The sequence below is a fragment of the Simochromis diagramma genome, unplaced genomic scaffold (genome assembly GCF_900408965.1).
Source record: "Simochromis diagramma unplaced genomic scaffold, fSimDia1.1 OVJJ01000304.1, whole genome shotgun sequence".
Taxonomy (NCBI): Eukaryota; Metazoa; Chordata; class Actinopteri; order Cichliformes; family Cichlidae; genus Simochromis; species Simochromis diagramma.
This window is the reverse complement of record NW_024387030.1, coordinates 12,922,505-13,207,747: the sequence shown is the minus strand read 5'-3', so window position 1 is coordinate 13,207,747 and position 285,243 is coordinate 12,922,505. Positions and strand designations below refer to the sequence as shown.

Sequence of the window (285,243 nt, the reverse complement as noted above, 5' to 3'; positions counted from 1 at the left end):
GCAAATGTGCTTATATATTTGAACCTATATGTGAAATTTTGACTGCAGGTGTATTAGAGAGATACACCTGGGGTCAAACTTGTACACCCAATTCTTGTTTTTTAAATTCACTAAAGATATATGCTGTACAATTATTCCACCAGGAAAAAAAACAAGCTCAAGGAAACCATTAAAGCACAAAATTACCATAACATTCATCCCTCTGATGAGTCTGTGTAAACTTCTGACCACAACTGTATCTGGCTCTTGAAGTATTGCCCCTACTTGCAGCTACTAAACTGTAAAACTCCTCTTAGTTTGCTACTAAATGGTTTATTTTTGGTGCTTTTGCCTTTGCATACAAGTTTTGTTTCTGATTAGCTTAGTCAGGATTTTTTTCCCCTTTACATCATGGACTAGAAGTAGTAAATCCCATTTTTAAAGGAACCAGGCCAGTAAATGGAGTCACAGCAGTAATATTCACTGTAAGTCTACAAAGCAGCAGGGTCAACTCTTGCAGCTTTTCCACTGGACCAGTGTTGACAAGTCACTGTTTCTATGCCAACAGTGTATTCAGCGAAGGTGATTTTGAAAATGCCTTCATGTTGAATGTTAACAGGCGTTTATAGGGGCTTTATGTTTTAAAGCCCTAAATACATGTTGCTGATAGAGAGGAATCACATGAGCTGTACAACCCCTGGCAAAAATGATGCAATCAACACACTTAGAAGATGCTCACTTGACTGTTTTTACTAGTAACGACTAAACAAATCACAAAACTGTTCCCTTTTTGATCAATAACTGAACATTCTTGATGCATGAAATTTACTCTGAATAAATATAGTTATTTTAGTTAATGACACATTTTCCCCCAAATCCAGTAAACGAAAAACAGTCGGAACATCTTTTAATCTTTTTTCTCTAAAACAAATATAGACAAATCTAAATCTGCAAAATAGTCTGCAGTTAAAAGAGAGTGTTTGCAGACCACAGTGAGTTGTTGCGCTTGATGTAATGAAAGGAAGCATGGCTCTAACAAGAGAGCTGTCAGTTGAAACAATGGAAATGATTATACAAGTCTTTCAAGAAGGAAATCCAGCATGTTGGTTTTGCCATTCAGCTTTGTCTAAAATGGTGAGAAATGGTGAGCAAGTAGATTAATTTGATGTTGGGGTGAAAAAAAATTGAATCCCGGAAATTGAACTTTGTTGCAACCATTCAGGGTTTTATGGTGGGTGGGCAAATTCACTATTCTTCAATTTCCACCTTGAATTTTTACTGAAGTTGAGATCTGGACTGTTTGCTGGTCGTGTTATTGAGCCGTTATGCCTTTCCTGATGAAAAGCTTTAAGGCTTTTTGCTCAGGGAAATGAGAAAAATGTCCAAAATGTAATTGTCCATCTGTGCATTTACTGTAGAGGTAAAGCTTGCCATCTCCTCTGGAACTTTAGCTAACGTGACCCCGTAGCATAAACGAGTAGAGGAGAATCTGTTTGTTTGCGCTTACATCTTTTATATGTGTGAAATTTCCAGATATATATTTTAAAGCCTTTCAATTTAGTTTCTGCTTGGTCCAAATGTTAAACACGGCTGACTGGGAGTAGTCAACATATTTTGCAATACTCTGTGCTCCTGTTGGGGGCATGCTTCCTTTAAAGCAATCAGGTGCAACAGCTCAGTGAGGTCCGCCATCGCAGACTATTTTGCATATTTTGATTTGTGGAGGTTTGTTTTAATAAAGCATATTTCCTCTACCTAACCTTGCTAGGGTTTGTGCTTCTCATTTTTTCTTGGTCCATCATTAAACTTCACCTCAACCAACAGTGGTGCTGAGCTAAGTTGCTGATTTAAAGGCTGAATCTTTCCTGAGCGACGGACCCAAGCACTTCTGTTCCTGCTTGTACGACCACAGATCATTTAACCAACTCAGCCTATGGATCAGCACTTAAATCCAAAGCTTAAAGCTGTACTGTACTTTATTGAACTATGTTGTATCTTCTGGTCAAAATCAAGGCCTGAAGATCTGATAGGAACAACTCAGAGTCACATAATGTTCTGTCTGAATCTGTGTCCATAATTAAAACCTTGAACTGTTGCTCTCCATTGTGTGTTGTGTTCTGTTGTAAACCATTGTAAGCGTCTGTAGCAGTATGTCCTACGTCAGCACAGAGTTATGTTATGTGACACACGAGTGGCTACGCGCCCCCGGTTTATTGAGCATCATCTCTCACCTTGCTGCTCTTCTTTTTCTGAAGAAACATGAATACGTAACACAAAGCTTTTTTTTCACTAAATAAGCAGACACAAGAATGGAAGAGGTCAGGAGCTGAGCAGTCTGGCGACAAACGTACATGTTTTCAAAGTAAGCATTTAAGACTTTTGCTGCCTAACTTATCAATGATCTGAATAGTTTTATTTTATTTCTTATTTAGCTATTGGATGAATTGATATCACTCCCACACAGTTTCTATGGCTTTTTAGGTTTTAAAATTTTAAAAAGCCCAGTTGAATCCACATTATCATCAGATTTTTATTTTTTATTTTTTGGTAACCAAAAACGGTGCACTTTCTTTCAAAAATCACATAAAGTTTATTTAGCGAGAGCTCCAACTCCTGCCTTTGAAAGCAGATGATGGAGAAATTCTCTCTATTTGTTAAGATTAATCAGCTTCATGGTGAGAGAACAAAAGATGATCCAAATGCTGAATATGAAATTGCTGAATAACCCATACTGGTTTCAGCCTATATAGTTTTCTATAGCTGATGACTGCATGTATGTCAGTATGATTTTTTTCCCCTGAATAGTAAGGTCACAGCATAGTTGTAGTTTCATACCGTGTGTTCTTTTCAGTACTCTTTTAGTTGGAATTGGCAACAGCATCATAAAGAGTCTATACATTTCATTAATTTCCTAGAAAAAAACAAAACATTGCCTTTACTTTTATTTCTTTTTCTTCAGTGTGTCATTTGTAGCTGCTATATCATCATCATACCAAGATAAAGCTTAATACTGTTTTTTAAAAAACAAGCAAGAAAAACAGTTTTTTCTTTTTTAATTAGACAAGAAGCTTTCTCAGATTTCCTTGACTTTTGCCCAGAAGAAAAGTTGATATTACTCGTGCTCCATGGTATCTAAGTAGTTTACTTGAACACACACAGCTGCGGTGTGTTTGTAAAAGCCATTCCTCCAGGTTTATATCATATATTTTTTCTGAAATTGTGAAAACTGCAGCTACCATGAAGACGCACTTGAAAAAAGCTGGCTTCCTATATTGTTCTTCTATATTCTTAGCATAATGAGACTGCAAGGATTCAGCACCATTCACCCACAAAGCACAAACAGCTTCTTCCCCCCCCCCCCTCTGCTAAGGTTATTAAGGCATCTTATGACTTTCCTGCCCAAACTGGGAATTATTTTCTGTTTGTCAATGACGATTACTGTAATTTGGCCTCAAGCCTCTTTGCTGTTTTTGTGAAAAGGGTTTCCCTATTCACCACTACCCATGTGAGGAAACTACTATTTTGGGCATGTGCAGTTTGTATAAAGACACGTGTTACAGCTCGGTCTGAGCCTTGTACACTAACACAATTCATCAACAGGTGTGAGAGGAAATAGTTTTTTTTTTCTCTCTCTCAGCAAGAAGGATGTTACATTTGGAGTGTGTGGGGTAAGTGTGAGAGAACAAAAGTCGCCAGTAAGGGGCATTCAGCCTGCAGGAGGATTTCCTTGCTCAGCAGAGGAAAGAAGAGAGGGAAGCCTTGATGCAGCTGGTTGTGTGGAAGCATTTATACCAGCTGAATTAACTGGACTTGTTTGCTCTGATAACGGTTAACGTTAAAAGATCAGAAAAGCTTCAAGTAAACTGTAAGGGTAGAATCAACCTACAGTTAATATTCACCTTCACAGGCTGTTTTTATGTAAGAGACCAACAGAAAGAGCCCTTTTGTCAAACAGCCCTTAGCCTGTAAGCTGCTTCTAAAAGACTCTGAAACTTGTGTTTTACAATGAATGCCTGTCACCAAAACGGAAAATGGTAAAGTACTGCATATGCACTAATAACCATTTATGTGAAATCTTAAAAATGTACTTTGAGTAAAGATTAAAGTTGCAGCTTTTTCTTGCTGCTGTGACTTGAATCGGGGAGAAGGAGGAGGGGGAGGAAAGGGAGGGGGTAATAGGGCAGATGCAGGCATATTAGTGGTATGTTGATTTGTAATGGTTTTTCTTTAATCTCTTTGATACCTTTCATTTGAGAAATGGGATGCTTGGCCTTGCCATCAGCAATATTTTATATATATTTTTTCCAACATCATACTTTAATCCCCTTGAAGGATGTTTTATGTAAAACATGCTTTTTGTGCCCTGGAAAGACATTTAATCAAGACTAACCTTGGTATTTTAGTAGCCAATGGTCTAGCTTTGTGGGGTTTAATAATGGAAGACAATTATAGTACTGCTTTCAGTTCTGAGGATCCACTCTTATGGAGAAAAAAAACATTTATTTATAGTAAGATTTTTTTTTCTTTTTTAGGTGGATTTTTAAAAAGGACTTGTAATGGGAAATGTCTTTCCTTCTTTTTTGCATAAAGCCTGCCATAAGTTGACTTTTCTGCAAAATTTTGGCATTAATAACTCCTCCTCTATATTAGAAAAAAAGTTATTATGGGTGAAATGATCTGCAAAATGCTCAAACCTTTAACAGAGTTATAAAGGACTTTTTCTCAGAAATGAAGGGCTTTTAATTGATTCCAAGCTCAAGTATAAAAATACATATAACCCCCCTCCACAAATGATTTGTTATTGTTTGCAATACTTCACTTTTTTTTTCTTTTTTTTCTTTTTTTTTTTTAGGAAATACTTATAGCAGCCATTAGCTGAAACGTGGAAGCAGGGGAGCACTGCTCTTGTGAATGTTCATTCATGGTTTTCGGAGCATGGCAGACTCGAGTATCCTCTTATTGTCCGCTAAGAAAGTTCGGAGAAAATAGATTTCCTGGGTGGTCCGACTCATTAATACACTGTGCACTTCTTGATTTACGGCTCACAGTTCAACTGCTGCCAATTAACATGAAAACACACAACAAGAAGAAGAAGGAGGAGGTGGGGGGAGTACAGACGGGGAGGAGGAGGCCGATGAGTTTCCTCCTGTTGGCTCAAAACTTGAGTCAGGATGAACCTGCCCTCCACATCAAGGTAGGACATCGGAAACTATTTAAAACTCTCTGAAATGATCTTAGCTAGCACACAGGCTTTGCAGCACACAGCTCCTCGAGGTGCTCTGACTTTAAGACTCTTTAAAAGTTAATTACACAACAATGATTTTTTTCTTTTGCTTGTCAAGCTTATATAGTTGATTTCCTCTGTTGCATATTTAAAGAAGAAATTAGATGGTTGGGCTACATTTTTCTAACATCTTATCGTCGTTGTCACCCTTCGAAAAACTAGACAGCTGTAAAATAAATACGCCATTACAGACTTGGAACTATATCATATATTTTTATAAAGTGTTACCATCATTTTATAATAATGTCCTAAAGTTTTATAATTTATTTTCATTCATTTAAAAGGTACTAAATAAATAAATAACCTAGCTAAAAAATGTTTTTCATTATAAAATATCCCGAAAGCTTTTTATTTCTGATCAATAATAAGAATACTACTTTCTTAAATAACAAAAATGATTCCGTGGAAGTCATAAAAATTAACAGCCCACGCAAATACAATGAACATCCGCGTCTTATCGATTATTTAAGCTAGTTTATTAATGATGATGTTCATTTTCCACACTTTAAGGCTGTCGTAAAACCTCTGGGAGAAATTGCATAATCATAATAAGAAAACTTTAGATAGAAATTAAGCAAAACAAAACATTAAGCACATTTTTTTAAATACAAAAAAGCGTTAGTGACTGCAATAAGAAAGGTAAAAAAAACACACACAAACGCATGACAGAGGTTAAATAATCTATTAAAGTGGATCCATCATGTCACGCTCATCAGCCCTATCTGTTGTCTTTGGAGAATCAGAGCTGCCTCTTTTATTCATAGCAAGTCAAGTTTAGCTTCATTTGTACTTCACTGATTTCTTTGGCAAATGGAAAAGCAGTGTGACAATGCTATTTACAGTTTCTGTTACATGATGGTCATTTTTGCACGCCTGGTATGAATAAGATACCAGATGAGTTTTCATATCTACGTGAGGAGTACATGACACATTTTCAGCTGCTACAGCAAATGCATTAGTCTACCTGCTGCTTCAAAACCCGTGCCAGCACAATTTGATCAATTTTCTTCAGGGTGCAGGGTGTGATATTCTGCACTCTGGAGCATTATTTGAAGCTAAACCAAATTATGATAAAGATGTATAAAGTTACTGCCATTCTTTCTGAAATAAAACTAATCATTTTTGCAATTCTAGTCTTCTTATGCTGATGTGTAAAGGCTATTTGAGAAGAGAGCTGCTGCTATAAGCCCTCAGAAAGAGTTCATTACTGTTTTTTATTGCCCCTATAGCATACTGCTGTTCATACTTTCCAGGCCAAGTATTTGTCACTGTTACATTAATACGTCTCAGTGTCTAAAAAAGTAATTATTCTCTTTTTCTTTGCTCCCATCTCCGCCCTGTTGGGGTCACGCACTGTTGCACGGTACCCTTTGACCTTGTCAAAAGCAATCACTTGCCGTAACACACAACTATAGCTTTCCTCTCATCTTAAGACATAATCTCTTTAATTGGTGTCAAAGGTGGGGTCCTTATGGTGAAAGTCCTGAAAATACACACAGACAGACATGCTCACTTGTTGACACTTAGGGGGGAAAAAAACAATAAATGAAGCAGAGCCTCGTCAATGTGGCGCTGAAACTTGTTAATCTTCAGTGGGAGGGGTGTTACCGCAGACCCTCTAGCCACTCCAGGCTGACAGGATCCTTCGACGTAAGTCAGTCCCATCTGACCCCTCAGACTATTCAGTCTTTACACCTGCTCGGTCCCAACAACAAGTTAGGAGGACAGAGGAGATTTGCTTTGAATCTCAAAGGGCTTCCACCTTGAGGAGGAAATTTATCTCATCATTTGATCAGAATTAGGCTTAGGTGTTGTCTAGTTTAACGCTTATTTTCAGGATCATTTAATCTGGCAGTTATTTGCATGGATAATCCCTAAAATGTCATTCTTAAAAAAAAGGAAACACAAAAAGCCCCTGATATTAATTTTAAGGAATGGGGTGATTTGTTCGGATTGCTTGTTTTACCTGGCTAAAACTTTAAATTGTTTAACTACACTGATATAAAAGGAAATGCTCACATTTTAGAATCGAGACCCAGAGTAATATTTAGCATTATTACTTGAAAAATGACCAAAATTAAAATGATTAAATGTGTTGAATATTGATGTTCTGCCAAGCGACAAATCTGCATATTGCATAGATTAAATCTGCTGTATTCTATGCCAGTATGGTAATCCTTTTAATACTGCTAGCTCCAAAAAGCAATTCAGTGTAATTCAGCGCTCATTGAGGTGGACTGCTTTATGGTAATAGTACATTTACAGGATATAATAAAGCACTTTGATTTGTCGGTCATTTAGCATTTCTCCTTTTTATGTGTAATGTGTATTTATGTATGTCACAGTGTAAGATGAAAGTGCCGCAGTACTTTAAAGCTTGTAATGTTCAGTTGTTGTTGAAACTGAGGGGACAATTATTGTGTTTTACTGAAAGATGCTTTTAGTAATTAGTATAGCCTCACTGATATTAGTGCACCGACTGAAGACACAATTAATAGCAGTGTTGGTGCATTAGGCTGCATTAGTTTTAATAATGAATTTTCTAGTTCAAATCTTTGATCATATACGTGAAAATAATCAGGAGAGCAGTGAAAGCCATGTTAATCGTTAGCTGTGCCTGGAGGGATTATGAAAGCATACCGGAGGATGTTCTCATAATCCACCTAATTCTATAAATGCTGTGAGATTCAATAACAGAGATGACTCTGAGGTTGCACTTGCAGAAAGGTGTGACCTGAGAGGGTGTTGCAGTTTGTTAGGAAGGCCACCGTCACGGTCACCCGAGCCAACGTGGCAGTCAGGCCTGCAGGGCAGAAAACTAGTATATATGCTTGAATATCAGTGAGCAGAGGTCAGCCCTTTATTTTTCTTACCTGTGACCTCTTAGAAGACTCATGCTTTACCAAGGAGTTTCCTGGGGATGACTGTGAATACAGGACCCTGGCTCGAATCAATTAAATCACTGAATAAATGTCCATAGGGAGGCTGAATGGAAACCTTCAGGGATTCAAAGATGCGTAAGATTCTCTGACATAAATCATATGTAACACGGCCAGGTGAAAAAAAAGGGCATAATAGTGTTCAAATAATTTATTTATTTATTTATTTTAACAAAATACAGAAATATAGTGTAGAGCAGCCTTCATAAACAATAATTAAACCAAAAGCTGTTGTAAATGTTCTCTATCTGAGCCTGAACATTCACCTGAATGCTCCTCACCTTTGCCACAGGAGAGTAGTGAGCAGAAAAAGAGGAAAGCCAAATGAATGTGGAAGCGCACACATAAATAAAACAGGAAATTGGGGGCTAAAAAGTGCAAATAATCACTGGATGTGAATGTGCCCATTGAAGCACTCTTTTGGGTGCTACCCCGATGCTCCCACTAATGGTCTGTTTTACTGAAGTAGGACCAGGAATGCTAACCTTCTCAAAGCTTCACAACTCAGGGCAAGCATGGCTGCGCTCCCATTTGTGTATGTGTGCGCACCTATGTGTGCCTCGCTGTTATTATCCTTTCTCTAGAAGGAAGGGAAAAAAAGAAAAGGGGGGAACTCATTCTAGCATACGCTCCCATCCTGTAATGAACAGAGTCTACATATTTATGTTTTTACCAGTGAACACTCGAAACACAAGAGGGGTTAAAGTAAAGAGTGGGGAGGTCTTTGGACCGTTTTCAATATTTCCCCCCTCTGCGCCCAATAGGGCAAGTGAGGGTTTGGTTCTTTATAATAATCAGGTGACCAGAGGAAAATAGTTGTGGCCTTAACAAGCCCAAATTAAAAAAGAACATCATTTTCATTATGCAGTCAAACACAATTACAAGCAAATGTTTTCTCTGTGGAGCTGCCCCTGCTTTCAGGGTCTTTGTCCCTCACTCCTTAGTGTGTGCAGAGAAAGGCCCCGGTGGTCAATGGGCAGCTGAGTGGTGTGTTCAGTGGAGGCCCACATCCTTAGCCGCCAGCACAGAATACGTTTTGTTAGAGGAGCAACCATACATTCTCAGCAGATTTGTTGAATTAGAGAGCGCAGCAGGAGATGGGGAAGTGGGGGGTAAGTGATGGGGAGGACTTGTTGCTAGGTGACTGACATACAACTGCAGCATGCCAGTTTCCAGAGCCTGGCACTCCTTGTCTGTTTTTGTTTTGTTTTTCTTCCTTACCTCGTCTCCCCTCCACCCCCTCCACCCCCCACGCCGCCTCCCAAACCCTCTACCCCGCTCCACCCTCCCATCAATTCACTTGTCTAGCTCTCCTCATTGCTGAAGTGCAGATAATAAAACGGAGAGAAAATACACAAAACAGGGCGAATGGCAGAGGATTTTACAATACCCTTCTACTACCTACTAAGAACCTAGTCATCAGCTTCTCAACTGTGTCGATACTTTAAAAAAAAAACCTTACCGCGGTTGAGTGTTGTAGCAAAAGGAAAATGCTTTTATGGGGGAAAGTAAAGGTGGATCCTTTCTTTCTAATGTGCCAGTTAGTATAGAATCTGACATAAAGCATTAGCCTCATGGAGACACTTTGCGCTATCAGCAAAAAAAAAAAAAAAAAAGTCTTTTCCTGTGGCTGGTAAGTGACACACAAGGACAGGCAGGATTTCTCTGAGCCCCCACCTCCCTGTAGGCATCCCTGCTTGGGAGATTTGCCATTTGAAATGCTGATATTTCTCCCAAGCACACTCTTGAGATATTTGCTGTGTATGTATGCATGAAGCTATCACCTTCTCCCTTATACAGATCTATATTCTCTTCTAAAGCCCATATTACAGTTTTTTTTATTGCTTTTTTCCCCTGTTTGACAGATTCATTGAATTTTCCTGAGCAAACACTTCCCTCAGCTTCACCTCTCATTCCATAAGTGTCTTGCCTTTCTCCTGAATGCCTGACTTAGCAGTCTGACTACTTACTTTGTCAACTCCATCACTGCTCGTCGAGCATCTCAGTCCCATCCAGCCACATCTGCAGACAGAAGTTATCAACACGATGGAAAAGACTGAAATGTAGAATACATGTCTATATCTATACTGTCGTGAGCAATTTAAGCTTATCCAAAAGATTAGTTAAGACAGTTAGCACGTGTACATTTAGGTACGCATTACTGGAACGATGCTTATGCTTTTTTAAATCGTCATTTATAGGTTTATGTTGGCAGCACTTCTGTGTTCAAGTGTATGAATACATGAAAAGAAGTGACTGCGGCTGCTGGTGCTGCCAGTTCTGGAGAGGCCTTACCCGCACACGTCGTCTCTCTGCTTTTTTGAAAATGTATTACATCTTTCAACATCACATATTCATTCCAGGCCCGCGTAGGGTGTAGAGATTCAGGGTCATCGGGATTTTTGATTTCCCCCTCGGTGTTGCATTTATTTGAAGCTCTGTCTGAAGGTCAAAACCAAATACACCCAAACGAAGAAGCCATTGTTGATCTGTTTCTCCACCTTGTGCCTCCATATTCCTTTTCACCAAGAAAGCAGCTATCTTTCTTTGTGCTGCCGGGGGCTTATGAGACTATCAGAGCACACCTGTGCCCTGAGGAAAATTCCCTTGCTCTCTCTAAAGCTGTATTATTCAGCACAAGGCCGTGACAGTCAGTGTTTCTAAAAGCATTTGGAACATTGTAAATGGTGATGCTAAAAACTCTCAGGAACCCACCAAGGTATCAAAAAAAAAAGAAAGAATAAAAAAGCAAAGATACTGTATACAATTGCATCGCTTTATATGTTGGAGGTTGACTAATTGCCAGGAACGAGATATAGGCTTTACATTGGATGGTAAAATACCTCTATAGCTTACATTATCAAAATAACTGAGTGAAAGCAGTGAAAAGTAATTTTTGCCATGTGATCAAATACTTTAGTAAATTTGGTGATTATATTTTTTTAAATTAGCCTGCTGAATGAACTGGATGACTCAGTGAAATGCTCGTTTGGAATGTTTTATTATAAACTGAACAGATCAAAAATTGCAACATTAAGTAACCATCGCAACTATTTGCTCAATTATGTCTTATCAGTGTGGGTTTTATTTTGTTAAATGTGGGCATGTAATAAGGCCAGCATTAAATGTCAGTATTAATAATACAATAAATATTACTGTAAAAAATAATTACATAAATATTCAATCAATTATACTTTAATAGTACTTTTTAAATAACAACACAAAATGTGTGATTTAACATAATTTTCCCTCGTTGACTAAATAACTATGACAGTTTTCACTGTAAATTCATATTTCTGGAATTTAACAGGTTGCACTTAGTGTTCAAGTTTAAATGAATGGCTGCAATCCTCTTTTTAAATTGAGGGTCTGTTTGTGTGTCTACCTGTGTAGGATCACATGTGCTGGCAATGAAAGAGCAAAGGTTATCGATCCGTGCAGCTCAGCTCAGCTCAGCTCGGGTCGGGTCTTGTATTGACATGTGTTTCGGCTGATGGGATTAGCGGGCCCAGCATTGCTTTTGGTCAGGCTACAAACAACTTCAGAGATAAGATGGCATTAACGCTGTCTCGACTTTTACTGGCTCAGCCTCTCTGCTCCTGTCAGAGCTGATGTGGTGCAGCGTGCCAAACCATTTGGCAGGATGTTAATGAAACTGGATGCTGACGAGACCCCAAATAAACTCGTGGCACATTCTTTGACAGTTACGTAACAAATGCATTGAGTTTAAAAAAGAGCATTTGTATCCCTCCTCTAATGAATCCAATCTTTATCCGACTTAAAATGTGGAATTCTTTTCTTGAACAGACACCAGTGATATGAATTAGCACTGCTATATCACTGTCACTAGAGCTCACCGTGCGCAGGCTAACAGCCAGACTTTTTATTGATCATTGTCCTCTTCTTTCTGATCTTATCACTTTGTTGTTAGAAAACAAGAATTTTATGTTTTACAGTTTGCTCATTTACATTGACCTGAATCCGCAGCATGCCTGTTAAGTATATGATTTAATCTTCCCTGGCAGGAGCACCCAGAGCACCCCTCTGCTTGGCCTCCTAACATGCATTTTTAATCATTATATTAAGATGTCACATAACAGTCTGAGCTCATCAGCAATGCTGCTGGCCATAGCAAATATGGATTCAGCTGTTTAGGGTAGTATTAGACACAGGCTGCTGCCCATTAAAGAGTAATCACTGAATGGGGATGCGTAAAATGTGCTTTTTCTGATATGAGAAGCATAATAAGAGCGACGGCTCACCTGCAAATAAAAAGTAATCTTAGTCTCTTTTTTAAAGACTATTGGAGGCTGTTATATTTACTGTTGAGCGGACAAGAGCGGGAACCAGTGAGGAAATTATTTGACTCATCTTCTCAAGGTCTCCGAAGTCTCCACAGGGCCTTGTCCTTGTAGCACAAGACTGCTGATGCCATGCAGTGCACTGAGAGGGCTGTACATGGATAAATATTTGAGTATTTGTGAGTGGCGAAAGCGAGATGACTCTCAGCCTGTCAGTTATGTTTGGAGGCCTGGCATCAAGCAAACAGGGACCTGCTCAGTGACACCCGGTAACCCAGGCAATGACATCAACACATACACATATACTTTCTTTTTGCACCCCAGTGCTCCCCCTCACCCACCTCACTGCATCTCTCACTCGCTAACACACACACACACACATGCAGCCCTGTCAGCTAACTTCTGTCAGAGACATCACCCTCTAGGTAGTGCGGTGAGCTTTGTGCACACAGTGATCAGGCAGCTCGCCAGCTCTGCCTTCTCCTGCCTCTACCTAGATGATCCCCTTCATCCTAATGAGCTCTGTCAGAATGGCATTTGACATAAGCCATCAATAAAGCACAGCTGACAGATATTAAGAGTCTGGAAATCCAGGATATCCCTGGTCACTGCCTCTTGTACTGCAGACAACTCCTGGACTCTTTAGAAGGCAGATTATTGCATCCACGCTTTGATCCAGTGCAGGCTTAATGGACATTCCAACTTTAAAATATGCACTTTCATTCAAATCTCTAAGCAGTATGTATCATATTTATAATAAACCAGCCTGTTTGATAATTGCTGCTATTATTTTATATTTCATTTACATGGTGAATTGATTAGAAAATAATAACCTTAGCCAATGAGAACATCTCCCTTTCTAAGAGACCGTGAGTGCAATTGTGCCACATTATATGCTGAATCTCTTTTTTCTGAAGCAAGCTTCACAGATTGCTGCTCTTCTACGATTGGCACTGATAAATACCGTGTCAAAGAAACAATTGTGTTTTATAGAAACTAATCAAATTAAAGATGTCTTTTTGATCATCGTAGTAATGAGTGTACCCTTTACTACAAAGCAATTGTAACCTCAGGGTGAAGCCACTGCATGGAGCTCAGTATGATTCATTCTCCTGAGTTTTCTCTCAGTGCCTGGATGTGTGTAGGTAGTCATTATGAGAAGGCAAACAAATAAATGTATGAAGGCAATCCGGCACGCCATGTTTGTACAAGAATGAAGTGTTTGTAGCGGATATTTTTAATAAAAGCACATTTTCTACTCGCATACAACACATTAAGTCGCACGCATCCTAAAGAGATATGTGTAAAGGTCACTTCTGAAAAAGCTGTGATAGTGCAGACAAAAGAGCAAAGTATATTGACAGTGTCTGTGTGTGTGTGTGTGTGTGTGTCTATTTTGACTTGGAGGAGCAGAGGCTCTTAGACAATGTGAAGTGGAGGTGAGGCCCAGGCGGCATGGCTGCGGCGTTGTGACCTCTGCCCTGACTCACGCATCATGTAGCTCCCTAGCGCCAGAGGTCCTCCTGAGCGTGATGAGTTTTGACTCCTGTCACCTCTGGGTGTCGTCAAGATCCTATGACATGGACAGAGTTTTTTTATTTATTTTATTTTATTATTTCTTTTTGAGAGGGTGACCACCATCCCCACCAACCAAAGAAAGGAGCGAGAGGACCCTTGGGGACCCTTATCAGACAACAGGAGCCAAGGAGGAGGTTTGTTGGACGCCTTTAGAGACAAAAATAATTAGAAAACTATTTTTAGAAGCTTGTTTTTTATAGAAATGTCCCTCATATAATGCTCAGAATAATGGTTTTACAGTCTCAGTTAGAATATAGCGTCCTCATAATAGTATTAAATAATAGGCTAATTTGTGATCATTGAGATGTAAAAACAGAGTGCTCTTTTTTTTCCTGTTCCAAGCCTGGAGTATTGTAAAGTTTGTTATTGAATAAAATAGATAAAGGGAGAAAGAGTGTGTGGGTGGCTGCAGAGGAAGGTCTAAAGACCAAGCTTTCAGCCAACCCACCTGTCTTGACGGTTTGTCTGTAGCTACATCAGTGCAGTACATTCAGTGAAAAGGCTTTTTTATTTGATAAATATCTTCTCATACAGTACTCAGGTTTGACGACTGGACCCTTGCGATGCCCCTTGGACCTTAGGAAACACTACAATTTGGCCGGTTTACTTTCATTCACTGTTACACTTGATGGCTGCAGTTCAGTGTGTCAGAAAACAAGGGAGTGATTGAAAGCATACCACTGGATGCCAGTTTAATGCATGCTATGTATATGGAAAGTCCCTTACTGCTGTGTTCAGTTTCATGCATGTTGTTCTTAAGCGCGTGTACACGCAGGCTTTACTGCTCATAATTACCAGGTTGGCATTTTAGCTGCTGCCTCAAACACACAATCATTTAGTTGTGCGAGTGCTATAGGCGACGCATGCATTTGTTCATTTGCAATTTCTGCCCTCTATTACTCTCCCTCTTACACAAACACTCACAAACGCGGGTTATATAAAGCGGTGCGGTGTGCACCGTGCGCTCTCCCTAGTTTCATTTAGCCCTTTATCTAGTCAGAAATTGACTGCATTCAAGAGTGGAATGGATGTAACAATTGCATGCACTCTATAGCATGCTCCGCAAATGTGTTTTTGAGAAAAAAAAAAGGGGGGGGGGGTAGGTTTCAAGGTATTCCTGATGGCTTTCTGCCAAAGATTAGATGTTCGCTCTCACTGTACCTCACTGCATTGTTTGTTTGCGACAAAAAAAATCGTGTTTCCCCTACATTTGTGACAGGAGGAAGGGGAAAACGTTTCGATTTTCCGACGCACTGTGGGAATGAAATATTAAGATTCTGGAAAAACCTTGTAAATGGGATCTCAATTTTATGCTGCAGGACAATAGGGGGATTTAATAAAGTTACATCTATAGGCCGCAGACAGTTGGTACAACCTTTTGTAATCCTACAGAGATTTACACAACAGAAAATCGATTGGACCAAGGTGTTTGTTTGGCCTCTGTGTGACATGATGAACTGTTTTGTTGGTAAAATGACTCTTCACGTAGCATTGAAACACTCACACAAATACTCCTTGCTGCTGTCATGTCTACGCTCTGACTTTATGGCATTGTGGAATATTTATTCTATAGCGTGTGCTAGAGTATGCTAGCATTAGTGGGTATAAGGTCAAATGTCATGTGCATTAGTTATAATAAGAGTATTATGGCTGAGCTCTGTAGTAGATGCCCTGTGGAACAAAAGCATGGGAGAGCTGTATGTGTGTCAGGACAGACGAGGCCGTGTGTCTGTGTGTGTGTGTGTACACAGCCTCCAACACTGGCTGCTGCAGCATTGTGGCTCTCCTCTGTTCATTTCAGCTGGGCTGTGTGACTGAAAGGCAGTGGATTACATACACTCGGGGCCAATGGGTCAGTGGATAAGAAGTCTTCTCTGTTACCACAAATCCAGAGATTAAACACAGCGTCAAGAGCTACTGCCGCCCCGGGGGCAAACGGGTTTCAAAACACAACTCTGAGAGCTTTGGCTTAACCCTCCTGTCATTGTAGAGGCACGGCAAACATATGAGTGAAGTGATGTCTCTTTAAGTCCCAATACATTCGGGTATACTGGTTGTGTTGGTGACATGATGTCTTAATTGGAAAGTTAATCCTGTGCTGGGACAGCTGACTCTAAGTTAAAACAGTCTGTCACGAGCAGAGAGAAACACTGCAGCCTGTGAACCTACACACTAATGTTTGCATCCTTCATCTTTGCCAAGCAGAAGCGGCTTCCCGCCCGGGCAATTAGCTGTGTACATTATCATTGTGTGGCAGTGCTTTCCCTCAATGCCTTCTGGTTTCTCAATTGATGCTGTTTTAGTGATTTAAAATGTGCCGTTTCCATGCGAGACAAATCAGAGCATATTTAAAGTAAAGGTGATATTATGCATTTCAGATGCAGACCGGCATTTGTTTGTTTAGCAGGCACGAACATTTTTGGTGTACCTGTGCACATGTTTGCTTACATCTCAGCAGGCTTGTGGACATGATGAGCAGATGGAAAGAGAAAGGTACTGTAGGTCTGTATGGGATAGTGGCAGGATGGCTCTTGGTGACAGGCTTTTGTAGTGTCTTGTCTGCTCCAGTGATCCCAGGGAATCTGGGTCATTTCCAGCCTGTTCGCATCTAACTATTCCCCACTCCTTCCCTCCCTCTGCCCAGGGCAAGCTACGACCCAGCTACATGCAAGTGATGACACAAAGTAAATGTACTCATCTCTGATCGTAAACACCTCATTCATCGCTCCACCTTGCAGTGCTCTTTATGCTCTTGTTTGTCATGGAGCTGCCACCCGCCTCGAGTAACATGCATATATCAAGCTGTTTCTCTTTGCCAGTGATATGCTCAAACTCTTTAATGTAGTGAATCTCTTGAAATTACGGCCACAGCAGCTTTATAATGAGCCACTGTGGATAAAGTGCTACAAAGCCTCCATTATTCTTCATTACAGTAGGTTACTGTTGTATTTTTTAGTGTGTGCAGAATGATAAAGGTTTCCAATCGGTTACTGTGGTTTTATTTTATTTCATAAAAATGTGCGGGTTGAAAAGATAACAGTCAACCCTGTTAAAAGTCTCAGTGGACAAGTTTTATTTGCAACTTTCCGAATTAAATTTGTAGTCATTCAATTTAGGTCACAGCTGAATTTTATTACTAGGTGCTACTCTAATTTGCTTGACTCATCCTATACCTCACCACATTGTTTTCAGTCTTCTCGAACCAAGTCTCTCATTTGAGGATTTGAGTAAGAAGATGTGGAGAAGGTACAAAATAACAAGTTTTCACACTCATTTCAGTTTATAGGCCACAAAAAGCTCAATTTGATCTCAGGTGGCCCTGACATTTAAAACCATTGCATAATAACTGTTTTTGGAAAAAGCATCTTAAAAGCCCCCACCCCCTTTTCTTTTAGTGAAAAGAAGTAGGCTCACACTGCACTGTGAAAATGTTCACCTTTAATGAAGCATCCTTTCACAGACAGATGATGAACAGCTGAAAAAAAAAAAACAGAAAAGTCAGTGCAGTTTGAACAATATGTCCACATTTAGTCTGTCTGCTATCACTGCAAGTGCCGTTTACAGAAAAAAGCTACAACACTCTTATATGTAAAATATTTTGCAAATAGTATCTCACTTAAACGTTTAAACAGCACATTCACATATAGAAATGCTTAAACTGATTCACACAATATGCATGAATCGACTGAATCGTTTGGCGGCCGGTTATAACCCGCGGGCCATAAGTCTGACACCTCTTCAGTCTGAAAGCCTGTACCTACAGCTGCCTTTGCTTGCACCGCATTAACAAGAGGGATTTGCCAACTCTAATATATAGAAAGCTGAAATAGCCTGAAGTTTGTGCGTTCGTGTGTATGTGTGTAACTGAGGACTGAAGAGAGGCTTTGGGATTGGTGAAACAAACAGACAAAAGAAAGAAAACAGATGCGTTTGAATGACGTCCACTGTGTCCCTACGCTGCATGTGCGGAGATATTGGTGTCAGGAGGCCTATCCTTCTGACATGGTGTCATAGGCCTTTACGCATTGCTGTACACTTTAGGCGTCAATCGCGTCGGCTCAGCAGTCGATATTTAGGATTGCATTGCCAACCTGTGGCGGTGTTGGATAAGGTATAATCACAGGTTCACGAAGTAGCAGAAACAACTGGCTAAATAAAAGGAAATGTTACATTTGTGAGCCTTTACGCGAGATAAATAAGCACAAACGCCTGTTTATTAGCGCAATAGGCCTGCTCATAGTGAATGTCACTATGAAAAAAAAATCAACTTTTTCTTAAAAAAAAAATATAAATCTTTAAAAACATGCCTATAAGGTAGACGTGTTGTTTACACAGGATGAGGTACAATAGTTATTTCCAGTTCTCCATTTAAGAGATCTAAATCAGGTTTATTTTTTATTGATGCACGCTTCCTGGAGAAAGCATTGCAGTCCTTGTAAATTTAGGGTGAGTCGGGAAGCCTGCAGGAATGAAATATTTACAGGAAGCTAAATATTTCAAGCCAGCACCTTGTCAGTCGCCCTCACAATTTATTTCCACTGCTTCTTCCGATTGCGGTCTTATTCTTTATTTACTGCCATTGGTGTTGTAGTATGGGTGAATGAGTGGCGACCCCGGTCAAATACAAGTTAAATAGTCCCAGTCTGTACATTGCTCCTCTTGCGTGCGCAATTTTTGAAAGATAACGTGGTGCATATTTTTGACAAATTAACTGATTGTGCTCATTATTATTATTATTTGATATAAAATGAAACAGCCAAAGACTGAACAGCTTCTTGTACAGAAGGCATTTCATAACCCCACATCAAGAGTCTATAATTCATGCAAAAACATCCCGAAGGGGATTTGGATCGAGCGTGTGGTGCGTGCGCGCACGTGCACGACAGAGAGAGGGAGAGAAAGAGAGAGGGAGGGGGTGGGGGGTATCTGTGAAAATGATATCAGGCTTTTCCGTCAGAATGAACTTTACTACTGTATCCAGCCATGAAATAATCTGACCTGACACTTCAAACCATCTGCGCTATCTATCCGCCCTCTTATTTACTAAATCAGCCTGTGCACAAAACGGAATGTGTCTGATACTAAAACCGAGTCGCCTGGCGGGGCCATGATAATCCTATATACACAAATATTTCTCTCCCTGCTTTGTTTTACAGCTATCACGAGCTGGACGGACGCAAACGCGTGCGCGCTGATGGAGGCTACTGTAAATTAAAAAAGAGAGAGGAAAAAATAACAACAAAAACAACAACAGCAACACAAAACTGAATAAAGGTACCTAAAGGCTGTCATCACACTTGCGACTGTTAAACAACAGCAAACATTTAGCCATTTGGAAGAAAAAAAGAAAAGAAAAGAAAAAAGGAGCATTTGTTCACGGGTTATTTAAAAGAGCGCGCTTCACCGGCGACACCTGATAATATTTTATTATGATTATTGTTAATAAAGATTTTGCAGCTGTTCAAGGTTGGCGGCAGATTTGAGGTCCTGTTGAAATGCTTTAATAAATACCGACAATCACACTTTATTTATATTTGTGCACTTGCACTGTGGCATAATTTTATATTAGACGTGCGAAAGGACAAAAATATATATTTTAAAAGGCAAAACAAGCATTTAAAATAAGGTATAGTGGCGCTTTATAAGATTCTTACAGGCGTACGATGGGCCGGCTTATGACGGAGGGTACATCACAGAAAGCATGGCAGCCTAGCAGGCCATGCTAAACACAACTACAAATGTGATGTGTCGAATTTAGCTTCCACGCCGTCTAATATTATCTGTTGTTATTTATTTATTTGTTTGTTTATTTATTACCTCAGGGCAGGGCAGGACGGGGCAGCCTATAGTCAGCGGGGATGTGTCATTTTGCTGCGTAAAGCCTGTTTCATAAAGGACTGAGCGTGTCTGTCTGCTCGGGCACTTCACTATATAGGACTCTTCCTTTAACACCGCCCGCCGCGCACAAAGGCGGAGGAGAGCACGGAGAGGCAGCTAAACGTTTGAAGACGCCAAGCAGAAAAGGTCAAAATGTTTATATTATTTTTGAAAAGGGTGGTGCTGAGTGCTCCTTTCCGCCTGATTGGCTGAACTTGACAGTGATTGACGTGCATCCATGGCAACCGGGCAGCCAATCTGCCAAGTCCAATAGGAAATCATCGGAGGGGGCTTGACTGTCTTTTTCTCTCCCCCCTCCTTAAAAATACATCTCAGCTCGGGCTTTAATTCTTTCGTACATTCAATCCCAGCATACCTTGAAAAATAGACTACACCGCCGCAGTGGCTTTAATTTTTCCCCTTGCACCTTCAGCCCTTTGCCTGCCAAGTTTGCCAAGCCCAGAGGATGCGGTAGCCGGCCCCCACGCAGCATTGTCCCTCCTCCGTGGCGTTTTTGGCGTGTGCGTTTTTTCACGGCTGGTCAGACGATTGGTTCGATAACTTTGGGATTGCCTTGTTTTCTGGGTTGTCTTGGATTGCCTCGGCGCACGGGAAGAAGAAGCAGAGGACTCGGCGCGGAGGAGAGAGAGAGAGAGAGAGAGGAGAAAGGAGGGGGAGAGGGAAACACGGGAGAAGCCTCCATGTTTCAGTTGCCCATCTTGAATTTCAGCCCCCAGCAGGTCGCCGGGGTCTGCGAGACTCTGGAGGAGAGCGGGGATGTCGAACGCCTGGGCCGCTTCCTCTGGTCGCTGCCCGTCGCGCCAGCGGCCTGCGAGGTCCTCAACAAGAACGAGTCGGTGCTCAGGGCCCGGGCTGTCGTCGCGTTCCACACTGGCAATTTCCGTGAACTCTACCATATCCTGGAGAACCACAAGTTCACCAAAGAGTCGCATACGAAGCTGCAGGCGCTGTGGCTCGAAGCGCACTACCAGGAGGCTGAGAAGCTGCGGGGCCGCCCGCTGGGACCGGTGGACAAATACAGGGTGCGGAAGAAGTTTCCCCTGCCCAGAACCATCTGGGATGGAGAGCAGAAAACCCACTGCTTCAAGGAGAGAACCCGGCACTTGTTAAGAGAGTGGTATTTGCAGGATCCCTATCCAAATCCCAGCAAAAAGAGGGAGCTTGCACAGGCTACTGGACTTACACCCACACAAGTAGGAAACTGGTTCAAAAATCGCAGACAAAGAGACAGAGCGGCGGCCGCGAAGAACAGGTGAGCTCCGTGCATAACCGTCACCGCCACAATCCTAATTTACGCGAACGCGTCAGAAACGAAACATACCCACACTCCATTACTGCCCATCAAGTGATTTGCCCTGCTTTCAGTTTAGTATACGTGCCTCTTTGGAGGCAATCAGCTCTGACATCAAATCATATTAAAGTCAAAATTATACCGTAATCCCGATTTTCTTCTTCTTCTTTTGTAATAAACGCCGCTTTCAGTGTCTGTGTTGAATCGCAGAAAATGGCCAACCAGCACAACCAAAAAATGGCAACGGGTTTCTCCGTGTTCTCCTGTCAGCAATGAATTATTTGGACTCTGAATAAACATTTGTATTATTTAAGTGTAATATTCCGACTGAAATTAAGTCGACCCTGCAACTACATTAATGGTATTTTATTAACAGTGACTCCAGTATTCTCCTGGTACTATTATTAGCAGTAATAATAACACAAACAACATAAATCTAATTGCTTTTACATGCAGTTTAACTGATGTCACGTTGTGCTTTCAAAGAACTATTTTCACCGGCTCTATCTGCCTGTTAGATGGTGGGTCGACTTACATAAGGTTATGTTTCATAAAGCCTTGTGTAAGCTAGACATTTACTACTGAGAATGACATTTGAAATTGTCCCATATCCAACAGTTATCCAAATAATATATTTGCTGTCTCCCTGTGGTACGTGGTAAAAATGTATCAATTATAAATTCACTAAGAAAAAAGTCAGATTTCACAGATTCCATTTAATATTTTTGTTTTGTTTTGTTTAAGCAAAAGTAGACATTTTTCTTATTCTGTATGTTTGTTTAGGATTTTTTATTTTTTTAATCTAATAAAAAAAATCTATTTTGTAAATAATCGATGTAAACAATATATTATATATGTTCTGTATATATTATATACTTATAGACAATAATTTTGATGATCCTCGAAATAGACGGGCTTTTATTGTCATGTCTCTTCTTCCTCTGCTCAGGCTCCAGCAGCAGGTCCTGTCCGGCGGCTCGGTTCGCTCCCTGGCGGACGAGGATGGCACCGTGGACCGCCTGGGGAACTCCTCCAGTCCTGAAGCCAGTCTGTCCAGCAAAGCAGCCGCCTCGGCCATCTCTATCACCTCCAGCGACAGTGAATGTGACATCTGACGGGCAGATCGAGGGCGTTAATGAATTAAAATGGGATACGAGTGAAAGACAATCCAATAAACAAGTCATAGTGCCTGCGTTGAGTTAAAAAAAAAAAAAGAACATACACACACATACACATACATACACACACAAACTAATATTTGACGGCTGCCAAAACATAAAGGGATCTGTGATCTGCTGCGGACTGCCCGTCCTTATCCTTTTAGGCCTATACTTTTGTTTGCGTTTTACCCACGTGCGGATAACTGAACTTAACACTTGGACGAAACACATTTCACGGACTAATAAGCCAACGCTTTCGAGATGAAACGTTAAAAAAAGAAGAAGAAAAAATAAGTAAAAGGAAAAAAAAGGAAAAAGGGATGAAGACATCCACACGCGCCTAACCTGCTGTTCTCTGTGGGTATTTCATGTTGAAAAGAACTGTGATATTTTTACTTTAAAGTTTTATAAATAATGTTTATTTGCCTATTTAAAACGATCTGCTCTGTCTCTTCGAATTTCATATTCATTTGCTTGGTGTTTTTAATACTTACCTTCTACACAGGTAAACCTGTTGAGCATGCGCGCTTTAGTGAACATGTGTTTCAGTAAAAAGAAAAAAACCCCGTAAAGATAACTTAATAAAAATAATTGTTGATTCAAGAGAGTTTAAAGTTCAGTCTTATTTCTTGGATTGTCGTGTGGATAGAGTAAGAGGAGAAAAAACAAAGTGTGAATAAAGCTGTAAAAATATGAACATTCATATGCTGTTATATAATAATCTTGGATTTTTTCGCTAAGACAAACGTTCTAGTGATATTCGTTTTGATACCTCGATGCTCGACTCCTTGACACGTTTCAGAGTGAGGCCTAATTGGCCGACATGCTTTGCGTCCTGTAATGCAGGGTGACAGCGAGAGGTCACGGAAAGGCCGGCTCACTAACCCGGATGATCTGCGGGAGAGACCATGGAGATCAAAACACAGCACAGATTGTGGACCTGGGCTTTACGCTGCACAGACGGCGCAGGAACAGGCTTCTTAAATCGTGCAAGTGTCCATTTTCCCAAGACATCGAGAATCAGACCGTACATGAGGCAAAGCAGTCTAGTAATTAACATAAACAGACAGCGACGATGAATTTAACACGGTGATACACACGTGCATCATGTTATCTTGACATATATGTGTTTGGACAACAGCTATATAGTTTGTAAGTTAGATGTGTGTGTGTGTGTGTGTGTGTGTGTGTGTGTGTGTGTGTGTGTGTGTGTGTGTGTGTGTGTGTGTGCGCGCGCGCGCAACTGAATCCTAATTTCATGTTCGGCAACCCTTCAGCTACAAAAAAGCTTTTTAACTATTTTATTTTATTTTATTTTATTTTATTTTATTTTATTTTATCTGCATAGCCTCTGCTGCCTTTGTGTTGCCCTGCTAGCAGAAGCGGGATGTGAGCACAGTGAGAAAATCCAGACTAAACCACAATGTCAGCCTTTCCAGCTGATGGGGCAACCACCTGGTTTCCTCCTATTTGCCATTAATTAGGCTACTGTAACTTATGAAGCACACAAAAGCCTTTCAGCTTGAACAAAACAGAAGCCAAACGTGTATGGTGAATTGGAGAGAGCGAACAAGTGAAGGGTACTAAATGGGGGTTCAGGGTGCTTCTTTTTATTTATTTATTTTTTTGCTCCTTCTTTTTCAATCTAGGAGGACAAAATAGCTAAATATTTCCGTTTCTATTGAGAATAAGGACAAGGGGGGACTACATGAAAAAAAGTCTTTCTCGCAGTCAATAAGGTTGTCAAACTGGTCAGCGGTAATCAGTGCTAATGATGGGTCTGGGGTCCCAGCGCAGACAAAAGGGGTCCTGCCGCTGTTTTGTGAGGAGAAGCGACCGCGGGTCGCTATCCAAAGAAAAGACTCCGCGAGGAGGGTTTGGGGCGCAGAATCACAACTTCTCCTGTGTGTGTGTGTGTGTGTGTGTGTGTGTGTGTGTGTGTGTGTGTGTGTGTGTGTGTGTGTGTGTGTGTGTGTGTGCGTGTGTGTGTGTGTGTCCTCGCTCTCTACGGGGTGAACTCATGGCTCGGCCTATAAATAGGATGTAATCACTATTTTATTGTCTTTATTTGTGACTAGCCCGCACATAGACGCAGTGCGGTGATTATTCTGCGATGAAGTTCTGAATTAAGCAATTTAACGAAGTTTTTTTTTTTTTTTTTTTTTTTTGCTAAATGAAGCAAAGTGACGTCTTTTAACTTAGAAAACTTGTATTTGTCAGAGAAGAATATTTACCGGTGCTTCAGCTTTAAAATATTTTTTAACAAGTTAAGGATAAGTGGCGCGGAGACTCTTTGAGCTGTGGGTGTGATATGTGATGAAGGGCAGGCAGCAGCCTTGGTTATGTGTGTTTACTGTGATTGAATCTATCAGCGTCCTTCCGTGCAGACACTCTGGAGTGCAGCATTGTTTATCTATAAGCAGGACTACATATCAAAGCTGTGTGTGATTGAATTGGATCCCCATTATAACCTACTTATTATAATTGTATGTATATACGTAAATGCGTCCTGGACGTTTCCTTTGGTTGATAAATAGAATTTCATTCGTGTTTTCCTTCAGGCATAAAACGCAAGATGCTCAACAGTCTCCTCTCACGGTGTACCAAACTGTGATGGATGAGGCAGGAACGCTTAAAGATAAATGTTTGTTTTGTTTTGAGTTTTTCACCTTAAATTTGTGAAAGATCCAAATTTTGTCTCCTTCACTGTCCGAAAACCCATCATATTACGTTTTATTATGCATGCCCACATTTCCCCCCACTCAGATCAATACGAAATGCAAATTAATGTTTCCATCAGGTGATAAAATAAATATAATACCCACGAGAGCATCTGCACGGAGGGTCTTTCACCTGGAGTATCCCCTGAAGCTGGTGTTTGATTAAAGCCCATTTAGCGTCTTGATAACGCAATAAAGTTAACGCGAGAGATCTGACTGCAGAGGTGATATTCCTGGTAGAGCTCTGTAGGCTTAGACAGAAAAAGAAACATCCTGATAGTTTGCTGGAGTACATCTGGACACCTGCTGCATCCAAGCAATACCCACAGGCTGTCTGTGAATGTAAGGCATTGATTGGATCCTCGGAGTTTAGCACATTGTTCCACTGATGCATTAAAATATGTGCCATAAATTTGAAATATGCTGATTTTTACACTCTGAGGAGCTCTGGAGTTTCCAGCAATGGAAATAAAAGTAGACCACTTAAATCCTGCACAATTTTGAGGTAATCTTCCTTCTTCTCTGCTTCTTTTTGGCGGTGAATGTACTTTTTATTCCGCTGCATTTAGCATCATCGTAGATTCTGATTATTATGCCATGAGGGAACTCGGCTAATAGGTACACCTGTGCAATCTAATACAATACAGTTTGCATGATGCGAAATGACTGTTCTGCTCCTTGGTTTCATTTGCACTGCAGACTTCGCCAAAGATGTTTTAATTAACGTGTAGTTTTGTGTGACGTATACAGATCCTTTACTTAAGTAAAAGTACAGATAACAAACAATGAAATACTCCACTACTTAAGAAAAAGTATTACCAGCAAAGTACCAGCTATTTAAAGCTTGAGAATGAAAAGTATGCAGTGTGCGGAAATATTTGCGTTTCGTTTATGTGTATACGTTGCATTTTACCGCTGTGGGTGTATCATTTGATCATTTTGCAACAAAAAGTCAGCTTTCATCTGCTCAGAAAATTATTTCTGTTGTTTTTATTAGACTCTATTTTCCACTTGATCCAAAATTGGTTAAAGCATTTCACCCTTCCGTTAACCACAATCTTTTTTTTTCCAGAATCACCAAATTTGGAGATAGGCGGTTTGCCTATCTCCAGTATCTTGACACACACACACACACACACACACACACACACACACACACACACACACACACAAATAGTAATTGTAACCCAGTGATATTACCAGTGTGTAAAAGGGGTCACTATGCACGAAGCGTGCTGCAGGGTATTAATTAACTATTTCTAAATAATAATAATAATAATAATAATAATAATAATAATAATAATTTTGATTCACCGGTATTGGACTTGTGGCATAAACTGAATATTTTCCTTGTCAGCACATCTCCTGAATTGGTCGAGGTCACTCAGCAGGGGAAATGTGCCCTTTTCAGCGGGGCTTTTGTCCTCCGCCCTCTTCGTTTTTCTATCAAAAACCGCACCCCAGCAACTTAAAAAAAATACAAAACAAAAACCCCAAAACAAACAAACAAAAAATTCATCTTGCTTGTTGTTTACAAGGTTTCACTGCGCGATCTTTAAAAAAAATCGCCATCAAAAATAGTTTATTTGGTTGAGGAAAGCGGACGTTTTTTTTCTGTCGGCTCATTGTGCAAAAGGCCATGAATTTGTATCCAAATAATTCATTTAAAGCCGTTCCTTTCCCCCAAGTTGTTTCCAACCTTGGGAATGTAACTACTTCCACTTATTTGTGTTTGCTTGTTAAGGTGTTTTTCTTCCCATCTGAGAGGTTTTCATTTCAAACAATGGCAAACAATGTGTTTGCGCGCTGTGGAGATGTTTCACTCTGTGGGGGCTTCACAGCACAATCGTCTTCAAAGGGTACTGAAAATGGAAAAGTGCGTGCCAGTGACGCCCCCTGGCGGTGGTGTTTTACTACAGCAAAAAGGTGTCGCCGGTGGGGATGAAAATACTCAATCCAGTTAAGTTTTGTAGTTTTTGTATTTTTTCCTTTCACAAAGGTGGTTAAACTTACAGGGTTTATTCCCCCCCTTTTATTTAATCTCCTTACATAAAACGTAATAAATAAATAAATTCCCAAATATTGAAAATCATGCGGATTCACTACTTTAAAGCATATTCCAATTGCTTCAAGTAGTCCTGAATGAAAACAGGATCTGAAAACACAAATGGAAGTGCATACATGCTTTATATGCTGTCTGTTTGATTATGTTTTGTTTTTTTCTAAACCATGTGCCCACGCAGGTATCACGGTATCTTTTCTTCACGCAATCTAAACGGAAGAAATGTCAGATCTTTTCATCCAGTCTAGTGTTCTTAATTTCAAATCGTTTCGAGCGATCAAATTTGCAGCTGATAGCCAAATAATATTAAAGAGCATCACATTTGTTATTGCAGGTGTCAAGAGATCCATAATACTACTGAGGAGGGCACCAGTGTCTTCAGTAGAAGCTATCCTGATTTGATTTTAAAGCCCGTTGTTGACCTAACGCATATTTATCTCTGCAAATGCCAAATTTAAAGTCAAATATACTCAATCAGATTTAAATGATAAGAGCTGATTTCCTGTGAATGGATGCGCTCAGCCTCCGAATCGAAAGGGAAGTGCTGCAGGAGACTTTCAGCACCACGGACAGAGACGAGGCTCTGCACCTGCAGCACACTCTCCAACCACCTCATCAATCAGTCGTTCTGTAATTATCCACCTCTTTGATACAGATGATATTGTTGGGGGATGATATCATTATTCACAACAAAAGAAAATCCTTTCAAAAAAAGCTTCAGACAACGCTACAAAAACTTTACATGCCGACTGTACCCTCTTATGGGCTGCAGCTGCTGTAGAGACACACATTTATAGTTTGAAGTTTAAGTTTGAAACAAAGGTCTTGTTTGGACTAATTTCCAGTGATTCTCGGTAAATTAGTTCTTTGGATCGAACGCAGGGCGTCTGTAATAGCCTCGGAACTCAGAAAAAGTCTCCAAATCCACCACACAGTAGCATCATAACTGCACCAATTTTAAGGACCTTCTGTATAGGTCGAGCACTCATTGATCAGCCGTTCTTTGCAGGTTGTAGGTTACAGCGCTGTAAGTTTAACACACATTGATTGGACACGTTTCGTTTTTGCTTCTAATCATCTGTTCAGCCTCCGAGGCGCGCTTGGATCAATCGGCCAATCTCAAACGTCGCTGCTCACTTTGGAGACCGATATTGGAGACCGGTTATTATAAGTGGTTTTTGTTTTCGGAGATGCTGGGAATAGAAATAAGATGACTGCATGAGCAGAAAACACGCCGTCTATCCCATCGCTATGCTTACCCTCCTGGAGATGGAGCTGCTGTTTGTGGGTGGAGGTCAGACGGCCTTCAAGCACGTGGCTGTGGCTCTGAGAGAGGCTGGGCAGCGTTTAAGGAGCCAAGAAGAGTCCATTACTCTGGTGACACTGTAGAGCAGGGGTGGACAATGAATTCCCTCAAAGGGCAACATGAGAAACTGGGACTGTTATTGAGGGCCCACCAGTAAGCTAAACTGAAATCTGCTGAATATTAATTTAATCTCTTTAAAGGCTTTTTGGTCCAGCCCTCCACAACAGTCCCAATCCCTCATGTGGTCCCTTGGGGGAAATTAATTGGTGCAGGGATTCAAATATTTCTTCAAATGTTGTTTTTTGTTTGACTCAGTAAGTAGCCCCAGGGCAAAAAAACAACCCCCCCCCCCCTTTTTTTTTCTTTTTACATTGAAAGCAGAAAAAAGTGAACCCAGTGAAATTACTGGCTAATATTACACTCTCATTGTTTGGTGAAACAAGAGTAGGACACAGCTATGGATGATAATATTATTATAATATTTATCATTATTGTCGTCCACGCTACAAGTTAAGGGATCCACCTCGCTTTACACTGTGTCAGTGGTGCATATATTTAAAACTACAGTAATTATTCTGCACAAAACACACAGTCAGAATACTCAGTTATTAACCAGAGCCAATAATGTGGCCACAGATGCTCCAAGACAGTAAGTACAGTAAATAACTAAAGTAACTTAAAAAATACAATAAAGAAAGAGTTACAAAATATAACAAAATAGCCCTAATAAACACAAATAGCTCTAATTATAACTATCCTACTTAAATATATGTAGTTCACACTGAGGTGGCCTGTAGCACTGATGAGAGTGTGGGGTATAAAGCCCAGTTTTCCTATTTGTAAAACAGTTCTTGTTGACATACAGTTGATAACAGGATTCAGCTATAATGACTCGTTACACATCATGGGCTAATGTTTGGTCTTCTGCTATTATGCAGCCGAGTAACAAAAAGAAGCGTAGGATCTGTTTTAAGCCAAGTATAAGCCAATAATCAGTAGCCCTCAACATTACATCTGTCCGTACTTAATATACTTAGACTGGGTGCTACATCTCTGGTGCATGGCTGTTTTTAACCTTCACTTCAACTTTCAAGGAAAGATGGATTTCAAATTGGTCAGTTGGTCAGAGAAGTTCAGTTTATGGCCACCAGATGGCGACAGCGACCAAATAATGACATCTCTATTTTACAGTTCTGTTCTGTGGCTCATGCTTCAACGTTTAAACACAAGTTCATGTGCGACTCACAAATGGCCTGTCAGATTAAACCAGATAATTAATATAAAACCTTTTACATTTCATGATATTTTTGTCTTGGCTATATTGATATATCGCTTTTATTTTTATAAAGACAAAAACAAACAAACAAAATAACCCCCCGAATTTTAAATGCACTCAGTTAAGAAAAACAAAAATCCTTATCCGAGCCTTCATAAAATCGCCAGCTTTTGTAACTGTATGTTTGCCTGGTTGAAACGAATTTAGTTACTTTCAGCTAAATAAAAAAAAAGAGAGAGAGAGAGAAAAAGATGAATAAATAAAAAACTCAAAGCTGACTCACAATAGTTCAGTCAAAAAACAAAACAAAAAAGCATCAAGTCACCGTTAGTGGGTGTGTGTAATATGCAGACTGTTTGCAGTATTTCCCTGCGCCCACAAGATGGTGCATAAGAACCATAATGGAGAGGAAACCGCGCATGCGCATCAAAACTAGGCTTTGCAGACATCTGTTCTGTTTAACTGCAGTACACATTAAAGCATGTACAACAAAAGGCCTCAAAGAGAGAAAAAAGTTGACGATTGCTTTTATTTCGAAGAAGAGAAAGTAAACAGTTCCACTCGTCAGCCCGAGATAACACAGACTATACACTATGTTTGCAAGGTAAGTGTTACCATGTTTTTACTTTAAATATTATCATGTTTAAAGCCTCTCGTGCCCCTTTTCTGACATAGAGAATAAACCATATCAAGGACACCAAAGATCTTTTTAATCTCCTCCTTTATGCAAACAAACAAACAAAGAGACAAAGTGTAGCTTCAGGTTTTGGCCTGAAGTGTAAATGAGTGTACAGCATTGCTGAGTGGAGGGTGTGAATGTACATGTGTAAGAAAGTGTTGAGGCACACAGAGTGAGGGCACCAGTTGGGATTTTAAAGGGTCTATATTTAAACTATCTGCTCTCCAGTTTCTGCAGCTGTCGCCAAGTTTAAGTTCAGCAACTTGGGCCTTTCTCAGCCGTGCTCTTGGGTCGTAGTTATAAACCTGCCAAACTCTGAGAGGCAGAGAGTGAAGCAGGGAGTCTCGCATCTCCTCAAAGCTCAAAGAAAGTGGAAGGTTGTTCTTTGTGTGGGGCTAATTTTAGACTGGTGAAAATGTAGTGAAAAGTTCTCCTACAGCCAAATGCTGTAGGAGAACTTTTCTTCCTGGATTCTTGTGTTGCTGTGAACGTGTGCATCATCCACCTCTGATTGACGCCGCGCTAAAATATCTGCCCAATTACCAGCTCGTCTTTAACTTTTACACTTCCACTTTACTAACACTGCTTAACAGAGCACCAATCAGTTAGTGTTTCTTTAAGCATCACTTCTTTAAAATCATTTGGCATTCTGCTGTTGTAAAACCCTCTTATTTATAAAGGAATTAACTCATATGGAATATAGTCAAAGCAGCTTTGAGGACATTTTATCCAGTTTTCATAAGAGGCTTCTCGAAGCTTATCGCATAAAAATCTAGCTGAAATCATCAACAACTGGTGCAGTTTTTGAAGCTTTGGGAAAAGTTTAGTTGTTTTACTAAATGATGTGTAGCTGCTGCTTCTACAGCAGGCATCAGAGGGATGATGAGAGGGATTTTTTAAGGGTGAAATGTTTCTAGCAAACGGGGGCCTTAAATTAGACACTTCACTGATTCTGTTGGATGTGCGATGACAACTCTTCTGTGCATAATTTAGCTGCCGCATAAACCAAACATGCTCCCCACATGTGACAAAGATCCTACTAATCTAGCACTTCAGCCTGTACTTTGGAGGTAGTAAAACAATCTCTCATTTATGCGGACAGAAGAGATACATAGACAGACTGTGTGTGTGTGGGTGTGTGCATGTGTGTGTGTCTGCTGAAGTAGTGCCTACTGTCCAGTGGCAGCTCTGAGCCTAATAACAGAGCTTAGCTGGCATACCAAAGCCAGTGGCACACTGGTGTAGCGGTAACTCAAAGAGAGCCCGGTAATTACCACCGGCCGCTGACACCATGCTGCAAATGCACCAGTCAGCAGTGAGAAGACCAGTGGGGCATTTCGCCTCCCCCTGCTGCCAGAGTGTCCCGGTGATCAGCCCTGGCACATCAGTGGCGAGCAGAATGAAACAGCCTGTTTTCCACCTCTGACTACACGAATATCCGAATTTGTTTTTCCCAACTTTGTTGTTGAACATCAAACATCTTCAGTTTTCCCTTTGCCCCTCGTGTAGACTCACTCTTTTGGACTATAAGCACCAAAAGGGGAGTCATAAAGACTTTCTCTCAGGAGAGGCCCACTAGAAAACATACTGCAGGGCCGGAATGGGAAGTTTATTTTGCTTGGTGCTTGCATATCTGTGGGATGTGGGACTCTGTGCGCAGTGGGCTGCAGGAGCACACCACTTTCTGCACGGAGGAGTTCATCACGTCAGCTCCCTCTCCTCAAATCCTCCTCTTCGTCTTCTTCTTGTAGTAATTTGAATTCATTACCCCTACATCCTCCTGATTTTTAATTTCTTGCTAATCTAAATATTCCATTGTCTGTTTTTCTGTCTTTATCCATCCACGTTTCCCTAAGACACCCTCCCTCTTCCTCTGTCATCTGCAGGCTAAAATAGTCCCAGCAGCTTTTCTCTGGGCCTTTTGTCCCTGCTCAGGGAGACGTTTGGCACACAGAGGATCGTGTTACAACTTTCATTTCCTGAATGTTTTTTTTTTCTTTTTCTTTTTTTCTTCTTCTTCTTTTTTTCTCCTTCTGTGTGGAACCAAGAAGGGTATTTTATCCCACTTTCCAGTATGAAGATGAAGAGCGAGGGGGAGCAAGATGGCAGCTCAGATTCAGGCTGCTGTCACTCCAGCTTCAGCAAACAAATAAAGTACAAACTGCATATAGCTGCAGGGTCCTGGTGGAGGGTAGCTGCAGTGTGGTTTGGGCACAGTGGGTGTGTGGATCATGCGTGTGGAGTTGCGGTGACTGGTTACTTGAGCTATTTGTGAGCCCCAGGATAGGTGAGGCGATGCCTCTTGGGAGCGTGAGGTAGATTTCATTATCCCATATCCCATACCACTTCCTCTTGTTGTGTCTGCCACCCCTGCCCCTCCCTAAAAACCTCTTGAACCCGAAGCAGAGATGTGTCTTTGAGACCTGTGGACCAGTCTTGGCTGGGCATAAAAGCAGAAGAACACACGGCAGAGTGATAACAGTCACTAGCAGGATTATTATTGCGAAATAAATCCTATGAAAAAACAGTGATCCCAGTCATTATGCCTCTAGTTATGTCTGGCACCTTCAGAGATGCCATGAAGGCTGATTTATGTTTTGAACCACAGAGACAGATGCTAGTGTCTCTCGATGCCCGAGGGTGTAACATTAACTGAGCTGCTTTTAGGTATATTTGTAACATGTGGTTGTTTGAGTCAGTAAATGTACTTTTAGGTTTAGTTAACAAATCATCGAATAGACAAGAAAGAGCAATGTGTTAGTCTGTCTTCTACTGCTTTTCAGCTTTTTCACAATCTTTGTTGCTTTGGCAACAATACTTGCCAACTGTTGGCGGCTTTAATGGCACGGAGAAAGAATTGTAAAGCGATCTCCAGCATCTCTTCCACCTGACGTCTTCCAAATTTGTGTTTTAAAGGTTCGGGAAACGTTTCATTCATATGGTCATTTGGAGAAATAATGTTTCAGCTTAGTATCCGTGATATTTTTCTCAAGATTCCAAATCTCCCCACAGATCCCCCCCATATTTGACCTTTTTTCTGGTGCCACTGAAACAGTTTTCATTGCTTTTAGCTCTACACATATACTGATCATTTATCCAGTGTGTGGCTACATACATAAAGTTACATGGCATAGAGTTTTTAATACTTAACTAACTTGTTTAATACCAGTTAAACAATTATGACTTTATTGTGTTATGGTGTAAAATGCTTTAAAAAATACTTTCTGTTTGAACATTATGCTTAATTTTTATACTTACCAGGTCTAGTTAATCCTTAAGCTAGGAGAAACTAAAAATGAATCCCAAAGAAGAGCTCAGGTAGCGGGTGGTTAATTTCCCCATGTCTCTCCTCGCATGCCTTTGTAGGGAATCACTCAGATGAATAAACTGCTGGATTTAGACCCACAGACCAAATTTAATAACTTAATGTTTTGTCACAGGATTTGTTTACAAACTTAAACATGTAGATAAGAAACGTTCTTAAGTCAATTTCACGGACATGCTGGAGTCTCAAAATACACAAAAATTGTGCCAGCCTCCTTTAGACATCCAAGTTCATTTTTTTTATTTTGAAATTTATTCTGTTTGAATAAAGCGGTCGTGGTCAACACTTATACTGCTGCTACTGCTTAGAAACTTCTGCTGTAAAAATGAGGACATGTGTAAATTAACATTTTCATTCGTCTATATATAAAGAAGCCATGGAAGCATCAGTGAACTGATCTTACTAACAAGTGAGCGTCACTGTGGTTTTGTATTATAGTGTGTTTTGACTCATCCTCCACACGCAAAAAGTTCATGTGTGGCCTTTTGTGCCTGTTTGAATAGCGCTGGCTGGTGATTAACAGCATGCAGCTCTTTAGGAAAATGATTTTGCAGGTTTAAAAGGTTTAAAACAGAGAAGAGGGCAGATTTATGTAAATTATTGGATAAGATGGTTTTAATGGACACAGTGTATAAAAAGACAGCAACCTTTACATTTGTAGATTTCAACTGAACTTTCACCATCCAGCAAGAAAGCAATCACACGTTACTTAAGAAGGATATTTGTTTACAACTTCCCCCTACTGAAACGTGCTCTTCCCTCATTTTTATTCTTTCTCTTTCCTTCACAAAACATCCATACCTTCCATCAGCCCTTTTTAAGCTCTGAAAATTACATTAACAAATCCAGTAAGTGCTCACAGGAGTGGACCAAAAACACTCCAGACTGAAGTCACTTTTCTGATCAAAAGTATGAGGCTAATGCGACTATCACCTTTCTCCCCGAGCTCCAAAAATACAGATATCTGATTCTGAGCAACCAGAGCTGGGTTTTGTCTCAGGAAGGGGAGAAGTTATACGAGCCTCTGCCTTCTGGTCAAATTATAAAAAAATTCAAATCCTTTTTTCATAAATGCACGTCTTGTCTTGTCTTCTCCTTTTTTTTCTCTCCCTTTAACACATTAGAGAATTTCCCCCCTCTGTTCATCGGGTAATGTATATGATGCTGTCCTTCATTTGACACACAACATGCTATTTAACACCCTAATAGTACAGGATCGTCTGCAGATCCTCCTCCTCCTCGCGTCTGAGTCCTGGGTCATGCATCACTCACACGACTGGGAAGAAAGAGATAAATATTTCTTTCAGCTCTGTCACATAGAAGCTTCCTGAGCAGCTTCCTACTCTTGTGCGTGGAAGCTGTCTTTGGCTCGCAGCCCCCTACATCAAGATAATTAACATTTTTTTCTGGCAGGGTAGTGTTCTGGAAATATAGCAGACCCCTTGCTGTCTGCATACAGCATGAGTTTTGCTTTAGTCAGTTTTATTTTCTCAGAAAAACACACACACACACACACACACACACACACACACACAGCCTGTATCTGCCTCTGGCTTCGGCTGGGCAGGAACATTGTCAGATCCATGCATCATTGGTAAGAAAATCTCCCTACCTCCCCCCACCTTCCACACCACCACCACCTCCGCCCCTCTGAGGCAGACCTGAAAAGATCCTTTTGTCCCTCATCACCCGCCTAACCCCCACCACCCCTCTCTCCCTCCCGTCCCCGCACCTCTCCCCTCCTCTGACACACACCCCTCATACAGCCTATGCGGTTATAGATACCTGGGATGGTCTCACACCCGGCTCTCTCCCGTACCTGCAGGCACCAGACCGTGCAGAGGTGGCTCAACCAAAAGTTTCCCGGCTTCGGATTTTCTCCTTATACAAGGAGCTCGCTGACTCGGATGCCAGAGAAAACATTAACCCAGCTGAGGCGAGCTCATGTGGGCCACTCTCCGTGTTTATTTGCACACGTCAGGGCCCTTCCTGCTGTTGATTTAGAGCCACTGCCACTTATGCCTATGACAAATGAAATACCCTTTTGATGACTCGGACTCTGTTTGCCATCAGCAGCTGTTGTTACTGGCACTGGGCTGCTCGAGGCTGATGTTACCTCCAGCTTTTGTCATCCAGTCTAAAGGCCGGAGCACGCCCTCCACTTGCACTTGTTACACCGGCCGATGAGAGCAAACACCGGGCTGATACAGCACGCTGATTTATGATCGCAGACTTTGTCCGTCCTGATTCGGAAGCGAGGGATTCGAGCGTGATTAAAAGCGCTGTCAGAGTTTCCGTGCCGCATCGATTTTAGTCTCTTGCACATCCTGAAGGTGACTCTGATAGCCTCTCTCTGTCATGTGGCACAGAGCCTGTGTAATCCTTGCTGTGTCTGTCCTCTGCCGGACATGTTGTCATTAGATTAACAGGTATGAGGAGTCTCTTTGCTGGCTTTGTGATCACCTGTTTGTTAATTTGTGAATATTTAGCCACTCTGTGTGCCAAGAGTGAAGGTCACGTGCTGCGGGCAGAAATATACATGATGCGGAGGACCTCTGCTCTCTGCTGACCTCTGCTGCATGGTAAACACAGGCAATCCTGTGAGAGACTTGGTTGTGTACTGTAATAATAAATGCAGATTTTACGTTATTACTAGATACAGTTGAAACTACTGCCAGAACTTGTTTTCAATAAATCTAATCGTCTCTTTGCTACAGAAGGCTGCAATGCCAAAATAAAAGTCTTTCTTAATCAGATTTTACAAATTAAAACTCTGCATTGTAAACACTTCTTATATATTTACATAAGGAATCGTTTTCTCTGCATTAAGAAAAAATCACTACTTGCATTCTCACTGTTCTTGTGAACTACATTTAATGTCTTTTAACACAAATTTCTGTATAAAGACTTAATATTTTCCCGCTCAGTCATAAATATTTAATGTTACAGAGAAAAGCATCAAGCCCAGTTTTTCCCTGCATTATGTCTCCATCACTCTACATTTTAATGACCGAACAGCTCAGGATTAGAAAAAAGAAATTAAATACTCATACAGCATCATGGATCACACAACCAGTGTATATGTTAGTTAATATTAAAAGAATTTCAGGCAGCTAGCAACATTAAAGCACAACTCCACACATTTACCCATTAGTAGTTGAACTCTTGGTACTTTTGTGAGTACTGTTAGATTCTTACACCGCTGCCAACAGATTACTTTCTCCACCACTGACTTTCATATCGCATAATTAGTTAAAAATGCAAAAAGAATAATGACAAAAAATCTCCCCCCTAACAACCAGCCTTGCTGCGGGTCTGTTAAGGCCCAGCGGGATAAATCTCTCACACACAGCCACGGCGAGCTGTGATGTCTTAGCAGAAATGAAATGCTGAGAGGAGTCGTACCAGTGAGGCCTCTGGGATGGAGAATACCTCAAGGTTTCCTCCACTGAGAGTGGGAGCTGCAGCCCTGCAGCTCTGCAATCTTCGCAATCAGGCAGTAATGCAAGCGGCGACTGTTTCAGATTATGCTCAGGAAATCCTCGGTGCTCTCTGCTCAAAACAATTTACCCTGACATGAGCCCAGAGAGCGCACAGAGGGGGAGGGGGGGGACAAGAGAGCTGTCCTCACCAGATTCCTGCTCTCAGACCACCTTATTATTATTATTATTATTATTATTATTATTATTATTATTATTATTATTAATATTATTATTACTTCTGTTGACCTCTGTGAGAGTAGGTGTGTCTGTTAATGCTCTGATTGTTTTCAGTGGTTACAGCTGTTTGCTTAATGCTAAAGTCCATGTATTTGGTTTTGTTTTCTTTTGGATGCCATAAGTCACTAAACTTTAAGCTATTTTTTTTTTTTTCGCATATGGGATGTTTGCTCATATTTTTTCTGAAAAAAAAAAAGAGGCTGGTAAAGGTTGAACGGTGGCACTTTCTCATGGCCCGGAACCGACAGAGCAAACTCTCAGAGAGAGCAAAGAAAACACGGCAACAAAAAGCCAATGATCCGCAGCAACTGGGCTAAAAAAAATAAAAAATTTAAAAAAAATACGCAAAAAAAAAAAGGGAAGAAAAAAAAACTTTCCTCCTGTAGCCAAACATGTATGATGGAGCAGAGGCGATTTTCAAAAGAGTCAAAGCTGGTTCCTGCGTATACACAACAGCCTCATGACAGACAGCTGCTGATGTTGACTCACATTAGTGTTGAATTAAATTTCCCGTCATGACTCTCGGTTTATTGTTGAAAAGCTGAGAACCCGTAGAACAGGATTTCATCCGTGCTGGAAGGAAAAAAAGCGACTTATAATAATTTCCGATTCAAATCCCACCCGTGCAGATTTGGAGATTTGTTTAGTTGTTGCGCAGTTGTTAGAGGACGGGCTCATTCAAGTCCCCCCAAAAAGAAAAAAAAGAAAAATAATAGAAATCTGTCTTATTAATGGCGTGCTTCCTTTGGTTTGCTTGGATTTATAAAAGGCAATACCAGCCCCCCCCCCCCCCTTTCTCTCTCTCGCTAAATACACAAATAACACAGAGACAAATTAATTAGTTTTGTTTTATTGGAAACTAATTACCATGACTCTAATGAAAACGTTACCTCTTAGTTTCCATAGCAGGAGGTCGCTATATTTTTTTTGTTTGTTATCTTTAACAAAATATCATAAATTAAGCAAACGGGCAGTCCAGTTAAGTGTTTCGTTAAGAGTTTCAGAAAGGTCCTGTTTGTGTGTTTCCATGTGCAGGAGATCAGAAAAGCTCCTGTCGTGGAGGGGGTATATGGGTTAAGCGCCTTAAGGAATTTAGTTCTAACCAAATTTAACGACAGACAAGTCAGTCTATATTATAAGATAGGCTACTATAGTGTTATTTCATACATGTATTTAATCTGATACACTTATCAGTCTTTTTCTTTTTTTTCCTGTTTTCTGTTGTCGAATCTGATCGTCTGACAGCCTCTTTAAGAGCCCAAATCCACAAGACTGGAGGTTAGAGGTCCCAACAAAGAGTCCTGCAGTTGGTGTGGGTGTCCGTGCATGCCGTGCACCGGCTGTGGGGCCCCCAGTCCGGACATGGGGTAAGCGGAGGCCCCGGGGTGGCTCATGTTGCCCTGAAGCAAAAGCGCTGAGTTCTGGTCGGGGCTCTGAGGTGGAGAAAACTCGTCCTCCGAGCTGGACATGAGAGACTTTCCTCCGTCTAGAGGGGACAGCTGGTTCTGTTTGTTGCCGCCTGCGTTGTTGTTTTCGCTGTTCTCCCTGGAAATGACAACAACGGGGAAATTTAGAGAAAAATGCTCTCAGTTTAGTAGATGACATTATATCAGCGAGGCGGGCCTTGAGGAAACGTCTTTATTAGTTTGTAAACGTGGATGGATATTGCGCACAAACCACAGCGTTTTTGCTAACAACGAAATTTGTCCTTTGTGAGAGAGAAATTATTAAAAAAAACATTATTATTGTTCGCCTTCTTATTCTTTTCCTGATTTTTAATTTCACCGCATATTATCTACATTTGCTGATCTGTTTAAAGTAAAAGTCGTGTGTTAGACGCATTTATATCCCCATGTAACCTAATTTAACCTCACAGCCTGACATATTTCAAATTTCCATGGTCTCAAAAAAGTGTCCATATTATTTTATTATGATTTTTTTTTTTGTAAAGAAATTTAAAAAAAGAAGTCACGTTGATGGATTTCAAATTATTTTGGATTACAATTCGAGTCGAGACAAGTCAGGCGTTTTTGAAGTGAGTTCAGCGTTTGACAACATCTCGCTGCTGTTTAACACCTTCACTGTTATCAGGACAGATCTGATGTGGAAACGTGAACACGTCCTAAAATACTCAGTGCGTGGACTTTTTGAGTGAGGTGTTTCGCATGAGAAGGATTTATATTTTTCTCTTTACTTCAGGATTACTTCAGGGCCACGCTGTCAGAGCGCTGTCACTGATTCATTTATATTCTCGCTGCTTGAAGCCACTTACAAAAAGCATTTTTACCAAAGAATAATTTGCTCTTGAAACATGTTTTTAAAAAAAACACTAAACGCTTTCTGCCGTGGAGTGAGACAGCAGCGAGGCTGTGACAGTTTCACGTACCTCTCCTTCGCCTCTGCGGCTCTGTCTCTCTGCCGTCTGTTTTTGAACCAGTTGCTGACCTGCGTGGTGGTCAGTCCTGTGGCCTCGGCCAGCTCCCTCTTTTCCCGCGGGGACGGGTATGGGTTGTGCGTGTACCACTCTCTCAGCACCCCCCTGGATTTCTCCTTAAAGCAGTAGCTTGTCTCCTCACCGTCCCATATCGTGCGGGGCAGCGGGAATTTCCTCCGTACCCGGTACTTCCCTACAGCTCCGAGCGGCCGGCCCCGCAGTTTCTCCGCCTCCACGTAGTGCGCCTTGAGCCAGAGCTGCTGCAGCTTCGGATGGTTGTGCGGGGAAAACTGGTGGCTCTCCAGGATCTTATAAAGCTCTCTGAAGTTCCCCCGATGGAAGGCCACCACCGCCTTGGCTTTGAGGACGCTCTCGTTCTTGTGGAGGTGATCACAAGCGGGCAGCGACCACAGGAAGCGGCCGAGCCTCTCCAGGTTTCCACCCTGCTGCAGCACCTCGCAAACGCACGCCACTTGCTCCTGTGTAAACCCGAAGGACGGTAATATAGACATGATGTCCGGGGCTCAGTCCTCTGCGCTGTTATCCAAAAAGAAGCGGTAGCTGTCGTTGACTTTGTTTATATTCGTTTAATTGTGAGTCCTCGCGGTGCAATCCAGCGCAATCCGACCGCGCTGCACGGGCCTAGAAGCTATCCACTCCACTCCAGCCCCTGATGCGCGCAGCAGATTGGGATGTTGATTGTTGGGACAATTTGTTCCTATTGGAGATATGTCAGGCTTAAAGGGAGCCTCTGCGTTTCGGTGATTGGCTCCCCCTCTGCCCTGCACCCTGTACAGCAGAGCAGGACTGAGTTTGCAGCTCCGTTTCCTCCCCAGAGGCAGTGCGTCAGGGGCTGAAATAGGAGCGCTCCCACCTCCCGCCCCCACAGTCCCTCTCCCGCTTCATCCGAGGGAGCAGAGCAGCACCTAAACACTAATCAATTATTACAGACCTCTTAAAAGTCGCATTAACGTGTTCTGAATGGAGGCTACATCTTCTTTAAACGGTGACTATGGACGGCAGACCTTCCCGCGTGGGACAAAAAACCAAACCACAGAATGCTCTCCCTCCACACGTTATCAGTAATCATAGTCAGTGGAGGGTGAACCCACAAAAACACAGAGCTTTTGGTTTTTGAAGACAGGTTTATGCTCTATTAAAACAGAGATTGTAGTCTGCTTTTATAAACAAATAGTTTTAGGTAGAAACCCAGAAGATTTTTTTTATTTTTTGCTGAAATTTATGTTGTTTTAACCAATCCCAAGTCTTTGTTTTTCTTTTTTCTTTTTCTTTCTGTTTTTATTTTTCGATTTACCATCACTGTGTGTTGTGGACACCATAATTACATGCAGGCTGGACATTTTTGCTTCACCCTCACCTTTGATAGCCTATTAATTAACAAAAGCCGTTTATTTTATGAGGTGATATAATTTAATAAGTTCCTATGATAGCTGGGTCCATTATGCGCCATTACGAACTTCTTTTATACGAGGAACCAACACTACCTGCCAAACGTGTTACGGCCCATAGACCACCAGTAGGAAAACAGCCACTTAAGCGTGTGTGTGTGTGTGTGTGTGTCTGAGAGAGAGAGAGTGTCTGTGTGCGTGTGTGTGTGAGTAAGAGGGAAAGAGAGAGAGGTTGTTAAAATATCATAGTGGACCTTTGCAATTTGCCTAACATCCTCACGACTAATAATAACACATAAACACTTAATACACACTTTATAAAACTGAAATAAAATAAAATCCATCCTGCTGGTGACAAACATTTTGCTGATCCGCGTGAGTCTTAATATTAATATTATAGCCCATCTGGACAAATAAAAGATGCCACTCTTTTGCTTCATTCTCCTTTTCATCACTGGGTTTCTGGAGAGACCCCTTCAGTCTGCAGCCTATACATTTATATTTCAAGGATTAGACGGGCACCGCACTGGCTCCAGTGTTTTCTGCGGGGTGAAACTCTAAACCAATCCATTAGTAAATGAGTTCACTGCGACACTGGTCCTCGGTGGTGCAGTTGTTGGTTTGAGCCATATAGATCACATTTCTTTATCTACACCAGAGTCTGAAACTTAAACCCCCCTTTCAATATGTTATATGGGGCGGGATTGAATTATAATATATACAAAATTTAACCAAAAACAATTTCACAGAAAACGTTTTTGTTTTTGAAGACCTTAGATCTCGCTAAGGCATATTTTTTGTGATAAAGATTTAATGCTTTGAACTCGTTTTAGTGCTGTCAAACTCAGTAAAATGCACTTCTAAAGACTTTCACTCTGGAGCAAGGCTGTAAATCACGCTGTAAGATTTTACGGGCAAACGTGTGAAAAACAAAACGTCTCAATATTCGGGAATATGGGCGAATGTCCAGGCTATTAAATAATAAAAACAGAAAATGAATTCAAAACTGCGGGATAAACATCCACGTGATCGCTTCAGTGCTATGCTGCTATTTGAACTCGCTGAAACGACAGGCCCTTGAAATGCAGCATCTCATTTTCGAGGTCATAAAGACGAGAATTTAATTTGTGTGGTATATTAAATGGAAACACTGCAGAAAAACAAATAATTTATGAAATTTGAAACGAATTGTTTAGCGTGTATTCATTAATTTGAAGCACTTTCCTCTTGGATGGACCGCTGTCTCACCAAGCTCAAATTATAGCTACTGGAAAAAAAAGTATATATTATTGTTTAAAAAAACAGAAAACATTCAAATGTCCACTTTTCTCACACATGCGCAGTTAAAAGCCCAAAACCTCAATTTGATTCAAATGTAACTAATGCTGTGGGATTTATAATGTGGAACAAGAGTAAAAGCGGATACCCTATGCAAAAAACAAACAACAAAACCCTCTGAGGTAGGTGGACACGGGACTAGGCTGGGGTGTAAGCAGCACTCGGGCTGTGTAAAACCCTCAGTGCTTCAGTAAATGAGCTGTCTGATGAGCGGCTCTCGGGTTTCTCTAATATTTCTACCACATTGCGCCGCGCCTCCTCCTTTAACCCGAGCAGCCCGGGGGGCGAGATTATTTCAAGATGTGGACTCTCCCCCTCTGCCACGGCCAGTGCTGGTCTGCTCATACCCCGACAAGGAGTTAATGCAGTACTCGGATAGGCTATCAGTCGTTAGGCCTATTCGTTCCAGGGAGCAGGGATTCCTCATTCTGTACTTTTTTTTCTTTTTGTCCCCACGCTGTCTCATTCGTCCTTTATTAACTTATAAACCCCGACTCCCTTCCTGTGTGCTGCTGAAATCCAGCACCGATTTCACAGAAAAAAATTAAATAAACTTTTTTCCCCCTCTCCCCCCTTCTCTCATTAATCTGGGGTTTATGCGTAAAGGAGGCCATTGATCTGAGCTCTCTGAATTATGCTCTTCCAACTCCTTATTTGGACTAATTAGCCTTTTGACAGCAGCATACACCAGAGCATTTTGTGCAATATTGATTTTAAAAAAAATAGGTGAAATGTCGCACTTTTACTCAATTTCAGTGCGCGACAACTCAAAACAGTGAAAACACTTCATAAAAATGTCATCGTCAAAAAGACAAAAGAGAGGGGTGGTGGGGGGTAAGTTTCCTATTGTAGGGTTAATTTTTTCCCCTCAAATATAGAGGAAAATTGAAACGAGCACTGGCTCACTTAACAGATGGTTTTCAGTCTGTCTAAATCCAAAGTGCTATTTCAGCTGTATGGACTGGAACAAAGCCGATGCTGTTTAAATTGAGTGAAAAATGTCAGATTTAGTCTCCATGGTGTTTGAGCATTGTGGGGGTTTTTCCCCTTAAAGGAAAATGTCACTCCAACAACATGTATTTAACATGAATCATTTATTTATTTAAAGAAAAAAATCCCAAATCAACAACGCATAGGTGGATTCCGGTTATGAGTGACGCCTGGTATTTCTTAGTTTCATATGGCAGCTCACATATGACTGACTCCACATTTAGCAACAGATTAATTAAATATAAGTAAATATAAGTAAACCCTTTCGTTGCATCGGAGATTTGCCCATTCAAGATGCTCTAAATGTCTCTTCGATTAGGAGTAAAAGAGGTTTATCCGGTTATGTGGATGGCAGTTTAAAAAAAAAAAGGCAGCTCCTTCTCTCAAAACAAAACACAACTGTTGACATGAGTGAGTTAAATGAAATTGGAGCTGCAATTATCAGCTTAACAGAGTTTCCTGTCATGTTGGAAAATTAGACCTGGTACAAGTGTACTGGGGTTAGACCCCCTCCACCACTGCCACCATCACCACTCACCCACCCGCCCCTCCTCATCAAAATCATTACGCATTTCCTCAGAGGACCACCTCCACAAATATGCAATTACGGCCTTGGCTTTTACTGCGCTCTGCTCGGTAAACACGCTCCGGGCATGTGGAGGAGCACATGCCCATGTTTTAGAGAAACTCTTTTCTTGGATGGATAAACAAACGAGGTCGGCAGACCAATCCATAAACAAACAAACAAAACAAAAAATTTAAAAAGGGAACAATTTCAACGTGATGTGCCGGGGAGCCATGTGTGCCTTCTGGCAGGGAGGGGGCGCCATGACAATACTTCGCATCCGAGTCCAAATGTAAAACCCTGAGAGGATGGAGGATGAGCTGGTATTTGGGTATTAGGAGTCGCGCAGTTGTGTGGCAGGTGTGCGGGTGCGCCTTATGGTCTGCATTGGTCACTTCAGTCCTCATGTGCGCAGCTCCTGTTACAAAGTGGTGTTTTTTTCTCTTTGGGAAATACCTTTGACCACTGTGGTGTGCACTTGATGCTGCCTCCCAGCTGCTGCCCCTGAGTGTGTGTGCGTGTGTGTGTGTGTGTGTGTGTGTGTGTGTGTGTGTGTGTGTGTGTGAGAGGAGAGAGAGAGAGAGAGAGAGAGAGAGAGAATGTGAGTGCATCACACAAACACTCAGACTCACACATGCACACTTAAAGCTGTCCTCATGAGTTATGTTTTCTGTCCTTGTGCTCCAGAACAAAGCAGTGAATCATGCTGTTTGCATCCCCCCCACCCCATCTCTTGCCACACTGGGTGATGCAGCAGACATGTGTGCATACCTCACACTCTGCCAAACAACAACTTAGGAGGTAAAAGAAAACTCTACAAGGTCATTATTTCCCCTCCATAGTTCAAACACTGCCACATACTTTCCACAGCCCGGCTGGAGCCAGCAGACTGTTTGTGCCAGGACCGGGGCTCGGCCTGTATGGTGGGTCTGTACAGGGCAGGCTGGTACCCGCTGACCCCTGCCCTCTCATTAGTGGGACGTGGAGCAGCGGAGTACCGTGCTCCCCAGGTCATGTTACATATGGCTTGCAGTCTGCTGCGCCGCATTAAATGTCAGCTTTGAAACCATCTGAAAGATCAGAGGTCAGTGTTTTTAATAAGGCCAGAGTTCTGGGGGAGTTCCCTCCTTTTTAACTGCTCGCCTGAGTATGTTTCACGTTGCGTGTTTGAAATTGTGGACAAAATGATCCACTGCACTGTTTGGTTAGGCGTTGGGGATGTCCTGGGGTTTTTTTCTTTGTTTTTGCTCATAAAAAAGCATTTTATTTATGAAATCTTTAAACATTCTGCTGCAGAAATCCAAACACGCCATCTTTGTGGCAGCGCTTATTTTCCTTTTCTGCTGAATTCATAGGCACAATACACAAAGGTGGAATTTGGAGTTTTCTGTTCCCCCTCTCCACCCTCCTCTCCCCTCCCCGTGAGATCCACAGACTATGGGATCCTGCTGCAAATGGGATATTGTTCTGGGCTCCAACAAAGCTGTTTTCACCCTCTTCAATATTACAGGAGGAGCTACCTGATACCTAACAATCAGCTAATCCACTGCCCATGGCAACGAGGTCACCTGTGCACAGGTAACTTTATCCAGGTTGCCTGCCTCTCTCTCCCTTTCCCGATAGTCCCTGCCATTTTTCTTCTCCCCCTCTCTGTGACTCAACAGTGAGCACAGACAAACAGCCTCTGTTTATTTAGGTCATCAGCTAGATCATATATAACTCCCGTAGCCAGGATTCGCCGAGCAAGGACGACTCCTATAATCCAGCACAGACACACACTGCAGAAAATAAAAAAATCCCCTGCTGTTCATTCATTTGTCAAACTTTGTCTCCATCTTATCTCTCCAGTGCTGGTTTGGTCAGGTGCCCATTGCGCGAACAAGTATTGGCTTGTGATTCATGAATTCACAGCGAATCCCCTCAAGCCTTGAGAAGAGCCTCGGCTCTTTTCTGGATCGACTCTGTGTCTGTGAGTGACAGCACCTCAGATTCATTCTTCCACATGTTGAAGTTAGGGAGTGGGGGATTTGGCCTTCGCTCAGGGAAAAGACCATTGGATTGGACTGAGCTGTGGGGAGCTGCAGACCCCCCACCCAAAAGGAGCTTTACCTCTGGAAATCTCATTGCTGTTTATTTGAATTACAGAGACTGAGATGAGAAAAGGAGGCCTAATGAACTCCAGGTTGCCAGGCATGTGCAAACGATCACTGCAGGTTTGCAGAGAGCTGCACCAGGCTCGCTGGATTAAAGTGTGCCAGTTCACCCCTCCCCAACCCCGTATCCTCACAATCTGGCTGCACAGGACTCCAAAACACTGAGATGAGATGTTCTTTTTGTCCATCATAAACTTCCATTTATCTCAGACATGCTGTGACGAAAGAGAATTAAATAACGCTATTAGTCATCTTCTAGAAAGAATTAAAAATGCCTGTTTTCCGTTTTTATAAATATAAACTTTTATTGCAGTATGGAGATTTAGAAAAATACATTCACATAATTTCAGATAACAAACATATAATTCAAACTAAGATTAAAAAACAAAAAGCAACAAAGACAAAAAAAAAAAGACTATCTTTTGCCCACAACTCGTTTTTGGTTTATGACATTAAAGCACTGAGGATACTTTCACTGAAATGCCCGCTCAAATGAGAGGATCATGTCACAGATCCTCAAGAAAAGTGTTACGAGGCCACTAGCATGTAGATCCACTGATAAATATGCATGGTGCGAGTTGGCCGTGAGGTTGAAATGTCCCGCATACGGTCACGTATGAAAGCGAGAACTCCTGCTGTGAAAAGCAAATGGGCTCTGCACTCCTGTGTCTTTCCCTCAGTTGATACCCGACTAATGTCCCGGCGACGGTGACTGTGGGAAATCTCTGAAGCTGCGTGGCAACGCACGAGCCGCAACAGAGCTTCATTTTATGTTAGTCACAAGACAAAGATTAAAAAAGTACAAGGCACAAGTGTCCCAAACACGATGATGCCACGCAAAGAGAAATGACCACAATCTCTCTCTGTTTTTAAAGTGGGACGATTTAAAAAACAAAAACACAATTTGTCCACTTAGTCACGTCCATAACTTCTGTCCCTTTGCTGCTTATACTTTTCGAAAGCATACGTGATGTTTGCACCTGGTTTTTACAGAAAAAATATAATTCGTGATCACTGACATCATGGAGACGGGTCATAATGGAAGATGATACAGCACGGTGTCACCACATCAAGTTGACATACTATTAGCTGCAGCATTAGAAAAAACATGTGACGTCCAGCGTGCGAGCTGACCTTTTTGATCATCGTTCATATGCTGGTCTCACAGGTTGATGATGAGGCTTGAAATAGGAGCCATTGCCGAGAGGGTTGTGCGTTTGTTGAGGTGTGTCACACATGACAAAACCCTCAACACAAAGGCTGTTTGAAACACATCCGTTGTATTGTCACTATGGTAGTGCAAATGCCAAAACAGGCCAATGCCATTGTGTATGTTAAGTAGCAGAAAGGCACATTTTGTCTTAAATGTTGTCCCATTTTTGAACCCTCCCAGCTCATTTGGTATGAGTTAAAGCACAAAAAGCTGCACTTTTTAGTACTGATTTGTGAGGCTTTTGTAGACAATCTAAAGTGCTTACTGAAGGACACTCCCCCACCCCCAAATCAGCAGCTTTGTGTGTTTAGTGACCTATTCTCTTTATAAACGCGTGTGCAGTCCTTCAGTAAAGCTGTTGCTGTTTAACTGACCATTATCATAGAGGCTCGCTTGCTGTTCCCCCTACAGCATGACCTTTTTGGTTTGACCCAGATGACGCATTTAGTTTGGAGGAACATCCTTGTCACATGACTCGAGGCTTTCCAGCACCTGCTTCTGCAGATCAAATCCACTCAACAGGAAGTAGCAGGTGCAGTCTATAAAAATGCACATTTAGACACGGCTTAAACGCTTACAGCAACGTCTTCTGTTAGCACATCACCATCGTAATGTTTCGTCTTAAGAAGCTGGGCTTTTAAAACATGTCACAGGCTTTTTTTTATTATTATTATTTCGTGATAAACTGATAAAGCCCACCTACTAGGCTCCTCTCTGACTTGAGTGCATTGTAAAAGTCAAATGAATGCAAATAATTTAACATTGAAAAGGAAATGAATGTTTTTTTTAAAAAAAAACAAAAAACAAAAAAACAACCCACACACACGCACACAAAAAGGAGTAAAAAGATTCATCATATCACTGCTTGGGCGGACTTGAGTGCTTCTGCAAAAGGGAGAGGTTTGAGGTTAAAGGTCAGCCATGTCCTCATCCATCTGCACTGTCTGTAGTTTGGCCAGCTCCTTTCCCTCCGTAGCCTCCATCTCCCCACACATTGCCCGCACCATTTCGTTCATGCTTCCTGAACCCGAGCCATCCACCTTGCTCTCTGAAAGGTTCATGTAGTTGTTGTTCATGCCGGGGCCCATCAGGTGTGAGGACGGTGCCCCTCGGACCTCGTGGCCCCCAAGGTACTCTGTGGGCTGGAGGTGGTGGTTGCTCGGTTCTGTTTGAGCCATCAGGGGTGTGCTGACAGTGAGGGTGGTGTAGACCTCTGAGTCCGGGCTGGATGAGCTGACGGCAGTGACCTCGGCGGTTGAGGCGGGACCTCGGCTGGAGGAAATCTCTTCTGAACCGGAGTAGTTGATTTGACCACTGGGGTCCAAGTGGAGCCCGTGATGGTACGAGGAATAAACACCTCCCTCCAGAGGCTCCTTCTTGATGGATGGCTGGCCGCTATTGCTCATGCTGTAGAGAACCGTACTGTGGTGCAAAGATGCCATGGTCAGTTTGTCCTGCTGCTCGAATGAGTCGCCACTGGAGGAACTCACTGCTACATTATTCAGAGCCATGGTACCTGTGGTGATACAACAATAGATCAATACATATATCTTTCTCCAGTTTGGCTGCAGTAGATCCCCTTCCCGCTGCCTGATCCCCTCTTCGGTTCTTGCAGTATTATGCGTTCCATTTACAGCAGGCCTTGGCCGCAAAATTGCTGTTGTGTGTCTTACACACTTTGAGGACGTTAAGATCGACCCTGGAGTTGCACCAGAGAACAAATGAATAACGCTGCCAGAACTCAAGAGAAAGCTGCAATTTTCTGTTTTTTTTTCTTCTTCTTCTTCTAATTATTCATCCTGGTTTACATTCTCTGCTTCATGTCAAAGTAAGTGCTGTAATGGCTTATTCCCTGTTAGTGCATTTCATGGCCTCTGATTGTCTGCAACATATTTCCCCTCCCCTGCTCTGGAGATCAAGAGCGTAATGATGATGAGTGATGGTGACTTCAGAACTTGTTTTTATCCATCTCTGGGGTTTTAAAAGGACCACCACTTCTATATATGTGTGTGTGTGTGTGCGTGCCCCTTCTATATTTCTTCTGGTCTGTGTTATGTGCACCATCAGCCCCTTGGGCTATGGCCCAAACACAGACAAGCCAATAAAGCAGGTCAGATATATTGGGTGGGTGTAGTAGAGACCTGTTGACAAACCACTGGGGACATTTAAGGAGGGGAAAGAGCAACAATCACGTATTATAATGCAAGGTGGTATAAGGCTGTGATTTCTGTGATATAGATTTAATTCAGATCTTCATTCTGATACAACATTGGATTCTGTTTTTGTACTTTTGTTGACTTTAAAAGTATATAAGGACAGTTTGATTCATATATAACTGTCTGCTATTAAAATCAACAGCAGATGGCTCTGATTTTTATCTAAAAATCTTTTATCGCCCTTATGAGACATTGTTGCTTCCTTAGTGAGAATAGTTAAAGTACAATTATTCTTAGCATAGTTATATTTGTATCCATGTCCATTCTGACTCAGTCTCTTCCATGAACATTTCAGCTACACATGACCACGTAACCTCTAAAGGTAAAAAAGAAGATCAAAGTATTAAAATCGAATCATCTTAGACAGCAAATCACTTCATGAACCCACCTTGTTGTGTAATTGTTGAAGAAGAGGAGGCAGAAGAAAGCTGCAGGGGAGGAAGACCTACGTCGCTGTTGAGTAATGAGCTGCCATCGCTGTCAGAGACTCCACTTGGTACCTGGACCAGGCTGTAGCCACCCAGCTGCAGAGCGCCTGATGGGGAGCTGAATGTCAGAACAGAGGAGCCGCCATTCTGGGCAGCCATGGTGTGAACCCCTTCCAGCTTCACCTCTGACCCATTCACACAGCCAGCGTAAGATGCATATGGCAGGGTGGACTCCTCAGCATTCCCTAGTCCTTTGTCCTGTCCTGTCTGCATCTGCATGTCCACTCCAGAGCCCCCCAGCAGCACCCCTCCAGAGGGTCTCAGAGGGTTAAATGCCAGGGGCTGGATGCCCAAATTGAGCCCGTTGAAGAGGATGTTTCCAGGTGAGTGGAGGTAAGATGATCCACCATTGTGAAATACAGTAGAGGGCGTGTTACTGGTCACTAGACTTCCATTGTAGAGACCGCCACTGCTGGATCCAGGAGGCATCTTGATGTCCCCGATCTGTTGGATGACCACCCCACTGTCCAGAGGTCCCGTCTGAATAGGAAGGTTCCCGTGGGTTATCACCCCATCTGAAGAATTGGAGAGAGGACGAGGAGACAGCTCCTCCTGGCCTTTACTGGACTCATCCTCTGTGCTGTGGTTTCCATCTGATTCACTGTAGAAAAACAAAAGAGGAGGGAGAAAGATGGCAAATGGTGTGTAACAAAACAGAGGAAAATAAAAAGGGAAAATTTGTGTACCATTTGTATATGTTTCTGGGAAGGAAGAACACTATAAACACCGACACAATTAGACCATAAACTCGTATAATGGAATTCATTTCATTTCCACCCACATTTTGCTTTTAAGCCAGAGCACACAGACTCACATTTATTGCTGGGTTATTACAAAGCTTTGAAGGCAGGCTGTGTCTGTGTAGCCCTCTTACCTCATGGAGAGCTGCATGGACAACAACCAGGCAGCGTCAACAACCGTGCAACCATTTGGCGCAATAAATTCTGGAGTGACAAAATGCCAGCTCTGACAGGACAAATGGCTTCAAGTATTTATTTATTTGTTTTGCCTCTGATTTGGGACGTTCCAATGAAAATTCTTATTTTTAATTTTCCAAGAATAACAAAGTGAAAGAATAGGAGCAGCTATATTAGCAGCCTCATTTTGTTTACTAGCCCCCTTTTAAAAGACTGATTAAAACAGCTGCACCACTTCACACCCCCACTCCCCCCTAAGGGACACACACACACACACAAACACACACGCATCTAAACCCACCACTTCCAGGAAAATATAAAAGGGTGTCACAAGTTTAAAAAAAAAAAAAAAAAACAGGGGAAAAAAAGAGAAAGAAATTCAAGGTTTATAAAGATTTAAAAACTTTGAAATTATTATTTTTTTACTGGCGATTTTAAGACAGCTTACAATGGTGTGTATATGCCTCTGTGTGTGCGCGCGTTCGTGCGCGTGTGTGGTTAGAGAGACAGAGGGGTCACCTCCACCAGGTGTGCGTCATCTTTGTTCACTCAGAGGGAAACATGAAAGAATAGCGTGCACATGTCAGTCTGTTTGTCTGCGGGATTATGAAATGAAGCGCAGGAGTTGATGGAAGCTCTGAGATCCTTTCTTGATCCAAAAGGAAGAAGGGGAGGGCAAAAAAAAGAAGTCATGATCATGAAAATGATTTATGTGCTGCTGGGTACACGCGCACCCCCAAGTGTGTGCGTGCGCGCGCTCAAACACACGCACACACACCACGAATAGATAAGAAGATATTAACCTTTCAAGTCATCTTTTGAACCGTCTCATTAAAGTTGCCCACTCCCCGCGTCTGATAGTTTAATCGCTGAAGTGTGTATTTTGTTGCTTATGGTTTCCATGCCTCTTAGCACCAACGCACTTGAAACTTGATCTGAATGGCAACAGCTTCATATTTCAAAACATTAAAAGCGTGCTCCTTACCCCTTTACAAATAAATTTTTGTGTTTCTGAACTATGAATAGTTAATGATTTAAATTGTTCGTTCTTATTTGTGAGGCCGGCAAGACGATTATGAAATACACTCGGTATTGTCAGTAATCGAACTTGGTCCAACTGCATAATATAGCCGCTTTTCCATTAAAAAAACAACAACTTTTAAATACTTGGTAAAGTTAATCGGCGTTCATTTTAATTAAAGGGCCTTTTACGCACATAATCTTCAGAAGTAAAATTTATTGCCGTTTGATGAGCGATCTGTGACGGGAAAAGGTCTGTGGCGTGCTCCTTTTGTTGCCTCACCTTTTTGATTGTGCTTCCGACGGGTTTCTGTCTCTCTGTCTCCTGTTTTTGAACCAGTTGCTGACCTGGGTCAAGGAGAGTCCGGTTATCTTGGCGAGATTTCTTTTCTCCGCTGGAGACGGGTACCTATTTTGATTATACAGATCCTTCAGTGCGTTCCGCGACCTCTCCTTGAAACAATAAACAGTCTCCTCGCCGTCCCAGATAGTCCTGGGGAGAGGATACTTTCTCCGGATTCGGTACTTGTCCACTGCGCCCAGGGGTCTACCCCGCGCCTTCTCCGCCTCGGTGTACCGCGCTTTGTACCACAGATCTTGCAGAAAGGTGTGGTTGGACGGACTAAAACTGTGGTTCTCCAAAATACTGTACAGCTCCTGATATCGAGCCTGATGGAAAGCTACGAGGGCTTGAGCTTTCAGGATGCTTTCGTTGCCCCGTAGCAGGTCACTCTGTGGCAGGGACCACAGGAACCTGGCCAGCCGGTCCACATTGCCTCCCTGCTGCAGTGCCTCGCAGACACACGCCACTTGCTCCGGGGAGAAAGCAAGAGAGGAAGCGGCATTCACCAACAGCTCAGTGCGCACCGCGTCAGTGCTGGGAGTCGTGCGCTCCATGGGCAACTCCGCCGCGTCCAGCGCCACAAGCTTGATGCACTCCCGCGTATCCACCTCCTTCACATTTTCCCTCTTGATGTCATTTGCTGTTGTGACTTCTCCGGCAGAAGAAGAAGACATTTTTTTTTTTGGTTCAAGCCTTCCCTGGTAAAGTCACTCCTCCCCGCTCGATCAGGTTACCTCCTCGCCATGCGAATGCGATCGGATATCTGACAGCAGCTGTAAGTAGATATCTCTCTCCCCTTTTCCTTCCAACGTGACTTTTACTCTGCGGGGACTGGAGCTGGAGGGAGACACGGTGGGGTCTATCTACAGGAGCGCCTCGCTATTGGCCGTCGAGGGCCCGTAAGGGAGGAGCAAGCATGGATTCAGACGCGAATGTTTGGTTTCCAGCTGTCAGTCATATAACTTCCAGTAGATTAACGTAGCTCACCTGTGCAAGGTGAGTGCTTTTGTGATCGTGGGAACGGGATATCTTTGTTGTCTGTATTGTCAGGAGATCATTTGTCTGTAGGTATGCACATAAAAGAATGTTTTATTTCCATCTCGATGTATGGAAATCCAAACGGAAGTAATGCTGGGAATACTGTCACTCACTTTATTTAGCCAGTTTACATTTATTTTGACAATTTTAAAGTAACAAATGTTAACAAAAAATAGATATCAGATTTACTCACACTTTAAATTTGTTTTTATTGTTATTTCAGGAATGAAGGTAATAAAGTTTCAGCACAGATCCTGCTTTAAGTGGCTATTGCGAGGTTGTAGCCTACCCCTCCCACCAAAGACTGGATCAGAATACTATAAGCGACCAAAGTAATGTCAGAAAAAAAAACAGCACACCCCTATGAAAATGTAGCCCGTCCCTTCAAAGATATCATATGAGGACTAGACCTCAGATTTCTCTCAAGAGTAGCTCATTCCCAAATCAGGTGATCTGTCTAGCATCAGGTAACAGGTGTCCAACACCACATCATTACTGATATTTGAACTTTAAATTATGTTTTCATTGAATCTTTTATAGTAAAAGAGTCTCAGATCGTCTTAACAATTACTAGCATCCACATATAGTCAATAAACTATTATAGCTCAAGCACTGGGAGGAATGAAAACTAAAAATATTTAAATATCAAACTAATTCCTACGAAGTTCACGTTTTCTCGCAATGATTTCATAAAACTAACTTAATGTAACTTATGAGTTGTTTTCCCAAATTCACAATCATCCAGAAACGATATGATGTCAGAAACCCAGGGAAACAATGTCTGGGTTGATTTTTGTTTTTAATTATGTTTCTGCTCAGACTTACAAGATCATATGCAAGTTTTTTTTTTTGTTATATTTACTCGACTACTACAATTACTACTACTATTACTACTAGCTAAAGTTATTTATTTACTTAATTTATTTTACCTCGCTTCCACTGGGACTCCCTAGCAGCCTTGCATGTATGTGCGCCAGCAGCTATTTGCACCTCACCTCTAAAAGCAATCATTAAATAGGAACACATCTTATTAATGCCGTTTCCTGTCGGACCTCATTTTGTGTAACGCAGCGGTTCGTAGCTTGGAATCTGACAGGAGAGCTGCAGGTTGTTGACGTGTTTTGTTTTGTTTCTGAAGTGCTTTTTATTATTGCCATTATTTTTTTTTAGTGTGGTGCAGACAGAAATGGACGAACAGGGCTGTCCGAGATGTAAAACAACCAAATACAGAAACCCGTCGCTGAAGCTGATGGTGAACGTCTGCGGCCACACGCTGTGAGTATTCACACCTGACAGCTACAAGGAAAGAGCACAAATCCTCCACAACATCGCGGCGTTTCTGCTCCAGGCTGCTCGAAACGACACGCAAACACAAAGCACCCCCCAAAAGCAGCTATAATATAGCGTTTAAAACTGTTTCCGCACATACATCTCTAGTCTTAATTGGGGGACTTGGACGTAAACAAAACTGATAAGCCTCGAATGCTGACGGTTTGTTGGGCTAGCTCATATTTATAGTCTTGGTGTTAAATAGCTGTGTCATTGTAGACAGAAAGTGTGCTTTAGAGGTGGGTTATGTTTCCTGATAGAGCTACACAATTGCAAAGCTAGGCTAATACTGCTGGTAAACATAGTATAGCGGCCATTGTTTACATATGACCTACACTGGCTGTAAGCAGCTCAGCTTAGAGACCTCTGTAGAAAAGCAGACCCTGCAGTTGTGTCTTTGTGTGTGTGTGTGTGTGGAAAGTACAGCAAGTTTAGGATGGCAGGGGGAAAAGTGACTAATGATGAGGAGCATAAACACCCTGTGCTGAGTTTTTAACCACATAATGAATATGAATTATTCAGAGGTTTTTGAAAAGGGCCAGCTCAAAGGTGCAAATCAAATTCGAGTTTGACTGCGCAAGTTTTTCCATGTTAATCTGCCAACCTAACTAAAAGCTACATTTTTATTTGAATGGCTGCACCTCTGTCACAGGTCTGGCTTAATTTGGAATTTGTCATTTTTGCATTAAACGGAAAATATAATGCAAAACCTAAAGTAATGTATTTTATTATTATAAGTGGCAATGATGATGGTTTGGAGGGAGGATATGTTGGTTAAAGGATATTGAAGATGGAGCTACCTTGCTGGAGGAAAAGAGAGAGGCCACAGTGATGGAGGAAATGCAGAGGGTTGGTTTGACAGAGGATGAAAGGGACAGAATAGGGTGAGATGGAGGTAGATGATTCACTGTGGCTACCCCTAAAGGGATCATATGAAAGAAGTAGAAGATTATGATTATTATTTGCATAACATACAGAAATGGATGAAAAGTTAGCATGTTTCCATTTGTTCGTATTCTGCTACTTCTGTGCAGCAGCATCATGTAGATACTTTTTCAAACTTCGCTGTGCATTTTTCAGCATTTAACCTTGTCCGCCCTTTAAAAACATGGACGTTTAAATGAAGGGGACATGTTCTCCATGAGCATTATGCAGCGACGGTGGTAGCTTGATGAGCACATCTTTTTCGACCCTGTCTGTTTATTGACCGTGCCATCAGGAAGTGGTCATGCTTTGTCATCAGGTCAGCGGGCTCATAACTCACTGCCTCTGTCTGGATGCAGGACTACACACAGAAAATTAAAATGATTCTGCAATGAAGCAATTTGGAAAGATGTCCTAGCCCGGGTCACCTTGGATCTGTTCCTCAGAGCCGGTGCGACAGTGAATTTATGCATCACTTGGAAACTGCTGCACTCCCTAACCATATTAGTATTTTCATCACTGATGCTTTTTGGCTTTTCTTTTCTTTTTTCCCCCCTTTTTTTTTTTTTTTTTTTTTTTTTTTTTTTTTTTTTTGAAGCAAGTCTTACAGAAATGCTACAAGATCTGTAACTCTGTTTCAGAGTTATCCATTTTCTCATTTTTAATCAACAACGCTCTTCAGAAAAACTATATAAGAAAAAGAAAATCTAAGAGGTTAATGCACATGGTTAGTTTTTAGATGGTTATATAGTTTTTGACTCTGTGCACCAACATACATCTTTAATCCAAGGGGCTTAACAAAAGCAAACAAACAAAAGCCTTTGGATAAATGAAACTAAGATGAATGAATATATACCAGAATTATTTAAAGAGAAAAGTATGGAGAAAGAGTGAAACAGCTCCTGATCTAAAGCATATCACATCATCTGTCAAGCATGGTGGGTGGAGGCAGTGTTATGGGATGAACACGTATGTCTGCCAGTGGAACCTGGTCACTAGTGTTTGACAACGTGACTGCTGATAGAAGCAGCACAATGAATAATGAAGCATACAGAGCTATACTCTCTGCTCTCATTCAGCCAAATGCTGTAATACTGATCAAAGAGCTCTTCAAAGTACAAATGGATAATGACCCAAAGCTTATTGCAAAGCCAACCCAAGAGTTTCTCAAGCCATAGAAACTGGATATACTTCAACGGCCAAGTCAGTCACCTGATCTCAAACCAGTAGAGCATGCTTTTCAGTTACTGAAGACAAAACCGAAGGTAGAGACCCACAATTGTCGACCTGTCCTGCGTGTACCCCGCCTTTCACCCTATGGTAGCTGGGATGGGCTCCAGCCTCCCCGAAGCCTTGATAAGGATAAGCAGAAGAGAACGGTTTGATTCCTAGCGTCTCCAGTCTGCATGTCCTTGGTATGAGAGAGAGAGTGTATGTGATAGGTAAAATGCTTTAAAGATGTAAAATCTAGTGCCGTGTGTGTATGGTAGCATAAAGCACTTTAAATGTTCATGAAGTATAGGAGGGATATATATAAACACCGGCCTGTTTACCAGGAGAAAGTAGCACTAGTGAGAGCACAAAGCAGTTCAGTTATTCAGAGCGATAATGCTAATACAACACAACCAATTCTTCACAAAACAAGTCATTTGAAGATATCACCCAGGCCTCTGTGAAGCCATTTTCTTCAGTGACCGTCCATTAAAGGATTAATTGACTTACTGAGATACATATACTAGATGAATCATAAACAGCTGAGAATACTTGGACTCCATTTAGATAAATGTAAGACTGTCTCTTCTTTGAGTGGCCCGTCCAGTCTGCGCTGACTAGCCTTCAGCAGTTGCATTATTAGCTTCTCCATGCATCTAAATTTAAACTCCACCGCAGCACATTTTGTATCCTTGTCACCAGGGGCATTTGATGTGGGTTATTTATTACCTTTGCACAATGACACTGGGTCTGTGTCCTTTGGCATTTGACACTGGGCACAGGCAGGCAAAAACAGTTGTAGCTGAGGCACACAGTGCTGTTTAGAAAGTGGACACAGTGACGCTAACATTACAATTATAATCGTATGCTGCAGGATGATCTACAGCAGCAATGCAAGAAGTCGTTTTGGGGATTGTTCAGATTTTTTTTTTTTTTTTTTTTTTTTTTTTAAAAAGCGTCCAGTGTGAAGTTCAGACATGTTCTTGGCTTTTCTTTAAAGTACTATAAATGTGCGGTTGGGGCAAGCTTTTAGTTTAAGCAGTCATAGTGTTGGTCTTTGGCATTTTCTGATTGTGATGCTGCAGGTTTTGCAGATTGTTTAGATTTCATACAATGCCATTACACAAATCCATCTCTACTTGGTCTTGAATCGACCCTTGGTCTAAGATGGAAACAAAAATATAGAGATCACTGTAACAAGCGAACAAGCTCAGTCTCATGCTGTCTCGTGCTTTTCTGTTTTTGCACTTTAATTCAAAAGTGACACAGCAAAGACGCAGGCAATGTCACTGAGAGATGGTGGGGGTAGTGGTGGTAGAGGAGTCTCTTTGCTGAGCCAGGGCCCTGTTTACCTTCCCCTTACCACCCCCTTTCCCTGACCTGCTGACAGCTGCAGATGGGAGAGATAGGAGCCTGGAGCTCCGAGCAGGACAGGTGAGAGAGGGAGGAGTCAGGAGCGCTCAGTCAGCGACAACAGCCTTGAGACTCAGAGATGGCAAGTAGCTAAAGATCTGTCCATTTAAATGTTTGCAATTGAGCGTAGAATTGGCTAAAAAAAAAAAAAAAAAAATCTTGATCCTCCTTTGATCGCAAAATGAAACAAGCTCACAATCTCAAAGCTGGCAAATTGATTCTAAGAGTCTCCTCCCTCCCTTTTAGACGGTCATCTCTTTGCTCTAGAGTTACACAGGATTTCCCCTTTGGAGAGTTCTGTTGTGTGGTCCATTTATGGGGCGGGGGGCCAAGCTACACCCCACTCCTTGCCCCATTTTGATGAATGGGCTCTTTGTGGGCCTGTGGAAACAAGCTGAATCCTTCCATCTACCTCCATATGGCCAGGCCTATAGATCTCCTGTAGCCTGAGGCCACAGCGAACATCTGCCTCTTCCAGGCTGCACTTCAGACTCCGAAGCACCAACTGGATGGCGCAGATGTTTCTGTCTGCCGTTCAGCTTTCATTTTTACATTGCTGCTTCTTGTAAGCCAAGCTGAACTGCTTGTAAGACAGTCCTCCGTGGTGCTTCGTCAGTTTGTTGTATAGCTGCTTGGAAAGCTTTGGTGTCACAACTCTGCAGGTTGGGCTTGTTTGACCCTTATGTGAGACGCTAGGTATAAACAGCCAAACTCCACGGCTCTGCAGTTTCTCCTTTAACTGCTTTTTTTTCTGCTTTAAATCCTGCTGATGAAGTGAAATGTCTTGCAGGATGGCTCAGTCATGATTGTTCTAATAAGCTCCATCCCTGGAGAACTTTTGACTCGACACCAGTGCCTCATGCCCAGTGTTTGACTTTTGGGAAGAAATGACTCAACCATACCATCAGTGACGTGTGGTGAAAAGAAGTTGGGTTTTTTTCCCCCCTTTAGCTTTGTTATACTTTATTATGAAAACTGTAAATGCTCAAAAGCAGATAGTGCTATTTGGAAACCAGATGTCTTTTTTGAGGTGGTCACAAGCAGGAAGGTGGATTCCTGTTGAAATAAAGCTCCACAGAGACCTAATTAAAAGAGTGTACTGTGCAAACGTTTATCCAGGCTCTCCACCCCATCAGGGGAGATAAAGGAACATTCCCATTGTCTTCGGTGTCCACTACTCACTTGAGTGTGACTGATGGGTAAACGCCTACCTGCATAAAGGTGTGATTGATGGCTAAGCACAGAATTGTGCCCTCAGGTAGGTCTGCTGATTGGTTACCATGGCGTTTCCAGTGAGGGTGCACAAAGTTCCTGTTTTGGCCTGTGTTTCTTTTTTTCTTTTTTTTTTAAACCTGAAATAGTTTCTTCCTTTTGTTTAAAGGCACGCTCTTTACCGAGGAGAGCTCTGATTCATTGTTGCTTATATGGGGAACTAAAGGCCACCTGAAAAACTCATCATGACTTTGCTGTACTGCTACATATTTTTGCCTTGGAAAGACGTAGCCGTTTAACAGATTTATAGCAAATACTTTGATCAGTAACAGCCTAGATTTCCACGGTGTTTAAGATTGTGGTTTGTTCCATTGCAGCCTCCTTTCATTTAGGCACCATGTCAGGAATAATAAGAAAGTGGGGGAAGGTTGGAATGACTTTTGGATACGTTTTTAAAAAGGTATAAAATATTTCAGATTTATTAAAAGCTTTAGTTTAAATGACAGTTCAGCTTAAGTAAGATACTGCTGTTGTTCATCTCTATGCATTTCCCAAATTACATAAGACTCGGTCCTTTCCTGTAATGATAGACTACGCCATGAGTTACCAAGCTGGATTTTATCATATTATGCAACGTGGCTAAATGACTGAGGCCTGTTGAAATAACAATAAAGTAAATGTTTTTCCAGTGCAGACAGACGCTCCGCTGATGGGGTGTCGGGCTAATTTCCTCCTCTCTGAGAGCGGGAGGCAGTCTAATCGACATTCCAATCATAATCCCAGCCATCTTTGAGCACTCAGAGGAAATATTCATGTGCCCCATTATCACCCATTGTGTCTGATGGTTTACAGAGATTTAAAAAAAAACCCACACAAACACAAATCTGCTTTATTCTGAGGGAAATTGCCACATACGCCCACACAAGCGTGCTTACTACTGACTCTCAGAGGTGCCCAAGGAGGGTCACCTCTGGGGAAAAAATGCAATTCAGCTTGGCGTTTAATGCCTGTTTTTGTTGCAGATGCGAGAACTGCGTCGAGATGCTGTTCGTTCGCGGCTCGGGCAACTGCGTGCAGTGCGACACGCCTTTGAGGAAGAGCAACTTCCGCGTGCAGCTCTTCGAGGACCCGACAGTAGATAAGGAGGTGGAGATTCGTAAGAAAGTGCTGAAGATGTGAGTGAGGGGGACTGTGAGGGTGAGGGGTGTGGTTCTTGGTGTTTATGTGTCATCCCATGCCTCCTCCCACTTCTTAAGCTACCTTTTGTCTTTCTCATTACACCGTTTGTTTTGTAGACAATGCATCTCCCCGGGGGTGCTCAAACGGGAAGGCTCTTCCTCTGCCAGATTTTTACTTCTCAGCCCCTCCCTGCCTCCTCTCTCTTCCCTGTTATCTGTTCTTTAATAGCCCCTAATTGACATCTAATGTGCGCCTATTAGGCAGGATACAGACATGGTATTATAAAATGGTTGATTTAATGGAAGCTATTAATGTCGGTGCATATTTGCTCTCACCAGGTTTTACTTTTTTGCATCACCACTTCTCTTGTTTCTCTGCAGTTACAACAAGAGAGATTTTGACTTCCCCAGCCTGAGAGAATATAACGATTATCTGGAGCAAGTGGAGGACATAGGTAGGAGCTTGGAGCTTCATGCTGAGACTAGTTTAATGATTTCTCCTTGACTCTGGCTGCACAAGAGGATGTTTTACAGGCATTAGTGTCAGCCAGGGCCACAGATTAGGAAACAGAACTTGCAATGTTCACACATCTTCACTGGCAGGTCAGTGTAAACTTGTAGCTTGGATGTATTAGAAGAGCTGCAAAACAGTGTAAAAATCCATCTAAAACAGACAAATAAAACTGATGGAGTATTTCTTAAAATAAATGAATAGATATACCATTTGGGCCAGTGATGCTGTTTCCACCAGTCCAGTCACCTGTGAGGTTTTTTTTCTCAACTTTTATTTTCACATTAGAAAACTGCAGGTTTAAACAGTTTAAATGCTTCTCCCATCCACCGCTGGTTTATTTTACACAGCGAGGGTGGAGCTAAATTGAGCAGAAGCTAAAATGAAAGCCGTCTGTATGCAGATAAACTTCTATATAATTAAATTTGGCAGATTTCTTGTAAATTGTCTCTTTCTAGCAGCAACACCTACAGCATGTATATGAGTGGGTCTTTATTATGTTAATTTGTATTATGAAATATATATGTGTGTTAATAAATTGTAGTATATATTGTTATAGATTAATCTGGCAACATAAAATAATCAAATTTGCTTGTTTTTTGTGGGCCAGTTAAAGTGCGAAGTGCTGGTTCGACGGCCCAATGAGGGGGGGGAAAAAATGTCACGATGAATAATTTCTCCTCAGCTCGTCTTTACATCGTCCCTGGGTTTAAGATATCACATGCATGTTGATTTCAACATTTCAGTTGAATAAATTTGTCGTTATTTCGAGTACAGTTTTAAATGATTTGGAGGATTTAGATAGTGGGTTTAATTAACGGTATTGTGGACTTGGAGCCAGTGGTTCTGTCCACAGTGTGAGTTGCGATGGATTGATATGTTCAACAGTGGCTGTTCTTTTGCACACAGTGTATAACCTGACAAACAACGTTGACGTGGAGAACACCAAGCTGAGGATGGAGCAGTACCAGAGAGAGAACAGAGATGTCATCCAGAGAAATAAGGCCAAGCTTGTATGTACTTTTGAAGGTTTTCCCCCCTTATAAAAGGATAATACCTAATAATGACACTTGTATTTAAGATAAAACACTGGCCTTTTTTATTTTAAAGCCAGCTGCTCTGTTTGTCTAAGAGGGCAAAGTGTAGAATCAAGTGCAACAGGGCGGTGCTACAGCTTGTGTAGAATCTGCCGCGTGGTCAATAAAGCGACAGGTTCTTCCAACTTGCCGACTCTCTCTCCTCCTCAGACACGGGAGCAGGAAGAGCTGGAGGAGCTTCTGTTGCAGGAACAGCAGAGCAATGAGCAGCGGCGACTGGAGGTGCTGCAGGAGGAGCAGAGGCAACTACAGGCCAAGAGGAAGAACAAACAGGCTCTGCTGGACGAACTGGTGAGATGCACACGTTGCATGGCCGTGTGCATGTGTAATGACAAATCTAGTGATGCAATTAGCGAGTCACATTATGACAGATGTTCCATGTCGGATGTGCATGCGCTCGGCTCTAGGGTTCGTGGATGTGAGATCATTAAGAGCTTATTACCAGTCATTGTGCTGCAGGTTGCATTGTTCTCATTCTGTGATTCCAAAGCCTATCGGCTCCATTGTGTTGAGCTGCAGGCTTTGAAAGTTATTGTTCCGGCAGAGCGGGCTGCTGAAGGACCATCACAGATAGCTGGCTAAGCTGTGTGTTTGTTTGTTTAAGGCACAGGGCCTGTTGACTGTAGGCAGATGAGATCAGCTCTCACACCCCCCAGGGGAGCTCTCCTGAGCTCTGACATCTGTACGGCCCTGTGGCCACTAGGCTTGCTATTCTTATGGGGGAACACTCACATACATTACATCAACAAATACATTTAGACTGCATGTTGCCGTTTCCCGGAGTGGCTAACTAATCAATAAAACACATCAGTAGGAAGTTGAAACACACTAGATTATTGTTCTTCTCTAATACAACATGTACTCTACGCTGGATTCACATTTGTTATCTGCTTTTATTTCACTCATTTGAGTAAAATGTGTCAGTCAGAAGAGGACCCATAGTATGGAAACTGATTTAACTGTTACTGACATATTGATAAATAGCACCAAAAGCTCTAGACTGTCCCACCTTTATAGTTCACCCCATCAAAAATGTCCTACCTCTACAGTGAACAATGTGTCCAGGCTTGTGTTCTTAGATCTATGCGCTTGGCAATACTCCACTGAAGAAATTGAAACGTCCGACCTTGCATTTAATGGAGGTGAAGACGGCTCAGTGCACTTGAAGCGGCGTCCCCTGACAGCGGCACAGTTTTGCTAATATGACTTACTAAAGTTTTGTGGCAGCTGGCCTGAAAGCAGCCCGTGCTCATGGTGACCCAGCAATGGGTGGGATATGTTCAATGAACTACTGCGTTACATTTCACACACTAAGATTAATACTTACAAAGTCTATATACGTTTTTTGTCTCCAGGAGCAGTCTCAGCTTCCTGCCACCCTTTTACTCGCTCAACACAAAGTTCGCGCTGCCCAGCTTGAGACCCAGATAGAGCAGCAGAAACAGACTGTGAAGCCCACCAGTCTGTTTTCAACTGGAATCCATATGGTAAGTGCAACAGTCATATTGTAGTTTTCTGCTTCTCTTTTCATCCCGAATGTGTGTTATTTACACACACAGGAAGTGATATGACTTATATGGTCATCAAGGAGCTGCTAATTCAAAGAAAAGCAGCTTTTGAGGAGGATGGAGCCAAAAGTGCTCGTTTCAGCCTGACAATGAATGGAGGGGTTGTATCATGACCCTACATGAGCTAAGTAAGGATAATTTTTGTGCTATAAATCATGCACTGGTTTTCCAGCGAAGTTCAAGAATAAAAATATGGAGCTCTAGATGGAGCACAATAGGTCCCATTTAAATCCTGAGAGTGTTCGATAATCTGGGAAGGTTTTTTCCCTCGCTTACAATTGTGGTTGTTTAGAACCGCTTTAATTTTTTTTTTCTTTCCACTGTGGTTGGGCAACACATCACACACACAAAAACGACTGCTTTTCATACAAACCCCTGGACTAAGTTTGCTTGTTAGCATTCGTCCAACAGGCTAAACTTTACTGCTCTGAACCTGTGTTGCAAAGATCTAAGACAAGCAGCAAAACAGTGAGAGCAAAATGAGCATCAATCAAGTTTTAAGAGGCAGCTAATACACATAGTGACATGCCTCTGCTCAGTGCGATTAAGGTGAATCTGAACTGTTGAGGTCATTAGTGTCAAAACTTTACACGGATTGCTTGTTGACAATAGTGTGTCATACATGGCCACACTTTGAAAAGGAGGATGTTCCTCCATGTTTGGTGCTTCTTCAGTGTGGGAAGAGGCCCTCACCTCTTCATTCATGTCATCACATTCCTCTGGGTGTGCAGTAGGTCCCACAGAGAGCGAGAGAAAGCATGTGGGCTCAGGGTTTCGGCCACTCTGAGCTTGCAGCTTTGTACGCACCGTGTCTGGAGGGACCTTCCATTTGGCTGTAGCTCAGGTTTTCAGTCGTTTATTTTCATTTTACTGCGATGAGATAGGCTGTGTCATCATCCCCACCCCTTTCACAGCAACCCTCATGAGGCATGGTTGTCTTCCCACAGTTCAGTGGTGCGTGGGAGAGATATCTGCTTAGCACTCACCTCAGCTCAAGCTGAAACAAGGTTTTGACATACTTGGGTAGAACCGAACTCTATTTTTGAAGAAAGGACTATCTCATAAAGCAACACTCAAAGTATTGAACTGAGCTATACGGGGGGGATTCAGTACTCTCACTTTCACCTCCTTAATATACAGCGTGAAGTTAAAAGTTGCTGATGGAGAGAGAAACTGCATGATTATGTTGCTCTTGGCTTGTTCTGTGCATGTTTTTCCTTGCTTCTTTCTCCCCATTTCTCCTCATCTTCCCATCCCTGTGCTCTTGTTGGTGGAGTAGAGTTCTTCCCATGCATCTGCTGTTGGACTTGAGAGACTTGAGTCAGGGGAACGTGTGGGTTTGGATTTCCCTTCACCTCAGTCCATAAGAATGACTTCTGTTTGACTTGGTGGGGTTTCAGCACAGAGCGGCAGATTCCTGGAGATTGCTGGAATTCATTTATCTGCTAGGTTCTGGTCCCTCGCTCCAAACAGGGTTTCAGTTTTTCTTCAGCAGAAATTAGGAGAGACAAATGTAAAAACACGCCTTTTTAAAGCTGGGCCACATTTCTATGATTTTGCTTTGAAGCACGACTAATATGTGCCAATCTCTTTAGTAACTGTGATATCATGTACTGTTATAATGATTAGTCATTTTTGTAATTTTCAAGCATAAATGGCTCCGTTTCCTTGGACCCTTTTTTTCTATCACGAGAAGAAAGTCTTATATTTAAAAAAGCAGTTTTAAAGGTATTTGCTTTAGGCCTGGAAAACTTTAAGTTTTCCCAAACTGCTTAGAAATATCAATCAATGAAGTATTCATTAGTACAAGTCCTGTTATCGCTTGTGAAATACACTGACAAATACGAAACAGTTTCATGTGACAGTGATGAATGGACTTGGAGCACATTTTTGACCTCTTGATTTTTTTTCATTTGGATGTTTTTGCCGACGTGACGTTCACCAGTCACAGGAGCACAAATGTGCGGCGCCCCTGACTCTCTGTACCCACAACCCCCCTCTCTATACTGCCACCTTAACAGTATTTCAGCCAGCTGTTTCATCCGTGGCCAAAGTGAGCCGTCACCAGAGGAATGACATATCTGCCTGTCTTTGGGCTGGAAATTGGGGATGCCAGTTATTCCTCAGCTTCCTAGTCGTTCCGGACTTTATTTAAAGCGTGATCTAATATTGCACCTAGTTGTGATATGTTGTCAACTGGAAACACGCATGGAGACATCTCAGCCATGCTGGCTCTGTTCTTTGCCAGAGTGATTTTCTCGGAGTTCGTGAAGGGGACTCCAACCTTGGCCCTGATGTTTCTGGTTATGCACTACCATTGCTGTTGAGCGGATGTTTGAGGAAGTTCACCAATCCTCAGGGAAAGTAGTCTTATTCCAGGTGTGATTTTTGAAGTGGGATGGGCCTGGTCTTGCCTTAGGAATGGTCTGAAATCACTCACTAATCCTTTACTTTGTAGGGACTCTATTGAAGCATGAGACACACATTACCCGTGTGTGGGTGCGCACACACATATAAATACACCCCCTCCTTAGCCAACCTGAGTAAACATCCTTTGAAGAATAAAGTGTCTTTTAAAATAGATGTCCGCTGATATCAAAAGAGACACTCTGTGTGGGCGGGAGGTGACTATTCGCTGTTTAAACAGGTTGCTTGTTGTAGTCTGACACATAAAACGAGCCTCAGTGCCAAGCTTAATGACAAGAGTCACAATGCTCGGCACCTGCTCTGACAAAATCAGAGGGTAATAATTAGCATACAAATGACATCTGCTTTGATTTTATTGTACTCTTGCGTGCTTGCTTTATTTGTACCTGTACATTTTCTTAGATTTTCCAGTGAAACTGTGTGTGTGTGTGTGTGTGTTTGCAGTTGGGGATTTTTTTTTATTTTTTTCCCCAGCTGCTACAGTGTCCCATTCCTGAAAGCATTTTGACCGATGGGGAATCTTTCCACCTTGGGGGCAGCTTTCAGCGCCATCTTAAATGAAAGGTCCCAGGTTCCTGCGCTGCTGGGGCCCAATCCCCTCCTCACAGGCAGGAGAGCAGCTGACATACCTGACGGGGCCGGCATGGGCACCTAATGAAAGCAGGAGGCAAGCGCACACATAAACAAAAGTGGAACTCGCACACACAATCGGCTAAATGTGGGTGGAAAGTTTATACCTAAACATTGACGTGTAGCTGGCTGAAATAACCTCGGGTCCTCTCTGGCTGTAGTCCATTCTACTCTTAGGCCGTGGAATTTGAATACCACAGAAAACACAAGCAAACACAAACACACACAGACATGCTGTGAGCTTGTTTGCTCAGGCCTGTTTCACTTGGTTAAGTTGTCCTCTAGGGTGACCTCTGCGCAGTAGACGCACTTGTCAGCGCTCTGCTTTACTTCGCTCTGCCAGACTGGCCCAACCTGTTTTGCCTGCGAGGTTGTCGCTTTATACTTAATGCAACCCCCACTCGCTCTTCTTCAGTGTTATCTTTATATCCCTTATTCACAAATTCTTACAGATGCAGGTAAATTGTTGTTGTTGTTGTTGTAAAAGTTGTTTATACTGAGATTGTTGACCTTGCAGCATTCACAAACCAAAGGTGGCATGTTTTATGTGGGAGAGTGCACAAACTCTGTCCTTTGGCCTTTTCCTTTATATTGGACTGCTGGCACGCAGGGTTGAAAGCGCTGGCGTGGGGGTGGGGGGTCACCTCAGGGAGAACCGTCAGCCCTGATTGGCACCAGCACATGTGGGCATTCACACCTCTGCCCCTGGCCCCGGCTTGGCCCTGTTTAGGTTGGCCTCAGCAGCCCTTGGGCAAGCTGTTTCAGCCCAGCCCAGCGGAAAAAGAAGTTGTCAGCTTTAGGGGCTTTGCGCTGGGGCAGCTGCCACTGGTCAGGCAGTTATATTTAAACTTGTAAGGCAAGGGGAGGCACTGTATGGGAAGCAGTTTTACACTTGCTACTTGCTGCTTAGTGGGCCGCTGGGTAGCCCAAAGCTCTTTATCCATACAGAAGCACTGGCAGCACCAGTGCGGAAGGTGGAAGTGAGGACTGGAGTTGGGCTGGGACTAGCCTGGACCTGAACCGTGGTTATTATTTTTATCCCCTCTGCAAAACCAACCACTGTTCCCCCTTTTCCATTGTTCTCATTATCAGGATTTGCATTAGCGCCGAGTGCCTCGATGGCTCTGGAGCTGTGGCTTCCCAAACCCTCGGGGACCACATGAATGTATGTGGTTGTGTGTGCGAGTGCGTGGATGTTGTGGGAAGGTGCTGATGGAGAGGTTAGTCTCAGCAACCTTGATGTGTCCTGCTGAGCTGCAAAGTCAAGGGAGAGAGTGGGATGGGCGGGGAGTGCTGACGATTGTTCCGTGTGTGTGTGTGTGTGTGTGTGTGTGTGTGTGTGTGTGTGTGTGTGGAGGGGTCTTGTGACCCACAATCTGAGCCGTTGACCAATGAGCTTTTTGGCTTAAAGTTTGGCATCGTTAACGCTGTATAAGATCTTCTTCTTTAGCCTTGTTTGACCGCAGTTCTCACATTTTAAATCCTATTCTAATCATACTTTAGCATTGATGGTCAGTGCAAAGTAATATTATAGCTTAATATGCCATTAAAACACATGTTTTTGTGAATCCTTTAATAACACATTCTAGTACTTTCAAAGTGATGTGACTTTTATCCTATAAAGTTACTTTAATGTTTACCTATATTTTTAGGTTTCAGGTGCAATTTTTCTACTTTTGGGTCTCTATGATGTCAGTAATTAGGATTATTATTATTTTTTTTTTTACCTTTATTTGTACAGGTAGTTCCACTGAGACTCAATGTGTCATTTACAAGCGACACCTACATCAGACAAACATATTAAAATTGCAACAATAAAATAGTCAACGCACAAATGTTTACACAGTCAAAAACAGGAACAAGTTCCCAGTGATAATTTGTACATCTTTTAAAGTCTGCAAGTCAAATCAGTATTCCATGTGTTCCATCATGTACTCAATGAAGACGGGGCAGAAAAGGCTCTGTAACATACACAGCTACTTTAGTAAAGTCCATTAATGAAACTACCCCCTAAAAACAACTCCCGCTAAATAAATACTTATGTGTAATGTTAAAGCACAATATCAGCCAGCACACCTGTTACCTGCATCAGTTAACGGATAGACACCTGCAACAGTTTTACTTGGAATTGGTTGTGGTACAACCGGATAATGTTGAGGTACAAATTCAGGGTAAGTTGAAGTACTCCCGTTGGCATGACGGTGATTTCCTCAAATCATCCTCCCCTGCGGTTTTATTAAGATTGATGGCCTCCAGAGTTTCACTTTAATGCCACAGGGGTATTATATGAGCCTTAAAACCAGTTACATGCTCAAACTTGTAATACACTGTGTTGTATAGGTAGGAGGATGGGCCTCCATAATGATAAAACCAGATGTTTATTTTGGCTCTTGCTGGGGCGTTGTTTCAATAGCCCCTTAGTCCCTCAGCCATTTCTGCTCTGCTGGGTCTGGCTGGGGGTCTCTCGCTCTCTCTCACTCTCTCGTTGTCTTTAACTGAAGGACTTAGAAAACAGCATTCATACTCTAAGTCACATTGACTTGATGTGCACATGATTAAAGCCTCAGCAGTGGTATTAGCTGTAGGAGAAATCAGTCCTGAGGGGTCACGGCTCTACATTATGGGCATTCATTCAGGTTTTTTTTCTCTTTCAAACCATTTTGTATGTACTACAAGTCATTCATTTACACATTTCTGTAAATATAATTGGAAGTCGCTATGTTTGCGTGGACATCTTTAAAGGCTGCTTTTGTGGGTGCTGATACATCTGTGCCAGTTTTCAAGATGCCCTTGCAGAGGAATGTAGAAGAAATTTCCCCAGAATGGGGGCTGGGTCTGTTGTGTCTGCCACTTAAAAAAAAAAAAGGTGGTCTGATTTACTGCTCTTCAGCCATCTGCAACTGCCAATTTGCTGCTCTTTCTTTACCACACCACCACTGAGGAGTTTTCTTCTTCTTCTGCTTCTCCTTCCACCTTCCCTTTGTCCCAGTGCATCTCCTTGAGTGCGCAGTAGGGGAGTTAAGCAGTGCTGAAAGTTTGAAAGAAGATGGATGAACAGTCTGAAAGAGTGCAAAAGAGAGTGAGAGTGACTGGGATTGCGTTCATTGGTCTGGATTTCATTAGCCTGTGGTCGGGCTCCTCTGCGTTGGATGAATGGATAGGATGGTATAACGGAGCACTGGTACCTCAGGGTCAAAGGTTGAAGGAAAACCATGGAGAAGTGTGTGCCTAGTGTTTTAAAGGAAACAGCGTTTAGACACTAGCAATGCAAATATATTATATTGTTTTCTACTTTACTCGCATATATTAGGAATTTACAGTTGACAATCTGGCCAAGAACAGATACCCAGCAGCTTTTTGGCATCCCTTACAGTCGAACAGTATCTCTTGTGATCCAAAGTATATATAAAAGATAGCTAGCTAGCTAGCTAGCTAGCTAGCTATCGAGATATATATCGATATATCGATATAGATAAGGACATCATAAGGAAATGTTTTGGTGTGATTTGATATTTAGCTTTCATAATTTCTTCTGTGGAAAAACCCACTTTTTAAAAAAATTTATTGCTGTTAATGTGCTGCAACTGCCGTTATCCCCGTTGCCACCCACACCTTCATGTGTAAACCACAGCTGAATGCAACAGGTTTAGACTCGTTCTGTTAAAATAATTGAAAGTTATTCTGGGAAGCAGGATTTTGTGAAACAGACGAGATCCATCTGTTTAACTTCCTATAGGTAAATGTAATATGGGGTGGGGGGTGGGGTTGTTTTTATTTTATTAACAGTTAGCCCATAATGAATTCAATATCTGGATTATTTTATGGATCGTAAGGGGAAAATGATGCTGGCCTAATGTGGTCGGAGGTGAATGAATGGTGGTTAAATAACTGTCAGGATAGATATATTTATTTTTGAAGTGTATTTTATAATAAGTTGCAGGGAATTTAAAAATTTAAATGCAAAATACACTACGTAGACAAAAGTCTTGGTCCACACCTCTTCATTTTTCAGTCCCATTGCCACATGTGTGTAAAAGTACGTAAAAAGAAGCCAATGCTGTGCTAACTCGGTATATGCAGAGCTTAAACCTCCTCTGCCATTAACATCAGCACAGAAACTGGACTGTGAGCTTCATGGCCGAGCACATCCTTTAGGTGTAATGTGAATGTGGCCAAGTATTTTTGTCCTAGAAAACATGATGCTGATGAGATATAGCATAATGATGATGATGATAATGAAAAGAAGAAGTATAATAATAATAATATGCAAAATGACAAACTTCTTGAATCTTGAAAAATAGATAAATAAAGCTGACGTTTATTTTAATGCTCTCATGGATTGTTGTACTCATCTGTTGTCTTTCTGTATTTCAATAACTGTTGTTACTTATCTCTCCTACTTTTCTTTTTGGTGAACATCTTTCAGTAGGGTTGCATTTATCGTTCTGCGCTGCTCTGAGTTGTCCGTTTTCAGCATTTAGGCGCGCGACAACATCCTGTTTATCTGTGCCAAGATGATGAGGTGGTGAAATATCAAAAACCTCTTTATTCAGAATTTCTGTGTAAAAGTTGCGTTGAGGCTGCTGCATCTCCAAACGCATGTACAGATTCTCAAATTCTTTCTGCTGCGTCTTTCTTAAGCTAAAAGACATAATCTTGTGCATGCCTGTCTGTTAATGTGACTGCATGCAGTTCAGACTTGCACTGTTGAATCTGATAGGTTTGTCATTCAGACATGAAGCGGACCAGTTCAGATGCTGTCAGATTAATGGGGGGGAAAAAGTGCACATATGAAAGCAGCTTTATTGGGACCTGGAAGGAAACTCTGCATGTGTTGTCATCTCATGTCTTTGGTGCTTTTGTAACTTCCAGCTCAGGTTTTGGTTGCTCTATTTCCCCCGTGTCTGCGCTCATATGGGCCAAAGCATGTGTGAAGGCAGGCAGTGTGAGGCCGCAGGGCACATGTTACTCGTTTAGTTTGGTTTTCATCGACTCCCCTCTGTGTTCTGTTGTTTATACTCCCCCCATTACTTTTTTTTTTTTTCTTCTTGGCTTTCTCTCTTATCTTTTTATCTCCCCTTTGTCTCTGAGGTCCTTCGCTGCACTCTAAAATAGTTCATGTTTGTTTAAACATCATCCTTTTTAATTCCAGGTTTGTTTCATGAATCAGGCTTGTCTTATGAGTCTCATTACTTTAATGCTGGAGAAAACATAGCGGTCGGATGCTGTGTGGAAATTCCCCTTTGATGGCAGAGCCCCAAATCGAACAATGCTTCAGTATCCCGAAGAAGTCTCGTATTTCTTACTCGATCTGCACGGTCAAGAGCATTAGGAACTGGAATAGTCTGACTGAAATTTCAGCTCAGAGTAATTATTGATTGGATTTAAAAAAAAAAAAATTAAACAACTTTTATAAGATTTACAAGCGTTTGTAATTTGAACATATTTCAGTCGGAGGCAGCTTTGATGGACATAGTTTTAGGTGAAACCACGCTAAAATAATCACAACTCAACCCACAAGCAAAGCATTTCCTCCACACTACATTTATACATTATCAGCCGATTTCTCTTTGGTGGTTTTATGGAGCAAGCCAATAGCCATTTTTGAACCAAAGTACATTTGCTTTGTTATCAGGAATTACATTTCGGCCGACCACAATTTTCCTGAACGATGTTCTCATCCTTTTTCTTTTTTTTTTTCTTTTTTTTTGGTGTCCTGTTCAGTTTCCGAAACTATTTGACTGCTAAAAACATGTTCAGTCACTGTCCTGCCTCAGTTTCTCCTCCAAACCGCCGCTGCCGGGGGAAAGTGAAAATGTTGTCAGACAGAACTTCTATTTCCAAACCAGTCTGTCAAGAACCAGTGGGTGCTAATGCTGCGGACTGATTGACTTTAACCATATTCCAAACAATTTTTGTGTGTTTGCGCCATAGCCATAAAGTTTCCAGGGTTGCACGACGCGCCGAGACAATGACGATTATTTCCCGTCTTGAATGACGTGCCTCTTTTGTGTTTTTCTTTCAGCGGCAGACGGTGTCTCTCCAGCCTGTTACCAAGATGGAGGACGTTCTTTACCACTACAGACCCCTCCAAGTTGAAACCTATGGACCCCCGGTGCCTGAACTGGAGCAGCTGGGCAGACTCGGGTACAGTTATTTACTCAGTCTCATTTAGTCTCAAGAACTCTGAAAATGTGGATTTTCTTTAAGTTCTTGGGAAATTTCCTGGAAAGCATTAAGCAATATGGCCGTATGGTATGAATAAAGATAAAGTTATGTCATAGTCGAAATTGTTCAAATATACAAGATGAATTTATTACCAGTTTATACACAGAATACTGCTGGATTATTGTTTCTAAAATAGAAGTAATGAATTAAAAATGTTTTCAGGAATGATCCCATCAATTTATAGTTCCATGTCAGTTACAGGAAATTACAGGAAATATTGGGAAGGAAAAAGTATTTGCAATTCATTTAAATTATTATGTTTGAAAAGGTTTTGTTGTAGGTGTAGTGAGTAGCTGCCAGATGAAAGGTCTGCTTGGAAAATCTTGACTCTCTTCTGATTAACTGGGAGAGTGAAAGCAAAGTGAGGGCGGGGAAGGGAGGAGGGAAAGGGAATAACAGCCATCACCCTGCCACAAGCCGCCACAGTGCATCTGCAGGAGCGTCCATTAACACACAGGAAGTGCTTTCCCCCGACGGCCCCTTTGGGCCAATCAATCCACGACGCCATTGGTCCACTCTTCACCGAATGTAAGCTATCTATCAGCCAACCCAGCGCCCAGCCGTCTGCACTGCAACTGGCTGGCACTATAGCCTGCCCACACGTTGAGGGCGGCCTGTGTTTATTGGGTGACAGAAGCAAAGTGGGGTTATAGCTTTTTAATTTCAGGGGCAAGCTCAGTGCTTCACTCTAGCAGTAACTTTAATTTGGCTGAGATGTGCATATTAAAGTATAATGTCAGCGTGTTTAGGATAAAGGATTTCTAGTTTTGTTGTTCCTTTTTTGTTCAGGAAAAAGTTGCCATTGACTTTTGTTGCACAATCACCTGGAAAAGCACACGCTGAAGGTGAAACGTTTCAGGAGAGTTTAAGCTGAATAACTGCTGCTTGTTTACATTATGTATTCAGTGAAGTGCTGAGGTTCTACTTCTTTTGGCCAGGCTAATCAATATGCAGATGAAACACATCTCACAATTTTTGCTGCATGCTGGAGCTCAGAGGAAGGAGGAAAAGCAGCCCCACCTCCCCTAGTGTCAGCAGTTCAGGGGTCCAGGAGGACCGATGCTGGAGAGGAAGGACTCTGCCACAGAGATAAATGAGGCTCTGTTCAGTTCAGTGAAGAACACAAGTCCCTTTGGTGCAGGCTGCAGGCAGCGACACAGACAGCCCCCTACAGACAAACCACAACTCCCAAGATGCAATGTGCTGTTAAGTAAAAGAAGGGAATAGTGCTGACATTTCTGCGCTGCTGGCAGTTTGTGATTCAGCTAAGTTGGAGATTTTGCGACGTACATAGACGATCAAGCCTGTATACACACGCGCCCACAGGGTGCCCCGTAAATGTGCTGTAGGCTTTATGTCACACACACTCACCTTTTGTTATTGGAGTCCCGGCCTTTTGGCCACAGTGGAACTCGTGTGATGTGGTAAATATTCACAAGTGTGCGTGCACAAGAGAGGGAATGCAGACAGCGTCGAGAGAGTGAAAAGTGAGTCCCCTGTGTAGAGCGTTGGACTACAGCTCCAGTCCTATGACCTGTGAAGGGAATTTGCTTTAATGTGTGACGAGATGTGGATGTGCCTGAGTGTGGATGAGGTAGAAGGGCCTGTGAAGGCGGCAGGTACTTATTTTAAAACACGGCTGTTTGTCTTGGTCAAGGCTCACTGTGACAGCAGTTCCACTGGTGATTTGTCTTGGACACAGCCATCGAGTAAAACTGGAGGATCGAGCTTATACACACACACCCCCCTCCCTGGTGGCCCCGGGGCCTCCAGGGCCCGTCTTTTGCACAGGATGTCCAGTCAACACAGGACTGAGTGGAGCCATGCCTTTTTTATGTCAACTTGCTCTTTTCTTCTGCACCACATACCCCCCACCCCCCTTCTGAGTGTCTGTCTTTTTCGTCTTGTCCCTTTGCCCCCCAAAGAAACCGCAGGAGCGCAGCACGCCTGCCAGGAAAAAGAAAAGCCACACCTCTTTCACAGTGTCTCCTTCTCTGTCAGCTGTACCTGAATAAATATGAGTTGAAGTGGACTCTTATATTAAAGACAGCTGCCTGGTTATAGGATGCATGTTCAGGGGGCTCCAAAAGTGCCCATTCAGCTTCCACCTCAGCATCTACCCTCTCCGCTCACATATACATATGCTCACATCTACAAACGCTCCTGTCCTGACGTGCATAGGTGTGTTTGATTTGCCACGGAGGATGTGACCCCCCACTGTGTGAGGTTTTCTATAATGGCAGTATAGAGCTGCCCATCTCTTTGACTGGCACATACCCAGAGCTGTGCGTGAGCTGTCGGAGTTATGAGTAGACTGTGAATGTAACGCTACAGCCTGTACTCCAAATGTCCTGCCATGGCTCCTTGCTTTTATGTTGAACAGTAAAAGCCTTTAATAAACAAAATCAAAGTAAAAGTAAATACCGCTTTGGAGACACAAACAGTAACATATGATGTTTACGTTGACATGGCTGCGATATGAATCCCAGCACACAGCACTGTGGGACTCGAGTAGTAGCTGTTAAACTCGTGCCGCCAGCTGACAGCCATAACCTTCAAACAAATGGATACATCACAATACACAGCACCTCAAAGACACGTTTACATTACACTTACAATAAGTTTTTGTGCATGAGCTCTTGGAGGCAAATGCTGGGGGTTCCAAAATAAAAAAATATTCTATTTTTGTTTTGCGTATGTAGATGAGCATCTGGATCTGAGTTTGTTCTCTACCAGAATACTTTTTAAGCGCTGACTGTGCAGGCGATGAAAGACTGACTGGGATCTTGGACAAGGACAAATCATATGGGGGGAAAAATAGGGGAAAGAGAAATTGGCTGCGGAGCGCTGAAAAAATGTGACTCAAACCTCAAGTGCTGACAATGAAAGCAATCCAGAACAGTTGTTTGTGTTGGCACAGGGTGCCCTGAAATTAGCCCATCTTTCTCTGACAGAGGTTGCTCAATGCGCTCCGCCAAATGCCAGTGTGTATAATATTTTGAAGTTTTGCCTCCTCCCCCACTCCGCATTGCTTTCTATAATTGGTGGAAAAAGTGAGGTTTTTCTCTGGGAGTGCTTGTCAGGCGTCCGTCTCTTGTCGGTGGGGAGAAGGGGAGCAGCTGAATGGACGGAGTGTTTAGTCTAGCGCTCCTCTCCTGGGGATGCACTTCTCTGCACAAGGAAGCAGTCCAAGGACCACTCTGTCTGAAGGGTTAAATAGGCTTAGGTAGTTTGCTGTGACCTTCATTCATTAACGAAGACAATCAATCAGTTTTGTCTCCTGAACACTCAAGTTTGAAGTAGATCAATGTTCTCATGGACATACAGTTGCAGGAAGAAGTTCGAGCCTCATTTTGAAATTGCCAGGATTTCTAAATTAGCAGCTAATAAAATGTATCCCGATCCCCACCAAAGTCACAATTACAGACAATTTGATTAAACTAATAACACTCAAAGCCTTTTTCAGACATGCGATACGTAGCTTTGGTGGCTTCTCCGAGCATTTTGTCATTTAGACACTTTGAAGTTAATATGCATGACCGCTTCAGTAACACAGAGAGAGCCATGATACATGAGCAGTATTCACTACACACACTAGATGTACCCCAGCTTTTACAGGGTCACTGTTGTGCTAGCCACTGTAGATAATACAGTCCTGCACTAGTTCATCCAAATCTTATGCTTGTTGACTAATCAGACTTTATATCTGACCTATTAAGACTTCTAAAGTATCCATCAGGCACGCATGTTAAATTAATTGGTGATTCTAAATTGACTCTGGCAGATAAATTGCTTAAAAGTCCATTTTAAAAAGCGCTATATGAATGTATGGATAATAGTAGCTTGTAAGTCACACTTGATTATACTTTTCATATGTTTACTGAAAACATTAAGTAATCACTTAGTGTGTGGGTTATAAAAAGTAAGTAAACCTTTTGAACATAATAGCATGTAACACCTCACTCAGGAGCCTCTGTCAGGAATTTCCTGTAGCACAAGCGTATTTTGCACCGTTCCTCCCTCTAAAACTGTTTCAGTTCATCAACATTTCTAGGAATTCTTCCTCAGACCACCCCCCCCTTCAGGTTTAACCACATTTTCTTTTTTTCTTGGCTTGTGTGCTTTGGTTCATCGTTGTCGTGTTGCGTTTACCAACCTGGCTGCTGCCCTGACGTTCTCCTCTAAAACTTTTGTGATTCAGTTTTGAATTCATTTTTCCCTCAGTGATTGCAAAAGGTTTAGACTCCAAGGTAACAAAGAGATAAAACTCGATGCTCCTTCCAACGTGCGGAAATAGTTTGGTGCATTTTTATTTTTTCAAAGCAGATTAATGTTTGTCACACCAGTACATTGTCCCATGAGTACTGTGGAGTATCTGGGTGGTCTGTGCTGCTCTAAAAAAAAAAACCCCAAACAAAAACTTGCAGTTTTTTTTGGGGGGGGGTTAAATAAAAACACAGTGAACATAGATTTTTGGCGGGTTTTAAAGTGTCTAGCCGGGACCGTGAATTATTACTCCTCGTTTGAATAAAGAAATGAATAGTATAGCTGTTTGCTGAGAATGTGTTTGTACATAACTGTCTCTTAGCTGAAGCTCAGATCACATTTTATGAGTAATCAATGCAGAAATCCTGGTAATTACACAGGGTTCATGAGCCTTTTCTTGTAACTGCATAGATACACTTGGACACAGAGCAGTAATACATAAATCACTTGTGCACACACACAGAGACTAGCTATGTTTAACATGTACTTAAAGGATGCCTGCTCACTGTTCTGGTTGGAAGCCAGGGGTTAATGGCTCTCTGAGTGATGCTCTCCTTCTGCCTGTGTTCTTTAGCTTTCCACCCATCCCTTGGCGTCTGCGTGTTTATTTGAATAGTGTGTGCATCTGTTTGTTTGTTTGTGTGTTGACTTATACTGCATGTTAAGTGCTTTGGTGGGAGTGAGATATCCAGGATAGTCAATGGTGCCATCACAGCTCTCAGTTACCGGCAGCCAGCTTCTCTAGCCTCTCCCTGCTTGGTTGGCCTGACTCCAGGTCTGAACTCTCCATCTTTCCAGCTCTGGCCTCACTGGCCAAGAGCACAAGCAGTGACCCTGGATTTGGCTCTGGAAGTTAGCAGGGACCACTAAACATGGTCCATAGAGTGCTTTTGAATCCATTTCTGCCATCGCTAAATTAGAGAATATGAGGTTTACATTGCATACAAATCATTCTTTTCCTTTCCCTGCTTTCCTTTCTCACTCTGCGATGAAAGTGCAAGTCAGCCATGATATTTTTCTTTTTCTCTCAATATGCAGAGGCGAGGCGCTCCAGAGGAATCTGTAGAAACAGCCATGAATAGCTTTACCATGTAACCCAGATTCTCTGAGCCCTGCAAGGCATATATCCATCTGATGGGTCAGGAAGGGCCAGGGGGTGGGGTCAGAGGTCACTGACCGTGGGGGACTGAGGTGCAGCACCAGGATGTCAGGGTGCTGAGACTGACAGGAGGAGAATGATGGCACCTTGGAGAGACTCTCGTATGCTGGGCCACAAATAGTCATAGACTCTCACACTCTCTCCCACACAAACACAGCTTTGATGCTTTAAGTTATGAGCCGGAGAGTGAGGCACCGGTGAGTGTGACCTCAGATGAACTCTTTCGAGAGCAGTGGGCTTTGATCTACTTTTACTACTATTAGATAATGTCTCAAGGCCCATATTTTGCTCTCACTGCGCCAATTACAATATTCTCTGACGCTGCCAAACAATACCGTTTATGGGAAACGGTTTATTTTGCTCTTGCATAACAGTGGGACTGTTTCTCAAATACCTTGGAGTTGTCACCATAACATAAAAGTGGACCTGGTTTCCCAGAGATCTGATATCCTCTATTCTCCTATACGACACAGTCAATGCACGTGCCATTGTCTTGTTACTAGATCCAGCATTGCTAGTAACGATATAGTTCAATGAAGTGCTTCAACGACCGTTCAAGTGTTTCTACAGCTTAGATCTGATAGCTTGACTGCAGCCATGAGACACAGATTTAAAATTTGCATAACCAAAAGAGAGTATAAAAGTGTGGGAGCCTGAGGCCAGCTATTTGACTTGCAAACCTGTCTGTGTCAACAGAATGCCCCATCTTTATTTAGAGCACATATCCACCACCTTACTTAGAGTCTAAGTTCCTTGCGCACACAGATGCGTACACTTCTTGTTACTAACTATATCAGAAACTGAGTGGAGTGTGGCCACCGTCTGATTCACCACCAGCCAACACCCAGACCATTATCCTGTCTGCCTCAGTAAACAGACCATTAACAGACAGAGCTGGAGGAGGCCACATCACTATTGTTTTCCCTCCCATAGATCTGTGCAAATATTGATTTTCTCTTGAAGTATGAGGCAAAATAAGCATGCACTGTAGTTGACTAGAAGCTTTTTAGTTGCGGGTGAGTCATTTCTGACCCAAAGAGCGGGCGGAAACGGAGGGAGCGTAACAGAACGACCGAAGGGGGAGGTCCGTTTGTCTAGTGTGTATTCTGGTCATTCGAAAGGGGCCTGCTTTTAGTGTTATTGTTTCCCCTCTGGAGGCAGACCAGCAGTCTCCTTGTGAGATCAAGCCAGGCCAGGCCCAGTCAGGCTGCTCGCTGCCAGCAAAGGAGACAACGACAAGCAGGGAACTCCAAGGATAACAGCCTCTCTTGCTTTCAGATTTATTTGTATCACAGCCTAGCGGCGGCAGGGTCAACACCCAGTGGAGGGTGAGGTGATGTCTCCTGCCTATTTTAACACACTGATCTCTGTAGTGGTTTGCATCCATGCACTGTCTAGAGTTACACGCTTTGATTTTGAGTCTGATGGGGCTCATAACTATGCATACACACAGACTGACTGGAATTCTGCGCCTCTCCTCTGCTCTTCATCCCTGGGGCAAAGGGTCCAGTAATGTACAGGGGGATTAACTGGCTCATTTTTCCCTCTTAAGAGCTGGAGAAACAAAACAAACTCCTGTCATGTGGGGCTTAGCTGTGGGGACTTGCCACACACACCTCAGGGGAGGAGGTACTTCTCCACTGTGACGTATGAATTAAACCCTCCTCCTGTGGTACCTTTCCTTTTCCTTTTTTTCCTTCTGTCTCTCCCTCTTTATTATTTTCTTGTTTTTCTTCCTAATTGAAATCCTCTTTGCCTTTTTACCAGTGCCTCAGGGTCTTTTGTAACTGATAACTGCATACGAGACCGCACCCCCCATGGGAAAAGGCTTTTCTTCCTCTGTGTGTCAGTGATCTATCCGCTGAATGTTACATCCAACTGTCAAGGCTCCTTTTGCTCTGTGTATGGGTGTGTCTTGTGCTAGCAGCCATTCACTGGTCAGCATATGTGCTTCCATTGTGTACAGCCCCATTTGGTTAACGATGACACTGATGTCATGTCATTATCCTCCCCTCTCCCTCTTTCTTCTTCTAAGCTTTCCAGGGGGCAAAGTTATCAAGTGGCAGCTCGGGAGACAAAAGAAAGATGCTCTGTGTGTGTGTGTGTGTGTGTGTGTGTGTGTGTGTGTGTGTGTGTGTGTGTGTGTGATGCTTATACACTTCTCAAGGCTGCTGCAATTAATTGTGAAGGTGGCGGCCTAGCCAGTCAGCCAGCCTCTATTGCCCCCATCAGGTTGGATATAGGAGGTGCAGGGCCAAGATCTAAGAGCTCAAGATGAGTCGTGACAGGTGATGGCTTAGTCCAGGAAGTGTGGCTGAATTTGGGCAGAAGTTGCACTATCTGCTTTTATGGTGGCCACCTCAGCAATGCTGCCCTTCATAATGAAAACAAGCGCACCTCTTAATTATCACTGATAGCAACAAGCTGCCTTCTCGAGGACAGGCTGTCAGTCACTCCACACGAGAATGTATTTCTATAAGCGTTAATGTCAAGTGTCACCCAAAGCTTCTGTTAACACTCTAAACATGGTCTCTCCTTAAGAAAGTAAGTGTTAGCAATACTCGCCTCCCTCTCCTCCTCTCTTGTGGGATGCAGAGACTATCAGTGGTGATGATAAGACGCATGATAATGGATAAGGGGTTTGTATGCGTCTGAGGATATGACGTAACCGCACTGAGCCCCCCTCAGACACACTCACGGAGCACAACTTGAGATAATCTGGTAGACGGTGGATGGAATAATGGCCGAGGATCTCACTCACACACACTTGCATGTCCCAGAGGAAGCCGCATTCAATGGAAAAGAGTGTGACCTATGACCCACAGTGATGAAAGACTGCTGTTGACAGATATAGTATACCTGTGAGAGTTCTCTGTGTTTGGCTTGTCTGCGGGGGTTTTGTTTCTTAGGCCACAGCCTGGACCAATTCACACATTCTCCTCTGGTTTAAAAACTCTGCTCCAACGGTTCGCTTTCGGTATCGATACAAACAGCTCTGCCGTTGGATAAACATGTATTCAAGCACATGTGAATCGTGTTGATGCGTACACGGGGGGCATGAGCACGCATCGCACATCCACACAATGCGCTCAGTGTGCTGTGTGTCTCTCTCACAGGGGTACATTTTCTCTCAGGGCAGAGTGTAGGGAAGGAGGGGCAGATTGAGCAGCAGTGCTGTGAGTGAAACCGGAGCTGCCTGAGGAATGCAGGGGGTGTTTTGGGAGGACTGGAGAGTGGAGTTTAGTGGGTGAAGGTGGAGGTGGGGGGGGGGGGGGGTGACTCGAGGGGTTGGATGGGTGATTAGGGGGTGACAGCTGAGTGCTGACCCCTCTATAATGACAAATCATCTGGCAGGTGTGTGGTTCTGTACAACCCCCCCCCCCTTACCCACCCAAACTCCCATCATTCCCAGGCCAGGAATCCTCAACTGCTGCTGCCGGAGCAAAGCGCTAAAGGAAGACTTCCGGACATTCACACCGTCGCCCTGCAGACTCATGACTTGTCTTTTAGAAGCAGTAGCCTGCCCCGTGCCTGTCCGCTGCCCTCTTTGTGTATTCAACACACAAAGTTTAAGCTCCATCTCTTTAATAAACATAGCTAATGAGGCTCCAGTCCTTGGAGCAAGACGGGGTAGAGTTTATTGATTTATCTGTAGATGTTTTTTTTTTTTTTCCCCCCCTTCCAGTGTCGGTTCAGCTGAATACAGAGTTTATCTCCCGGGCAGCCTGAAAGTCATTGTACCCTGTTTGGGCCGTGATTCACGTTGACGACAGGCTAAATCCAGAAAGCGTCTGATCTTTGGTGCTGTAAAAACAAGTGGTGACCCCGGATCAGCGATAGGTCTGTAAAATCAGACAGGTGTCAGTCTGAGCTCTGCTCTCAGGTCAGTAGTGTAGGAAGAAGTCAAGACTTGAGAATTTCATGTATGTAGGAGCCTGTTTCGCTCCTTAAACTTGCCGCATGGTAAACAAGAATGTATGAAAGCAGCCAAACCACACAGAGTGGTCTGCACTGAGCATTGTTTAAGGCTGATTCAGATTGCTCTTCTGTCATGTGCGTCCGCCTTGTGGTTTGTATGTTGATTAAGTGTCTGCTTGGCAAAATAGTCACTGTGGCATCGCAGGCCTCTTTTCTTTTCCATCAAGCTCAGGCTTCCACACATCTCCTCTTAATCTAATTCTAGCCAACACATGGAGTCTAGACAAGAGGCCCAGCGCAGCCTGCACCTCCTTGTAGTATCTGTAGTTTTTCCCCTTCAGGGTCCCAGCTTCGCAGCCATTTCCCTGAAGAACCCCAACACCCTTCGCTCGGGAGCGGCGTCCCTGATCCAAACGCAAAGAGGAGCCACACATTCTCAGCTGGAAATCGCGCGGAAACCCGCCGGAACATTTCACCACTTATCTTTTCACTTTGAATTAGAGATGGGGCTCTGCAGTGTTTTCCAGGCAGCAGGAGTGGAGAATACTTTTTCGGGGTCCCGTCAGGAAAGCCTCTGATGGTTATTAGCATTAGCAGGAGACATTGCCCAGGTATTCAGAGCTCCAGACCCAAGTGGGAAAAAAAACACTGTTAACTCGGAACTGTTTTGATCCAACCGCACATGGCTTCTTAAAGCAAAGGGTAGCAGCAGATGGTGAGAGTCAGAGGTTGAAAAATAATGCAAGCACTTATCAGCTGTTATGCTTTTGTGAATGCTAAAAGAAATCAAGTAATTTTGCTGTGTGAGAAAACTGCAAAAGCTCCACCTTTTTGTGTAAATTATACTCTTAGACTTGTATATGAAGGAGTTTTCCATATGGGGAATATTACAGTATTGTTTACTTAAAGTCATGATACTTTTGTTGGAGAAAATAACACACATCACTCTTTGGAGTCAAACCTCGACCCCCCCTTTACATATTCCCTTGTGACAACTGCAGTCCTAACACTCACACCGTGTCATACTGTGTCATTCAGTCGTCTTCATCACCTGCACCCGTCCTTTCCCGCCTCCCCCTTAGCGACATAATGGGCGAGCCCAAAGTGACCCATATTTACCCAATAATACGAAGCTTTGAAAAGACCCATATCGAGTTGCAGCTAATGCTCCAGTGGGGCCCGGAGAGTGAAAGATGTTACCGGCCGAAACGGCTTGGGTTTCAGCGCCCTGCGAAACAAAAGGCAGTCCAGTCCTCGGAGAGAGAGGAGGGGGGGGTGAGGAGCTGATGGGGTGAAGGAGCATTGGTGCACACAGTGTAGCAGTAGTGTTCAGAGGGGAGCAAAGCGTCTATTTCACAAGTAATTTTTTTTTTCTCGTAAGTTGGTGTTTGGCTAAAAAAAAAAAAAAAGCATTCTTGTTGTTGCACGTCTTCTGTTGCTGGTCTGTCCTGTCAAGTACAGTCATGTGAAGTTTATCTTTCAGCTTCACTTACATCTAGCCTTTATGGGAAGATGCGGATATTATCCGCCGAGTTAATGGAGCAGAACTGAACTAACCTCGGGTGTTAGGGGTGAGCGGAGGGCAGGCAGGGTTAGTTTAAGAGAAGAGGGTTTGTGATGATGATACCCAAAGGTGATTTTCCCCCCATATCCTCCCCTCCTTCCTCTTTCCACTTCCCAACCCCCTCAACTACACTCTTCCTCCCTCTCCTTCATGTTCTCTTTCTGCGCTCTCTCCCTCTCTCTCCCTCCTTAGGGGCAGGCAGGTATAAAGTTACACAGAGCTCTCAGCTTTCTTGGAAGGAATGACCACATGAGTAGCTTGGGGATTAGATTAGCAGGAAGAGCAGACTTAGCCAGGCTGTAAATAGCCCACTTTTTTCACCATTAAAAAGGCCCAGTACAATATAATCAATAGATAGCACTCATCTGATGCAGGAAGCCATATGAGAAGACCTCCCTCAAGTGCTCTGAAGGACAGGCTACAGCAGCTTGGGCCTAATGAAGTTATTATTAATCACTGGGCCTCCTGTTTTGAACTTGTGTGCCGTTTCTCTAGTGGTCTTTGTGTGCACCGTCTGATTGACATTTTGTGCTGTCCTTGTTATTTTCACTCTATGTTGTGAGGTCTTTGTGTTTTTAATGTCACAGACATGCTACCAAGCATGTTTCACCTTCATTTTCAATGTTTTTATTGGGTTCTTCTTAGGAACAACAGAAAGCAAAATCCGATCTATGCAGCGAGTGTTATCGCCAACACCTTTTCCCCCCTCATCCATCTCTCATTCACATACACCTCGGCTCTGTCAGTCTCTCTGAGCCTCCCTGCAGGTGTTAGGTTTCTCTGTAAAGCAGCCTGAATGAGCATGGAAATCAGAGTGCTGTCTGTGCTCTTGATTCACTTTTCACTTTGAAGTTTCCCCGAGCTCACAGGAACAGGGGCCACAAAGCCAGACTCGTGTGAGGGCTTTAGACGCCTCTGCCAGGACTATGGCAGGACGGGGGGGGGGGCGTGAGAGGTTTGGGCAGTATTGATGGGCAAGGCTACGTGTTGTCTGGATCGCTGGCGGCCTTTGCTTTTTTTTGCTTTGTAGTAACACGAAAGAGAAAACGGTACGGCTCGCTTTTTAAGCGCACAATACACACTTGAGAAATTACTCAACTGGGAAGGGACGGAGCACTTAAGTAGAGAGGCAGCTATCACTGCGACTGTTTTTTCTGCCTGTGCACGATTGTGAAAATAAACAGTGACGTTCGCGTTTGCTTAAGATCCCCGCAAAGGAGGTTTGGCAGGATACATCTGTAAGCACTTAGAAAAAATAAAAACGGCTATAATACTTTAATAGAGCCATGTCGGAGAGGCTTTTAGGCACGAGGTGTTCCACTGTCGGTGTATGTCTACGTCCGTCTTCGCTGATCTCATCAAAGGGCCAAAGGGTACCAGAGAGAAGGAAGGGAAAAAACCTTCAAAAATAAACTTAAACTCAGGCTACATTCGCAGGAAGAGTCTTTAAAAGCAGCCTTCGGGGTGCCGGCCAGGCAGATTATTTCTAACATATCCAACCTGTGTTACTCAGCAGAGCTTTCTATTTGTTCTCAGGTATCTGAATCACGTGCGGGCCGCCGTGACTCAGGACACAGCTGGAGGATACACCTCAGGTTTGGCGTGTTATCGCGCCATCCAGGACGCGTTCAGCGGGCTGTTCCCTCTGAGAGGCTGAAGAAGCTGCTCCAGTTAGAAATGTGACTGAAAAGACTTTAAATATTGCACTACTACCACTACGCTGCTGTGGGTGGGGAGTGCTCTGACTTACATGTATGTTGTATGTAACTTTTTTAAATTTTGTGCAAACTTTATTTTTTAAATAAATGGCAATGAACACTGAGGTTTTGTCTGTCATTTTGCAGATTTATTTTAAAATTAAACGCAGGCCAGAATTTAAAAAAAAGAAAATGCAAATGACTTAGTCACAAAGCTGAGCCGTGACTTCTTCAAATAAACAATATTTAAGTGCAAAAAATAAAGTCGGCTCCTACGCTGATCCTCATGGTCCTCATTGTGCCAAGTCGATATTTATCCTTACGTTGCATTTGTAGTTTCTTCACACTTCTGTCTCTTTGAGGCTGGCTCTTCAATTTGTTCTGTAGACAAACAGAAAACAACATCATAGAAACCATCTCTGTGCCAACGTTGAAAATTAGCTCTGGAATTTCAGCACATATAACAGCGCAAACACAGGTATTCATGCTTTACTTTTAATTGTGTCTAAATTATGGTCACAGAAATCATCCCCATGCATGCAAAATACACACTATGGGCTAAGTAATGTCTAAGTAAAGTGGGAACTTAAAATGTTATGACAGAAAACTCAGGAAATAGTTTCATAATAAAAGACAAACATGCTTTCCTCTTGTTTATTTTCAATGCCTCTTCTTCCCACATTTATGGGATGTTTGAGCCTTTTCTTTTGGAAAAGACCTCATAAGAAGGAGTGATTCCTTACCTGACTCTTCAGCATCACTTCCAAAGAGGACGTCTTTAGGGAGTGTGAACCTCACACACATCATATCTTTGTTGGGAGCCACGTTGCGCACAAAATGCACAGAGCATCGGTTCTTCAGAGGGAATCCGAGGCTGCGGGAAGCTCTCTCCACCACATCTGTGTCAGGGTCATCATCTTTGGAGAAGCCGTAGCAGTGCACTGTAGGTAGGTTCTCGTCACAAGGAGGCTCCTGGTGGTGCAGGAGGCCCCTGAACGCATCCAGGAAGTCCAGAGCTAAGGCAGGCAGGTTCATCACCACATGAACGGCAGATGTTCCCCTCATCAGTACAGGCAGCTCCTGCTTTAAAGGTCCCCGGATGAACGCCCTGCCATCCAGATTGAAGGCTCTGACTTTGCTCTCCACCTTGTTGAGTTTGCAGTTGTGCTGCAGCCATCGGTAGGACTCTGGGTTGAGGTCATTGGCTAAGATGCTGGCACCTAAGCGAGCAGCTGGGATGGCGAAGGGTCCGACGCCAGCGAAGACGTCAAACACAGTGTCGCCGCGCTTGACGAGCTGCACCACCCGCTGGTGTTCTGTGCTCAGCCGAGGGTTCCAGTACACGCGAGAGAAATCAAACTCGTACGTCACCCCGTTTTCTTTCACCTGGATCGGGATCGGGACAGCGATTAGCCTGTGCACTGAACATATGTAATAACAACAAGTGTGAAACAGAGGGCTCTGTGGAACTACACATACTTTGGCGACCATGTTCTCCTCTCCAGCCAGCACTTCCATCTTAAAGTTGCGGTAAGTGGAATCGATTATGTTCGTCTTATTGACCACACAGGTGACACCAGGATTTTTGTCCATGATCACCTGACCTGCAAGAGAAGGCACAGAAAAGAAGCCTTACTGTAAATTTGGAAATGATGGGTGATCCCAGCTGATCCACTGTTTCTGTTAGCTGTATTTAGTCAGATGTACTTGTCATTTTGACATTTTAAGACACAGGTAAGTTTGGGTGACACATTAAAAAAATAAAGTGAATAAATAAGCAGAAAGAAGTGTAGATACTTCAGTTTGTAATAAAACCTCCCCCGGTCCAGGCAGCAGCCTCTCACCTATGAGGTTCTTGTATGTGAGCTGGTGGTCCCTCAGGTTCATGTGTGCGATGTGGCCCACCCGACTGAACGCAGAGGTCACATCCTGACCTTGGGGAAGCACAGCCTCCAGCACTTCTTCGCTCTTCAGGTTGTCATAGGTCAGCTTCAGCTCATAGTAGTGGAGCTCCTCACTGACACTGAACGACCTCAGAGCCTCAGCTTCAGTCTCACCGAAGGAGCTCGGCGAGGAGACTCTGCGAGGGTCCAACAGGACCAAGCGAAAGTCACTACTCTGCTCTTTGTCCTGAACCACCCTGGGCACACCAGGGCGCTGGATGCTCGACTTTTTTAGGCTTTTCACTACTTTGTTTAAGACCCCAATGGGCACCCGTAGAGCAGGGACTGTAATAGTCTGTGTGAAGGCGTCTTTGTCCAGAGAGGTCATACCCCGGACCTCTGGAGGGGGTCGGTACAGTTTAGGCTCCATTATGGGCTTCACAGCCAAGCAAGGATACGCTGCAGAGCAAAAGCAGCGGTGCACAGTGGCAGGATTCAGGCTCCTTTGAGTTTGTGCAGATACAAAGATCCTGCCGAGAAACCTACGAACATAATAACGCCGTAATAATCAGGCAGAAAAGAAAAAACATTCAAATTATCAGAACAAAGCTTAAAACAAAAGTATACAATTAACCACTAACGATAAACCAGATCCAGACAGCTCACCTCAACATCCTCCGATCACAGGCATGCTTGAACTACGTCATAAGACGTCGACCACCGTCGAGCGGTGATTGGTCAAGCGAGCAGCGACTCGCATTTTGATTGCGCGGTGTAATTTCTGACGTATAGAACGCGACGGAAATAAGAGGCACGTGACTCAACATCAACAGTGATCAGCTGACAAGTTTAGAGGAGGAGAGTTTGAGATGGTATCGTAACTCTGCGGCTCCCCGTCTCCTCTCAATCTGCGAGGGGTTTTTTTTTTTTTTACACTAATAAATTTGTTTCCCGCTTCGGTTCCTCACCCACAATGAGCATCAACGACGATGTGGACGTGGTCCGTGAACGCACCGCCCAGGACACCGAAGAGACTGCACCTCTGTTACAGGTAAAACAACAGGCGAAGACCCAAAAGTGAAACTGCGCTGAATGACTTGCTGACCTAAAATCTACAGTCTGAGACAGAAAATAAATGTGTTTCTGTCACAAGGAAGAATTTATGTGTTTTATATAACTTTATTTATCCAAGAGACATTTTCAATCTCAGATAAAAAATGATTTTTTTTCTTCAAATCTGGCGAAGGGGTAGCAATAATTGCAACAAATCTAAAATCACAGTTCAATAAACATATTTTAAATGGTCCAAATTTAAAAAAAATAAAAGTCAAACATCAACAGTGACTTTTTTTGTTTAATTTAGTAATACACTGTGAATTACAGCAGTTAAAATGGCTGGTTTTTGTAGTGTTGTCAGTAAATCAGGCTGTCAAAATGTCCAGGAAAAATATCACGTGCTTATTTTGAATTGCTTGTTCATCTGTTTTCTGCCTGTGTCAGCACTTGCAGTGAAACTACACCCAACACCAGAACCTCTCTTTCTTCTTCTTTTCCCCCCCTCTCATGCTAATCTCTAACTTTGTTTCCTTTGGGCTTTGTCTTTTTTTTGCTAATAAATTATGTCCAAAATTGAAGTAGACAAATATATGATTTTTTTTTTTATATATACTGGCATTATTTCAGTATTTCACTGGTTAAAAATCCAAAGGACCAGACAGGGCACAAGAGAGGTGAAGAAGAGAGTGCTTGGAGACAAGTGACCAGGATGGACAGGATTAGAAAGGAGTACATCACAGGGACAAAGTCGGGACTGTTTGGAGGGAGGGATAGTGGCTATATTAGACCAAGGATATTGAAGATGGAGCTGCCAGGCAAAAGGGAAAGAGGAAGACCTCAGAGGAGACTATGGATGTAGTCAAGGACAGGAAGAGGGTTGGTGTGAAAGAGAAGCGTGATTTAATTACATACCATGGTTTCACAGTTAAATGGACAATTCTACTGTCAGTCCCTCATTTGAGGATGTTGTTGTGGTTATATTAAATCAGTTGTCCACATACACGCTGACAGACTGCTCAAAGCTGCTGATGAATCCTGCAAAAACTCTGCAGAAACCAAAGTGTCTCCATCTGCACCTCTTCAGAATGTGCCATTTTAATAGTGTGCAGGGGAAAATGGGGGGAAAAAAACAACAAACCAAAACCATATTTCAGCCTTTGAACCACTTATTCTTTGATTTGATGTCAGACTAGATTAATTTAATGTTGTTTGCTGAAGCTACTTGAAGCTAAAACAGTGCACTGATAATGCAGATAAAGACTTTATTGTGACACAGAGACTATTTCAGTGCCCACTTAAGTGTTTAGAATTTTAACTTCAGACAAAAACTTTTTGACCTCACCCGTATTACAGCATTATATTAAAAATGACTGTTCCAGTCATTTTTAAAACATCAGTAATGTATGTTCAGAGAGTTTAGAAGTTTTAGCTTGTCTGTCTAAAGGTAATGAGAGACTCTTTCTAGCTTGATTTTGTTAGTTTATGTGGCTGATTTCAGTGAGCAATATAGAGTTACAGTTCAAATCTAAGCAAGACATAGTGTGTGGTGTGTGTTGTTGATTCAGTGTTTGAGAGTATGTGAGGGTTACCATAAATTTTGTCATCATGGTGTGAACATGCGGCTCAATCTGGACGTACACATGTTTGCAAAGTACTGAAAACAACCAGTTCTCCCTCCTTTGGCTACTCTGTTTAGGGGTCACCACAGCAGATCATTTGCCTCGGTCTCAGCCTATCCTTAGCATCTTCCTCTGTCACACCAACCCTCTGCATGATCTCCTTGAATAGATCCATCAACAATCTGTGTGGTCTTTCTCTTTTCTCCTGCCTGACAGCTCCATCTTCAACATTCCTTGTCCAATACATCCACTCTCCCTCCTCTGCACGTCCAAACCAACTCAGCTTTGGCTCTCTAACTTTGTCTCCAAACATCCATCACAGTGGTTTGATTTCTTCTTGTTTTTCTTCCAACTGTGTTGAATTGTACCCTGTGCAAGCTGGGATAAGCTTTACCTCAGTGTGCCATGCTTTACAATAAACTCCAGCTACTTTGTATTTTTATTCATTTGGGGTCTTAGTTCACTTCCTGTCTCTCAGTACTGTAACAGGGGGAACTGCAACAGCCTGAAGGTCAATCTAAGCTTGTTGTGACACTGACACAAGAGTTGCCACTCGTTCTGTCCAGGATATCCCCCATTAGAGAGGTCAAGCAGTTTGGGCAGCTCCCCTTATCCTGAGCTCAGGCAGCTGTCCCACAGCCAGCAGCTCAAATCCCTCTCCATCCATTCCCATTTCCATTCCCTGATCCTCCATGCCACTGCTGTGCTCTTTTCATGACATCCATCATCAGGGCCAGCCAGTTGTTCTTAATACTGTCATGAGTAATCTTCCTGAGGCTCTTACAAAAATAATCAGATTTCTTCTGCTGCATCTTTTTCTTCATGCTATTTATATTGTGTGTTATATGTGCAGGGAGCTGTGCTATCCAGAGCCAGAGGTGCCTCCTTCGCCTCCTCTGTGTTTAACCTGATGAACGCAATCATGGGCAGCGGCATACTGGGTCTAGCGTATGCCATGGCTAGCACTGGAATAGTTGGGTTTTGGTAAGAATCTTCTCGGTGCGTAAGGCAGAAAAATGCATGACTTGACCCCTGGTATCCCAGACGATATCTGGATTAGTTTGTTATAATTCCTATAGAGCATCTAAAACTGTGTCTGCCAGCGTTTATTTTTACTTTACAATTTGATACGTGCTTGTAAAGATATGATGAGAAACGTTTTTTTCCAGTATCCTGTTGGTGCTGGTGTCCAGCCTGGCTGCGTACTCTATACACCTCCTGCTGAAGCTCTGTGACCAAACAGGTGGGTGGGATGCAGGGTAACACGTCTCTGTGGGTGTATCCAGGGGGCTTCGTCCAGAGTTGTTACATTTAAACACCCTCACTTGATTTTTTCCCCCTGTTCCATTTACTTATTATTTGCATCCTCATTGTGAGAAACTTCAGATGATGTTTAAATAATATTTTACAGGAGCAAAGAGAGGAGATAAAAACCAGATAATCCCATTTTTCCATGAAGAATTTTGTGATGCGATAGTCATCCTGACATCGTTTTCACGTCTGATTCTTCTTTTTTTCCCTCTTCTTCTTGGCTCTAGGTATCAATTCATATGAAGACCTCGGAGGGAAAGCCTTACGAAAACCAGGAAAAGTAAGTGTTGATTTTTGGATTGCTGCACATTTGCCCTGCCAAAAAGTTTTTACAAGTTTTTCCACCGTGACCAGAGAACTTGCTCACACTGACTGTCTTTTTAGGTTCTGGTTGGAATCGCTATTCTTATCCAAAATATCGGTGGTAAGTGAGCCCCCGGTTCAATGTGCAGTTACATACATCATTTCTGACATGCTGGACAGGAACTGATTTTTGTGGGTTTTTATAGGAGAAGGGTGGTGAAGAGGGTGAGGAGTGCTGCAGGGTCAGACTATGGTCAGTTTATTTTGGAGGTAGATGGCGCCTCCTGCTGGTGCCCAAATGGCTGGGGTTTTACAGCCACCCTCCTGTGTGGCTATTATCTCGATTCCCTGATAACCTCTGACCCTGCAGCCGCTGTCTCCTCCCCTGAGCCTGAAACACGACTTCTCCTCTAATTGATCGCTGATGGTAAACCCACTCCCACCGTCTGTGTGTGGAGTAGCCTAATGGGACCCCTCCCTTTATTTCCCCCACCCCCTCACTTCTCTCTCTCTCTCTCTTTCTCTTACTGTCATTCCTCAGCCACAAACCGTGCTTCCCAGACAGTCGAGAGCTGAGGTGATAGCTCCTCTGCAGTCATTAGTGGCACGGCTGAGTGGATTATTGCCGTGCCCTCTGGTATGTGTGCGGTTTTCCCAGCATGGGGGCAATATGTGTGAGAGTGTGAGAGCCAGCACTCCAGCATGCATCTGTCTATACCCCGGGCCCCTTTTTATAAGAGTGCAATTAGCCTCACTCTGGGTAAACATTCATCTGCACTGCCAAAGGCTGATGGGCCAATTGACCTTAATTACTGACCAGCCCAGGGCTCTCACAGCCGGCTTCGGCCCTTGTCCTTAATGAAATGAAAGTGGCTCTGGCCTTTGTTGAGCACACTCTGCCGCTATTTGCTGACCACACACAGAAGGTTTAGGTCAACTTTTCTTGAAGTTTACATACGTACTTATTATTATAATACGTTTTCTTACCACTTGGCAACGCTTTCTCTTCACTCAGGGTTTTTTTTTTCCCCTCCCTGCTTTTTTTTTAAAGATGCAAATACTGTCCCACCAGCAGTTTCCACAGATGTGGTGTTATACTTACAGTAACCAGCTGCATCGAACGAAACCATTGCATCATGTCTGCTGTGTGTGATCTCTGTCAGCATGTCTTTATTTGTCTGTGGCTTAAAACAATACATATAATATAAAAAAATTTTCATGCTTTCTTTAAGTTGACGGATGAACTCTCCCAGGGTACGTTTTTGATTAATCCGCTAAAAAAAACCCCGCAGCCTCAGAGTAACATCTTATTGACAGATTTGAGCGCTTACATAAAATGTCTGCAGTTATTCTCAGAGAGGGAATGTCCGTGCGTCTGTGTGGGCCGAAGTGTTGCTGGGGGAATTTTCTTTCATAAACAAATACAGGATCTGGGGGATTAAGGCCAGGCTTATTTAACGGCAAGCGCAAGATCTGCCCTCCGAGGCAATAAGGGCCCAACTAACTCTGGCTAGCGTGGCTTCACAAATCTAAATCCCTTAACATTATCTCCCTTTATAACTGGCCACACACCGCATCTGAATACCAAACGTGCTCACTTCTGATGATGCTCTCTTCCCCCTTTCTTGCTTGCTTTCTTGTTTTTGGGGCTTTTAATACTCACAAAAAGTGACACACCCCCCCCCCCCCCCCCCCCCCCCGCCTCTCTCTCTGATTGGTCGCCTGTGCATACAGGGAAGTATCCTGTTTCCTATTGAGGTGGAGAAAGGGGGAGAAGTACCTGGATTAGCGTCAGAGATCATTATTGTTAGCATTCCTCCCCCCTTCGCACTTCTTCGTCCTGGCTGCTACTCGCGGTCTCCAGCAGTTGGAAGTCCTGCATAATGTCCGCTCCTCTATGCCAAGGGCTTTGCCGGTGATCCCCTTGAGCTGCCTGCCCCACCCGTTTGCATTGGAGCCGTAGTAACCCCCCCCCTCCACCCTGCTATTTCCTCACACTGGAAAAACGCTCATCATCCTCACACAGCAGCTTATGATTGCTTGTGGCAGCACACATTCATCTGCTGTTTTTATGATTTAGTAGTTTGGTGTGATTATGGGCTTTTTTTTTTTTAATAAACACTCAATTTCTGAACCCTTTCTGTTCTCTCGCTTCTCAGCCATGTCATCCTATTTGTTCATCTTGAAGTCGGAGCTTCCTGCAGCCATCAACAGCCTCCTGAGTGCAGACAGCCCAGGGTGGGTATATCCAGCGCTGTGAGCTCCCTCGTTTGCCAAAAAAGAAATTCAGCTCAAAATCTGTCACAGCTGCGGGTTGAACAAAGTCATTCTTTTGAATTAGCTGCACTGAGATAAAGAATGAGTCATTCCTGTTCCCATGATGTTGGAGATTATACCTTTTGGCCTTTTTAAATAAGTCAAATTTGACACTTGTGCGCCACAAAGCTACACAAACTGGAATTAGTCGGGCAATAAGAAGCGCATGAATAATGTCGGGGAAGCTCCCTCGCTAAACCAAAATACACTGCTAATGTTTTCTCTGTCTGTCGTGTAGCGTGAGGCATGCCCACAGGAAATGTATTCCCGATACGAGAGCCATTCATCACCTATCAGCAGCAGCCAGTGGCTTTCATTGGTCTGCGTGGACATGCCTGCAGAGAAGTCCTTGGCAAAGAATGTAACTTCTATCACTTTATTATTGGCCACACTGGTTTAAGCAAGAGTTGTAGCTGCTCTCAGCCCTATCCGTCAACATCTGAATCTTCCACACACAGCTGCTTTGTATTAGCGCTCTCCTTTCACCCCCACCCCCCAAAATCTCTCACACATGTTCCCCGGAATCAGACTGATACAAGGGGATATCAGTTTTGCCATTCTAATTACAGCTCACCGCTGAGGGAAACAAAACATTTCTGTTAATGAGCGGCTTTGAGATGTTAACAGACGCGCACATTCGATTCCATCAAAGCCCAAATAAACGAGTTGTTTTATATTAAAACGCGTTTCTTTTATCTGGCTCATTTATCATAATACGGCAGAGCGAAAAACAAAGTCACGCTCAATCTTTTCTGCGCTGCTGCTAACAGACTGCGTGTGTCCCGCTTCTCTCATCGCGTTTAAATTCAAGGCCAAAGACACGGACAGCTGTGGATCTGGGATTGTGCGGGGCCAGATTTATGCTGATGTTCGAGATTGACTCATTGGCAGTCGTGCTCCGGCTTTAACCGAGAGCTATCCTGCATCTCGTTATAGCGTGAAATGTTCCACATTTCATGGTTCTTCTAGGTATCCTGTGACTTTACAGTAAGCCTGCAGCCTCCAGAGATCCCTTTTTCTTTTTTTTTTACAAAAATGTCTGCAGGAATCAGAGCTTTTTTTTTCTTAAATTTAAAGTGCTTCTTGTTGAAAAGTAATGTGCAAATAAACCGGCCTCGCCTTAATTAAGATTGGGTCGAATACTTTGTGTAAACTTGGCTTGGAGCAGACCTGATTGGACCAGAGAGAGTCCAGGTCAGAGCAGAGGTCTCGGTGACATCCAGTTACAGGGTAGAAACGGTGTAGATGCGGAGACAAATCCATCAGCGCCTATGGTAACGCCACAGCTGTGAAACTGCCAAACAGGGGTCAGTGGGTGTTGATGTTGTCAGAGCAGGTGCTGCTTGACTCTGGAAGCCCCCATAAAGAGCGGTGGAGCCAGTCCCTCACGACCCCCGCATACAACCCGCAGCAGAGAGCCGGGCAGCACCCGTCTCGACCGACCCCGGTGGAGCCGGCATGCCTTCCACATGTGTCACCTCGAACGCCAAGCCCCCACCCCCCTCCTCCTCCTCATTTTACTCCCCGATCTCGAATGAACTGCCAAGGCTATCCCTCGGCAAAGGAAAATATTATTCCCCCTCTCCAAAAACCCAGCAAGTGAAATGTGGTCTCATCTGATGGAGCGACACAACGTTTGCATGTGAATTACATAATTGTTATGGTTTGCAAGAGCTAAAGCCTTTAATTCATACCACATGATGAATCTGTCGCTCTGTATTTGAGCACGAAATGGAGACAAATTTCCAGAGCCGGCCCATCTTAAGGCATGGAAGAATACTCTCTCCTATCCCTGACCTGATAATAAAACGTGGCTTAATTCAGTGTTAACCTGTAATAGTTCACTCCCTTGCTGTTTTTATTCATTCATTCATTTATTTATTTTCCAGAAATGCCTGGTACGAGGATGGCAGGCTGCTTCTGATCATAATCACACTTTGTGTCGTTCTACCTCTGTCATTGTTGCCTAAAATTGGTACGTTAAGCGATCCTCAAGCGTGTTATTTATTTTTTTCTTGTTTGGTTGCTTCTTGATAGATCTTTCTCTCGTCCTTACAGGCTTCCTGGGATACACTAGTAGTCTCGCCTTCTTATTCATGCTGTACTTTGCAGTTGTGGTAAGCTCTGACACGAACCTCCGTACGTCCGTCTGTTTGTTTGTTTGTTTTTTTCATTTTTGACTTTATTTATTATCTCGTGTAGGTCGTGGTCAAGAAATGGTCCATCCCCTGCCCACTGCCCCACAATATAACGTCCCTTTCAGGTGCCTTCAAGGTAAGAACAGCATTTCTTTCAGCACATAAATACTCTTTTGAAAACAACACAGATCTGGTGCAGTATGGTCCAGAAGGTCACGGGCACGGGATTAAGAGGAAAGCCCAGGAGATTGAGCTTACTGATTGTGTCTGCACAGGCTGATGAGGACCAGAGAAGGCTGCACAGATCTGTGTATGGTAACTGATGCTGTTCCTGAAGGACAGGAAGTCCAGATGACCTTGCCTGATCCTGGAAATCAACTCTGACCTTTTAGGAGTTAAACAGACCATACAAAAAACCTGCTATGAGCTATATTAGAATACTTGTTTCCCTTAAGCTTGAAATTAAGCTTTACTATTTGCAGCAGCACTGCTGAACTCATCTCTTTCTAGAAATAACCGGCTCACTTTTTCACCTTGTTTCTCCAGATATCAAATTCCTCTGACTCAGAGTGTTCTCCAAAACTCTTCGTCGTCTCTAGTAAGGTACGTATAGGAAACCAGCGTTTTTCCTCGGCACTGAACACGCGGAGGCTTTGAGGTGGCAGTGAGAAGCTGTTAAACGTAGATCTGCTGCAGCTGCTCCGCTGTGTTGACAGGTCACACTCTCACCTGTGAAGTGTAACCTGTACATGTGGAACTCAAGCACACTACGCAGCTGACACGTGACACCGATTTACACTTTCTCGACCGTTTCCTATAATGTGCTCACACGGCACTATAGATGTATACTTGCACGTAGTATAAGATGCATTTAGTGGAAGAAAAGTTCAGAAAGTTCACACTTTTCGATTTGCATCCTCACTCTTAGCAGCCCAAGCAGTAATTACTACTATGAGGACCATACCTTGACCCACCTACCTCCTCCCTCCAGTGTAACTGAGTAGGTTGTTAATTTGTTAATGACGGCTGTGCTCTGACTGATGTGTGTGTGTGTGTGTTTGTGTTGCAGAGTGCCTATGCCATCCCCACCATGGCCTTCTCCTTTCTGTGCCACACGGCTGTCCTGCCGATCTACTGCGAACTGGATCGGTCAGCTTCGCGTTTATTTCTACTATTTTTGCCTGTTTTCTGTCATATGTATCCAGTTATGACAGAAAACGGCTGCTTATATTAAACACGGCAAACTTTCACGTAGTTAGAGGATGCGTGAGTCAGAAGCTCAGGCTTTAGGCTCCTCTACATGCATTTCCTACAGTTTGCTTTCTATGTGGAGAGGAGGTTAAATGACCTGACTTAGGGGCTACACCAAGGCCCAGGATAGGATAATAAGATAAATTATAATTGTTATGTATCATTTAAAGCTATTCTAAGTCTATGAATAAAATATGGAGCTGGAAATGACCATAATAGGTGCTTGTCACGTGAATGCATTATTATCGCTTTGTCTTTCAGACCTACCAAAGCCAGGATGCAGAAGGTCACGAATATCGGCATCAGCCTCAGCTTCTTGCTGTACTTTATTTCTGCGCTGTTTGGCTACCTCACCTTCTACGGTAAGTCATCAGGGACACTTTCATTCAAAGGAAAGCATTGTCCCATCTCTGTTTTCATCTTCTAACTTTTAGCTCACGTGGAATCCGAGCTGCTCCTCAGTTATGATGCATACTTGCCCCGGGACATCATGGTGATAGCGGTTCGACTGGCCATCCTCCTGTCTGTGCTGCTGACTGTGCCGCTTATACACTTCCCTGTGAGTAGACCTGCTTCATCATAATAATAATAATAATAATAACGATGCTTTTTCCACACAGGTTTGTTTAGTGCTTCTTCTTTTTTCTTTTTTTACTCAAACTGTGAAACTGAAGAACTGAACTGAAAATGCTTGAAGGCTTTGTTGATTTTTATGTTGTTATTGTGATCAAGATGGTTTTATTTTTCAGTTCCACCTTTTTACTCTTTCACTTTATCAATTTAAATTTATTGTCGCCTAGAAAATTCATCTGGCTCTGTTACTGTGTTACAGCTGCCAGAAAAGCAGATTACTTCACTTTCCTTCTTTCTGCTTTAAGACATTTAGTTGCAATAACACTCGAGTGCTTTCAGCTTGAATGAGTACTGTCTGTGCCTGTGTGCTTGCTGCAGGCCCGTAAAGCTGCAATTTTGATGCTTTTCGGGGGGCGTGCCTTTTCTTGGCTGATCCACATCGCTGCAACTCTAACCATCCTGTGTGTGGTGCTGATACTCGCCATCTTTGTGCCTGATATCAGAAATGTGTTTGGAGTAGTAGGTATGTGGTACTTTAAAAATACTTTTAACATATGGGTGTGTGGGGGGGTGTATATCAATATATATTATATTGTTCATAAATTATAGATATATTTTTATTTCCTTACCTGTAACCTGTTAAATATGAACAGGCATTATAAGCTGCCAATATCCCAGTAGCCCACAGTTATTGATTGTACTGGCTAGAACTGCAGTATCTGCTTATACATAATTAATGGCTGGAGTCCTGCTCAAACAGTTTATAAATCTCCTATCATGAGCCTTTCCTGTTTGTTCCTCAGGATCAACAACATCCAGCTGCCTCTTATTTGTCTTTCCGGGCATCTTCTACCTCAAAATCAGCAGGCAGCCCCTCAGGTCCTTCGACTCTGTTGGGGTAAATGAGCTCTTCCGTGAATAGAAGATCTGGCGATGAAGTTGCATACATTATATTTTGAGGTAATCTGGTAATTTTTTTCGATTTTATTTTATTTATTTCTTTTTTTCCTCTCTCCCCTTCAGGCTGCACTACTCGTGGTCTTTGGCGTGATTATGGGAGTCATCAGTTTCTGTGTTATCGTCATCACATGGGCAAAGAGCTCCTAGCCCCCTTCTGGTCTCCTCCCCCAGACCAACAACAAAACCAAAGAAAAGGAAGCGCGCACCAAACAAACTGAAAGTTGAATAAATAAAGGGAACAGCATCGCCCCCAGGCATTTATTTATGATAAAATTATTCTACATTTGTTTTGTTTTTTCACGTTCTTTCCAATCTCAGCTCAATGTTTACATCTCCTGTACCGCACTGACCTTTGCACTGTACCAAACTCAGGGCAAGTCTTGTCTTTTTTTTTTTTTTTTCAAACCTGATGTGTGGGTTTGTGATACAAAGCTGTAAATTTACTTTAATGTGCTTGTTTTTTCATTTCTACTTGTTCTGTGTTTGCGATTTTTGCACTTTATGTAAATTATTGACCACCTGATGAAGACTACGTCGAAGTTTACTGCTTTCCTAAATTTTGTATGTGACACTATATGTATTTGTAAACACAGTGGGTTTTATGAATCACATTTATTTTTTTGGGGCATTTGTTTTGAGTGTCTTTGAGCTTTGAGCACTCTAAAATCAGGTAAAACTATTTCTGCTACCATCGTCTACTGCAGTGAATGTGATAAAACCGGTGATCAGTTTGTTGGTTCATTATAGCGCACGCCATGTGGGCCTAATTTAGAATGATGTGTTAGATTGTATCAAATTGCCAGCACTTGATAAAAGAGACATTGTTTATGTAATGACATGTCAGTTTTGCTCTATTTAACCACTAAAATGTCTTTATCGGTTTTCTAGAAAGCTCATCAGTCAAAACATGTCTGCTTGTTTGATTGGCAGGCACACTGCTGACGCTGAGGCCCCGCTCCTCAGTTGTACTGTGGTTTTCAGCCTGTAGCTAATGAAAGCCACATGCTCTGTACGTTTCTAATCATGATGCTGTTTAGATTGTCTTCATGCTGCCTCTGGAACCTACGGCCACCCGACTGCTGCTTTTAATCTGAGGAATTAGGCAGGCTGGCCCCCGCCATCCCTGCGAGAAAGCAGCGGCTGCAGGATTTTCACGCCACCCTTTTTTCCTTTTTTTTTTTAAAACAAGGTTCAGTAATGCAGGGAATATCCCCGTGCTTCAATCCACCCCTCTTAAGGACACTCCCAGAAATAAAGGGCACCACAGCTGAATATATATATTTGGTTGTCATGAGGGGTAGAAGCAATGAAGTATGACAGCAGAAAAAAATACTGAAGTACATTTTTTCCAAATAATTGTAATAATTTTGGGCTTGAAGGAATAATTTAAAGTGAGAAAGTCCTCAGATAAAGGAGCTATAAATGAAGTGGGAAAACAACAGTGTTTCTGACAAATAGGAACAGAAATTAAGACTCCTGACCTTCTCCTGCACGGGATCATTTACAAACCTCTATGCTGAACGCAAAAGCAGAGCAAGATTGCCACCTGGTGTCAGACTGTGTCCACAGCAGTCCAGGTCGGCACCATTTCACAGAAACTCAGGCGTCCTATGTTTTATCAAAACCTAACTAGGTGAAGATAACCACATGCTCAGATATTTTTCCAGGTTTATAATGAGCTGGAAAAATGCATGTTAACTCAAACCAGAGCTGGGTTTTTTTTGTTTTTTTTAAAATGGAGATCTGACTGGGTCCCGAGTCCTCGGGCCCAGAGGTGGGAGTGTTTTTGTTTAGTTAAACTCACTCACACCCTGGGCCCATGTCCAGCAGTATGACAGCACCATCTCCCAGGGTTAAAGGATGGAATGAGCCAGCAGAGGAGCGATGGTGGGCCGGAATTAAGCTCCCGCTGGCAGCCGCCACTTTTGTATTGTTTCAAGAGGTGTCGGCTGTGTTCTTTGAAAATCATTTTTCTGTTGTTGGAAATCAGGAGAAGGGTGAACCTGGTGTCCTCACTTTGACCTTCAGCCTACTTTGCCCATCCTGTGTGTGAAAACAGGCTGGGAACCACTGGATTAGATATGCAGAAAGTATTATCTACGTTTCTACAGGTGGCTGGAGACTGTTATCAGTGTGTCTTCTCTCTCCCTCCCCTCACCCCACCCAGTCACGGCAGACGGCTGCCCCTCCTGAACCTGTTTCCGCCTTTATTTCCTGTTAGGAAGGAGTTTTTCCTTCTCGCTGTTGCCAAGTGCTCGGTCACAGGGAGTCGTCTCATTGTTGGAGTTTTCCCTGCGTTATTGTAGGGTCTTTACCTTACAACACAAAGCAACTTGAGGTGACTGTTGTTGTGATTTGGTGTCTTTATAAATTAAATTAAATTGAATTTTCTGTTGTGGTGGACATCAGAAACTGAAAATCTCAGTGCGGACAACATCTGCTTTCTGTTTGCCCGCATAATCTTGTTCAACAGGCATTCCTGGCTGAAAGGTGCTTCACATGAGCTTTTTAAATGCCGGTTGGCATGATGAGTGGCTGTCCTTGTTAGTCACGGTGGGGACTGCAACTCAGAAGAGACGCCATCAATACGCAAGTGTCATCACTGATGAAGTGCTCTCCATTTATTTATTTTTTTCCTCTTTCCTCCCATTCTCTCTGTTCCCTCCATCTACATTCACTCCATGCCGCTTTTCTGCTTTTAATCAATTTCCATGCTCTATCAGTAAACATGTTCTTTGTGTCACAGTAAGAGCATTCCTCACTCTGAGCACTCTTTCTGAAAGAGCACACGCTTTGGTCATAGGAGAATGTGACCCATTTATACTCCTTATTTCTTTATGATTTTTTAAATATCATATTGCTTAAATAAGGCCTCAAAGCAGGAGAAAAACACGATTAGAGATCTTTTTATGTGACATGGTGCAGTTTGACAACATCATCTGCTCCTGCTTTTCAGCTAGCGTGCTTCAGACAAGCCCGTGCTGCATTTGTAGATGAGCGATGTCCTTCAGCCCTTTCACCATGGGAGTCCCCAAAGCTGTGTATTAACTGAAAACCATTGTGTGCAGCAAACTCGTCACTTCCTCGAATAAAGGTTAAGAACTGACTGACACACGCATCACCTGCCAGTTCACAATAAGGGCCAACACAACAGCGAGAACACAATGACTAAAAAATAAACTTGACTCCAAGATTGCAGTCCCTATATAGTCCTCGAGACACAATACACCTCTGTAGCAGAGCCGTGTGTTTTCAGGACTGGAATCAAGGTCAAGAGTGAAAGAGGAGGTTTTATAAATAAACAAGGGAAGTTTTACAAGGAAAAGCTTTGTAGTGGTTTGTCAATTTGGCATGTAACGACCAGAGGTTGAGGAGTAAGGAAAAGCGCCGATGGAGGCCCAGTGGTCAGCAGCGCAGTGTGGGATTCTGTTTTTTTTGGTTGGGAGCAGGGGTTAGTTTGTGTCCCTGCAATCCCATCAGCCCTGCGCTGAGCCTTTAATGCAGCCCTGACGCCTTTCTGGCGCAGGGGCCACGCTGCCTCACATCTGGAGCCAATTACCCTGGAGGGGCTGTGACAGAGCCCCCACCATCCTCTACTCTCTGCTCCTCTGTCCAAAGCAGCTCAGACCACTCTCACAGTTGCATTCTTCTTTTCACAACATCATGCTTTATTTGTCAGTCCTTTTCCTCTTTCTTTTTTTTAATTTGAAAACCATAACCTCCTCTACACTCAGAATCCCCCCCCCCCCCTCTAATAAGCTGATAAAGAAGAAAAACAGGGTATGTTTGTGGCCGAAGGGCTTAAGAGAGCACTACGTAATGTCAGAGTCTCTTGTTTGAGGCCAGGTGTGTGTGTGTGTGCGTGTGTGTGTGTGTGTGTGTGTGTGTGTGTGTGTGTGTGTGTGTGTGTGTGTGTGTGTGTGTGCGCACAGCCTTACCTGAGGAGAAGCTGGGGTCTTGTGACTGGACTGTAGCACGGGGGTTAGTCCTGCTGCTTGGACCCGATGACTGATGAGGGTAATTGAATTTGTGGTAGTGCAGCAAGCGTGTTAGGGGTGTAGACTGGCCCCGTAGGATTTCTCTCACCGAGGTCACAAGCGCTGGGAATGGGCTTCACCATATCTGGACCATACTCTTGTTAGTTCCCACCCCACAGTTTGGCACCAATGCTATGGTTCATTAGCTGCAGCTATAGGGTGTACCTGGGCAGAGAGCCAGGGGATTGAGCTGTCCTGGGTTACACAGACATAAATTGAGAGTGTAGACTGTGAAGCAAATGTGGAAACTCTACAGGTGGCTGAAATTAAGCCATATACACAGAATCAGCCTGCTCTGAAAAAAGGAGGGGGGAGGCTTTTGGTAGCTGGCTTTGTGCTCGAGGCAATAAAATCTTGGCATTTTAAGGAGATACCTCAGAAGTATGTGTTCATGCCTTTGTATGTGTAAAGCATGCACATGTCTAATGTATATGTACACATGAAGCTCACAAGTCTGTGTGTTCTCAGTCTCTGGAGTCATGGAGAGCTGCAGACGTCTCCCATGGGTGCATAAATTCACGATTTGGCCGTGACAGCCTCTTCCAGAGAGAGAGAGAATGTTAGGCTGGAATGAGGGGGAAACCATGCAGGGCAAAGAGCCACTGAGTTGGCAGACAGAAGGAGAAAAAGAGGGGGAACTGCTCGTAGAACAAAGAAAGAAAACAAATCATCCTGAGCTGTAAAAGTGCCATCTCTCGTTCTGGGGTAAAATATGAGCGAGTGGAAGAAAAATAGATTTTTAAAGTTTATCATAAGAGGGATGTGAGCAGAAAGGAAGAGGAGGGGGTGGAAGGTGAGGGCGGATCAATGGATTAAGCAGTCTTACTCTGCCCTCTGCTGGACAGTTCAACAAAACAACATTGAGGCTTTGCTGAAAGCAGGAACACTCTTATGACCTTCCTCAAACTGTGCACAGAAATAGCACTAAAATACCCCGACTCTAACATGTATTTAAAAAAAAAAAGCCATGTGAGAATACCTGAACATTTGCTCCTGCTGGTTGGGGTGATCTGCAACAAAAATTTAAAGGGGCAAAATGTTTTATTTTCAACCACCAGCTTTGAGAGTCCTGCCGCTGATTGCTGTAAGTGCACTGACACTTTTTGCACTGAATCAATCTGCTATCGGCCCGCTTTGGCATTACGACCTTCTCTTCTCAGTAAGGTCATGTCTGAGAGGCCGTTTACAAGACATCCTGGATTCAGGGGATGTGCAAGTTCTGGGACCCCAGCCCTTTATTTATAACAGCTGGACCAGAGAGATGTGGAGTCCTGACATTTGGCAGAGTGGGGTGAGAGGTCAAGTCTAACACCAATAAAGTGAAGACTTTGATCGTGGCATTTATGGATGGAGGAGGTACAGCACCCTCAGAGTGGGAGAGAGTGGTGTTTAAAGAATAAAGAAAAAGAGCACTCCTGCAGTTAGGTGAACCAGCCGGTCAAGAAAGAAAAAAGAAAAAGAAATTAAGTAGCTGAACTTTTACTTTCACTTCAAGATTTATTTTACAGTCCATTCCCTCCTGCTGGTTCACTGAGCCTAGTCAGAGGATGTCAACAAGCACAGATGTGCATGTAATAATAAATTTAATTACTGCTTTTTTGTGTGTGCTGTAAATATTGAGGAAAGTGCAGCTTTAATTCAAGAGGTTTAACAAAAATATTGCATTTCCTGTTCAGGAAATGCAGCCTTTTTATATACAGACTTTATAATTTTCAGGCACAAGTGCTATTTAAGTGCTTGCTTGACTGACAAGCACTTTCATGGCCAAGTGGAATCTGTTCTCTCATTATTCCATGACAAATTAAGCAGATAAAAATCTGTAGTTGTTAAGTGTTAACACAGATAGACAAATACATGTTTAGCACAGCAAGTGCTCTCAACATGAGGTCCAAAGATATAGGTAAAGGTGGCCATCATTAGTCTGAAACACCAGAATAAAACTATCAGGAAAATAGTAAAAGCTTTAGGAGCGGCCAAATCAACAGTCTGGTGCATTCTTATAAAGAATAAATGCTCCTACCGGCTCAGCATCTACCTGGAAACCACAGAAAACAACTAAAATGGATGATTACAAATGCTTTGCTTGGTTAGAAAAAGCATTCACAACATCTAACCAAGTCAATAACACTCCCATGGAGGCATGTGTATCATTGTCTACAATCATGAGACGCCCTTGTGAATATAAATGCAGTTTTTACAATGAGGTGGAAAGCACTGGCTTCCCCGAAGAGCAAGAAGGCCAGATTAGACTTTGCAAAAAAGCATCTGTGTGTGCAGTGGAGGAGCTACAGAAGGAGCCGACTCCTTGCTCGAGTGCCTTAGTCACAGCGAACTGCTAAACAAGCGAAATAAAGAAATGCAAAAACACGTCAAACACTGTGTGTGTCGGGTGCTTGCTACACATGCCGTCTGTGATGGTGGGGGCAGTGTTAGGGCATGGGTATGTATGGCTGCCAGGGGAAGCAGGTCCCACTGTGGGTGCTGATAGAAGTATCAACATGAACTGTGAGGTGTTCTCAGATTCAGTCAAATGCTGCAAACTGACTGGACAGCAATTCATGATGCAAATGGATAATGACCCAAAGCATACTGCAGAAGCACCCAACAGTTTCTCATGAAATGAAAGAAGTGAGTCAAGTCGGTCACATGATCTCTGGCTAATAGAGCGTGCGTTTTAGTCAACTGGAGACCAAAATACCCACAAACCAGCAGCAACTCAGTTTGGCTGACATAGCATCTCAGGAGATGAAACACAGCATTTGGTGATGGGTTCTAGACGTCATGGAGTCATGAAATATTAAAAATGATCCTTATGGAGCTTGGGATGGGGATTGGTTATATGCTGTTCAGTAGTTCTCAAAAATCATCCAAATTGTAATGGCCTGAATGTATTGAGGTATGTCTTTGTATCGTTTGGTACTTGTTTTATTAGGCCTGATATGTCAAACTGCATGTAAAAACTCTATAAATAAAGAGGGGGGAAAGATCCTTATGTATAAAATTATGTTAGTTTGTCTAATTAATTTTGAGCTTCTGAGAATGACAGGCTCTATGTAAAAAATATCTGCAATTCTTAAACAGTCAATTAAAGCTGAAAGTCTGCACTTCAATCAGATCTTCAGTCTTTAAATTTCAGATCCCCTGCGGTGGTGCACAGACGCCAAACTGCATGAAAATACGCCACTATGGCTCTAACTGGAAACACGATACTTCCTGCTTGCTTGTTTGGTTTAAATTACATTAGATTTTTGAAATATTTCTCATCATAACGTCCAACAATACACTAAACAATAAATATCAAGTCTCGTTCCAAACTGGTCTGTTTGATTGATTTTTACTTGGTGTGCCCTGATAGAATCCATTAAGGCTCTAAATATAAAGACAAAAAGTAGAGCTTTGTATACTTACTTACTTAAATGTCACGTCTCATGTTCGTTTCAGGGTGTTTCATTGTATTTACTGATCTTTCATGGCCATCTACTGGATGAAGAGCAAACTGCAAACATAAAACTATCAACACACTGTGTAAAAGTACATCCAGTTCTTTATTTATTAGTTATTTGCATTGTTTTTCTTTAATTTAGAAACAGATTTTTTTTTCATTTGTTGTATTTTTTTTTCACTTCTGCAGAAGTGCAAGGCTAAGCTGTTGTCGGGAGCTCTGATGCGAGGGTAGATTTTCTTTGTTGACAGCCTGTGGTCAGCTTATCTGTGCTGGTTCTGATCAGAACTGATCAAGCCTACTCTTTATGGTTTTAGCAAGCTTTAGATTAAAGTATACTTAAGCAGCTGTTACAAGAGCTATGACAACTGCATGTAAAAAGTAGCCAGTCAAGTCTGACAAAGAAAAAAATATCTTTAAAGGTTTTTAAAGCCTGATAAAGCCCTTGAAGTTATAAATGAGAAACTCGGACTCTGTAGTGCACGATAAGAGCCAAAGGGGCGATATTTCATCACAGAGTGAAGGACAGGTGAAGCACCACAGCACCTTACACAAACAGAGTGTTGCATCATGGTCTATATAGTACCAGACTCCATTTTTTTCTACACAAAGAACTACAATACAATCACGTGACACACCAACCCGACAGTGACAGGTTTGCTGGTGTGTGTGTGTGTGTCAAATGTTATGCGGAACTTGTGCCTCCTCCCCAGCATGCTGTTGCTTCCTATTTACTGAAAGCATTTGAAGCAGGTTCGCACCGATACTGGCTGCAGCTTTTTGCGCTCACAGTAAACGCGCTGCACAGACGGTCAGCACAAAAACTTTTAGGTCAGGATGAGCTGACACCAAGAACTGTGAACAGATTTGGTCGTTGTTGACCTGAAGTGAGCGTGAATGACTTTTTCTCCATATTGTTTTTAAAATATTATTTTTAATTTGCCAGCTGTCTTTTTAACTTAGCGCATATATAAGCTTAGTAAACATGAAGTTTAACGGGTATCTAAAGCTCCGGATCGGCGAGGCGGTGGACCTGAAACCGACTACCTTCTCCCTCCGCCACTCTGTCATCTTCAACAAGGCTCCTCCAGCCATGGACCCCTACATTGTGGTGAAGGTGGACGACTACAAAATTGGGCAGACTCACACCAAGCAGAAAACCAACATGCCCACGTACAACGAGGAGTTCTGCCTCAACGTGAACGACGGCAAACAGATCGAGCTGGCTATTTTCCACGACACTCCAATCGGATATGATGACTTTGTGGCCAACTGCACCATTCAGTTCGAGGACCTCATCGAAACTTCCAACACAGGGGAGACTTTTGAGGGATGGGTAAGTTTTAGGGTTCCCTTGTTTTTTTTGTTTAAGTGAAACTGTCATTTAATGGCTGTTTAAGTGTTATTTCTTCCATTTAAATTTAGACCATCCTTTAACCATAAACATGGGTGGATTCGTCTGTCAGGATGCCCTGGGGCACAGATGTGCAGCTGGCCACACACCACTACATACACCTCACAATATGAGAGCAGGCCTGTGGTCTCGTACTGAGAACAGTGCCTAATAATAATAATAATAATAAAATGTTTATATTATTAAAGTACACACACTAGACCTCCAAGCAGAGTTTATTGGTTCAACCCGGAGCCAAAAACGCCTCAGATCCAATGACAGTATGATGGCATTTCCTGCCATCATACATTGCCTTGGAAAATTAAATAACAGCCAGAATCAATATACCTGAAGGTCCAATACCAACAATACTTAGTATTTCCAGCATGATCACTCACATCACTTACAGCTGCCACATACCCAGACATGAACCAGTTCCTGTTTGCTGGAGCAGTAACTGACCCAAAGTTTCTGCCTGTCTCATCTCATGTAGCTTTATTGTAGTATATGTATGAGAAATAATGCAAAGGAAGAGACTTTTGCAATTCTTTATAATACAGAAACTTTAGTGTCAAAAGCTCTTAAAGAAATTTATCACTGATCCACTTTTAGTTGGTAATGTGAAATGGGCCTACTGTTTACAAACCTATGGATGGCTTAATGGGAACATATACTTTTATTCTTATTTTTTGTCAGATATATATATGCAATTTAAATTGCATATTCATGTTAAACAAGGCTTTAACTATGTTAAAAATGCATTATACAGACAGCTTTGAATTAGGGAACGGAATCAAAGAGTATCTCAGAAGCTAGTGTGATATTATTTTGATACATTGCCCACAATAACATTTGAATACAGTATTCTGTGTAACTGAAGGAGTATTTTTTTTTAAAGGATGAAAAGCTGGAATTTTATATGCAGTACGTACACTGCGGTGTCACATTAGTGTATAACTGATTAGTTCAGTGAATTCTCAGCTGGATGTTCACCATCTTTACTAAAGCTTCTGTGCATTTTACCCTCATTCATTTGAGTAACACCCCCCAGTGTGTCTGTAATTGCATGGCAAAAAAAAAAAGTATTGTAATTTTATTGACCCACCTGTACTGGGGATGCAAAATTTTTACTTTCGGCAACAAAAATGTTACAGAGATTTCTTTATAGTCATCTTCAGGCCTACGAAGCCAAACTAAAGTCGTCTTGCTGCCAATATATATGTAAACATTTCAGTAAAACAGTGTTCTTCAGAAGTCTTACTGACACTTAATTTACTCTTGTCAGCAAATACCATGCTAGCTTTGTTAGCTTTGGTTGTTCCTGACAGCAGACCTTTCCCATGTCAGTCATGCATTGTATGCCAATTAACTGAAGCATGCACAGGAAAAAAGCTGCACATATGTTTTTTGCAGCTTGTGACTGAAAGACTTAATTGACCGAACACGAGAAAACAAACAATGCAAAGGGCATTAATATTTACAGATCAGTCACATGTTGCACATGTTACACATGTTGTTCACGCGCTTATTCCTGGTTAGATTAAGGTTCCAAAATAAGCAAGTTAAGTTGAGATTCAAGTTTTAATCAAGAACAAACAAACCAGTGAACAAATGCAAAAATAAATAAGTGTTGCTCACAGGCACGCGGTGCTTCTCCTCAGCAGGCTTTCTCAACGCTGGCCAATCAGACAAGTGTGCTTTAAGTCAGTTTTTTTTTGTTTTGTTTTACTTTACAAGGGTAACTTTTCTGAATTTAAAGTCCCGGAATCAAAATATGGACCTTATGATGAAAAAAATCATCCTATATTTTCTAATCCTGCTTAAATTATTAATTTCTTCTATCCATACCTAAGCAATTTTAAGACAACGCTATAAGACTGATTAAAAATGTAGTTCCAGGTTGATTTATAGTAAAAAAAAAAAGTTAACCTCTAAAGTCACATTCACATTAGGCGCTATTTTAACTTCACATCAGAGCTTTAATACTTTATGAACAGCGTTTTAGAGCAGGTTTAGAAGGCAAAGCCTGTTATTAAGCTCAGGGCGCTGTTCACTACACGCCTCAGTGTGTGACTAATTTTCCCTCTTTTTGTGCCTGAAAACAATAACACCATCCCATCTGCACTGAGGTCCTCCCTGCTTCTCTCTAGGAGGAGGAAGAGGTTTAAACAGAGTCCGAGACTTATTTACTCATTTTCTTAGGCAACATAAAGTGTTGGGTCAAGAACCTCTGTCATAAATGTTGCTCATACACTGCCTTAGAATTGTTATTGGCAGCAACCATGGTCACAAACCACACATGCAACTGTAGTGGGGAGGTGTTAATTTTACTTATAAGACCTGCTAACTCACAAGCAAATACAGAGAATTACCCAGGCCTGCACGAGCTGCCTCTAGAGACATGTATTTTTATAACTTCCACACGTCTGCTCTCAGCCGTTTACAGAGTTTCACAGTTCACAAAACTTTGTCGATTGAGGCGTAAAAGAAACTTTGTCCAAAATTTTGTTGCTATAATACCATATATGCACAGTTTTCAGTGGAAAAAATGACCTCATGAAGCTTAAATTAAAGCCTAATGTGAAGTACCACAGTGGTTTCACTCTTATTTACACTGAAACACAAAAAAGTGCTTCTTGAAACTGGAGTTTCCCTGTTCAGACTTACTCTCATCCCTTCAGGAGTATAAGCCACGGCAGGTGTGAATGTAACCTGAGCATGGCCCTTACGCTGTCTCCTCACTTTCTCATTACGTCATAGCACATTAGAAACAAATGCCTCATAGAGTCCATTTAACGTGGCGGTTTTGTATAAATCAGCAATAATATGCAAATTGCAATATAATGCAATAGTGCTATAACCTTCAGTAGTTCTCTATCTCACATTTGGAAACAGCTCTGCCCTTGCACATAGCACAGAGGTTAATTTTATGTATATATATATAAATATATCTTGAAGAAATATACTTCATTACACCTTAACAGAAGAATTACTAATAAGGTAATTAACTGATTTTCATGAGCAGTGCATGTATTTATTGGCAAGAATCAGCACTTTAAAGTCCCCTGAGAGTCGCATTTGTAGAGAGAAGCATGACTTTCAAGACTGCTTTTGCACACATTTACACCAAGACCCCAGAAGTGTAGGGGAAGTGGTATGAAAGTGGAGCTTGGTCTGCAGTTTTAGAAGAAGTGGCTGGTTAGTGCAGCTGACTTTCTCACTTCAAGACACAAATTCTAAGCCGTTATCCGCTAGATCTGAACTGTGAAGGCTTTAAGGGCTTTGTTGTGCAGAAGTGCTGGGCTGGTTTGTTTCACATGAGGCGCAAGCCTCCACACGCCCACACTGCTGTTTATCAGTCTTCTCACCAGGCAGCTGATCAGCTCTCTCTCTTACTGCTAAAATAGTTACTCTCAGTTGGCTTGTGTTCAAATACTCTTCTTTCTGTGTTGCCTTTTTTTTCTCTGTCTCTTCTTTTCACACCTTCTTGTGTCCAGGAAAGTAACCTCCACAAAACTCTTCGTGTCTTTTCTTCTGGCTTTTACTGGACTCAAAGCACAGCTTAAGCAGAATTCTTCAGGAAGTTACTCAACTCCTCCATTTAACCCAAAGGCGTTCAGAGACATTTAACATGGCATTTACACACACACACACAAGCCCAGCTCCTTTGACTCCCACCTGCTGACAGTACCCAGCACAACTTTGTGATGTCTTTTGCTTATTATTCGGTTGTTTAGCTGCTGTTTATTTTATGTGTTTGCTCTAATCAGTCTTGAAGTACTTGTGGATGTGTTCATGCAGTGGTTTTTGAGGGTTACAAGCTATGAAACTAAAAGTGGGTTAAATGTGGCCCCTCAACATTTTCCACCACTGATTATTGTGCTGCTCGCTTGGCTGAAAAAGGGACCCTACCCTCCTCCCGTTTACAAAAAAAGAAAAAGAAACTTCCCTCTCTATGATGTAGCATTCAGTGTTCTGCTTTTTAACTACAGCGTCTTGCTGTCCTTTACCTTTACCCACAGTTATGAGATTACTTTAAGGTCTGTATAAAAAATGTGCACTTGCACAGCTTGCAATGGTTCCCTTTCTAAAGTAAGTAGAAATGTCTGCATGTCCTGAAATAGATGCAAAAGTCAAACCAAAACCTTGTTATCACAGATTTAATTTTCTGTAGCACCACAGTTCTTTATGTGTTTGTATAAAGATAAACAATATGGACACCTCCTTTAATCTGCCCATCTGCCCACTTGAGCTCTGTCACTCAGTGAGAAGGAAACAAATTCTAACCTCTTAATGTATTGTTGTTTTTTATTATTATTATTATTATTATTATTATTATTTATTTATTCACTTAAACTAAGCCGCAGTCAAAAAGGCAAAGATAACATAACACACACACAGAGGAAGTTCTCAAAGTGGACAAGTCAAACCTGTCGTCTAGACTGTAGATTGAGACACAGGATATGAGCGGCAACTGAAAAGAAAATTGAGGTTTCTTCACTTCTTAACTGAAATTATCTTTTTCTTTTTTCATTTTAATTTTAACTTTTACACCAAGTCATTTTTTTCAGAGCTTACTATATATTTATACTCTCCGTGTCATCGTCTGGTTTGCTGTCAGTATTTTCCAGGAAGGGTTTATGTGTATAAATAGAGCTTTGCTCGACCATACGGTGACATAAAAAATTCCATCCAGTGGTTTCTGCAGGAAGGAAGTATCTCTTTCTGTCTGCTCATCTCTGTCCAGCTTTAAAGAGGCCAACTTATATATGCAGATGGTGATGCTGTTAATTATGGTTAAATAGCTTGGCACCACTCTCATTGTAAGTAGCCTGACCTGTAAGACCTGTCAGGCCTGCTTTGTAGTCTTTCAGTCCCGAGTGTCCAGATTCCTGCGACAGTACAGTGTACACTCTGAATAATGACACAAAAATGTCGTGCCATAGTTGTGAGTCTGGGATAGTACACCCGAAGGACTCGAGCTCTATTTTCAATGCTATTTAAATCCAAACATTCTTTGATCTAACAGCTGTTTCTAAAACTCTAATATTTTTCTATACAAGTTTTATAACATTTTGTATAAGTGTGAGGTAATGTATTTTTCCTACACTTTGAAATATAAGGTAATGTTTGGACATAAATATCGCAAAAATTATGAAATATAAGAGGTAAAATTTTGAATATACTAAGAGGCATTATAAATGCAACACTGTACCATTTCATATATTAAAATCTGATCCTGGTCCCTGCTTGCCTGTAGCAGTCGTGGGATTAGGGATAGGGTCTCGTATGAGATTACTCACATAAATTCATATTATTTATTTGTATGTATGAAAAACTGTACATCAGTACAACTCTGTGTTTGTGTGTGTGTGTGTGTGCGCGCACACTTGTGTATATATACATGCATACATACACACACGTGTGTGTGTATATATATCTTGCCTTGGTAAGTGAAGACAGACAGGAAATCGGAAAAGGCACACAGCAAAGGGCTGCAGGTCGGCCTCGAGCCGGGCGACATGTGGTTGCCTGCTTACCCGCTGAGCTAAACCGGTGCCCTAGTCTCATTATATTTTACACTCGACCTGAATTATAAGACTCTTCCATGGGTCATGGAAATGAACGGTATGCATATTCGCTGATATTTTAGGGTCTTTTTTTTTTGCCATAATGTCATATTTGCTCAATCCAGCACAGAAGATGAATGTGATGTAAATAGTTACGAATTTCAAATTAAAAACTGTTCTACATGTTTTATTTTTCCGTTCGTGTAGAATACTGTTTACATTTACATACAAAATTTATACTAGTTGTCTTCTGAAATGTAATTTCTTTATTGAATTATTTAAAGTTATTTTTCTTCAAACATGACACTTTAAGGACTTCTCACTTTTTTCCCCCATATTGTAACTAGCCAATACTCGGTCATTTTGATGTATCTGTGCCAAATTACACACCCTGATTCATTTTTATGTTGAGAGAGGCTCTTTAAAGGTGTTTTAAGGTATACATGTTTTGCTTCGGATTTCAAGGCAGGAAAAAAAAGGCCTGAAAGCGGGTGGGCGGGCTTTTTTTTTTTTTTTTTTTTTTTTTTTTTTTTTTAAAAAGAAGAAGAAGAAGAGGAAAGAAGTCACAGTTTTGGTCATATTTGTTTATTATATATGACCAAAAGCATAAAAAATTCATCCAAATCAAAGGTCACTGAGCAAAAATCTTCTAAAAATGTGATGATCTGAGATTGAACGATCTAAGTGTATATAAATGGCTGATTTGCTATTTGTGTAATATTAGTAAGCTAGTTCGGTTAAGCTAGTTTGGTTTGGAAACCTCTGCTTCTAGCCAGATACTTTAGAACCGTGTTTCACTGTGGCAGATGTGTGTTTCAGTTTTACTGTCTGGGTGTAGTGAAATCATTTCGTGTCATGTCTTTGAATCTGCAGATGGACTTGGAACCAGAGGGCAAGGTGTATGTTCACATCACACTCACCGGATCTTTCGTAGATGGTATGTATGCAACGCACAGTCTAGTTGTTCTCCTCGTGCCTACATGTCAACACCCTCCAAGAACAACACAACAACAATGCCAGCTATTTAAACAATTCCACTGTGTTACCTTCACCTTTATTCTACTTTGAAACTCCACTTGCCCTTATGAATAATGATTATCTGACTCATTAAATACCAATGTCTGTCAATGCAAAGGCTCTGATAGGTGCGTGCGCATGCACGTGAATGTGAAAAATGTTTGCCTTTTTTAGATGTCGACATCAAGGCGCTAACTTAAGTACAAACTCTTTCACCAATGAGACAAGGCCATTTAAATGAGATGAGTGGGAAGTGATGGTGCAGGACTGTTAAAGCAGAAGTTGATTAAAAACAACACTGGGCTACATTCTCTGTTGTTCCTGTCAGTTTTCTCATGTAGGTCTAAACAAGGTTCTCCTAATGTTCTTCCTCTCATGTTCTTCCCTTGTGGAAATAATCCACGTCCAAAACAGTTGAATCAAAAGCTTTCGCATCATTAATGCGATTGACCTCAAGGAGGATGCAGATAGCCACAAAACATCCAGTTCTACATATCAAGATGATATTTTGTGATAGGGTAGGTCAGTGTGGTTGAAATCTTTTTTCTTTTTTTTTGTACACCGAGACTGTACATCATTGGCAAATGTATGCCACCTCACACAAGTTCCCAATTAATTAATTCTCAGAAACAAGAGCCTACAGTCAAGAAAACACAGGAAAAGCAAACAGAAATGCTTAAAGTTGTGTGAAAACAAAGTGCACCTTTACTGCTTCCATAGAAATGACTAGGGTAGCAGCCAAGTGCCGCTCATTAAATTGACTTGATTAACTGATCACCAGCAAGTATGACCAGCTTTATAAAAGCAGATTTTTTTTTGGAAGTTTGCTTCTGTGGAGTATTCAGGTGTGTGCTGAAGTAATGCCAAAATCCTTCCAGGAGTGGACAGCTCAGCAAAATTCACCCTGACTGTCCAATGCTCAGAAAAACTGCAAAAAACCCCAAGAAATACATCTCAGACTTTACAGACCTCAGTCAGCATGTTAAGTGTTAAAGTTTATAACAGCAAAGTTAGAAAAAGACTGAACAAGAATGATGTGTTTGGAAGGAATGCCAGGTGAAAGCCTCTTCCCTCTAACAAAGAGTATAGCAGCTCATCTTAGGTTTACAAAGGGGCATCTGAACAAACCAGGAGACTTCAGGAACTATGTCCTTTGGACAGACAAGACCAAAGTGGAGATGTGTGGATATAATGTACAGTAGAGCTGTGCAAGGCCAAACAACTTAGCAGCAAAACACAATCTGTCAGCACAAACACCTCACAACAACTGTCTAGCACATTGGAGGAGTGATGATTTTGGCTTGTTTTGCAACTATGGGAACCTGGGCAATCTGCAGTTACTGATTCAACCCTGAACTCCTCTGTAAACTATTTTATTTGAAAAAGTGGGTGAATGGTTAGGTTTAGGACGTTATGATTAACCTAACCAGCAAATCTACAACAGAATGGCTGAAAAAAGAAAAGAATTAAGGAGCTGCAATGGCCCAATTGAATTCCAGACTTCAACCTGATTGAAATGTTGTGCCAGGACCATGAGAGCTGTGCATGAACAAATAACCACAAATCTCAATGATCTGAAGCATTGCTCCAAAATTCCTCCACAATGACACGGTAGACTGATAAAATCATACATAAGTTTCTGCTGCTACAGGTGGGTTTTGAGTCATGGTGTGTTTGATTTTGACAGAATTGCAAGACTTTCTCATATCTTTAAGTTGGAAAGTCTCATGTGGCTAAATGACAGCATATCACAGTTTGACTTAACTGAATATTGATCAGTGTTACAGTATATAATTATTGCCCTGTTCAAGTTAGCATGCTCTTGCTCATTCAAAACTAAAAAGATTTCAGGTTGTGCATAGAGAGGCATTTCCCAAGAATCAGTGCTTGGTCCCCTGCTTTTCAATTGTTTCTGAATGGCCTGCTAGCTACCAGCTTCATGCAGATGACAATGCAATCTGTGGCAACGACATAATCATCATGTACTGAATTTTAAATGTTTATATGCGTTTCTTCATTCGAAAAAAAGAAATTAAGAGAAGTAATGAAGAAATGGGGAAAGCCAATTGATTTAAATTCTTAGGAATAATTTTAGATTCACACCTCGAGTTTGATAAGCATGTAAAGAACAATACAACCAATCAAGAACCATCTGTCACATGTTTAAAAAGAGATACAATCTACTTAGCTTTGAGACTTTTACTCGTTTGAGTTTCTTAAATAAGTCTACAATTATAAAACAAATTCTGGCCACAGAGTCTCTTTCTTGATGTATAGATATATATTCAATGACAAGACCGTAACAGAGTAACCAAGAGCACAATGAATAGCAACAAACACCACATCAAATACATAAATCTAAATTAAGATGTTGTGTATTTTCAAGAAATACCTGTCGCCCGTGGAGCGCACTACCACCTGAAGCAAAATATGTATATATAAATATATCAATTGGGGTGGCTGTAGCTCAGGTGGCAGAGCAGGTCAGCCACTAATCAGAAGGTCGGTGGTTCGATCCCAGGCTGCCTCCTGACTGCATGCCAAATATCCTTGGGCAAGATACTAACCCCATGTTTGCCTACTGGTGGTGGTCAGAGGGCCCGGTGGCGCCAGTGTCCGGCAGCCTCGCCTCTGTCAGTGCGCCCCAGGGCAGCTGTGGCTACAATGTAGCTGCCATCACTAGTGTGTGAATGGGTGAGTGACTGAATGTAGTGTGAAGCGCTTTGGGGTCCTTAGGGACTAGAAAAGCGCTATACAAATGCAGGCCATTTACCATATGTTGGACAAAATATGTGTAGTGTGTATATTGGGCTTTGCAGTATATGTAGAGGCTCTTAGTCTGAAATGAACGCCCCCTTTTCATACAATAACCACACTACATCTATGTGTTGTTTGCAGGGGTGGGGTGTGGGCTCAGCAAAAAGGTTTCCGTAATGCATGTGTAATGCTTGTGTGGTTTTGCAGATTTCTTTACTGACTTTCATTACTTAGGTCTAAACACACAGTTACACAGTGTAGATGTTCACATCATAAATTACAATGTGACAACTCTAGACTCTTTGTCTCTTTTATTCTGCCTTCCTTTCAAAGTCTTGTTTGATCTTTGAGAGATGACTGAATTAATTTATTTAATAATAAAAAAATATATTGTGAATCATGCTAGGGTTATGTGATATGGGAAAGAAGTCATGTTTTAATAGTGTCAGGAGTTTTTATTTTTAGTTATGGAAAATTCTCTGTTAGACTTTTTTTTTTGTGTAGGCAGTGTCTGTCTGTTACGTTGGCTTAAATGGTTACAAATAAGTAATATCAGACTGTTGTTTTGTATTCTAAAAATCCTTCAGAAATGCCAAACATTTATTTGTTCCAGCTTATCAGGTTGATAATTCAGGGCTTGGCTCTTTTTGTTTTTGTTTTTTTTGCTTGTTGGTTGTCTGTCTTGCTTTTGTTCTGCTGGTTGGGCAAAACTAACATATCATAGATGCCATCTTGCAGTTCATGGAAACAATGATGGCAATTTTTTACATCATTTGTGAGACAGTTCATCGGTTGATTGAAAGATAAGAGGATTGACAATAATTCATCCTAAAAATAAAAAAGTTTTTTTTTTTTTTTACAGTCCCTGGGAGTAGTCCTAGAACTGTGAGAGATAACAGCGTCTGCTTTTAGCTGCTAATCGTTCCACCTTTTTCTTGCTTGTCCATACACTGTAGTGGGTGTGTAGAGGACATTTTTATGTGAGAGTCGCTAAAATCACGCAACCACACAGACTGTAATGCAGCACCATCACATGTAACTGTCAGATACAGTTAAATAGTACGTCATCAAACTTCAAATCTAAAAGAACCAGATAAATCACAAACTGTTGAATTAATGCAAAATAGTGATGTTGAGCTGAAATATCCTCAGAGTTGAGCAGAAACACAGATTTTAATAATTCATATTTCACATTAAAGTATAAATAAAGACTTTCTATCCACTTTAAAGAAATCCCATAATGTGATAAATCCATTCTAAGAGTTCACGCACTTCTTCTGTGCTTTTTATGTTACAAACTTATGTTCTTGTCTTGTTGCCAGATGAGGCCGTAGTGAAGAATTTCAAGCAGTTTACAAGGAAGCGGCAGGGAGCCGTGAGGCGAAGGATACACCAGGTTAATGGGCACAAGTTTATGTCCACTTTCCTCCGTCAGCCCACCTTCTGTTTTCACTGCAAAGAGTTCATCTGGTGAGAAAGTCACGCATGGGTGATTCAGTGCTGGCAGCGCATCTCTGTGTAGAATGTAAACTGGATCTAAATGTGTTCTCTTTTATGTTAATAGGGGTGTTTTTGGAAAGCAGGGTTACCAGTGTCAAGGTGAGCAGAACTTATTTTTCTCTTTCTGCCTTTTACCACAGTTGCCTAAACACACCTGTGTTTGTTATGAGTCCGCCATTGACTCGTTGTCTTGTCTTTTTTTTGTTTTTCAGTGTGTACCTGTGTGGTGCACAAACGATGCCACCAGCAGGTCGTCACTGTCTGTCCACGCATGAAGAAAACGGCAAAAGAACAGGTAACGACACATTAATACACTCTAATCAGCATGTTTACTTCTAAATACTTGTTCTCTTTACAGATTTTCTTTTTTTTTGTTTAAATACAGAATGTCAAAAAAAAGCACCCTCCCCCTCCTACGCACACATTCACACACGCATCTGATTAACACCTGCAGTGATCAGTAGGCTGTTTCCTGTTTCTATATTCTGTCTAGGCTGGTCACTGAGGCAGAACACTGTACTGCACTATTATTTTCCACATATGAACACTATAAATTTTTATGCTTCTATAAATACATCCATGACAGTTTTAGCAGTTTGAACGCAACTATGTAGCTTAGTTTTGTTATATTTTGCTGAATATTACAAGTTTCTCTTCCCTAAAATCTGACAGGATAATAAAAATTTATACGCTAAGCATGTTTATTTTTAATACACCATTTACAAATTTTGTAAATATAGCATAATCATCATTATATAATTCCTTTAGACTTATTGTCTCTTTTATGCTATGTTCCTTTAAAAGTCTTTTTTGATCATAAGTGACAGAGAGTAATTGATTGAGTTTTTTGTTTGTTTGTTTTTTAAGAAATTAAACATAAGTATGAGGCATATTGTCAAAACAGATGAAATTCTTTTCATGGAAGGTGCTTGTACATTTTCTTCTTTGGAGCTCCACAGGGTAGCTGTCTGGGTCCATTACTTTTTTTCTTTACATGCATGGAAACATTATTAGACAGCATAAATTTTTGTTACTGTAGTTACACAGATGCTAGACAGCGTATTTCTGTGGAGCCAGGTGACAGTGTACTGAACTGAATTCACCAATGTGGGTGGCTGACTTTAACAAATGGATGACTGCAATTTTTAAAAAATTAAAGATAAAAATTTTGCTTAGTCCTAAAATAAAATGTGATCTGCTCATTTGCAAATTAGGAGCTGACAGAATAAAACAAAAAGTTAAGTCTTATGATCATTACTGTGATGCAAGCTTTAAACTTCTTCCATTTCAGGAAGATGTGTGTGACAGTACCAGACTCACCATGATTCTGAAAAACTTCTTCATGCATTCATTTCCTGCGGACGAGTTTGAATTTTGAATGTATTTATTCAAAAGGGACAGTGCAGATTAATCAACTTATCACGCAAATGTGCAAGAATGAACCTTAAACAGTTTTCTAGCTCTAGTCCCTGACAGGGCAGACAAAAGATAAATAACAAAGAAAATTAAAACACCATCAGACAGCGTACAACAATATAGTCCAGACAACAAATACATGAAATCCACAGTACAATAAGAAAACACAGAACAACAAATAAATATAAACACATACGGCATTAAAGATAACACACATTAGTATAAAATGAATGGTCACAGGTCTGGTTCCTTTTTAGCCATCATTTGAGATGAGTTTTAAATGTATTCTCTTATTACAGCTGGAATATTTTTCCAAATCTCACTACCTTTAAGTGATAACAGCTTTTTTACTAAATATCATATGTCTAAAAGGTATTGCACAGTCACATTGGGTAGAGGCTCTGCTTACTCGGCCACTAATGTTTGATTTTAATACTGATGAACTCACACAAGTAGGGTGGAGCAGGTTCATGCAGGATCTTAATAAACTGAACAAGCAAACTTAGTTGTTTTTTTTTTGTTTTGTTTTTTGCTGCAATGCTCTTTTTGTTGGACTTCCCAAAAAGATTGCGAGAAGGCTGCAGCTTACTTGAAACTTGACTGTGAAGTTATTAACTAAAACAAATAACAGAACACATCATTACAGTTTCTTAGCAGACTTACAATGACTTCCATTATCTCACAGAACTGATTTTAAAATAAAACTTCTTTCCCCTTTATAGGGCACTCATTAAAATACGTAGAAATTCAAAATTTCAACCCTCGAGTGTTATTGGAGCGTATTACAGGCCTTTTTTACTTGTAGGATGTTTTTATGTTGCAGATCAATGTCAGTGAAGTTAACATAGTAACATACCAGCTCCTCATACATTTAAAGGAACATTAGTGTATGAACATTTTTATTGATGCACATTGGCAGTTTCCATAAATGTAACAAACACAGCAAAGTACAGCCCTGAGTAGACACAAGCAACTGCTTCCCAGTACCTGCAATAAGATCATGTGACTAAACATTTAAACTTTTCTACAAAGATAAAATTGAATTCTCTGAACTGAGCATGTGTGCACATCCTACTACAGGTGCTGTCCTAGAGCATGGCACTTATATAAAAGAGGCAAGTAGACAGCTCCACAAACATGAGTACATCTTTGAGTCAATGTCCTGACATTTTCCATGTTTGTAGGAAAACCGAAACAGTAAAAACAATATATTGACATAGAAATTGTAACTGCATAACAAAAAGTAACAATTGCAAATATAACTACTCATTTTTATTACACTTAATTTAATCAAACTTAAATAAATCCTAAATATTGAATTACTAAATTAATTTTAGCATTAATAATGCTTCCAATAAAAATAACCGCTAATATATGCAATTCAAGTATAAATTAAAAAACTGCTATGTCATAAGATGATCAAATATTTTACAATGTCTAGCCTTAAAAGTCTATAAACAGGTTCAATTTCTTACTATAGCTCTGTATAATAATATATACGAAATTGTGGAAAGATCCAAAAGAGTATTTAGTATTGCTGCTCTACATTTAAAATAGAATGTGGGGTTTTGTTTTGTTTTCTTAAAAAACAAAAAAACAAATATGGCTCACTAGATCCACCTGGTACATGTCTAAAAATTGCCTGACACTTGCACTAGTTTTAAGTAAATTCCACTAATTTCTAGAAATCCAGCACATTGAGTTTCTAGAAAACAACACCCATCCCAACATTTAGAAGAGCTATTGAGTAGGGAAAGTTTGGGAACAACCTACCTCAAAAAAATAGGGAAGCAAACTCTACAGATGATTTGAAGAAACACAAAAAAATACATCTCTTTTAATCTAACACTAAACTAGTGCTATAATTCGACTGTAGAGCCACACGTAATCTGGTAGATACAGAAGATAGGCATCATTATTCATCAACATATTGGTCTTCTGATTCTATTACTTCCAAGATTGTTTGTTTCACAGGATTTTATTTATGATTTAATTTTCCTTTTGTTATTTGTATGTCTGCGTTTGTGGTTTTATATATGTGTGTAAATATGTATTCTGATGGGTTGCTTGTTTGTTTAAATGTTTTAATATGTTAGTGACTTTATTTCTCATATGTTTTTATACCTGCGAAGCCCTTTGAATTTCTACATGCGATGTTGGCCTGTGCAAATAAAACTGAGTTGAACTGAAAATGCATTGTGGACGATAGTGTTGCAAAGCAGTTTTACAGCTCGTAATTACCGTGTGCTCTCTTTCTGCAGCCTATAAATCAAGGTTTCAGCATCAACATCCCTCACAAGTTCAACATACATAACTACAAGTCGCCCACCTTCTGTGACCACTGTGGCTCGCTGCTGTGGGGGATTGTCAGACAGGGGCTGCACTGTAAAAGTAAGACTCGCATCAGCATTCATGTCTCAATATCTGCATCCAAAAGTTGTCTTTCATATAGAGTCACCGTTTCTGTGATTTCTCTCTTCAGTCTGCAAAATGAACGTCCACATCCGTTGCAAATGCAACGTTGCTCCCAACTGTGGGGTCAACAGTGTGGAATTGGCCAACAAGCTCGCTGAGATGGGTCTGCAGGCAGAAGGACTTGCCAAACGGAAATCAGTGGTACAAACGTCTTGAGTTTTCCAGAATAACGGAACAGTTCTAAATCCTAATCACAAACGAGAGTGTAATCAGAAAAGTGTCTTTTTCTCTTTGCATTGACAGGTGAAAAACACAGAACAGACGAGGACTCCATCTGAGGGGAGGGATTGTACGGAAACTCAGCAGCAGTTGCCACGGCTAGGAATTTCAGACTTCACATTCCTTCAAGTGCTGGGCAAGGGCAGCTTTGGCAAGGTAGGAATGAGATAATAAGATTATAGGAAGTGCTCTGTGCACTTAGTGTAATGATGAGCATTGGCTCATACTGGACAAAAATGGATTAGAGCAGCTTAATTCTAACGTTTGACTAATAAAACATTCACATGACCACAAAAATATACAACTGGCATTAAAAAACACTGAATTTTGATCTCCATATATTGAAAAGTGAGCGAACCCTTTCACCAGTGGCTAAAGAGATTCAAAAAAATGCTTGAAGAGTGTGTGTTGTTGAAATGCCTCCCCCACATTAACAACTGAGGCCTCAAAACGGTCACTTAAAGAGGTTAAAAGCTTCAATTATGAGTCCAACATTTGCAAATAGAGATGGTTTAAAGAGCCAACTGCAACATGGTGGTTTGTGGTTAGCGTTGTTTCCTCATCAAAACCCACACAGAAGGCCAAAACCCTTCTGGGTCGGTTTTAGCATGCTTGTGCTGGCTTCTTCCTCCAGTTTATCTCGCCATTGCAAATGTCTCGTTACTGTTCCTCTGACCGATGCACAGACTTACTCCGGGCAATGCACGATTGCTGCCCACTGCTCATAATATCAAGGATGGTAAAGTAGATTAAAAAGCAGAGAATTAATGTCCCTGCAGGAATTAATAAAGGGAATCTATTAACCCTGACACAAGAAGAACCTCACTGTGTCCCTTAAGCTTGGACAGTCCACGATGCCAGTGGGAAAATGTTTTTGGCTGATTTGTTTTTGAAGATCAATGTAGCACAAGTACCATAATTTTTGGAGTTTTTATGTGAATTTAAGATATCTCACAAGACAATATCAGAATGGCTGCTCTGCAGATTACTGCAAAACCTTTTGTAAAGCCTAAACAGAAATACTGTGGAAGGAAGTCTTGTTCGTTTAGGCATCATTGCAATGCGACTTTCTAAACAGCGCATCGGTCCAATTGATAACTAATGGAAACTGCTGCCAAAAAAGACACTTTTAGCAAATACTAAATTTAAGTTTACTCGCCAGCACTCTAAATGATTAGCAGGTGTTTCCAGGAAGGACCCTAAATCCTGTCGCTGTCAAGTTTAGCACATTTTATTAGCAGTTAAGCAAATCATTCACTTTCTCACGTGGCTTTTCCTGTTACTATGTTTGTGTTACTCTCCAGGTGATGCTGGCGAGACTAAATGGCAGAGATCGGGTTTTCGCGGTCAAGGTGTTGAAGAAGGACATCATTTTGCAGGATGATGACGTCGAGTGCACCATGACAGAGAAGAGGGTGCTGTCACTGGCCCGCTGTCACCCGTACCTCACACAGCTGTACTGCTGCTTCCAGACACCGGTCAGTGAAAGCATGGCCGCACACTTCTTTCACATAAACTCATTTGTGACTTTTAGCCCTCTTCACTCATGAGCAGCTTTCACCCCGCCTTAAATGGCTGAAGATTGTGATGATGATGACATTTCTGCTGAAAAATAGAAGGGGATGTTTTGGCTCATGATGTCTGTGTCATGCACAGATCTTCCTTATGAGTGCTTTAGAAATGTCGTGGCCTCATATGACCTTATTTTCATTTTTACTGCTTTGCTTACCAGTAAATGATCCACAGAACTGGTTCAAGTAATGGTCACGGCACTCAGGCATACCCTACTTTTGGTTTCTGGTCCTAAATGTAAATAGAAAAATATGGGTCTGTTTCCATAGATGCCAGTGCATCATGTGGTCAGAAGGTGGCAGCAGTTTCCCAATCTTATGTCTGTTCGCTCCTGGCACAAGCCAGTGAATGACGCTTGACTGACAGAGCTGTTTTTCTGGCTCAGACGGGATATTTCTAATCTGCTTTGGCTGGTTGAACCACGACTGATTGAGATCGAAGTGAGCTTGCTGCGCAAACGGTTTCAAACCCACACAAAACAATGCAACAGCTATTGTTCCACGAGAACCCCCTGTTTTATTTAAATGCCTGTCACTTGTTTCCTGACAAAATACTTAAAAACACCTTTTATTATACCAGAAGTGTAAAATGGTTCTATATTTTGGTAATAGAGTCATTCAGTTCACACTAATACAAGAAAATCACGTTGCAAGGGACAATTAGCGGCACTTTCTGCATGGCATATAGTTCCATTTCACAATAATTCAAACTAAAATATGTAGAATGTTTTTTAGAGATGATATTCCATTGCTAACAATATGCATATTTTTCATTTTCAAGGCCCACTTTGTAGGTACACAGATTGCCCTGGAGGAGTCTTCAGATTAAGTTTAAAATATAAAAAAAAAAGGCATTTAAATCGCAACAAATCTCGATGTAATAATTTTTTGTTTCTACAGATAAGCAAAAACAAAAGAGATTAGTAGCTCATTTCATGTGAGTATGCTTAAAAGTTGCCATGTTTACATAGTAGCCTCGTTAGTCCGATACAAGAACCTGACCACGACTCCTACCTGCAAGCAGGGATCAGACAGTCGGCATGCTGACCTCCGGCATGAATGCTTCAAGTACCGTATTAATAAAAAGGCTACTTTGTTGTAGTTTTAATGTATTATATATATTTTAAACATAACCTGAATCTGAAGCAGAGGGTTTAAGAAGTGGAGCTGTGTTCATGTGTACAGGTCATCTAAAGTGCTAACCAGGAAATTAGTAGTAATAGACAGTCAGACTAATGTTCGTCAGGTTCCAGGATGAATGGAGAAACTCTTTGGATAGCAAAACTTTGGAAATCCCAGTAACCACTATATTGGCAAATTAAAGAGCTGATCCAGGAAGTTACATCCATTCTTGCTTTTATGTTTGAGCGGTTATCTATGGAGGGGTTTAGTACTGCAAAGTAAATTGTCACACCAGATCTCTGATGGCCTGACAAGTCAGTTTGACTCGTATAAGACAGAAAAACCCAGAGAGATTTCTTTGAACATACATTCAGTTGCACTGCAGGACCACACAAAGAGTGCTCCCTACTTTGCCTGTGCAGCACGTCCTTATTGGACATTATACGTGCAAAAAGGGAAAAAAAGCCAGACCTCTCTAAACCACAGGCTAGTAAAACAGAGTCAGCTGTGCCTCAGTACCCAGATCACTTCAAGAGGCAGATCTCTAAATCATGTCCTACTGCAGTCTTTTCCCCAGGTTCCCATTTTGTAGATCATCTATCGACCGTAGCCTGTAATGAGAAAGAAAGAAAGATTTATGAGTTAGATTAGGGTTTTTTTTTTTTTTTGCTAACTTTGAGCTGCAGTTGGTTGCACAGGAACACATTATACAGGCATCTGAAGTTAATGAGAAGCAGCCATGTAATATCCTTGAAGCAGCCTCAGCATGTTTGCGGTCGTTGCTCCTTGGACTGCTTAATAACATGGGAGCTTCTGTATGCCCAGTGTGGGTTTTGTGTGCACACGTGTAAATGTCATCTCCTAATTCTCACTGCAGGACCGTCTCTTTTTTGTGATGGAATTTGTGAACGGCGGCGATCTCATGTTCCACATCCAGAAGTCCAGGAAGTTCGAAGAAGGCAGAGCCCGTTTCTACACAGCCGAGATCACCTCTGCTCTCATGTTCCTGCACAGCAAAGGCATCATTTACAGGTATAAATACATAAAGCAATCGAACTAGCCTTTATAGCGATACCTCAGAGCTCACTACCATAGTTTACTATATTTTTTTAAAAAAACTTTAATATCATAAAGAGTGTAATATTACTGCAAAGACACTAGTTATGCAGTTTCTTCTCTTGGATGTCGGAATCAATTTATTATCAAGAGGAAACTGCACATATGATACATTAATCATGTGAAGTACTACATGGCTGTGAACACTCAGTCAGAACATTGCAATTCTGAGACTCATACGTCAGGTTAAAGAAGACTGCCGCTGAGAACCATCCAATGAAAATGTGCTACCAAGCATACTTGCAGGTTTAATGAGAGTTTGCTTAATTCATGCATTAAGCGGAGGGTGTGGAGGTTCTCTCCCAGGAAGCACTCCATTTCCTGCACTCTGATTCATCTTTATGCACCACTTTTGCCTTTTCGCCATCAATTTGTGTTAAAAATGTCTTTATTTATAAAAAGAAAAATCCAAATTTCAAGTTACAAATGATAAAATCATATCAAGGAGGATAATGCTGCTAAATCTTGTTGTGTCAGCACACACACACACACACACACACTGTACTACAAATAAGTTCAACACATCTAGTGTGTCTTTGCATTAGCTGACTCAACAAAGCTTAAAACCGAAGCTGAAAGTAACGGATGATGACAGTAATTATCATCTTTCTCTGTTAAGTCAGGCTTTCTGCTTCAGGCTCTAAATATAAAATATATATTTTCCAGCAGCAGATTTGAATCAAGTAAAACATTTACACATTTTCTGCATCACCTACTTAACAATTATATGCTTCATTCAGCAGTTTTAGTAGGATACAGATTAACGACGTGCACAAATGAAGCGTATTCCTCAAGCTGAGAATCTATAATGAACTTAAAACATGCTGTAAATAAAAGAATAAATGAAAACTTGCCACTTTTCACTGTTATGTCTTCAGCATAAACTACCACGGTTATTTAGGCAGGCAAAAAGAGAGGCAGGCAACACTGTAAATCCAGTCTGGGGCCTTCCTGGGTGGAGTTAGCACGTTCTCCTCGTGTCTGTGTGGGTTCTTTCCAAGTACTCCAACTTTCTCTCAAAGACATGTGCAGGATTACAGTGATTCTAAAATGACTGTAGGTGTGAATGCGAGTGTGAATGGTTATGTGTTTCTCTATGTTAGCCCTGTGGTAGATTAGCGACGTGATCAGAGTGTATCCAACACCTCTTTCCCCATGACAATCAGGATAGACTCCAATACTCCATGTAACCTTGAATTTGATAAGGATTAATGACACAGAAGACTCTGACAATAATGTTGCTACGCATAAACGCATATTTGTGTTTATGCGTGTATCTCATCCTGAGCTGTGATAATGTTGTTACATTTTAGATTCCTGAGAATTCTCATCTCTACAGAAACACACTGTGTCCACACATGTCAGGCTCTGTGACAGAACGCCAGCTTTTACCAAGAATTATGAATAGATGAGCCAATAACGATCCCCCTTCCTCAGCTTCTAATAGCTACATATATTCAGAGACCTTTTTTTCGGACTGTCCGCTCAAGGAAAGTTGAGTGGGAAATCTTTTGGTGTCCTGCCAGTACACAATGAAAAAGGAAAAGGAACATCAGTAAATCCTGAGTTATACTTAGTAGTATGTCTGAGTCTCCTTTCAGCATGCACTGCATAGCATGACAGCAAGCTGAAGAGGTTGCATGCACCTTGCGTGCTATAACTAAATAAGTAAAAAGCATCCAGAATAGTAACTCTGACATCAGGCAAGCGTGGGAAGAATAAAATTGTAGCCTCGGTCCTTGTGTTGTGTAATATGCGTGTCTTTTACACTGTGTGTGGGGGGTTTTTGGCTTCAGGTAAAGGCTTTGAGGCTTTGAAGCTTCTCAGTTGACGCCACAGCGTGTCCTTGCGTTTCCTGTATTTGTCCTTAAAAAGACGTGTACAGTTCTCGAGGTTTCAGTTTGAGGTTTTCGACATGAAAACTCAGTTTTGCAGTCTGAATCCACACTGGCTGCTTTTAAGAGTGAGAGCACGTTTCATGAGGAGAGCCAATTAAATCCACAAGGATTAAAAAGGCTGTATGGAGAACAGCTGCTCAGTGTCGTGCAATAAACACATGCTTTGTGAAGCCTGTTTTGAACTCCGCCAGGGAGGTGTTGTGCGTCTCTTTGTTTTGTCCTGACCCACATATGCAAAGAACAAGTAAATTCAAGACTGAACAAAATAGATAAAAAAATACTCAATTTTTTTTTTAGGCTTATGCAAGTTGTGATATATATCGCATCCTTAGGTTGATGCATAACATTTTAGGAGCCTTTGATAGTTTGATTAAACTCTTACCACAATGAAAAAAACAAAGTTTGTGCGTCAGAACTTTTTCTGAACTTCCTCCTCTTTTCTTTGGAATCTCTTTTATTAGTGCAACTCTATCTCCTACTCAGTGACTCATTTCGCACCGCAGCATTTTTTTTCTGCAGACATCGCATTGTTTGATTGACCTTTTTCCATCATCAGTCGTTTTCGCCCGTGCACTGCAGCACTTTCCATTTTCTCTGCTTTAGCAGGTTGAAAATGCAGGTAAACATTACATTAAATTAAATTAAATCAAAGAGAGTACTGGCAGTAGTGACAACATTTTCTCTCCTGACATCGGCCAGAGTTCATGTGTGAAACTGGCTCAAGTCAGGCTTGTCTCTCCCATGTGGTGAAGTCGTTGGATGAAGGAGCTCATACAGGATGATTTAGTGCAGTGAGTGATGTGTGGTTCTGTGTAGCTCAGTGATAAGAGGCGGTTAAATTTCCCACTGGACACATTCATACTGAAAAAAAAACAAACAATAATGGTCCAGGAAATGGTTTGGCAGTGTGCGAACGATTATCAAGAAGCAGAACTGGCCATACAACTGGAAGAGCTCAGACACCTACTTAAAAATACTTTCTCCTGCGTCCAGTTTCCCAGTTTTGTTTTCCTAGCTGTGTTTATCCCTAACACAGCTTAACACAGTCTGTGTGTACTTTGTGATGTGTGAGTGTCAGAGCTGCTCTCTTTGCCATGTTTTAGACTGTGTGTGATCAGCGTTACACAATCGGCTTAAGATAGAGAACGGCAGACTAGATTAATCGAACCAAACTGGTTCCTGACCCTCAGTCTTTTACAGTCAGGCTTTCTGTATTTTGGTTTTTCTCATCCTGTTATGTATACATTAACAGTATCACTGTCCAGCTAGGATCAGGCCGTCTATGTAACACTGTCTGAAGTTGAGTCACCTGATCACAGATTAGAGCTTAACTCCAGAGCTCACACTCGACAGCTGTAATCACTCTGTCAGCTGACGTGAACACAGGACAGGAGACTTTTCCAGTGTTTGGTTTGGAGACATCCCCATGCACAGTCAGCAGAGGGGAAAATATACCTGTGGAAGGCATACTGTGAAGACGGTGCATATTAGCAGTGAGTGGCAGAAAAAACAAAATGCATCTTTCTATCAAGTGGTCACATCTTACGTATTTTGCTTTAAGCTAAGCCTGCTTCACAAAGGCAGAGCAATAAAATGGAATAACTGGGAGAAGAACTTTTGCTTTTCTTGGGAGCAGAATAAACACAGACACTTTTTCCCTTGGTGTCAAATATGCAAGGGTTTGCTTTCATCCGTGTGAAGTGCATTTCATCATCAGTGGGTGCACAAATGGCTCTGTGTGGTTCTCTGTGTACCATCCAGTTTGACTCCGTGCTGATGGTAAGCTACGAGGGCACCAGCTACCAGTTGAGTCGAACTACTTGGCCTGCCCATGTGTGTTTAACCCCAGCTCCAACGATTTTTCTTTTTTTATTGGTTTCCAGTTAAGGGTCAGGGAGTTGTCCGTCAGTGTCTCCCTCTGCTTTAAAAGTGTCACTGTCTTCAGAGAACTATTTCCTTTTGTCTCACCACAAATTTCTACCTTCCTCACATATAATTAGAAACAAGACCAGCAGGATGCGACTGGAGTCTGAGCACTGAATTGGATTTTTGGTGGCTTATTTCAGGCTTCTGATTTATAGGTGCTGAATAACAGTCCCTGAGCAAATACCTCATCTATTTGTTCCTTTTTGCGTTTGCCTTTCTTTTCAGGGATCTAAAGTTGGACAATGTTCTTCTTGACAAAGACGGTCACTGCAAATTGGCAGATTTTGGCATGTGCAAGGAGGGCATATTTGAAGGTGTTGCCACGGGAACGTTCTGCGGGACCCCGGATTATATTGCCCCTGAGGTCAGTTTCTCCCCCCTACATTAACCAGCAGAAAACATAGTCGGCACTCAAAATAACAGATACTTCAGCTCCAGATTTATAATAGAACATTTCATATATTGAAGCAATGTTTACACATTTCCATTTTTAAGATGACACTAAAGAATAAACTTGGCCATCTTTAGCTTCCAGCAGCTCAGGTTCTCTGAGTTCATATGTTTAATTTCCATCACACCACCTCACTAAGAGCAAACATTGTGGTCGCTGCCCGGCACTTCAAGCTCCCTCCCTCCTGACTGGAAGGCAGCACACCTGTGAGGTCAGCTTATTGACTCGACAAGCCCAGATTTCCACTTCTTCAGACTGCGCCTTCAGAGGCGTGTTTGGCTTTCATAATGAGGAATTAAGATGGCCTGCATCCTCGTGTTTGAGAGCTTTTTCTCTAACCAAGAATGTGCATCTGCGTTTATGAAAGACCCCTTTGCTGCCCTCAACACTTACTCCTCAGTGTGTAGCTCCGCTAATCCAGCACATACCCCTAACTAAACTTCATAAAGTGGTTTTAAATTTGCTGTTGAGACTCTCTAAAATCTCATACTCATGCTCAACTTCATTTTTCTACTCTGACATGTTTTCACAGATCCTGCAAGAGATGCTGTATGGGCCTTCTGTGGATTGGTGGGCCCTCGGGGTGCTGCTGTATGAGATGCTCTCTGGACATGCTCCTTTTGAGGCGGAAAATGAAGATGACCTCTTTGAATCCATCCTCAATGAAGAGATTGTTTATGCCTCTTGGCTCAGCACAGAGGCAGTCAATATACTGAAAGCTGTGAGTCTGCCAGGAGTAATATCTTTTATTCACATTTTTGCGGTCACCAGCAATAAAAAATTTAATGATAAATGGAGCTGGGTGAAGGCCAGGTCTCACTCTTCTCAGACCAGCGCCGTCAGACTGTGTTTGCTTTATACAATTGCAGGAAATGTCAGAGCGGCTTTTTTTTTAACTCATGTAATGATAGAGGAAATCAATTTGTCAGTGGATTTGTGACATCTCTGTGGAGAAAAACGGATGAGCATTTCCATCCCTGGATATTGTATCAGTAGCCAGATTCTTGTCTGTCTGCCTGACTGACACCGTCTGACTGCAGAGTGAGTGGCAACCCCACACAGGCTTCCAGCCAGCTGTTTGGCTGGGGTCTTTACATAACTATATTAAGGCATGGTTCACTGCCCAGCCACAGCACACAAGCTATAAATACAACTGCACCTCCTCTCCATTCCTTCTCTCTCACACTGTTCTCCTCGTGTCCTTGTTGTTATTCCCGCATGGCTGAGGAAGCACCAAATCAGTCTCCCCATGCCGATTTGTCATTGCCCCCCACTCTCACACGTTACTGACTGGTGTGAGTGGATTTTAAACGCTGCTGCTCTATTTTTACTGGAGGCAGATCCATTGCCAAGATCACCTTGTTCTTAAAAGGAAGTTCATGGAGCTCAGTTGTCAGGTTGTTCAAGGTCGTGTGAGAATGGCTGTAGAAATGTCACGAGTTGGTGAGTCATGGTGAAAATACCTGAAGGCTGGTAGATGCCAATGGTCAAGTTAAACTATCACATAGAGCTGAAACAAAGCGCTTTTGATCGCTTTGTCCAGCCCAGCATCAACAATCTAAAAAGAAATAAATCTAAAGTTGTTCAATTTATATTGTTGTATAACAGCAAACCTTTCATTTCAGGAGCTGGAAGTGTTGAATTGATTTTTCTGCCAGCCGACCGATTGATTGACTAAAAGTTTCAGCTCTAATATTCCCCGCTTTCCCGTAAACGTCTTTTTTGCGAGTGTAGAGGAGAACGGCTTCTTCATGCAGAAATGCCCACATGGCAGGTCTGGCTCTGAGAATGGCACAACTGACGTGCAGCCATGGAAAGATGGCATCAGCTTTAGTGGAAAAGTTTTTCTTTGGTTTTGTGGTCAGTTTGCTCCTGAACTGAGTCACCTCTGCTACTCTGTCATGCTTACAGTTAACTCCAATTCAAGCACCATACTGGTGTCTACTGGTGTGCCTTTTTTCTTTTTTCAAACATGTTTTAATTCAGTAACTGGAAATAATGTCATCACAGCTGCAAATCCCTGAGTTTAACTGCGGTAACCTTAAACCTTTATTCATTAGCAGTGATGAGTATAAAAGGGACAAATGCAACATTTCAACAAAGCATGTTTTTGTCTTAAAGTACAGTCACAACCATGGGCTGATGCAGTTCAGTACATAGATGTACAAAGGAAAAGCAACGGGTGAAAAGGCTTACATGAACAATAACTGTGCATCTCCCAATCAATCATGTTGGAGGCGTTATTGGCAGAGACACTGACTACAGCAGAGCGACACACATGCTGTTTATTATATAAAATTACGCATGGCAAGGCATCAGAGTTTCATTAGTCTCTATGAATCCTCGTTATTGTTCATTGTAGCTTGATGCTTTTGGGACACCTCGCGTCTTTTTGGGCATTGCCTCATCTGGCTCCGCAGCTGCTTCCTCGTTCTCTTGGAGCTCAGTATTGTTGAGACATGCGGTTTTGTTTAGGCAAAGTCTCTGGTAGTTAATATCGTTTGGAGCTGACACAATGAGACGTATTAATCTCTGTATTAATCAGTGTCTTCAGGTTAATCTTAACACTGTCACAATGGAGACGGGGACTCATTAGTTTGCTGTGCTGGGTCTGAAGGTCACCATTATCCCTGAGGTGCACACAGAGTCACCATGCGAGACGGTTTTCCAAAACAAAGTGGTGTTTTTCTTTCTGTCCCCCCCCGAAGGCAAGTTAAAACTATTTTAACTTTTATTTGTTTTTGTTTGGGCTTCTTCCTAAGACCTGCGCCACCTACCCGACCTTGGTCAGAGAGAAACGGTTAAAGTTCAATGGCTGATTCACTATTGTTTTAATGAATACAACCCCAGGAAGTTGAGACACCTCAGCTGCACTTTACTGAAACTAGTTGAACTCTGGCCAACTAAGGCTTTGTGGGAGGAGCTTAACACAATTCAGGGTGTGTGTTTTTTGTCAGTTGAGAGGGAAGGACTCACTAGATGAACTTGAGCCCTGTTTGGCATCCCTCCAGAGAAATCTAATCTGATCTGGTGCTACACATTTCCCTATTTTGCACCAACCACACAGTCATGGTAAACGGAAAGCAAACTCGCTTTATATTCTGAAGTTAACATAACTAAAATAATTTGGCATTTAGCAGCTCTTGCTAAGGTAAATGCATTCTCACATGATTTCCAAAACATGACATATTATACTGTGGTATTTATTTAACAGAACCTAAGCAAAAATCCCAAAACAGTGTATGGAAAAACTAGGTAGACCCTTATTGCTTCCATAGGAAATAAGAGGATAAGTAGCAGGCAGTTGCTGCTAAATCAACATTTGATTAATTCTTTTTTTGTCAGGAAGTATAAGCATAAGCTATGGCGCTGAAGCATTCAGGTATGTGTCATCACATTGCCAAGGATGAAAGACAGCAGCAATGGTCTTAAAAAAGTTGTTGAAGTTGCTGTCCATCAATCTAGGGGAGGGTTACAAGGCCATTTATAAACAATCTGAAGTTCATTATTCTACAGAGAGAACGATTATTCACAAGAGGGAAACATTCAAGACCGCTGCCAATCTTCCCAGGAGTGGAAGTCGCAGCAAATTAAACCCAAGGTCAGACTATCCAATGCTCAGAGAAACTGGAAAAAAACCTCAAAAGCTACATCCCAACTCTACAGGCCTCAGTTGGTGTGTTAAATGTTAAAGTTCATCACGGTTCAATTAGAAGAAGACTGAACAAGTATGGCTTGTTTTGAAGGGTTTCCAGGAGAAAGCCTGTTCTCTCTGAAAAGAACATGGCAGCGCAGCTTAGACTTGCAAAGTTGCATCTGAACAAACAGACTTCTGGAAAAATGTCCTTTAGACAGACGAAAGTGGAAATGTCTGGCCATAATGCACAGTGCCATATTTGGAGAAGACCAAACCCATAACAACCGTCAAACATGGTGGTGGAGGGGTGTTGATTTGGGCTTTTTTTTGCAGCCACAGCACCTTGCAGGCCTTGAGTTCACGATGGACTCTTTATACCAAAGTATTCTAGAGTCAGATGTGAGGCCATCTGTCCGACAGCTAAAGCTTGGATGAAATTGGGTCTTTAATTCATCAATTGTTTTTAATTCATCCGCATTTTATCTTCGCAGCTCTTGACCAAAAACCCGGCACGGCGTCTGGGCTGTGTGCCCACAGAGGGTGGAGAGGAGGCTGTGACCAGCCACGCTTTCTTCACAGGTATCGACTGGGAGAAGCTAAATCGTAGAGAAATTGAGCCACCTTTCAAGCCCAGGATTGTAAGTCACATGATTTTATTGATGCTAAATGATAATCGGTGTACTCACCAGACATTACGCAGTGTATGATTTTTGTCTCACATTCTGTGTGTGTGACTGTACTCTATTGTTGTCCTCCAGAAAACCCCGGAGGACGTCAACAACTTTGACCCAGATTTTACTCAGGAAGAGCCCACGCTCACGCCCATCGATGACCCTATGATCCCTTCCATCAACCAGGAGGAATTCAGAAACTTTTCCTTTACTTCACCTGAACTGCTAGAGCATTAAGACTCAGAGACTGATCCACCAGCAGTCGTGCGGTCACCCTTACTCTTCTCAGTGTCTGTGCATTTGCCTAAAACATTTTCCACTGGCATATAAAACGCGGCGCGGACACATTTCCCAGAGATATAACTGTGCGAAAGTTCCAAGCGGCCAGCCAAAACATGCTTGACAAGGACCCGAGCTGCACTTGAACTGTAAGAACTTGTACCTCAGACCCAAATGTGGAGTGTGGCCAGCTTTTGAAATAACATTTAGTTTTGGCTTCATTTACACATTCATGCAAGTGTGTATGTACGTGTGGACAGGATGTATTTTATTATGTTGTATTGTGATGAAATTGCTTCTATTTGCTCAATTTTTGCTCTTTCGCTGCTCAGAGATGGGGGGGGGAAAAAATTGGGATCTAAATCTGCTGGAGATTCCCAGAAACGTCAAAGTTACACAAATCCTGGAATGATTTCATGCACAGATGGAATAGTTTCTGAGTGATGCGTCTCCACTCTGGAAAAAACACAAATTCACACAGAAACTCAAAATAGTGAACCGCTGAGTCCATCCACTGTTAAATAAAGGGTTAAAATCACCTGAAGCCTGAAATATTGGTTTTGAAATGAGATAAAGGTTGAAATTGGGTTAAAGGATAGAATTTCACTGCACTGAATTTCCGATAATAGAGTATTTGTGTTTTTTATTTGTGGCCTACACCCAGTAAGAAAAACTTGGCATCCGTCGCAGTGATTCTCCATGTAAATTGCTCCGCCAGGCATGTAGACGATGATGCAAGATTTCATCTGAGGTGAAAGCAGCTCGATGATTCATGGTAACTGTGAAATATTGAAAAGTCTGTAGATTTCACAACACTGTTAGTGTATTGTCCAACTGTTGCCAGAGTGTTTGAAAGCTTCCAGCACTTTCTACAGACCTGCTTGGATAAGTGAATTCACGTTCTTGTTTTTTGTTGTTTGTTTATTCTTATCCATAAAAAATATAAGAAAAACACGTAAGTCTTGAAACCCTGCAGTTCTGTGCAGTGCGTCTAGTGGAGGGCCAGCAAACCAGCAGAGAATAAACAGGAAACCACACAGCGTCACTACTGTCGCCTTTGCTAGAAAAAGGAAGACACGAGAGAGGAAAAAGTGATGCTTTTTTTCAGGGGGGTGACATTGAATTCATATATAAATGCAGTATTGTATACTGCATGATGTTGGAAATAAAAGCAAAAACTTTGAAAACACAATGACAAAAAAGAAAAGAAAACCCTGTGTTGAGATGAATCTCTTTCCTCCGGAACTTGCACAGACACGAACAAGCCCAGCCCTCCAGGACGGAGTCTTCCTGTTAGTTTGAATGAGGAAGTTTGGGTCTCAACATCTGTTTATCTCTTCAACCGGGTGTCCTGTGGAAGATTCTGTCTCTAAATACTGCACATTAGCACCTTAATACTCGGAAATGCCTCAAAACGAAGCCTCCTCTGCTTTCTGAGCACAGAACAAACCTTTTGAGCTAAGGAACCTGCTTGAACCTGCTATGTTGGTGTGGTTTTCAGTCCGGTTCTCCCCTCTGAGTGAAGCAACACCATGAAATGAAAACAAATTTTTATGAGTGATTACCTCTACCCTTTGACGAAACATATCGGCGTAGTTGTCCATGATGAAAATAGCTCCATCCGTGTGGCATGATGAGGGACTGGAAGCTTACATGAGTATGGCCTCCATAGCAACCCATCTCAACCCAAAGAAATAGCTATGGTGACGATTCTCCACCACCATCATTAAAAAATCAAATGCAGAAAGATCTTTTGTTAAAATGATGGTGTTTTAGCTACTAAACTGCACTGAAAACTTTCCTGGTCCAGCACAACTTGCTGCCTGTCTATACATTTGAGCCAGTGGTGTGTCACAAATCTCTTCCTGTTGCGGTTCAAACCCCTGTTAAGCCTCTGATCACTCATTATTTAGAAGAGCCTTGATGTGGACTTTACAGCAGCCCACTAATCTACATTAAGCTTTCCCTAACAACAGCGGTCGACATGTGCTATATAAAGCATAGGACACTGGATTAAGCAACTTTGCTTATTGTTTATCCTTTGTTGTGCCTCAGTTTGGCAGCTTTCCCCAGGTAGTGTCTCAGTGAAGGAGAGATTTACGAGCTTTCCTTCAGCGTTCATTACTGAGACTTCCTGATAGCTGCCAGCAGGGTCTCTGCAATGACTGATTGAATAAGTGTTCGACCCTGCTGTCCTATGCATTTGATTGGTAACCCCCAAAGCAGCGACCGATAATGGAAAAAAAGTCTCTCTGCACAGACGTCACATAAGTAATTCCCTATAGAAATCTATAAATCAATAGCTTCATTTTTGTCAGTAAATGAATAGATAATGGCCTCATATTCACTCTGACCTATAGTTAATATAAGATCATGACTCATAAACTCTTAGAATTTACGTAAAGTGATTCAGACAAAGAAAACTGCTTCCTATCAGATGGTGTCTTTTATAACAATGACAATGCAATCTTCCTTTTGCATTTCAACACTTCTCTTTCAGAGCTGTGTTAATGCTGTTATCACACAACAGGATTTCCTTAATGCATTCTTATATAAATGTCTTCATTTTGTTGCTCGCACTAAACGCATTACAAAAGGCTAATCTTGCATTGTTTGTTGGCACGTTTTATGCTCAAGTGTACAACAAAAAAGGTGTAGCTAACACCACCTCTCAACTTCCCGATATCATAATGTTAATTACAGTATGGAGATAAGTAAACAGGATCTCCAACAGCTAAGTGAATTTTAAAGTGAAAGGTCATTGTTGACTTTCATGTTGAATAGTAGCATAATGAGGCAAAATAAACCTATAAGCTCAGTTAGTGTTGCCAAAGCACATATTTATTTATTTATTTATTTATTAACCTTTATTTAACCAGGAAGATCCTATTGAGATTAAAAACCTCTTTTTCAAGGGAGACCTGGCCAAGATGGGCAGCAGCAGATGTCTCACAGTTACAGAAATTACTCAAACACAGGCAGCAACAACACACATGCAACAATAAGTGAAAGAATACAAATAAAATAAAAAAATAAAATTCAAATAAAAATAAAAAAGTCAGTTAAAATGACAATCAATCTAATTGAAACAGTTACATGTTATGGACTTGGCCTCAAGGATTCGTAGTTTAGATTTAAAAGCACTTAATGAAATGAATTCAGTCATCTAACATATTGCACAGCTATGTTATAAAAAAAAATCCATCAGATTTACATTTAAAGGACGCAATAGGCATATAAAAACCCCCACACACAATTAATCCTATGTAGACATGCATGGTTTACTTTAAACTAATTTCCTCGGGTCTCTCTAGTTTCTAGGTCTAGTAATAAAGGATTTTATCAGGATTTAACTTCAATTTCTACACTTTTCTCTCTCGTTTTGCCTTGTGTAATGAATAAAAATGTAACCCTCCCAGGTTTGTTCGATGAAATCAATATGAACCGTCAAGATAAAGTTCAATTCAGGGGCGTTGTGCCACACACCCTTTATCTAACGGGAAGTCACTGCAAAGGCTTTGTCTAACTATCGTGACCAGATGCAACAATATGTGTTCACCTAGTAGCATTGTAAGGCAACACAAAGAATAAACTAACCTGTGACTAACTTTTTCTGTGCTTTAGAGATTGAGAACAGAATCGTTAGTCTACAAATTCATGAATGAACGTATACTTTATTGATCCCCTTGGGGAAATTCCTCTCTGCATTTAACCCATTCAATCAGTGAGGCAGTGGGCAGCCATTGGGCGCCCGGGGGGCAGTGTCTTGCTCAGGGGTACCGCAGGGTAGCCGTTCGGTGGGTTTGAACCACCGACCTTCCGATCATGGGGCCAACACTCTACCTACTGAGCTATCCCTGCCCCCCCAAAGTAAACATAAGTTTAGTTTAAGTTACTTTCAGAGGTGATTTTCTGGTTTCAGTTGAGTTTTAAAAATATCTTACTATTTCCATCCATCCATCCGCTTATCCTTTCCAGGGTCGCTGGAGCCTATCCCAGCTGTCATAGGGCCAGAGGCAGGGTACACCCTGGACAGGTCGCCAGTCTAACACATAGACACAGACCTATGGGCAAATTGCCCATAGATTCACACCTATGGGCAATTTAGATTAACCAATTAACCTATCCCCACGCAAACACGGGGAGAACATGCAAACTCCACACAGAAAGACCCCGGCCTGATGGTGGAATTGAACTCAGGACCTTCTTGCTGTGCGGAAACAGTGCTAACCACCGTGCCGCCCTACCATTTTCATTATATGTGTTTTATTATTATTTATTATAATATGGATAGTATTTGTTAAACACAATCTTAGGAGTGAACCGTTGGTATAGAGGACTGTTCAAAAAGATGGATGCAGACACTCACTGTTATGGATCTCTCCTGACCTTCTCCATACAAACTAATGATCATTTGAACCCAAAATTTTAATCTTCGATTCAACATTACATACAACCTGTTACAACTGATGTAATTTGGCACATCTCAGCGTTTTCTCCCTATTTCTCTTCCTTAACAATGGCTTCTTGACCCTTCCACTGAAACTGATGAGGCTTCAGTGAACATTACGTGACTCAACTGAGGAGTCAGATAATCCTCTGTAGGTCCTGTGTCAGGTCTTTGCAGAATTTTTCCTATTTCTTAAGGACATGGCTTTCAGATATTGTTGCTATGATATACCAAGTTTTCAGCAAATAGTTCTTTGGAAATCATCGCTTTGGTGCCCATCAAACTGTGTTATCTTTGGCATTTTTAACAGATGAATCTTTAAAAATAACAAAAAAACAACAACATGTTTTTCTTACAGGCTGTTAGTAACAAAGCAATATAAAAATTTGAAATTTGAAAACAATTTGAAAATGGTCAGGTATAACAATTGGATTGTCAGTGAGTAAAAAAAGCAGCCAATGTCCAAGGAAAACCTTGGAAAGACCTTCACAAAGCCTGGAGAGCTATTGCTCAAGACCACATTAAAATTTACAAGAAAGTCGGTCTCCTTGGAAACAAAATATAAAGACATGAGGCTTTTACACTATACTAAAAGGATTATAACACATTGTGGAGGTAACTAACAAGCCATAAAGTAAAAAATACAGACTTAGTAAATATATTTGTATTTTATTGGTACATACAGTGTTGTAGCAATGTGAAAAGACTAAAGTGAAAGACGTTTGGTGTCCATTATTATGTTGTCATAATTAGCTCTTCTAAGTACATAATATTACTTTAGTTATTTTTCAGTCCAGTTATTTACAGTTAACCAAAACGTTTTTTCATACATAGTTTCCTCCTTTTTGCTTTTCTTTTACTGTCATTTTTCATTTGCAAAGTAAAACTGAATCACAGATTTCATTGTAAAATGAATTCCACAGGGTGAAGGAGGAGGTGAAGGAAGTCTGATTGGACAGAAATATCCAGAGCAGTGGAGGAAATTTACCAAGCCCGCCTCCAGGACCAAAGAAATCCTCATCTGCCCTTGAACTTTTTAACTTCTGAAGTCTAATAACATTTCAGAATTTTTCCTGGCTCAGACTCAAGGGGCGACACAACAGTAAACTTACCATCAACGCACAATAAAGCAGTGATTCTGATCTGTTTGTTTGTTTGAACAAAGAAACTCGAATATTATAAAACAAACAAACAAAATGTTACAACACTGAGGAGTTTTGTTAATGTCAGTCCTTTGTTGGGTGCTAAAAAGCCTGTAATGAATTGTAACTGCATATAAAAATACTGGTGCATAATGATATTATTGTTTAGGCTTAAATACAGTGCTGTGACACTATTTGTGGTATAACTCACTGTGACTGTTTATGAACAGCTTTTGTAAAGAGCTCTACATTTAACACTATTTAAAACAGTGCTTTTTTATTTTATTACATGTGTTTATTTACCTCAGAGTGATATTTAGCTATTAACAGTCGCTGTATGTCTCGCTGTTGTAGGATCTTCTTGAAAATTACAGCAATCTGTCGTTTGTCGGTGGGACGCTCGGATTTCCTGTGCGCGTCCTCGATGCAAAAAAAAAAAGAGAAAAGAAGCGTGTGACTGCGCGTCCGCGGAACGGAGGAGGAGTGAACACCTCTACTCTGAAGCAACATTGTCTCGGAACGTCTCTCCAGCGTGGCAATATTTCTGAAGGAAAGTCGACGGAGGATCTGCTTTTAGCGGTCGAGAGTTTGATTTGTTAAACTAAATCCACAAAGAGAGGACTCTTATGCAATCCACTTAAGGATTTACGGACTGATATCGGTAGAAAATCGTGGGATTTTGGTTCATTCTTGACGGGCCCGAACACAGCTCTATACCGATAGAGAGACTCCACACAGGTCTTTTCGTCCTGAAATGGACACAGGAACTGTACCCGAAAAGAAGAGGTAAGAGCAGTGCCGGCTAATGCTACGTATGTGCCCAGTTTTTAAGCATAACTGGAAAATATGTGTCTCTATTTAACGTTTGGTTATTGTGAGACCTGCGACACTGTGGCCTTTTTTCAAGGTTAGAGGCTAGTTTGGTGTGTTTCGTCAAAATGTGTCGGCTAGCGGTGCTGTTAGCAATGGCTAACGCAGCTAGCCTACAAATGTAGGTCAACCTGATAAAAACTGTCAAAAATGTCGAGTTAACAGGTAAACAGCATCAACTGGTCACTACCCTTTACATCAATCTAGACTTCTTCTTTTTTTACTTAGATTAAATCTGCGTTAAATAAGTGCTACTTAGCCAGCAACGTTTTTGTTTGTGACCATTGCTAAGACTTCCTGCATGCAACATCAGCGTTATTTACATTTATTTTGACTGTGACACTTTGCTTATTGTATAGCTTATTAATAGTGTATCACTGGTGGTGTACTGTTTGGACTTTAGGTGCCAACCTTGACACTTCAGTGAAAGGCTGCCAGCGCTCATGTGATCAGTGTGGTGTGCGGTTTCTGCTGAAACGTTGAGGCTTTTGGGGGGGGAGCAGGCCTTGGTTTGAGATTTCCGCATATTAATTTGTGCTTAACTATAAAAGCAGAAGTAGGCATAATTATCTTGTTTTGGAAGGCCTTGTAGAATATACTGTACCCCCTCAATACTGAGCAATATCAATTGCACAAAATCCACCCCCCCACCAGAGTGATCAACTTTAATAATCATCAGAGTGCCATAATATCATGTTAGTGGCTAGTAACTTTTATTTATACAGAAGCCCAATTGAAGGCTTCATTTGGAGGTCTGTGTGGTAGAACAAGAGAAAGTTGATAAACCATTTTTGACATAAATAAGTTGAGTTGTATCTTAAAAAATAACTAATTCATTAATGGTTAGGTAAAACAAACAAAACAAAACAAAAAACAACAAAAACAAATAAGTGTGGCTATTATAAGTTATCAGAGCCCAAAGGTGTGTGATGGAAAAAGAAGATTTTCCAGGCCCCAAACGGGCCTTTCTCGGTGAGAAGCACATTATTAAACAGTCTATGTCACCTTACAGTGCATACAAAAACAAACAATCAGTCAAACAAAAAAGCCAATAACACCTAATATTTAAGGTTGGCATTATTTATAAGTAAACCTTACTTAAAAGTGGTTAACATATTTCTATTACAGGTCTGGTGGCCAGAGCCTTTATTTTTAAATGTAGGAAATCCTTAACATCTAGCCACTGCAACCATTACTTTCCCACAACAAATAAAATGTGTAGGACTGTAATACAACTCAACTGCACAGGGATTATTTGTAAACTCTTAATCCAGCCAGACAGTCTGCATTGACTGCAATATGTAGCAGATTTTCACGAGTTTTATTGAAGTGCTTGAGTGAAAAAGTGGTTATTAGTATCGACTGTAGAAGAGGATAACTTGCCTCCACTCTGCAGCAAGCGGATTACTCGTCCAGGCCTTTCTGTCATTCTTAGATGTTCTAAAATAGGCAGACAGGTGATGAGATTATGCTTCTGTGTATAAATCTTAGATTAGACTACAAAACAAACAAGAGGATAAAAGATGGTTATAATCGTAACAGCAGTCACAAGACCAAAAAATAGTCTGATGAACAGAGTGAATCCTGAGATTAAAAAACCCCAAAAAGGTGGTCATAAGATGGTGAAAGTCATGAAAGAGAAAACAACCTGCAGGTAGGCTGATGGCAAAATAGTAAGAATAACACTGTTTTCAGAAAAGCTTGCTGTGTGTGTATATGCAAACAGTTGTCTTTAAGGAAAAAATGTTATTTGTAATGATGCAAAATATGGTGGGTGGATCTCTAAAAACGTTTGGTGAAACAATTGTCAGAACAACATTTTTTGAAACATTGGCAACTCAACATGGGTGCAAACTAGTTTCATGGAACATCCTAAAAAGCGCACCGGGCTGTTGTTAAGATCTTATCATGACTGTTGTGTGTGTGTGTGTCTGTTACCTCCATAGTTACATAAGGAAGGTAACTGTAACGCTGGTCACCCTGTAGATATTTTTAACAAATGAATACTCCATTTCCAGGCAGTCACCATATTTTAATGTAGATTGCATTCAGGGGCTTTGCTTATTGTCACCTAATTTGGAGTTTAGGTGAAAGGTTGACATGTGTGTTGGAAAAAAATTCCAGTGTGCAGTCTGGTTTGATGCAGATCTGGCTGGTGTCTGTGAGGTGCCTTTGTAGTATTACTTCTGTCTCATCTCTTAATCACTAGGGCTTGACGTCAATAGGAGTGTGTGTGTGTGTGTGTGTGTGTGTGTAGCAATTCGGTAGCTTGTAATTTCCTGGTTCCCTTGAGGGATTCAAGTAGCAGGCTAGTCTGAACTTGAAAAAGAAATTGGGTTACTTGATAATATGAAGCATAGGGGGTATGTCTGTTTTTTTTTTTTTTATGGATTTTTTTTGTTTTTGTTTTTCCAGATAAGTTAAAAATGTGTGCTGAAGGCTCGCATTTATCCAACATTTGAATAAACATTCACTTTAGGCCTTCAAAGCTTTAATTGTGATGACTGATTTTCTTAAAGCAAAAAAAGCACTTTACAGAAAAGTAGTGGAAAGGCCCTGCTGGAGTTGTGTTGTTACCTGATGTATAAACAATGAAACTTGGTCCATATTATATTCCACTTTTATAATTTGGAAACTTTAGGTCACAAATATCTTTATGGTTTGCTGTAAAGTAATTGTACTTTTGTAGTGTGAAGGGCAACATGTCGCACATGAACAAACAGTAAAGTCAGTGATCTTTGCCATGTGAGAAGGAGCATATAAGCTAAATTGTGATAATTCCACATTAAACGATATTTGTAGTCAAAGCTGTAAGAGCCTACTAGATTTATGAAAGGCCCATTTTTTAAACTTATCATTTCATGTTGTGATTCCAAGTTGTTTTTTTCCCCCCTTTGATCACGTTTTAAAATCAAAGCATGGTTAACAAAGACACGGGAAGCCAGAGGAAGTTCCGTTGGTTTGAGGTTGATTTGTAACGTCCACTTCTGGTGAGTCAGTCAGACTAGAACACGCAGAAGTCCTGCTGAGTTGCTCTTGTTATCAAAGCTGCAGTTGAGTCAGTGGGTGTTCATGGAATAAATGTAATCAGCTGTAGTAGTAGTTAGCTCGTGATGTGCTCCACAAATGGAGGTGATTTGAGTAAACTATGGCTTGTTGAAATTATTTTAACTTGAGGTGAAATTACTCTTCTTCTTCTTCTTCTTCTCCTTCTTCTTCTTCTTCTTTTCTTTGTAAACCTGGCATCACTCCCGCCAAATAAGAACAGGAAACTGAGGCTATAGTTCACATGGGCTCATAAAAATTGGACAATAGAATTTGGTGTAAGCAGTATGAAAGCATGGATCCATCCTGCATTGTAGCACCAGTTCATGCTGCTGCTGTAATAATGCGGGTGACATTTTCTTGAGACATCTTATACCCCTTAGTGGCTTCCCTGAGCATTGTTTAAACACCAAAGCTTACCTGAGTATTGTTCTTGACCCTGCCCATCTCTTTATAACCACAGTGTATCTATCTTCTGGTGACTGCACCTTGCAGGAATATGCGCTATTTGACAGAGCTCAAGTCATGTCAAACTGTACCTACTGTACTCTGATGACCTCCTCAGTCCAGTAGAGCACCTCTGGGATGTGGTGGATTGGGAGGATTTGCATAATAGGCAGCAAACAAATTTGCAGCATCTTGTTGAATCTGTGCCACAAAGAATTAAAGCAGTTTTTAAAGCAAAAAGGGGTCCAACCCAGTACAAGCAAGGTGTGTCCAATAAAGTGTCTGTGTATTATTACAGTCATCAGAAATGTTCATTCAGTTTAATGTTTGTTTTATTTAGATGGCTCTTTATTGGATAGAATTTCACTTTTCTGATCCACTGCTGTGTGCAAAATATTTAAAAACCAATACAATGTGCTAAAATGTCACACTAAACACACAGGAGTTTGTGTATGTTTGCTATTTACAAAAATATTACTTCATGTAGCTATAATGCAAGTGATTAATTTGACTTTTAAATGAGTTATTTTGAGCCCTGTTCTGATTTTCTCCCTACATTGGGCAGTGTTGTTTCTCCAGAGCTGGTTATATAATAGTTTGGTGTCACACTGAGCAGGACGGAGTGTTTGTCTTTTTAAAAAAAAAAAAAAATTGGGACAGCCTCTAGTAACAAGTTTCATAGGAAACTGCTAACGTTGTTCACACTGAATTTTATTGTGGAGTGTTTTGTTTTTCTATTAAACTCTACTCCACTTGGCTACAAGCCAAATACATTTTGTTTATGTAATAGCGCCAATTCACAAACAAGTCTAAAGTGAGCAATACTACAAAATGTGACTGCTGTAGGGCAAGTAGAGGGCAGCTGGGCAGACATGACCATGTGCTTTAATCCTGTTGCATAATGATGGCCTCTCTGGTGGCCTTAGTTTTAACATCAAGTGAACTGTGTGTTCCTAGGGAAAGATAAAAGCTGATTTCAAGCTTGGAAATGGTGGAGGCGGTTATGAAATAGTAGCGGTTTTAGATTTTTCGGAATTTAGTGTCACAACTGAATTAGAAAAGCACAAAAGTGAAGGTGGTGTTTGACTATTGTCCAAATGGGAAACTTTAGAAACTTTCTGCTGTTGTTTATGACCTATAAATTTACTACTTCTCTACTGTATCCTTATCAGTGGTGCTTTTAAAGGTTTCATAAGAGGTACACAGTACTGTTCTGTTCAGTGAAGCCTTAGGTAAATGAGATAAATAACCTTTGTAATGGCTCTTTATTCAGTAGGGTTGTATTCTGGTGCAGTATTACTTGTCGGCTTGATTTGGGCAGGATTTGCATGAGGACCTGATACAACTACAAAAGAAAATGTGTATGGCAGGCTAATGGTTCAGTCATGATGAGCTGCTCAGCAAGAGAAGTTTCTCAGTGTGTGTCCTGTGTATAAAGCTATGTTAACCATTTGTGATCCTTTAGTTTGTAATGATAAATTGACCTAATTAATTGAGTAGGCTGGAGGTGATTGTGTTATACATACAGACAGAACTGCTCTTATTTTGACCAGATATCCTGGCGGTGTCCAACAGAGTTTACAGAGGGTGTTCTAAATATTTGTCCATGGTATTGACAATAGTAACGGTGAATCTGCATGCATGTATGGGTGTAACTGCTGCTTGGCTTGAAATCTGTTTACAGTACATATAAACAATCTTCAAGAGGTTTCCTCTTGGTTAATACACAACCAAAAGTCTCAGTTTGTCACTTGATATTGTTTTAGTTTTATTCAAAGTATTTTGATGATAATGTGCGTTAGTTTTAGTCTGGTCTAATCTTTTTCCTCATTTCTGTTTTGATTGTTTTGCTGCTGTTTTTGTCAACATTTATGATGGTCCAGCATAGCGAGCTATACACCTCGCTATGCTGGTGTATAGCGAGGTAAATGGAAAATGCTCAGCGTCAAATGTCCCTCTGCTTTGCAGTGATGCAACAGATGGAGTCTCCTCAGTAAATATAGTTAGCCTTATCTTGTCCCAACTCTGGCTGTTTTTAACAGAACCGCTCTCTCTTTCTTTGCTTGTCCACTTTGCTCAGTTTGCATTAGCATAACTGTGGCTACCTGCACACTTCATTTGGAAGATGATTAACTTGCTCACTAAAGTCCTGAATGTGCTCTGGGTTTTGGCTTGAGTTGGAAATTGAGTTCGGATTTCTTGGTTGGCAAGAAAGAAAGAAACTGAGAAAAAGTACATTTAATGTAAAGATGAGTAAGACAGACTTTGATTATCAAAATCTTTCAAGAAAAACAAAAAAAACTTTTACTAGATTTTGGTTTCAAGAACTTTGACGAACAACAAATGCATGAGCTTTCAGAAACCTTAAATATTTTTGTCATCAATATTAGCCAAAATTATCTTTATTGTGACCTTTGTCATACTCAATCAGCCCTACTTCATCATATACTTTTTCAATTGCTACAGTTAAAAAGGGGCGACAAGTGGAAAAATAATACAAGGAAGTGTGTTACTAAGGTTTGTGGGCTGCAATGTTTTTGCACTGATTTAGTCAATTCTCAGAAACTCTGGATGAAACCATTCTTCCAGAAGATATTCCCTTTTTTGGTGTTTGGGTGAAGAAGATGAAGCCCTCTCTTACAATCCGGACCCAAATCTCCCATAAGTGTTTAATTTGTTACTGTGACCACAGCATATGACTCGCATCATTTCCATAGTCATCAAACCACTCAGTGACCTTCATGCCCTGTGCATGTGGGTATTGTATCCCGAACTTACTCCAGGATAGAAATGTTTTACCAGATGATGAAGGTATGGGTTGACGTTCCCCCAACATTAAAGAGGTGCTGGCTTCCTCACTGTAGAATTCAAGATTCTCCAGTTTATATCTACATGCATGGTTTGACGGGTGAGGAGTGGAGTAAGAAGGAAAGAGATCGTGTACATGTGTGGATTGGCTGTTATCCAGTATGATTTTGCTCTTTCTCTCTCTTTTTTTCCCCTGGGTTGAAAAGTGGTCACTGCATTCATGTTTAGATTTTTGTTTGTGCAGCTTTGTTGGGAGATGCCTCACATGTTTACAGACTGCTTTTTTTGCTCTCAGCACCATGTTTGCGACTTCCTGGGGGACAAATGCTTTGCCTAGACTTGTGCAAATCCTTCTGCCCCAAAGGACTAATTACGTTGCACAGGAGTTTGCACATATTATCTAGTTGATGGAAAAAATGCATCCTGACACCCTGCCAGGTGATTTGATATACAGTAAGCTAATTTTAGTTAGCCGGCCCCTTTTCTTGTTGGAGAGCCTCAAATAACAGCATGGCCTTGGTCAGCGCTGCAAGTGCGTAACAGATCAATTTCAATTAGGTGTGTGTTTCATAGCCAAGGGCTTTTGAGCGTCCATCCATTCCATCCATGACATTTCCTTGTCATGCTGGTCCAGTGTCAGCTAAATGCATTTGGGTTGAAGTAGAGCAGTGTGGTTGACAATTAGGATGATGATTTTCCAGTGTATTTATGTTTGTGGTCATAAAAGAATCTGTATTGCACAACAGTGCAAATAAAACACCAAATCAGTGCCTTGTTGAATGTTTTTCTGTCCAGCTGAATATAAAAACAAGAACGTGATTTTTATTTATTTATTTATTTTTAATAGTAGCTATCTATTTTTATCACTTTAAATATTTTGGGTGTTTTAAAGTACCGTCAGCTCCTGTGATTATTATTTTTTTTTCTTTACAGTCCTCTGAGAGTCCATTAGGCAGACCTTCGATCACTGCCTGGATTAAATGTAAGATCGAAACTGGAGCTACGGTCAGCAGAAGCAGTCATGAGCCACTAACATAAATGAAAGAAACTGTGATCATTTGTTAGTCCTGGTAGGTGAAGGTCACTCGCAGTGTGTCACCGTGTTAGTGTGCTTGTGTGTTTACCCTGTGTTGGTGCAGGTATTGTCATCTCTCGTCCCCATAGATTGGTTGAACCAGGCTTGTAAACATCATGATGATTGATGTTGCACTGTAGCTTGGCCGTGCACCAAGAGACAGGAGAATCTATGACTATCCTCCTAGCCAATCACTTTGAGTGGGAGGACTCAGTTTCTTTTGGTCAACAGCCAATAAGATGCTTGCAGATAGCTATGCATGTAAATGAGTCTGACGGGGGTCTAGACGGTGGCTTGGCCGTGAGGTTGCTTGTTGCAGACTCCAGCTGCCGCAGCATTCTCTAGACACTGTAGGCTGTAGAAAGGAGGGATGTCAGGTCTAGCAGTGTGCATAACAAACCCGGTATGTGTCAGAGCTGTGGCTGATCCACTACCTTTGTCCAGCAGAGCGAGCTCAGAGCGCAGGAAGGAGAAATCAAGGGATGCAGCACGATGTCGGCGTGGGAAGGAGTCAGAGGTGTTTTACGAGCTGGCCCAGCAGCTGCCCCTGCCCCACAGTGTCAGCTCCAGCCTGGACAAGGCCTCAATCATGAGACTCACCATCAGTTACCTGCGCATGAGAAAACTGCTTTCCACTGGTAGGTATCTGTATATATCTGTATGCTATTCCACCTAATAATGAGAAGTTCAGCTTGGTGCACAGTTGTGTTTCTTTACACTCTTCTGATTATTGAATTGTGCAGCCATTGTTGTTTATGTCATGTAGCCCCATAAGGTTTCAGTTACAGGTCCGTAGTGTAAATTTGAATTGTTTATAATAAGCTCTGCCAACAACGTGTTGTGATATAATAATAGGATATTTCCAAGTCATTTGCCTGATCTCCTCTTCCTTTGCTTTTCCCCCCTGCCTCCCTCTACCTCAAATTCTCCCTCCTCTCCTCCTTCTGTTTTCTCCTCTAGATGAGCCAACAACAGAGGAAGGTGCAGAGCTTGATATTCAGCTAAACAGCTCCTACCTAAAAGCTCTGGAGGGCTTTCTCATGGTGCTGTCCGAGGATGGAGATATGATCTATCTCTCCGAGAATGTCAGCAAGTGCCTCGGGCTTGCACAGGTTAGTTTGATTTGACCTGCTGTGTCAGAAGGGAGAAGCACAGAGCAAGAGATTGATCGGAGGAGACAAAAGTGCAAAATTCAGGGCGGAGGAGTTTTTGCGTTGACTGTATAATATAGTACAGTATTTTCTACAGTTAATTTTGTGCAAATACAGATCTGAATTGTGTGTCTTTGGAATTAAAGTGATTTGAAATTTGGTTCTTTCTAGAAAAAGGTTAGATCCTGTATTTGTTAACTGTTACTAAGCATTTTTGTCTCTCTCTCTGTACTCTGCAGTTTGACTTGACTGGACACAGTGTGTTTGACTTCACACATCCCTGTGACCAAGAGGAGCTGAGGGAGATGCTCATCCACAGACCCGGTGAGTAGTGTCTCTTTATGAAACCTACAACACAGAGGAAGGGAGAAATAAACGAGCGCAGCACTGTGTCAGGTCAACCAATTAGCAGGAAGCGCAGTTCAATCTGAGCCGATAAATTCATACCAAGAAGCTGTGAGAACAATTGATCATTTCCTCTGTCTAGTCACGAGGTCAGCACGATCAATGAGGTCATGTCAGCTTATAGTTTTGTGATTGTGGTGTATCACAAATTGTGCTTACACCTGTGGTTCATAACATTGGTGTGACTGGTAATTTGTTAACAGTAGGTCTAATTGGAACCCACACGTGGTTCTGTACTGCTTGGATTTGGACTCACTGCACACTGATGGTATGTGCACTTATAACGGCTGGTAGCGTTGCAGCAACCACTTTTGCACCCTGGTGTCTCCTGTATGCAAATTGGCAGTTGCCCAACACTGAAATATGAAGATTTAAAATAGAGGCAGTAATAAATGGAAGTGGTCACCATTGAAACAGCATGTAAGAAGCAGCTTCCCCCTTTTTGTAATTGTGGCTCCATTATTCCTGCTTCTGTGATTTCAGGCTCCAAGAAATCCAAGGAGCCAAATACAGAGCGTAGCTTCTTTCTGCGGATGAAGTGCACCCTCACGAGCAGGGGCCGCACTGTCAACGTCAAATCTGCTACATGGAAGGTAGGCTGTGGTGGGAACACACTCGCAGACCTGCCATCAGAAGCAGTAATGTAATAAGTGATAATATATTTATTTGTGTTGCCGTTTCCAATGTGCGTCGTTCATCTCGGTTTGTCAACACCACGGCCGCTGGCTGAGTCAATCACATTTCACAGAACATTTTAATAAAGCCTGGCCTCCTTTGAGCTGGACCACTGTGCTGTTGGCAATAATAAAGCCACGTGATGACAGCTATTGTGGGCTAAAGAGCAGGGAGGAGTGATGAAAACAAGACTAGTAAGCAGCTGTCCACGTGATGTCATTTTTGTAGGTGCTGATGACTGAGGGAGAATAAAGTCAGCGTAGCTTATGGTCAGTGTGTTTGAAAACTAGTTTGCATCCATAAAAGTGAATGATGCAAACTACATTGAGTTATGGCAGACAATGTTACTGTGTGAAGGAAATGAACATACTTAAATTTGCAATGCTTCTCATTTACAGATTATGTCAAAGGACTGAAAGTAAAAAAAATATGTTGTGGTCACACAAAATACAAAAGTACATCCCATAATCATCACACAACTGTTGTCCTCCTGCAGGTGCTTCACTGCACAGGTCACGTGCGCGTTTATGACAGCCCGGACGAAGAGGGCACCAACGGGCAAAAGGAGCCACCTGTGCCCTACCTGGTTTTGATCTGCGATCCAATCCCGCACCCCTCCAACATTGAGGTCCCTCTGGACACCAAGACCTTCCTCAGCCGCCACACGATGGACATGAAGTTCACGTACTGTGATGAGAGGTTAGTTTGCCAGTGGGAGTAAGTCTTATATGCTTAAGATACAGGGATCAAATCTAAATCAGCTCCTTAAACCTATGTTCTCGCTATTGGCGCTCATCAGCGTCGCTCTATCTATTGTAGTGTAGTGACACAGAGCCATCTAGTGCTCAGTGTAGGTACTACAGAATTCAATCTAAATAAATTGTTTGTTTCTCTAGGATCACTGATCTCATGGGTTATGATCCAGAGGACCTGTTGGACCGTTCTGTGTATGAGTACTACCATGCTCTGGATTCAGACCACCTTACCAAGACCCACCAAAACTGTAAGCATAAACAAAAATATTAAACGTAATTGGATTTAAAAGTTTAAAACAGATGTTAGCTGTTTAATTTTGCCTAACTTAATTTTTTTTCTCTCCTCTTTCTTTTTTTTTTTTTCCCCTGATGTTTTTAGTGTTTGCAAAGGGCCAAGTCTGCACAGGCCAGTACCGAATGTTGGCTAAGAAAGGAGGCTTCGTGTGGGTGGAAACACAGGCCACTGTCATTTACAACAACAAGAACTCCCAGCCACAGTGTGTTGTCTGTGTCAACTTCGTGCTCAGGTACACTGAAGTCTCACTGAAGTCATTCTTTCAGAGGAAACACAATAATCCTAACCCTTACCCTTAGGTAAGGGTTAGGATTATCTTTTTACTTGAGATACACTGGTAGTAATTTTACAGCAGCATAATTTCATCGTGTCCTTCCTCTGTTGTAGTGGCATCCAGGAGGAGAAACTGATCTTGTCAGTGAAGCAGACCGCAGATGTGAAGCCGGTAAAGGAGGAACAGCAGGAGGAAGACCAGCTTGTAGTCGAGATCAGCCAGGTCGAGCTCTCTCCAGTCCAGCCAAAGAAGGCTGAACTGGAGAAGGAGGAGGAAGTGCAGAAGGAGGAGGAGGTGGTGAAAAGCCCAAAGATGAACATACTCAAAATCCTTACTGATTCGGCAGTCACCCAGCTGCCGATTAACCTGTATGACCACCTAAAGGGAGAGCCTGAAGCCCTCACCATGCTGGCACCAGCTGCCGGAGACACGATCGTCTCCCTGCACTTCAGCTGCCCCAGTTAGTACCCGACTAAACATACTTAAACTTCTTTAAACAGCATAACTTGGTTTATTTCTTGCTAAATGAAACGATTCTGACCTTTGTCTACCCTCAGGTACAGAATCAGATATCCATCTTCTGAAGGATGTCCCTCTCTACAACGATGTAATGCTTCCCTCCACAGATGACAAGCTGGTTCTGCCTCTTTCCCCTCTGCCACCCAGTGAGCCTCTGGATGTTTCCAGCACTAACTCTGAAGATTCAAAGTCTGAGAGCTATGCTCCAGCCCAGTCTACTACCACAACCAGCCACAGGCCCCCAGCGGTAAAACTGACTTACTATTTTGTTGTCAACATAAGACATTGACAGTTAATATTTTTAACCACTCAGTAATATCTATTGGAAAAAAATGACCTTTGACTTCTCTTCTTTTTAGCCCGGCAGTCCACTGGACTTCTGCTTCCCCATGGATTCAGAGATGAACTCGGACTTCAAGCTAGACTTGGTTGAGAAGCTGTTTGCTATTGATACAGAGCCCAAAACACCCTTCAACACACAGGTAGTAAATCTAGAAAAAGCGTCACTTTTTACTCTTTTTTTTTTTTTTAAATTAAGTTAGTCATGAATCACATAAACACCACAGTTTTCTGTATTCTTATCCATTTGATTTTTTGTTTCCTCATAAGGAAACGGAGGACTTTGATCTGGAGATGTTAGCTCCATACATTCCCATGGATGATGATTTCCAGCTGCTCAGCCTGCCCCCAGGAGAGCCTTTGTCTTGTGGATCAGTCAAGTCCCTTGAGAGTACTCCAATCCACAGCTATCCCAGCTCCCCCTTCAGTGCGCCAGGCAGTCGCACAGCTTCCCCAGCACCACCTGTGGAGCCTGTAGATGCTCCTCATCCTCCCACCATCTTGGCAAATGGGTAACATCTCTTAAACGTTTAAATTTTTTTGGCCAAATTACATTTTTATGGCCTTTTTTAGAGGATAGCTAAGGCCTACTTTTTGTGTGCTGCAGAGCCCCACATTTGGAGAAAGAGATGCCGCTGAGGACCCTCGCAGTTCAGAATGCACAGCGCAAAAGAAAAATTAGTGACCTAAAAGAGATTATAGAACAGGTTAGTCCTCAGCATATACACATAGTCGGTATAATCTGACTTCTGGAAGTGGGACCGTCTTTATTTATTTATTTATTTATTTATTTTTCAGGGAACTTCGCTCCAGCAGCAGGTTGAAAAGGGCAAAAAGCTGAAGCCTTCAGGGTCTGGTACAACCAGGACCATCGTTCTGCTGTCCTCAGGTGAATAAACTAGTTCTTTTTTGTAAGTAGTGTTAACTGTGTGACTTGAAATTGAACATCAGAGATTCAACTGGATCTTTTCCGATCTTAGATTTGGCGAGTCGCCTGCTTGGCAGCACTTCAGAGGCCACCAGTTCCTCCTTCGGCCTGCCGCTCCTCACCCGCGACGACTGCGAGGTGAACGCACCCTTACAGGGTCGTCAGTACTTACTGCAGGGAGAGGAGCTGCTTCGTGCTTTGGACCACATCAACTGAGTCAATATTTAGCCTGCTCACTGCTGGACTAGACTGGACACTACAATTTGTTCCTCACATTGTCAACCAAACCCCCAACGCCCCCTCCAAAACACAAACACACGTTTCCAAGACCTCCCACCCCCACTTATTTATGTATCTGTATGAGTTTATTATAGTTTGGCTGCTGTTTGTGCACATCTTGTGATATCTGCAGCATTCCACCGTGACAAACACCATAGCAGCAATTGGGTTTAAGTGCGAGCGATTCAGGCATCGCGTGATGTCCAGCTGTCCTTTCTTGGTTAGTTTTTTCTTCTTTCCCTCTCTTCCTGGGAGTTTCTCAGCACACGGCGCCTTGACGGATGACCCATTCCCAGCTGGTCACCACAGAATCTGGCGCCACTGCCAGCAGTGTATTGTAAGCTTCAGTCGCACAATTTATATTTTCTTAAAAAGAAAAAATATTACCAGCAATATATATTAAGCCTTTTTAAAGTAGTTTTAATGGGGTTTGAACAATTGTATTTTTCCTCCCATACTTGTATGTTGTAGTACTCGTACCTAATAAGATGTCTTTAGTCCAGAAGTATGAATATATTGTTTAAAATATTGTTTAATAAATGTTATCTCAATTTATTAGCTATCAGTCTTTGAGGTTAATACATGAAATTGTGTAGCAGTCCAGTACATGTCACTTTATTACTTTACTGTAAGTGTGTGTGTTACTGTACATATACCAGGGAAATTTTATTTTGCTCATTATGGCTTCAGAGTGCTCAATGAAATCTGAATAACCTCCTCACGTTTACTTCTCATGCAGAATTGGCATTTTAAACATTCATGAATTCATGTCATTTTTTCCTTTTTGGTCTTTACTGTGTGTGACATACTCAAAGCAGTTTAAATCAGTGCGACTTCATATGTTACTCTCATCATCATCATAGCGGCAACATTTGTGACTTCTGTGCTCATGTAATGGTAGTCAGTTTAATACCCTTCATCCTTGCCATAGTGTTGGGTCTCTCTTGCTTCCTTTTGCTGTCCTAACAACATTAAATGGCTTTAATAAAGTGCACCCTCTCAGGCTCCGTGAGCTTTTATTTTACAAATAATGCATTTTGGACACAAATCATTACAAGAGACACAAGTTTGGCTACTCTGAGCAATAAGTAAGAAAGAAGAGGTAGAATTCACTAAGAACCCCTCCGTGAATAAACAGTGAGCATGGCTTTTATCATTTAATGAAAAATGGCACCATGAAGACTGCACCAGTGTAGTTTTAAACAGGTAACACTTACTATGGCTAAAATGCCTACACATTCACTGTAAGCTGACACCTCTCCAAATGTTAGTGAAATACTGGCGAATATAAGAAAACTTTTACATAAAATCTAATTTATTAAACAGCAAACATTTTCTTTTGAACACAGTCACTGTAAGGTTTCAGTTTTCTGGTGTACACAAGCTAACAACTCATTCTGTCCAGCGGCTGACATGAAATAATGCAGTTTGCATTAATCTATATAATCGGGAGTTATGTGAAGGCGGAGTATCTCTTGTCCTCGCTGCACCTGCATAGTGATTTTGTCGCTGCTGCGGACGGCCTCGTAGATCTCCTCTGAGGTGTTCACCTTGGCCCCGTTTATCTCCAGCACAATGTCTCCGGCTTGCATGCCAGCTCTGAAACAAGACATACGACAATTATATACCACCACCAACAACAACAAACAAACGTATAACGTATATCTACAGCTTTAAAAACAAAAAGACCCTCTACAGTTATGAATCCTGCTATTAACACACACATAACTTTGCCTTTTCTTCACACAGATGAATCCTGATGTCTCAGTGCAATCCTTCGCACGTTTTGGTTTCTATCACTTCTGCAGTTGTCCGTCACATTGTGTCCCCAAAAACGTGTTTTGTGAGATTTTTTTTGTCTACATTTACTGTGTTTCATTCAACTTCGACTTTGTGTTTTTCATCTATTTCCTGGTGCTTTCTTAAGTTGCTATGCATTTGAACCCTCAGGGCCACTGTAAATTCCCCTTAATACAGCAATAATGACAAAAGTAAAAATTTATTCTGTGTGCACCAAGTCACTATAAGTCTGTACAAACATCTCACATATGCCTGCATCTTAATTACAACCACAAACACATGTATTAGATTAAAGCAACCTCAATATAAGTTGCTGAACTTGAGGAGCTGAAAGAAGAAGCATCCTTTATGCTTACCTGTAAGCTGGAGAGCCCTTGATTACCCTGTGAATCAGGATACCGTGAGTCACATCCGGAAAAGATGAGTCTCTCAACCTCAGCTCAGCAATGATCCTAAAGGAACACACAGAAAACACCTTGTTTTAGATCAAACGCTGCGCACTGCCGCTCTAACGGGGCATCGCTCGCTACATTTACCTCTGCGTCAGCGTCAGCATTATAACACCAATGTACCGCTGCTTCGTCTCATCCTTATGAAACCAAGTGCCTGGGAGAGGTGAGAAAAGATGTGTGAACTTCATGAAAGACTGCAGGTTTTCTAACATATTTTTTTATAACACCATGAGGTAGAAAGCCACATAAAAAGATGCGATGCATTGCTTTTGATTCTTCATCGTTTTCTTACTTTTTCTTTTGGCTGCTTTCTCCAGAAAAAGCCTCACACGATCAGACGGAATTGCAAAGGAGATGCCAGCGGTAACCTTAATGGTGTTTATACCAATGACTTCACCATCCTAATAAAAGGAGAGATAAGGCACTCTGATTTGCGGAACTATGAGATCAGATCCAACAACATTTAGTCAACAAACACCCGGCGCATCATCAACTGAGATGACGTGGCCATTTAAATTGTTCGGGCTAATCGCACATCAACCCCACACTCTTAACAGACTGTTGACACAAGCAAAGAAATCGTCCTTCAGTGGAAAGAAAGAGCAAGTGAAGCCATTTTAATGATGCACAAATACGAATAAATGTGTCTGAAAATATGATTACTCCTTCATCAATTACAGTAAGGAACAAATGCAACACATTTGAACAAATGAGGCAAAAAGACTGCATTGTTCCTATGTGAACAGTATGACAAGTAAATGGAGTTTCAGGTTTATGATCATATCATACAAAATGCCAGGAAGGCTGAAGACCAGCAGAATTTTTCAAGGGTCAAGGGAGAGAATTTTAAAGGGATTACTGGCCAACAAATATGCATCTTTAAGGTTTTTAAAGGCTGCTTGTGTTATTATATTAGACAGTACATGTTAGTTTTATGTTTGTTGCGTTTAACTCATTTTTACCTGATGCAACAAAAGAATTGGGAAACATCTGAAAAAATAAATTAGAACTTTTCTTATTTTTCTTAACTTTTCTCAGTGAAGGTCACGCACACAGTATAAATTAGCCGATCAACATTACAAATAATTAAAATCCTTTACAGCACGTGTCTGCTCTACAGCAGATTATTCCTTGTTATTATGTTTTAGTACTTTCCATTTTCATTACATTAACGCCATGTATTTGTTCCATTTATGAGAATATAGAACCACAATGACTAAATTTGTTTTTGTATAGACTTGTTTTGATTACCAACAAATGAGAGCCACTGTAAAGTGAAGTACAGCATGTATAAAGCTCTGCTGAAGCAGCTCTGGAAGGAAAAATGGTCTGGAATTCCTTGTAAATGTCGACTAGGTTGGATCTAGGTCTGAGGCATTTGGCCAAAGGATTTACTTCTTTCACCAGGACACTGAGTGTTTAATGGGTGTGCTCAGTAAACACTCAAAGTATTATCATGGTTTTAGTTTCTGTGGTGTTAGCCCAATCAGCATGTGTTTGTATATACCTGTGGCTGAAATCAAGGCACATTTTATGACTACTTACTGGAGAGCACTTTAATTCCAGCACTGCATGCTGTGTGACTTAAAATAAACACTTCAATAGACTAGAATACATCAATCGGAAACAGGCTGCAAGGCAACGGTTTTGCCACTGTATTGCATCACAAAGAGAGAGAGAGTGAGTGTGTGAGAGTGAGACACACAAACAGGACTTGTGACTCACCAGATTAATGAGGGGACCTCCAGAATTTCCAAACTGAAAAACAATTAGTCAAATGTGGCATTTAGAAACACGACAGGAGACGCCTGAGTCACTGAAAATACACTATCAACATATTCCAGTTTAAATATATTCTATTCAAGTACTCACATCAATGGTTGCATCGGTCTGTATGTACTCCATGTTGGAGTTGGACAGGCCCAGCTCCTTACTGCCTCTCTGCACTGAGCTGACAATCCCCGATGTGATTGTATTTTGTAACGAAAATGGGCTTCCCATGGCAACCACAAACTCTCCCTGTCGGATGTCAGACGACTGGCTGAGTGTGAGAGTGGGTAACGGGTTCTGCATGTCAGGGGAGAGAAAGAGCATCTGAAATAAAGCTCTGTGTTTCTCTGTCTGTGGTGAAAGCACACATGCTAGTTTAGCTCCTTTCACTGAGACTGGCCTGTATTTTCTTGCTCACCCTCGCAGAGATTTTGATGGTGGCGATGTCCGCCACAGGGTCGACATCCTGCACGATGGCATTGTACGTCTCTCCATTGGTGAGCTTCACACGGACGCCTCGCTTGTTGGCTACAACGTGGGCATTGGTGATGATGAGACCATCGCTGCTGATGATAAAACCGGAGCCGTTTGACACTGGGACCTCTCGTCCTGAGAACGGGTGTCTGTAAAGAAGTAAATGCAGCTTATCTTACTGACCCTGGTTTCTCAGGGTTAGTTTATATGGCAGGAGATACCGTATTGTGCAAAAGTCTTGAGCCATCCCTCATTTCTTTACGTGTGTCTAGGAAAAAGGAATATAAGTTCCTTGTTTTTACTGAAACATGTGCAAACATAGAGTAACGGTATATGAGGCAAAAACGGTGTTTGTACAGTTCTAATTAGTTTTAAAGTCAATATTTGGTGTGATCACCTTCATTCATCAACACACTCCAAGTTCTCTTGTAATCATTTTTGTAGTTTTCAGGAATAGTCTTTGTTTTTCTATCCAGATATGCTTGATTTTGTTTGACATCATTGTGATACTGAAAAAAATAAAAAAAAATAAAAAATAGAGCTGTCACCAATCAAAAGATGGATTGGCAGATGTGATGTAGCATGTAGCATCAAGATCTGACGCTACTTTTCTGTTTGCGATTGCATAAATTTTGACATCCCCAACATCACAGGCTGAAATGCAGTGCACTGTGTTTTAAAGATGCATCTCTCAGGTCTTGTGTCAGGTTTTTGCTGGATTTTGTCTTCTTTTGAATTTCATTTAGACAGACTGTTAGACAGGCCTGTCACTTCTTCTTTTAAAAAAAAAAAGAAAAGAAAAAAGGAAACGTCCTCCACTTGTCCAGGTTCCTCAATTTTTTTAAGGACGCACTGCTGAGATGTGTCATGTTTTCAGCTAATAGTCAAAGGAGCTTGCAAAGAAAAGCGTCTGGACTTCTTTAAGTTACTTGAAGACGTTTCACCTCTCATCCGAGAAGCTTCTTCAGTTCTAAGGTCAAATGGTGGAGAGTCCCAGATATAAACCTAGTGGGAGTATCCCCCCACAGAGGGACAAAAGGACCCCCTGATGATCCTCTAATCGCCTGAGCCAAGGTGTGAAACTGGGTGTGGACAAAAATGAGTTCATTGTGAAACCTGGCCCATGATAAGGTGGGGCCAGGTTTCACAATGAACTCACCCGAAACTCTGGCTGATTGGGACCCACACCCAGTTTCACACCTTGGCTCAGGCGATTAGAGGATCATCAGGGGGTCCTTTTGTCCCTCTGTGGGGGGTTACTCCCACTAGGTTTATATCTGGGACTCTCCACCATTTGACCTTAGAACTGAAGAAGCTTCTCTGATGGGAGGTGAAACGTCTTCAAGCAACTTAAAGAAGTCCAGACGCTTTTTCTTTGCAAGCTCCTTTGACTACGATGACCTGGATGACTGAGAACCTTCACAGACATATTTTTCAGCTAATACCTTTTTGGAGTCATCTTGATTCAAAAATACTACTTCATGCTTTTCAAACTGTTATTTTTGGCATTTTGCATAGATTCAGTTAAAGAAAAAAAAAAAAACTATGTGTTTTTTTGACAAGCTGCATTAACAAAGTGCCTAAAAACACAATTCAAAAACTGGTTCTCAGGCAAGTTGTCCATTATTCCTCCAGTGAGTTAAGTGCCTTTTTAATGTTACTTCAGCTTCATCAGTCAGCATTACGTAGCTTAACCAACAATAAAAAGAAAAAAAAACTCTTCAGGTAAAAGGACTGGACTGAAAATAGGTAAAAGCAGATCTCCTTTATGAGAACTGTTGCTCAAGTTAAACACACACAGTAAAAGGTTATTGTGACACAAAAAGTAAAGGTGGGGATTGACTGTCAGGACTTTACCTGATTCCACTTACTGATAAAAACAAGACTATCCACTGCTAAAGTATATCAGCAGCTGATGATGTTTTTTGAAAATAAAATCACAAATGCTTTGGGTCCTTTTCTGTTACATCTGTAATAAACAAAACAAAACAAAACAAAAACAAACAGACAAACAAGACCCTTTTCTCGTGTTTTCTGGTACATGTCCGGGCAAGCAAGATCAGCTTCTGGGACTGAGTGTTTAACTCCAGTGTGTGCTCTCACAGCTGTCTGAAATCTTGATTTAGGAACATAACCGAATAAGTCACACGCAGACACAGAAAAAAAACTCACTGACATTTATTACCGTCAATGGCACCTCTCTAGTTAACTCACCTGCCCACGATTTCAATGTACACCACAGCTGGAGCAGATTTTTCCACCACATCTGCAATGAAGTTGTACTTAAATCGGGGGCTGTCTGGTTTGAAGGGAGAAGCGCACTGAGCCGATGGGAGGATGTGCTGGAGAAATCCCCGGGATATTGCCAATTCTTTGTCCCCCTTTTGGTCTTTTTCAGTGTCCAGAAGCACCGCACCACAGAGCCCCAAACCCACCGACACAGAGGTGAGCAAAGAGGAGCTTCTGTTGCTGTCCCGACCGTTTCTTCTTCTTCTCTCCCCAGCTTGAGCTCTCCTGTCCAGGCTTGTGTGTCCTCCTGCAGCCTCATGGTTACATATCACAGCAGAGACACGACTGGTTGTCCTCTCAGCTAACGAGTTAAGTCCTCGGGTCTGACACCAACTTTGAGTCCTTAATGCTGAAAGAAAGCCCCTATTGACAGCCGCTGCTGCCATGTTGCATCACTTTACTCGCTCAACGTCGGTTTGAAGGCAGCCAAAAAGCACTTTATATCCCAATGTTTGCAGCAGTCTGTTATTCACGCGCCTTCATTTAAAGTGTACCGTTATCTAGCCCAGTCAGAATAACGGAAATACAAAAAAAAATTCTCCACCTATTAATTTTTAGCACAACACACTCAACACGGTAATGTCACTAAGATTGCGCCTGCGCGGTAAGGCACCTTCTTCTTCGGTGCTGTTTTTTCCTCCCTGGACTTTTGTGGGTTATTTACTCATTACTGCCCTCTGCAGGGGAGAAAATGCAGGGGTAAAAAAAAAAATCACCAAACTGTCTGTGAGTTACAACAGAAACGGTCAGGTTTTGCATATTTTTGCATGTATATGCATGTTATCAAGATAGTAAAGTTTATTTATTAAGCGCGTTTTACAGAAAAACCGTCACAAAGCGCTGTACAATAAAAAGAGTACAATAAATAAGACCTGTGCATACTAATTGCGTTATAGTATTCTCCTTAAGTACAAGTACCAATGGAAAGTATGATAAGTTGCTAGGTCTATGAATTATGATATATAAATTAATTAAATGCATAAAAATTTCCAAAATATTATTGCTTTTACAGATAAATCCTTAAAGTTAAGGAAAAGCTGTCTGAATCTAATATTAGATATATCTTTTTATATTATTTGCTATGCAAATAAAGACTTTAAGTTAAGTGATTTTACTCTTGGGGAGCTCTTATCCACAAATGGAAAGTGGTTAGAGTAATACATGGCTACAATTAAAGAGAATAGAATGTGTGTGTAAAACTAGAAGAATTTAATAATTTAAACTACATGATAAAGAACAAATATAAGTTAAAATACACAAACATATCAATTACATTGCTATATATATATATATATATATATATATATATATCAACTCAACAGCAAATATAATTTTTTATTTTGGAAAATTACAAAGGGAAAGAAATTCACATTATGTATTTATGTTTTCTGTATGTATCACGTGAAAGAGTAATCTTCTTTTTTAAAAAATCTTCATAAAGAAATTAATTATCAGTTACTTTTCTGAAGTCATATTACACTGGTTATCATTTTTTTAGTCTTAAATTTAATTGACATTTTTATATTGAATTATATTGAATATTATATATGTATAGTTCTTCGTTTATCCATTTATTATTATTTACTTTTTTTTACATGCTCAACCTTTGGTGAGTAATAAAAGTATCATATTTATTTGTATTTTCGTGTTAAATAATAAAATATATATATTTTTTAAAAACCTTACAGACTGCAAGAATACGTTTTCAAACTTTTAAATAAAGTTTTATTCATAAAAACAAAACTCCAGAGATGAGCGGCAGTGACGTACTTGTTGTGAAAGTACGTCACACGGTTTGAGCCAAAGGCGGCGGTGATGAGAAATTTAAAATTTGCGGGCTAGCTCGTTAGCTGCTAGCTAACGCCTCGGATCTACAGTCAGGTAACTTCAGCTCGAGAATCATGGCTTCGTATTTTCATTTATTACAACAGACAAAACCGCAGTTTGAATCTCCGGCCAAAGTTTTTGCTAAGCTCAAATCCAAGGTGCAAAAGGAAGCGATGTGCGCAAAAGACGACAACGGTCCGCCGAACAACGCTCGAGAGGAGTACAGAGTTCATTTAAAGTCGCCCAGGAAGCAGCAGCAGAGGATCTGGGTGACCGAGGAGTTCGATGAGAATCAGAGGTTCGGCAACGAAGCCCAGCCTTTGATTCTCTCGCCCATTAAGAGTCCAAAGAAAACCTCTCCGTATTCGTATTCAGACTTTATCCGCAAACCTTTGGAGGAAACGCTTCCAGTGGTTGAAATGGGACTTGGATGCACAAGAAGCGAGAGACGTTTCCTGGAGTCGACAGCCGTATCTCACCCTCTCTTTCTGACTAATCATATCCACAAAGAACCTCCTCAGGTCAGAGACGCGGATCAGTTCATCCTCTCCAGCACGACTCCGTTGAAGGTTCAACCTGTCGAAAGTGACTGCAAGAGCATTGCTTCTGATGAAGAATGCGCTCCTCTCCACAAACCCCTGTCTACAGCCAGTGCCTTTTCCCCCATGGTGAAGAGGCTGAGGAAGAGAAAATGGGAGCAGCAGGAGTTTAACAAAGTCAACACCAACAGCACTGAGGTGGTGAGAAATGAACTCACATGTCAGCCTCGGCAGAGGAAAGCCCCTGCTGTCAGCGAGGAGAACATCCACAGCACCTGGATGAACATCAGAGGATGCTCCACTGACCAACCAGAGAGGATCCCCGAAGACATGTTCACACCAAGAAAATCCGTGGCAGAGAGACGTGAGACATTTTTTCCTGCCTTTCCCCACCTTACATCAGAATATAGAGGTGTATAGAAATCACCTGGTAGACGCCTACAATAGAATAATAATAAAATATTTCTTCTGTTTTGAAACAGGCTGTGGTGTTGTTTTGGAAAAAATTCCTATAATGTCTCCAGCTAAGATGTTTGCTTATATGAAGGAGAGAGAAAGCAAAAGGGAACTGCGGGGAGTTCGTGAAGCTATCAATACCACGAGGGACATCTTTAATGCAGGTGAGTGTGCCATGGTGTTAAAAAAGCAGCACATCCGGTTTAAGCAGTTTCTATAGATATAGTTTGAGTTTTCCCAGGTCACTGTGCACAACACACCTTTCCTTATGGCACAATATCTTTCCCATAGGTAACTCCCTTAAGTCCGGAGACAGCCCTCTCTCCACACCTCACAGTGTTGGTGAGAGGGAAGACAGTGTGTTTACAAACACCTCAGAAAGTGATGTTCCTGTAAGCCGGCACATATCAGAGTCAGCTGACTGCCACTCAGCTGACGCTCTGACCTCGGCTGTGTCGTCGAAGCCCGTTTTGCTCGAAGACCCGCTCGTGCTCAATTCTCCGAAGATCTTGATTCCGAAGAGACAAGAGGCTGTGTTCAAGTGCAACAAGTGGCCTAAGCAAGCAACATTCCCCAGCGTGAGTAAAACAAATGCCTCTTAATGAAATATAAGTGAACAAATGGCAGGCCTTGTGTCGGTTGAGCCTGAAAACTCTGAAAGCTGTTTGAAGAAAAACAGTTACTGATACATTTACATTTCAAGAGCAAATTGAAAAAGTAGGTCAGCGGCAGTTTGCATTTCCCTATACAAGTTTTCTCTGGTTCATCATTGTCCCCTTGTTTCCCTCCTTTGGTAGGAGAGTGTGATTTATCTCAAAAAGTGGTTCCTGAGGAAGAACAGCAAGGGCCTCTTTGTTGATGGAATCCACGGGTAAGTGTTGTTTGATGTAATTTTGAACTTTGTGAATGAGGAGAATGACATGATGTCAGGTTGCTTTTCTCATTTGATAGACATTTAGACATTAGACTTAGACATTTTTTTGGTTTCATCCAAAAGATTTTTATGAGGTTCATAACTGCTGGTCATTTCCTCCCAGGGAAGACAACATACCATGGAACAGTAACGTCATCATGCACAGGGTTTCTAATTCTATGATAAAGACCGTCTCCGGCAGGGTTTACATCCTGGTTGGGAAGATGAACTTGAAAGTTGAATCCGGTAAGCTGACTTGAACCTTTTTCCAATTGTGCGTGGGAAGAAATTAAAAATGGATAAAAGGATGAAGCAAAGCTGTATAGAGAGAGTCCTATGCATGGTATTACATGGATTTACTCTTTCTTTTTTCCCCAGAGTTTCCCAGGTGGTTTTTGAAAAAGTTTGAAAAGGGTTTTCCTCCTGACTGGAAGGCGCTTTACAACAAGATGCTGACAGAGTCGAGAGAGTAAGAACACTAATTTCACATCCCTGCTCTTGCGGTCAATATATTGTGTTTGTTTTTGCAGGGGGATTGTGACTAAATGAATTATTTTTTGTATAATTTGTCTAGATTGATTGATTGTTTTACACCTTTGGGCTTGGTTAAGACCTAAATTTTGTTTTCCTGTAGCAACCAAGGCAGAGGAAGACAGAAGAAAAGTGAAAGTAGTGGTATCAAATCGAAGAAAAAATCGGAGGCCTCCCTCATCAACAGTTCTTTGAAGCAGCAAACTTCCTTTATGACACGTAAGTACAAGATACAAACCTGGTGACGTGTTTTTTTTGTTTGTTTGTTTGTTTTTAGTGGATTTGGGGGCATGAATAAATTGTTGTTGTTTTTGTTTTTACAATAAAGTAATTTTACTTTCTCTGTTAATTCTCTCTAGCTGAATCCTGCCCTCCCATGGGTGCCCCCTCCTCTAGCATGAAAGTGTCTCGAAGCGGTCGAGTAATCAAACCACCTTTGGAGTACTGGAAAGGAGGGCGCGTCATTCTAGATGCGTTCATGAACGTTACCATCCATGAATGTTATAATACCTCCATCTGCAACTCTGTAAGCACCTAAAGTTGGGCTTGTGTGTGTTATAATTAAGGGTGAGTTACTTCAACTATATTCATTTTGATATTCCACAGGAGGTCAATACAACATTGTCTACAGGGATGTCGCAGGAGCCCGTCCGTGTGTTCTTGCCCTGCAGTGAAGGTAAAGACGCTCTTGGAGCTTTAGTCATAGCAGTGTGAGATTTTAAAGTACATGTTGCATAAAACTGTGTTCTCTGATCCTAGGTGAAAAGGAGGCATCAGTACTACAGAGGAAGGTCAAGGCTCCTCTTCACAGACGCAACAGAGTCAAGGCTAAACCAGACAGGAATCACTCTGATTTTCTCGAACCTGCTGCAGAGCTACTAATGAGCCCTGAGGAGGGGGCAGGAAGAATAAAAAGGTCTGGCCAAAAGTGTCCTGCTAAAGAAAGAGAACTACATGTGGACACTGTCCTAAAACACCACAGTGATAATGAAAAGTCTTCAGCACAGAGGTCACAAAAACAGTCACAGGGCAGCTGTAGTGCTTCAGCAAGATTATCTAAAAGTAAACAGGCTGTCATAAATTCCCCAGAAACTCCTTCAGTTAAAATATTACAGCAGCTGTCATCAGATGAGTTATCTATTAAGAGGAAGAAGCGAGGACACAGTAAAGACAGCAGGAGCACTCACAGGGAGTCAAAGTCGAGCCACAGCTCTGCCACAAACAACTCACCAGGATCTGAAGAGGAAAAAGATAACAGAGAGCATTCAGCACTGAAGTCCCAAAAATATGGGTCACATGCCACTCGCAGGCCTACAAAAAGAGTAAATACAAGAAAACAGATCACAAATCCCCTAGACTCTCCCCCAGTGAATGATGAAACATCCCAGAATCTGTCATCGGACGATGAGTTACCCATGAGGAGACGGAGGGAAAGGAAAGGAGCGCACAGTAAAAGCAGTAGAAATGCTCGTAGCAGGCCTCAGCCAAAACATGGGTCCTCATCCACCAAGTCAGAGGATTCAGATAACTTGATGAGGCACAAACCAAAACACAAGTCAAGCAAATGCACCAGAGCACCAGCACCCACAAAGACTTTGGCTGCGCCCACGCAATCCAGCAAGAAACACAGTACGAACAAGGGCAGCATACCGCCGGAGCACGATGAGGATAAGTGGACAGAGGCAGAGCTGATGAGACTACAAGAGTGAGTTTTGTATCCTCAGTAAAGCCTTGTCGCTCTCTTGTGGTTATAATCGTGTTTTTCTATGTTCTGTTTGCCAGGGCTGTGTCCTACTATCCTAAGCACATGGCAAATTACTGGGCAAAGGTAGCACGGATGGTGGGAACCCGTTCTGCAGAAGAGTGCCACAGCCAGCACACATCCCAGGGAGCATCGTACAGTCCTGCTAAGAAAGCCACGAAACCCAAAAAGAAAAAGGTTGAGCCGCCCCAAGCTCCAGGTAGGGAATAGACACTTCTGGGATGTCGACTGTGCAAGCTAGTTAATCTGTGTACCATTTTAAGGGAGGTGTTTCATTAATAACTTTGAGGGATATTTTTCCAGCATTGAAAAGTATTACTTCACTATTCACTACTTTGTGTCCCATTATACTCTTTAAGTAAAATGGGACAATTTTAGGCATACAGCCAACAGGTACCTTCATTATTGATCTACTGTTTTCTCTTTGAGTAATCAATTCTTTAAAATTTAAATACAGTCTAGAGCTTGTTTTGTTACACAGATTTGAACAAAGTATACACAAATTTAGCACCCTTACATAGCCTTAGCCGGTGATGCCTATCTGCCTATGTTTGGTTACAGATCATCCTGCGATATCAGCCCGAGTGGGAACCCTAAAGAGAAAACAGCAAGTGCGTCAGTTTTTGGAGACTATGCCCAGAGACAATGTTGATGACGTTTTCAGCTCTGAATACATGCAGAACAAGCGATTTGAGGTTTGTCTCCCTTTCACAGGATTTTTATGAGTAGTCGTTACACTAAACAACAACTGACCATTCCTCTTGACCGTGCCTCGACACGCAGCTCCCTTCCTTGTGTTCCGAGGACGAAGAAGACTTGGCAGTGTCGGACCTGGAACCCTTGACCCCTATGTCGGCACGTTTCCCTGAAGTAAAGACTCCTCAGTGTCTGCATATCACTCCAGGCATGATGGGTTCTCCAAACAGGTGGGCGAACGTCTGTTCTAACCTGAAATGAGATGAGTGCAGGAAAACAACGTTTTCACTTAATTTTTGCCTCGATTTTAAAGGGACAATGACGATAAGTACGTGTATCAACTGCAGAAGAGGATTAAAAAAAATCAGTTTAACGCCTGCAAGCTCCCACTTCCTTCAAAGGTACTTCTTTCCTAACAGATTGGGCGTAATTTGTGACATTTTTCATCATGGAAGTTTGTTTCACACAACACTGTATTTCTTTTGACTTTCAGAGATTCACACCCACACCATCAGCTAAAAGAACAATGAGAAGATGTGGCAACACGGGTAAGTGTCCTTAAGAATTAGGTAACAGTTGTACAAAAGGAATATATAGATAAAAGGAAAAGAGTTCATAACTCTACAGGTAGAGTTTTGGTTTTTTGTCTTTGACCACCTGTTTTATTTATTTTTCCCCTCTTTTGCACTAGAAAACGATACATTCGTGGTTTGGGAGATGTTCCCTGGAAACAATGAGGCGCTGTCTGAAAGTGAAGAAGAGGAGGAGGATTTCTACTTCTCAGATAACGACTGATCAAAGCCAGAAATGAAATGTCATGTTGTTCGTTTTATTTTTAAATCTGAAATTCTTCAAATGAGTCAAAATTAGCAGAGGAAAGGTGGGATCCCCCCACTTTGAGACATGAACAGCCAAACATCTGTTGCCAGTCTTTCTCACCACTTCAATGTACATAACTTCCAATGTTGTAACGTATAAATATTTTTGTGTTGAGACAATGTGGTCTACATTTAATAGTTGCAAATGTAAAATCAATTTTAATAGAGAATAAAAAAAAAAAAAAGAACTGCTGCTGTCTTGCAGTACATCCTTGTAAATATAGTTTTTGTGTATCTGCATTTTTTTTTTTTTTATATATACCAAAGGGTTACTTATAATAAACCTTTTTTTCCCCCATTGTTAATTATTGTTTTATGCTTTAGTTGCACAGAGGTTGTTGGTGTTGATGTGCTCAAGTAGTCTTCAGGATGAGTTCTACAGGCTTCCTGAAGGAAATTCAACACTTTCTTTTGGCTGCCTTTTATTCTGTTCTTTGTCAAGACGATTTCACACTGCTTCAGTAATGCTTCCACATGGTACTGTCCACATTCATAATTATGACAAGATCCTTAACACCACTGATTAAAATTCAGTTCAGTACAGTTTTATTTCTATAGCATTAAATCACAACAACAGTTGTCTGTGTGCTTTATACTGTAAGGTAAAGACCCTACAGTAATACAGGAAAAACTCCCAGCAATCAGATCCCAATGAGCAAGCACTTGGTGACAGTGGGAAGGAAAAACTTCCTTTTAACAGGAAGAAACCTCAAGCGGAACGAGGGTCAGTCATCTGTCGCGACTGATTGGAGGTAATGAAACAGGACAAAAAGACACTGGAAGAGAGCCAAAGAGTTATTAATAACTAATATTTAAATGAGAGTGGCGTATAAACACATAGTGAGTCAAGAAGAAAAAGTGCATCATGGGAGCCCCAGCAACCTAAGCCTTTTGTAGTGTAACTAAGGGATTCAGTCCCAACTTTATGCTTTGTCAAAAAGAAAAGTTTTATGCCTAATCTTAAAAGTAGAGAGGGTGTCTGTCTCCCAAATCTGAGAGCTGGTTCCACAGGAGAGGGGCCTCTCTGCTCTGCTTCCTATTCTACTTTTAAATCTAGGAATGAAAACTAGAGCAAAGTACTCTATTCAGGTGATACAGTATTTTGGGTCTGTAAGGTAAGAAGGTGCTTGATTCTTTAAGAATTTTCATTTTCATTGTGCAGATACTGTACCACAAGATTTCTCTTCTGTACATACTGATGATGATGAGCCAGAAATGTCAAAACTGGATTAATCCCTCCATAAGATCAGTCCAGTTCTAATAGAAAAGACCTATCCCAGTCCTCATTTTCTTGCTGTTTCCTGTGGCTATTCACTGAAGCCACATTTGTGATGAGGCTTCAGTGAATAGCAGATGCATTTCTCAGGTCTTTGCTGGATTTTTCCTTTTTCTGAAGGATATAACCTTCACTAACTGCTTTTCCTGCTGTGGATCTTTTTTTTAGGCCTGCCGTTTCTTATCCACCTCAATTTTTTTGCACACTATGCCAAGATATGCCAAGTTTTTGGCTAACAGTTCTTTAGGAATCACCTTGTTGGTGCAAAATACTATTTAATGCTGCAAAACTGTGTGCCTATTGTGACAGGCTGCTAGTAACAAAGGGCCTAAAGAAACCATTTAAAATTGGGTCTGTTATGTGTAGACACAACACTGGTTCAGCCCTTGAGTTAAGTGCCTGTTTTATCTTTGAACGAGTCATAAGTCAGTGTTAAGTGGTTTAACAAACAAAGAAAGCATTCCTCTGAAAAAGGCCAGGTACAAGGACTCGGTACTTGGAAGCAAAATATTGAGATATGAGAGCTGACTCCAGGCTTTTGCACAGTACTGTACCACAACAGAAATATACCAGACTTACAATACAAACTTAGTAAATATGTGTGTATTATTCAATTTAGTCTTTCCACACTGGTATGTGTTATTATAGTTAGGTTTTTTAAGTTTGCAATATTATTTTAGTTATTTTCTTCCGTCTAGTTATTTTAAGTTAGCTAGTTTTTTTGTTTTTGTTCTTTTGCTTTTAGTTGGGGAGACAATTTTCCTTTCATTCCAAGTCCACAGTGGTGAAGGAGAAGTGTGAGTGGACAGAAATATCCAAACCATAGCAGGAAATTTACAAAACTTGCCTCCAAACCAGCAAAAGTGAAGCTGTGACACAGATTTGAACCCAGTTTACTTTTTCTATTTGAATACTGTTAAGGAGCAGCGTTTACGTGCAGTAAAAAAAAAAACAAAACAAACATAAATAAACCAAAAATAAAAGTTAGCAGAACATACTACATTACAAACGTGTTAAAGGATCGGTGGTGGGAGGGGGAAGGGGGGGCAGCGGTTGCTGATCACGTGAAAAGAAAGTCACATGACTAGTGCGCATACACTAACCTGGTCGCTTGAGTTTGGAAAGCTGTAACAGGAGAGGACACCATGAACAAACTGTGAGTGCTTTAGATAACTTCAGAGCTTATTTACATAAATAATGAAGAGTGCGATACCGTGAACTGTTTAAACGTAGCTAACCCACGTTTTTTACCTCACTGGTGACCTATAGCTGCTGCTAATGTAGCAGGTTAAAGTGGCCGTGGGACGTTAAAGCTGTAATAAACTAAACAGCGCTTTTCTGTAATAGATGTAGCATTAGCATAACGCTATGTGTGCATGAAGGCAGGAAGAAACGCGTATGATTTTAATTTTACCTTCTTACCTGAATCACATTGAAACGTCAAAGATGCACCAAGACATCTTTTGTTACCGACCAGAAATAACACTAATTGTAGTTTTGACAAAACTTCCGGGTTTGTTTTGGGTGTATCTGATTTTCAATGCTTTGATTTCTCCTTTCTTCCAGCAGACTGGTCTTCTCCTTGCCCTTTTTATTCAGTTCGGTGGTCTGGAGTGGATATCTGGAGTCAGACCAGGATGTCTTGTGAGCAAACATACAATTTTAAAACTGTTATGATATGTATTATTTACTTTAAGTTACATCTGGATTTCTGCTAGCTATAGACTGTAAAGTGAGGTATGATTCATATGTAATTAATTACTGGGTGCTGTGTTTATTAATAAGTGTGTTATACCAGGTCTCCCAGCCATTTAAATGCTTGCCATTAATTTCTGACTGTTAAAATACATTTTCAAAATGTTTATTCTTCTTTACACAGGATACCACAGGAGTGGGCTCATGTGGATCGGGTTGGTCCCACAGAAGAGCTCGAACTGACCTTTGCCCTAAAGCAGCAGAATGTTCACCTGCTGGAGGAAAAGCTCAGGCTGGTGTCAGACCCTGACTCAGTTCAGTATGGTAAGGATCTATCCGATAACTGCAACCTTTACATTTTAAAAACAGAAAGAAATACTCCTTTAAACGTTAACCTGTGCTCGTTTGCACTCCAGGTAAGCATCTCAGTCTGGAGGAAGTAGCCTCCCTCGTGCGTCCCTCTGACCTGACCGAGAAAGTGGTGCATCGCTGGCTGCAGAGTCATGGGATTACAAACTGCCTTACGATTCGCACTCAGGACTTTTTGCAGTGCACCATGACTGCAGAGTAAGCATATTTCTTTGGCAGCATTTGTTCTGCTTACTCAACTCACTTGCTCATGACACAGTTAAAGCGCAAAGTCACTTCTTCAACACGAGTTCTGTAGCAGTGTAAATCTCCCACTAATGCTTGTATCTTGTGATATAGTTCCTCTTTATGCGGTTTTGGGTTAAAAAAAAGTCAGACATTGACCTGGAGTAAAATGAAATATTCATAAATCAAGGCTGAGACAAGGAGTCGATTTCACTTACTAGAAGTTCCAGTTTATCTGTTTTACATTGTTTCCTTTTTAAACACACATAAATGGACTTGCATGTGTTTGCATGGTAATGACAGTAAATGATAGTTGTACTGAATTCTTTTGTTTGCTTTTTTCCCTCAGGACTGCAGAGAGGTTACTTCCAGGAAGCAGATTTCACCGTTATATGAGAGATGGACATTATTTAGTGAGGTCTTCAGCTCCATACTCGGTTCCCGATGACGTTCATCATCACCTTGACTTTGGTGAGCTCCATTTCAAAAGCTGCTAATTATTATGTTGGGTTTTTTTAGACCTAGGTCATAAAATTCTACGATTGCTTGCAAAAAAAAATACACCTACTCACATTTTGCTGCAAAAACTTTTTTTTTAGATCGCTTCTTTGTCCCGTTCAGTCCACTTGAATAGATGTCACTACTGCCCACTGGATCCTCAATAACCTTTTCATTACATTTTTTTTTACCGGGAATTTTATTTTGGGGAAGAGGATAGTGTCACATAGGGCCTAAATTTTTGGGTGGTTACTTAAATTGTCATTGTGGCCAAGAAAACTTCAGTGTGGCACCAAATATTCTCCCTCACAAGCTTCAGGGTGTTACAGTAGAACCCAAGTTTGACCCTGACCTGTGTGTGTGTGTTTACATGTATTCAGTGCTTCTGCAGTGTTAATGACCTGTTAAAGTCCTACAAATCACACTTTTAATCATCATATAGTGCTTTATTCTAACCACCTTAAGTACAGCCAGAATTGAAATCAGGAACCTTGCTGGTGTAAGGTGACGCTGCTAACCACTTTTTCCTTAGAAACTGTTGCTTGGTGTGTGGGTGCCGGTGCTTAGCCACAGGGTAATTTTTTACACAGAAGTTGTGGGTTTCTCTCGGATATTTCTGTTGAAATCGTAAATACCAACGTGCAAGTGGTCAGAATGGCACTTCAGTGACTAATCAAAAAAGGAATAAATAGAAACTACACAAAAAGTGGGTTTGAGATGCAGGTGAGGAGATATATTTGGGTTCAAAGACTTCGTCATTTTTTATGGCAAAGTCTTTGAACTTTATGAGAGCATCTCATATGATTAGGTTTGGATCTGCATTGACACTGCCGCCCCCGTGACCCTGAAGTACATAAGTGGTTAAGGAAGTGGATGTGGGATTGAATTTTTTTTTTTATTTGTGTATGCTTCTGCAGTTGGAGGACTTCACCGTCTTCCTCCTAAGGGACTGGATCTCAGCAAGAAGCAGAAGTCTAAGGCAGGGTTTCACCTCGGGGTGACTCCTGCCGTTTTAAGGACTCGCTACAATCTAACATCAGCTGATGTGGGATCAGTTCAGAACAACAGCCAAGCTGTAGCTCAAGTATGATACACTCACCTTTTATTTAAGGGATGAAAGGTTAAATGTTGCAACTAGCCATATAACCTTCAGCTCCAAGTCTTTAATCTGACTATAACGTGGTGTAATTTTTCACTGTAGCTAGCTGCTTTCTCTTTTAGTTTTTGGAGCAATATTACCATCCCGCCGACTTGGCTGAGTTCATGGCCATGTTCGGTGGTGGCTTCCAGCATCGGTCTGAGGTGGATCGAGTTGTAGGAACCCAGGGGGGAGGAAAAGCTGGTATAGAGGCCAGTCTGGATGTAGAGTACATCATGAGCACAGGGGCAAACATCTCCACTTGGGTCTTCACCAATCCAGGTATGAGAAAGAGTTTGTCTTTCTGTTTTTAGATTATTCAAAACAAAATCATGATATAGAAATGATAAACCCTTTAGCAAAGAGGTCAGAGCTTGGAGTTAAAAGCAAGAGAAAAAAAACAACCTCCACACAGAGTAACGTTTCTTTTTTCCCTTTAAATTGTTCTGCTGTGCCTCCAGGTCGCCATGAGTCCCAGGAGCCTTTCCTCCAGTGGATGATTTTGCTCAGCAACATGACTGACCTGCCCTGGGTTCACACTATCAGCTATGGAGATGATGAAGACAGTCTTTCTGCAGCCTACATGACGCGCATCAACACAGAGTTCATGAAGGCCGGCGTCAGAGGAATCTCATTGCTCTTTGCTTCTGGTCAGTAATAACAGTAACATTTGTAACAGTAACATGTGTGTGACATGTTGTGGTGCTTTTTGTGGTTTTCGTCACCTTGGTTAAAAATGAGACTTGACTTGAATAACTGGGGAATTCTTTAGAGGCCCAAGAAAAACCTGATCGTGTAAAGAAAATAAGAGGCTTTGTCTCCTTGGCAATATGTCACCTGACTGTAAAGTCACTCTCATTGTCAGATCATTATGTCACTTGAAACATGAATACAGCACCATTGTTTCATACTGAACCCCTGATGGCACGGCGTGTGTACGCGATACCTTTTTGTTCTGCTTGCTTTTTATCACGGCTCCAAAGCAACAGTCAATAGGCTGCCAGTCATTAGTAAGATTTACTGCACCATCACCTGCCACCTCACTTATAATCACCCTGATCTTGTGTCGTGTTCAGGTGACAGTGGTGCTGGATGCAGACATCTGGGCAAAGAAAACACCTTCAGGCCCAGTTTCCCTGCCTCAAGGTAAAACATCAACTCCAGTTTTGTGAAACTAAAGCAGCGTGTAATTATTTGCAACAGATAGTTTATTATATTAAAAAAAATCTGATTTAAAGAGCTTCTTATTTCCAGCCCATATGTGACTACAGTAGGAGGCACATCCTTCAAGAACCCCTATAAGGTCACGTATGAAGTCACAGACTCAATCAGTGGTGGAGGCTTCAGCAACATCTTTAAGATGCCCGACTACCAGGTAAAATCATCAGCCTTTAGTGATGCATGATACATCTCCGTTCATTTATGTATCCAGTGATCATCGTGTGTGTTTTTTTTTTCCCCAAAAGTCAGTGTAAACAGTGCTATCTGTGCTCTGTGTGTGTTCCCACAGACCACTGCGGTGAATAGCTATCTAAAGACTGTAGCGGCATCCCTCCCTCCTAAGTCATACTTCAATACCAGCGGAAGGGCTTACCCAGACATGGCTGCCCTATCTGATAATTACTGGGTGGTCAGCAACAGAGTGCCTGTCCCGTGGGTGTCGGGGACCTCGGTCAGTATCCTTTGTAGCAAATAAAGAATTGACAATGTAGCAGAGGAGGAAAAAAGAAACAGAAGAGCCATAAAATTAGCCCAATGGGCAAACTGACAGCCTAAACGAAGCTGGTGCCTTTTTTCCTCTATGGGCTCCTAAAATGTTGCAGGTTTAGTTTTTTTGGACAGATAAGTTTATTTCCAACAAAGTACACTTGACGTGTATGGACATTCATCGAAGCAACATAACAAATACATTAGACATCTCTATATAAATAACACAGATTCTGTGGTTGAAATGGAGTTGGTCCCGTCTAATGAATAATAGAAATATTCATCTGACTTTCAAATCACCAGCCAATGGCTCATATAGAGTAAGACAAGTGCATTCATACCTACACACTGATATGCATACAACAAAAATGCACAATCATACATCTGTACATAAATATCTATACCTGTACCTGTAGTTTCCAGAACAGACTCTGTGCAGTTAGGATGGATCTGAGCAGGCAAACTCAATAGCTACAGGGGATTTGCTTTAAAATGAGTGAAGGTCTAAAAGGGTGATGCTTCATTCCCCCATGTTGCGCTCTTCAGCTTCCTTTGCATTTGGTACAAAAGCCTTACACATCATGGGAGGTTTATTTCAGTTAAAGAAATGTTTGTGTTTACAGACTGTAGCCACCCCCATTCACCACCAACAGTCGGCACTTACCTTAAATGACTTGCTTTGAATGTCTGCTTCTTGTGGCTCATTGCATCTCACATGCATTGCTTACCCATCCAGGCATCGACCCCTGTAGTCGGAGGTATGCTTTCCCTCATCAATGATCAACGTTTCATGAAGGGCCTGCCTGCCCTGGGCTTCCTCAACCCCCGACTCTATAAGCTGAATGGAAAGGCCTTATTTGATGTAAGTGCAGATAATTATACTATTACTGTAGATAAGTACTTGAAGTAATTATTGGAGGACTCTTGTTGTTACCAAACTATTGAAGAATGCTCCACTTGTATAGATTACACAACATAGACACTGCGACGCTTTAACTGAAAAACAAGCTTTGTTTACGCTGCTACTGTTATGACGGGTGTTCACTAAGGCAGTTTTTTTAAAACAAGAAACCAAATATCCATGGTCGAGGTCTGGTTCCTAAATGCCGTTCACTTTTGTCTCAAGGTAACTGAAGGTTGCCACTATGGCTGTCTGGACGAGCAGGTTCAAGGGCAGGGTTTCTGTGCCGCACCTTCGTGGGATCCTGTTACCGGCTGGGGTACGCCAAACTATCCTGCCCTGCTGGCTGTCCTCCTGAGTGATTAGCTGCAAATAACCCACCAGCGCCTGCTCTGAGAGTAGACGCCAGACACACAATGCCAAAGGCAAAAGGGTCGAATAGCTATACTCTAGGTTGCCTCTTTTGGTTTTATTCAGGTATACGTTTGAAGTTGAAGGATTATTGAACTCCTAAAGATTTTTGTTTGCTGAATCATTTAAGGATAATTGCATCGCCTCTCATTTTAAGGCTTCAAACTGTTCAAGTATGTTTGCCAGGGATAATTATAGTGGTAGTTTTTTAATACTGCACTACAGCTGCCATTTTCTGCTGTTCACTGCATTTATAACTGACCCAGATTTGAGATATTCTTGGCTTTACATCCATCCCTTTAGATACACAGTGAGGACGTACAGTTGGCTATGCAAAAAGATTAAATAACTTTATTGAAAAGGTGGAAATATATACTGTAATCACTTCTTATGCACAGCTTGTTTTAAAATAGTGCTGTTGATTGTTAATGACTGTGAGCTGGATTAATATCTGATCTGTACAGGGAACGAGACTTCCAAACTACTCGGCAGGGATAAACTAGGTACAAGTCATCGTGTTGTTTGAGATTTTTAAAACACCGCTCATGTATGTGCACTAAAAAGGGGAACATACTTTGTGGTGTGCTGATTAAGAGGACGTTTGAAATCTTGATTTGCTGCTGTGAAATGACAAGATGTGTTGTAATATGTGGATTTGAAGTGATTCAGCAATTCTACCCACCAGCATTGTTGTACTTGTTGTGAAAGCACTGCCTTTACTATTTTTGTGGACTGATTAAAGCCAGATTATGTACAACAAAATGTCAGATGGGTGTTCAGTATTATCCTCGATGTTTGAAAGTATGTTATGATGGTTGCAGTTTGGAAATGTGAGCTTATTAGAGCTTCCTTTGGCTGTCACAATGGGTTGCCACAGGAGCCGGAGCTACATATTTGACTTTACAACAATCAGCCTTTGTGGCACAACCCTCTCAGGGGATTTTTGTCTCCTCCCAGTCTCAATCATCATTTACCTGTGGGTGAATTCATCAATCGCCACACTTTGAAGCTAACATTTTAATTTATTATTAATCAAGAATAATCTGCAAATTATGCATTGAAAATAAGTGTAAATAGATAAATGTAATAGATGTGGGTTATGACTAAAGACCTTATACAAACTGGTTAAAGTTAAATTCTGCCCTGTCATTTCCAATGCAAATGTCAACACGGCCTCTGACCTCTACTGTTTTCAGTATCCTGGCACGCGAAGAAAAACAAGCCGACAAACTAATTTTTACAGATGAACCTTTGTAACTGCAAAAGTTCAAGCTGTAAGATGACAAAACTACCATTTGTGTGTACGCACTATGGAAAAGGATTAAACAAAAAGAAGTTCCACTTATTTATTTCTATTTGAATGAAAGAGGAAACCAAAGTTCGGTAATTCCCTGTGAAAGACTTCGACAAGTTAACCTGTTACATTGTTATTATTCTATAGTATCAAACATGTACAAGTATCCCAGTTATATGACAATGGAGGTTTTAGGTTTTTTTTTTTAAATTAAGTATAAAATATTTGAGAATGATTTCAAACTGAGAACAAATGACACCGTTTTGCATTGGTAGTGCAAGGGGGAAACATTTTAATCACTGATTACTATTGAAAATCACATGTCTATGATCTACAGGATATTGTGTTGTAGAAAATGAAAATATGCAGAGACCACCCAGTCACATCCTCGAAACACACTCGTGAGGAAGAAAGGGAGGAGGTAAAACAAACCGAAACCTCTTCGAAGAAGACCTACAGAGACAATCTGACTACATACATCACCACAGAGCCTACAGCCCCTTTCAGACATGCAATCCCTTTCATTAATTTTGAGGGCACCTGAATGCGTCAGCTGCCCAAGTGTATGTTCACTTATCCTTAAATGGCAATCTCGTTAGGTCGGACCTGGAAACGTTTACTTCTAACTTTTCAAGACAAATCTGAATGCATGCAGTCAAATTAAGAGAGGAGCATCTGAGTGATTTTGACTGTGCATGATTCCATTTAAACTTTGCTTTGAAGCTGAACTCATGAGGGAATGCCCTCAACAGCAATACATACAAATCTCTCCAAAATCAGGTTCTAATTTATGATAAAGACATTCCTCTTTCAATAAACAGAAGAGACATCTCTCTTTCTCTGAGCCTGTGTGCAGCTCTCTGAGCAGCACATATACACACAACCTGCTCTTAGTGACAATGACAGAAGAAACTAAAAACACAGTGAAAAGAGTCGATCCTGAGAAAACCTGTTGTCACAGAGTCAACAAGGCTTTTCCAGGAAGGGCAAGTACTGCATGCGTACTGCGACTCTGCCAATCACTGTCGTGTGTCTAAATAAAACTTTGAGAAAAACATAAACATAAAAATGACCTACATCTGAAGGACAGAAAGCCATTACTTTCACAGATCCCATGTCTGAAAAGGGCTTTGTTCATTAGTGTACAATATGCACACTTGGGGAAAAGTACAAAATTGAAAATGTGTCATTGCTAAGGATTGACGCAAATTTGAAGAATATTGCAAAAACATTTTTTTTTTTTTTAAACTGCTCGTCTTAAGATATAAATAAGTTTCTTGGGAGCAGATCCATGAAATAACATCTCCACAAGAAGAAACTGTTAAGTTGTTCCATCCAGGTAGAGCCAAAGTAGGGTAAGAGGCCTGAGGGGGTCGGGGTTCTCACAAGTTGCTTGTTGAAAACCTCTGTGTATCAAAAAGTTTGTGAAGACGCCTTTTTCCGTTTAAACGTTTTACCCTAGAGGCAACACAAAGGGACTTCTTATGTCACAACAAAGCAGGCCAAGGGATCATTTGGCTGTCGAAGGAGCGGACATACAGGTCAAATCCTCCAGTGTTTCCTTGTGTTGTCGTTAGTCTGAAGCGCGGCTCATTCACTGGTTATTTTTGGCTTTGGCGTGTGTGAGGATGTGAGACTTCAGGTTGGTGGACTGGGCAAATTTTTTGTTGCAGCCATCAAAGGGGCAAACATACGGACGATCTCCAGTGTGAATACGCACATGTGTGCGCAAGTTAAAGTCCAGGGAGAACCGCTTGCCACAGCCCTCAAATGTGCACTGGGAAAGAGACAGAGAGAGTGTTAATGCTACTTCATGTCTCAACTTAGCTCACGTATAACTTAGCTCAGTAGCCTTATGATGAAATAGCAAAATTTGCATATAACCACTCTTAAAACACACAAACCCAGCCGAGTAAGGTAAACACTTCCATAAGTATTTTTATGTCCTACTATTAAATCAAAGTAAATATTTGCAGGCTGTCTGAGAAAGCCAAATAACTGACAGCCTGCCACGTGTGAGACCTCACCTGGAAAGGTTTCTCTCCCGTGTGTACGAGTTGATGCCTCTTCAATTTCGAACTCTCGACAAACGCTTTGCCGCACTCTGCGCAGACGTGCACCCGAGGCCCGTGGGTGTGCAAGTGTTTCCTCATTGCAGAGTTGTCCCTGAACATCTTGGTACATCCCTGACAGGGAAGAGGAAACACAGTTAGTTTAACTTGTTTGCACATAACGGCATGCCAGTGCATAACACACTTGCATATTCTCAAAAGAGGTGTCATAACAAATACACAGCAATCAGCAAACTTCTGAGCTGCAACATGCAGAGCACACGTACTTTGTGTGGACAGGCTATCGTCCTGGGCGCGTCATCTTCTTTTACTTTTCTCGGCTTCATTCTGCAACAGAAATGGAAGTAGCTGCATGTAAACTAGCTGCATGTAAACTAGCATTAGAAAAATCCCCAGAAAACAGATAAATAGCATTTATTTGCATACAGTGCTATTTTTTTTTTTAAGCATTTTAACATATGTAAATGCATGCATTTACATATGTTAAAGTGGAGTTGCATTTATGCTCAATGTTGCACTTCACACAAAACAAAACTAGAGTGTGCAAAACTGCATCTAATCTATCAGGTCTGCAGAGTTTTCAGCAGTGTTTCTTGTCTGTCTTTCATGGAGCCAATACAGTTTTGTTTTGAGAGCTGCAATGTGTTTCAACATTATCACCACTTACCTTGCAAACTCTGCCAGCTGTTTGGGGTCTGACAGGTCAATGCCTGGGATGCCTCCAGGAGGAAGCTTTTTCCCTGTCATGTATTCCGAATAATCTGGAGGAGAGTTTTCTCCTGTGATTTGCTCCTCGTGGTCTATGTCCTTTTTGTCATCTAAAAGATAGAGGAACAGTTTTTAAAAGAAATCCATAACTACAACAGTGCATTTTGAGCTCTCTGTGCCCTCACTAATTTCCTACTTAAATATTACGGAAAATCCGGTTGTTGCTAAATAGGTGATTTCTGTTGAGTTGCAAATGGTTTAATCTCAAAAGTACACTATAAACAGTTTTCCAAATAGTATGAATGGTGCATTTCTGTGACAGTCTATTCAACATAAAATGTGAGGAAAAACAGAAAATTGAAAAGATTTTGCATTAAATACATAACGATTCACTGTAGAAACGCAAGTAAGGTGAGGTTGGCTGCACAAAGTTTACAAAAAAAATGTTTTCCAAATAAAATTTAAATTAAAACTCGATGTGTTTTTTTTAATCATCTCAATTTTCATTTTCTCCATGTGTTGAATAGCCAGTTCAAAACCAGTTTCTATATCAAGCTGATAAAATCACACTTTTTAGGGTTCACGCAAAGAATTAAAAAACATGATACAGCTTCCGAAACAAAATACATAGTTTATTGTACTTTTAAAATCATGTGACTAAAAACGCGTGACTAAAGGGGAAAAACTGTAATGTTTGAGGGGTTCCTGAATGCACCACCTCCACCGACTTCGCTGAGCTGAACTGAACTGCGCCACAGCGGCCTAGCGGAGCTAGCTGCACTCGCTCCCACTCTCGCCGCCATCTTCGTCGGCCAAATAAACGCCATTTTTTCGGGCCGCCATACTTTCTAGACCGGGGAAATATGGCGGCGCCCATCGACACATAAAACATGGCTTCCCATAAAAACAAAAACATTTCAAATGGAGTTTAAGTGGCTCGGAGTTGGGGAATGTTTCCTACTTTGGCGGAGGACAAGGCCCCAGCAGGGCCCAGTCACACGACACACATCCTGAGAACAAAGCGAGGCGCCAGCTTGCAGGAATTCACTTAACTTACCCGATGCCCACATAGTGACTGAAAATTCCCCCTCCAACGTCTTTATCTGGACCTGCTTCTGTTCCCATTTTCTGCCCATTTCTCCCCCACTCAGGTAGCTCTTTTTGCCCGATTTCTTTCCGCTTCCAGCCTTCTTCATCCGGCCTGTTGACGAGCTTTTCCCGGCCACAGTAACCAGAGTCTGTTCGATATAGTCCTCCTCCACGGCGGGCACTGGGATAAGAATTTGGTCCTCGAAACCATCATCTGTGTGCAGTTCGGAGTCATCCTCACCCACCACTTCTTCTCTCGTCTGCACCAAAATCACCTCCTGGTGCGGGTGAATCGAGTTCGGATCATCTGTATCGAGAGGCTGTAAGGCGATCATAGGCTGGTGCTCACCGTCGTCTCCAACAACTGTGGTCTCGATTGTCTCTACTTCGATTTCGTGCAATTCAACTATTTCGGCCGGCATTTCTGAGCCATCCGTTTCTATGTACAGGGTGTCCCCCGATGCCATGATAATTTTCGTGTATTGCTTCTTCCTATTGCTATTTATTTTACACTCTAGCCTTCCCTCCTCTCTACTCTCTATCTGCCCCCCCTCTCGCTCTCTCCGACAACAACTCCACAGTCTCACTAGTGTATTCTCGCCGCCACAACGCTCCAGTTCTGAAATCTCGCGAGATTCAAGGAAAAAGTGCCCTGACAGGTAGATTATGTTTAGTTTACAGATTATTACACACACATTTTTATGAAATAAATATAAATGTGCATAATATTATGTATGTTTTAACGTAAATACACATCTTCTATGAATGTCTGATGACACAAACTAAACACTGTATCTTTATTTGTAACATACACATCATTATACATTATGGGTTCACAGTTTGTGTTTTTTTTATCATATAGTAAAATGCGTTTTTTGATGATCCAGTTTATAAATTAAATAAAGGGGACATGTTTAAGTTATTGTTTTTGTTTTTCTTATCAAACTTAGAAATATTCAATTTACAAATACATCAAACAAAAAAAGCAGCAAATAACTGAAAAGCGGGAAAGCTTGCTATTTTTTCCATGCCAGATAATTTGTGTAGTGGAAACAAATGAGTTGGAAATGTAACAAAAGAAGCACATAAACACTGATATCGATATCTAACCTTAAAGCAAAAATTCTGACCTTGACAGTTACAATATGTAACTGTGTGTAAGCTGTGTGTGTTTTCCAGTTAAATTCTTCACTCATTCTCTGAGAGTATATGCCTACTGTAGTACCACTACAGTCCCACCTCCCCTTAATACAACATATTAAAAAAGGTTTCTAGTCTCCACGACAGAAAACACTCGCTGCGGGGTTGCATACATTTCAGCAGGTGCACAAGCAGGTTTGCCCCTGCGTCAACTTTCGGAGGAGGGGCGTGAGACCACACCCTAAACCTTCCGTCTGCAACCTGTCAAGGTGGGTGTGTCCCGATACTTCGAAGGTTTGATGACACGGAGCCGGATGCCTCACACGCAGAGTAGATAGCCATGGGGAAGACAGGTGGAAGAGGCGACTTTGAATGGGTCTACACTGACCAGCCGCACACTTCAAGAAGAAAGGAAATTCTGGGTAAGAAATGACAGAAGATTTTTTTTTAAAAAACAACCCAAAAAAGTCCAGATTGTTTTTTAAAATCCGCCAGAAACTGCGCTTTAGAAGTCAACGTGTTAACAGTTGAGGTCAGAGTTTTTTTTCCCTGACTATACTCTACTTATAAAACGGTAGCCGGTTAAACCTGTTTACAAGCAGTTGCTTAACGAGTTATCAGCTCACAGTGGATGCAGTGAAAACGTAGAAACGAACATGCCGCTCATGATAAACACATAGTTTTATTACTTGTACTTGAAGTTACGCATACTTGTACTGTTTTAGGGGCGACGAGATCGATTTACTTATTACTTTAAAACCGTGTATTTATTGGCGAAGGTATAGCGTGTACCTGGAGTGTACTCCAGTTAAAATCAATGCAAACGAACAATTAAATAAATAAGAGTACAGCGTGCTGTGAGTGGAATTTCAAATCTGATGTTGCAGTCTTCATGTTTACTTTTGATTGCGGTTTTAAAACTAAAGTCAGTTATTTCTTAAAAGGAAACACGGGTTATAAAAGAGGATCAGCATGTTTCAAGCTCGTGATAGTGACACATTTAATTCACTTCAACATTTCTTTTTTCCCAATCCCCCTAACTTGTGAAATAATAGGAATGTAATGACAGTTCACTTTTCCAAATCATGACTGTCACACTCTGAATGCTACTCCTTAAATGATAAGAAAGGTTTTACAGGTTCCTGGGAAATCCTTCAAATCATGACACGAATGAGCCAACAGAATGTATCCAAACTGTTTGGAGTTTCCATTTTATTTCTTTTTATTTTTCCCTTGCCTATAAAATATGTATCACAAACTAATAGGTTATCTGATCCGTCATTTGATCCATTTTAAAAGCTCTGCTGCTGAAGTGTATTTAATCCTGGCTTTACCCAGTATTTGCATGCTTACTTGGGTGTGAAAGACACACCTAGTAGGTGGTGGGTTTCTTGACACTACAAAATCCTAAATTATTAAACTGTTTATTGTCCTCTGCTCTGAGGGGACAGGGATGTGGTGGAGAGATGTGTTAGAGGTAATTGTGCTTCAGATCCTTTTACTTTACCATTTAATGGAAGGGGCACCTTTTGAACAGTTTAATAAATTAAATGGCTTTTTTTTCACGTCTGCAGACTGAAGGTTCAGGCGGGACTCACAGGCCATAAACTTAACATTATACTGCACATTCAAAGGACAGCATTACCTGCCATTACAGATGCTTATGAGACCACACATGTGATCAACCACCACATGTTGAATAGAATAATGTGTGAATTAATTTTGGCTGATACTCTATGCTGGAAAATGATCTAACAGTAAGGCAAATGAAAGGCCTTTCTTGTTTGACACGATGAAGTCAAAATTCTCTAATGGCTTTACAACATGTGTTCTGCATGGGCACATTAAGAAGTTATTACTGGAGTTTTATGATGCCTGGTCATTGATTTAACTTCATACCCTGGAGGCAGGCTGTGACAGCATCTGAAAATTTATGGTCCATAAACGGCTTTAATTAGGAAAAAGGGAAGGACGCTCTGGAGGTGAGCTCACATTGAGCCACAGATTTGAAAGCAATACTAATGCTGATGTAATGCTTGTATGTTGATGAATGATTGTTTCACAATGGGAGACTGCAGGGAAGCAACAGGGAATTCTTGTTGGGTAAACATTCATAGAATAAAGGGAATTTGGTCTGTAGAGGAGACTATCAGAATATGAAACGGTCACTGGGACCCAGCCCCAGTATCTTTAATCTATTAGTCACCAAGGTAAGAAAGTTTTGCATAGAGACATTACACAACCTGAAACTAAGGAAGTAGGGTCAGATTTGCATGCGACATCCCGCGATGGTGTGTGGCTAACTTTGATGTAATGCATGATAGGATATGCTCTGTATGGTGTGATTGTAAAGTCTTAGTAGCCAAATCACTTGGCACAAAGCTTTTTCACTTACCTGCCCAAATTTCTTTGCTGTTCCCATAAGGTGGGGCCAGTGCAACAAATCAGAACCTGTATGACCTTATTATTAGTATTATTATTTTTTTTAATTGTAAAAGTCTTTTTTTTTTAAAAGAATGATTTTTCAAATGCTCTTTTGTTTCTCCCTGAGTTTCATTTCCCGCAGCAAAACAACACCTCTGCCAATTAAAGCTGACTTTTATCAGCATGGTTTTCCCAAGAGAAGGGCAGCTACCTCACAGCTTGTTTGCTGAGAGCAACCTTAGGAAAATTACTGTGAAACATATGCTGTGCAAGTCACTGTTTCAGAAAAAAATAATTAATTCATTTCTTTTATCCTCATTTTCTTCACTGCTTCCTTTAATCTATTATTCCCTTTCCTCACATGTCCTCTGCCACTCCTGCTATTCTTTCTTTCTTTTTCAACAATCGCATTACTCCTGCCTTTGCTCTTTTCCATCCCTCTTTTTTTCTTGCTTCTCTCCTCAGCCAAATATCCACAGATCAAGTCTCTGATGGGTCCAGACCCCCAGTTGAAGTGGGTGGTATCGGGCATGGTCCTGACCCAATTCCTGGCCTGCTTCCTGGTCCAGGACCTCTCCTGGAAATGGATCTTCTTCTGGGCCTATGCATTTGGAGGCTGTATTAATCACTCCCTGACTCTGGCTATCCACGACATCTCCCACAACGTGGCTTTTGGTAACAAGCTGGCGAAGTGGAACCGCTGGTTCGCCATGTGGGCCAACCTACCCATCGGGCTGCCCTACTCTGCCGCCTTCAAAAAGTACCACATCGACCACCACCGGTATCTTGGAGGGGACCAGCTTGATGTTGACATACCTACAGACTTTGAGGGATGGTTCTTCTGCACCCCAGCCAGGAAGATCCTCTGGCTCTTCCTCCAGCCATTATTCTACGCCCTGCGCCCATTAGTGGTCAACCCAAAGCCAGTGGGTCGGCTTGAGATCCAGAATGCAATGGTTCAGCTTGTAGTAGACCTAATTATCTACTATTTATGGGGGGTGAAGCCCATCATTTACCTCATTGCAGGATCTATCTTGGGTATGGGACTGCATCCGATCTCTGGACATTTCATAGCTGAGCACTACATGTTCCTTAAAGGACATGAGACATATTCCTACTATGGAGCGTTGAACTTGATTACCTTCAATGTTGGGTATCACATGGAGCACCACGACTTTCCCAGCATACCCGGCAGTAAACTACCTCAGGTGAGAACATATTACTGTTATAAATAGATTTATAACAGTATAACTTATAACTTTGGACTTGAATGTACTGAGCGTTGAAAAATGAGCACAGTTATATCACTGAGTACTGTGGACAGATGATATGGGCCTCTCCTGACTTTTAGAACCTAAGTACAACAGACACTGGGAAATGCCAAAAATCTAATTTCTTTTTCCCATTAACTGCGAGTATTTATGAGCTTAATGGGCAGGTTTTTTAAATGATTAACTGCCGCCTCTATCAGGACAGTGTTGGCACTTAATACAAGTTAACTGCCTTTAGGTTTGTTGACCACGAGTTTAAAGAACTCTTAAAAATCCATTTTGTTTAGTTACATTTTAACCCCCGTTCACGCCCCCCTTTTCATTGTCTAGTAAAACATTTCAGTCAGGATATGTCGAGCTGCATTCACCCCGACGTACTGTTTTGTGTAATATCATACAATATGCTGTTCTGTTTGCACAAATCAGCATTTGTTCTAGTCAAATACAGTCATGTCGAATAAATAAAAGCCCTCAAATACTAAACACATTAACTCTGCACTTCAGATGCAGGCTTTACACTCACCATTTGCAATATTTACTCTTTCTACACCACCTTCTTTCTCACTGATATTTCTTCTCTTTCATTTTTAACTTCTGTTTTTTTTTTTTTTTTTAACTGGCAGGTCAAGGAAATCGCAGCCGAGTATTACGACTCCCTGCCTCAACACACTTCCTGGAGCCGTGTATTGTGGGACTTTGTGTTTGACGACAGCATCGGGCCCTATTCCAGAATCAAACGGGAGTACAAGATGAGCAAACAGGAATAGATCTCCGATTGATTGATTGATCTGCTAAGCAAGAATGTGAATTGTAGTTGTCAGACGTCGGCTAACCACAACAAAAAGTTGGCATGCTCTCTAGTTTTGTTGCATAGTGTGGATGTTACCATACGTAAGCCCAATAACATGTTTGACATTGTCATCTAATCAGTGCTGCACTCGTGTTACTATAAGGCAATGTGCACATTTCAGCTGCATATTTTACACAAATGAGATTTCACCTCATATGACTGGATGTTATTTATTCCTGCTATAAAAAGACAGCCAGTGTCATTGTGCAATGTGGAAATCTACTTGTACCCAGAAAGCACAAAAAAGAATTGCGGCAAAAAAGAAGGTAAATTTTTTCTTATCTGTGACTGAAGGCGACATAAAGCCATAACTTCGGGATAAAGGTCACATACATTCTCATGTGGTTTTACGGAGATGTCACTACCCCATGCCGTTTAGTTTTCCTGATTGTAAGCGTTCGTCAAGCCTCGTGAGAGTTTCTGCAGAAGCACAATCGCTTAGATTAGCAGCTGCACATCCGTCATGCAGAACAATGCTGAAGTGGAAAATAAGCATTGAAACTTACCTTCCAGTAAGAGGAGCCTTTTCTTCTGTGATGCCTCGTTCTGCTTGGTTGCAGCTGCATCGCCGTACAAGGATTGTATCTCAGAGTGTTAGGCTTGTTAAATGACCATACTGGTGTTTCTTCAGGTTGGACACATGTTCATGAAGTATTCTTTTACATTGGTGTTGCTAAGGAGCCTCTTATGACCACTCTTTGATCATACAGCTTTTCTGTTTTTGGATTTAGTGTTTGCCATTTTAAATTATTTTCTAGTGACACACTAACTCGTATAAAGAATAAAATACCATCCATCCATTCGCGTCCGCTTATCCTTAGAATAAAATACCAGCGTGTGAAATGACAAGAAGCACAGGGGTGAAAAAGAAAGCATCTACAAGAATCACAAGCCACCACAAACGGTAAATTACAAGCATGGCTACTGTTTTTATGCAGGGTTTGTGTTGTTTTGTCCACCCACTGACCGTTCAACCTAATGTATATTCAGTCTTAAGCATTATCTTGTTTATAAAAGTTCTATTTAAAAAAATGCACTACATAAAAAGTCTTTATAAGGAGAAACTCTGCATTCCTGAGTGTGTTAATGCTTTTGTCACTGTGGTATCCGAAGAAAAATATACCTTCAAGCTTAAGACAAACTCGAAGATAGTGACACACACACACACACACACACACACACACACAGAGTGAGCAGGATACTGTGTAGCTGACAAATTTTTTTTTTTTTTGAATGAATGAATTTACTTCCAGCTTTTTAAATGAGAACGTAGTTGAGAGCGGACAGAGTGAACAGAATGCAACAACTGATATTCATCCAAAGCCTTCCTGCAAATACACATTTAGCTACCATCACAAAGGCCTACTTTTCATCTCTTGCACTTAGCTAGGTTTGCATATTGCCAGAGCAACCAATCCTCTTCACTTTTTTTTTCTCCCCACATTGCTACCATCATCAAGGTTAACATCTCGTAGAAAGGGAACGTTCATAGAAACAAACCACTATAGTAAATGTACCACCGTTTATATAGATTTTTGCATGTGTGTGTCTTTTTTTTTTTTTTTTTTTGTCCCCAAACCAAATAAACTTATTCATAGAGATGGGGTATTCATGCATACTTGGTGGGGGGTGGGGTTCACAAAGCATAGGGTGACTAATATATATAATACTACATTTTTTTTATACCTAGGTAAAACCAGGTGGCACATTTAAAGTTATCGGCCTGTTTTTTGTGAATGATCCCCGAGTTTCAGTGATCTCGCACGTCCGAACAGTTACAGAGAAACCTCGGTCACACTGGAGTTGCAGAGCAGACTTTTTGTGTGTTGTCTGATTCATTGCTAAAAACAAAAAAAATTGTTATGCCTTTAAATATGGTGGAAATTAAGGTAATTCAAGTGGTTTAAGCTATTTTTTTCTTAAAGGTTAGATACACAACGCCAGTATGAGCAAGGTCGTAAAAAGTCTTTTTTTTCTTTCTTTTTTTTTTTTTAAATATGCCAGTTGAGGGCAGGTGGGTATGCGGCGCCACTGTGCCCATATTGTGCTTGTTATCGTCAACGAGTTAGGGATAAACTAAACAAAAACAATAGAAAATATAAAAGGCTGACGTAGGGTGTGCAAGATTCCTTTCTCCCTCTAGAATATCAATAAAATACTCATTGTCATCAACAGCATCATCATCATTATCACCACATTTTTTTAAATAATAAAACAGTAAAAACTTAGAAAACAAAAATATTTTCTTCTTAAGACTTGGACTGAACGGCAAACAAAGAGTTGCAACACTGGGCTGACTGAGTCTAGGTGCACAGAGAGGACCACAACACCAAAACTCAGCACGAACGTCCTTCTTTTCCTCACTTCTTCTTTTAGTCCATCTGTCAACCTCTGTTTGAGTTCAACCTGTACGTCAGTCTTCCTTTAATCCATCCCCACATTTCTTCTGCTCGTCCCTCTCGTTAATCCGCGCTCTCTTGTCTCCGTTTCTTCTTTTTATTGTTGCTGTCCAGCAGACTTAAATGTTGCCACAACGTCTCTGCAACTCGAACGATGGCGTCTATGAGGTCACAGAAACATTGAGAGAACATTCCCTGGTCCTCGCGTCTGTGCATCTGCGTGTCCGTCCTCCTCCAGCTCCTCCGTCGCTCTCCTCCTCCTGCTCCTCCTCTTCCATCTGTACGCTCGGATGAGATTAGGATGTACTGATTCTGCCAATTTCTTGTCTGATGGCTGAGAGAAAATAAAAAAAAACAATTTAAGAAAAAAAAAAAGGCTACACTGCTGTTTAACTTTACAAGGACGGCTGCTGCTTACCGTTAATGATCTCGTCTTTCACTTTATGCAACTCGCGCACGACTTCGTCCAAAATCTCCTGCGGGGCAGTAAACAAGCTCGTGAGTCTCATTTCAGTTTCGCAGGGTGAACCCATAATGCGCTTTATGCTACATGGGAAGTTAAACCAACCTGTTTCATCCTGTCAAACTCTGTGTCTGCTTCACTAGTGCTGCCGATGGGCCTCACTCTGAAAGGCAAATGGGTGAAGTGACTAAAAACACAGTGGACAGTGAAGTAGAACAGGCTACATATTTTTAACATTTGCATTGATAAAAGTGAATTTTCAACACTTCACTGTTGCTCCAGTGAAACAAATTTATGCCTAAATCCCTGTGGGTAATGCTAGAGGTTTGGTATCTATTTCATATTCAGAACATTGCTCCTCCTGCTCCTCCTCTTATCTACAGACCTGGACACCAGTGAGGACTTTTCTGCAGAGTTGGATCGCTCCCATGGCTTCTTCACAGCATCTTGCAGAGTAAAATACTTACAATCAGATAACGCGGCTACGCCACGGACTAAAATATACTGAAATATGTGCAGATAAAGCCGATAAAGCATCAGTGTTAATACCTGTTGAGTTCTGCTGACCTGATCCCCGACCACCTGAGTCATCCTTCAAGGAGAGACAGATATTGATTATCAGACACTGAGTATTGTTAATAACCGTAAGTAATTTCATACATCTCTGAAATATTTAAAAAACATCCTTAAAACAATGCACATTTTGGAAAATATCCTAGTCACGCTTCTAGAGCTTTATTTAAACACTGATACCAATCATGCCAGCAACAAATGGCAAAATAGCAAAATGCCAAAATGTCATGGTCCTGGGCCATGTTGGCCCAGCATTCTTAGTTTTCTTGTATTTTTGTATTTTGTTCCTTATGCCGTGGTTCCTAGGTTCTGTTAAAGATGTTCCTTATTTGATTACCCCCTGTGTGCCCCTCTGTGTATCTGTGAGTCCTCGTTTCCCCTCCTTGTGTCTCATTCAATGTTTTCCCCAGCCCGTTATGTCTGTGCTCTCTCTCCTCCTGTCTGAACCTCTGTGTACTTCCTGTTTTACTTTGACAGTCTCTCATCAGTATGTGTCATGTTGTGTTCACTCCTACCCTGTCCCGTTACGATTATCTGTGTCAGCGGTGTTCCCCGTGTGCTCCCACTTCCCTCGTTAACCCTCTGTGTATTTATGTGCACGTCTCCCTCAGTTCAGGGTCGCGTCGTCAATGTCTCCTCCCTGAACCTGTGTGCTTTTCTGTGTTCCCTCGGTCTTCTGTTAGCATTCCCAGTTTAGTTCTGTTTCGTTGTAAGGCCTGCAATAAAGCAGTGATTTTGAGTTCAGTTCCTGTCTCTGTGAGTTTTGCGTTTGGGTCCTCATCTGCCTCCACACAGCTAGTTCATGACACAAAAACTACAATTCCTGGACTGGTCGCTTGAGACCAGTGCTAACACTGAGTCAGTCCCATGTTAAAATGCTCAGATTTAGACCTTTAGAAGTCGTGTTTACACCCTGTTCTCCACAGCTTATTTATCCCTTTAGTGTGTGGGGGATGAGTTTCTTTCATAACTCATCAGCTGAACTGGATTGCGCCTTTAAGTCATGCGTTACTAAGGGTATGAAAGTGCTGACTGACAAGTGACAAGTGTTGGGGCTTTTTAGTGTAAATGATCTAATCATCAGATAAGACAGTGTTGAAGTTTTGGTGAGTGAATTTTTGCTATTCTATTTATATGCTACTTAGCTCCAAGCACTGAGAAGCCATCCATGTCCATGTGATGCACAGATAAACTTTATGCATGCAATTTCCCAGTTTGACTCCAATCGTTGATCCAAAAATGATAACTTCTGGCTCCAAAAAAAATAAGCAACAACAATTACAGTGCTAAAAATATAAGTCCAGGTAACTGTGGCGAGGTCCATGTTTTATATCAGGTCTGTAATCTCTATGCTAAACATAAGATCTCTCAATAACCTGTTAGTTTAGCTGTTATCATCTGTTTTTCAAAGGTTGGATATCTCTCTAGGCTTGAGTCTCACATTTAAAAGAATGAATTGAAACTGGTATCTTTTCTACCAGCTCTCGATGATAAAGAAAATAAGGGAAATTCCCAAAAATGTTGAGCTATATCTTTAAGCACAAAACTTACTTCATCAGGTTTCTCAGAAGCTTTTCGTCTAAAAGAGAAAAGGGAATGAGGAAACTGTGTAAAAAGAGTGAGCTTTCAGTGAGAATTCAGAAACTAGTATGAATAGATTGAGACACGGATATGATACGAACCCAGAAACATTTTTTTCGATAGATATTTACTGTAAGGAAAACAAAAAGGCTAACGGAACAGGTTTCTGTGTCACTGCATGATCTGACAGGTGAAGGGGTAAAAAGTTTGTGTGTGTTTAGAAAGTTGTTTTACCTGCGTGCTAGTAAGGCATTCATCTCCTGCATCAGTCCCTCCCCTCCGCCGCCACTGCCACCGCTAGACCGGTTGGAGTCACTTTTGCCACTAGAACCAGGAGGGCTGCTCTCATCCTAAACACAGACACATTACAAAACAGGTTTCCTTTTTTTCTCCCGTGGGGGTAGGTGGAACCTCTCTGCCTAAAATATGCTAATAACATTCCCTTGCTTTAGTCTGAACCTCCTCAGACTAAAGCAGGGAGGCTCACCCTATTCACTTTACGTAGCTTGGCTCCAGCCAGCGCCGCAGCCAGTCCTGAGGGTTGGTGTTGGACCCCAGGTGGGCCACCAGGAGGCCCTCCACCAGCGGGTAATGGAGGGGGCATGGGTGGCGGCACGGCCATTGGGGGTGGTGGACCAGGTGGTGGTGGTGGGGCTGGAGGACCAGCCATAGGTGCTGGAGCTGCGGCTGAAGGAGGTGCAATAGAAAGCAGAGATGGGTTACGTGCAGAGATGAGAACACTTGGGAGGAGTAAGATTAAATCCTGATTAAAGGTTGGGGGCCTGACATATATATATATCTCTCTCTATATATATATATCTATATATATATATATATTTTTATTTTGTGGGAAGGTTATGTGAAAGCCAGCTGATGATAGAGGTATGCTTTAAATTTTCCTGCAGGCTTTGAATAATTCCAGGACCAGGAATAAAACTAAAGATCTGACAGTAGCTTCAAATGTATTTTGTTTGATAACGGCAGATAGTCAAGTCAGGCAAAGTGAAAAACCTGCACAGCAGGAACGACTTCAGGTCCACTGACTTGTCAATACAATCCTGAATTCCTGTGTTTCTTCAATTTTAGGGTTGTGCGCTGTAACTGTGTGAAGCATGATTTGCTGGGAATCTTGAAGAAATTGTCAGCAGCAAAGGCCTATTGTTCTGCTGCATTGAGCTACATTGACGGAAATATATATATTTATAAAAAGAGGCGCGTAAATGTTTGTCTTAAAGGCTCTGCACACCTACACAAGTATATTACATTTCTGGTTGATTATATACCTGGTGAGACGGAAGTTGGTTGAAGTTCTCCTGGGAATTACACTGTCATAAAACCAATAGCACTAATAACACATGACTCACTGTGAGCAGCACTGTGCAAAGGTTTTAGGCAGTTTAGACTTATATCAATCATAAGATACCAACAGGGAATTTGTTCGGTTAGAATGACATCAATCCTAAACATACTGTGGAGCGGATCGCTGTCAGTCGGGAATAAAGAGGCTGAAGCAACCGAGAGAGCTTATAATGGCAGAAGGAGTGCGGAGAGTTATGCAAGATTTGAAAACATTCCTGCCAAGCACAGTGAAAATGTGTGAGAGTGCGAAAGGAGAACTTGGTTATTTTAAAGGCAGAAGGTGACGTTTTGTTTTGTTTTCTAATAGGATGAATCCGTGTCATATTAAAATATCTTCTCTTTACTTTTAGTGCCTAAAACGACTGGACAGTACTGCACGTCTCGCCCTGTAAGTGGGACAGCTTTACACAGATTAAGCAGACTACGTTCACACCCTAGCAATCCTGAGAAGTAGTCTGATGACACCCTGTGAGAAAACTGTGGGTGGACCTCTGGGTGTGTTTGGGCTTTAACTGCTGATACCACACATATATTTTTCATCTTCTTGTCTAACAGTGCAGGTGTGGTGCATTTAACAACCTATTCTACACACACACATACACATACACTATTTACACACACTATGTAAACATGTCCCTCTGCTGAGGGACTACCTCCTCCGCTCTCCTCCTCATACTTACTGCTGCTGGTCATGGGGGTTGGCTGGGGGACAGGGGAGGGGGTCTTCTTGGGCGAGCCCCCGTCAGACATGGCAGTGTAAGAGGGGGGCGAGGAGGAGGAGGAGGAAGAGGTGGTGGTGGTGGTAGGGGGCTGGGCCTGCTGGTGGTACACCTGCTGCTGCTGATGCTGTTGTTGTTGCTGCTGCTGTGGGTGGAAAGTGGATGGGTACTGGGGCTGGTGGCTGGGGGGAGGGCCTGGGGGTGTCTGACTTGTGAGAGGGGGCAGTGGGATGGCCTCGCAGTACTGTGGTGTGAGTGGCAGGTGCTGAGAATGAGGGGAGTAGGAATCGTCTGGCTGGCCGTTGGAGTGAGGGTGTGGGTGGTGCTGAGGGTATTGGTGAGGGGTTGTAACGGTATTGGGATCGAAAGGTGGGGGCTTCATCCTAGTGCTTACAGGTGGGAGGGGGTGAGCCACCGGGAGGACCGGCTGCGGGGGCAAACCCTGCTTCACCGGCATGGCCATCATTACTGGGGGGGACGAGGACTGGGGAAACTGGGCGTACATTTGCTGCAAGTGTGAAGCAGACCAGGTGCCATGTTTAGGGGGCAGCATGGTGTCTTGTTGCTGTTGTTGCTGTTGAAGGTGAAGGTGGCGGGCTGCGGTGGGTGGAGATAGGGGGATCTGACGGACCTGTCGGCCCTGGGTGGTCACTCCTGCCTGGACTGGGGAAAAGGCTGATGCGAGCGAGGTGGAGAGCTGGGAGGAGAGCTGGGCCTTGTCCCTAGCGGCTCCCGCCTCCTTCTCCTGAGAGGGAGACATGGAGGCGGAGGTGGGAGGAGAGGAGGATGCCACGCGGACGTAGGAGGGTGGCAGTGTGCTAGCTCTGTAATGTCTGTACTCGGGAGGAGTGTCTGGGTGGATGGGAGGGGTGGACACTTTATATTGGAGAGTGGAAACGACTGTGACGGGCAGAGAGAGAAAGACAGAGAGAGGAGAGAGAGAGAGGAGGAGGAAGAGGAGGAGATGCAGACGAAGGAGGGCAACAAACAAAGGAAAACAGAAAAGAGATAAACGTGAGAAGAATGAAAAGCAACCAACTGAGCAACCAAGCAAGTAATGATGAGAAAATCAGGAGCAGTCCAAAAAACAGAAGCCAATAGCAAATAAGAAAGAATCAAAATATTGTAAAAAGAACAAGCAGCAGAATGCAACATGACTGAGCCATGATCGGAAAGCATATGGCATTTCCCCCCCCAACAGTAGCTGGAAGAAAGAGATGGCAGTAGAGCATGTTGCAGGGGCAGGGGAGCACTGATATTGCCGGTGGCGGCAGGGACAAAAGGAAGATGTTTAAGTCTGTATGGATATTTAACAGGCAGACTTGAACATTTATATGTGTGCATGGGTTCAAAAAAGCATAAGGGCATACAGACTGGGGAGTCGTGGTTGAAACTAAGGGGGGAAACACTAACACAAACCACACTGGGGAAGCCTATTTACCTCTAGGACCTGCTAGCATGGAATCTCTGCTATGTATTAATGATGAAATCACTTGTTTGCTCTGGGAAAGTAAAGTGTGCTTTGCCTGACTAAATGGCGATAACGTCCATCATGTAATGGAAAAAAACAAAAAAACAAAAACGCAAAAAGCGGGGCAAACAGTTTGTTTACTGACAGCCAGAGTAGACTTTTTTTTGTCTAAAATGTTTGTGTAGCTAGGTGAATACAAACCCTTCCATTCATTTTGGTCTCTAGAGCTTCCTGTTAGTGTGTGAGTGTGAGCGCGAGTGTCAGAAAGAGTGCATGTTTATATATGAGGGTGTGGGTGTGTTTGTCTAAACCTCACCTGATCCTGACGTCCGTCGCTCCCTCTCCTTGTGCATCTGATGTTGCTCCATCATCCTATCAAGTGCAAGGTTTTCACGACTCTTTAAAGCTGCAGTTTGTGGCGATAAATCAGCCTAATGTGTAGCTTTGACTGTGTCTCTGTTAAAAACACTACTGATCGTTTTAAAGGGGACCTGTTATGCTAATTTCAAATCACAGATGGTATAACAAGCAGACGCATCTACCGTGACATCATCCAATCATTTCTAAAGGTCTCACTGTAAACAGTTGGCTCATTGGCTAACCAGTTGTTAATAAGATAATCCTCCGTTTTGAAACCTATCATGACAAATATTTAGAAAACAAATTTCAGTTTTTATTCAATATGACCCACAATGACTGACTAAGCCCATAAACTCAACAGGAAAGTGTTTACTGAGGTCAAGTCAGAAAACTATTCTCCCATAGACTTATAGTGGAGCGCAAATCTTCTTGCAACCACAGCTATCGCCATCTGGTGGCTTTCAGTTAGAATGCAGGTTTAAGACACTTCCACATTGATTTTATTTTCTTGAACTGGAAGCTACCTCCATTTATATTCTTACACTCTGCTATAGAAACTCGTCATGATTCAAAATGTTCCATTGTTCGTCCTAGACTAGGCGTTTATCAACCCCTATCCATTTTCTACATCTTATCTGTGGCCAGGATGCGGGGCAGCAGCCTAAATAGAAGAGCCCAGACCTCCGTCTAGCCCAGCCAGTGCCACCAGCGTATCCTTGGCAACACAGAGGCGTTCCCAGGCCAGCCAAGAAACATAATCACCTGAGTCCTGAGTCTACCCCGGGTCCTTCTTCTTGTTAGGACATGGCCAGAACACCTCGCCCAGCAGGTGCCCAGAAGGCACCCTAACCTAGCTTTAGCTCCCATCCCTCATCCTTGAAACCAACTTTCTCCTGATTGGTTAACCCTCGCAAATAGGAGGTTGTAAAATACGATGGATCGCTTCTGTATTTACAGCCAATGCCTGACATGTTTGCTGTTAGTGACATCATTCAGATCAAAGAGTGTCTACAGGGCTCTAAAGCCTCGCAGGCCCAAAGGGATTACCTGTGCATGCTGACTGGACTATTTGAATCATTGGCTCAAAAATGAGCATGCACCACTGTAACGGTATAAAAATATGACAGAAAATGAGAAAAAGCATAATAGGTCCCATTTAATACTTACACATTTAACATTAACTAGCGAGTTTGGATCTACAGACTAGCTTACTGTTTTGTAAAGTCTTCCACCTGCACTAGCTTTACATGTTTTACGCTATTTCTGCTCGTGCTCTCATTGTAAAAGTTTACCTCCTCTGTGCTTCGTTTTCGTCCGAGGAGGGCCCATTTTGGCGCTGCACGACTGGGCCTGAAAGACACAAAATAAGAGGGAAAAAAAGCAATTAAACCACAGAAATAATCAGCTTCTATGCATGTACACGTAAGCCCTTATTACTGTTTTATTCATCTCCAACACTTTCCCCTTTGTGCTGAATATCACCCCTTATAGCACCACATACCAAACACTCGTTTGTGACCGCACCGACAGAAAAAAAAAGCAAAGACAACTTCAAAAATGTTCAACATTTCTCAGTTCAAGAGGGAGTTTTTTTCATATTGAGACAAACCACATAAAAAAGGACTCAAATGACAGAAAACAGTTAAGTAGTGTGCTCAGGGAGAGAAGCTGAATAAACAGATAGCAACAGCATCACGTGAGGCACTGCCCTGGAGGCCTGCAAGCTGTTTATAATTGCTGAACAAGTTGCCAGCCACAGAAATTTCAACTGTGAAACACGAGAGAAAAGAACTGAAACAAGTGGAACAAACAGAAACCCGGCAGAAAAATCTAAAAAATACTGCATATAGTGCAAAACAGCAAAATTCATTTAGTAAAATACATCTAATCTCTCTTGTTAGTAGCTGGTTTTGGATAATCAACATCAGCCACATGATCATCTCAGTTTAGCACTTTTGCTTGTTGACCAACTACAGACAGAGCGAAGGAGTCAGCACCTCATTCTGGAGCAGCTATTAACGGGGGGAGCGCTTATCACATATCACCAGAATACCAGTCATTAAACTTCAACGCCCACCGTGACATCAAGATCACCGACGGGTGATATTTCCGTTCGCTGCGTCTGGAGGATGTGGGGCAGCAGGCGGGGTGATGGGGGCGGTCAACACTGGGCACAGTCGCAGCTTGAGACGCTCAGTCTGGATCATTTCCCCCACGCCGTTACATCAGCAGCAGCAGCCTGAACCATTATTACGAGGCAGGATGAAGCCATGTTTTCATGTTGTTTACTCAAATTCTGACCACGCCATCCGAATCCTCCAACAGATATCAAGACTCATCAGACCAGACAACAGTTTTCCTTCTGTTGTGCAGTGGAAAACACGTACAAATTGTAGACTCACTTTTCTGCTCTTAGCTGATGGGAGTGGGCTGCTGTAGCCTGTCTGCTTCGAGGTGTTGTGCATTCAGAATCTTCTGCATACTTCGGTTGTAACAAGTGGTTATTTGAGTTACTGTCGCCTTCTTAATAGGTCAAAGCAGTCTAGCCATTTTCCTCTGACCTCTGGCAACAACACTGCTGCTCACTCAATATTTTCTCTTTTCAACATCCTTCTCCTGCATGACATAATGCTGACTAAATTTCTGCTTTAACGAGCAGCTGAACGGGTGTACCTGTCGAACCGGTACAGTGAGAATACTCGGGCGCAATGCCGACAAGGAAATTTAAATCCAGGGCTCACTTGTCAGTTACAACAAGCTACAATTCATGCTGACAAATTGAAAACGGTTTGGTTTTCGATTCTTTTAACGGCTCTTTAAGCTTTAACCATGCGCATAGAAGACAGAAGCGACAGAAGACTTGAACGTGTCTTTGACGCTCCCATAAATTCAGCTCGTTATCTCGTGGTAATTATTAACTTTCCTTCATGCACATGCTAACATCTACAGCATGTATTACTTTTAAAGTGATACTTCAGGGACTCGATCGTGAAACACGAGCCAGTTAACACAATATCAAGACTTCACAACCCTTCAACAAATAGTAACGTCGCAGATGTTAACGAGACACTCGTCAGCCTGCGCTGTGCTGTTTGTGTGTCCATGAATACGTATAAATGTGGGTTTGTTTGTATTTCTGCTGTTGACGCGAAGCATCGTATATGCTTCTTCCTGTTGTCATGGTGAGGGCAAAGGAAGAACATGGAGCCCCGGGGGAGGATGGGACCTGATCATGCTTGTAGACATTTTACTGGAGCTAAGGAGCCCACTGACTGTGTGTACATTAGATGTGATGATAAAAACAAAGAAGCAGCTCTTCCTCCCCCTCCCTTCCATTAACACACACACACACACACACACAGATAACACATTACAAACAACAGCTACCATAGACGTAGGCACGAGGTGACAAAAACAGACAAATGGATACACAATGCTTTCTATCACCATCACAAATAAATTACTTTAAGTATTATGTAAATATGACTCTGATTTGTACTTTCCACTAAGCTGTCAGTTTAGATAACCTGCCTCATTTACTCAAGTAGAAACTACCATGAATTCATCACAGAGTGTAATGAGATTCTGCTTCTCCTTTCCCGATGTGTGCAACAACTCAGGTAGACTTCATAGCCTCATTATGGCTGACAGTGCAAATGTATGATACTTTTACTGCTTGTAATCACAGACTGTGAGTGTCTGGACAGATCGTCAGCAGTCTGGCCGGTGAGCTACAACCATCACTACAACCAGTGATGTAAAATAGCTCCTTAAATGCATTGCTCAGTAAAAAAGAGAACACTTGATTATCACAATATGACAGAAGGTCAGTCAAAGCAGTATGCTTGGTTAGCAAACACTAACCATTGTGAATTCATTCACCTGCTTTTGGTGCAAATGAAATCGACAGCAGGTGCACTGAAGAGAAAGCAACAAGAAGACCCCGAAAAAGGGAAATGTTTTAACGGTGGTAGCCACAGACCATTGCTCTCTCTTTACTCCTCGTGACAGTACCTGCAGCCCATTCATGTGGCACCGATAATCCACCTGCTTCAGGATGCTGTCACAGGAAGGTCTGCTGTGTCTCCTAGGTTAGTCTCAAGTGTGTCTGTTACACAAGGCGAGCTGGACAAGGCCAGAGAAGGGTATCAACGCAGCAGCAGGACCTGTATCTGCTTCTTTGTGAGAGGAGGATCACTGCCAGAACCCTAATAAATGACCTCCGTCGGGCTATGTGCAGATTTCTCACCAAACTGCTCTAATCGGACTCCATGAGGGTGACACAAGGCCCCCACATCTTTAGTGGGAAATGCGCTCATAACCCGGTGCTGTCCACTCTACAGCCCTGCCCAGCTCTCCTCATATAATGGGATCTACTTCACAATCTCGAGACTGTGCTGGAAGACACAGCAAGCCTTCCTAGCAGCCATCCTGGGGGCAGAGGGCTGGTAGGAAGCCCCTGCCACCTAAATGGGTTGCAGGTCTGATGCTACCAGCAGTGACAAGGTCACAAACAAAAAGCAAGACTAGAGAAAAATCAGTGAGGCAGGATAAAGAGAGAGCATTGGTCTGTGGCTAAACCACTCTATTTCGTTGTTCCTTTCATTTGCACCAGAGCAGGCCAAAAGGATTCACAATGTTTTTTTTCCTTCCTAACTGAACAGATTGAAATCCCTGCAGTTTAACTGAGTGTACCCATAATTCTTTTTGTTTGCTTAAAAGACAAAGTGCTGATAGATCAACTAAAAGCCCTGCAATAAAAACACTACTCAAGTAAATGTAGCATTTTATTGGTGTACCTGGTCAATGTGTAACAACTTTTTCTTGAGTGTGGTAACTTAGTGCAGGTTCACAGCAGACCTTCAAAGGGAAAAAAAGACAAATCTAGGGTTCTGACAATGATTAGCTGGAAATCTGTATTTTGAAATTTCCTTTCATGTAAAATACTGGACACACCTGTGAGTCTCAGGAGGTATTTAGAGAAGAGCAGAGTGGGGAATCTAACAAATGGCAGACAAAGAAAGATCTGAAAATGAACTGAACTGAATGTGTTGGATGTTTAACATGGAATGTAATGTAGAAGAAATACAAGGATGTAAAAACACTGAAACAAAGCTGAAGTTGCTCAATATTAGACCAAAGTGCACACATTTCACCACTGAAGGGAACACAATGCACAATTACCTTCATAACCAAACGATTCCTATCAAAGGAAATGGTGAATATTTAACTTCCCTCCATGTTTCCAACAGTCTCAGACGATCAAAGATATCCATAACTGCTGGATGATTTAATCAGTCATGCATGTATGGCACTTACTGAGGATGATGATGGCTGAAGAAACCTGCCTGAGGACTCCAGGTGAAACCTCTGGAGTGATCATGGTGGGAAACTTTCCACAGCCTACCAGCGATCAGTACTGCGTGACACTAGAGTGTCAGCGTGGAAGCTTAGCACAAACAGCGTTGTCGAGTAGGAACAGATATGTGTCCCAGGAGCAGAAATGCCTTGCACGTTGAGGCCCATGATCCCACATCGAAATGCACCCAAAAAAAGGAGAGCTGCCACATGAGCATGACGGGGTACGACATTCAGGCTCCCTATGAGATATTTTAGCCACCAATGGGGGGTGGGTCACAAGGGTGGGATGGGATGACACCGCAGTTAAACACTCACAGATATTCTCTCTCAGTATCTCCACAGTATCTATGCACAGACACACACACACACATACACACACACACACACAGAGCTTATAAGTAGCTTGTAACCAGAGATACTCAGGAGCTATTTAGTAAACCAGAGATAAGTGTGAGGTTAGCGTCAAATTCAGTTCAGGCCTAAACTGAATTTAGGCCTGAACGGAATTTATTCAGTTAGCTGTACAAAGAACTAAAATATCCTGATCTCTTTTTTTGTCATTTTCTAAAAAAAAAACCATTGAAAAATCTCAAATTTCAGGCAGCCACCAACAGCCCTTTCATGTTGTTATTTTTACCTCTGCTGAGGAGATCATGCGATCAATTTTTTTTGTTTTCTTTTCTATGTATTTTCGTTTGTCTCTTGAAAGGTCAAGGGTGGATCTGCATGAAACCTGAAGTTACGGTTGGCACCACTCAAAGCAATACATTTTTTTGGAGTCAGAACAGAAACTGGATCTGAATCCTTAAATCTCTAGAATGGTTCTGTGCACAAATACATATAATAAAAAATATAAATCCAGGGACTCAATTCATGCCTGCTGTTTGGCTTACCGTTGAGCCTGTACCTGCAGTACATACATTTAACCAGCAGGGTGTAGTAGAGCTTAGCATAGCAGTTACACCTCTGAGGGCTTTATTATCAGCCATACATACTTTCTTGCTATATTCATGTATTGTATCTTAAACCAGCTCATGCTGTCTGTGCAAATCTCAAAGTACCCACACTGAAGAACACCCAGGTAATGAAAACAAGCTGAAAACAACCTGGATCATTTCATTGCAGTAACCTGACATTCTTTTCAGATAAAAATAGATGTAAATTGATCACAGATGAACAACTGAAGACAGCTGCCTGAAGTACGACCCAAAATCCTCCTGAAGTTCCACTTAAAACATTAAAGTTCTCCAACACCAACAGCTAACAGCTCAGAAGCTTTCATCTCCCGTTTCACTGCGGAGAGAGGAACGATTTAATTTGAATCAAGCATTCGGAAAATGTCCTTAGCCTGCCAGGAAGCGAAACGCAAAAGCAGAATGCCTGTTTTTAATGAGAAATCTGAATAATAAAAAGGTAACTGAGTGAATGCTTAAATAGCTAGAAAAAGGAGCAACAGTGATCAAGAACATGTGCTTATTCCATTACTGACAAATGCTCACCTCCGCTGTCAGGTGAGCTGAGGACGTTGAGGGCGAACAGCATGGCGTTGGAGAAGGTGGTGGCCTCCTCCTTACTGGCAAAGTTGAGGCCGTAGACTTGTCGGGCATCACGCCACTGGTGGAAGGTCTGTGTGGCCTGATTGTACTTCAGCCCCTTCACTATGGAATAGTTGATCACCACCTTTGTTGGAAGAAAGAAAAGAATCGGTGTACGTGAATGTGATCATCTAAGACAGGAACTCAATATTTGCCAATTAGTTCTGCCAAGGTTAGAATTTATTATTGTTAAAGTAGATGTATTATTCTAATTTTCACGTCCATATGTTTTATTAATGACTCTCCTGACATACTTTTACAAGACTCAGAGTTCAATTTATTTATCTTATACTGAGCTTTCAGTTCATCCTGGCTGAAAAAGCTATATCCATTTAGGGGAACCCTCCTTTCAGCAGACAGTGGATGAGGCTGCTGTGCTCACAGGGATTACTTGCATACCTGATGAGCATAATATTAACCAGTAACATGCTGAACATATATATGAGCTGTCCAGAAAAATCCTTAAATAAATACATGTCTACCTGCTTTTTATGAAGGCAGTAAGCTCTGCTAACATTGTAAAGAAGTTCATCCTAGCTGGAATAGCTAGATTTTTGATTATTATGCTAAAGGTCATAGCAGGTAGACCCAGGCAATGAACCTTATTCATACAAGATATAAGTACTTGGAAAAAATTTATAACTGTAGTTATAGCAACAGCAATAAAACCTCTTATGATGAACATCCTAAATATGCTATTACGACGACAGCTTCTGTCTGTAACATGATCGACAGCCATCAGACTCAATGTTAGCAGTTCATCAGAGGATGAGGCATATTCTGAAATGTTTAGCAGGAATTCAGCTGCGTAGATTCAATGATTTTATTAATGTCGCAGTTTTTGTTTCAAACCTATGTTCGGCTCCGACTTGTCTCTCTAATGAAACTATAAACAAATACAGAGGTAAAAACTTGTTTGTTAAAGATTTCAGGTTGTTTTTGTCTCATTTGGGGGATTAATGATCTTTATTTTGTCCACATTTTCTTCTTTTAAATCATTTTAGTGATGATCTGTCTGAGTAAACTGAAAGCATTAAACAAAGTCCTTCTAGACTTGTAATGCTGAACGCACCCAGCAGCAGCTCCTTACTGCATATTCTGTGTAAAGTGTGCAGCACAATCTCCGAAATATCATCCATCTAAAGAACTGAAGGATTCCTGCTTTTAAACGGTCTGATAATAATCTGAGTGCCTTTAACAAGATCAAGTATCTTGTACATTTTATTCCAGATCAAATGACAGATGATGAACAAACGGTCTCTGTTCAGATCATGTTGTATTTCACTCTATACTGCACACTTGTGGTCAAACTACAGAAAAACAAGCTTACAGGGACTTGAAGATCAAAGCTTATAACGATTAAATTAAGATACAACTGAAAATACATATGATACTGAAGATACACGGTGAAATGTGTTAAAAAACACCCCTACTTAATAAATATTCTTGCAGGCTTAACTATTCTAAAAAAAGGGGAATAAACATGTGTTTATAAGGGACAGGATTTAGCATAGTATTTAGTATGTAGACTGTAGCAATGATTTATTGATTGCTCTTATTAAGAACCTTATAAAAACTATTTAATTGCATCTTTATGATGAATATGAAAATGCAGACCCCGTGAGCAGGGAAGATTTTTTTGTAGCTGAAGCTTCCTGGTTTATAGTTTATTTGTAGTCACGTCTGAGCAGGTATGCCTCAGCCGGCCATTAAACTAGTCCACGTGCAGAGCAAAAGAGGGATTACATTTTCTGAAATGCAATCTATAAACCATGAGCTATTATCTTGCATGCGTATGACACAATAACAACTGCATGAAGATAAACGAAATCAGCAGTCTGAACCATATAAAACTAAAGAACCGTTAAAACAGGAGTGAAAACACAAATCCAGTCATGAATATCAGCAGTGTTTCTTTGCAGCAACTGAATGGATTTACGCATGTAAACATGGTCGAGACGACCCGATGAAGTTAAAATCGAGCATCAGAATGAAGGAAAAAGTTGGCTTAAGTGATTTTCAATGTGGCATGATGTCTGGTGTCAGATAGTCTGAGTATCTCAGAAACTGTTCATCTGCTGGAATTTCAGATTGGTCCAAAAAGACAAAAACATCCAGTGAGCAGCAGTTTAGTTATTGATGCCAGACGTCAGAGGATAATGACCAGGCGGCTTTGAGTTGATGGTTGGCAACAGAAACTCAAATAACTACTTGTTACAATCAGTAAGTATCAGTGCAGAAGACCATCTCTGAATGTCCAGCATTTTGATGCTTGAAGCAGATGTTCTACAGCATCCACACCAGGTGCCACTAACGCCAGCTAACAAAAGGAAACTGAGGCTACATCTTGAGATGCCGTTTGAGTTCTCTCTACTTCCACAGTCACCAGATCTACATCCAACAGAGTGCTTCTGGGATGTGCTGGACATAATCAACATGCACCAGACAAGTCTCCAGGACTGTGTGATGCTATCATGTCTTTGTCAAGCAACATCTGTGTCTCCAGATGTGAGAGTTGCTGAATAAAAAATTAAGAATTAAGCCAGTTCTTAAGGTTAGAGGAAGTCCAACTCAGGACTAGCAAAGCGTACCTAATAAAGTAGCTGGTGAGTGTATAATTGGAAATCCTCTCTGTTTTAGTGATACTGTAAACTATAAAAATAACAGTAATCTACAACCTTATATGGAAATAGAAAAATCAATAGATTTGTATTTATACTGAATTGTCACTATCCAGCGAAACATCCACTCGTCATGCGACGTGCGCTGCTGGTTGCTTGTGACTCTCACCTGCTGGTCCTGCAGTTTAACGCCCACCACTCTGAAGGTGTTGTTGGCAGTATTGTGGTAGATGTTGATTCGGCTGAAGCCCTGTTGCCCAGGCTTGATGGGCACCCATTTCTTACTGGCATCATCGTAGACCATCACAGAGGCCCGCGCCTGGCAGATACTCTGTTCACTGGTATAGAAGAAGGGGAGAGGGAACACAAGATCAGAAGGTTTGGTAAACATCCTAGAAAAAGTGCTTCGTTTCACTCTTTATACTGTCAGCGTTGACCTTAAAAGCAAATATAACGGCAGTCAATAAAATAAAACCAGTGAAACAGATTTAGTGTGTAATTTTCTGGTGAGCCGAGGGCCACTGGGACTGGCGAGCCGCACCTTTTTTCAGTCACCACTTAAGGAGGAACATTTTGCCACTGTAGGAATCTGACAGCTTATATATGTGCCGTGCATGTGCTGAGTAAAGGACGGGTTGCTGTTTTTAAAATCTATAAACAAGACCTCAAACTAAAACTAAACTCTGGAAAATTCCCCTTTTCCTTGTGGCCTTTACTGTGGTGCAGTTTCATAAAAAAACAAAACAGGCATCGATGCAGAAGGGTGTGTGTGTGAGTGTGTGTGGCGTGCTGGGTAATGACACACTGTGTTAAAAACATGTGTTTGATCAGCACACATGTTGCCAGCTACAGGCACCCTTGGTAAGAAGCTAATGAAAAGTCAGAGGACACACGGCTACCAGTGAGCATTAAATAACCGTGTTCACAACCACAGAACTGCAAAGAAATTACTTCAGTGTAGAGATGCATTTGGCCACTGACTGATGTGGCTTACACAAGTCACATCACAAAATTATCAGTTACAGCGGACGCAGCTTTGTAAAAGTTTAACTCGTTTTTTTTGCGTGTGGCGACCGCCGTGACTTTAGCAGCACGCGCTCCTAAAAGTGAACTCATGCTGCTGTAGCCACAGCGTGGAAGCACATGTGAGAAGGTGGCGAGGAAAAGAACAGGTGACAACTTCAAGTTCCTGAAATTTCCACTTTCAGCACCTCAGGGATCGACACTCTCTGGACGTTAGACACATTAGCAGCCTGAAGGTGTGAGGGCCGGAGAAAGAAAACTAACAAAACGCTGGTTGTGTGCACATTGCCTTAAACTCTGCAACAGTTTGTGAAAAATAACATAGAGCATAACAAAACTTCCCACACTGAAGGAGTGGATTAGCTGGCAAAAATATTCAGAAACAGATTACAAATCACAAAATTCATTCCAGCTTTAACAATATAGGAAATCAGCAAACTCCTCACATTTCACAGGGAGGTACCATAGACTATATTTAGAAGAGGCCTCTCATTGCACCTGGGACTGAAAAGTGACGCCTTCATCCGGTACAAGGGGCGGCTATAGCTATAAAAGGAATCAAGACTGTACAGAAGTCTATGGGAAAATGACCCTATTTCTTACTTGATTTATGACCTGAGCAAAAATCAGTTTACCATCTCGATTGTTCATTTCAACTAAATGAAATATAAAGTTCATTTGGTAAAATATGGCCTCAGTCAGAAGAACACATACAACAAAAAGGGCATGGTACGCTTTAAGGAGCGGTTCCTATTGCATGACCTTTTTCTCTGTTAGATTAGATATTTAGTGTGTAGGTCTGTTGTGTCCATCTTTTATATACAGTCTATGTCCTCTCGTCCTTTGGTTGGCAAGTGGATGAATTGGCAATAATGTCAAGGTTCTCAGCAGCTGACACAGCTGCTCTCTTATGCTTGCACAATTAAAGGCTGTGAATTATTCAGGGCGTGCCGGTCCCATTTGTCCTTTCAAAAACGGATAAATGAACAAACTGTAACTGCCTTTAGGTTTACAGTTTGGATATGGTTTTAATATAGAATATATAATTCAATATGAATATAGTCAACTGAGACTTTCAAATGACTGAAAAGACAAAAAAATGCATGCAAAATTGCAGCGAGAATATTTAAAAGTGCCACTGAACTTATTATATGCCACCTTGTTACAGACAGAACAATTTACTAAAATTAAATGATCAATAAAAATAACAGACGGCTAAGGAGATGTGAAAAGAAGGTTGGTTTGCACAGAATTTATTAGGAGCCACGATTTGCTGCAAAGGCTCTGAGGACATCAGCGCTGAAATGCCACCGTATGAGACCCTTCTCTGACATCCTTTCCTTCAACGTGCCGCTCTGCAGGAGGAAGACAGCATGACACCTGAGAGACCCCCCGGTGCAGCACTAACATGTTCGGTCTCAGCCGGCTTCCTCTTACTTTCCTGCAATCAGCTGCTCTCTGGTTCCCTTGTGGTTGTTTTAACAGCCTCACAAAAAAGTCAGCGATGATGAGATAGCAGCATTTTCTATTGGATTCACCCACGCAGTAAATTCCTATATTATTCAGAAAATGTAAGTCAGACAAGGAAGTGATGTTTTCTGATAAAGACGTTGTAAAATAAGAAATGTTATTAGTGGTATAAAATAACCTGCTGTCAAAATGTTTTCCGATCCCTTCGAAACCACTTATCTGGGAATGTCAAAATAAAAGCACCGCTCTGACACATGACAGCTGTGTCGAGTGCATCATTTTTGGGTAAAAATGTCTGAACAAAGTGAGCAGCACATCGCAGCGCTCCTAAGGGAGGAGACTTTAAAACTCGCTTGACAGACGGACTCCCACGGTTACAACCTCCCTCCCTCTGTCAAGTATCCATCTCTCCCCACTGCACAACTGCTGTTGAGCTAACCGGCAGCAATATCACCATGTGAGAGTAAAAAGCAAGACAAAAGTGAGCGCTGATGCCTGGAAAATGGTTACACAATAAAAAAAAATCTCTGTCTGGGGACAAACAGGAACTTCAAAATGAAACAGGAAATTCAGGCGGGCAGACGGAAATATGAAGTCCCCTGAAAATAGCACAAATCTGAAACACAAAGCAATCCGCTGCAGGAAAGAATTGCAAGTTTTATCAGACAAAATTAAAACCTCTGAATAACACCGATCATGCCATTGCACTGCAATGATATGCTGGAAAAATCAGGAGTCCTGGCAACTGAGTGAATGTTATTTGGGAATGAAAACACACAAACTCCCACGATCCAAATCTGATCAAGCATGTGTTGAAAATACTGAAGACTTAACCCACAACCAAGTGGACCAAAAGGCTCCCATGTTTATGACCTGATGGGTCAGAGCTGTTTTGGTGGCACGATGAGGGCCGTACAGTATTGGGCAGGTTGATCTGTGTATTTGATAGGTATGATTCATCCTTAACCTCCACATTTCTTGGCATCTAAAATAGATACAAACACATTGCTTCTGCTTAGCCAAGCTTAGAGTTAAAATCAACTTATAATCTAGCAATGCAAAACGATGCGGGACGAGTACAAACGGCCTCTAAATACGTTTAACGGACCCTCTAATCACATAACAGACACTTCTCTCCACTTCAGAGATCTGACAGACCACCGCAGTCCCAGTGGGGCAGATCAGGGCGGGGAAAAGGGAGGCGGCTGCATCTCTGCGATGGATCTTCTTACAAAAACAGACCCTATTTCTGGAGCAGTTTGTGCCAGAGGTTGGATGGTTTCAGTTCTCCTCAACAAGTTAAAAAAAAAATGTCCGTCTTGTCTAGTTGATCCTTAGACATCGCATGTTACTCAATCAACACATCATGTGATATAAAGCAAAAAAAGGGGAAAAACAGGAGGACTGTAGGAGTATAAAAGTGTGAATTAGGACCATAACACAGGAGCTCTCACCAATTTCGATAGTGTGCTAAATGCTTCTGTGTGTGATCTACTATTTGGGGGTGCTGGAGTATAGATCATATGGCAAGGAACAAGAGAGAAAAGAAAATAGGTAGAGCATGAGGATAGTAGATGCTCATATTAAAAATGCTCAGTTTCAAAGAACGCAACAATACAAACTGTGCAAATGATGCCGGTGAACTGAAAGCAGAGGCTTCAAACCTCTCTATGCGCTTGCTTTCAGGCAGTTTGTATTTCCAGTTAAGAATCCGCATGATGTGAAAGCGAGGAGATATCTTTAATATGATCATCTTAGGCATAAAACTCTGGCTATGAACCCAGCAATCTGTTGTTTAAGCCTTCTGAAATCCAGAGGCATCAAGTCAGAAGAAAGCGAGCTTGAAGTGGGAGGAGGAGAGGACGGCAGATGAACTGAGGTGCAGAATTAAGGCCCAGTGTAATAAAAATAGGTAGTCTAAGAATAAGAATACAAATCTGTAAATTAGAATGATAGCTCACCTTAAAAAAGAAAGTGAACTGGTTGATTTTCAGGCAGAAAGCAAAGATGACTGAGTAAGAGATGACACACAGGAGAGGCTGTGACTATGTGTTTGTGACGAAAGGCGATATGGCATAATCTGAAAAAGGTCAGCTGTGGCTAAATATCAAAATAAATCAGTGACATTAAAATTAACATGTTGAATCAAACTGATGTTCAAGGTTGTACAGAGGACAGCAGAATATTGAGGTTTATACTAAAGCAATTGTTAACACTATTTTTGAACAGGCCTACCACCCCCATTTATGGTCCCAAGCTGTGGGTAGTGACCAAATGAATAAGACTGCAGATATAAGTAGCTGAAAATATGTAGACACTTTGCAGGTGTGATAATAAAGCTAGGCTAAGACTAAACAATACGAAGAGTAGCTTAAAAAACTGCATGAATAATTGCAATTGGGCTGGCAGTAGCATGTTATAACGCAGGAGCCAGGCTCATTTTATGTAACTGAGACAGCCCACATAGACCAGAAAGTTCTTCTGTGAAAGACTGACTTTTTTGGCACATTTCTGTGACATACATTACGGCTGCAGCAGGCTTTTTTGTTTATATAGCAGTCTGCTTTTAAAATGTCACATCTGCACTTTATTTATGTGCCATGTTAAAATGTAAAAGACAGAAATCGTTGAGCTGTGTAGAGCTCAGAGGACGTGCAGAGTAAGGTAATATTTCACTATGGCCTCATCATTACAAGTGACCTTTTACATGCATGCTAAATTAAAAGTATTGATTATGGCTAATGAAAGCGATTTCATCAAAGTGCAGAAAGCTTGCATGAACTATAGTGCATCGATCATTTGGGCAGTTTCAGACTCCAGGACACTCTTATGTTCTTTATTGACTACATCTTATATCTTTAAAGTGCATAATTCATCTCATGAATAAAAAAAGAAATACATGTGTTTTTTTTACATTATATTGACAGGCTAATGAGACCTGCATTCAGCAGAAAGCAGTTCTATAAGCCTGTACATTCATGTTTTATTTAATATACAATCAATAGCCTCTAAACTGGCTCCACCTGTTGAACTGCTTGTTAACACAAATATCTAATCAGCCAATCACATGGCAGGAACTCAAAGCATTTAGGCGTGTAGACATGTGAAAATGACCCACTGCTGAAGTTCAAACTAAACATCAGAATGTGGAAAAAAGGTGATTTAGGTAAGTGTTGGGGTCAGACGTGCTGGTGAGTATTTCAAAAACTGCTGATATGTTTGCACAACCTTTTAACGAATCGTCTAAAAAAAAGACAAAATATCCACAGTTCTCTGGGCAAAAAGTTCGATTTCTGCTTGAGCAATCAGATAGCAATGTCAGAATTTGGTGTAAATAACACGAAAGCATGGATTCATCCTTCTTTGTATCAATGGCTGCTTACAATTGGAAGTCACAAATGATGATGACACTTTAAGGCCTCCGTAGCCACCAGATCTCAATCCAACAGACCATCTTTGGGATGTGGTCGAACAGGAGATTGGATCATGAATGTGCAGCCAACAAATCTGCAGCAACTGTGTGCAAAATATGGACCAGCATCTCTGAGAAATGTTTCCAGCAACTGTTGAATCTATACCATAAAGAACTGAAGCAGTTCTGAAGGCGAGCGGCAGTCCAATCCAGGACTTCCTAGTTGTAACTAATAAAGTGGCTGGTGTATTTGTATTGGTGCAGAGGAAACAAGTACTCCGAATATTCCAGTTCTTTCCTGGAAAAAGTCGATGCGATTTCCCCAATAGATCCCATCTGAGCCTTGCACCTTGTTTTTTCTGGAATAAGTAGGCTAAAGCTGAATAATAAATCCACCCCAAAGGCAGCCCGAGTGGGGTGAGAAGAAAAAGTAGCAGAAGAGAACAGTGGCAGTGATTGAAAAGAAATAAAAGAAGAACAGAGAAAGCTATGAAGGCTTCTGGTGCACTGAAGCCTTCCTCGTGTCAAATAAAGCCTCATAGGCAAGCGGTAAAAATGAGGCCACATTCCCAGGCTTCTGAATTAAGCAAAGCACTTCCCTGCACACATGGTTAGACATATGTGCCTGCCTCACCCCACCCTCCTCCACACAAATCCTATATTATACAATTTGAGTGTTTCCCCTCAGAGATCAGTTATTTTCAGAAATGACTCCTCAAACTGATCACGACCAGAAAATACTAAGAGCATACATTAGGGGTCGAGACATATTAGAAACAGAAGTTTCATATTTCTGTGAGGTCTGGCAAATCAAAGATTAGATCACTGGCTGTATTTAGTGCTACCTTGGCAGGGATGCGAGTGGGTCGTGGTGGGTTGCACGAGGCGTCTTCTTTGGGTAGCACCCGGGGGGCAGGGCTTCTGTTATCATGGCAATTAGCTTTTGTATCTGGGGTAATTGTTTCATCCTGCTGGTTCACAGTGGAAGGCACCCGAACAGATCTGAACAACTGATGAGTCATTAAGCACGACCCTGCATGGCCGGCTCATGACCGTGGATCGGATTGTTAGGCCTTTGTTTCTGTGAAAACTAGATGTCAAAAACACTATTAAAGGACACTAAAGCGTCGCAGAAATACACCGTCAGCAGAGATCTGTTGATACAAATGCATGACAAATCTATGACAGAAAAAGAGGTTAGTGAAGGTTAGTTTTCCCTTTAAATTTTCCTGGAATAACACTGCACTGCAAGAAATTTGCATGTTAAATTACAACAATTTCTTCTCCTACTCCCTTGTACTGCTCATAGTAACAACTACTCTAAGTTGAACTCTGGTTCACGGTGGCCCATTTTTAGCTAAACTATAACACTTTTTTCTCTACACTATTTTTAGGCACGCAATCAGTGGGAACCACATCACACGTCCGCAACAATCACAGCAAAACTAAAACGACTGCAGTAACCATGACAACACTTCTGAATTAATGACTTGCGCTTAAACATTTCCATCCAATTAATTCTGTCGTTGGCAGGGGAAAAAAACCAGTAATCTACTATAAAAATGTACAGCTCCCTACTGTATATTTTTACATATGAACCACAATAGAGGATACTATTTGAAACTTTGGCCATGGTTAATAATACGGGAGAACTTTTATCTAAAATTAATGAACTAAAAGGAGAAGCAGTGAGATCAAACATAAGACACATGCCATGTTATCATACCCGAGGTCTTTTTCAGCACCTCTGCTTTCCCCCAGCCTTTCATGTCACCATAAATCTCACTTAATTACTCTGTCAACTGTCACATCAGTTATCATTCACTGCAACTTGGAGGTGCCACAAATACAGCTTAATCTATCCAACTAATGAGTTTCATTTCATGCTAATTAAGTAGCCTAAAAAAACAAAAACCCACCATAACCTCCCGCACAACGAAAGCCAGCCGAGAGAGAAGAAAGCACCCAGAGAGGCAGCAGAAGTGATAATTACACAGCTTTAGGCATCCCCTGTTGGTGCTGTAGCTAATAAAGAAATGCAGTCAGTGTCAGGGAGATGTTTGGGAAATAAACATTAGTAGCCTCAAGTGAAAAATGTTTCATTCCTGCAGAGGAATTTGCTCCCATATTGGAAATTTGGTTGTAGGAAAGGTCAGGAAGTCAAACAACCAACAGTTCAACCACTGTTGTAAAAGTTTCCATTGAAACATTATTAATTGTAACTACAAGGAGAGACATAACCCACTAACACCATGCACAGTAGCCAGAAATCCACCTCGGTTCTCAGTATCTTCTCGTTAAGGGTGAGGCAGTCAGTCTTATGATGTGATGTGAGGTGCTGCCCCTTTTTTTTTCCAAACAGGAAGAGAAATACATAATTATACACCCACACACAGTATATTATGGTACCCATAGTGTACATACACCATTACATGGTAACAGATATTTTTAGTGAAGGGCCAGAAACAGGGACAGAGAGATTGGTTGTAAAGTAAGGATCCAGTTTAGTGTTATTATTATGCTCACAATGAGGATTATAGCCCCCGTGGCTTTAGAGCAGGGCAAAGCCATACATTTAGAGACGGGATGCCACTCTCTCTTTGTGTGTGTGTGTTTAAGTGGGTGAAGGGGTCTGGCTGACAGAAGGAAGAGGTCTGTCTGGATTAGAGACAGAGCATAGCAGGCAGATCATTACCTCACTGCAGCCTTAAATCTAAATTAACCCGGGCTTAACTCTCGTACAAGACCTCTAATCTGCTCCATGGGGGAAAGTAGTGTTCACAGGCACAGGCAGGGAAGGAGGCCCGAGGAACTAAAAACAGCACAAGCTCACTGTGGCTCACACACTGTGTGAAGCTGGGTCACTGGTAACCCGGCAAGCTATACACACTTAGTCTGTTTAAAGGATGCAGTGAGATATGAGGCAGGGGCCAGATTGCAGGGGTTGTAGTAACTGCCGCATGTAACCTAACACTGCTACTAAACTATATGGAGCACAGTCATTAAAAATAAATAAGAGTGACACACACTCACAGAGTTATAATTACAGTGTTTTTGCTGTCTGCATTTTGCCAAGCATGCCAAATCTGACTCTTAAAGGGACCATTTCTGCTTTTCTTTAATATCCGTCACAGATTTAGTCCCATAATAATGGAAGATTATATCAAATATGGACCACGTTTTTCAAAAAATGAGGGTAAGTGTACAAATAATGCCTACGAGGGAGAAGCTCAGGCTTTAGACTGCTCTAAACACTCTGTATCAGACATGATTTTTTTCACTCTCGTCTCTGTATGATGTCAGTGAGAGCGGATATCCTTAATATATGAGCCCTGGAGCCCCGCCCACATGCTGTTTAGCTCTTTAAATCTCCTTTTACAGAGGGTTGACCAATCGGAAAAAGTGTGGCTTAAAGGGAGAGGAGCTAAACGGGCTTTTTACAGACAGCTGCACCCAGAAAAGGATGGTTTTTGTGTAGCTGTGAAAACACCTGAAGTACTTTTCCTGAGTTCAAGAGTAAAAATATGGAGTTGGAAATCTGAAAAACAAATGTAACATATATTTAATTCTACAGCAGAGGTGTACTTATTCAAAAGACCTTTGAACTCGTGTATCACAGTCCCGCTAAGTAGACAACTAAGACTATTTTAAAGCAACAGCACACAGCCGATTCACAAAGGCTTTCACATCCCAGATCCATCATGTTGTGCCTCACTCTTAATAGATCACAGGGCATTTATCTGACCCCCGCCCCACTCATATACGAATACTGCACAATATTGCAAAATGCAACTAAGCCTAAATGAGAGAGAACAGAGTGATGTGGTCTTAATGGCATTAATTTCAAACTGCATTAATGTGCTTATGTTCTTAGCCAAATGCCCCAGTTGTTCTGTGGAAAAGGTTCAGTTGTTTGAATCCTTCTGCAGCACAATCCTTTTCATTCAGAGCCATGTAAAACATAAACAATGATCAGACAGTTTGCTTATTACACTTGATATCTATATGTTGTATATTTTGTGTACTTGGTGTCCTTGGTCAGTCTGTGTTTCTGCCCCTGTCACTGCCACTTCTCTCCCTGTTCATTCAGGTTTAGGTTTAAATGAATATCCTCGACAGCTCAAATAAATAAAATGATTTTAAAATACTCGAGGAGTCAATTAATTATAAGAAAAATAAATAGAAACAGATACACAACTATTTCTTATCTTAAAATATAGAGTTCAGGTCCTGGGTTGGCTGGCTTAGGTAGGTGGCACAAGGCCACTGTGGCACATGAGTTTGATTCCACCCCAGGCTTTTCCTGCATGTTGTTCCCCCTCCTTTCCTATCTGCTTCACTGTCCCAACCACCAATAAACGCTAAAATACCCCCAAATAAATCTTCAATTCAAACCAGACGACAGACGAAAAGCCAATAATGTGTGTGAAAAATAAGGGGCTATAAATCTACCACGAGGATACATATCCATCTGAGAGGAGTTTGGAGTCGGGGGACAATTTCTGAAGAGCAGTTTAGAATGAATATGAAACAGTACTTTTGTATGAAATGCCCGTTCTTACTTAAAAATTTAACATTGCTCACAATATCGTATGCATTTTCAGTGTTCAGTGCTGCAGCAGACACAACAGGAGTTGCATGTATTAGACGGGAAGTCAGTTTTAAGCAGCGGCTGCACATCTCGTCATAAAATCCTCATTGTCCTTTATTTTCACACCCCCAGCCTCCCCCTTTCGTTCTTCTTCTCCCTCGTGATAACAAGGCAGCCAACAGAGCTGTTTGATCCTACCGCTCTCATTTGGAACATCAGCAGCGACCAAATATCCCTCTTTCTCTCTTTTTCCATGTCTTCCCTCGATCTTTCATCGTCCAGGAGAGAGAGGGGGGAAGTGCACTGTCCTGAAAGGCTGCCTTTCTAGCCGGAAGCTAAGCAGTCTTTAACACGTGTGTGAATTAAACATGTATAGAGCCCTTACAGAGCTCTGCTATTCAGAGATGCTCTGTGTGAAGCTGCAGCGTGTTTAGAATAAAGAAGATGCTCGGCGTCGCATCACGTGCACACGCTGAACCGCATCTTTCTGGCAGCATCTCTGGCTTTGATGGGAATGCTGCAATCAGGCGAACAGTCATCAAAACACATCAGAGTCAAAACTTTGCACACTTTTGTGCACTTTTAACATAAAAACAGAGAGCTGGTTCATTCCACCTTTATGGCAAAGTTAACATTCTCCATGCACACAATAACTAATCCAAAATAGCCTCCATTCTGTGTCAGTTTGCTGAGGCCAGATTAAGATGACAGATTAGTATTTCAGCTCTGATTAAAATACAGCAGGGAAAGATTTGTCCGTCTGTGCTGCTGGAATATTACAGTGCTTTCTTTGCGGACGATAATCAAACCTCATCGACTAAACAATCAGACTTTTTTTACTCATCCCAAACTGTTTTTATCTCATCTTTGACATCCTTCCTTCATCTTCCTTCCTATCTTCACCCTTCATCCTCACTGACTTACTTACAGGAAGTAGAAATGATCAGACAGACGTCAAACAAAGTGTCAGCACAAACCTGGCAGCGATGTGGCTGTAAAACAATCCCGAGTCACTGACACTCTGAGGAAGGCAGTAACGCAGCGCTTGCAACCGGTGTATGTCCATGCTGGTCAACAGGAAAACAAAACAAAGCAGCAGCAGCAGCAGCGTCACTCTATAACACAAACTCCCTTCTGTGCTGCTGCGTTACATTTAAACTCTAACCTATTAAAAGCAGTTTAATCCTCTCCCTGAAAGCCTGCGAGAAATTACGCACAAGAGCAACAGCTGCACGAGTAACTAAAATCATCCACTTAGAAGCGAAATGAGATTTAGAACATTCCCGAGTTCTCGCAGTGCTGACGGATGGCCCCTCCATCCAGGAACAAAGGCGATGACGGACAGACAGACTGGCAGAGATGAAGTCACTGACCAGCCAGCGATCCCTAACACACGATTGTGAATGTGCGATTGTCACTGAACCTCTGCGCTATTGTTGTACTGAAAACCCAAGGGAGATTACCTCATATCCGTCTCAACCAGCAGCACCCCCCCCTCCCCTAACAAATCCAAACACACACTACAGTTTACTGGATGTATGAAAGGGGGGGGGGGTCCTGCTGTTATCTCCAACCGCCCCTCCTCCTGACCTGCCGTTGCCATAGCCACCCAAATAAGCCGAGCCCGAATTAACAACCAGTGGTCTATACTGTGGTCAGCTACTATTGACTGGGATGTCCTCCACCTCTGAGGACAGTGGATGAACACTCACGGGGCATGCACATTAACTGGAGGTGGTGCGTGCATGTGTGTGCGTGCATGTGTGTGTATGTGCTAAATGTCCATTAAAAGCTATTGAATAACTCACAAGCTAACGCTCAATCTGGTTTAGATTCCCTGGGTGAGACAGCAAAGGGAGGTGGGGGCATTTTGGAAGGCATCGGTGTTATTGTTGAGCGGAGCGGCAGTATTCGATCCAAATGTAATAAAACCAGAGGTAGAGAACGTTCCCGGTTTGATTCTGGCAAAGGACCCTGTCCACTGTGTGCTGTCCTGCAGGCTACAAATAAACGATCTCCCTCTCAAGCTCTCACACACAAATCCACACAACCTTGGGCTGACAGAAGTCCAGTGTTAAGATGACAGAGCATTACCCTTCGACCTCTCTGGTTCACATGCGCTCGGCTCTAACGGCTGACATCATATGCCGCTCAGAGAGCAAACAACCCAAACGACAGAGTCACACCACCAAGATGCGTGACAGGGCACTCTGTGTCACGTTGACATTGGTTAAACCGGGGTCACGATCAACAGCGATTTGTTATTCAGGGGTAACAGCCATGCCAAGTGAAATTACTCTCGGCTCGTGTGCGGCTCAGATGGCCCAGCTGGACCGCAGGACGTTTCTGTGGCCGGACGGGTAAATGTTAACGAGCTCGATCTGTGGCAGACGAGGCTCTGTTGTGCCCAGAGGAGGAGACACTGCCTGCTCACTAACATTTATAAACTGATAATAGGAAAGAGCTAAACTGCTGCAGGGAAAGTGAGCGCATCGAAAATCAAACATGAAGGCCACGTTGTTGCTTAGAAAGAAAAAGACACGTTCACAGTGATCATAGGGTGCTATTATTCTTTCTATTTAGGATTTTTCCAATAAATGTATGCCACAGCAAAATAATATTTATTTTAAAAAATAGGACGATAGCAATTAAAGCATAGTGTTGCAATATTTTGCATGACAATATTGTATCGATACAGGGACACCAAATATCTAAATTTTATTAAATTAAATTAAATAGTCTGGGAGTTTTATTACACAGAGGGCTCATCTCATGCATCACCAGCCTGAGTTAATGTTAGCTGAGCAAACTTACATTAAATGAACTGATTAACCATCCAACACTGGACACTAAAATACCTCCTAATCAGAGTAAGCTAATGGCTCAGTCACATGAGGGAAAATAAGACAGGAACATCCTTACCTCTACACAAAAACTTGGCAGCGTTCTGATGATTTTATTGAATTTTTTCACATTTTGTGACCGACTGCAACTATTGGTGACTAAATGGTTTCCCAGAGCTTGAAGTCACTGCACACTCACAAGCACTTTTGATCAAGGTTGCCTTCTATTAACCCTACCTTGTCAGGATCCTGGGTCTCCTGACACAGCGTTTTTAGTTCTTTTGTGATTTTTGTATTTTTTCGAGTACTTGTGTGATTTATTTTATGGTTTCTAGTTTGCCCCTCATGTTTCCCTGTGCCCCCTTTTGTTCTGTGTAAAGTCGGCGTTTCTTGGTCTGTGTCTTCGCATGTTTTGAGCTTCTTGTGTTTCAGGATTTCCCTCTGTGCATTATTTATCATCTCTAGTTTTTTGGTTCTTTGCTTTATGGTTATGTCTCTGTGTTTCTTAGTTGCTGTCTCTACCGTGTCAAGTTCGCGTCTCTGTGTTATACTTCCTGTTTTACTTTGAAGGTCCGTGTCTTATATGAATGTGTTCAGTTTACGCTTCCTTGTCTCGTCAGTTCTGATTTCCCCCAGCTGTGCCCTCCTTCTGTGTCTCATTCCCCTCGTTACTTCCCAGTGTATTTAAACCCTGTGTTTCTCTGAGTCAGTGTCGTGTTGTCCCTCAAGCTGTGTGTTTCCTCGTGTGCCTCCCTGCAAAGTGTAAGTTTATATTTTCCCTGTGTAGTTTAGTTTTGTATGCTTTTCCCCTGTCAGCAAATAAAGCTGAGTTTTTTGAGTTCATCCCTCGAGTCTGAGTGCCTGCATCTTGGGTCCAACTCCTGCCTGCCACACAGCACTTCCTGACATACCTGATAGAAGGCAACCTTTCTGCAGTCGCAGTCTTGGTTGGACTGACTGCAAACACTCAAAGATACAGACAGATTTCCAACGTGTTGCCAGTCTGAAAAAATCTCCACTCAACTGGTTTTATTCTTGTTGGAACAGGAAGGCTGCAGAGCGCAAATGTGAAAGTTAAATGTGAATTTCTGTCCATGTACACAACAGCAGATATATTATTTTCAGTGATTTATCACAGTTAACTGCTGCATCATCACAATCAGATTGCATGTAATAGCCAAACTGACCCCATTCAAATAACTGAAGTGAGATTTAAAAAAAAAAATACTAACCGTTAAAATTCGAAATTATAATTTGCAGTTTAAAAAAAGGTGATATTTTATCGCAAAATGTTAAAAATTGCAGTAAATTCTTTTACTGAGGCTTCCAGTGCAGCAGAAGCCTCAATAGGTGAAGTATTGTGATAGTCATGGGGTGTTTGATGATTCACAACATTACTCTCATATACGCTTATGAAAAGCTAAAAAAAACCTTTTGTAATTGATTTATTTTTGCTTGTTTGTTTTTTCTTCTTTTTGCTGGTAATCACCTAAAATGTCAAAATTTTTCAAAATCTCAAAGTCCTTTTCAAGTGCAGAATTTTAACAAAACAAAAAAAGCGTAATTAATTTGAAAGCACTGAAAGAAAAACTAGACATAAAGTAGAGCTGAATAAAGACCGACGCCAGGGATGCACCAATCATGAACAGTTTGCCTGATAGTCAATAGTGTTCCCACACTAACCCCATAATACCGTAACTTATTCATTACTCCTGAGATACCAGTTGCTGTTCCTCTTTCTGTGCCAGGGAAACAGTAACTTAACTGGAGTCACATCTTTTAGCTCGTCATCACACGATGTTTGAGAACAGTGAAATAACTGAAATAACCACCGACACTGGGAAATCTCATCGTACATACAAATATTCAGACGGATCATCTGTAATGTGCTAAATGTTCGATTTTTCATTTTTGCATAGATTGTTTTATGTTCACTGAGCTCAAAGCTGCAGTGCGATGTCGCAGCACTGCCAATATACTCATACTAAATCATAATAATGAGACTTTTCTGATTCTCTGTTTTCTTAATAAAGGCGGATCACTCGCTTGCAGTGCATCAGGCAACAACCAACAGTAAAATCAGCACACTGACCTCCATAATACCATCACTTATTCATTACCCTGTAGATGCCAGTTGGGCCTCAGGCTAACCGACTGTGATCACATACAGTACAATATGGATGGCAACCCCACATTTCACTGTCTTACCCTTCCCCCACCACTCTCCTCCACCTTCTCCAGTCCTCGTCACCGTCGCTAATCCTGATCCTTAAAGGGATCCGCCGCTTCCGTTTGGAGAGAAAATACTTTGTAGGTTACGCAAACGAGAACACAGGAAGAACAGAGCGAGCGTTAGCCTGTTCAGATTGATTAACATTCTCAGCCGGAGAATAATATACAACCCTGCGGAGCTCGTATTTTTCTTTGTATCCTGTGTCGTTGATGGGAATAAGAATGGGCCGGGGTCTGGACGGTAGAAAAACGGAGCATTAGGTTTGATTTCACAATTTGAGGTTACGTTTTGGACAACTTTTGTTTTTATTTCCACATTACAATCAGAATGACACTGTCATAAATAGTGAGCATACTGTGAGAGATGCTGAGAGATCTTCCCTGTGATGGAGATTACTAGAGTGCACGCGGTCAAGTGTAAACCATCAGTCTTATCTCTTCTGCCCCACTCGGCTCTGTATCTGTATTTGTGCTTTAACAAATCGCCATGACCCGCTCTAATCTGGCAGGGCCACGTTATACCCTCTCTTGAGAGTCTCACTCAATCAGCCAGTCAGATTAACACTTTCTATCTCTTTCTTCTTGACTTCCTTTCTCAAACGCACGCACATGCAACGAGTCAGATGGGATCAGTCCCGTGAACAAGAGTGAGCAGCTGAGCAGATTCAATGGCAGGCAGCAAGAAACTCATTCCTTTATTTGCCAGGAAAAGACTGAACCAATGAAAGACTGCTAGAGGGTAACCAATCAGACTTCTCTGCAACAGCTGGCTCCAAAGAATCACAGGCAGAGGGGTGGAAAAAAGGAAAGGAGAGAAAGTCAGCAACTCCTGGAGGAGATTTTCTTTCCAAGCTTTTCCTCCAATTCAACATATTCAGCGGCATGTCGGGCTTGGTGAAATAGGGGTTTTTCTTGCAGGCGCACAATCCTGTTTCAAGGAGCAAACAGATTGTGTGGTCTGAAAGCTGAGCCAGGCTTCAAACAGAAACACCACAGAGTGAAGGAGGCTACATCATTACCGCACAACCCAAAGCCAACCTTAGCTTTACTCACACAACTCCAAAAACACAGAGAAGAGACGATCACTGATGAGTCATTTTGCCTTACCCGAAGTCGTCCAGGGAATACATGTCGCAGGAGAAGAGGGCACAGTCCTCGAGCACGGGATGGAAGGAAGTATAAAAAAGGGAGATTATGGAGGAGAGGGGGAAATGTCAACCTTGAGAAGATAGAGCAATAGGCATGCTGTCCAACCCTGCTGCAGTCAACTCAGTCTTTCCCCTCTTCACATCCCTCTAAAAAAGTTTAAAAAAAGAGAAAAAAATCTACTACGCCAGCAAGGCAGTCATGAGCATGAGACACAGAGAGAGTAGGAGGGAAGGAGTGAGCGAGAGAGATGAGGAGCGTTGCAACAGAGTAAGGGAATGCAAGAGAGAGAGAGAACATGTGACCAGCGCAGACCAGTCACCTCCCTCTGCTTCGGGGACCGAGTCGTTGTCTTTCAACCTCCGAGGAATAATTTCCACTGGATGGAAATTACATGTTAGCCTGTGTTGGAAACAGGAGCGCTTTTACACTCCCCTTTCTATACCGGAGCTTTAAATAGATTCTGCATGTCAGCCTTTTATCACTAATTAATTACAGAAGAGGAAACAACAGCAACAGTTCATTCATTCAGCTCAGATATCATAACGGACACAACATTCCCGTTCTCTCCAGGAACAACAGAGCGTAACGAGCAACAAAAGTTTCCCCGATGTGGCGTAATATTCGCGGCATCCCTGCGGCTTTTGTCAGAATTCGCCCTCCGACGGCGGTCCATCTGGCAGGAGCAAACTTAAAGGCTTTTAAGCTTCTTTGCAGCAGTGAGCCGAGGTGTAGGAAACAAACAAAGAGCGATCCACTGAAAGATTAGGAAGCTTTATGGATTTAAGAAAATAGCCAGAAACACACAACGGATCCGGGGTTCTAAAGTGGCACCCAGAAGGTCTGAGTTCATGTGCGTCCAGGATTAGTGACATTCGGCTGAGGCCTAAGCGAAAACTTTCAAGCAGACTTTGAACTCCACAACAAACAGAAAAAAAGTGTTAAAATGTTGTTACTGCAAGTAAATACAGGGCCAGATACCAATACTGATACCAGAACTTTTAACCTTTAAGAAGAGAGCAGCGTGTCTTGATTTATAAGATGAATCATTGTCATCAGTTTGCTGATTTTGAAGACATTTTAATGATTACTAAATCACGGTGATTTTTACTTTCCACAGTAATTAGTTCACACAAAAAACTCCACTTTTCAGCTTTTATTGTATTTCATGTAAGAATTATTTAACACAATCCAGGGGGCTACATACTGAACTTAGAGGATAGAAAAGTATCGTCCATATTGACTGATTACTTTTGGAGAGTTAGTATTGATCTGATACCAATACCAGCCAATGGATCTAGCGAAACCCTTGGGGAGTGAAAATGGAAAGACTAAAGGTTAGGCTGAACCTGTTTGACCTCCACCACGCCAAAGGACACAGCCTTATGGATGATGTACAGGAGCAGATAGAAAACAACCAGATAAGGGTAGATTCATAAAGGACTGCCATGTGAGAGTCAATTAATCATTTGTGATATTCAGTTGTCACTATTACTGCTAGCTAAAAGCCATTTTCCTTTCCCCTGAAATCCAGGCTTTATCATTGTATCACAAATGGGAGCGCTGTGGCTGCGGTGATGCCGTCTCTCGTGGAGCTGCTCTCTGATCAGCTCAGAGGGCAGCAGCCTGCAGTAGGAGGCATAACTCAGCGTTTTACCTTGCAGTGAGTGCACTCGCTCATTCTACTTTTTGCACAGTGAATCACCACAACGAGCCCTTCAGAAATAATCCTGTCCTATAATAGCAATGGACAGACGCCTACATGCACGCTCACGGTTCTTCCTCCCAATCCACTCTGCCTACTCGTAACACGCACGCACAAGCATGCAGAAACAGCCAGGTCTAGACTGACGGTAGAGAAGAAGCGCCCCTTAACGAAATCTCTAAAAATAACTCCACTCTCGTGTGTACACTTATGTGCAAGTGCGTGGGCATCCACATACATGAATGCATGCGCTCCCTTACATAAATGCAGCAAATGGAAGCGGCGAGGTTGAACAAATGGGCCCATTGAATGTAATTCTTTTTTTTTTTTTTCCTTTAACCCTGCAAAAATAAAAGCCAGGTCGCCCCTCGCTGATGCTTTGTGGAGATTTAAGACTTCCCTTTTGGGCCTGAGTCAAAGAGCAGATCTGCCTCGGGTGAAGACAAACACACAGGATGGGATACAAGCAGCGTTGCTTTACAGAAAAAGAGGAAACGGCGTGCTCATCTGACTGGACTGGAAGATATGAATCTTGCATGTTTACGTCTTGGAGCAGTTGAGCCACTGGCTTTGTGCTGGGTGAGGTTACAGGATGACGGTGAATTATTGGGACTGGAAATAAAAAAACAGAAGCACTTCACAAATATGATTTATCCCATTTTTTGTTCCCTTTCTCTCTCTTTTTCCTTTTCCTTTTTGATTCCACAGACTCTCAGCAGACTCTCTCACAAAGATACAGACCAACACCGGTAGCTACAGGAAAAGCAGAGCGAGAGTGCACTGTATCTGAGGAGAGCTGTCAGAGTAAATCTGAGGCTGTAAAACGGAATGGTGCAGGCTGACTGCAGCTACGGAGACATGGAGGAGTCAAACTAAGGCAGGAAGGGGAAAACATAAAAGGACTGCTTCATAAATAGCACAGAGTATAAAGACTGCTGCTCCTCCTGCTGAAGAAGAAGATCTGGGCCTCAGCGCGTTCTGCATACCAGCACAACCAGGAAAGGGCTCAAAATACCGCCCATAAGCTCAGATGTAGAATGACTTCAAAAAGAGCCACAGACTGGATAGTATGCATATATGCAACCATCATGGTTTCTGTAGGTGTATATGGGAAGTGGGTGAGGGGGTGGGTGTCTGTTAACCTGCCTGGCAACCACCGGAATAAACACCCTCCTCCTCCTCTTGCCACGGTTATAAGCACCCTCATTTATCCTGTCCCCCACCCACCACACCAACACACTCCCCTCCTGCAGCCACTCACCCCGGCGGTGCATCAATCACATTTAACGAAAGCAGTATTTTATTATTTTTTTTATCATTTCACCGGGTGCACCCGAATTGCTTATGTAGGGAAATACATGATGCTGTCGTTTCCATGACAACATCAACCTGGCCTGAATCCTGCCTTCAATGCGCTGGGTGGGTCCGGCGGTGACAAAGAAGGGGGTGGAGGGGGGTGGAAAGCGGAGAAGTCATTTCGATAATTCGCCATTTAACAATATGACATAAAAGCGCACAGTTAAAGGGCGCACGTATGGAAGGTGGGTGAAGGGGATGAGGCCGGGCGGGTGGGCACCCGGAGGAAAAACTGGCAATAAAATATGAGAAGATGCTGCAGTTATTCAGTAAATGATCATTCCAGCGAGGTTATTGTGGAAATGCAGATGTAGCCCCGGAGAGGGCTCCGTGTCGCTGCGCATCTGCCATGACGCGTCAAACAGCGCACGATACGGTGCTTACCTCATTTTCCTCCTCTTTTATTCAACCGGGGCTGATGGCACTGATGAGGCTGCTCAATACGTCCCGCTATTATTTCAGTATATACCCTCGTGTGAGGCTCGGAGCAGCCCGCCGGCCTCCACCTTGTGTCCTCTCTGCGCGTCTGTGGCGATATCACAGGCTGAGGATGGGTCGTGAAACGCTAAGCGACAACCCGAGCGTTTTCTTCCATCCGCTTTGTGCTCCGTTGTCTCTGCTCTCCGCACGCGCTGCTGCTTACGCCGCGTGTCCTTAAGTCCATGTTCAGTCGGTGCTCGCGCTCGGTAGAAGACGGTGAACCGTGGTCGTCAGCCGCCTCCTTCATGCCATATTTTCTTCCCATTCGGAGTGTTTTGGTGAGATGGACAGATTTTGGGGAAAATGCTAATACGGCGTGCAAAGGGAGAGGGGAGGGGGTGCGAGCTGACCGGCTCAATGCTGCCCACCTGCGGCCAAGACGCACACATGCAGGGAACTGACGCCCCCTAAGTACCCCACCCGTCAGAGTCTCAGCAGGCAAACAAGTAGTCTGGTCTAGCCCCCTAATGTATGGAGGACCACATGAGCCAAAAATAAAGCTAACTAAACAAATGATTGTTAGTAAACACACACACACAAAAAATATTTATATTTATTTTGATTTGCTTGTGTATTTCTTTACCGTTTAATTAATCCTCTATTTATTCGTCTTCCAATTTGATTTTACATTCTATTTATTGATTTACACATCAGGGCTCGCAAAATCGCTAGCCGGACGTCCTGGAGCTAGCGATATCTCTGGTCGGGCGACCACAATCTATCTCAGCCCTGCATCATTGCATTTATATGATTATTTTCTTAAAATATTTTTTTGCTTTTTACATTTCTTTTATTAATTTCTATTGATTTTTTTCCAACTATTTTATGAGGTCAGCTTTGCTCTTTCTAACTAACCTCAGGCTCTTAACAGAAATTACTCCCTCGAATAGTTGCTATAGAGAACTGAGGTGCTTGGCTGGTGTGGTGGAAAATAATTGTCTTAATGTACTACTACCAAGTTTACTACCAAGTCATCAGGTCATATGTTAGTCAAGAGAATCCTCACTGGTAGTCTCTTCAATCACTGACAAGTTGAGAAAAACTTATGTGAGGTCCCGCTCACTTTGCATCCCCAGTGTTTATTTCTCCCGTAGTTGCCTGAAGTTATCACGCTGCTGTGAAGTGCTTCCAGTGTGGACACAGCATTAGATCCCTGAAGGTTCTTATCTATATCAGATCTTATGATATTGTCACGTTGTCTAGCAACCACCTTTCAGTGGGCTAAAATTATCTGTTTTAAGAATTTATGCACGCACAATGCCTTATTAAAGCACACTGTCCTTTTTAATTTTACGACAGTGGCATCCTGTTTACCTCCACAAAACTTCAACCGTGCATTATGCATTATGATATCATGAGGTTGCTCAGCAACCACCTACCAATGGGCTACAATGAATGATTTTTTTCCATTTCTATACTTAGAAGACCTTAAAAGGGATTGTCTCATTTTCTTTTCGTGACCTATAGCAAAACACAACAAAGAATACTGGAGCTTGGACATGTACCAGTTACATTTATATTAGCATTGAATTTATTATCCAATTATTAATTATTAATTTATGTATTAATTATTTTATGTTGCATTTAATTCCATCTTTTATATATATATATATATATATATATATATATATATATATATATATATATATCTTAGGGGTGCAACGATATTCGTATCGATATTGAACCGTTCGATACAGTGCTTTCGGTTCGGTACGCATATGTATCGAACAATACAACATTTGTAATTTATTTTATCAACTTTCCTTCTGACGATGCTGTCTGTGTTGAGCGCTCAGTGAATCTGCGTTCGACTACTCCGCCTAGGCTGCACTGTCGAGCGCAGATCCACTGAGCGCTCAACACAGACAGCATAGTCAGAAGGAAGAGCGCAGGGCAAGCTAGCAAGACAGAAGTTAAGCTCTACTTGCAACATTCAGATCTGGCGTTTGGAATTATTTTGGTTTTCATTGACATATGACCCTGAAGGTAAGCGAGTCATGGACTAAAGTAAAACAGTATGTTGGATGTGCCATGCAATGCTCAATTACATGGGTGGGAACTAGTGTGTTAGCGCAGTTAGCTCGTTAACGTGTTGGCCGTCTAGCCCCATGCACGGGGCGATCGGCGGTAGCTCGTTAACGGAGATTTGCCGTGTTGTGGCGTTAAGGTCATTTCAACGAGATCAACCTGAAAGCACTAGTGGGAACACAACGAATATGACTGCACATTTACGCCGACATCATCCTAGTGCAAAGACAAAAACAACAAGCATGCTACTAACTTTAGCCGAGTCATTTAGACAGCTGTTAGCACATGATTCTCCTTATGCTGCTGAGAATATAGCCCAGAAGAAGCGGATAGTATAGCTTTTATTTTGGAAAGAGACATTTCTCTGTAATAAACTCTCTTTTACAAAGATGAGTGATTCCTCAATCAGATACAGGGCTTGCAATATCGCTAGCCCGATGTCCTGGAGCTAGCAATTTTTTCAGTCGGGCTACCAAAATCTATCTCTTCCCTGCCCGTCAGGCTATTGTAGGAAGGAAAAATATATGTCAATGCTTTTGCATTCTTTCGGAAATGTAGCTGGGTAATTATGTCATTGGCATCGGTGAGCCACTGTCAATATGTGACATATTGTAATCGCGTTTGAATTTGCGCTTGTCTTTTTGCTTTCACTTTGCAATCGTGCGAACTGTGTATAGAGAGCGACAGCACTGATCTGTGAGTGATGATAATTTGTGCACCAATTCCTCTGACATCGTCTTATTAATCGTTAGCTTACTATGCAAACATGACAAGTGAAATCTCCCGCAGCAAGCTTAAACATGTGAGAGGTTGATCGCGCAGAGAATCGCTGAGCTTATGTGAGTGCGTGTGTAAAAGCAGCAGGATATATATTTTAGTTCTGCTGAGCCAAATAAGACAGGTCAGGGTGAAGAAGTGACAGCCAAAGAAAAGCTTACCACAAAACGGAGAAGTTATGACAAATCAGACTATAAGGCAAAAAGAAAGTGCAGCTTTATGGTTTCATGGACAAAAGAATTTCTGTGGCTGCAATATGATGAGCTAAATAACCAGGGCCTGCACATAAGTGGTCCGCAGGTGCGCATTCGCTGTCAAAAAAAAAAAACGCGCACAAGGGTTAGGGTTAAATTTAAAAACTGTACTTTTGAGTTAAAATATATATTTATAATTTTAATAAATGACAAATTAAAAAGGCATGAACATTTTTTTTTGTATCGAAAAAATATCGAACCGTGACACCAAAGCATCGAACCGAACCGAACCGTGAATTTTGTGTATCGTTGCACCCCTAATATACCCCGTTGCACCCCCTTGTTGTCGTTTTTTTTGTTTTTTGTTTTTACAACTAACTGATTTCAATTTCCACTCTATAGTCCCTGTGAGTGGATTTCCTTTGTTAGAATTTTCAATAAAACAAAAGCCAACATGTCAAAGAAAGAATTAAACAACAAAACGACAACAGTGAAAAATATAAGACAAAACATCATTTGTATTTCATCATTTACTTCCAGAGAGATTTTAATGTTCAATGGTATTTTGCAGCCCCAAGTGTTAAAGTGGTAAGACAAATAAATGTTACATTCACTCTGTAGAGTGGCAGCTTTAAATCACTGTTGTTAAAAGATCTGAAATTTTCCTGATAAAAGGACATAAACCGATAAAACAATCAGCCAGCCTTCAGGATTTTTAAACCACCTCAGTGTGCCTCATAACAGCAGCAGCTATGTTCACACTAAAATCAGCTAAACCCCAACCAATTATCACGTAAAAAAAAAGTCCCATTTACTCATGCACGTGTGCTCATTTGGCTTTTCTGTTAACCATAAGGAGTGTGACATGCTACACATCGTACCACTGATCGGATGGCAGACAGCTTTAAAGCCTGAGAGCAGACATTGGTTTATGAAAAGCTCCAGTAAGTGCTAAATGTTAATTAGCTTAATAGACCTGCTGTATTTCTTTTTTAAAATCAGGCAGAAGCAGTGCATTATAGAAAAAAAACCCAAAAAACATCTCAACAGTTCTGTTAAATATCTTGCCAGTGACTGATGGCGCACAGCTGAGAAGCACATCAGACAGTTACAGTGTAATGGTCTCATTCTTCCCCTTCATAAACTGATGTAGGTACAATAAAAAGTGGAAAGACACAGATTTGAAAGGGCTTCACATCACTGAAAACCTCAGCATACGCTTCATTTCGATTCTCCTTGCACTCCAGGCAAAAGTCAGAGAAACCTAGCAAACCAAAATAGTGTATATTTCACCCACAGCGTCCTCAGATCAGTTTCAAGCTTTTTAGTACATCTACCGATCTAAACAGAGATTTATTGCAGGAAAAAGGTTCAAAGGAAATCAAGCTGGCAGTGAAGGATTTTACGCACAATCAATAAATAATAGGAAAGGGGTCCTGTGTAAAGAGATGGAAGCACAAACAATTTGAATATGTTCAAATAAATTTCTTATTAGATCCTTCTGGTTTTAAATAGTGGGTAACAACCTCCTCACTCACAGTATCCTCCTCAGTCCCACAAAACCAACAAAGCAATAATGGCTGAACAAAAGTTGGATCTAATATTAACCGTTAATGAGACGTTTGGATATTTTAGTGAGATGTTTTTTCAGAGACTCTTTCTGATGTGACAGTGTTAACAAAACGGGGAAGGGCCTTGCTTCACTAGTGCTTTCCTGAGTTGTTAAATACAAAATAAAAGTTTGACAATTAGAAAAAAATCACACTGTATTTCTTTCTGTGCACAGTTTTTGTTGCAGTGTTCTCGGATCTCCAGTTCAGTCTGGAGGGGGCTCTGAAAGGCAGCAAAACAAACCTCTTCAGTCCATTATCTGGTGGCAGGAGTGTGTACTACACAAGGACAGTGAAGCCAAACTGTAAAAACGCACCCATCGGGTCAGACAGGGCCTTTGGTTTTCGCATTGATCCGTTTGATTTGTTTTGTTTAATGTCGCTGGGTGCAAGGCTACAGTACGCGAGGGGGAGATTTCTTTTTACATGTAGTGCGGAGACAGAGAAAGGGGGAAATAAGAGGATTTTTGTCTTTCAAGCAGGCGCATGTCAGACCCCCGACAGTTTGTCGCAGTTAGGATCTGTGTGTGGATCGGGGAAAGGAAACCTCAGGTCAAAAAGTTTCTCTTCAATCAAAACCACTTCAGTTCATTCAGATCCACATCTGTGTTAGCGTATGAGTTCGTTTCAGTTTGGTTTGGTTCAGTTTAGTGCAGTTTGGTTCACTTTGCTTCAGCCGCAGCAGCAGCGAGAAGCTGGACAGTATCCATTTCTGTGCTCGCTCAGACTATCCTCCACTGCATCACGCTCATGTCCTTCCCACCTGTCGACACCAGGTAGCTGTCATCATACAGGAAGGTTACATTGGTCACGTGACTGCTGTGGCCACCGTAAACATGGCTGGGAGCCTGGAAAGAAACGAAAACAACACAGTTTTTCGATACTGAGCCGAATATCCTGCTTAACATCACCGTGAGCAGCATCTCACCCTGAACTGTGAGCAGGGGTATGAGAAGAGGTGGACCTTCCCAAAGTCGTCTCCGGTAACCAGGAGGCTCTTATCGTTGGATCTGCACACGGCGTTGATGTCGGTGCCGTCTGAGCCGTCGGGCCACAGGCCTGGGGAAGCAGAGGGCGCCGGAAATTTCTACTGAATGCACAATTAAACACCAACATACACGTAAAGAGGGAGATCAAAGGATCCGCCACTTACCAAAGACCTGGAAGCCCAGAGTGCAGGTGTGGGTGGCCCACTCAATATCTCTGGTTGTCTCCACGCTGACCACCTGTTTACACACTGATGGGATCCCTGAGGAAACAAATACAAAGCAAATACACAACAGGTCTTAGCGTGGCTTAGAATGGGTGCTGCTGGGCATGCCAACTCCAAATTGCTGTGACTGAAAACTTTACACTCAACATCTTACGAAACTAACTAAGATTGCTCAAATGCACAACCAAGTTTGTGCTCTCCTGCTACCTCAGAGCAGGTTGTGAACACAGTTTTGCACAGTGACTAGTTTCATGAATGTATGAAAGGGGAAAAATCATTTTAGGCCAACTTTACTAGATTTCGTGGCATTTTTAAGGATTATATCAATCCTAAAGGAAACCTGAGGATAAGTGACTTACAGTACAGTATCTCATAGTCGCCTGAATTTGATACCAGGTACTGAGAGTCCACAGACCAGTCCAGATGAGTGATGAAACTGGAGTGACCCTGGGAGAAGTTAGAAAAGTTTAAAAATGCATCTCAGACACACACAGCAACACACACTTCACAGTATTTTCAGAGTGGAGTCAGTATGGGTATCCAAGAACTATAAATAATCCTAGAAATGTTGATGCATAGTCTCAGCAGGGTATGACTCTGGGGGTTGTTATTTATGACTTTGCCGGTTCTCTGTAAACACACATCCAGAAAGCACTGAAATGCAGAACTGAGGAGGGAGCTAAAGATAAAGGTGAAGCAGAAAGGAACTTGAAATAAAGGATGAGGGGGATTATAAATACAGGTGCTCACCGAGCACTTCCCCACTCGACTGTACTTCCTCCCATTTTCTGCCACAGCGTAGATATAGATGTAGTTGTCGTGGGATCCGATGGCCAGGAAGTTACCATCTATATAAGATGAAGAAAAGAGGAACATTAGAGGTCATAAAATGAAATATAAATTAAAAAACAGGTTTGCAGATGGCAAATAATTAACTAGACAGTTGTAGATGGATATCCACTGTGAGGAGGGAGGCGATACATCTGATGCTGCAGGTATAGCAGATGTTCATTACCTAATATAGGAAAATATGGATCAAAGCATTCTCACACTCTTGGCAGAATATCAGATATTTGCAAAATTCATTTAAAACTAAATAATCTAATGTAATTTTTGAATGTATATATTAGTGCTGGTAGCGTTAATCTCGTTAAAATGACGTTTAACTGCATTAATGCAGCAAATCTCCGTTAGCGAGTTAACGCCGATCACCCCGTGCGGAGCTGCACGGCGTCAACGTGTTAGCGCAGTTATCTGGTTGTATTAACTTTTTGGTTTTTATAACAATATTACTTGGTAATTCATATACACTCACTGATCACTTCATTAGGTACACCTGTTCCACTTCTTGTTAACAAGAAGGCTATAATTAGCCAATCACATGGCAGCATCTCAGTCATTTAGGCATGTAGACATGGTCAAGACTGCTGAAGTTCAATCTGAGCACCAGACTGGAGAAGAAGGGTGATTTATGTGACTGTTGGTGCCAGGCAGGAGTGTTTCGAAACTGCTGACGTGGGATTTTCCCACACAACCATCTCCAGGGTTTACAGAGAATGGTTGGAAAAGGAGAAAATATCCAGCGAGCAGCAGTTCTCTGGGCGAAAGTGCATTTTTGATGCCAAAGGTCAGAGAAGAATGGCCAGACTGCTTTAAGCTTAAGCGGATTTCACATAAACAATATAACAGCAGGGATCCACCCTGCCCTGTATTTTTGGTTCAGGCTGATTCTGGTGTAATAAATAGTACAGGGGACATTTTCTTGGCATCCTTTAGTACCAAGTGATCATTGTTTAAACTCCACAAATGACCATGTCCATCCCTTTATGACCACAGTGTACCCATCGTCTGATAGCTGCAAGACAATGTGCCATGTCACAACACTCAAACTGGCTTTGAGTTCACCGTATTCAAACGGCCTCCACAGTCACCAGCTGTCAATGAAGTAGAGCACCTTTGGGACAGGATGGAACGTGATATTTGCTATCATGTCAGTATGTTTCCAGCTCATTGTTGAATCGATGCCACAAACAATTAAGCCTGTTCTGGAGGCAAAATGGGGTCGAAGAGAGGTGTACCTAATAAAGTGGCTCATGATTATATGACTTCTTTTGTTTTGATTTTGGCAGTTTTAGCTCTCTTCAATCAACATAAACTACAACACATACAAGTCTTCTGTGTAGTCTTCTTAATTTTCCTAACATTAATACACAAACATGAGATTAACACCATACCTGGCCCATAGCGCATAACCGACAGCTGCTCATTCCCATCTGTGTGCATTGTGACTAAATCCTTAGAGTCTGTGTCCAGTACCAGCCACCTGCAGGATTGATGACAGAACCGATCAAAATCTTTTAATATACTTTTTTTTTTAGCTGTAAAGTAAAGGCTGTATCTCTTAACCAAGCGCATTGGCACTAAATGCTTTTTGGTGATGGTGTCTATACCTGCCCGTCTGGGTTCCTACAGCAACCACAGCTCCAGAAGGATGGAAACCTGCTGACTGTGCAGCATCCTGTGAGAAGAAGAAAGAATATGACATTTAAAGTCCACCCCTTCACTCATTAATGGGTTTTGATTATTGTTACCTCACTATGCAGATTCGCTTGTGTGCAGCTTTTACGTTTATCTCCTGGTTTCACTGCTTGCCTTAAATTTAAGATGCGTTTGGTACATATGAGCATGATTTTGTGAGCTCTACTTTTGTAGTCTACAGTGCGCAGACATTGAAAATGATGATCTCAGTCATGTAGAAGATGTATACCATCATGCTAATCGAAATCGGAATCAGTTAAGCACTTCACATCTCACTCGTATGACTGGGATCACACATATAAATTGATTTCTTTAGCAAGAGAGAAGAAATAGATGCAATAGAAAAAGAAGATTTATTTTTTACTGAATTGTGTTATGAAATGTATTTGGAGGGAATCTTTAATGTGATCAATAATTCAAATAATCCAAATTTATATAAAGTATAAATAATGTTATGCTGATAGCTTTGCTGTAAATGTGTACATGCACTTTTGCTACTTGATGTCCTGTTTATTCTAATAGACATAAAAATGATCTTCATATGTTTGCTGTGTAATTCCAGTGACTGACCCCAGGGGCCAGTGTTGCCTAAACTTACTTCCAGGCTCTTGGACCAGATCAGCTGATGGGAGCTTGAGTCCCACAGACAGACCTGCCTGTCATACCCACAGGTCAGGAACTGAGGTTTCCAGGGATGGATGGCTAAACCCCACAACTCATCAGTGTGACCCTGCAGAAAAGAAGAGAAAGAAAGAGAAAGAAACAAAGCTGATAAAACTAATCTGCAAACTACTGTTTTGGGGTTGTGCAAAGCATTTGAACACATCCTGTTGTAACTTAATCAAACACATTCATGTATTCATTAAAATTTGATTTTCATCTGCATGAACTTGAGATGAGCTAGTAGTAGGTTCTAAGGAAAGGAAGAAGAAGGAACCCTCCTATTGGACAGCCAATGTAGAGATAAACCTGACTGCTGCATGTACCTGTGTAATGGGCATGAACTCTCCATCCAAACTGCCTTTCAAAACAAAGTTCTTTGTGGTCCCGATGAGCACACTCTCCCCTCTGCCCTCTGCTATAGTCCGGATGGGACCAAACAACTCAGGCACCTGTAGAGAAAAAGCAGCGATCATGCACAGCACCGCTTCACCTGGAACCTAACAGCTGCCTCAGGCAAGACAAGCTAATTTATAATAATAATACAGTCAATGTGAACCCCGAGTGTCATTGCTATAAATGCCTGTGAATCTCTTTGAAAGCGCAAATCCATCTTATCCTCTGTAATATTTATAATAAGATGCAGTATTCAGAATGCATAGTCAGCCGCCTCAGGCATGCATGCAAATTCTGGCTAGTATTCCAGACTGAGACCTACTTGGAGGAAGGTGCTTGATATTCAGCTTAACATTTTATTAATACATCTTAACAGTGTGTGCTTCTGGTGCATCATTAAGAGCTATAGAGCTCAGCAACTAAGCATTAAAAACCCAAGGATTCTGTCAAATGCTTAACAGCATGACTAGTGTACCCCATCTGTAAAATTATGTGTAATTTATAAACTTTGCATTTGCCTCAGAGCGTTTTTGCTTTCTCACCTCCACCGTTTGTGTCTGCTGGTAGCTGCTGTCCCAGGAAATGAGCCTGCGGTCTTTCCCCCCAGACACCAGAGTGCCGTTCCTCAGCATGCACAGAGCAAAGATGCTGCCTTCGTGAGCTCCTTGGATGACGTGGCTGATGCGATTAGTGCCTGCACAATGAAGATGGGACAGAGAAGGGCGTAAAGGTCGACTGTACGCAGAGGGCAGATAAACTGACAGAGACAGATGGTGTGATGAGGGTATAAAACTGTAAGACTGCACATCTCCTGCACCTTTTTTTCCTTTTATATAAAACAGTTCAGATCGAGACACATCTTTGACTCCTGGTCTCCTGATTCCACCACCACAGTGACGCATCTTCGAGCTTATAACCACAAAATCCTTCGCAGACAGAATCATTATTGGTTTTTTTCGTTGTGCTTCTGACGCACACTTCTTCTGTGAAAGCACACAGCTTTTTCTATTTTTGACCACACCCCTATTTTCAGCCGTGGTACGCTCTCTTTCTCTGCAGACTCACTCACTGTGTACACCCTACAGACATGATCCTTTTCACAGGCGAGCGTGAAACAGTCGAGTACCTTTTCCCCACACCAGGATGTTCCCACTCGAGTCTCCGGTTATAGCGTCTCCATTTTCCGCGAAGGTCACGCACAACACAAACTTGGGCTTCTCTTGTTTCTGCAGTAAACACAAGAACATACATGAACTGAATTTTGCTCAGCTACCCCCAAATTTCTATATATAGCAACGCAACAACTCATGACGTTACATGCTGTCATGACTCTAGATGTGAATATGCTTCCTAACATGTGAGGAACAGTCCTACCTCAAACAGTCCCTGCTTCTTGACCAGCATGCCTTTCTCCAGGTTCCAGAAATATAGATGGGACTTGCCACACGTCACCACGATGTTGCTGTCTGTGGGGTGAAAGTCCGCAGCAAACACCGACTCGTTGGAGCACTGAGCCAAAACACGTGGGAAAAAAAAGAAAAGAAAGAATGAAGCTCAGGAGAAACATTAAACACTGAGCCTACTGAGGCAATCACACCCAAACACAAACACAAAGAAATCACACAATACATGTGCAGATACCTTAACTTCAGCCAGCCTGTCCTCTTTCTGCCAGTCCCACACAGAGAGGACGTGGTCGTTGGAGTCGTCGACGACACAAAGTGTGTTTCCTCCGTTCTGACATTAAAAATGTTTTGAAAATAAAGAGGTTAATTTTACAGAGAACTGGAACTGTCAAAATAAAAAATGAATAAAGTAATAAATGGACTCAATAAATAAATGATCAATTCATTAAGTGTAATAAAAACATATTAAAAATTAATGTAGCCAATGAATAATTTAAGACTAATTTACTGACAGTATTAATTTTTACTAGATTATCTGAGTGCTTGAACTATATATTGTGAGCTTGGCACTGATAAACCAACAGAGGTGAAGTTAACCTCCGACCTGCTGTGAATGACAGCGCCTGTCCTTGCAGTAGAAATTAAGAATTAATTAAATATAGAACAAACTAAATGGGAAACCAAGGTTAATAAAAAAACAAAAGAAATTTAAACAAAATATGAACTTATGTCACAATTTATACATCAGTTCATGCAGTTTGTGACATTGTAATTAATTTATGAAGTCACTAATTTATTTATTTAAGTGTGTCAGAGGGGGTTTCCTCACCGACTTGGAGAAAGCCAAGCAGACGAGCGCTCTGTCAAAGAAGCCGGTGCCCAGAACATGGAGGGTGTTGAGGCTGACGGAGTCCCACACACGAACGTGAGGAGCCAGCTGCTGCCAGACAGGGAGTGCACACAACCATCGGCACGACACATCAGTTCGATGTGACGTACGGCTTGAAGAAGCAAATTCGCTGAGAAAAATACACTCACTGGCCACTTTATTAGATACTGCTCAGCTGCTTATTAATGCAAATATCTAATCAGCCAGGGTTACGCTAGTTTCTTGAACACGGCGATGAGTTCACTGCTCACAAATGCTCTCCACAGCCACCAGATCTCCACCACAACCCAAAGGCTGTTTAGGTTGCATCATGGCTGTGCTCCAACATTTCTGCAGCATCTGCGTGATGTTATCATGTCAACATGAACCAACATCTTTGAGAAATGTTTCCATAGAGAATTAAAGCAGTTTGGAAGGAAAAAAGGGGTCCAACTCTGTAAGAGTAAGGTGTACCTAAAAAAGTGACCGCTGGATGCAGGAACTCTCTGCCAGAATTAGGTAAATCTGTTCCTTCAAGAAAATAGAATTTACACCCAAACACAATAAATCAAAAATGATAACAGATAGCTTGATAAAACATAAGGAGCAGATCTCACTTACTTTTCCGTCTGAGGAGGTGCCCGCCACCTGCCCAGTTGCTATGGTGATTTTATCAGGGTGGACAGCCAGGCTGGTGGAGAGAAAGACATGAAAAGTAGACGTGAAAACAGGCTTTTTGACATCAAAGGACCGTTTGAATAAAGATGAGCCACGTGCTCCCAGGACATGAAAGGCTGCTTTTGGTGAGTGAGATTTTTAAAGATATGAATATGATATTCGCTGTAGCTACCACACGCTGTCTGCGTCAAACTGTGGAGGGAAATTAAACATATTAAGATGAATTCCTTTGGGGGCTTTGGCGGTGCAGCACCACTCGCAGGAAGTTCAAACACTTTGTCTTAAAAGGAGCGAGAATCTCTCTGATTCATCCTCTGATCTGTAATCCAAACTGGTGATTAATAAGCTGAACTTTTATTAACCTCAGCGTGTGATAACATAATCATGGCAGTGACTGCTCAAGGTTACTCTCACTGCACTCCGAGCTTTCCTACAAATATACTTTCAGCCTTGTGCCTGAATGCAACACTTGAGTGCACCTGTTACTTCGCCCGCTGTAGTTACATGAGTCAGTTGTGTATTTGTCAGGAATGGGAGATACAAAAGGAGCAAAGAGATGAGAGCGAGATTAAAGACTCGATCTGGGCTGCTGACGTCTCTTACCATTTGATGTCGTCTGTGTGTCCGGTGTAGTGTCTCTGCAACCGCTCGTCCACGTTAAACAGGACGACCACGGAGGCGATGAAATACACCGTTTCTCCAGTGGGGAGCAAGTAAAGGTTGGAGCGACAGTCTCGACCGCGGTAGCCATAGCTGAACAAGAAAGCGGTCAAGGAATGAAAGAAAGGAAAACCCTAAATGGGTCTATAACACATGTTTTGCTCTGCTTTCTTTAATCACAAACAGCTATGTGCTTTCATTTGTGTAGCATTCATAAATTTAAACTGTGTGGATTAAAACTGAGATCAGGAGAAGCAAAAATAATAGACTATAAAATTAGCTTTGCATGATTCATAGTGAAAAGGAATCCTTTGTCTTCATTCTTTTCATTTCATCCACTGAGTGAGCTAATCTCGCCTTTCTTCTGATTGGCTGCCACTTGCAAACAGAACACTTGAACAGTGGGTGGGAGGGGCTTCTAAGGCTGAGATGACTGCATTAAAGATTTCAGTCTCTTTGACATCATGTAGATCCAAGGAAAACGGTCTGAAACCAAGCGTTTAGAGCTTTTTAAAGCATTACATGCTGCTCTATTCATATTATTGTTGAATTACACTTTCGGCATGTTTAATGTGGACATTCTTCACTGCAAAAGAAAACAACCAAAAGCTATATAGGTCCATTTTAAAAATGGGTAATTCATCATATCCAAAATGCACGGCCCACGTTTGTATTTCTGTCGGTGTGTTTGTTGTTTGTGCTTTCCTTATCAGATTTGACCATTTTCTGTTTTGCCTCTGGGTTCGTGACAGGCTTAACAACCAGCTATATTCACTCCTTCATCAACGAACAAAAGAAGCAAAGAAATAAAACCGCAGTGACACAAAGTAAAAATAAAACAGCACAAGAGGAGCTGCTGACTGGCCGTGCTTTAGCCTGCCAGCTGTGCGCAGGTTATTACTGACTCCAGGCCGCAGAGCGATGAGCCCGGCTCCGACAGCGGCAGCACAATCCGGTGAAAATGAACATCTGAACAGATCTGCTCTGACAAGCAGGGAAAGCAAAAAGACAGGCTCGCGCCTTCCTCCTCTTAACTCCCACAACTACATCACAATGTGGATTTCCTCAGATGATTACTTTGAGAAACTTTCCAAATCAGAAAGTGGGATTATACTTGAACTTTTTCTGTTCAAAACATGTCAAAATGCTCTCACACAAGCTCCCTGCCTCCGGTATTTGGCAAATAGGTTGCAGTAAAAGGATACACCCAGTCCAGCTTGAGTTTGTTGCTAGGTAGTTCTGCTCTTGCCTCCAGGCAGTAGCTGTCCACTTGGTCTTTGGGCATGTACATGGTGACGGGGCGACCTTTCAAATACATTTTCACATAACCCTCCTCTAGAAAAGGCAACAAGAATAATCGGTGAGATAATGTTTAGATGCACAAACACAGAACCCCTGAATCCTGGGTGGAATTAAATCACTTACAGTGTCATTTTTTTTTTTACTATACGGCAAAACAGAAGCACACACAGCACTGCTACTTAATACATCCATTATGGTGTGAATGACAAGGGTGATAATACTGAGTGTAAGACAAGACGAGAGGATGAAGTGATGTGAGATGATCAAAAAATGACAGAGCTTGGGAAGACAAACAGCTTTTTAACGGACTTTTATTGGCCATTTCAAAACACATATATGACAAGAAGCAGCACAAAATAAAACTGCAAACACTTTGTTAAAAATCTTCACAACTCAGGAATAATTAGCTCACAGCAGAGATTGACCAACATGAAACGCAGACACAAGAAGCAGTGAAAAGAAAAAAAAAAAACAGATTGAGGCTTAGAAGAGGAAACACTGAGAAATCATTTTAAAACATGCAAAATAAACCATGCAGAAGGAAACCAAAATGAACAAAATAAACTTTAATGTTAACAGATAATCAGAAAGGTTGACTAATGGATCAAATTGATGGCTTTAAAGGTTTTTGTACTCATTTTGCTGCTTTTTCTCTGATTCTTTCCTTGTGTTGTTTTTAAAGGGAAAGATCAGGTTTAAAATCATGAATCTTCCTTTATTACTTTAGACATAAAACATGCTGTCCTCTCTAGATAAGCTTGCTTATGTTTGCTAATAACAAATCTGGAAGTACTGGCTGGGGGATTTAATAGGGCTGCGGTAGCTGGGTGTATTAAGGGGAGAGTAGGATGACAGGCTCCCTGACTTCCTCAACTGGATGCTAAAATTCGGGGTCGTTCTGGCCACTGAAACCTTAGCAGAGTTGCCTTTTTTGGCCCTGCTGGCCCTGCTGATTTCTGAGGTTTGTTGTGTGTTGGCGGCTGAACGGGTTGTTACCCCTGAAGCTGCAGGGACGCTGCCTTTCCCAGTCAACTTTGTAGAGCGGCTGAGGTAAATCTGTACTGTGACTATAACATAGATAAGGAGAAAGAGCAGGGGAGTTGTTGATGAAGCGGGGCAATAGAGGTTGTCAGGGCCGGACAGATGAAGAGGGCAAAATAGGGACAAAGCAGGATCAAGAAATGCAAGAAGTTAGACACATGAAGTTTTTTTTACATTAAGTACAAGAATTATGAAACTGGTAGGACACAGGGAAACTATGGAAATTATTCCCAATTTAAGCCAGCATATTGTTGAAGACTGGGATATATTTAGAAAAGTAGTAATTTAGTATCTGTTGAGTAATGCAAATTAAATTTGTCATTTTTAGTTGGTCTCATATAAGATCTCCCCCTCGGTCATTCGAAACCTGGTTTTGGAGCCTTTACATAAACTGTATATAAATGATGGCAGCAGTCATGGTTGTCAACTGGTTTGCATATTAATGCTTTGAGTTGACAATACTGGTTCTGGCCATCTGGGTTTCTCAGTCAGATTTGTGCCTTGGGTATCATTTCTGGTTTAAAAAACTAAGACATAGCACAATTGCGGGTAGCCACGCCCTAAAAGCATTCCCTGCATTATCCTCTATTTTACTATAAATGGAGATCATAATTTACAGCCTTTGGAAGAGATTGCAAAATAAAGAAAATGGTGTTACAAAAAAAGACCATATATTTTATAACTGCTATATTTTATGGGGCTATAATCTCTTAATTACATTTAAAATTTCCGAATTTCCGATTAATCAAATTGGACTGAAAGTCTAACTTCAGTGTTGTTTTTTTCAGGTTTTATTTTAATTAAAACATTAACATGAAAGGTTTAGGGGGTAAACAACACCTTTTTGGGGGTTAACTTCTCAAAAACACAAATGCGTCCAGTCTGCGACAAGAGGCTACACACACACACACACACACACACACACACACACGACTTCATTTTAAGAAGTCACTAGCCTGAAACGTTGGAACCAGATGCTTTTAGCAACAAAATGTTCACAATCATCTCATTGTTTGTTTTAAAGATTACATTCCCCTGTAACAAGGCTGTGCAAACACCAATATATCTGTAAAGAAGTGGGCTTGGCTTTCACTTTGGTCAGTTTTGTTCAAACACTCATCTGAAGGGGACCACACACACACAAACACACACGTACACACACCCAAACACACACTCACACTCGTCAGGCTGTGTGAGAAAACTACAAGCTGAAAAAAAAAAATCAAACAGACTTCAATAGGAACTACCCAAAATCAGATACTCAGTGTGTTTGTAATGCAAATATTCACTTTGAGGGTGGGGAGGTAATAAGCAGTGGCAAATCTACATGCTCTGAACTGAAGCGAAGGATCTGAGAACAGAGGATTTAAAGAGTTCGCAGAAAAACTCAAAGCGACTGCGAGGCAGCAAGTGTCAGAAATCTTTGTGTGGTTACTATGGTGACAGAGACTAAATGCCTGTGAGCGAAAGTGAGGCTGTGAGCAAACAGGCACAACTGTGGTAAGGCGGCAGCTTCGCCCACAGCTGAATAATAAGTAAACTGCAAACACTGCAATCCCACTCTGATGCAGCACTCGGTGGAGGTTAGGTAGGAGGTGTGGGCGTTTTTATGTTAATTAATCCAGGGAAGGCTATGTTCACACAATTTTTGTGAACCCACTCCTGCCCCTGTCTGGACAGCTTTCTGTGTACTGCGAAAGTTTTAGATACCTAAAAGTTGGAGGTGAACAAAACTATGAGTTGAAATTTCAGAGTTATACTCCATATTTTATCCAGAAGAGTAAAATAGCTTTTGAGGCTTAGAGCAAAAGTGATATGTGTTCAGAGATCAGAACAAATTGTCTGCAGTGTCCAGAGAGCTGTGGATAACTGGGAGCGGATGGGTATTAGGGGACGGGGGTGAGTGGCCTACCTTTGCAGTGGGTCACGCGTCGCATTCCTTGTAAAGGTCACAGAGAGACACACAAGCACCAGGTGAGGCGTGGCATCGCTTCCTCACTTCCTGGTCTGTCCTAATATGAGTGAACTTCCTGTTTACTGGTTTTAATGAACAGCAGCTTCTCTCCGTAATGTTCTTAATGAATCAGCCTCATTCCTAATGGCTACTTTCCTTAAATGGCCAAAAGAATCAATGCTCGTTTCCTGGTGCTCCACCCTCTGCTCCTACACCGTAAGTGAATAATTAAATTAAAGCCCCCACCTGACCCCCATCTACTAACCCTTTTAGTCCTTGTTAAGCTAAAAACAAAGAAAAATGTCTATTTTGTTAGATTAGTTTAATGTGAGGACAAAGACTATTTTTTACTGAATATCAAATGTACCATTTTACGTTCATGTCCTGCAGGCAAGCATGAGATAAAAGCTAAGACTGCAATTATTGCTCACATTGGTTTATTGTCACATAGTGATAGGTTATGCCTATCAAGCTGCCTATGATCAATTAGCCTAAATCATCAGAGCATGACATAAGTGAAATAAATTAGCGGGAATATCGACTGGCTCATTCGATCATTTTTTGTGTCGTAAATTGCTGTTTTTCTTTTTTTTAAACTATGGCCTTAAACTTCTGAATATTTAAGGCAGTTTGTGACATGTGGTGGATCAGTAAGCTGCACGCTGTTTTATCTTTTCATAACACAGACAGAAACCTGGTAAAGCTTTGTCTCGTTCTGTAGATCGAGCCGAGTAAATATGGAACCAGATGAAACGCAGCGGTGCAATTTAGGCAGAAATCAATAGCATGCTGGATATGGAAATTCTGATCAATACTCATCTAATTTTATATTCAGTCCCATTGTCTTGTTACAATGTGCTTTCTGGATTTTGTTCAAAGGATACACCGTGTAAGACCTGGTTCACCTGTGACAGGTGCATGATTCAAAAAGATTCAAAGCATCAGGTTGAAGGATTTTCTTGAGAGGAATTTTTCAGCTGTTAGATGCTTGTATGTTTTTAACTTTTTAAAATTTACAGTAACTCAGAGAGGTCAAATGCACTACGATTTAAGAAAACACCAGCAAATAAAAAAATGCTGCTAAAGTACACAAAACACAACAGAAATGCAGATAAGAAAAAAAAATCCAAAAAAAGACCCACAATGGAAGTAAAGAAAACCGAAAACTTGTGTTCTTGGGGGAAGCATTAACATGACGGAACGGCTGCATAAGTGACAGAAACCAAAACGTGGGAAGAATCGCCCTGAGACAAACTTAAAAGAAGCGGAGGACGCTTCAGTGTTGTGAGGAGGAAAAAGATACAAGGGGCTGACTGTTTTAGTCTCATAACTCATATAATTCTGTAGATGCTTGTTTGCTTTTAGCCGTTAACTGTTAGCATGTCACTTCCGCTGCTGTTCCGTCACATTATTGTCCCCCCAAAACACGTTCTGTTTTGTGAGTTTTGTTTAGGTTTTTTTTGTAAAGGTTTTTTTATTTTATTTTGTGTACTTTTGCAGAATTTTTGCTGGTGTTTTCTTAAGTTAAACATTTGACCTTCAGGGCCACCGTACTTTTTCCTCATTGCTGCACTAATATCACATATTACGTGAGTCATATTAACCTTGCACTCCTTCCGCTATTAAAAACGTTTATATCGTTTTATGGAAATCACCTGGCCGCTAATTTAATTAGCTAGAAAGTTACTATAGCAAATGCCAATGCAATTAGCTATAACAGTTTACCTAGGAGTGTACTTTATATCATTGTTTGTGGCCTCAAAGACAAACCCTTAAAAAGTTTCCTGTAAAGTTCTGATTTACTTGGAAAAGCTCCTGAAGGCTTGCTATTGATATATTTATGCATTTGAATCTCTTCAACAAAAGCAGAGGAAGTTTATCAGCTCACTGGGCAATATTAGGATCTGCTTTTTTAACTGAGTATAAATGACAAACTGTTTAGCAGTGCAACCAAAAGTTCAGTTTAACATAAGAAGCAGGAAGAACTTATTACAAAAAAAAAAAAGACAAATGGCAATTTGAAGATGAGGATGTAGGATGCTTGTTACTTGTGAGGGAGGAAATGATGGAGAAAATGAACACTATGACAAAGCATTGTGTGTTAGCCGTCAGTGGTCGTCTGGGTACAGAAAACAGTTCAAGGCATCTCTTGCACTGCTTCCTTTTAGGGATAAACAAAAAAGTGAATACATAATTCTGTATTTTAACAGGATTTCTAAAAAAATGCATTGACCTCCGACTGACACAGAGAACCACTGAGCATATTTTATGTAATGGCTCTCAATGAGTTGGACCATAGCTTGGAAACACATAGTCATCAAGGCCAGACAGCCATAAAGGAGACGCTTTCTTACCTGCATTGAACACTGGGTCCCTCTGTTTGCTGCGAAGTAAACGAGTAAACAGACAGCTGTCAATCAGCACCCCAACTTTGGGTAAACCATCGCTACTGTATGTTTTAATTTGAAAGAGCCTTATAAGAAAAACCTTGTAGTTTCTGGTTTGCAAAACACAAACATTGTTATACATCTTAGCTTCCATGTGGCGCCGAATGGAGAAAAACTGATTCACTGCTGGTTCTGCCTAACCTGTCACTCCTTTTGCCGCTGGAGTTGCTTCCGGTGGATCCGGCTCGGGTTCGGTTGCCCTTGGAGTCACCTGAATCTTTCCGATTGAGTGTCCCCATTTGTTCATTAGAATTGGCTCTCCTCACAGTGCTGTGATTAAAAGGATGGAAGACAAAGTCACAAGAAATAGGTCACAAAACTTACCGGATGCTGCTTTTTCTGAAAATGCCATCTGGTAAAGTTTTCATCCAGATGTATACATTTTTTCCCCCTTAATCAGCTCAGATCTGTCCCCGTCTGGCACCTAGAGACAACCGGCCACTCACAAATAGGGCAAAGCTGGCAGACGGCTAAATACTAAGTAATACAGATTAATTTAATTCTGGATTAATTCATTACATAAATAAACCCTTCTTGTTGCTGCTTTTGCTGCATTACTACACAACTTAAGTACTAGAATAGCTTTATCCCCGCTCTACTTCCTGGCTGTGGCTCAGGATGTAGAGCGGCTGTGCACTAATTGAAAGGTTGGTGGTTTGATCCTCCAGCCTGGATGCTGAACTATCCTTAGGTAAAATACTGAACCCTGAGATGCTCCTATCAGAGTGTGAGTGTGTGTGAATATTATGTAATATTAGTATTACTGATTACAAGTAAGCAGTATGAGCAAAGTTGTTTGAGGAGAATAAGAACACCTTTCAGGACTCGAAGCATCTTTCTTAGAAGATTATTAAAGCTCAAACTTTTTGGGGCCATGCACCCCTTTCAGGCAAGGACATCATCCAGGGACACCTTTATAATGGTAGCATGAATAGAGATGTTCATTTACTCACGCCATCTCCATTCACTAGGAGGTCAAACTGTGCAGCAGCAGTAGAGGTTTGTTACACCTTGAGAATGGTTATCGGTTGTTAACCTGCAGAGGGTCCTTGCAGCCCAGTGTGAAGAACCACTGATCATTGGGCCTGCTTAGCAAACACTGCTACCTCACTAACAGCAAAACAGGAAAGTTGAGGACATCAGGTCCAATAAAAGTTGGGAAGAAGAAAGAAACAACTTTTTACAAAACCGCACAGTGCCGTTTCCTCAGAGTTTTACTGTGTTTACTCCTCTGTGATTATAATAACCACAGCATCTGCACAGACCTCTGTAAATCTGCATATTGGTGGTGCCGGCAGCCTGCCCATTCACAACAATAAAAAGGCTCCATCAGCAATCCAATGACCAGCAGGCCGAGTCACCTAATCCACCCTATGGGAGGAAAGTCTATTCAAATTCTAAAACTGGCCGGTGGCTGTTATCCCTTCTGGGATAACTTCTGTGTGTGTTTGTTCATTAAAGAAGAGAACAGGATGGAAAGAAGAGTGAGAGAAAGAGAGACACTGTTGTTTGCCGCGTTATCCCATGAGGAATCACAGTAATTGGACCACAGGGCTTTGAAGGCTGTTCTGTGTACACCAGTGCTGATGGGATTGTGATCAGTCTGCAGTTTAAGTAATCCCACACAGGCACAGCAAATAACACACACACTGCACCAAAGACTTAAAAAACATATGATTAATCACGCCGAATAAAAAAAAAAAATTCATATAATTTAGTGAGCGATTTTAAAAACTGGAGATCGAGTTAAGCATGTGTTAGATCAGTTAAGCGCTGTATAAATCTACAGCATACTGTAACGTGGTGATAGTCTCACCTGAGGGGCAGATAGAGAATTCTGGAGGAACGAGACAGGGAGGAGAAACTGGACAGAGTGGCAGGACATAACAACATAGGTGAATGAGACATAAACAGAATGCATCACAGTGGGAAACGACATATAATCAGAGACAGACAATGAAGACAGGAAAAAGATGGGAAGGACCCAGCACAATACAGGAGACTACACGGAAGAGATATCTGATGAGAAATAACTCTATCTTGGAATACAACTAAAAACTAAAGACTTTAAGGGGTATAAGATTTGCTGCTATTGTGTTATCGGCGTTCACTCTATTTCCATCTTTAGCCTGACGTTGCCTCCACAGGGAAGATGGATTTGATTTTCCCTAACAAGTAGCAAGAGACCCATATGTCATATCTTAAGTTAACACTGATTCACAGCCATGCCAACATAACAAGTAAAAACAGTTGGGCTAATCATTAGTCTCCAGTGCCACTCATCATCCTTCAACTAAGAAAGTGCTGTTTCATGTCACGATGCCAAGCCTGGAACTAGACAACCCTAAAACTATGACTATTCAGGGTTGGATATATATATAATGAAATATACATTTTAAAAAAAGATCTTTTCAGTGTCAAAGCTTGAGCTCCTGAGTTTGATACTTCTAAAAGAGAGGCGGAGAAGCAGAGTTAACATTTGCGCGGACTGGAGCAGGCCCCTGCTGTGTGCCAAGCTTCATCTGATTTAGTTAATGTCATCAGAGAATGGGGAAAGGCGATTGTTATGCTGGCAGGCAAGATTGATAACCTGCACTCCATATTCACCTGTAAACACACGGACGCACAAAGAACACAGAGCAGCAGATGATGAAAATGCTTCGTCTCCCTTTATCAGGGCTGTTAAATGTCAATGTGTGTGGATGATAAAAAGCCAGAAATGTGACGATTTATGGCTGAAATGACCTGGCGTGGCACAGGCAGACATGAGGGAAGAAATGTCGAGACACATAAAACTTCTGGGGTGAAGAACAATAAATCTTTCCAGCGGTTTTAATGACGCTTGGGATTTTGTAGAAAAACAAGACAAAATCTGCTGACTCTGACAGTCCACACCTTCAAGTTGCTCTAAGGAAGCAAAAGGTTTCCAGAAATGCCGATAGCCTCCTTAAAATCGATTATAATGAACAGACAAAGAAGAGCAGAGGAAAAAAATGCTCAAATACAATTACAGTCATACTGGGTTTCCTTACGTCTTGTTGGCTGGCGCGCTGGTGTCCTTCCTGGATCCAGATCCAGATGGGGATGGCAGAGTCCCGCTGCCTTTCTTTGGTAGGACGGTCCCGTTGTTTACTGTGGGCCGTAACGGCAGGGTGGCGATCATTGGCCTGGCTGGAAGAAAGAGGACGACATGACGCGTTCAGAAAGAACCAGTATCAGAGTCAGCACCTGTAGTGTATTTAAAATAACGCTGTATGTACTGCCACCTCGGTTATTTGTCTACACATTCATTCAATTTGGAGTCAACAAACAATTAAACTCAGAATTCTTGATTTGAAGATAGTTTACTTTGCTTTTAGCTGAACACTCAACATGTAAAAATGACTTTTTTCTTACAGTGACCATGGGTTTGGGGAGGGTGGGGGTGGGGGGGCTTCCTGCTGGGGCGAAAGGAGCTGAGGATTGATAAGTCCTGGACACATGCCATGCCGAGTCAAACCATGCGCTGCCATGTCATGGATTTATTGAAATATTTCTTCATGTTTTTGTAGAAACACGGATAAATGAAATGTACAGTAGTGCTGGTTTTCCCAAAAATGCCCCCAGGGTTGCCACTGGCCTACTGTATAGGTTTATAGACACGTTTGTGTCATTTAATATACACAGTATATACTCACTGGTCATTTCATTAGATACACTTGCTCAACTGCTCGTTAACACAAATATCTAACCAGCCAATCACTTGGCAGTAGCTCAATGCATGACCTTGACTCATTGGTCGGTTTGAGAAACTGCTCATCTGCTGCGATTATGCCACGCAACCACCTTTAGTGTTACAGAGAATGGCCTGAAAAATAGAAAGTGTCCAATGAGCTTCAGGCTCCTGGGTGAAAATGCCTCATTGATGCCTGAGGTCAGAGAAGAACGGTCAGACTGCTTCAAGCTGATAGGAATGCAACAGTAACTCAACAAAGGCATGAAGAAGGAAACATCCCTGAACACACAACCTTGAAGCAGATGGGCTACAGTAGCAGAAGACCACACCAGTTACCAATCTTGTTAGTGAAGAATAAGAAACTGAGGCTACAGTTCACTCAGGCTCACCAACACTGGGCAAAAGATTACTGAAAAAGCGTTGCCTATTCCGCTGTGATATTTGGATAGGATGTTAGGGTCCTCCTTTGGGATGTGGTGGACGGGGAGATTCCAATTACGGATGTGCAGCAGATTCCAAATCAATATGGAATTGTTGGATTCATACCATTAAGGCAGCTTTGAAGACAAAATGTGCTCCAACCCGGTACTAGCAAGGGGTAACTAATGAACTGGCCAGTGAGCGTAGTTTGACTTTCAGGGTTTTGTTTCCCAAATGTAAATATAATTCCAATGTGAGGGTTCAGAGATGGGAAATAACTGCACAGTGTTTTATATCTTCAGGTTAAAAAAGAGGGAGAAGATTAAGTGATTATATATAAACAAGTAAACTAAATTTAAATGTAATTGTTTTAAAGGTTTCTCATTGAGATGGAATACAGTTTGTAGAAAATGGAGTGGTATCAGAAAAACTGACACACACACCCACCCACCGACACACACACGCACGCACGCACACAATTCATTCAGGCAGCATAGACTAACAGATCCAAGCTGCAGCTTTATCTGCAGTGATAAATATTTAATAGACACTGCTTCATCCAGACACACATTGATACTCAGGCCTGTGCACACACTCCCTCTGTTATCTTTCATGTAGTAATTACGCAGCAGGGGCAAAACGAGGTTTGTAATTTTGTTAGCATGTTAAAGAAGACAAATGCGTGTGCTCCTCTGTGTACACGATTGTCCACATGCAGTCAGCCCGACTGGGTTAAGCTTTCTGAATCAGATCACTGTGCTTCAGTCGAGGGAAAGCAGACTGCTGGTGGGGAACAATGAGTCCGAGTCATCCTCCACTTCCCCAATCAAACTGAAACTCCATCCGTCCTGAGAATGGAGCTGGCAGCAGCTAAGAATCCTAATCTGCTTTTGCTTCATTACTCTAAAGCACATGTGAGGACTTGAAACACATGAAGTGCAGCTGATTTCCCATGCAGCCTTTATCAGCCTCAGGAGTGACAGCACGATTTCATGACCAAAGTTTACACATCTCCACTGAAAAATCGACGCATGCAGTATTGTTAAGCAATAAAAATGCAAAAAACATGTGAAAAAAGTCTACCTTTTATCACTCTCTGGGGCTCGCTTTTTTAAAGTTTATGCAATGTTTTCAGCACAGATGAGAAGAGCATGCAGCTGTGTGACACCAGGTGGAGAGATCATCAGAGTGAGGCATTTTAAGGTTTAGCAACTGTGCCTTTGACTTATGATAAAACCATTCGTGAAGGTGAATCACATTCTGGACTTTGGAAAATAAACTGAGCCTGTGTCAGGGAGGTGTTGATTTAACTCTACACCTCAGCCGAATAGGTTGGGATGCTTTCTTATTCCTTTTCATTCCAGAGAGAGAGTTGTGAAAATCAATACAGCCTCTGTTCAGTGGGAAGCTACAGCCAGCAGCTAGTGAGCTTACCAGAAAGACAGGAAACAAAGGAGAACGCTAGCCTGGCTCTTATCAAACAAAACCTCATAAAACAGTTTTTGTGCTGACACAAATTCCCACAAAGATCTGTCTTCAAACTCGGATCACAGTGCAGTGAGCCGTATTGAATGCAACTGTGCATTTCCTGGTGAAATACTATATATTTAGGATAATAGTAGCAGGGCAGGCAGTGACACAATACCAGGTCTGGTTAGTGCAGTCAGGCTACACAGTGAGCCTACCTGGCTTCCCAACATTGCTGTCTGCTGAGGGAGATTTTCTCATCATAGCGGGGTCTATACATGTAAGGCAAAAGCATTCAACAAGACAACACAGTCCAAGAGAAGATGGGACAGGAAGGAGAGGAGAGCGATGAGTCAGATGAAAGAAAACTAGCGGGATTTGAAGATCAGCATCGACAGGTCAGAGTGGAAAAACAGACCCAAGAGTCCTGAAAAACAACGTGTGCAAGCCAGTCTGTGTGTGATGCATATACTATAATAGCAAGCCCCTAGGCTTTGTGCTGGACTGTATGTTACCTTTGGTGGGTCCTCTGCGTGCACCCATGGCCTGCTGCTCTTCAGACACATTGAGTCTGCGGACCACGTCAGCTAGAGCGGACTTGAGCAGCTGAATCTCATCCTCCTGCATCTGGACCCTCTGCTCCAGGGAGGCGATGCGGTCGGTCACCTCCATACTGCTGGCCGCTGACGCACTGTCATCTGAGGACGCAGTGAGCTCACGTTAGAAAACGCAGAAAACTAATGAGAAAAGTAAACAGTGGTTTTTCAGATAATGTCACATTATCAAAGGCTATTAATGCTGCATAGAACAGTGTCAATTATTCAGTTTCCACAAAAATGAGCTGTGGGGGAAATCATGGAATATCCACTGTGGCTTTATTAATTTCATCATCTAATTTACAGCGAAAAGGCAAATACACGTCTCAAGATGTCAAAAATACTTTTTTAATAGGCTTTAATATACGCTTATACAAATGTAGTCACATATCAGCATATTTGCAGGCATGCTGGGTAACAGAAGACATTTCCTGAGTACAGGCGGCTACAACTTTCAAACCCTGAACTCACTTTTATCCTTTTATACTTTCAGCATCTTTGACTATGAAGACTGTTCGCCAGCCTGGTTTTAGTGTCTGTTCTCTGATCTTAAACTAACTTAACACATTATTACCACCTCTCCACCTGACACACTAATAAAGGCCAAGCATAGGCCACCAGGGTCCACTTCATTAATGATCACACACACACACACACACGCTCATCCTAATGCAGGGTCTCCTCCATTAAGACTTTGATGTCACAGGGGTTTGATGAATTATTAATGTAAATCACTGCTGTGTTTTCCCTGCAGACTTGTAATAACAGCCTGATGCATTATGCATTAGAGAGCAGGCATCTGGTGATTAGACAGATCTGCAGCCTTGTTTCTGCTGGGAATCTGCGTTAGACCCCGACTGCTTGGTGACATTATGGAAATGGTGAAAAAGGCTTCTGACCTCTGTAAATAACATTCTCAAACAATGTAGCGCAACAGTGTCTCAGACAAACTGAAATGTGTTTGTTTTCAGACAATCTGGTGAAACAAAACGGGTGTGATGATGCTCTAAGGAAGCAAAAGCTGCTCTGCGGAGGTGTGAGTTCCCCAAATATTCACTTGTAGATAGACAACTTCCTACCAAATATGATCTAAATAGAACAAAGAGTCGTTAGTGAAATTGTAATACTTGATTATTAATTTGAAATAAATAATTCTTTACTCAAATTTTCTTCCAAAATGAATGGCAAACATTTAAGCACAAATAACACAAAAGAGTGTGCGACTTTAGGACTGTCAAACTCCTTTTCTTATAATTTTACATCATAAGTATTCATAAGTGTATAATCCCATAAGATCCAACGAAGTCGCTGTAATCTAATTGTCAAAACATGCCGGAAAGGCAATTTCACTGATTTGTTTACAAGTGGGAAATTCCATTAGCGAGCAAAATTCACCGTTAGCTGGTTATGAATCGCTTCGGTCAAGGAGACCCTCGATTAGACAAGATGATGAACTGGCGCATTAAGCAGATGGGGCACGTGAAGCTTGTAGCATAAAATGGAAATCTGCATACGTACAGAATGGCTGAATCAAGCAATTACAGTCGACACACAAACACAGACTACAGCTGTGCACACGGCTACACATTACTGCTGACTTGAGATTTCCCTGAAAGGTTGCAATAATAATGCTAACTGTGTTTTGAGACTGGACTAATATAAGTATAGTGCTTAAAAAATTATTAGACCTTCTGTCAAAAAACAAGAAGACAGAAATATTTTAGAAATCTGTCAAAAACTTGTTTAAAAGTAAAAAACTACTGACCTCCACTTTTCATATCCACACCTGAGCCGGCACAGTCGACTTCTTTGACAAGTCAGGAATCGATCGAGTAGAACATCAAGCCTGTCCGTCCATTCTCTTCTGCTTAATAGGTGTTTATAGGCGTCTTACCCTGTTTACTTATTACATAAAGACCCCAAGTCTGAGTTTAACTGTTCTAATTACACAAATTAAAATGACTTTAAGTGGGAGATAAATATCTATGAAGATTCATGGCCACCAACCAACCAATGGTTATTTGTATGTTTACCTGCTAATGAGGAATAGAGATCACCAATGTCGTTATTATTCATCTTCAACCATGAGTATCTGTGAAAAGATATTTGAGCACGCAACTATCGCCATGTCCAGAGTAGAGTGCTTATAAACACAAACAGAGTTAACAGAGTTGCTGACTTTAGAATTCAGGTCATGTGACAGGTATTTTTTATGGCATCAAAGCCTGTAACACACTTGATATAGGTATTATTTGTATGCACCGTCTAATATTTTCACCGCCTGGTGAGAATCCTATAATGAAACCCCCGCTGTGGAGAAATGGCATCTGATGAAAACTGCAGGTGTGCAATCTTTTACATTACACCGACAGCAGAAGCTTTACAGGTTCAATGAGAAATATGTCTGTCTCATTATACGCTCATGCAGACAGATTTCTACTCCAAGGATATGCTTTCTTGTTTCATAAGCAAAATCGCAATCTCGCTCCTTCTTTTCCACAGACACACACTGACAAAGCCTTTTCCACAGATCTTAATAACATTTAGCTCACCTGAGATTCTCTCTTTGAAGCAATCCTTGTTCATATTTACATGCAACAGTGTGTCACTGAGTGAACATCCAGAGATAACGCTTCTATTATCTGTCGAGCATCTGTCGTGGGTCTGCTCCCAACACTGACACAATGACAGTGTAATACCGAAGCACAATGACTGGCTGTCACGGCCCCGTTTCCACCCAGCCCTGTGCTACCATCCCAACATCTGCCACTTTCTGCCTTGGTTCCAACATCTGGGCCGAGTTAACGCCCACTAAAATGTTTACAGCTACAACCAGAATCGGAAAAGGTCAGACAAGTTTGTTTTTATATGGAGGAATATGTGTTGATGGCGTGATGCTTATGTGCCGATTTAGCTAAATTTGCTCAGCTCTGTCTGGGGCTCAGGTCACATGCCTTCTGCCCAGAGACTCAGTATCAGTAAGATGTCAATCTTCATTTAACAGCAAATCCATCACCACAAAACAAGATTGCTGCACCAGTGTGGTATTCACACCTGTCAGCCATCTGCTTAAATCATTTCATTTCTGTCAGTCTGCTCCAGCTTCTATCTGACTTTTTCTTTCTGTCCCTATTTTGTTATCTGGTCAATACCCGGCTGGGTCACAAATCCGAGGCGGATCTCAGAGCCCATCTGTCTGCTCGCCGTAATGCATTTTGACACCCTGCTCCCTATTACCTTCCTCCTGCAAGTAGATGTGATTCTGGCAGAACCAGCAGCCTGCTTAAGTGCTTGTCCATCACTGCAGCCACGGGGATTAAATGAAAAACGCTCTTCAGTTCATTTTTTTTACAGCTCTAAAATAACCCAACACTCCAGCTTGCATCTCCGCCTTATTTACTGACCTCACTGTCATCAATAATGAACACTGGAGGAGGAGGGCACACATGCTTTGACTCATTTCCCCTTCTTCTGGACTCGTGCCTTCCAAAGAATCGATACGCTAAAGGAGTAAAAATAGATGTGGAAAATGCTTATGACGAGCATAAAGGGGAGCAAAGCACAGCAGCCTCATAAATTCTGCAGGAGCCTTTTTAGCTGAGTCACTCCTTCAATATGTAAAATATGTAAGGATGTGAATGCACACACAGACACGAGGAAGGGAAAAAAAGACAAGGTTAGGGACATTCCCTTGGAGGAAATGTCATGCTAGCAGCTGTCTCCCCATGTGTTCGAGCACTCGTGCTCACTTTGCCAATAACCCGCTGACAAACAGAGTGATTGATGTCTGTTTTCTTTACTCTCAGCGGTGCAGAAGATCCAAACAATAAAGCTAAACTGATTTGATGGAAAGTTCAGCTGCCAGGTTAAGCTGTGCCACAATGGGAGGTACCGAAAAAGCCGCAACCAGTGTTTGCAGAGAACCACCAGATCAAAAGAGCGAGAGGCTGCAGGAAACAGGTTGTCACAACATTTTGACAACTATTCCTGTTTTTCAGGCAGAAGGGCAGATCTGATATCGCTGCAGCTTCGGTGCATCTTTTTGCTACTTGCTTGTGCTCCAGCTTGCCAGCTTTTTTTTTACCCCCCTTTTTTAATTTCACAACACAGACGCACATAGACCAGGTGGTGTTACTGCCACAGCGCCAGTTCAGCTGCTCCAAATAGAGTCACACTTAATAAACAACCAGTCTTCAGCATGATTCACTAATGGAGGTCTGGACTTTATCACCATTGAGCAGCACAAAGGAATTAAAGGAGGCAGCGATTTAAGGACAGGCATGAGAAATACAGAGCTAAATGAGAGAGAATAAAGGTGGGTGTGTGGCCGTGATCACAGAGCAGGTGGTGCTTTGACCTGAATGCTAATTTCAGTAAGCACTCTGATGAAACGTGGATGTGATATTAACATATTTTTAGCATATTTACCTTAATGTAGCAAATCAACATGCTACTTTGACAATTAGTTCTGAATTTCAGCTAATGATGGCACTTTGTTACTACCTCATGATAACTTAATGTCAACTTTCAGGGCACTTCAGCACAATACTAGAACTAAGTGGAAGACTAATAACATGTGTGATGATTATTTTTTTCTAATGTTATGCACAGTACAAGACAAGAAAAGTGTTGTGCTTAAAAGTGACGCATTTACACAGTTACAGTGTGCCTCAGGGACGACTGAAATGATCCATCAGGTGCCTGTCAGGAGGTCGGAGAGTTTAGTTACAGTTACAGACTGGAGAGAAAAATGAGGAAAGAGAGAAACAACAGACTGAGAGTTACTTAAAAGCCCATCAATCCCCTGTGTCACCTGCAGGAGAGAGCAGGGGACGACCTGATAGCTTTAGCTAATCAACTGGTCAGATTAGGGAGACAGATGCAGTTTACAAGCTGCCACTGAGGGCATTTGCCTGACCGGGGCTTAAGAGGTAATAAATATCTAGAGGTGGATAAGAGAAAGGGAAGCCCTCACAGGCAACCTGGGAGGAGATTAAAGAGGAGGAACCACTGAGAGGAAGATGGAGATGATAAACAACGGAGGAAAAGCTTCTTTGTCCTGTCAAAACGGTAGCACTGAAAGATCCCAAATAGGCTGACAAAGACAAGAATGAAAGATGGAGCTGTGTGCATGTGTAAGTGTGTGTCTTTGCACACACAGGGGTCAGAAAGAGTGAGTCTGGGTCAAACAGGGGTATGAAGTGGGGCCAAAAGACCCCCCTCTGAGAGATCCTACTGTCCTTGTAAGAAGATGTTAAACCCCTCCTTCCTGACATCAGCTACATCCTTCCTGGGGTCAGAGTGAGGTCAGACGGGAGCTAGCTCCACCTTGCTCCTCTCACCATCACACCTACACACATCCAACATACTGCACAGGAGCTGAAATGCTGGCGGCGGTGATTTACAAATAGATGGTGTTAAGTGCTGCTTATTTTTCTGAGTGATTGATCAGATAATGTATTAAACACCATCAGTACTATTCCCCTGCCTCCTGTGGGACTGCACACCAATTATTAGAGAAATGGAGGAAGGCAGAAAAAATGGAAGGCTTTTCTCATAAATCTCTTGAACTTGTCTCCACAACCCACGTTAAAGGAGCTTATTGTGCATTTTTTCCTTTATTCTGTCACATATCTAGACTATGTAACTATACAGTTTCAGTGGATGCCCATGTTAAACACGGAACTTTCCTGTAATGAAGTCAGCATATTTACAAGTCATCAATCCTCAGTTTCAGACCGTTTCAGGCTATGAGCACTGAAGCTCAGCCCACCAATAGGTCCAATTTAACCATGTGGTATTTGCTGTCAACGTTCCAATGAACAACATCAAATTCAGTCGCTGTCAACCACAAAGTCTCCGTAACAACAAGGCCTAAGGCCAGGACATGGATGTGTGTTTCAGATGTGAGAGGATCTGAAATAACAAATATAAACACCTGCTCCAGCCCTGTAATTCCCCAGTGATTTAGAAAGAAACAGTCCAGAAAAAAGAAAAAGAAACTACATAAAAGAGGCCTAATCAAGGCAGATTTACCTCGAGCACATGACGTACATGAACTCCACTCGGCTTCACACAAACACACTCCCTCCAACACACACACACTCTCCTCTGTCAAAGAGGAAGTGGTCACAGTGTGGCAGAGGGATTATGCTGGATTTGTGGAGCAGATCTTGCCCAATGCTAGTGATCCTTAAACTCTGGGGGGGGTTTGAGCTTAGCAGCAGGCTGAATTTTATTCTCCCTCCTTCGGTCTCTTTCACCTCTCTATTTGTCTGCTCTCCTCTCTCCTGAAAGTCTTGTGGGATGAATTCTTGAAACAAAGCGGGAAATAAATTGACTGTGGGAAGAAAAAGTGAGACTGAAGGATTAAACGTAAAGAGGACTTGGCAGTAAAATGTTTTTATTATCTTTCTCTAGCATTTATCTCCCTCATTTTTCCTGCTCTTGTCCACGCTGTTCGCCCAATTAGAGATTAACTCCTAGTGGTAGACTGTTTCAAGAGGTGGGGCTTTCAGAGTGTGGGATACTTGAAGCGTCAATAGACTAAGATGTAGCTGAAGCCCCAAAGCTCCATCGGAACGAACCGCAATGTGCACACGTGAAGTCTAGACATTCTCAAACACTGCCAAAGCTTCATAATTAGAAATCTTCTTCTTACTATTATTATTATTAGAATTAAACTATTGCAAACACATATATAAGCCTACAGCCAGTATTGTACTCTGATATCCTCATGCTGATATTGTTAACATGCTGAGATGCTTACTGTCTTAGTTGCCTTAAATTCCCTTAGTTTTGCAGGAATCAGATAAAAGATATATATATGTCAGAGAAAACAATGAGACCAACACATCATTGAGGTTTGCAGACATTCGTTTACGCACAGCTCTCTTAAGGTCATGCTCTAACATTTCAATCAGATGTTGCATGACCCAATTTTGGCCCAAGTTTTAGCTGCCAAACAGAAGGCCTTATATTTGAATCTGGAATACTTTGACATACAGAAAAGTTTGTAGTTAACTCGATGACTGAAAGGTGCCCAGGTCCTGTGGCTTTAGAACAAGCCCAATTCATCATCCCTCCGCTACCGTGTTTGATAGTTGGTATCAGGTGTTTGTGTTGATATGCTGTGTTTGGTTTTGAACATTACGGCCAAACATCTTTATTTTGATCTTGCCTGTCCAAAGTGTCCAAGTGGGACACTGTTTTAAACATGGCAAACTTCAGTCTTTTTCTAATGTTACTATCATGAACTTTAATATTTAACACAGTAAGTGAGAAAAAATATGTCAAATACTATATATGAGACATGAAGCCCCAGCTTCTGAACTTACAAAGCAATATGCTGAACTTTATATAACATCCCTGTCTAAATCTGAATAAAACTAAAACGGTAATAAACAGCCGAAGAAAGACATCCTTTTTATTGCTGTGACTTTTAGGGATGAAGCAGACCACAGAAGCACAAAGTCATGGTTGGCAGCAGCTCCAGGCTCCAACACAAGCCCGTTTCTCAGTCTCAGCCTTCGTCTACATAAAACACGGCTTTGTCCCGCAGTAACAAACAACCAGGAAGGAACAGGAGGCGGGATACTTGTTCCATCCAGTGTGTGTATACTGGTGTTGTCCCATCCAGTAACATTGTTGTTATGGGATACCAGATTTCCATGGTGCAGAAATGGTCTCACACACATACAGAGAGACAGTGTGCCAGAGACTGTTGCCACACTGAGCACAGGCCAATCGTATATCTGCCATCTGGAGGGGAGAGAACATACAGTGGCACTGCTGGCAGCAAACAAGATCATTACAGAACAAAACTGAGGAGAATTATTACAAACAGACTTTGGTGTGTAAGCAGAGGTTTTCCTTTGTTTGTAACTCAGTGTCTGGATTCTGCCCTATAAATACTACACGTCTCTTTCAGTATATTCGCTTTAACTTTAAAATTATTATTATTCTCTGTTCTTGCCATCAACTAAACCAGCTCTGTTTGCATTTTTGGAGTTTTGACAGCACCTAAAAACCTGAGTCACATCCAACTGTGTTTAGTTTGAGTGAACCTGACAAGTGAACCTGACAGGCCACATTATTAGATTTTCTCTTCTCCCTGCAGCCACAGATGAGACAGGGGAGTTTAAGCTGATTATGTGAGACACATTTTTATACAGTTTTCTGATGAAATGAATGGTTCAAACATCTGATTAGATAAACACGCAATTCAGTGAGCTGTAATAAAACATTGTTGGCACTATAAAGGTGGAAAAGAGCTATTAAAGAGTCATCAGTAGTAATGGTCTCGTGATCTTCTGTGGCTTCAAAACGGAATAAACTAAAGAGTAAAAGTAGAAGCAGTACTTGCAGTTTCTTAATTTCAGTGGCTGCTCTAAATAATTTAGGAGGACCAAAACATCCTTTAAATTCTTCTCCTAGTTCACTGATTTGACCAACTAGCATTTTTTTGTCAGTCTGTCTATGCCGGGTGTCCACTCTTAAATCAGACCATATACTGAAGACACTAGATTTAAGGTAGACTTACTAAATCAGAAAACAAAAGGCAAACCATTGTTCAGGTCACAACAGAATCCCTTACAGGTAGCCAGGACCAACTTTTATAGGAAAATGCAAGGACTATGGCAAAGACTAGGAGGAAGGACGGGACTATTTATACACAGAGGTAAGTGGAGAAGCTGGAGAATGGCATCCAGCTACAGACAATACAGGCAACCATCAAAGAAAGACTCAAGAGGCAACTGACTTTCAAAGTAAAACTGAAAAATACCAAAAAACAAATAAATAATAGAATGGAACAATCCATAAATACAACAAACACAAAAATCTAAACTCGAAACTCTGGAAAATGCAGGAAAAATCTAAATAGAAACTCAAATGCAAACATATTCATTGAGGACTCCAAACTTGAGAACATGACCAAACACTGGGTCTGTGACACAGTCTCGGGAGGAAACCAACCACAATCATGACTTCACTAATCTTCTATAATATTTAATGTTTATACATCAGCCAGAGTTAGAGCATACAAATTGCAATGTGTGCATACTTCAGATGCTCTTAGTACATCTCGTTTGGATCAGCGGCATCTTTAACATCTAGCCACAGACATCCTTATAAACACCTGCCGAGTCCTGTTACAGCCCCACAGTTTGCCATTAGGATACATACAGAGACAAACAAATTTTTAAGGTAAAAGTTAGAGACCATCTGGTCATAGTCTCACACCACACACATCCACACCAACAACTGCTTGGACTACACCCATCCACCACCACTTGGCCTTTGTGATGATACCCCGGTACAGTTTTGACACTCTGGCTTTGAGAAGGAGTCTGACAGCAGTAGATTTCTGCCTCTATAACTGTTGATTTTTCTCTTGTGAAATGTGTCTTGAAAACATCTATGCTTCCATCGTAAGAGCAAAATGTGACATGCACGCCCACCATGAAGGAGTCCTGAAATCACTCGCTGGTAGCTGTCCTAGAACTGAAAGCAAAGAATCAAAAGCATTTTTGGACCAAAACAACTGCCATCTAACAACAAAATTGGGCTGTCAGTAGACAAGAAAACAACCCAAATAACCCCTTTCCTCTCATCTCTGCACCTGTGATCTTGATGAATTTCTAATGGGATTCTCCTCTTTTCCCCAGCCCATCTGTTAGAGGCCGGCTGAATGCGTGCAATGGGGGATACATCCTCACACTCAGAGCTGGCGCTCTCCCCGTCGTTCTTCCATTAACAGCAGATGTAAGAGACCAATTAGAGTGCTGAGCAGCCCCTGGGAGCTGCACCGCGGATACCAGGAGGTTAATTATATCTATTCACCTTACAACCGGCCAAGGTTTAAAAACAGAGGTGTTGCCAAATCTTTGGTCCGTGACGAATCAATACGCTTATAGAAATAATTGCACAACACAGTCAAACCTACACTCATCTTTTCCAGGTTACAGAAGTGATCTTTAATTACTTTAAGAGGGTTTGGTGGTGCAGGATTAAGAGTGAGATCCATGCACAGACATTCATATACAGACATGCATGTGCGCACATGAATGCATGTACACATACCAGTGCGCAGATGATCTGTGCTGGAAATAATTTGCATAGTAACTTGATTTAAATACCTTTATGTTTTTGTGTAACATTCAGATTAAAGAATACGTAACCAAATCCTTTATGCATTATATCTCTCTGATTGGGAACAACAGCCTTGTTAATAGTTTGAGCATGAAGCAAAAACTAAAAATAATGCCACATCTTTGGGATTTTGCTGACCTGAGTGATTTATTAGTGGTCACCCTCCCCCACAGGTAAAATTCTGCGCTCTGCTGAGCACATTTAGTGTTACAGTGCAGATTGAGAGCATCCTACTCACTGATGGAGTACATGATCTTGTTTCTGGCACTTTTTAGGGGTATTTTTATGCATCCCTGACATACCGTTCAAGGACTCATGCTTGCCTGCATGCCTCCTGTACTGACATTGGAAGGTTGTGCATGCACATGTGCACACTGAACCTGAAAACGGACACATAGACACTCATACACAACCACAAGCGCATACATAACAGAGAGCAGTACTCTGCCAGAAGCATTAGTGAGACGCACACGCACATATACACGGAGTCAGTGTATATATTTAGCACAGGAACTCACACGGTCCTGCTTTACATGCCTGATTGTTTTAGTAGGTCATGAGATGAGGCTGCTTGGATGTGTGTCAGTGGAGGAAAAGAGAAGAATGGTAGACAGAGAAGAGAAGAAACACTTGACAAAAATTTCATCTAATTCCTAGTTGCTCTCCAAGAAGCTGCTTCCAGTGATTGTTCTGCTGATCACAAGATAATCATGCAACAATATCTGAGCACCTAAAATGTCTCAATAAAAAGGAAAAGCAGGGATAAAACTATATTTTACTTAGCCTAAAGTCAAAAGAGCTTTCTGTTTTATAGAAGAAAGGAAATACCCCTGAAGTGAAGACAGATCTTTAATATACTGGGTACACATATGTTATATTTTCTCCTCACATGATTACAAATCATAATTAGATAAGAAGATATCATGTCTCAAGCACCTTATGTTGTAATATAAAGCAGTTAAATTTGAATTGCAGAAATTGAAGAAAAATTGCTATTAACGCAATAGAGATGAAACATTTTAAAGCCCAACTGATCAGTGGGTCAACTAAGATAACAAAGGAATACATTACTGTGTGCCATGCATGTTTCTTTCTTTCATACATAATCTTATAGACATACTTTGTACTATTCCTTTGGCTTTTAAGGCAGATTTGGCTTTTCATTGACCTCTGCATGTATGCATGTACTCGACAGATGTCAGTAACACGCTATATAACTGAGGGTGGACACATTTGTGCCAAAAATTGCTCAGTGGGATCCTGGCTCATGGCCTAATCTTCCTCTTCCATGCAGATTTTATACAACATGCTGCAATACGCAGATAAATTCTCCACTGTGCACACAGTGGAGTGCACACTACGGGATGCCATATTTAGAAGTATTTAAGATAGAGATTTCACGAATAGCTGCGTCAAGGCTGCCGTGAAATGAACAGTTCGTACTACATAGGAGGCATGAATTTCTCACAAATCTCAAAAGCAGCTCGATGTAGGTGTAAACATACAAACATTCAATGACGGTAAGTACAGAGCCACTTTTCTTTTTTATCTGTTAGCAGCCAATGTGCCCCTATTCAAGAAAAAAGTGCGAGGCAAAGCTTATCAGGAGAAAAGTGAGAAAGAAACAGGGAGATAAGGAGTAGAGAGGGGGTGGGGGGGCGGCGTGACTCGAGAGTACTGAAGCCTAAGTGGCCTGGCTCAATATCTGACTGTCTGCAGATTTAAAAAAAAAACACAAAACAGAAAAGCACTCTGAGCTCCACTTGGGGCACTCGCACAAGATCAAACAAAGAGCCTGAGAAAGTCTGACGTAGGGATGAGGGAGAGGGGAAGAGCTCGAGAAGCGAAGGGCAGAAGAGTCAGAGTTTTAGAAATGAAAGAACTCCAGGCGCGCTGGGCTTGAGAGAGGGAAAAAATTAGACTAAATAGGGAGTGGTGTGCGTGCGTGTGTGTGTGCGTGTGTGTGTCTATGCTCTCACTGACACGGCCATAGGAAATCAATATCAAACTTTGCATGAATCAGCGGCTTTGGACGAGTTAACCCGTTCACGTCGATATTTATTAGACTGCTTTACGCGTAGGGCAGTTACAGATGACTGATGGCACAGAGACACATAATTTCCTAATACTTTCCTCTTAATGTTTCTACATTGATGTTTTTGTGCAGTTTTATCAGAGTGGAAGAAATTTCAGAGCACAGGCCAGTTTGCAGTGGGTTTTAGTAGGCTTTGATGGATAGTTGGATACATGGATATGGAATAATCGAAGAGAAATAAAGGAATAAATAAAGTCAGAATGGAGAAAAGCAGGGAAACTAAAAACATGTAAAAGGCCCATAATTGATACGTAAAAGAGAAATGAAGAAACTACTTGAACTGGCTTTTCAAAAGTAAATGGACTCTAACACAAATACATTCACCTCATCCTCCTCTCTGCCATCCCTCCTTGGCTACTGTGGACGGTAACGTGAGCGGGGCTTTAATCCTAATCCCTCTCCACGTGCCATCATCAGTCAGGGTTTGGATGGTCACAGAGCCACAGCCAAGAAGTGGGGGAGACTGGGTGAAGTCGTGTCACCTCTGCTGCGTATCAAGATTCCTCCAACAAACATCAAAGCGTTCTCCGTCTTTATTAATTTCCCTCCTTCCCCTACACGTCTGCTCCATCCGTCTGCCCTCCTACTAATTCTAACATCCTTATTTTTTCTTATGAACTGTTATCGCGATGTTTTCTTTATGTTTTTTTTTTTTTTTTGGCTCCAGTCTTTTCTTCTTCGCCCTGCCCCCTCTGCTGCTGGTGTGTTAAGTTGCCAAGGAGCCAGTGATGGTTAGGTGAGCGCACTCACTGCCAGCGTGGAGCATAGACATAAAGAGATGTTTAATCAGGTTTTATTAGCTCAAAAGATAAATGAACAGGTGATTAATAATAGTTAGAATGGCGATGTTGGACCCTGTGAGATGACCCTCAGCATGTCATCATTAATATTATACTGTCATAAGTGAGCTGGATTTACTGGATTTTAAGGAATCGCATTAACTGATGTTTTAGTCTGGTGGCTTTGGATGTTTTAGCTGTGGCATCTACATGCTGCATTTTCATGCTGCAGTCAGATTTCTTTTGCTGTGTCAAAATCGTGTTATTAAAGAAATCTAGACCATATGTGTGAATAATGAAGTATATGCAGGCAGAACAGGAAACCACTGGGACGGCACTTGGAAGTGATGCACAAACACTCACTTAAAATGGGCAAGAACCACACCAGTTTGACTTCAGGACATCGGCAATCGTATTACCAGCCCAAGAAAACAGGCTAATTCAATGTAAACTGTCCTGTTCTGCAGAACTAAGGTGTTTGAAATGAGATTTTTAAAAGGAAAAAAAAGGATTCACGTCCTTCTTCACCTGTGTGTGATGACAGTGTAATGGCGCTAATTTTCATTTAGCCTAAGATAACCCTGAGCTCCCGAGGACAAAGCGTGCAGCCTGAACGCAGTTTAGCTGACCTAGTCTCTGAACATTAGTCTGGTTGGATGCTCCACAACACACGGGCCAGAGAAATGGAAAAAAAAAAGAGGGGAATGAATGACATCATTGACTTTTGCTGATCTGGGTTCAGCTGGACGGCAGAAGCAGAGCAGCATGATGTCATTTTGGCCTACAGGACCAAACAAAGCCCACAGTGGCCGAGCAGATGTGTGAGTACACTCCATACACACAACAGATCCAACTTGGACCGCCACAAACACAGATTTTTTCTCTTTTTTTTTGGTTTAAAGTGAAGCTCGTGCACTAAGCGGACTGTCGAAACAACAAACAAGATGCTGCTTCCTCAGTTTGCGTGTGCGTTTGTGTAGCGAGGCAGAGAGAGAAAGCAAGAAGGTAGAGGTCGGAAAATCCCTGGCAACAGCCTCTGAGCGGCATGTCTTACTTCACTGACATCCCTTCAGAAAATTAACATGAACAACCTTGCGGTGTTGGACAACTCAAATCTGCTCACGGTCATGACTTGGCAAAACGTGCAGCATGAAGAGAGGGAAAAAATCATTTAGCATGGAGTAACTCAAGTCAGTCAAGTGGTAATGTGGTGCAGCTGTCCTTTACTGCTCCGACGTCACACTTTTTCACCCTTCACTAAAACTAAACCTCAAGTCTGACACATCAGAAAAGCTGTACCTGCCACTGCTATAAAGGTCAGGCAATTCCTAGGAGGAAACTGCAGGCCTCCTGTTCTTCTACACTCGCTGCTACACCTGTTTTTCAGGTCAGTCCAACCAAACCAATGTCTCTTCTTATCACTGGCACTGACAGCACTTTACTCATCACACAGGAATGACCAGGAAACATTCGATCATGTACAAACTAGATTTGGTCTGATGCCTCGTCTTTTTTCACATATCCTTGTTCCTTATTATTCCCAGTGACTGTAGACACCAGGAAAAACGAAGCACCATTTTTAATCAGTCTCCTATTTTACACTAGGGCTTCATTATTCTGCTTCTGTGAATTCAAAGGATTTTGTATTACATACTTATGTGCTTTGTTTTATCCAACAGCTGGTTTAGTTATGCTTGATTTTATCATTTTTGTAACCCTGTAATGGTGCCCAGTTTTCCTCCAAGTCTTATAAAAGGACTTCCAAAGGGTAAACAGGGTAAAAAGAAAACACATTTATGGATGAAGATGCTTTTCTTCTCTACTCGACACCCTTCTCTTACCCCTTTTTACCCCCCTCTTTGTCTGTATCTAAGCTGCTGTGGCTGGCTATAAATTTAATAAAGGAAATCCATACGGGGTGAAAGCTTTTAAGTAGTTTCACCTCATCAGTTATGCATTAAAATACTGAAGCGACCAGTAACCCTGGTGGGACATTCGTCAGTGCAATTCCACACCTCTGATTTGCTCGGTTGGCCAGTGGTATTCCCCTCATCTCACTGATTGCTGGTGCTTACACAGCACAGTAAATATTATTGATTTTCTCATTATCCACCAATGGCAATTATGTTACTCCATCCTTCAGCAGTGATAGCTCACGCTAACCACGACATCACAGTCACTGCTACGGACAAGCACAATAAAAGAGGGTGAAGTGAGTGTTCCCCCTTTCCATGTGATCAACATTTTAAAGCACATGTTAGTAACAACAACAAAACAGTGTCTGCTGCTCCCTATCACAGACACAGGTTGTGTTGGGGATAATCCCCTTATGTGTGTGTCACTGTAGTTGGTACACACCAGCAGTGACGCTATGAACAAACTGAGCCGTACAGAAAGAAAGAACTGTCCCGTTGTACTGGGATAAATGCAGGCATCACTTAAAGTATGCTGTCGATACATAAACTGAGCATACGTCTCACACGAGGGCTCAGTCGTCAAGAAGAATGGGCGCATCTTGGAAATGAATCCTAATATTGATGTGTCATGCTGCTCTTCGCTCTTTCCTGAGTCACCCTCTCCCACCCATAACATTATCAGCCTGAAGTACGGTTTCTCCCTGTGCCAGCAAAGAAATCACGTTGCAGCAGGCGAGCAGGAGTGTCCTGTTCTGTCACACCGTTTTGTCTCATTCGGCAAACTGCAGAATATGTACACTGTGTATACATTCATAACAAGCCCTTCATCACATCGAGCAGAGCCGGGGCAGCGCTGTGAGCAAAGGACTGTTTCTCATCCTCCCTTCCTCTTTGTTTATTAACTCTCTCCTGATGGAGGCTGTTGACATCACCCCGGCCTTGATTTCAAACACTTCCTGTTAAATCTGCAGTGCTTTTAGTTTTTCTTTCATCCTGTAAATGTCAACCCGGGAGTGCCTGCTTTGACTTAAACATCCGTCTGTTTGACAGTAAGTCTAGTGATTAATCAATTGAAGAGCATCCAGATCTAAACAATGATGGAAAATGTTATAGTTTTACAAAAAAAACCCAGCTCATGTCTGCAACATCTAACACCTCTGCAGGGTGTCAAGTCACACCAGTCAGCTGGTGACATGTCAAATCCAGAAAGCAGCATGCAGTTCATAGTAGAGAGGGATGGGAGTATATGAAGGGTTAGTTTAGTTTTACCGTTGCAGAACTGTAGCAGTGATGAGGTGTCATATAAACTGCTGTAGCTGGAAAAACCGTCCTCCATTCTCAGCCTCTGCTCGGCACCTCTGTGCTCCCTCTGGTATCCCACCACTCCTTCGCTCCTTCTCTCTCTCTGGTGACTCCCCTACTTTAGTTTATCGCTCACTTGGCGTCCAAGGCGCTCCCTCCATTCACTCTGTACGGGTCAGGCTCCCTGGGTGAGTCACCATGGCAACCCATTCACTCCGATTATGTCATGTGAACTCCAGCCCCTCTTTTTTTCCAATCCCCCTCTCTCACAAAAAAAGAAAAGAAAAGTCCTGAACTACAGCAGAAAACACTCCCTGCAGAAGAATGACTGAACAGGGACACAAGTTAAGAGGCTGCCGGTCGTGTTTTCTTTTTCTTTCCCCTGTGATCGTCCTCTCCTTCCCTTCCCCTGGCTCCTCTTGTCCTTATTTCTCCAGCGTTCAGGAGAGACAGCTGTGTGTCGTTAGCTCTCGCTGATCTCCAGAAGAGAGAGAGAGAGAGAAGAGAAAAAAAAACAGCTTTAAGAGGGCTTGAGCTGACAGCGCAGGCGAGCTCTGGCACAGGCTGTCGCTGTGTATATGTGTGTATGTTTGTGTGTCAGGAGCTGTGTGAGTGTTAAGATAATGCTCGGGACAGCCCAGCCTTCCCGTCACACACAGCGTGGACGAGTCAGAGCGCAGGGGGCTGGGCCTGTCAGCTACAGCCTCCTCCTCCTCCAGCTTTAGTGGGAGCGGAGCGGAGGAGAGGAGGAAAGGGGAGAAGAGAGGACATGGTAGAGGAAGGAGACTTCAAGAGAAAGGAGGAATGGCAGGAGAGGAAATAGAGGAAGAAAGAAAGAAAGCAGATGGGGAAATATGGAGAAGCAAGGGCAAAGTGGGAGAGGAATGAGACAAGGGCATTGGGGAGAAGAAAACAGAGATTAGACAGGAGGCAGGAGAAAAAAAGAGCTGAAAGAGAAGTCAGCAAGGAGTAGCTGGTATGTTATCCCCCTGCTCTCACATGCACAGCAACGTCACATATACTGTAGGTGTGAGGACGGAGTCACATGGGGACACACCACAACAAAACCGACGTCACCTCCTCCAAGCGTTTGAGCTGAACCTTGCCAAGGGGATCTCAGCTGTGACTAAACACGATTATCATTCTGTCCTCTGTCCGTCTTATCTGCCCTGCTGCAGACTGCGCAGAGACCGAGGGTTCCTTAAAACAAGGACGAGAGGGGGAGAGAATGAAAGGGAGACTATAGGGGATTGAGGAAAGAGAGAAATAAATGGAGGGTAGAGGGGGGAGGAGGAAAAAGAAATTGAGTGGTGCTCGAGGAGGGTGCTGGGTGTAGAAAGAAGGAGCAAATTAAAAAGTGAGCAGGGTGGGAGTTTTGTGAGGGTGGGGGTACCCTATAGAAAAAAAGAGACACAGAGAGAGGGTTTTGTATGTGCAGGAGAGGAGGGGTCTCACTGCATTATTTATAATTCAGGCTTGAAGGGAAAACTAATAAAGCCTAAGAACACAGTGTCTGTGGCCTATATTCGGAAACACTTCCCCCATTTTTTCCCCCCGAGATCACAAGGCAAAGCCGACAAAAGTCACACAAAGGCAGGGAAGCTCTAAAGAGAGCAGAGGGACGAGCCCATGAAAGGATACATGATGTTTTTCATAGCAGTCCAGAACACGTGATACTATCAGTCAACATGATGCTCTGTTGGTGCAGGTACCTGTCACGATATCTCTGGTTTAAAGGTGACCCTGCTAGATTTGACCTTTTAAAAGTTCAATTCAATTCAATTTTATTCATATAGCGCCAAATCACAACAAAAGTCGCCTCAAGGCGCTTCATAGATACAGAGAAAAACCCAACAATCATATGACCCCCTATGAGCAAGCACTTTGGCGACAGTGGGAAGGAAAAACTCCCTTTTAACAGGAAGAAACCTCCGGCAGAACCAGGCTCAGGGAGGGGCGGGGCCATCTGCTGCGACCGGTTGGGGTGAGAGAAGGAAGACAGGATAAAAGACATGCTGTGGAAGAGAGACAGAGGTTAATAACAGATATGATTCAATGCAGAGAGGTCTGTTAACACATAGTGAGTGAGAAAGGTGACTGGAAAGGAAAAACTCAATGCATCATGGGAATCCCCGGCAGCCTACGTCTATTGCAGCATAACTAAGGGAGGATTCAGGGTCACCTGGTCCAGCTCTAACTATATGCTTTAGCAAAAAGGAAAGTTTTAAGCCTAATCTTGAAAGTAGAGATAGTGTCTGTCTCCTGAATCCAAACTGGAAGCTGGTTCCACAGAAGAGGGGCCTGAAAACTGAAGGCTCTGCCTCCCATTCTACTTTTAAATACTCTAGGAACAACAAGTAGGCCTGCAGAGCGAGAGCGAAGTGCTCTAATAGGGTGATATGGTACTACAAGGTCATTAAGATAAGATGGGGCCTGATTATTTAAGACCTTGTATGTGAGGAGTAGAATTTTGAATTTAATTCTGGATTTAACAGGAAGCCAATGAAGGGAAGCCAAAACAGGAGAAATCTGCTCTCTCTTTCTAGTCCCTGTCAGGACTCTTGCTGCAGCATTTTGGATTAACTGAAGGCTTTTCAGTGAGTTTTTAGGACATCCTGATAATAATGAATTACAGTAGTCCAGCCTGGAAGTAATAAATGCATGAACTAGTTTTTCAGCGTCACTAAGAGACAGGATATTTCTAACTTTAGAGATGTTGCGCAAATGGAAGAAAGCAGTCTTACATATTTGTTTAATATGTGCATTGAAGGACATGTCCTGGTCAAAAATGACTCCAAGGTTCCTCACAGCGTTACTGGAGGCCAAGGTAATGCCATCCAGAGTAAGAATCTGGTTAGAAACCATATTTCTAAGATTTTCAGGGCCGAGTACAATAACCTCAGTTTGATCTGAATTAAGAAGCATGGGAGGAAAGGAGGATGAAAGGCATGCAGTGATCAGTTTATGGTTCGAGGCCCTCCACTGCGTCAACCTCCGGGAAAACATTGCACTCGGCTTCACTTATTACACAATAACATCGAGCCCACAGCAGATCGACTAAGCTCACCAGCAGACAGGATTATGCAAGGAAACAAGGTGCTCTTTGTAGACCCGTGCTGCATTTTCGCTCTTTATTCGCAAGAATGTTACAATGTAAAAAGTCTTACCTTTGCACTGTCTTCAGTTAATATTCTTATCAACAACCACAGAATATAACTGTGCACCCAGCTGTCCTGCATTAACATACAGTCTGTGTATTTTTAGTCCTGAGTAGTACAACATCCAGTGTTTTGATTGAGATAAAACAAGGAATTCCTTGCAGTTCTCTGCTAGAAGAACAAGCAAAACATGCACAGTAAACACCCTTTGTGCTTTGTTCTGAAAGACTGCAGGTCACAGTGGTGTTTTGTCTGAAGGGGCTCAGATTATGGTAAATCCCATTGTAGCATCTCACTGCAGGGTCTGATGTGGGATCTAGATTAGAGGGTCTGGTTTTATGTGTATCTGTCTCTCTGTGCATATGCTTGTGCCAGAGGAGAGTATATTCCCTCCAAAATCCTGCCCCATGGGGCTCTTGACCCCACCTACAACTCAGAGGGTGGCAGGTGGTGAAGTGTGCTGGTGCTGCTGCTCCATCCCTTTTCAGTCCATTGCTCCCACCCTCACTGCCCATCAGTGAACCACTTGTAAGACAAGCGGGACAGTGCTGCACTTACTGTGAGGCTATTCCGCTTCTATTAACAAACACTGCGTGTGCACGGCCTCTAAAACACACAATCTGTGCAGTCAGTTAGACATGCAAACAACAAAACCTGACAAACAGGGGGATTTATTAGCTAAATATTTTTAGTTAATGTTTTTTTTTAAAAGTGGCTACACTTCATAAAAAGATATAGTGGCTATATGTTTTCTACTGCTAACTGTTCTAACTTCTAACTGTTAGCCATAACAGCTTAAAAAAGCGACGATACCTTTGTGTTGTGGTCTGCCGATTTTATTGCCCCCTAGTGGCCAAGAAACAAAAGCATAAACCACAGATTTACTCTAATTGCTACTGCTTTTTCTTTAATCCTTTCTTTAATTATCCTTACTTTCTTTTTATTCCATAATAATACTATACTGTTGGGCACATGGTAGTTCAGTGGAAAATTAGGGGAATGCATGGTAGTTTTAAAGCACACGCTCAACTTTATTTGCATGATACATTTAACAGGGGTTAGCGTCATTTGTTTAAAAGCACTTTTAACTTGGCAGCTTGGCATCATGCCTGTAGTTCTCCATTGCTTTCTCAACTGGCTCTGTTTTTACTCCTTTTGTTCCCATGAGGCACTTGAAGGTCACATTCAACATTTAGCGTTATGTTCATTTTTTAAAACTTATTTTTGTTTCAGAAAGAAAAAAGAAACTGCTGACACTTTTTTTAAATTATCAACAGATGATCAGTCAGTCTGTCAGTGGGCCAGGATTATACACAATCAAATCCAGAGCTGAAGAGGAAACAAGGTCAATCCTCTGCATGATCCAGCCACCATCTGTGTGTCCTGTCCTGGTTATTGGGCTGCTTTGTGCTTTACACCACAAATTATTTCAACCTGGGCTCCCATTGATTTATATAAACACAGAGTTTAAACAAAGCCTATGGACACATGTAGGATCAGGTTTCCCAGATTTTTTGGCCAGCTAAAGACCATACACACATCTTAGTGATTGTGTTTTTGGGCTGCAGCTTTGAGGGTTGTTCCAGCTATAATAGTTAAACATTACATCAAGTACAATTTTAACCTATCCTTTTTTTTAAAAACTATATACAAAGGTTGACTAGCTACTTTTTCACATGGAAAGAGGAGAAGTGTTAAATCTAAAATGTAAATGTAGCAGCAGGTAGCAAAGGTCAGCCACTATGAGCTTGTGCCAAGGACAAGATGAGCCAATAGGAAAGAGCGAGCATAAAACCCTCCGCATGAAACGAGTGTTTCTCATTTACTTCCGTGGTTGTGAGAACATTCACTTGGCTCTTTAGCTGTTGTGTTAACTCATCATCCCACAGTGGAAGTGACAGCAAAATACTGCAGGTTTTCATTTCAAAGCGATCTTTTGGTGCACTGCCGTAAATATGCCTCAGAGATGACACGCATAAAATGTGGTTCAGACATTCATGGTCGCCAGAGAATGAATATGTGAGTCATGACTTTTACAATCTCTTGCCTTGTCCTTCTTGCGTGACAAGTTGGTTTACAAATGAAATGAAAATAACAGTCTCAAACGCCTCGACAGATACTCATAATTCCCTCAGGATGTCTTAGTCTATCGCTTAACCTTAACCTGCTCTTTTGTCCCATCAACACGGCCACATTTTAAATCGTACAGTGATTTATCTCTTGCCATGCTTTGCGCTGTGCTAATGGCAACTGGTAACTCGGGTTAGGATGTGGTCAAGCAGGTATAAACTGACTAAACTGCATGTTAGCAGTGCTGCTCATGCAGAGTCTCCAGCGTGGCTTTTTTGAAGAAACGGAGAAACAATAAAGATTGAAACAATGAATTTAACTTTATGTTCACTGCTCAAAAAACTAAAGGAAAACTTTGGAAACACACCAGATCTCAATGGGAAAACCCCAGAAAACAAAAATCTAAGTTGTGTCGTATGGACCGAAACATTATATCCCAGAGGTGTTCTATTGGATTTAGATTAAGTGAGTGTGGGGGCCAATCAATGGTATCAATTCCTATATCTGCCTGCATACTCTCGCCACATGAAGCTGGGCAATGCTGTGCTGATGGGTTAAGTTCCTTCTACAGCCCTGTCCAGCTCTAGTAGAGTAACTACCTGTCTCTGGAATCTCCTCCCTGCTCTTGAGACTGTGCCAGTGGGCACAAGAAAACTTCTGGCAATGGCACATGTGCCATCCTGGAGGAGTTGGACTACCTGCGCAACCTCTATAGGGTCCAGGTATCACCTCATGCTAACAATAGTGACACTGACCCTAGTCAAACCTAAAACTAGTGAAAAAACAGTCAGAAAGGAGGATGAGGAAAGCAAAACTTCCAGTGGCCTAACCTGTAAAACCACCTGTTTTAATGACCAGATCACTATCCCACAACTTTAACTGATTTGATGCTATTGTCTGATAAAAAAAAAAATCCTTTATGTTTTTTTTTAGTAGTGTACTTTTTCTTGAACTGAAATATCCAAATTTCCCCTCTAGGAACTGTAATATCTTGGCCTGTTTGATATCCTTTAAAATCAGTGGTGCCACTGATGCACCTAAATGACGACCGGTTACTCTCTGTGACTGACAGGCTTACTCTTTTTAATAGCTGTCTGCATGGGAGCAGAGATAAATTGAGTGTGAGAGGGAATAGCAAATCAGCCGAGAGTCTGTTGAAAAGACATCATCCCCCACATGCTGGGAAAAAAAATAAGCTGTCATTTCTAATACATTCTTAACAGAAGAGCCTCTGAGTGCAGAATAAAACATATTTTATGACACTTAATTATGAACTATGGTACCCGTGTGTCGAGCATTATTAGCTTCAAGGGCTGCCTACATGGTACTGCATATCTCGGTGATTTCAGCTGATGTTTCATTTATCAAGGTCCAGCCCGACACGACGTGGGAAGAACCTGATAGTCCGCTGGCTCCACTGCATAAGAGAGAACGGCAGATAGTTTAGTTTAACCCTGTCAGATCAACAAGAATTTGCAAGGATGATACTTTGTTAAGAGTTTCTGTTATCATGAATTATGTGGTAGAAATGTGACCTAGATTCAGCGGGGGCGTGGGTGAGTGGGGGATCCAGAGTGTTAGCAGCTCTGTTTGAGAAACCAGAAAAGCCTGCATCACATAGATTATAAGGACATATACTGTTTTAAAATACACAACTTGACACATGGACAGTTACTTATCCCAATAAAGCAGTTCCTCCCCTGCCATAGAAATTGTATCACCACTACATGAAGCTAGATGCAAATGCAAATGTATGCCACAGACACCAGTGCCCCCTGTGACGATGCTAGCGTGGCTAACACTGTTAGAGATGAATATCCTGCAGTAAGCAATTGGAGCCATCTGCTTTTGCTAAAATTAAATACTTCATCTAATTGTCCTCTGAAGACAGTCGGCTCGCAAATGTTGCAAACATAACAGAGAGGAGCATGGCTAAATCAAATAGCAGCCACACAGCATAGTGCACTCTTGTGAGCCACACAAGCAGCAGCAGTGCCAAATTATGATGTTACCATTCAGGAAAACTGGGTCACCAGTTGTGTTTTAATGCACTCCTTTCGTCATGAACTCTTAACAGCATTACTCATGTTCAAATCCACTGCCAGTCTCTGTAATATCCACAGAGCCTTGTATTTATTTACACAGATTTATAATAAAGTAGGAGTTGTGTAGATATGTTTTGTTAGTCAGTGTCAATGCATTTATTTATCTTAATCGATTAACTGCAAGCCTAGAAGTTGTGCTGGAGCTACAGTCAATGCAGGCCAATCTGTTTTAACCTTTAAATATAGGTAAAGAAAGGTAAAGGTAAAGAAAATATTAATAGGGCAACAAACATATAGAGTGCAAGTATTCATGTATGCTGTCTCTTTTTCTGTTCAGCAGATGTAAACTTGATCAGTGTTTTCCAACAATAATACTCAGCTCAGTGTAATCTGATACTGAGTCGAGCTTTACAAGTGTTCATGGTTTGCAGCTGTAAAATCAGGAAGTGCTTTTAAAGCCAAAGCTTAACTCAACAGATTTGTCATTTTTTAGAATTTCCACACATTTTCAACTTTTATACAAACAGAACCTCCAACAGAACCTTTGGATGTCGACCATAAATACCGTCATTATTGTTTTTAGGACGTACAGTAGCACATAAGCGTCATATCAGTGCTGTGTGTTTTTCATTTCTCTCAATTAAGCTCAAGAGAAAAGGTTTGGAAGACAGTTTATAAATAAGTAAGGATCTTTAGATACATTTTATGTTAAATACAGATGGAGATTAAAGTTTTCATACACGGTTAAGATAAAAAACTCACCTTTGGTTTAGAGTAACCAATGTGATGAACAGCTAATGCAGTTTGGGGTTTACAGTGCACACAGTTTATACCTCCTTCAATATCTAAACTCTCATTTTGGATAAAGAAAAAACCTTTAAAGAAAAAAATCTTAATGTGGATGAAAGGAAAGATCTATAAGTAAACTGAAAGAGGACACTGCTTTTCTTCCAGGATGAAAGAGGCATCCTCAAAAGAGATTGTAAATGTGTGGAGAACAGAATTGAATTTTCACTAAACACGCTTTGAGACACCTTTGAGAGGCCTGTTTTGAGCTGAAAGGCAGGAAGAAAAAAGCAGATGATCTGAGCGGAAAAAAGTGTGAAAAGAGGAGAACTTGATCTTCTGCTACAACGTTATGAAATTCATAACATCGTGACACCCTTTAAAATCATACTGTGGGTATTACCTCAGCCTTCATTGCTTCTTGTCAACCTTTGATACCTCTTCCCGCCTCCTCCCCAACCCTGCCTGACCCCGTCGCCTTCGCACTAATGATGGTATGGAAGTGGGAAAGAAGGTTTAAACCAGACTGACTTCTCTAAATCTAATCTATATGTTAATGAGGCATAATTCGGACACAGAGGTAGAACAGGACCGGTGTAATTCAATGGACTGCAATCCATGAAAGTCTTTGCAACCATTGCCGTGCGGGGCCATTAAAAATCAGAAAAGAGCCCCGTGCAGGTCAGTGGGAGGGATTGAAATTCATCAGCTTTCTACTACTGTGAAAATTGTTCCATTCATCTAAAGGACAGGAATCTAAATCCACCTCATCACCACCATGAAAACCCAGCAGCGCTGTGGTGCGTAATATGGACACACACTGTGTATCCAAGAGTGTTCGGAGCTGTGTGTTCTCTCAAGCAACGACAACATTAATCAAATCTGACTCGGCCGCTGAAACACCCATCCACTCCCTCCCCCCATTTCCTGAACAACCAACTATGGCTCTCTCCTTCGCTCATGCACCACCCTCAACAGCCGTATACTACAACTCTCTGATGTCTGTCTTTCCACTCTGCGTTTTTTTGTAACAACTTTTGTGTTCATTGGTCTTGAATCGAATGATTTTTCGCTGAACCTGCCGGTCAATCCTTTCCTGTCCCCTTTAAAGTCACAGCATCGCAGTTCTTCTTCGGTTCAGCCTTAAATAACCTCGGCTAAAGTAAGCCTCTGCTCGAGAATTTATGGTAATTCGTGGCAGGAAGCTCACTCAGAACTGCAGGTCATTGCTCCAAAGCACACATGACAAATGAACCAAGAAAAAGGTTCCACATCAGCAGAGCCACTTGTCCTCATATTCAGGGCACAGATGGAGGTCTGACGTCAGGGAGTCGTGCATGACGCCATCTTTAACTGTCATCTGCATTTCTGAACACACACACAGAGACACACATACTCTTACAAGCTTCCCACTCGCCACAAAGACATGCACACTCAAGAGCATCCAGGTATACTGCATCTAATGTGGCTTGATGCTCAACATTTTCTGTCACTTTCTATTTCTGTCCCCAAAAGTCTCAGTTAGGTGACACACAGCAGCCGGAGCTGCTTTTCAGATGTACTTTTGTTCCATTTTATTTCACTTTCCCAGCCCCATAAAACGGGGCTGAACTCGTCACCTTTTATGGCCCTTTGCTTTGCCTTTATTCTATGACCACTACCACAGCCACTCATTCAGCATACCAATACTGCCACCTGTAGGATAGTAGTAGGACTACAACTATTAATTGTAGGCAAGTATTAACAGACAGAAAAAAGGAAACCCACTGCAAATCCGCCAGAATGGGGATTTGAACCAAGGACCTTCTTGCTGTGAGGCAACAGCTTAACAAAAGCAGGAAAGCTATGATTTCAAGGCTTGATGCAGAATTTTCAGTATGTTTTTGTCCTTGACAGGTTAAACCACAACAAATGGCGATAGCATAAACGTGGTGTGTGTCCGTGTGTGCGTAGTTGTCTGCACACTCCAGTGATTTTCCTGCAGTTTGAAATCTCATGTAATCTTGTGAATTTCATGAGTCCAGCAACTAACCACTCTTACTAGATTGTATCAGATCACCTCAACAAGAACAAATTAAGTTGTTGAATTTCATATAAATCCTACATAATTTAATTACGTTCACCAAACACACATGACATTATTTTGTTCAAATTACAAGTTAGACTTTTGTAAATGTAACAACCGCCCAATTTCCTTTTATCGGTATACCCAAAAAAGTAGAGGCGGCTGCTCAGCTTGACTGAGATGGATGCCTTCACCAAACCACGATCCAAAGCGCGCGAGATGAAATCACGTGCGGTGTCGCCAGATTTAACATTGCTGTATCATTGACTTACTTCACTCGAACATGATATGAACAATTTAATCTACCCTCTACACTATATAGTTAAACTTAATTTTAAAGCATGAGCAGGATGCTTACATAAATCCAAGAGCTGGCCCAGCTATGGACAAAAAAAGCAAGATACAACCTTAATATGTCACCAGACCATCTAAAGAGAGTCAGACTGTTGTTGTGTGTTGACTGTGGTTGTGGATGTGAGAGTGTGTGGTTGTTTGCCACACACGCCGACGTGAGAAAACCAACGCATGCACATAGATAACATGCAACAAGATGACCACAAGGTTCAGGTCCATGGTGTCCCCAAAACTAACTAATGAGGATTAAGAAATACATTTTAATCATCAGTACAAGCCATGCTTTAAATGCACACATGTGATATTACTCAGGCATGAATATGTAACGTGAGGGTTCACTAGATGGTTTGGAATCTCTCTGAATAATTAGGAACAGCAAGATAGAGACGGATACTTTTTAGCAGCCTCTTTACTCTCAGCACACCGCAACAACAACCCACACTTCCTGTGTGCCGCCCTCATGAATACTTCACTGGCCTCTCAGAAGCCAGGAAATCTTATACTCAGATCAAAACAGGGAAAACAACCAGGTAGATATAACACATACTTATTACTGGTTTGAACATGCATGTCTAAACATTCAAATATGTAAACATGTAAATATCAAAACACGTAACCACCAAATAGCTACATAGCTAGCTTTATAACCTTTGTAAACACCTCTTTGTATATCAAATTAGATTTAAATTTACTTCTACACTTTACAAATACATAATGTGCATATCTTTAAGGAGTTTGTTTACAGAAACTGAACTCGAACGCGTCCCTATATCAGACTCACTGACCGTTAGGCTGCTGTTTTAAACTGTTTATTTCTCCAAGTGCTGTTTCCCAAACACCGCTTCCTACAGATAACATCTTCATTCCCAGACATGCGTGCACCATTGCTTTGTCATCTTTGCACACAAACATCTGCTCATGAAACAGGCTGTTTAAAAATATGAAACACATGTTTAACTAAACCTAAAAATTGCACTGCAAAGATTTCAAAAAGATACAGAATGTGTGGATAAAAGGTTTAAAGCCTGTGCAAAACATCTGAGTCATTGCCGCGTTTGGAATGAATGAACGAACTTAACATGCACGTGCTGAGTACATTAGTTTTAAACAGCATAAAAACTGGAGTGTAAAGCTGGAAATATAGATCTGCAGCAGAAGCCTTTTAAAGTTATGGAATTTTATTGAGTTATGAAGTCAGCAGGACAGAAAGGGCAAGAAAGAGGGAAGGGGGAGGGGCTAAAAATGAATCTGCATTGAAATGAGAGCTTGGAAGTGATTTAGCTTATCGGGTTTGATGCCATTTCCTGGCAAATGCAATAGGGAATGATATCATAGGATAAGGAGGCGTGGCCACCGCGTGGTCAGCTCTTCATTAAACACAATCACAAAAAATCTTGGCTGCTCGTCTCAAAGCTGCAGTTTATATAACTGCCGACTTCAAAGGCTTCTCATTCTGCTGAGTCGCGTTTAATTACACCGAAGAAAGAGTCATGCACGACCCACAGTGAGAATGGGGGCGTGTGTGTGTCTGTTTGGGTAGACAGAGGTGAGAATGAAACATGAGTGAGAGAGTGCAGGAGTGAAAGGACCAGACAAGGGGAAAGGCTTCTATTTATAACTGATTGTTTCTGTTGGAAGCAGTAAGGCCTCATCTCTTCTCTTAGCTTGGCTGCACAAAATCTTGCACAAAATGACCTTTAGCTTAATGCTGTGGCACACATGTAGCACTGCTGTATCCAAACATCCTTCTCACAGGAACAATTGGAGAAACCGACAAAATGCGCAGCTTTGCCGGGACTTCCCTGCCTTAATCCAACCTGACCTTCATCCTCCTCTCTCTCTCTCCTTCCCTGCACATCTCACATTAAAACTTATGGGCAGTCATTCTGCATTATTTTGATGAAACCAAAAGGGAATTCGCTCCAAGTTTCCATATAAGGCCTCAAGCTGAACCGGCTCCTCGCTGCAGTTGAATACTTGCTGGGTGAGCTGTCCCAGCAGAGGGTTTAGACTAAAACAGGATGGGCTGAGAAAGACACCCCCCCTCCCACTTGCCCCCCCCCCCCCCCACACACACACACACACCACCACCCCCTTCCTCCCCTCCCCAAATCCTTCCCCTCCTTCAAATGTACACACAGTGAAAGAAAACAGAGAAGCAAATGCAGATGATACAGAATCCAATTTCCAGACCTGCAAGATGTGCACGTCTCAGATGTGCACTCTCATATATCTCTCTCGAACACATGCCTAAACATTCCCGTGCAAAAGTCACGCAGACTCAGGCTCCTCTTACCCATAGGGAGCCCCTCACAGTCAGACATGGCCACAGAGGTTTGGGACAGCGTCTTCCCTGGTCAGTTAGGTGTAAGCAGCTGATTGCTTCTTCTCTATTTGTGCCTCCTTCAATGTGTGGTCCAACTCTTTGCTTTCTACTTTTATCTCTTAGACTGTTTCACTCTAAGACTCTCTATCGCCTTGTCTGCTTTCACTCTCTCCCTCTTTCTCCCAATCTGGCTAGTGGCCCTTAGATATGCCAGTCAAACATCGGACACCGCGCGATTGGACACTAAATTTGTAACTACAGCCCTCACTTGGGATACTGTTTCTGTTAGATATGACAGACCTTTGAGCTATGATGTCACAGGCTTTCTACTAAAAGCACATGTAATCATTAAAATTGAAAAAGATAAGAGTTTTGTTTCACTTCGCCTCCGACAAAATAGGCAGGCTAAGCATTTTCCTAAGAAACTCCTTATGAAATAACCAGAGCCACATTTGTTTTCCAGTGTGCTTTTCTCCTCATCCCTCCAGCCTGTAACAGAAACCCTTCAGTAAACTTCTTATCCCTTGAGAGACAGGTTTGCCCAGGCCTGGCGGAAAAGCTCAGCATTTTTGGCAGTAGTCACTTTTATTTCCTGCAGAGGGCAGTAGTGCCTCATTGAGGATTGTATGGAGAAACCCTGCGTTGCTCCCAGCTCCTCAAGCAACTTAGATACCAAGCAAATTCCAGGATCAAATGACTCGTCAAGACTGCATTTTTGACAGCTAAACATAAACTCGGTCAGTGCTGCATATTGTTTCCTATAAATAAGTCAGAGACCATGTTTATGAGTAATTCCATTTACTCTGTTTTTACTAAATACAGGCAGACAGGAAGCAGAAAACTAGTTCTCTCTTTTGTGGCCAGACAAGACGTGAAGAGACAAACTAGACAAGAGGAAAGTAAAAGCTGGGCTACTGATCAGCCACGTCAGCTTTCACCCTTTGTTTTAAATCCTTTTGTGATGGAGGAGACAAAGAAAAGTGCTTGCCAGACACTTCATAATGCTGCACGAATTACCGGCCTACTTGCCTGCAGCTTTTATTGAATTCGTTGCCAGCCTTTCCACACTTTTAGCTCTGAATTACTTCTCGGCTTACTCAGCTGACCCTTTGTCACTTGACTGGGAGGATTAACAAGAGGGAAAAGTTCAGCATGTGATTAAGTGTGGGTCAGATGGAAGACTTTTCCACCAAAACCAGTGTCAGAAAGGTTAGGATTAAGTGCCAGGGGACCGGGGTTATCTTGAGAATTTGAGAGAACACAGGGGATGAGATGTTAGAGGGCTTCCTGCTCTGTTATCTGTCCACCAGACCTGTCAGTAACCCCTCCGCCCTCCCCACAGCCCAGCAGCCCAGCATTCACACTGGGACCAGCTTAGCTGTTTGATCTCCAGCTCTTGTTTGCAGAGAAGCTTGAAGGCCTTTTTGTAAACACAACCTAAACCTTCACCCCATAGAGACCTCTTGAACCCCCGTGAGATCTGGCAAACAGAAAGTGAACCAGCCACCGCAGCGCAGTTTTACTCGCATGTAATAACTGTGGCTGAGGTAATGTCAGACCGATGCCCAGATTGTGTTTAATTACACTGTAAAGCAGTTTAATACAAGTTTTCAGCCTGCATCTCGTATTAACTGCATGGCAACGGCACATATACACAAGAAACCAGGTTACTGGGAGAAGCAGGACATTTAAAAGATGTGTGACCCCTACAATAGCCTGGTAACTATAAAACCTGCATTACCGTACAGTTAGAGGCTTGCTTTTACTTGATAATTACGACTAAATTACAGTGAGAACAATGATGACAGGCCACCTGTTTGATGAAGCACGCGCTCTCTTTGCAAGCAACAAATGTCAACAGTCCGAAAAACCCAGATTTTAACTTCATTTAAATCCAGGAAAACACACACAAGCGGTGATTTTCAGCTGTGTTATTTTAGTAATGGTGACAGTAATTGGGGCACAAACTAGGAAAATAACAGGATGTAATGTAAACTGCTGGAATAAAAAAGCAGTGACAGTAAAACAAACAATCAGGAGCAACCGGCAAGCATGGAGAAGCAGCAATGGGTAACTAAATATTCATTTAAAGGCTCGACAGTAAAACGTCTCGTGGCCCGGGGGTCTTTGTATCACGGCGAGCCTCAGACGTATAACGTTTCATTCTTTCAGATGATTATTAATGAGATTTGACCTTCTCACGTATCAGACAAGTAAACTTTAAGGCGTGGCCGTTAAAGCAATCAGATCCTTTATGTTGATTTTCTGCCAAGACCTTTTTTAATCGAGCCAGCCAGCAAAATGTTGAATGCTGATAGCAGTAGGTACTCTGAACCATGCGAATTATTTTAAAAATAATGAATTAGATGTGAACTTTTAGGTAAATCCATCTTCAGTAACTGTACTGCAGATTTTTTGTCTGTAAGCTGTATTTGATACTCTTTTTCCTTCACCAGACGTGATCATAATCTTTTATTGCCAAATTTATAATAATAGAAATATTAATTAATATTCTCTAACACTTTAATATTAATACTGTTTTACATCATAAATGGAAAAGCTCCCTATTTTTTTATGTTTTGTGTGCAGATGATTTTTCGTGCATCATTCACACACCACATGTTCTAAGATTCACCGTTTGCTGATGTTCATTTAAGACTTAAAAAATTAAA

At 41.8% G+C, this 285,243-nt stretch overlaps 16 protein-coding genes and 1 long non-coding RNA gene across 30 annotated transcripts in view; 10 read left to right on the top strand and 7 right to left on the bottom strand.

The window, feature by feature from the left end:
- The window catches only part of ppm1aa (protein phosphatase, Mg2+/Mn2+ dependent, 1Aa), a 25,896-nt gene extending 23,816 nt beyond the window's left edge, over positions 1 to 2,080 (top strand). The window contains exon 6 of the mRNA XM_040041731.1: positions 1 to 2,080. This exon is cut by the window's left edge and continues 2,055 nt beyond it. The gene's annotated coding sequence lies outside the window, so the exon portion shown is untranslated.
- Positions 2,081 to 19,722: 17,642 nt separating this feature from the next.
- Positions 19,723 to 23,037, top strand: LOC120740520 (homeobox protein SIX6). Its single transcript, XM_040042946.1, has 2 exons — positions 19,723 to 21,231; positions 22,220 to 23,037. The coding sequence occupies exons 1-2, from the start codon at positions 20,660 to 20,662 to the stop codon at positions 22,383 to 22,385; spliced, it is 738 nt and encodes a 245-aa protein (XP_039898880.1). The 5' UTR covers positions 19,723 to 20,659; the 3' UTR covers positions 22,386 to 23,037.
- Positions 23,038 to 38,351: 15,314 nt separating this feature from the next.
- Positions 38,352 to 40,772, bottom strand: LOC120739865 (homeobox protein six1b). The gene is made up of 2 exons (XM_040041814.1): positions 39,904 to 40,772; positions 38,352 to 39,062 (listed from the first exon to the last, which is right to left on the bottom strand). Exons 1-2 carry the CDS (start codon positions 40,461 to 40,463, stop codon positions 38,768 to 38,770), a joined length of 855 nt encoding a protein of 284 aa, XP_039897748.1. The 5' UTR covers positions 40,464 to 40,772; the 3' UTR covers positions 38,352 to 38,767.
- Positions 40,773 to 46,684: 5,912 nt separating this feature from the next.
- Positions 46,685 to 53,400, bottom strand: six4a (SIX homeobox 4a). The gene is made up of 3 exons (XM_040041808.1): positions 52,544 to 53,400; positions 50,224 to 50,924; positions 46,685 to 49,135 (listed from the first exon to the last, which is right to left on the bottom strand). Exons 1-3 carry the CDS (start codon positions 53,275 to 53,277, stop codon positions 48,528 to 48,530), a joined length of 2,043 nt encoding a protein of 680 aa, XP_039897742.1. The 5' UTR covers positions 53,278 to 53,400; the 3' UTR covers positions 46,685 to 48,527.
- A 91-nt stretch (positions 53,401 to 53,491) lies between these two features.
- On the top strand, positions 53,492 to 86,099 carry mnat1 (MNAT1 component of CDK activating kinase). The gene is made up of 9 exons (XM_040041812.1): positions 53,492 to 53,599; positions 54,812 to 54,916; positions 60,754 to 60,906; positions 61,291 to 61,364; positions 62,330 to 62,433; positions 62,668 to 62,808; positions 63,873 to 64,004; positions 73,168 to 73,289; positions 85,814 to 86,099. The coding sequence occupies exons 2-9, from the start codon at positions 54,828 to 54,830 to the stop codon at positions 85,932 to 85,934; spliced, it is 936 nt and encodes a 311-aa protein (XP_039897746.1). The 5' UTR covers positions 53,492 to 53,599; positions 54,812 to 54,827; the 3' UTR covers positions 85,935 to 86,099.
- A 2-nt stretch (positions 86,100 to 86,101) lies between these two features.
- trmt5 (tRNA methyltransferase 5) lies at positions 86,102 to 88,637 on the bottom strand. The gene is made up of 5 exons (XM_040041809.1): positions 88,524 to 88,637; positions 87,819 to 88,399; positions 87,454 to 87,578; positions 86,718 to 87,360; positions 86,102 to 86,355 (listed from the first exon to the last, which is right to left on the bottom strand). Exons 1-5 carry the CDS (start codon positions 88,529 to 88,531, stop codon positions 86,294 to 86,296), a joined length of 1,419 nt encoding a protein of 472 aa, XP_039897743.1. The 5' UTR covers positions 88,532 to 88,637; the 3' UTR covers positions 86,102 to 86,293.
- Positions 88,638 to 88,692: 55 nt separating this feature from the next.
- slc38a6 (solute carrier family 38 member 6) lies at positions 88,693 to 100,222 on the top strand. Of its 2 annotated transcripts, XM_040041810.1 has the most exons (16): positions 88,694 to 88,908; positions 91,386 to 91,516; positions 91,702 to 91,775; positions 92,071 to 92,123; positions 92,228 to 92,267; positions 94,306 to 94,384; positions 96,352 to 96,437; positions 96,521 to 96,579; positions 96,665 to 96,736; positions 97,147 to 97,203; positions 97,670 to 97,749; positions 98,113 to 98,213; positions 98,286 to 98,410; positions 98,803 to 98,947; positions 99,228 to 99,322; positions 99,448 to 100,222. In XM_040041810.1, exons 1-16 carry the CDS (start codon positions 88,831 to 88,833, stop codon positions 99,529 to 99,531), a joined length of 1,359 nt encoding a protein of 452 aa, XP_039897744.1. In that variant the 5' UTR covers positions 88,694 to 88,830; the 3' UTR covers positions 99,532 to 100,222. The 2 variants fall into 2 exon arrangements, with proteins under 2 accessions (XP_039897745.1, XP_039897744.1); XM_040041811.1 differs by lacking the exon at positions 91,386 to 91,516 and having other exon boundaries at positions 88,693 to 88,908.
- Positions 100,223 to 107,553: 7,331 nt separating this feature from the next.
- On the top strand, positions 107,554 to 136,835 carry prkcha (protein kinase C, eta, a). The gene is made up of 14 exons (XM_040042126.1): positions 107,554 to 108,199; positions 114,700 to 114,763; positions 118,923 to 119,070; positions 119,165 to 119,199; positions 119,313 to 119,395; positions 122,778 to 122,907; positions 122,999 to 123,132; positions 123,235 to 123,366; positions 124,515 to 124,688; positions 126,781 to 126,935; positions 131,069 to 131,207; positions 131,827 to 132,015; positions 135,423 to 135,569; positions 135,690 to 136,835. Exons 1-14 carry the CDS (start codon positions 107,849 to 107,851, stop codon positions 135,837 to 135,839), a joined length of 2,031 nt encoding a protein of 676 aa, XP_039898060.1. The 5' UTR covers positions 107,554 to 107,848; the 3' UTR covers positions 135,840 to 136,835.
- Positions 136,836 to 141,956: 5,121 nt separating this feature from the next.
- On the top strand, positions 141,957 to 156,332 carry hif1aa (hypoxia inducible factor 1 subunit alpha a). Of its 2 annotated transcripts, none has more exons than XM_040041609.1 (15): positions 141,957 to 142,259; positions 150,163 to 150,356; positions 150,679 to 150,830; positions 151,109 to 151,193; positions 151,758 to 151,867; positions 152,446 to 152,648; positions 152,846 to 152,952; positions 153,084 to 153,231; positions 153,387 to 153,733; positions 153,831 to 154,039; positions 154,152 to 154,274; positions 154,402 to 154,643; positions 154,739 to 154,838; positions 154,930 to 155,020; positions 155,112 to 156,332. In XM_040041609.1, exons 1-15 carry the CDS (start codon positions 142,228 to 142,230, stop codon positions 155,273 to 155,275), a joined length of 2,307 nt encoding a protein of 768 aa, XP_039897543.1. In that variant the 5' UTR covers positions 141,957 to 142,227; the 3' UTR covers positions 155,276 to 156,332. The 2 variants fall into 2 exon arrangements, with proteins under 2 accessions (XP_039897543.1, XP_039897544.1); XM_040041610.1 differs by having other exon boundaries at positions 141,958 to 142,259; positions 150,166 to 150,356.
- A 5-nt stretch (positions 156,333 to 156,337) lies between these two features.
- On the bottom strand, positions 156,338 to 162,756 carry LOC120739736 (serine protease HTRA2, mitochondrial-like). Its single transcript, XM_040041611.1, has 8 exons — positions 162,049 to 162,756; positions 159,779 to 159,983; positions 159,463 to 159,657; positions 159,316 to 159,348; positions 157,883 to 157,991; positions 157,675 to 157,744; positions 157,495 to 157,590; positions 156,338 to 156,937 (listed from the first exon to the last, which is right to left on the bottom strand). Exons 1-8 carry the CDS (start codon positions 162,507 to 162,509, stop codon positions 156,772 to 156,774), a joined length of 1,335 nt encoding a protein of 444 aa, XP_039897545.1. The 5' UTR covers positions 162,510 to 162,756; the 3' UTR covers positions 156,338 to 156,771.
- A 1,128-nt stretch (positions 162,757 to 163,884) lies between these two features.
- On the top strand, positions 163,885 to 169,895 carry mis18bp1 (MIS18 binding protein 1). Its single transcript, XM_040041608.1, has 16 exons — positions 163,885 to 164,853; positions 164,972 to 165,109; positions 165,237 to 165,523; positions 165,743 to 165,816; positions 165,983 to 166,104; positions 166,237 to 166,327; positions 166,493 to 166,608; positions 166,749 to 166,915; positions 166,996 to 167,065; positions 167,149 to 168,094; positions 168,172 to 168,350; positions 168,713 to 168,846; positions 168,935 to 169,077; positions 169,161 to 169,248; positions 169,341 to 169,395; positions 169,539 to 169,895. The coding sequence occupies exons 1-16, from the start codon at positions 164,025 to 164,027 to the stop codon at positions 169,640 to 169,642; spliced, it is 3,543 nt and encodes a 1,180-aa protein (XP_039897542.1). The 5' UTR covers positions 163,885 to 164,024; the 3' UTR covers positions 169,643 to 169,895.
- Positions 169,896 to 172,048: 2,153 nt separating this feature from the next.
- Positions 172,049 to 178,712, top strand: tpp1 (tripeptidyl peptidase I). Of its 2 annotated transcripts, none has more exons than XM_040041481.1 (13): positions 172,049 to 172,157; positions 172,571 to 172,645; positions 172,881 to 173,020; positions 173,113 to 173,263; positions 173,640 to 173,761; positions 174,706 to 174,872; positions 175,010 to 175,208; positions 175,388 to 175,576; positions 176,003 to 176,072; positions 176,181 to 176,301; positions 176,437 to 176,598; positions 177,370 to 177,495; positions 177,760 to 178,712. In XM_040041481.1, the coding sequence occupies exons 1-13, from the start codon at positions 172,147 to 172,149 to the stop codon at positions 177,898 to 177,900; spliced, it is 1,674 nt and encodes a 557-aa protein (XP_039897415.1). In that variant the 5' UTR covers positions 172,049 to 172,146; the 3' UTR covers positions 177,901 to 178,712. The 2 variants fall into 2 exon arrangements, with proteins under 2 accessions (XP_039897415.1, XP_039897414.1); XM_040041480.1 differs by having other exon boundaries at positions 172,052 to 172,157; positions 172,568 to 172,645.
- A 788-nt stretch (positions 178,713 to 179,500) lies between these two features.
- On the bottom strand, positions 179,501 to 183,685 carry yy1a (YY1 transcription factor a). The gene is made up of 5 exons (XM_040041482.1): positions 183,077 to 183,685; positions 181,979 to 182,129; positions 181,578 to 181,638; positions 181,267 to 181,425; positions 179,501 to 181,016 (listed from the first exon to the last, which is right to left on the bottom strand). Exons 1-5 carry the CDS (start codon positions 183,573 to 183,575, stop codon positions 180,834 to 180,836), a joined length of 1,053 nt encoding a protein of 350 aa, XP_039897416.1. The 5' UTR covers positions 183,576 to 183,685; the 3' UTR covers positions 179,501 to 180,833.
- Positions 183,686 to 184,475: 790 nt separating this feature from the next.
- degs2 (delta(4)-desaturase, sphingolipid 2) lies at positions 184,476 to 189,048 on the top strand. The gene is made up of 3 exons (XM_040041484.1): positions 184,476 to 184,670; positions 187,138 to 187,880; positions 188,567 to 189,048. The coding sequence occupies exons 1-3, from the start codon at positions 184,589 to 184,591 to the stop codon at positions 188,708 to 188,710; spliced, it is 969 nt and encodes a 322-aa protein (XP_039897418.1). The 5' UTR covers positions 184,476 to 184,588; the 3' UTR covers positions 188,711 to 189,048.
- A 1,261-nt stretch (positions 189,049 to 190,309) lies between these two features.
- evla (Enah/Vasp-like a) lies at positions 190,310 to 227,913 on the bottom strand. 4 transcript variants are annotated; one of them, XM_040041478.1, is made up of 14 exons: positions 227,458 to 227,913; positions 207,465 to 207,633; positions 204,579 to 204,759; positions 199,011 to 199,068; positions 197,675 to 197,730; positions 195,849 to 196,787; positions 194,297 to 194,496; positions 194,044 to 194,159; positions 193,780 to 193,807; positions 192,205 to 192,247; positions 192,041 to 192,101; positions 191,761 to 191,818; positions 191,611 to 191,668; positions 190,310 to 191,526 (listed from the first exon to the last, which is right to left on the bottom strand). In XM_040041478.1, the coding sequence occupies exons 1-14, from the start codon at positions 227,460 to 227,462 to the stop codon at positions 191,489 to 191,491; spliced, it is 2,010 nt and encodes a 669-aa protein (XP_039897412.1). In that variant the 5' UTR covers positions 227,463 to 227,913; the 3' UTR covers positions 190,310 to 191,488. The 4 variants fall into 4 exon arrangements, with proteins under 4 accessions (XP_039897412.1, XP_039897411.1, XP_039897410.1 ...); XM_040041477.1 differs by lacking the exon at positions 227,458 to 227,913 and adding an exon at positions 223,974 to 225,024; XM_040041476.1 differs by lacking the exon at positions 227,458 to 227,913 and adding an exon at positions 218,769 to 221,218.
- On the top strand, positions 225,914 to 228,170 carry LOC120739638. Its single transcript, XR_005697262.1, has 2 exons — positions 225,914 to 226,296; positions 226,426 to 228,170. It is a non-coding gene; the product is annotated as an uncharacterized LOC120739638 (long non-coding RNA).
- Positions 228,171 to 231,064: 2,894 nt separating this feature from the next.
- Positions 231,065 to 270,424, bottom strand: eml1 (EMAP like 1). Of its 8 annotated transcripts, none has more exons than XM_040041778.1 (25): positions 269,735 to 270,424; positions 253,443 to 253,625; positions 253,146 to 253,199; positions 250,358 to 250,496; positions 249,142 to 249,189; positions 247,467 to 247,595; positions 247,233 to 247,261; positions 244,837 to 244,863; positions 241,787 to 241,916; positions 240,525 to 240,674; positions 239,865 to 239,934; positions 239,205 to 239,315; positions 238,611 to 238,706; positions 238,344 to 238,478; positions 238,096 to 238,195; positions 237,512 to 237,663; positions 236,900 to 237,025; positions 236,512 to 236,643; positions 235,826 to 235,893; positions 235,610 to 235,698; positions 234,126 to 234,223; positions 233,735 to 233,822; positions 233,316 to 233,411; positions 233,091 to 233,221; positions 231,065 to 233,010 (listed from the first exon to the last, which is right to left on the bottom strand). In XM_040041778.1, exons 1-25 carry the CDS (start codon positions 269,799 to 269,801, stop codon positions 232,885 to 232,887), a joined length of 2,574 nt encoding a protein of 857 aa, XP_039897712.1. In that variant the 5' UTR covers positions 269,802 to 270,424; the 3' UTR covers positions 231,065 to 232,884. The 8 variants fall into 8 exon arrangements, with proteins under 8 accessions (XP_039897712.1, XP_039897713.1, XP_039897715.1 ...); XM_040041779.1 differs by having other exon boundaries at positions 239,205 to 239,312; XM_040041781.1 differs by lacking the exon at positions 269,735 to 270,424 and adding an exon at positions 256,076 to 257,470.
- Positions 270,425 to 285,243: the final 14,819 nt, after the last annotated feature.

Bases quoted from the DNA above. Each gene is read 5' to 3' on its own strand.
- evla (XM_040041476.1), bottom strand. From the start codon at position 218,857: ATGGACATACACCGGTTGCAAGCGCTGCGTTACTGCCTTCCTCAGAGT. The intron at 199,069-204,578 runs GTGAGCATTTGT...TGTGTCTTTCAG, and splicing joins CAGCTCACCTGACAGCGGAG to GCCCAGTCGTGCAGCGCCAA. The intron at 192,102-192,204 runs GTATTAACACTG...TTACTCTGCAAG, and splicing joins AGGTCAGCAGAACTCAACAG to ATGCTGTGAAGAAGCCATGG.
- LOC120740520 (XM_040042946.1), top strand. From the start codon at position 20,660: ATGTTTCAGTTGCCCATCTTGAATTTCAGCCCCCAGCAGGTCGCCGGG. The intron at 21,232-22,219 runs GTGAGCTCCGTG...TCCTCTGCTCAG, and splicing joins GCGGCGGCCGCGAAGAACAG to GCTCCAGCAGCAGGTCCTGT.
- prkcha (XM_040042126.1), top strand. From the start codon at position 107,849: ATGAAGTTTAACGGGTATCTAAAGCTCCGGATCGGCGAGGCGGTGGAC. The intron at 114,764-118,922 runs GTATGTATGCAA...TCTTGTTGCCAG, and splicing joins CACCGGATCTTTCGTAGATG to ATGAGGCCGTAGTGAAGAAT. The intron at 119,071-119,164 runs GTGAGAAAGTCA...TTATGTTAATAG, and splicing joins CACTGCAAAGAGTTCATCTG to GGGTGTTTTTGGAAAGCAGG.
- eml1 (XM_040041778.1), bottom strand. From the start codon at position 269,801: ATGGAGGACGGTTTTTCCAGCTACAGCAGTTTATATGACACCTCATCA. The intron at 244,864-247,232 runs GTAAGAAAGCGT...GACCTTTACAAG, and splicing joins GGACCCAGTGTTCAATGCAG to GAATGCGACGCGTGACCCAC. The intron at 233,412-233,734 runs GTAAGTCACTTA...TTGTTTCCTCAG, and splicing joins CGACTATGAGATACTGTACT to GGATCCCATCAGTGTGTAAA.
- mnat1 (XM_040041812.1), top strand. From the start codon at position 54,828: ATGGACGAACAGGGCTGTCCGAGATGTAAAACAACCAAATACAGAAAC. The intron at 60,907-61,290 runs GTGAGTGAGGGG...GTTTCTCTGCAG, and splicing joins CGTAAGAAAGTGCTGAAGAT to TTACAACAAGAGAGATTTTG. The intron at 62,809-63,872 runs GTGAGATGCACA...TTTTGTCTCCAG, and splicing joins AGGCTCTGCTGGACGAACTG to GAGCAGTCTCAGCTTCCTGC.
- LOC120739736 (XM_040041611.1), bottom strand. From the start codon at position 162,509: ATGGCAGCAGCGGCTGTCAATAGGGGCTTTCTTTCAGCATTAAGGACT. The intron at 159,984-162,048 runs GTGAGTTAACTA...ACTTCTTTACAG, and splicing joins TACATTGAAATCGTGGGCAG to ACACCCGTTCTCAGGACGAG. The intron at 159,349-159,462 runs GTGAGTACTTGA...ATTGTTTTTCAG, and splicing joins AGACCGATGCAACCATTGAT to TTTGGAAATTCTGGAGGTCC.
- slc38a6 (XM_040041810.1), top strand. From the start codon at position 88,831: ATGAGCATCAACGACGATGTGGACGTGGTCCGTGAACGCACCGCCCAG. The intron at 88,909-91,385 runs GTAAAACAACAG...TTATATGTGCAG, and splicing joins AGACTGCACCTCTGTTACAG to GGAGCTGTGCTATCCAGAGC. The intron at 92,124-92,227 runs GTAAGTGTTGAT...CTGTCTTTTTAG, and splicing joins CCTTACGAAAACCAGGAAAA to GTTCTGGTTGGAATCGCTAT.
- mis18bp1 (XM_040041608.1), top strand. From the start codon at position 164,025: ATGGCTTCGTATTTTCATTTATTACAACAGACAAAACCGCAGTTTGAA. The intron at 165,524-165,742 runs GTGAGTAAAACA...CTCCTTTGGTAG, and splicing joins AGCAAGCAACATTCCCCAGC to GAGAGTGTGATTTATCTCAA. The intron at 167,066-167,148 runs GTAAAGACGCTC...CTCTGATCCTAG, and splicing joins GTTCTTGCCCTGCAGTGAAG to GTGAAAAGGAGGCATCAGTA.
- yy1a (XM_040041482.1), bottom strand. From the start codon at position 183,575: ATGGCATCGGGGGACACCCTGTACATAGAAACGGATGGCTCAGAAATG. The intron at 181,639-181,978 runs GTAAGTGGTGAT...TTTCTGTTGCAG, and splicing joins CAGCTGGCAGAGTTTGCAAG to AATGAAGCCGAGAAAAGTAA. The intron at 181,017-181,266 runs GTGAGGTCTCAC...TCTCTTTCCCAG, and splicing joins CGGGAGAGAAACCTTTCCAG to TGCACATTTGAGGGCTGTGG.
- trmt5 (XM_040041809.1), bottom strand. The intron at 87,579-87,818 runs GTGAGAGGCTGC...CTTCTCTTGCAG, and splicing joins CACATACAAGAACCTCATAG to GTCAGGTGATCATGGACAAA. The intron at 86,356-86,717 runs GTAAGGAATCAC...GTTTGTCTACAG, and splicing joins AAGTGATGCTGAAGAGTCAG to AACAAATTGAAGAGCCAGCC.
- LOC120739865 (XM_040041814.1), bottom strand. From the start codon at position 40,463: ATGTCTATATTACCGTCCTTCGGGTTTACACAGGAGCAAGTGGCGTGC. The intron at 39,063-39,903 runs GTACGTGAAACT...TGTCATTTCCAG, and splicing joins GCCGCAGAGGCGAAGGAGAG to GGAGAACAGCGAAAACAACA.
- hif1aa (XM_040041609.1), top strand. From the start codon at position 142,228: ATGGACACAGGAACTGTACCCGAAAAGAAGAG. The intron at 151,868-152,445 runs GTAGGCTGTGGT...GTCCTCCTGCAG, and splicing joins TCAAATCTGCTACATGGAAG to GTGCTTCACTGCACAGGTCA. The intron at 154,644-154,738 runs GTAACATCTCTT...TGTGTGCTGCAG, and splicing joins CCCACCATCTTGGCAAATGG to AGCCCCACATTTGGAGAAAG.
- six4a (XM_040041808.1), bottom strand. From the start codon at position 53,277: ATGTCTTCTTCTTCTGCCGGAGAAGTCACAACAGCAAATGACATCAAG. The intron at 50,925-52,543 runs GTGAGGCAACAA...GTTTTTCTACAG, and splicing joins TCGGAAGCACAATCAAAAAG to TGAATCAGATGGAAACCACA. The intron at 49,136-50,223 runs GTGGGTTCATGA...GTATCACCACAG, and splicing joins TTCAACAATTACACAACAAG to GTACCATGGCTCTGAATAAT.
- tpp1 (XM_040041480.1), top strand. The intron at 172,646-172,880 runs GTGAGCAAACAT...TTCTTTACACAG, and splicing joins GAGTCAGACCAGGATGTCTT to GATACCACAGGAGTGGGCTC. The intron at 177,496-177,759 runs GTAAGTGCAGAT...TTTTGTCTCAAG, and splicing joins ATGGAAAGGCCTTATTTGAT to GTAACTGAAGGTTGCCACTA.
- degs2 (XM_040041484.1), top strand. From the start codon at position 184,589: ATGGGGAAGACAGGTGGAAGAGGCGACTTTGAATGGGTCTACACTGAC. The intron at 184,671-187,137 runs GTAAGAAATGAC...TTCTCTCCTCAG, and splicing joins AAGAAGAAAGGAAATTCTGG to CCAAATATCCACAGATCAAG. The intron at 187,881-188,566 runs GTGAGAACATAT...TTTAACTGGCAG, and splicing joins CCGGCAGTAAACTACCTCAG to GTCAAGGAAATCGCAGCCGA.